At 35.7% G+C, this 288,358-nt stretch overlaps 8 protein-coding genes across 19 annotated transcripts in view; 3 read left to right on the top strand and 5 right to left on the bottom strand.

The window, feature by feature from the left end:
- LOC127873667 (coiled-coil and C2 domain-containing protein 2A-like) overlaps window positions 1–24,809 on the bottom strand; it is a 99,254-nt gene extending 74,445 nt beyond the window's left edge. For 7 of the 9 annotated variants that reach the window (XM_052417582.1, XM_052417588.1, XM_052417580.1 and 4 more), the window contains exons 1-8: window positions 24,603–24,809; window positions 11,215–11,293; window positions 10,551–10,595; window positions 9,001–9,069; window positions 7,570–7,816; window positions 6,280–6,449; window positions 2,642–2,737; window positions 1,691–1,705 (exon numbers count right to left, since the gene is read on the bottom strand). In XM_052417582.1, the coding sequence (XP_052273542.1) occupies window positions 1,691–1,705; window positions 2,642–2,737; window positions 6,280–6,449; window positions 7,570–7,816; window positions 9,001–9,069; window positions 10,551–10,595; window positions 11,215–11,293; window positions 24,603–24,610 (729 nt within the window). In that variant the 5' untranslated portion in view covers window positions 24,611–24,809. The remainder of the gene's footprint in view (window positions 1–1,690; window positions 1,706–2,641; window positions 2,738–6,279; window positions 6,450–7,569; window positions 7,817–9,000; window positions 9,070–10,550; window positions 10,596–11,214; window positions 11,294–24,602) is intronic. The other 2 variants (XM_052417581.1, XM_052417587.1) reach the window with 1 other exon arrangement.
- Window positions 24,810–24,892: 83 nt separating this feature from the next.
- Window positions 24,893–54,076, top strand: LOC127873666 (succinyl-CoA:3-ketoacid coenzyme A transferase 1, mitochondrial-like). 2 transcript variants are annotated; one of them, XM_052417579.1, is made up of 15 exons: window positions 24,893–25,031; window positions 26,396–26,504; window positions 27,771–27,904; window positions 29,476–29,568; window positions 35,514–35,663; window positions 37,213–37,319; window positions 41,042–41,210; window positions 41,865–41,973; window positions 42,494–42,588; window positions 43,666–43,787; window positions 44,638–44,713; window positions 45,150–45,317; window positions 46,023–46,124; window positions 48,467–48,516; window positions 51,475–54,076. In XM_052417579.1, the coding sequence occupies exons 1-14, from the start codon at window positions 24,951–24,953 to the stop codon at window positions 48,497–48,499; spliced, it is 1,548 nt and encodes a 515-aa protein (XP_052273539.1). In that variant the 5' UTR covers window positions 24,893–24,950; the 3' UTR covers window positions 48,500–48,516; window positions 51,475–54,076. The 2 variants fall into 2 exon arrangements, with proteins under 2 accessions (XP_052273539.1, XP_052273538.1); XM_052417578.1 differs by lacking the exon at window positions 48,467–48,516.
- Window positions 54,077–59,245: 5,169 nt separating this feature from the next.
- On the bottom strand, window positions 59,246–68,285 carry LOC127873939 (syntaxin-1A homolog). Its single transcript, XM_052418045.1, has 2 exons — window positions 68,150–68,285; window positions 59,246–62,569 (listed from the first exon to the last, which is right to left on the bottom strand). Exon 2 carries the CDS (start codon window positions 62,563–62,565, stop codon window positions 61,660–61,662), a length of 906 nt encoding a protein of 301 aa, XP_052274005.1. The 5' UTR covers window positions 62,566–62,569; window positions 68,150–68,285; the 3' UTR covers window positions 59,246–61,659.
- Window positions 68,286–81,029: 12,744 nt separating this feature from the next.
- Window positions 81,030–283,678, bottom strand: LOC127873659 (heparan sulfate glucosamine 3-O-sulfotransferase 1-like). 2 transcript variants are annotated; one of them, XM_052417568.1, is made up of 3 exons: window positions 283,630–283,663; window positions 277,958–278,022; window positions 81,030–82,384 (listed from the first exon to the last, which is right to left on the bottom strand). In XM_052417568.1, exon 3 carries the CDS (start codon window positions 82,346–82,348, stop codon window positions 81,215–81,217), a length of 1,134 nt encoding a protein of 377 aa, XP_052273528.1. In that variant the 5' UTR covers window positions 82,349–82,384; window positions 277,958–278,022; window positions 283,630–283,663; the 3' UTR covers window positions 81,030–81,214. The 2 variants fall into 2 exon arrangements, 1 of the variants encoding a protein (XP_052273528.1); XR_008046316.1 differs by lacking the exon at window positions 81,030–82,384 and adding an exon at window positions 277,579–277,744 and having other exon boundaries at window positions 283,630–283,678.
- LOC127872151 (putative eggshell protein) lies at window positions 83,316–84,183 on the top strand. The gene is made up of 4 exons (XM_052415480.1): window positions 83,316–83,437; window positions 83,499–83,554; window positions 83,693–83,825; window positions 84,042–84,183. The coding sequence occupies exons 1-4, from the start codon at window positions 83,316–83,318 to the stop codon at window positions 84,181–84,183; spliced, it is 453 nt and encodes a 150-aa protein (XP_052271440.1).
- Window positions 109,997–277,405, bottom strand: LOC127873661 (heparan sulfate glucosamine 3-O-sulfotransferase 5-like). Of its 2 annotated transcripts, XM_052417571.1 has the most exons (5): window positions 277,291–277,405; window positions 276,882–277,035; window positions 224,249–224,361; window positions 202,625–202,730; window positions 109,997–114,854 (listed from the first exon to the last, which is right to left on the bottom strand). In XM_052417571.1, the coding sequence occupies exon 5, from the start codon at window positions 114,790–114,792 to the stop codon at window positions 113,743–113,745; it is 1,050 nt and encodes a 349-aa protein (XP_052273531.1). In that variant the 5' UTR covers window positions 114,793–114,854; window positions 202,625–202,730; window positions 224,249–224,361; window positions 276,882–277,035; window positions 277,291–277,405; the 3' UTR covers window positions 109,997–113,742. The 2 variants fall into 2 exon arrangements, with proteins under 2 accessions (XP_052273531.1, XP_052273532.1); XM_052417572.1 differs by lacking the exons at window positions 202,625–202,730; window positions 224,249–224,361; window positions 276,882–277,035; window positions 277,291–277,405 and adding an exon at window positions 154,834–155,041.
- LOC127872150 (uncharacterized) lies at window positions 145,602–147,067 on the top strand. The gene is made up of 2 exons (XM_052415479.1): window positions 145,602–146,085; window positions 146,656–147,067. The coding sequence occupies exons 1-2, from the start codon at window positions 146,024–146,026 to the stop codon at window positions 147,065–147,067; spliced, it is 474 nt and encodes a 157-aa protein (XP_052271439.1). The 5' UTR covers window positions 145,602–146,023.
- Window positions 148,527–150,406, bottom strand: LOC127873660 (uncharacterized). Its single transcript, XM_052417570.1, has 2 exons — window positions 150,251–150,406; window positions 148,527–149,946 (listed from the first exon to the last, which is right to left on the bottom strand). Exon 2 carries the CDS (start codon window positions 149,837–149,839, stop codon window positions 148,724–148,726), a length of 1,116 nt encoding a protein of 371 aa, XP_052273530.1. The 5' UTR covers window positions 149,840–149,946; window positions 150,251–150,406; the 3' UTR covers window positions 148,527–148,723.
- Window positions 283,679–288,358: the final 4,680 nt, after the last annotated feature.

The following is a 288,358-nucleotide window of genomic DNA, read 5'->3' as shown; positions in this document are numbered from 1 at the left end:
TTTTTTCGACCGCCCGATGGACCATTTTCAAAATAATTTTTGTAAACCAATAAAAAAAAAAGTCGTGGCCTTAGTAACATTTCAAAAGCATACAAGTAAGAAAGTAACATTCTATCCGTGAATGAATGAAGAATCTCTTTAGAAAAAGAAAGTCTTCATTTCATTATTTTTTATATTTGATATACAAGGATTGTGACAATGATACAAGTATTTATTTGTTTGTGATTGCATATTTGGGTGAACTTGGATTATAAGAAAAAATCTTTGAAAACTAAATCTTAACACTACAATACAATACATTTTTATTATTGAATTAAGTTTATTTATTATTGTACAGTTGATTATTATTAATGGTTTACAGAATACAGTAAGGTGCCTTAGTTTTATAATGCTATGACCAATTATCACAAAATGCGCTCTTGTAACAAAATATTATATTGAAAAATGAGCTTTGATCTGGAAAAACCGGACTTAATGCCAGTGTGTAGAGTGTCGTCCTATATTAGCTTGTCCAGATCACACAGGCTATCAGGGACAACACTCTCTGCCTGAACCCGATTTTTGCTAAGAAAAAAATTATTTTTAACAAAAAATACAATAAAAGCTAAAAATGTTGTCTCTGATTAGCCTGTGCAGACTGCGCATGCAGTAAGCCCCGTTTTCCCAGAGTGAGGTTAAATATGAGATTGTCTCTGGGAAAAACTGGGCTTACAGCATGTGGCTAAAGTATGGTCCCAAATCAATGCAGGAGCCATGCAGGCCAACCTGGGAAAATAATTTCAGCCTAAACTGGGTTTTTGTATACAAGAGATTCTCTGTAAACAAAACATTCCATAAAAGCAGAGAAAGTTGTCCCTGATCAGGCTGTACTACTGAACATGCCTTGGACGACACTTAATGATCTTGCATTAAGCCAAGGTTTTTCCAGTGCGGCTAACACATAACACATAATGGCTGACAGCAAAAGAAAATGTTTGCATTGCCAAGCTTCTACATACCATTAACAATCTAGCACAATTTATAGTTCTCAAGCTTTTCAAGATTACATTTGAAAGTTCTGTGTCCCCAACATGAAAAACTGCCCTGTTTTTAATGCAATAAACATATTTCACAATGTTTATTGAATTTATTTTTGTCTCTTTTCTTCTAATCAAGATACTGTTATGCATACATATACATGTACAAGCATTACATATCCATCAAAGTATATTGAAATAAATCAATGTAATTATTCAAGCATAAACTTTCAGTACAAAACACACAATTATATACCAATCACTTTTATGCATTTTTTGTTCCATATAATAATGAACAATAAAATTGATTTGTTCTTTGGTAATTGCTTCTCGATTGATTACAACTATAAGCATGTGGATAAAAAAGAATGAACTTAAGAATTACATAGAGATGTCACATAATTGTTAAGTTATAGACGTGTTTTAAGTGTAGATTTGTAAAAAAGCAATAGTTTTAATTCTGTCTGATACATAAAATAGTGTGTTTCTCTTTCCGAAATTCAAGAGCAATTTAACCAAAATTTAGCAGAACAAGGACAAATTTCTGCAGTACATTGGAGACACTGACAGCTACTTACAGTATAAATGATTGTTGCAGAAAGACTGCATCACATTGTATATTGTGTATCAAATACAGTCATGTTGCAACAATTACGACAAGAAAGAGTTCTTACTATATAAGGTTTAGTCTGCAAAAAGCAAGAAATGATAGTTAAGTAACTCAAATACTGAAACAAAACAATACAGTCACACAAAGTCAGACATTAAAAACGAAAGCGAAAAACAGCATTTTTATTAATATACTGGTTAATGTAGAATTGAAATGGTTAGTCAGTCTATTTAAAATCATGAAGCATAATAAGCAGATTTTCTAAACATTACTATAAAGCATAAATTGTTCTTGATATACTATGAATATAACTTAAACAACCAGATTGTGGTATATGTGCCTTATGTTCACACATGAAATTAGAAATGAGGGTAAATTACAAGTACATAATTATATCCTGAATGAATCATGATTCATATAATATAAATTTTGCACAGAAAATCCCTGAAAATAATAACGTAGATGTGTAAGGACATCCAAACAAAGTTGCACATCAATTTGACATCAGCTACAACAATAATCACTTAATACCAGATACAATGCAGGATTGTCATTATAAAATGAATAGTAGAATAATTCAGCTTAAAAAAATATGAGATAGTTAGCAATTTTTCTTTCAGATTTTTTTATAAATATCTCCCAGAAGTCCTCAAAGCACAAACCTAATCAGTTTAATCTTACAGGTAAAACTGTAAAACCTACAAATCACTTGTTTCAATTTGATAATGACAATCCTGGACCAGTATTTATAATAATTCTTAGACTTAGTCTTAAAATAAAGAATTGTCTTAGAAAGGTAATGTGCTAAAACTACTTGAGATTTAAGTGGAGCATGGGAGAAATTACCAATAATTATAAAATTCTTTGTTAAGAAAAATATGTAAATAGTATACCCACACATGTAAGCTCAAATATATGAAAACTATTCTTATTGAGTCTAAGACTTTTCTTAAGTCTAAGAATGTGTTGATGAATACCGGCCCTGTAAACTGTAAAAATACACGCCAAGTCATACCTCGTCGAATCGTGTTGTCTGCTTCTTGTCTCGCTGCAGACGCCGCTCCTTCCTGCTCTCCTTCTCCTCCTCCTTCACCTCTGAGAGAGCCTCCTCCTGAAACCATAGCAACATACAGTGAGCCCCTTTATTGAAGCCTCCTCCTGAAACCATAGCAACATACAGTGAGCCCCTTTATTGAAACCTCCTCCTGAAACCATAGTAACATACAGTGAGCCCCTTTATTGAAGCCTCCTCCTGAAACCATAGCAACATACAGTGAGCCCCTTTATTGAAGCCTCCTCCTGAAACCATAGCAACATACAGTGAGCCCCTTTATTGAAGCCTCCTCCTGAAACCATAGCAACATACAGTGAGCCCCTTGATTGAAGCCTCATCCTGAAACCATAGCAACATACAGTGAGCCCCTTTATTGAAGCCTCCTCCTGAAACCATAGCAACATACAGTGAGCCCCTTAATTGAAGCCTCCTCCTGAAACCATAGCAACATACAGTGAGCCCCTTTATTGAAGCCTCCTCCTGAAACCATAGCAACATACAGTGAGCCCCTTTATTGAAGCCTCCTCCTGAAACCATAGCAACATACAGTGAGCCCCTTTATTGAAGCCTCCTCCTGAAACCATAGCAACATACAGTGAGCCCCTTAATTGAAGCCTCCTCCTGAAACCATAGCAACATACAGTGAGCCCCTTAATTGAAGCCTCCTCCTGAAACCATAGCAACATACAGTGAGCCCCTTTATTGAAGCCTCCTCCTGAAACCATAGCAACATACAGTGAGCCCCTTTATTGGAGCACCCTGTGCCTTTGTGCTCTTTCGCTAACAATACATTGAGACATTCTTTGAGAATACCAGCCTCAGTGCAGATGTGTTATGTTCTCATCAGCCTTTACAACCATTACAAACTTTTCCAGCAGACCTTCAAAGTAATGACTATAAACACTACTAAGTTTGTTACAATTCATAAACCAGATGCATTGAGCCTCCCTCACTCTAGGAAAACCGGCTTTAATGGTGTGGTAAAGTATCAGCCCAGATTAGCCTGTCCACACATGCTTTAATGATGTGGTAAAGTATCAGCCCAGATTAGCCTGTCCACACATGCTTTAATGATGTGGTAAAGTATCAGCCCAGATTAGCCTGTCCATACATGCTTTAATGATGTGGTAAAGTATCAGCCCAGATTAGCCTGTCCACACATGCTTTAATGATGTGGTAAAGTATCAGCCCAGATTAGCCTGTCCACACATGCTTTAATGATGTGGTAAAGTATCAGCCCAGATTAGCCTGTCCACACATGCTTTAATGATGTGGTAAAGTATCAGCCCAGATTAGCCTGTCCACACATGCTTTAATGATGTGGTAAAGTATCAGCCCAGATTAGCCTGTCCACACATGCTTTATTGGTGTGCGTAAAGTATCAGCCCAGATTAGCCTGTCCACACATGCTTTAATGGTGTGCGTAAAGTATCAGCCCAGATTAGCCTGTCCACACATGCTTTAATGATCTGCGTAAAGTATCAGCCCAGATTAGCCTGTCCACACATGCTTTAATGATGTGGTAAAGTATCAGCCCAGATTAGCCTGTCCACACATGCTTTAATGATGTGGTAAAGTATCAGCCCAGATTAGCCTGTCCACACATGCTTTAATGATGTGGTAAAGTATCAGCCCAGATTAGCCTGTCCACACATGCTTTAATGATGTGGTAAAGTATCAGCCCAGATTAGCCTGTCCACACATGCTTTAATGATGTGGTAAAGTATCAGCCCAGATTAGCCTGTCCACACATGCTTTATTGGTGTGCGTAAAGTATCAGCCCAGATTAGCCTGTCCACACATGCTTTAATGGTGTGCGTAAAGTATCAGCCCAGATTAGCCTGTCCACACATGCTTTAATGATCTGCGTAAAGTATCAGCCCAGATTAGCCTGTCCACACATGCTTTAATGATGTGGTAAAGTATCAGCCCAGATTAGCCTGTCCACACATGCTTTAATGATGTGCGTAAAGTATCAGCCCAGATTAGCCTGTCCACACATGCTTTAATGATGTGGTAAAGTATCAGCCCAGATTAGCCTGTCCACACATGCTTTAATGATGTGCGTAAAGTATCAGCCCAGATTAGCCTGTCCACACATGCTTTAATGATGTGGAAAAGTATCAGCCCAGATTAGCCTGTCTTTAATGATGTGGTAAAGTATCAGCCCAGATTAGCCTGTCCACACATGCTTTAATGATGTGGTAAAGTATCAGCCCAGATTAGCCTGTCCACACATGCTTTAATGATGTGGTAAAGTATCAGCCCAGATTAGCCTGTCTTTAATGATGTGGTAAAGTATCAGCCCAGATTAGCCTGTCTTTAATGATGTGGTAAAGTATCAGCCCAGATTAGCCTGGCTTTAATGATGTGCGTAAAGTATCAGCCCAGATTAGCCTGTCCACACATGCTTTAATGGTGTGCGTAAAGTATCAGCCCAGATTAGCCTGTCCACACATGCTTTAATAGTGTGGTAAAGTACCAGCCCAGATTAGCCTGTCCACACATGCTTTAATAGTGTGGTAAAGTATCAGCCCAGATTAGCCTGTCCACACATGCTTTAATGATGTGCGTAAAGTATCAGCCCAGATTAGCCTGTCCACACATGCTAAGCAGGGACTACACTTACCAATTTTAAGAAAGTTTTTTCATTAAAATAAGTCTCAATTAATGAAATCCGGTCCACACAGAAAGTTTCGTATCACATTAGCCTATGTGGACTTCACAGGCTAATCTAGGACAACACTTTATGCACAAGCATTGATCCAAGTTTTCCCACAACATGTCTAACAATATTCTGGCCTAGATTTCTGAAAAATTCTTAAGTTTGTTTTAAAAAAAACTGCTTTTTTTCACCAATAATCCAACTTAGGAATTAATTGTTCAGTATACAAATAGTTGTTTCATTGACAAAAAATAAACATACCATTGGCAATATTTTTTTAAATAAAAGTTTACTTAGCGAGTTGAAGCTAATTTTGTTGAAATAAACGTAAGAATATACCAGAAGTTCTGGTCTAGCATGTATAATCATTGTTTTTATCCCAAAAATAACAACAAAGATTCATTAATTTTTTTTAAAAGTGCTTTGTGTTGGACAAGCTGTACCTAAATACATTTTTTTCCAGCAAAATTTGCTTATTTTAAGTAACTGACTAGTGTGGCGAGTGGCAGAGGTAAGAAGGGCTCCAACACTGTGGCAATAACAGAAATAACATCAGAGCAATATGTATCTAATCTATGAAACTCATCATGGTATGGTTAACTATGTTACAAGAAACAAAACAACATTTCCTAGAGATGACAAATACTTTTAACAGTACTTGATGAAACCTGAAATAAACACACATGTGCATCGCTCTGAGACAACAGGGCTTAATTCTTATGCATAAAGTGTTGTTTTAGATCAGACTGTGCAGACTGCACTGGCCATTCAGGGACAACACTTTCTGCCTTAACTGAATTTCCTCTAAAAAGAGACTTCCTTAAAAAATACCACAACAGCAGAAAGTGTCGTCAGTATGCACAGGCTAATCTTTGATGACACTTTACCCACATGCATTGAGCTCTTTTTTCTCAAATTAATAGCAACACTGCACCTTTGCTTTCTCCATCCTCATTCTCATCTTTTCCTTTATCGACAAACTCTTTGAGGGCATCTCATCTGAGGGTTCTTTAGGGACTGGGGAGGGGGGCTTGGCAGGTGGTTCCTCCTCCTCTCTAGGGGGCGGGGTCTCTTCCTCCTCCCCTGGGGGGCCCTCAATCAGGGCTTCAATGACATTCACAGATGTAATATTTATTACATGTTTTATATTTCCATATTTTCTTTGATAGTTTTTACTTTTTTTATATTTCAAACATAAAGAGATTTGTATACATATAATTGTACACAATATTAATAATATGTTCATGTTCAAATTAGATTTGAACACAAGACCATTTCTTATATAGTTATTTCCCTTTTTTCTTTAAAGATAGTGAATTGAAAAAAAAAATCAACAATAATAGTTACACGTCTTCTTACTAATCTTGTACACTATCGCAAAATATGAAAGTATTGAACTTGTATCACTACGTGGGCTGTTAGTAAAAAGCCATGTAACTTTTTTTTTAAAGAGAATCATTGTTTCCCAAGCTTTTGTGTTACAACAGGACTTAATTTTGCTGTACTGTTCTAAACCATTTCATCTTGATTATTTCCCTGCAGCTATTTAACATGTATACAAGTTCTATCCAAATCTATGAAATGGAATGTTTTCTAATTTTTACGCTAATATTGTGTTACATCAATTAAGTCTAATCACATAGATATATAACAGGCTTAAAAAAGAAATGTCTATTATAAATGTCTTGTAACTGAGCCTCACTCTGGGACACTTGGGCTTTAACCCTTTGCATGCTGGGAAATTTATCGTCTGCTAAAATGTCGTCTGCTGAATTTCTACAATTAGCATTTCTTCGAAAAAAAAATTCAAAAAATACTATCAGAATAGCAAACAGTTTGGATCCAGATGAGACGCCACGTTCTGTGGCGTCTCATCTGGATCCAAACTGTTTGCAAAGGCCTTCAAAATTCCCGCACTGAAAGAGTTAATCCATGTGCATAAATTATTGTCCCAGATAAGCCTGTGCAGTCTGCACAAGCCAATCAGGGACAACACTTTCCGCTTGTATGTAAATTTTTGTATGAAATGGGTTGTATTTTAAAAGTCAATCCAGTCTATGTGGGAAGTATCGTCTCTGATACTTGATACTTCCTGTTTGGACTGTCTTGGACAACACTTTACACACATGCATAAAACCCTATTCTCCCACAATACTGCCCAAATGTTTGAAATGCTTTCAATCATAAAGGTAAATATGCTGCAATTAGTGTAAACAAAACTCACTCTCTTCAGTCTCTTCCTTCTTCTTCCTCAGTCTCCTCACTTCCTCCCCCTCAGCCTCCTCGAGCACTGATTCCCTTTCTTCCTCCTCTGGCATGGGCAGGGTACCATCGTCAGCGACCACTGACATGGGAGCCGACTCCTCCATTTCCTCCCGCTCTGCATCCTCTATTTTCTGTTGACTCTTCCTCTTCGCCTCTTTCAGCTGCCTCGCCAAGTCATCTTTGGGGGAGATAACTTCATCTGCCAACTGAAACAGTCAATCAAGAATCTGTGATTTTTAGCTCGGCTGTTTTCGGTGAAAACCTGAGGTATTGTCATAGCCAGCTCGTTGTCCGCCATCGACGTCCGCGGCGTGCTAAAACCTTAACATTTTGTTAAGGTTTTAAACATTGTCTCTAAAATCAAAGTTCTTCAACCTACAACTTTGAAACTTCATATGTAGCTGCACCTTGATTAGTTCTACATGCCACAACCATTTTTGGGTCACTAGGTCAAAGGTCAAGGTCACTGTGACCTCTAACAAAAAAAATATGCGGTGCTCTTGTTGTGATTGAAATATGTTGTTGTTTTTCAATATAATTCATATTTTTTTATTCAAATATTTTGCCAATATCTCATCGATAACAAATACCATTAACCTAAGATAAAAAATAAATCAATCAAGACAGACAAATATGGCTATGGTAACTCTCCTGAGTTTAGGGAATCAAAATTCATACAAGTATTTGCACAGATTGCCACCAAGGGACAATTTTCATAATGTTCAGAGATCTAACAAGGGGCTACTGATAACATTGTTAACTACGATTCTACTATGTTGCCAACACAATTGAAGTATGAACATTGCCGAATGCTTAAAACTTCAAAAGCATGAAATGCAGAATAAAAAATCTGGTGCACCGCGCTTCTTCTGAATGGCAGATTTCTATCTATTAAGTTTCAAGTTTAAATAGCTTTCTCAGTGTCAGAGTTAGCCTTCAGCCAAAAAACCAACATAGGGCAATAATTCCAAAATGATGAGCATCAAGATGTAGAGTTCAGATTATTGTGCACTGCACTGCCCCTCTGTAAGATAAAATCTACATTTAAAGTGTTGAAAGCAAAAATAGTCTTAGATTGATGCTGCAATCAGAAACAAGGGGACTGAAACCCTGCTAGGGCTGACAGAGAAGCATCTTCATGTTTCCTGAATCACAAGTCAGCCAACATCAAATAGCCCCACATTCTGGTGGTAATGTTTTTTCGAGAAATCAAAACAATATAAAGTATTTTGATAAAGGACCATTCATGCATGTGCTAAGTTCCATCAAGCAGTTTCAACAGAGATTTTCTTATACCGGTAAATAGTGACAATAATTATGATGGACAAAAATAGAAGTTCAGACTTTATGGCTTTGTGCTGAGGTGAACTAAAATTAAAATCATCCCTACCTCCTTCTTCTTCTTCCTCCTTTTCGTCTTCAGCGTCTTCACTAAGGCATCTGCCTCGGCTGCCTCCATCTAAATGGACATTACAGGATATAACAGGATGATGATTGAGCCTCATTCTGGCAAAACCGGTTTAAGGAATGTGCTTAAAGTGCTGTCCTGGATTAGCTTGTGCAAACTGCACAGGCTCATTTGGGACGACACTTTCCGGTTTTATTTTGTTGTTGAGAAGAGACTTCCTATCAACAAATAATACCATAAAAGCAAAAAGTGTAGTCTTTGTCTCCCTGATTAGAGTGCAGCCCGCACAGGCTAATCTGGGACAACAGGCTAATCCGGGACAACAGGCTAATCTGGGACAACAGGATAATCTGGGACAACACTCTTTGCACAAGCACTGCAGTCAGTTTTCCAACAACCAGGTTAATATAATCTTCAAACACACTTGGTTAATTATTATAATTCAATATATTCATTAAAAGTGTCAGGTAAGATGTGTCATCTCATCTTTGTTCCAGCACAGCATAGGAGAATACACAGATACATAGGTGAAAAAACATGATTATGTGCTGTTTATTTGGTCTAATTACAAAGCCAATGATTGATTGATTTCCTGTTGTTTGTTTGAATTCTCACCAATTTCAACAGCATTTCAGTCATACGCAGGCAGTTTGTTAACCAACTCACACTTATCTTGGCTTAGCTGGTTTACTAGTACTTCGTGCAAGTAAATACTTATGCCAGTAACTGATACTGCCCTACTTGAGGCAGAGGTAGTGGTAAAATGGTTGTATTAATGAGTAGTGTTCTAAGAAAACTGGGCATAATGCATGTGCATAAATTGTCGTCCCAGATTAGCCTGTGCAGTCGGCACAGGCTAATCAGGAATGACACTTTCCGCTTTTATGACATTTTTTGTTTAAATGAAGTCTCTTCTTAGCAAAAATCCAATTTAGGTGGAAAGTGTCATCCCTGATTAGCCTGTGCAGACTGCACAGGCTAATCTGGGACGACACTTAACAGAAATGCATCATACCCAGTTTTCCCAGAGCGCACCTCAAATACTTAAATGACATCTCACCACACAAGTTATATGACAAGGCAAGGAATTCAACCTGTGATTTATTGCTCTGTTATCCAGCTCTCTACCAACAGAGCTAGCCTGCCCAGTTCAACAGGCTTTGGTTGATAATATGTTACGAAATTTAGAAACCCTAGGGTCCTCAAAACTTGTTGAGCACACAAAAAGAAATAAAATTTCAAGAGGAAAAAACAGCAACACAACAAATGGGCCCCGCTCTGCGAAAAGGGGGTTTAATGCATGTGCATAAGGTGTCGTCCCAGATCAGTGTGTGCAGTCCGCACAGGGACGACACTTTCTGCCTCAACTGGATTTTGCTAAGAAGAAACTTTCTTTAAACGACAACAAAAAAGCGAAAAGTGTCGTCCCTGATTAGCCTGTGCGGACTGCACACACTGATCTGGGATGACACTATAAGCACATGCATTAAACCCCCTTATCACAGAGCACGGCCCAGTTATAAAGTAGCTACCTCTGGGGATGAGTCTGTACCAGTCATCTCTGGTAAGTCTCCTTCCTGAAATGTTTGTGTTGTATAAATGAACAGGTAATTGTAGAGAACAAATTAACTTGCTTGTCATTCATAAAATACTTTTTATTACTTGAAGACACATGAATATTTATGGAAACAAAACATACCATACCAAAAAGAAGTACAAATAAGCTGCCACTAATTAATTTATTAAAATTAAAATGTGTATTCAAGCTATATTTTTGGAAATAAAGTATTTGTTATTATGAAATTTCCAGATCAGTGGATTCGAAATTTGTAATGTAACAGATGTGAAAAAACTTCTGATGCAAATGTTTAGATACTAATGCAGCCTTTTTTTTGCCCAACTGGAAAAATGTGTGTCATGAAATCTTCATATTGGGAAATTGGTATATTTGATTTTTTGCTCCCAAAAAAACTAAATGTTGTCAATATAATATTTACCTAGGTTAAATCCATAGAGCTGCATATTGGAACTAACAAAATGTAACAATTTATTTATTAAAAAAATCTTTTTTTTTAAACCTTCATTTGGGAATTTTTATGACAGCAAATGGCAAATTTTTGTTGTTTTTTCTTCATTGGAAAGTGCCGTTTTTCGGTACTTTATTAAGAAAGAAAAAAATCGCTGTAATGTCTGTACCATGGATGGATTTGATATGCCCTCCTCTTCATCTTCACTTTGGACCAACCGTTCATCCTTTCTCTTTCTGCGTGCATTACTGAAAATAAATAATGAAACAGTTATGAAATTTCAGATGAAAGGCTTATCTAAAACCAATGATATACTGATTCACTGGAACGCTTTAAATGTTAGTCTATGGACAAATAGGAATTTTGAACAATGTGTCTCATGGTGAAGGGTACCAGGACAAATTGCCATAGTGTTGTTTAATTTAAGTTCTAAGATAAAGATTACAGATTTTATCAATCAAAATATTCAGTTCATCTCCCTAGTCAGCTATTTGAGTTGTGGAATATTTACACTGTTCCAAATTTCAACATAAAAATGTCAGCAAGAATAGTTGGTTCAAACGTCGTCGTGTTTTTTAGGTTGCATGCAAAGGAAAACTCTCTATACTGCAATTCAGGTAAATTTAATGCATACATGCCATAAATTTTCAGACCAATTCCGGGACATTGAGCTAAATTTTCCGGGCCTTTGCCAATTTTCCGGGACATGTATACATATAGCGATATATATGGACATATAAGCATTTTGGGTACGATTTTTTTTTCACATCGTAAATTGCTAAGTTCGAAAGCCTTTCAGAAATACACTAGATCTATTAACGTCAAATTAAACATTACTACTTCCGTTACTAGATACAAGTCGCGTGTTTTTCGTGTTAGAAAAGAGCACCAAATTCTTTTGTGTGCATGTCACTTCTTCTGCATCAAACACGTAGGCGTATCCACGGCCGCATATAAACTTCGTAGAGCGATTGTTACTATTTAAAGATGTGATGAAAAAACGTTCAATCAGGGCGTTTTTTTCCCACTGAACATGCGTAAATCGCCTGACATGATGTTCATGTTTTTTTACAACACAAAATACACCCACACTTTCCATGCAACGTTCTACAAGTCTGCATAATTTTCGCGCGCTTTTTATTGAGACAAAGGATAAAACACTGTTTGTTTAACGCTAGTATTTGTAAATGACGCGTAAGCAGAGGGCCAGATAAGATGCGTATTTGCGTAAAATACGCATGAGAAAATAGAAAAAACGCATGACTTAAAATTGTGTTGAGTAGAAAAACTCCTGGCTAAATTTGGATTACGCATCGTGTGCAATTTCAATGCGAATTATACTGCATATAAATTCATGTAAACATGATTGGTTAGGCCACGACTTTTTTTTTTATTGGTTCACAAAAATTATTTTGAAAATGGTCCATCGGGCGGTCGAAAAAACAAACAAAAAAAACATCATTGGAAAAAAAAGTTAATACTAATAACATCAGAACAAAGACAACATATCTTTTATAACCTTAACACAGAGACAAAAAATCAAATTATGCAATGAAACACATCTATATCTTCAAATGAAATGAGTTCTTACAGCACCTTATGTAACATCAGGCAATTTTAAACACTCCATTACATGACATGCGTTCTTCTCCCATTAAAACGAAAAACTGCGCTTCATTTCCATAATTGGATGCGAACCATTACGCAATGCGATGCCCGTTGCATAAATCTTATATAAGATAAACTACTCATACACAAATTACCCGGTATGTGTTTGCTCTAACTCGACTTATGAGATCGTACATGAAAAAAAATCGAGGTAGATCGATCCATGCGTCGTCGCGGTAATGTTTGTCAAAGTTGTTGTTGTCATGAAAACTCGTTGATTTACAACGCAAAACGTCTTATTTGAACTGACGCGAATTAATTTAATCATATTTGTCAACTTCGCTTTTGCTTTATTTTGATAATTTAATCCAAAGTTTAATGTTAGCAAGTGTTTTTTTTACTGGAATTGTAAACAAGGAGTCAGTTAAAGTCTTCCGAAAATGTGCAGTCTGTGTGAATTGACAGTTTGACGTCATCAAAGGAAAGCCGCTTTCTGTCGGAAGCAATAAAGCGACAAATTTCGCGCCGAAAAAATTGTCTTCCTTTGTCTAGCAATCAACATGCCGAACCAATCGTGTGTTTGTTTCTCAATTGCCATCCTCCAATTTAATAAAAGCATGTGCATAGCTCCGCCTTCAGGTAATGAACAATGTCTGTTTAGTGATATGTACTGAATCGCTGCGCAGAACTGTGGTTGTGTTTATGAAGGGATGCATATGGACTTCCATAGTGGTAATAGCAAAAATTATCAAACTTTCAAAGGCTCTGGGAGAGGGAGTCCGTTTATATGGACTATCTCCTGTGGTAGTTCTTCTTGAATGCTCTGAGCTTTTATGAGTACATACGTACAGCTCTTAGTTCTTCTTTGTAAAATTAAAATCAATGTAAAAATATAATGTCACACATATGTCCATAAAATCGAGTTAAATCTACCTAATACATTGTAACAAACACAATACCTGTTACAATCGACATCAATTTGCGTCTACTTTGTTGAGAAATGCTCAAAACATAAAATTGATATCAAATTGTTTATGGCGGAAGCTGTTATTGTCAATTAGAGCAAAGGGAAAGAAAGGGTTACACTGCACAAATTGTTTTCACAGTGGTATCTGACGATCTGGTCTTATGGTAACAGTTGAAATTGTATTGTGTATTACATTGTAGTTTGAATTAGGACACATTCTTATGACTGTAATTTCGCTGCGATCGGATAAGAGGCATGTTCCGTTAGTAAGTTGAATAATATTGGGCGTATGTTTGCAATGTAAACAAGTTGTTATTAAAATAAAGATACTATGTGGTGTAACTTTTACTATTTTACTAAGTGAATGAGGGTTGAAATGCTATGAAACACTTTCTGCACCAATTAAAATATTTATTGAACATATTCCACATTTGTTTTCGGCTATTAGGCTAGATTATTTAATATACATGTATACATAGAAAATATTGCAGACATACACACACACACACACACACAAAGTATAAAGAAATGGAAAAAAGAAACACCATAAAAGAAACTAAACAAACAAAACAAGAAAGAACAAAGAAATGAATATGCATTGTTATAATGAAATATAAACACATACAGCTAAAAGATTTACAGAAAGCGAAAACCTAAGCACAATCGAGGGACACCACACATAATCAATTGGTCACTGTCGGCTCAGGAACTACTTTAAAGTACCCCGTGTACCCTTAGGTAAACTTAATGTTCCCCGGGTACGAATAATACATTTAAAGGCACCCGGCAATACGACGGGGTTCTTTTAGTATATTTTCCAGACACCGGGAACAGTGTGGTAAACTTTTAAGTACCTGGGGTACCATATACACATACAGCTGATAAATTTACATATATTTCCCTGTGTGTGATCGTGCTTATTGAAAGCGAAAGCCTAACCACGATCGAGGGACACCACACATAATTTACGCTCAATTGGTCATTGTCGGCTCAGGTACTACTTAAAAGTACCCCGAGTACTCAGAAGTATTCTACAATGTACCCCCGATACGGAAAATACGCACCAGGTCATACTCCGGAATACTTTTTAAAACCGGTATATATTTTCTGTACCCCACATACTTTGCAGTATATTTTTTAATTACACCGGGTACTTGAAGTAGTATCTGAGCCGACAATAACCAATCGAGCATAATTTACTATTGTTTAATTAAATCATTTTATATTTCGAGTCCGCATTGAAGACGTACATAAAGTTGAAAGGCGGTAATGCATGTGTTAATTTGTTTACCATATGAGTGTTTTGGTATATGCATGTATTGAAATACAAATTGAAATAGATGTTCCATGCTTCGACCACCGACTTATCAAAGAATTGAATCCTGAACGAGTTTTCCGGGGATGGAAGTATGAAGATCGTGGTGGTGACTGTGGCCTTTGGATTGGGGGTAAGTTACTGGACAATTAATAATGTGACCAACTACTCGAGCTTTCTGTAAATAGATAGACGAAACCTGTTTGTTTGATCTAGATATTACGGCATGGAGATGTGGTACATTGAATACATGAACCTTGTTGATAATCGAAGTCTCTTCATTTATCGAATTAATTATAAAGTAATTGATAAATTGATTGAGTACAGAGCGATTAATTCATGGCGTACAGGACAATGTGTATGTATGCATTGGTGAACGTATTATGCGTCGATAACGTGGGCATTATGTTCCGTGTTGAAAATACAAATCTAACATCTGGTCATTTACAGATTGACATTGCGGATGTTCATCTAGTCGTCCACTGGGGTGCACCAAGAAATCCTTTGTCAAACTGGCAGGAGGTGGGGAGGGCAGGCCGGGATGGGAAACCGTCCCTTGCATGACTTAAAATTGTGTTGAGTAGAAAAACTCCTGGCTAAATTTGGATTACGCATCGTGTGCAATTTCAATGCGTATTATACTGCATATAAATTCATGTAAACATGATTGGTTAGGCCACGACTTTTTTTTTTATTGGTTTACAAAAATTATTTTGAAAATGGTCCATCGGGTGGTCGAAAAAACAAACAAAAAAAACATCATTGGAAAAAAAAGTTAATACTAATAACATCAGAACAAAGACAACATATCTTTTATAACCTTAACACAGAGACAAAAAATCAAATTATGCAATGAAACACATCTATATCTTCAAATGAAATGAGTCCTAACAGCACCTTATGTAACATCAGGCAATTTTAAACACTCCATTACATGACATGCGTTCTTCTCCCATTAAAACGAAAAACTGCGCTTCATTTCCATAATTGGATGCGAACCATTACGCAATGCGATGCCCGTTGCATAAATCTTATATAAGATAAACTACTCATACACAAATTACCCGGTATGTGTTTGCTCTAACTCGACTTATGAGATCGTACATGAAAAAAAAATCGAGGTAGATCGATCCATGCGTCGTCGCGGTAATGTTTGTCAAAGTTGTTGTTGTCATGAAAACTCGTTGATTTACAACGCAAAACGTCTTATTTGAACTGACGCGAATTAATTTAATCATATTTGTCAACTTCGCTTTTGCTTTATTTTGATAATTTAATCTAAAGTTTAATGTTAGCAAGTGTTTTTTTTACTGGAATTGTAAACAAGGAGTCAGTTAAAGTCTTCCGAAAATGTGCAGTCTGTGTGAATTGACAGTTTGACGTCATCAAAGGAAAGCCGCTTTCTGTCGGAAGCAATAAAGCGACAAATTTCGCGCCGAAAAAATTGTCTTCCTTTGTCTAGCAATCAACATGCCGAACCAATCGTGTGTTTGTTTCTCAATTGCCATCCTCCAATTTAATAAAAGCACGTGCATAGCTCCGCCTTCAGGTAATGAACAATGTCTGTTTAGTGATATGTACTGAATCGCTGCGCAGAACTGTGGTTGTGTTTATGAAGGGATGCATATGGACTTCCATAGTGGTAATAGCAAAAATTATCAAACTTTCATAGGCTCTGGGAGAGGGAGTCCGTTTATATGGACTATCTCCTGTGGTAGTTCTTCTTGAATGCTCTGAGCTTTTATGAGTACATACGTACAGCTCTTAGTTCTTCTTTGTAAAATTAAAATCAATGTAAAAATATAATGTCACACATATGTCCATAAAATCGAGTTAAATCAACCTAATACATTGTAACAAACACAATACCTGTTACAATCGACATCAATTTGCGTCTACTTTGTTGAGAAATGCTCAAAACATAAAATTGATATCAAATTGTTTATGGCGGAAGCTGTTATTGTCAATTAGAGCAAAGGGAAAGAAAGGGTTACACTGCACAAATTGTTTTCACAGTGGTATCTGACGATCTGGTCTTATGGTAACAGTTGAAATTGTATTGTGTATTACATTGTAGTTTGAATTAGGACACATTCTTATGACTGTAATTTCACTGCGATCGGATAAGAGGCATGTTCCGTTAGTAAGTTGAATAATATTGGGCGTATGTTTGCATTGTAAACAAGTTGTTATTAAAATAAAGATACTATGTGGTGTAACTTTTACTATTTTACTAAGTGAATGAGGGTTGAAATGCTATGAAACACTTTCTGCACCAATTAAAATATTTATTGAACATATTCCACATTTGTTTTCGGCTATTAGGCTAGATTATTTAATATACATGTATACATAGAAAATATTGCAGACATACACACACACACACACACACACAAAGTATAAAGAAATGGAAAAAAGAAACACCATAAAAGAAACTAAACAAACAAAACAAGAAAGAACAAAGAAATGAATATGCATTGTTATAATGAAATATAAACACATACAGCTAAAAGATTTACAGAAAGCGAAAACCTAAGCACAATCGAGGGACACCACACATAATCAATTGGTCACTGTCGGCTCAGGAACTACTTTAAAGTACCCCGTGTACCCTTAGGTAAACTTAATGTTCCCCGGGTACGAATAATACATTTAAAGGCACCCGGCAATACGACGGGGTTCTTTTAGTATATTTTCCAGACACCGGGAACAGTGTGGTAAACTTTTAAGTACCTGGGGTACCATATACACATACAGCTGATAAATTTACATATATTTCCCTGTGTGTGATCGTGCTTATTGAAAGCGAAAGCCTAACCACGATCGAGGGACACCACACATAATTTACGCTCAATTGGTCATTGTCGGCTCAGGTACTACTTAAAAGTACCCCGAGTACTCAGAAGTATTCTACAATGTACCCCCGATACGGAAAATACGCACCAGGTCATACTCCGGAATACTTTTTAAAACCGGTATATATTTTCTGTACCCCACATACTTTGCAGTATATTTTTTAATTACACCGGGTACTTGAAGTAGTATCTGAGCCGACAATAACCAATCGAGCATAATTTACTATTGTTTAATTAAATCATTTTATATTTCGAGTCCGCATTGAAGACGTACATAAAGTTGAAAGGAGGTAATGCATGTGTTAATTTGTTTACCATATGAGTGTTTTGGTATATGCATGTATTGAAATACAAATTGAAATAGATGTTCCATGCTTCGACCACCGACTTATCAAAGAATTGAATCCTGAACGAGTTTTCCGGGGATGGAAGTATGAAGATCGTGGTGGTGACTGTGGCCTTTGGATTGGGGGTAAGTTACTGGACAATTAATAATGTGACCAACTACTCGAGCTTTCTGTAAATAGATAGACGAAACCTGTTTGTTTGATCTAGATATTACGGCATGGAGATGTGGTACATTGAATACATGAACCTTGTTGATAATCGAAGTCTCTTCATTTATCGAATTAATTATAAAGTAATTGATAAATTGATTGAGTACAGAGCGATTAATTCATGGCGTACAGGACAATGTGTATGTATGCATTGGTGAACGTATTATGCGTTGATAACGTGGGCATTATGTTCCGTGTTGAAAATACAAATCTAACATCTGGTCATTTACAGATTGACATTGCGGATGTTCGTCTAGTCGTCCACTGGGGTGCACCAAGAAATCCTTTGTCAAACTGGCAGGAGGTGGGGAGGGCAGGCCGGGATGGGAAACCGTCCCTTGCAGTTGTCTATCCCTACGGTCGTTCGTTAGTGGGAGACAGTGGACTGAGAGAGACGTTTAAGAGTGTTGAGTGCTTGAGGCTGTCAGTATTAAAGACTTTGTTAACTAAAGAGATGGGTGAAAGTGAGTTATGAGTTAGGGATTGCGTTTTAAAGAATTGTTCTGTATGTGAGTGTGATCTTTGTCAGTTTTGTTCGAGGTGCTGTGCAAAATGCGGATGTGTTGGTGTGATAGATGTTTTGGAGAGATTTTTCATTTGATAATTGTCACTGATGAGAATGTAATGATACACAGACAAGAATAACAAGCGAAGAATATATATGTACTGGCATTTCCCCAGAAATTTGGTCAGGCACAGCGGCAGGCGGTTGGTGTCGATTTCTTTATATACTTTCTAAATGTTATAAATCAAAATCCACACTACTGAGGAGCTACTAAAACACAAAATTTCATAATATTTATGTATTTGTCCTCAGTTCATTTCAGTCAAGTCATATATTATAAAATTAAATAACAACCAAAATAAACAGAAAGCAAAAAAATGATTGAAAAACATTCTGTGACCAATGGAAAATCTTGCTTCCAATTTCTTGTTGTTTATTAGATTGTATTCTGCCATGCACAGAGACTAAAGAAAAATGTGTTTTAGGTATATAGCGAATTCCGTAAATATGAAAGAAACTATATATATGTATACATTGTATCTGAATATATTAAATGTTGGTACTGTGAAGTTATAGTCGCCGTTAAGAAAATAGTGTGAACAAATTTTAAATGGCCGGGAGCAATCAAATTAGACGTTTGATTCCAATTAATTGTATTCATAACTTAAATTACGCACAACCGCAACACACATCAGTTACTGTTTATTTTTGAAGCAAGTTCTTTATACTTGTTTATTTTCTGCAATAGTCGTTAACAATTAAAATATTTAAAAGATCGCCGTGGCGTAGTGGATATGGTGTTCACCTAGCGATCGGGAAGTCACGGGTTAAAACCTCACTGTGAGCGTTCCTTCGATCTCCCCCAAAAGACACCACGTACTGGTTCTAGTCCCAGGAAACAGATTCGAGAGCGTTTATAAAAGCATACGGCTTTCGATGCAATCGAGCTAAAATAAATAGGTTTAAACTAATTAAAATAAAACAAAAAAACAATTTGAGCATATCTTTAATTGCTCTACCTCCACATGTACCATTAATAATAGATCATTATCGACCATTATTATGATATTACGACCATAATCGATCCCCATTAAGGACCCGTAAATCGTTCATACGTGTTACCTATGCCCCTTATGCACACACGGCTGATAAGAGCGCTGATAAGAGCGTGCATGTTTTGATTGAACGTTGGCCGAATGTAGACAGCATTCGGATTAAAGCTTGCAAGCTCTTGTGAAAATGTCAAGCGCACGCATTTTAGTCCGCTGGGCTAAAATCGCCTGGGGAAATCCCTGATTATATGTATCTGTACATATGAATATATGGTGTTCGAATATATGTATGAATACAAGTTACACTTTGAATGGGTTGTTTTATATAAATCATTGTTCTTAAATCATGCTCCAGTGTTTTACTTATTGTTATAATGTATAATAATGTCTATCTCAGAAGTCAATGAATTACACTCAATATCACTATCAAAGTGATAAGTATTATGTTACTAAGAAGTGAATTTTTAATTTATGTCTTACCTTATTAAAGTATCTGATGAATAAGTCATTATCAATTGAAAGTCATACAACTTATGTTACTTATCAGTGATTACTTTTTGTAACTTCTATCAATTCCTAGTTTTCATAATTCTTATAATCCATGCACTACACTTTTGTTATTTTCTATTTTGTTTATGGCTAAAAGCAATTGTATGCTTTAGAGCTAATAAATATTGCTGCTGTAGATGCTGTTGTGTTATAATTCCCTTACGGCAGATCTAAGGGTCATCGTTCCTTTTGTTTCTTTCTAATGTCTGTTGTCTGAGCGCTATTCATATACAATTAACATAAGTATTAATTAAAATTTGAACAAATTATATATAAAATTTCTCTCCATTTAAAACAAATAATTAAAGGGATCTTTTCACGCTTTGGTAAATTGACAAAATTGAAAAAATTTGTTTCAGATTCGCAAATTTTCGTTTTAGTTATGATATTTGTGAGGAAACAGTAATACTGAACATTTACCATGGTCTAATATAGCCATTATATGCATCTTTTGACGATTTTAAAACCTAAAAATTATAAAGCGTTGCAACGCGAAACGATTGAATAATTTGGAGAGTTCTGTTTTTGTCGTTAAATTTTGTGAAACTACAAAGATTGCTTATATAAGGTATAAAATACTTCACGTGCATGTACTCGGCGGAATAGCTCAGTAGGCTAGAGCGTTTTTACTTCAGTACTCTGGCAGGACTCCAGGGGTCACTGGTTCGAAACCTGGTCCGGGCAATGTTCTTTTCCTTTTTTTAATTTTATTCTTGATTTTTTACTGGAGCTTTTACGATCCCAATGTTTACATTTATCGATATAAAGCATTTAATGAATAAGTTAAAAAATGCCAAAATCTGTGAAAAGGCCCCTTTAATATTTGAAAATAACCTTTCTTAAAAACATAAATTGTATGTTCGGAGAAAAGCATAGGTAAACCGTTTATTAGTACATGTTGTAAACACACCGCATGCGTTCCTTTAATTTTTCTTTTGGTTAATAAAAACTGTTCGATATGCAAACAAGATGACATTTACATTTATGCTTGACGTGTTTGAAACTTTGATTAAAATCTTTCTTCTGCGAGAACACCACATCATGTAAGTTATCTTAATTTGCTCATTATAGATATATTGACGAAATATTTGTGTTAATTCATGCCAGAAAATAGTTTATGTTGCTAATTTTACCAATAAATCCCCGCCTGAAATCCGGGCGGGGATTTTGCTATGGTAAATTGCGAAACCAGTTGCAACTCCCAGACCCGGAGGGTCAATAGACCAATTCACGCGTGACGTCACGCGCACCTGCGTGTTTTTATCCGTGCCACTCTGGTAGGCCAAAGAAAGACACGATCAAAGGGGAGATATCGAGCATGATATTTATTGTCACGCTCTATATGTGTATTAAATACATTATTTAATATATTTTGATATGTATACGATCATTTTTAGATTTAAGATTTAAACATCCCAAAAGTTGTTGTACTGTACTCAAACAAATAAGAATGAAAACAAACAATAAATAGATCGATTCCATGCACACAGCATATATTAACTTACCACTATGATAGTCCATAATCCATCTTTTATTAACTATGTACAATTGCTGCAACTAAAGAACAGGGTCTGAACTAATAACACGTTGTTTATGTGTTAAGGAATCTTTGAGTATCAGATCAAATTTGTTAAATCGTATAACGTAATTTACCAATTGTTCATCTTATGTACCCCAATATACATATGATTTATTAATACTCGTGTTTTTTAAAATGTGTTTTCTGGCGCGTATCAATATCAACAACATGACTGTGATGTTGACGAGGTACATTGTGCAAGTCAACTAAAAAAAGTCTTCCAAAACATTGAACTAAATTTTGCAATTATATCATTCTGTAATCTGACCATAGCTGATTACATCAATGCACACATTATAAACTTGGTAGTATTATTGGCAAAATATTTTATTATTAAATGCAAACAGGAAAAAAACTACACCATAAATAGATTTTCTTGTGTCCTTTTAATACTATAATTTAACAAGAGGAATTAATCGCGACTACACAAAATAAATTACACATATTTTATATTCGTTGTGCGCTTTTTATGCTCAATGGGTACACCTACCCTAAAAAAAATGTAAATATACTTTGTGACAGTTTCACCTACCTTAAAGCAACATATATACACTTTTTCCCTTGTATATATATATACATATATATAATATAATAAAATATGTATCGAAATTGAAACTGTTTTAAACGTATTTTTCACACCATCCATAGTCTTTATAGATGCTATGTACCATAACTAATATCGGGAAAAAAGACAACATATATACTACTTTTGTGTATTTTTAAACATAATATGTTTTATACAAAATATATTATGTTGACGATGGAAATAAAAAAGGAAATTACTAAAAAAAAGTCTTGTCTGTCTGTCTAGGAAAACTAACACTTTGACACATTAAATAAATTAATTTAATTTAATTGGTTTGATTTGATTGTTTGCATCAATCTTAAAATCGTGTTAGCCTTTGTATTTCGGTGTTTAAATGCCCCCTTTGTTCGGCACAAGCCGATTATCTCGTTTTGATCAGATATTGTCCCTACTTAACTAACAGCAAAGTGTCATAAACTACAGCAGGGACCTATACAAACATTAGGTCCCTGACCACAGGTGGTATATGAAAGTCTGGTCATTAAACACAATTGATGATACCACCATGTCTTCTCTTTCTAGTAGTATTGAGCAGTTATTTGGGGTTGAGTAATATACCGCCAAAGTTCAACTGTTCAATTAGATATGCTACATATCGTAAAAAAAAAATAAAGTAATTTGTCCAGTATATATTAACAGAAAATGTACGCTGGGAAGATACTAGCCCGATTACCGTTAATTTATAACAAAACGTATTTAATAATTGGTAAATGTACGTATAATCATTAAACGTATTTAGCGGGTACCGATTAATTAAAACTACGTCATTCCGTTTGAAGATTGAATGTTACGGCCATGCACAAACGACATCATGAAAACAAGAAATTACGTATGACTACCGGGGTAAATAATATTTACGAAAAATAAAAAGCAATATAGATATATATTATAAAATGTAAGATATTTGTCACTCATATACACAAGTAAAGAAATTTCAATATACATGAATTCACAGGTTAATTTGCATCATGTGAAGTTGTGTTTTTCAGTTGTATGTTACGATTCATCTATAGTGTTATTCACCTTAAAAACAAATCATCCAATTTAAAAGAAAATGATTATAACCTTTAAATACTGTCATGCACTTCGCTTTTAATAGGGATTTGTTGTACCGGTATGTCAGATTTAATGCACCCCTTTTCTTTCACTCATATTTTTTTATCACACTTTCATACTCATATAATTGATAATTATAATTATATAATGGGATGCATTATTGTTTTTTTGTAATTTTTGATGTCCTTCTGCAAGAAATAAAACGGCTAATGCATAGCTTTGTTTTGTGAAATTGTCGGTGTTAAGTCTTCAGACCACCTTTACCTTGATGCTAATGACTAACGAGTATATTTTTTTTATAGATAAGAATACATGTATTAATTAAACAATATTGACATTAAAAATGCAATATCTTTAATAGTATTTAGGTGCTATGATGTTGTTGTTAATGTTTACGATATATTGACTAAACACGTGCCGTTATCTATACGACATAATGTTTATCGTAACTGTACCCAGTGCTTTTGCCTACCAGCGCATCGCGCATGCGCGAAAATTCGGAATCAAAACAATAACAATGAATTGGTCTATAGCTGGGAGTTGGATTATTGCAACTATCTCCTGTGGCTGCCATTGTCCCCCTTATCCACCTGTAAATACTTACAATCATAATGTAAATATTTTAAAATTGACACCCATTCAAGTACCTTTGTACAGTTTTTTAACTCCTTAGCCAATAGGCGCTGGCACAAAATATTCTTTCTAGACGGAATGCTGTATAAGAAGAAGAAGAGTTTGATCGGGATTCCACAAGGTAGTCAAACTTCAAGAGGTGTTCAAAACACAAGTTTCTGACAAATGTATGTTTATGTTTCTGAATGTACCAACTGACAAGTAAAATGTCTCACACGCTGTGATGGCACAAAAATATAATCGTCCAAAAATGTAGTCACAAATTCTACAAATAACACTATTTCAGTTTTCTTACCTCGTCATATTTCAAGCGTTCTTGGCAACTGCAAATGTTGTAACAACTTTAAATCAGAGACGTTGTATAAAACAATTTTATCGCTAGGTCATATACTAATGAAAATATAACATGCACACCTGGCTTTTAAATAAAAAATATATTGAGAAATATTAGTTTGTTTACAAAGTTTCAAGATTCAACTTGACGCTAGCAATGGCGGAGTTATTTCTGATAGACGCTTGCATTTCAACACAGATTGCTCATGGAAAATACACAATCGTCTGAGTAACTATGAAGGTGAAGGTTTTTATTAGAGAGTTTCTGCTCGTGATTATCGTTCTTGTCAACGTGAAACAAAATAACACAATGTCAACATTAGTGAAGCTGTTTTCCCTGCATACGTTAAGAGGTCTGCAGAATTGTCACATTGCAGGAACATCTTATCTGGTAATGCAATGTTTGGCTTTCACTAAAACTACTGACACTTCTGCATATGGAAAAATATTCAGTTTTTATAAATCATGTTTTCTAGACTCAAGTCTAGGTCATTTTTGTTTACAGATTAAGCTTATCATTTTTAATTATTTATCTTTTTCAATAAATGTTAATAATAATATACTTCAAATACATTCAAACGGAATTTGAGAACTGGGGACTCTAATTTTATCAATTTTTCTAAATTCTCGCTTTTTTTTATGCACGCACTGTCTTTTCCACTGATGCAATTTTGAGGGTATTTAATAGCACAGGGGACAAAAATACCACTCGTCCGCTCGTATTGACGAGTAAAATCTCGAAAGGACGAGTGAATTTCCCTAAAGCTCTCGTCCTACAGGACGAGTGAAAAAAGCTGATGTTAAAATATGTATTTTCTGGCGAGTAAGACTTGTTTTCATTAAATAAAATCATTTTCTTAGATCATATCTATTCCGAAAGTAGATCGCGAATGAACCGGAAATTGTAATTGTAAATTTCATACAGCAGGTGCGCGTTGTTATGCGAGACTGTGTCCCCAGTAAATATTGGCTTTTTGGTGTAAACTTTGCGCGTCCATGGTGACAGGGAACCAACCTATGCATTCACTGTAAGTATTGATTTTTAAAGAATTATTTAAACGCGAAGTAGAATCTACGGTTTCAAACCAGTCTGAATTTCGTCAGAAAAATGTCTGACATACGAGCGTTCTTTAAAGTTGGCGGTAGCGATGTTCAAACGTCCGAAACGGAAAGCACGCGAGTATTAGAAAAACGGCAAACACAAAATTGTCTTCAATTATTTATTGTGTGTTCCTCATAAATAAAGTAATTTATTTCACTGCTTAACATTTATTTTGTGATCAGCTGGCATGAACAACTGAGTAAGCAGCAATTTAGCAGTGATACAAGAAACTTTATTAGTCATATCAGCCCTTTGCAATCTTCATTTCACCCATATTTTAAGGACAAGTGCATGTGTTTGCAGGACGAGTGAAAATTTTAATGCACTTGTCCTGCAGGACGAGTGCAGTTTAGAAATATTTTTGTCTCCTGTAGCACATATTTGCATACCAGTGGTCCAAACAGAATAGTGCATTACTTTAACAGGTCAATTTCGTGCAGGTTAACAGATTAATAAGATTAGACGTGACAATAGATTACATACTCCATAAAATGATTGTTTAATTGATTGCGATTAATGACTTCATCATTACAAATTGATGATTTTGTTTATTAAGCACTTGCCTAACCACCTTCTAACATGGTTAGTTATGCCATAGTTTGCCTCTCAATAACAAATCTTTGCATTAAAATGCTCTTGGCTTGTTGTTTCAGGTATCATGCAAATTCAGCACTTCGAACAGACTTCATGCTGCCAGTCACTACAAGACGGCCTTAGAGGCAGTACAGGACATACCCAGTGACTGCAAGCTTCTGGTGGGAGGTATATTAAAGCATATTGGTTGTTAGTTTTCAATAGTTGAGCATAATATGAATAATGATTATGCATAATGTCAGCCCAGTTGTTTGCACAGGCTGATCAGGGATTACTGTTTTCACTTTTATGGTATTTTTCTTTGAAAGGAAGTCTGTTAATAGTGAAAATCTATTCAAGGAAGAAACTCTTGTCCCTGATTGACCTGCACAGGCTGATCTGGGCCAAATTTACCCATATTACAGCTTAATTAATCTCCTTGCCTGAAGTCAAGCACATATAAAATATATCAAATTATTCACAAAATTTTCTGAAGCCCAGGAAGTATCTTAGACACTAGAAATTAAGAAAAGATTTAATGCAGACCCTTAAAGAAAAATGTAATGCATGTGCACAAAGAATTGTCCCAATACACTTTCCTGCTTCTAAGATATGTTCTGGTATTTTTTGTTAAAAGGATTAAAATAATATTTAGGCAGAACGTGTTGTCACTGATAAGCCTGTGCAGACTTCATAAAGCTAATCTAGGACGACACTTTGCACACATGCATTTAGCCCCATCTCCCCAGGACAAGGTTCATATTAGCCCCATCTCCCCAGGACAAGGTTCATATTAGCCCCATCTCCCCAGGACAAGGTTCATATTAGCCCCATCTCCCCAGGACAAGGTTCATATTAGCCCCATCTCCCCAGGACAAGGTTCATATGTTATCACAACAATTCAAGACACTTCTTACCCTCAGTTTTCTACACAGTCCCGAGTTATTTGTCTTTAATCCTTTCCCACTTAGAAGCAAAGTAAAAATGGTTTTGTGCAAACAGCACTACACCAGGACAGCCTGCGAGTAACTCTCAGTCTGTTCAGGTTTTATGCTGTGTGCTGCTCATCAGTATCTAAGGGTTGGAAATGAAGTCCTTAAAACTTGAATTTAGTAAGATAGGTCTTTAATTAAATTTAACTTTTTAAGAAACTATCCATGATTCAAATGTGTATCTAAGTGGTAAAGGGTAAAACTTAATTGATGTGCTGGAGTATCAGTTACATTATTTTTTAAAGGGAAGAGGCCATAAATAGTGAATATATGACCCTTGCTGTAGGAAAACAAAGAGTTTAAAAATGTGTGTAAAGTGTCTGCACAGGCTAGTCAGGGACAACACTTTTGCTTTTAAAAATGAATCTTTGGTTGAGAGAAAGTCTGTTTTAGATAAAAATCCAGTTAAGCCATTAAGCACCATTTTCGCAGAGTGAGGTTAATCAATGGTATTTTGTTCAAGGTTTTGGACTGTGTGGCATACCAGAGAATCTGATTGGAGCGTTGCTGGAGACCAAGCCTAAGGGTCTGACCATTGTCAGCAACAATGCTGGTGTCGATGACTTTGGGTTGGGACTTCTTCTCAAGCAAAAACAGGTAACTGTTATAAATGGCGGCAGCCTTTTACCTATCCTATCAAACAGGGAATGATTGATGCATTTAACAAAGTTTATTTTCTACATTTATATAAATAAACCTTTATAATTTTGCTCATGGAAAAGAAAACTTAAATTTGTTGAATTACTTTAAAAAAAATTATGTATAATAAATATTTAACCGCAATGCATAGGAATATTTCTGGGTTTTTGGTTGGTTCTTTACCTAAGTCCATGAATTCAAAGTGATATCTTTTAAAATATGGTTGTCATGACAACAAAAAGCTTTTAAAATGCTAGCAAACTTTGAAAATCTTTTTGTCATGATCAAATTGTTGCTGGATTTTAAATAGTTTTGACACAAAAATATCATGTGGTAAGGTTCTAGCGTTTATACAGGTTGTTCTGAGTATTTAAGCAAATCTTTGACAAAACTCAGAAACGTTTAAACAGTATTTCAAGAAGCTTTCCTTTGAAAATATTCCATTCAAAGATGTTCATTTATATATATTTAATGACACTTTGACAGCTTCTTATAAAAGACTTTAAATTCCTGGTGGACATTGTGAGTTGGGTCCACGATTATCATAGGTAACATTTCATGATACCTAAAACATTATTTTTACTTTCAAAAACCACTTGTAGATAGATTTTTTTTAAACAACTTTAGAAATATATATTATGTAATGTAAACTATGATATAACAAGGACAACGGTTTTTCCAGACTGCGTCCCTAATACCCGGTATACATGTATTATGATTGTCAACATCTTGTTGGATCATCATGTAGCACTGATTTTTTTATGCCCCCAGATCGAAAGATCGGGGGTATATTGTTTTTGGCCTGTCTGCCTGTCATTCATTCATTGTGTGTGTCCCAAAACTTTAACCTTGGGTAAAGTTTGATAACTTTTGCATTATTGAAGATAGCAACTTCATATTTGGCATGCATGTGTATCTCACGGAGCTGCACATTTTGAGTTGTGAAAAGTCAAGGTCATCCTTCAAGGTCAAAGGTCAAATATTGTTGTATTTTTGTTTCCTAAAACTTTAACCTTTGTTAAAGTTTGGTCCTAACTTTTTTAATATTTAAGATAGCAACTTGATATTTGGCATGCATGTGTATCTCATGGAGCTGCACGTTTTGAGTGGTGAAAGGTCAAGGTCATCCTTCAAGGTCAGAATGTTTCAAATTATATGAAGATATATGAGTTGCGTTCTGAGAAAACTGTGCAGTCCGCTGAGGCTAATCTGGGACGACATTTTACGCACATGCATTATGTCCAGTTTTCTCAGAACACGATTCATATATACTGCAAGAAAATTCTTTGAATTGATATACCTTGCCTTCTCCTCATTTACATCTATACACCTATGTCATGAAGTTTTATGTTGAAATCTTTTATAGTTTCTGAGAGATAACCCTTAAACATTTGTGAAAGATGGACTGACGGACTGACAGACTTACCGACAGATGAAGGGACAACGCCAAAACTACATCCCTCCTCCTTAAGAATGGAAAAAACAACAGTGTACAGATGTACCCGGTCATGATTATATGATCATTTCAGATAAAGAGAATGATATCATCGTACGTGGGAGAGAATGCAGAGTTTGAGCGCCAGTACCTGAGTGGGGAACTGGAGGTGGAACTGACCCCACAGGTGAGAATAGGGGGTTGACAGCTGTCATTGTGTGACTCATTGAGGGGAGGTTGACAGCTGTCATTGTGTGACTCATTGAGGGGAGGTTGACAGCTGTCATTGTGTGACTCACAGAGAGGGGGTTCACAGCTGTCATTGTGTGACTCATTGAGGGGAGGTTGACAGCTGTCATTGTGTGACTCATTGAGGGGAGGTTGACAGCTGTCATTGTGTGACTCATTGAGGGGAGGTTGACAGCTGTCATTGTGTGACTCACAGAGAGGGGGTTCACAGCTGTCATTGTGTGACTCATTGAGGGGAGGTTGACAGCTGTCATTGTGTGACACACAGAGAGGGGGTTCACAGATCTCATTGTGTGACTCATTGAGGGGAGGTTGACAGCTGTCATTGTGTGACTCACAGAGAGGGGGTTCACAGATCTCATTGTGTGATTCACTGAGAGATGGTTCACGGATCTCATTGTGTGACTTATTGAGGGGAGGTTGACAGCTGTCATTGTGGGACTCACTGAGAGAGGGTTCACAGCTGTCATTGTGTGACATACTGAGAGGGGTTTCACAAATGTCATTTTGTGAATCACTTAGAGGGGGTTCACAGATCTCATTGTGTGATTCACTTAGAGATGGTTCACAGATCTCATTGTGTGATTCACTGAGAGATGGTTCACATATCTCATTGTGTGGTTCACTGAGAGGGGGTTCACAGCTGTCATTGTGTGACTCACTGAGAGAGGGTTCACAGCTGTCATTGTGTGACATACTGAGAGGGGTTTCACGAATGTCATTTTGTGAATCACTTAGAGGGGTTCACAGATGTCATTGTGTGACTCACTGACACTGGAAGCATTTTCATTTTAACTAGTTTGTGTTTTTGTCAAATTATGTGACAAGTTTTGGTTTGCCAATCTCAAAAAGTATCCTCCAGTTGCTGTGTATTGAGCGGTTAAGGAAACAAGTGAAAGAATTTATAAATCGATGCAGACAATACAACTACAAACAATTTACCCTCTGAGATTTATTTAATTCTGATAAAATCCATGTCAGTTTTGTTTATTTACAGCATGTTTAACCAAGCAAAGCGGTTTGTTCAATACACACCCACAATAACATTCACTACGTGCGTGGTAACCTCAGTATACGGACATTTGCGCCGTCGGACATCTGCCCCTTCATGAAATCAGGACTAAACAGACATCTGCCCCTTCACAAAAATTCTTAAGGTGGACATCTGCCCCTTCACTCAAATCCTCAAGGTGGACATCTGCCCCTTCACTCAGATTCTCAAGGTGGACATTTGCCCCTTCACACAAATTCTTAAGGTGGACATTTGCCCCTTCACTCAGATTCTCAAGGTGGACATCTGCCCCTTCACACAAATTCTTAAGGTGGACATTTGCCCCTTCACTCAAATCCTCAAGGTGGACATTTGCCCCTTCACTCAGATTCACAAGGTGGACATCTGCCCCTTCACTCAGATTCTCAAGGTGGACATCTGCCCCTTCACTCAGATTCTCAAGGTGGACATTTGCCCCTTCACACAAATTCTTAAGGTGGACATTTGCCCCTTCACTCAAATCCTCAAGGTGGACATCTGCCCCTTCACTCAAATTCTCAAGGTGGACATCTGCCCCTTCACTCAGATTCTCAAGGTGGACATTTGCCCCTTCACACAAATTCTCAAGGTGGACATTTGCCCCTTCACTCAAATTCTCAAGGTGGACATCTGCCCCTTCACTCAAATTCTCAAGGTGGACATTTGCCTCTTCACTCAAATCCTCAAGGTGGACATCTGCCCCTTCACTCAGATTCTCAAGGTGGACATCTGCCCCTTCACACAAATTCTCAAGGTGGACATTTGCCCCTTCACTCAAATTCTCAAGGTGGACATCTGCCCCTTCACTCAAATTCTCAAGGTGGACATCTGCCCCTTCACTCAAATTCTCAAGGTGGACATCTGCCCCTTCACTCAAATCCTCAAGGTGGACATCTGCCCCTTCACTCAGATTCTCAAGGTGGACATCTGCCCCTTCACACAAATTCTCAAGGTGGACATCTGCCCCTTCACTCAAATTCTCAAGGTGGACATTTGCCCCTTCACTCAGATTCTCAAGGTGGACATCTGCCCCTTCACTCAAATTCTCAAGGTGGACATTTGCCCCTTCACTCAGATTCTCAAGGTGGACATTTGCCCCTTCACTCAGATTCTCAAGGTGGACATCTGCCCCTTCACTCAGATTCTCAAGGTGGACATCTGCCCCTTCACACAAATTCTCAAGGTGGACATTTGCCCCTTCACTCAAATTCTCAAGGTGGACATTTGCCCCTTCACTCAGATTCTCAAGGTGGACATCTGCCCCTTCACTCAAATTCTCAAGGTGGACATCTGCCCCTTCACACAAATTCTCAAGGTGGACATTTGCCCCTTCACTCCATTTCTCAAGGTGGACATTTGCCCCTTCACTCAAATCCTCAAGGTGGACATTTGCCCCTTCGGACTATATTTCTGTAGTGCCTATGGTTGTGAATTCAATGATGGTTTGACGAGAGTTCATTCATGATATGCTTACATGTTATACATGTCATTCTCCTTGATTGATAAGTGTTCCTTCAAATGAATTTAATTTAAAGAGAACTCAACTGAGTCATTTATTTTGTTATTTGTGTCATTGAATAATTTTAGAAATATTTATTTTTGTAATAAATATTTCATAAAAGATAATTCCATTATTGTATTTTATTAATGTTCTTTTTTTAAATATATTTGCATTTAAATGCATTATCTTTGATGCTCTAGATCAATACCTTCATGAATTAAATAATTGTAGACCACCTCTTTAATGGTAAAAAATAGTTAGTTTAACAATCCTTATTATCTGCATTGCTATAGATCAATACCTTAATTTAATTGAATAATTGCAGACCACCTCTTTATTGGTAAAAAAATGTTACATTAAATAGTTTAAGTATTCTTATTATCATTATTTATATTTATTGGCAAGAAGTTTTCACAGTTATTTTCACATTTATACAAGTGGCATTAGTTTATTAACTGATACAAATGATATAAAAAAATGCAGAAATGTACTATCCTCTTATCTCATATTTTCATCATGGAAGTTATTCTCAGCACCAGCTCTCAAAAACTCTGCTATGAGGGTCACTTGTATGCAAAGAAGCACCCCTCTAAGAGTACGATTTGTTGGGAATGCTGCAAGCAACAAACTCTCCTGTGTTTATTATGTGCATGCATGTTTGAAAATTAGTAAATAAAGATAATGATAAAAAACAATGTTTATTATTAATGCAATAGAGGGGCAAATGTCCGAAGGGGCAAACGTCCACCTTGAGAAATTGAGTGAAGGGGCAAATCCGAAGGGGCAAATGTCCTACATTCGGTAACCTCCTATCCTTAAGTAACACTTGAAAGGGAAAGTACTGGATTACAATAGGCATTAGGCCATGTTAACTTAAAAATTTGATTCACTGAAAAAAACTAAAAGTAATTAAACTTTGTTATAACTTCTATTTACAATTTAAAGATATTTTGATCTATTGGTCATTTTTCTTTTTAGCAACATGGACATATCAAAATGCTCAATTGCACAATTTTTTGACATTTGTTCTAATAAATTTCAAAATATTTGTTGCTATTAAAAGATTTCCTTAAATAAAAGTCCAATCAGGACCTGACTCGATCACAGTTCTTATGCTATAATTTTTCATGCAACAATTTCTGAGAATCATCAGGAAGTATTTTTTTTAATAAATGGAAGTTTTGTGTTGTGCAGTTGTCTGCTTCACTTTCCAATTTTTTAACAAATTTGATAAAGAGGATCAATAAAATGTATGGAATATCAATAAATTTGGATTATTTTAGTTGAAATAAGATTTTACAATGCAATTATACCAGTTTTTCTGCATTTTGGCTGTGTTTGTATTTGTTTTCAAGCAAAGTATTGTAAGTTAAACAAAATACATGGAGTGCATGCGTGTTATGTCATCACGAGAGCCTTGTTCTTAATGTAAACAAACTGATCGAAACCCAGACATGCTGGATACGAGGGAACTGAGCAATATATGTTTTTCCCAATGCCAAAAATTCCCGTTTGAAATTTTCTCCCAAAAAACACATACAAAAATTATATGTATCACAGCATAACATTTAGTTGATCTCCTTAATCAGATTTAAGAGTTGAACCTTTATAAATGTATCATTGCAACCACTTGTATTCTCAATTTTATAGTATAAGTTAGCATTAACAACAACAACACTTTCCAATTTTATTAACCCTTTCAGTGCGGGAACCGAATTTTAAAGGCCTTTGCAAACAGTTTGGATCCAGATGAGACGCCACAGAACGTGGCGTCTCATCTGGATCCAAACTGTTTGCTATTCTGATAGTATTCTTTGAAAAAAATCGAAGAAAATGCTAATTTTAGAAATTCAGCAGACAACATTTTAGCAGAAGACAAATTTCCCAGCATGCAAAGGGTTAAAGGATTTTGCTTTTTTTCCCAATCCAAAGAGCACCATTTCCAAATAGGAGAAAAAACACTCTGTGAACACAGAGATAAATTTCCATAGGCATCCTGTATCCTTGCATGCATAATTTATTTACTGGAAACCTTTAGTTATAGTTCATTTACAACAGAACCTTCAGACTTGTGATTATTTGTCGTGTGTATTTACTGAAAAAATAAAAGCCCTCGCAAAAGTGTACTATTATTGATCTGATCACCCTTGTCAATGTATTTCAAGAGCTATCTACCATTGTTTATTGTACTAACATTTTACACAATGAATATTTTTTAACAATTATAGAAACAATTTTTCATCTGCATATGACCTTTTCTAGTGCAGGTATTCAAAAGAAACTTTGCACATGTGGTATGGGTGATTGTTTGAGGTCATTGACTCTTACCCTCAATTTAGCAGAATTATGCCCCTTTTTATGCTCCCGGATCGAATGATCGGGGGTATATTGTTTTTGGCCTGTCTGTCTGTCATTATGCACCAAAACTTTAACCTTGGTTAAAGTTTGAGAACTTTTGCAATATTGAAGATAGCAACTTCATATTTGGCATGCATGTGTATCTCATGGAGCTGCACATTTTAAGTGGTGAAAAGTCAAGGTCAAGGTCATCCTTCAAGGTCAAAGGTCAAATATTGTATTTTTCTTTCCTAAAACTTTAACCTTCGTTTAAGTTTGGTCATAACGTTTTGAATATTGAAGATAGCAACTTGATATTTGGTATGCATGTGTATCTCATGAAGCTGCACATTTTGAGTTGTGAAAGGCCAAGGTCATCCTTCAAGGTCAAAAGTAAAAAAATACAATCCAAGGGAAGTAATAAGCTTTAAAAGAGAGATAATTTTTAAACCTGCCAAATTATATATTGAAATTTAATTTCAAAGCGGAGCAAAAGGGGTCATTGTGTTTCTGACAAACACATCTCTTGTTTGTAAATATTTCTGTAAATACCACTGATAATCAATCGAAACTGCCAACATGTTTTAGAGATAACCATGCGAGGTCACAGACAAAGGGCCTATAACTTTGACCAGCAGTTAAGCAGAATTATGCCCTCTTTTATTATTAGAAATTTCAAGAAAACATTTGTTTGCAACACTTCCCTTCTCTAGCTAACATGTAGACTTATCATGAAGTTGGGGATTCTTAAATTGCAAATAATTTCATGCACTGTTTTGTAGCAAATTTACTTATATTTTAACCCTTTTTTTCCCATAAGCAAATTGAGTCATATTATTTGTAACAAGCATAAAACCGAAACATAAAGAACATAAAAGCCTTTAACACTTGAATCAAGTAAATCAAGTAAGAAAGGTCTTAAATTTAATTTATTTACTTAAGAACTACATGTACAAATGTGTCAGGGTGGGTATCTGAGAGGTAAAGGGTTAATGAGCCCTTATTTCTTCTGTAGGGAACACTTGCAGAGCGTATACGAGCGGGTGGGGCAGGTATCCCAGCCTTCTTCACTCCTACAGGTTACGGCACACTAATTCACGAGGGTGGTGCTCCAATAAAGTACAGTCCAGATGGGGGAATAGCAATTGCCAGTGAAATGAGAGAGGTATTGTATTACTGGAGACTGTTCAACAATGAAAGATAAGTTTAGGCAGGACCCAATGTGTTAAGGTGTTGTGTATTAACTGAATTTAACTGAATTTAAAAGAGCATCTTTTTTTTAAAGGGAAGCAATTTTACTTGTACCCTCATCAGAACGAAGAAATGGTAAGGTTTTTAGCTCGACTATTATATATGGAAATATATATAGTGGAGCTATCCTACTCACCCCTGCGTCTGCGTTAGCGTGCAAATGTTAAAGTTTTCATACTACCCCAAATATTTTCTTTGTCCCTTGACATATTGCTTTCATATTTTGCATACTTGTTTACCAACATGACCCCAACTTATGAACAAGAGCTGACAACTCTATCTAACATTTTGTCATAATTATGGCCCCTTTTCCACTTAGAATTTGCAGCAAATGTTAAAGTTTTCGTACTACCCCATTTATTTTCATTGTCCCTTCACATTTTGCTTTCATATTTTGCTTACTTGTTAACCAACATCACCCCAACCTATAAACAAGAGCAGACAACTCTATCAAGCATTTTGTCATAATTATTGCCCATTTTAATACTTAGAATTTGCATATTATTGATAAATCTACGTTAAAGTTTGTGTACTACCCCAAATATTTCCTATATCTTTTGACATATTGCTTTTATATTTTGCATACTTGTTAACCAACATGACCCCAACCTATAAACAAGAGCAGACCACTGTATCAAGCATTTTGACATTTCTCCCCCCCCCAACCCCCCCCACCCCCCCCACCAAATATTTTTTTTTAAACATCATCTTATAAATTACCCCACCCCACATTATACCCCCCTCTTACCCCCCCCCCCCACCCCCCCCCTACCCCCCAATTTTTTTTTCTTCTAAACATCATCTAATAAATTACCACACCCCACATTATACCCCCCTCTCATCCTCCCTACCCCCCCCCCCCCCCAATTTTTTTTCCTGTTTTTATTTTTGAAATATCGTCTAATAAATGACCACACTCCACATTATACCCCCTCTCAACTCACCCCCCCCCCCCCCATCCCAAAAAATATTTTTTTGTTTTTCCTTTTTTTATTTTTTAAAGATGGTCTAATAAATGATTGAATATGAGCACTTTCCCCATGATGGCTTACGTTATAATGTCAAGCACTCGAATAGTCGAGCGCGCTGTCCTCTGACAGCTCTTGTTATGGTAAGCTAGTTTCTCAAGAATGGCTTAAGGAATTTCACTCAATCTCTAAACATGTACTTCATTTATTGTCCCATAGGTCAGGTTTGGTTAGTCTTGATAGAAATGTAAAAAAAATCAAGGTTCATGTTGCACTTAGAGATATACATATATGAACAGGTTCAAGTTTTTCATAAAGAAAGTTTTACTGGAATATCTTGACTGATTTTATTGAAACTAAAAACACATATAATCCGTATTTAAATGACCCCATTAGCCAAAGTTCAGCTGGTTTACAATTCTTTTTTGCAGTCTTTGATATTTTACCATTTTTAGATCTCCAGTCACTAATGTTTAACTATTCTCGTGTTTCCAGTCTCGGGAATTTAATGGACGTAACTACATCATGGAAGAAGCCATCACAGGTGACTTTGCTCTCGTGAAGGCCTGGAAGGCAGACAGGTCTGGCAATCTAGTGTTTAGGTAGGTATAGAGGTTGCTGTGGCTTAACCCTTTGCATGCTGGGAAATTTGTTGTTTGCTAAAATGTCGTCTGCTGAATTTCTAAAATTAGCATTTTCTTTGATTTTTTTTCCAAAGAATACTATCAGAATAGCAAACAGTTTGGATCCTGATGAGACGCCACATTCTGTTGCGTCTCATCTGGATCCAAACTGTTTGCAAAGGCCTTCAAAATTCAGTTTCAGCACTGAAAGAGTTAATGGATATGGTGTCCACCTAGCGACTGGGAGGCCTTGGGTTTGATCCCCACTGAGGGAGCGTACTTCAGATCTCCCCAAAGAACACCAAGTACTGGTTCTACCCAGGAACTGGATTTAAGAGTTTCTCAATAAGCCTAAGGCCTTCAATGAAATTGTGCTTTAATAAATAGGTTTATAGTTAACTAGGTAATGTAAGCAGACTTTAATAAATAGGTTTACAGTTAACTAGGTAATGTAAGCAGGCTTTAATAAATAGGTTTACAGTTAACTAGGTAATGTAAGCAGGCTTTAATAAATAGGTTTACAGTTAACTAGGTAATGTAAGCAGGCTTTAATAAATAGGTTTACAGTTAACTAGGTAATGTAAGCAGGCTTTAATAAATAGGTTTACAGTTAACTAGGTACTGTAAGCAGGCTTTAATAAATAAACTTACAGTTAACTAGGTAATGTAAGCAGGCTTTAATAAATAGGTTTACAGTTAACTAGGTAATGTAAGCAGGCTTTAATAAATAGGTTTACAGTTAACTAGGTAATGTAAGCAGGCTTTAATAAATAGGTTTACAGTAAACTAGGTAATGTAAGCAGGCTTTAATAAATAGGTTTACAGTTAACTAGGTAATGTAAGAAGGCTTTAATAAATAGGTTTACAATTAACTAGGTAATGTAAGCAGGCTTTAATAAATAGGTTTACAGTTAACTAGGTAATGTAAGCAGGCTTTAATAAACAGGTTTAGAGTTAACTAGGTAGTGTAAGCAGGCTTTAAAAAAAGGTTTACAGTTAACTAGGTAATGTAAGCAGGCTTTGTAGGGAATCCTGTGTTTATGCAAGTAACCATGCTTATCAGTGATTATTATGTTAGTTCAAACCTAATTATTTTAGCTTGATTACATAAAAGCCTAAGGTTAAATTGAAATGCTCTGGAGACCATTTCCTGGGACTTGAACCAGTTCTGGAGACCCTTTCCTGGGACTTGAACCAGTTCTGGAGACCATTTCCTGGGACTTGAACCAGAACTCAGTGTCTATGGTGGAGATCTTAAGAATGCTCCCTCAGTGGGGATCGAACCCATGATCTCCTGTTGCTAGGTGGGCACCATGTCCACAACGCCAGGGCGACGATAATTATTATTCTTGATTATTATGTTGATGTTGGTAAATAGGTTTAGCAGTGACTGATGTTGAGGTGGGTAAGCAGACTTATCAGGGAATCTGATTGTAGGTACTAAACCAGGCTTATCAGGGAATCTGATTGTAGGTACTGAACCAGGCTTATCAGGGAATCTGATTGTTGGTACTGAACCAGGCTTATCAGGGAATCTGATTGTAGGTAATGAACCCGACTTATCAGGGAATCTGATTGTAGGTAATGAACCAGACTTATCAGGGAATCTGATTGTAGGTACTGAACCAGGCTTATCAGGGAATCTGATTGTAGGTACTGAACCAGGCTAATCAGGGAATCTGATTGTAGGTACTGAACCAGGCTTATCAGGGAATTTGATTGTAGGTACTGAACCAGGCTTATGAGGAAATCTGATTGTAGGTACTGAACCAGGCTTATCAGGAAATCTGATTGTAGGTACTGAACCAGGCTTATCAGGGAATCTGATTGTAGGTACTGAACCAGGCTTATCAGGGAATCTGATCGTAGGTACTAACCAGGCTTATCAGTGAATCTGAGTGTAGGTACTGAACCAGGCTTATCAGGGAATCTGATTTTAGGTAATGAGCCAGACTTATAAGGGAATCTGATTGTAGGTACTGAACCAGGCTTATCAGGGAATCTGATTGTAGGTAATGCACCAGACTTATCAGGGAATCTGATTGTAGGTACTGAACCAGGCTTATCAGGGAATCTGATTGTAGGTAATGAACCAGACTTATCAGGGAATCTGATTGTAGGTACTGAACCAGGCTTATCAGGGAATCTGATTGTAGGTACTGAACCAGACTTATCAGGGAATCTGATTGTAGGTACTAACCAGGCTTATCAGGGAATCTGATTGTAGGTACTGAACCAGACTTATCAGGGAATCTGATTGTAGGTACTAACCAGGCTTATCAGGGAATCTGATTGTAGGTACTGAACCAGACTTATCAGGGAATCTGATTGTAGGTACTGAACCAGGCTTATCAGGGAATCTGATTGTAGGTATGAACCAGGCTTATCAGGGAATCTGATTGTAGGTACTGAACCAGGCTTATCAGGGAATCTGATTGTAGGTACTAACCAGGCTTATCAGTGAATCTGATTGTAGGTACTGAACCAGGCTTATCAGGGAATCTGATTGTAGGTAATGAACCAGACTTATAAGGGAATCTGATTGTAGGTACTGAACCAGGCTTATCAGGGAATCTGATTGTAGGTAATGAACCAGACTTATCAGGGAATCTGATTGTAGGTACTGAACCAGGCTTGTCAGGGAATCTGATTGTAGGTACTGAACCAGGCTTAGCAGGGAATCTGATTGTAGGTACTGAACCAGGCTTATCAGGAAATCTGATTGTAGGTACTGAATCAGGCTTATCAGGGAATCTGATTGTAGGTACTGAACCAGGCTTATCAGGGAATCTGATTGTAGGTACTGAACCAGGCTTATCAGGGAATCTGATTGTAGGTACTGAACCAGGCTTATCAGGGAATCTGATTGTAGGTACTGAACCAGGCTTATCAGGGAATCTGATTGTAGGTACTGAACCAGGCTTATCAGGGAATTTGATTGTAGGTACTGAACCAGGCTTATCAGGGAATTTGATTGTAGGTACTGAACCAGACTTATCAGGGAATCTGATTGTAGGTACTGAACCAGGCTTATCAGGGAATCTGATTGTAGGTACTGAACCAGGCTTATCAGGGAATCTGATTGTAGGTACTGAACCAGGCTTATCAGGGAATCTGATTGTAGGTACTGAACCAGGCTTAGCAGGGAATCTGATTGTAGGTACTGAACCAGGCTTATCAGGGAATCTGAATGTAGGTACTGAACCAGGCTTATCAGGGAATCTGATTGTAGGTACTGAACCAGGCTTATCAGGGAATCTGATTGTAGGTACTGAACCAGGCTTAGCAGGGAATCTGATTGTAGGTACTGAACCAGACTTATCAGGGAATCTGATTGTAGGTACTGAACCAGGCTTATCAGGGAATCTGATTGTAGGTACTGAACCAGACTTATCAGGGAATTTGATTGTAGGTACTGAACCAGGCTTATCAGGGAATCTGATTGTAGGTACTGAACCAGACTTATCAGGGAATCTGATTGTAGGTACTGAACCAGGCTTAGCAGGGAATCTGATTGTAGGTACTGAACCAGGCTTATCAGGGAATATGATTGTAGGTACTGAACCAGGCTTATCAGGACCTCTCCGTTTTAACAGACTTCATTGTAGTAAAAAGGATGAAAATGCTTTTTTATAAATGATGTGTATAAAATGACTTCATTATTGTAAATATGATTCAATACTTAGTACATTCAAACATAGGAAGACAGCGCGCAACTTCAATTCGCCGATGTGCAAGGCTGCCAAGGTGACCATTGCTGAGGTGGAGGAGATAGTCGAGGATGGACAGATCGACCCTAACGATGTGCACATACCCCACGTCTATGTGCACCGCGTCATCAAGGGACCGAAGTATGAGAAGAGGATTGAGGTGAAGATTTTGCTCCCTTTTGCTGAGTATTATCTCCCTTTTCAGACAATTCAGATTTTTTGTGTGAATTGGTTTAATTGTATTTGGTTGACTGTTCATTTGGATTGAACTGACATTTGTAAAGGTCTAAATCATTATTGGTGAAAGCCATATTTTTAATGCGATTCATGAACATCAGGCTGTCCAGCTTAACACAATTTTGTTAAGAAAATACTAACAATAAATGAAAAATTCCATACAAGTGTAATAGTGTCATCCCTGATTAGCCTGTGCAAAATTGCATAGGTTTATCTGAGATGACACTTAACTCAGGGGTTAGGGTTAGGGTTAACTCACATGCATTAAGGCCAGTTTTTAAACAGGCAGGCTCATATACCGATGACACCTCATAACTTTAATGCATGAGCGTAAAGTGTCGTCCCAGATTAGCCTGTGCAGTCCGCACAGGCTAATCAGGGACGTCACTTTCTGCATCAACATGATTTTTGCTAAGAAGAGACATTCTTGAAACGAAAAATGTCATAAAAGCAGAAAGTGTCGTCCCTGATTAGCCTGTGCGGACTGCACAGGCTAATCTGGGACAACACTTTACGCACATGGATTATGCCCAGTTTTCTCAGAACGTGACTCACATATATTTGGTCACATGTTCAGCGCTTAAAGCTCTTCAAGAAGGAGGTGGCGGGGGAGATGTCTGCAGGAGAGGCCATGAGGACACGGATCATCAAACGAGCGGCGCTGGAGTTCCACGACGGGATGTATGGTATCCTTTGTTAAAGTAAAATTAGAGTCCGCACAGGCTAATCAGGGACGACACTTTACGCACATGCAGTAAGGCTCATATCCACATGTTATATTTATTATAGGTTAACATTGTTTTAACTGGATGCTTTATGATTTGGAAAAAGACAAGCACAAACTAATAAATATAAATAATAAAATTTGTATTGATACTGCCAAATCTAGGCTAAATTTTATAACAATAGTTTGAATTGTGAAAAATTATTGTATTTGTGGAAAACACTTGTCTTATTTGAATTGTCAAAACATCACTTAGTGTATGAAGATGTTGTTTTTTTAGAAAAAAAACCAAAAACAAATCAATGCCCTTGAATTTAAATTAAATTAACATTACGAATGCAGAAAAACAACAATTTGCAAGTTGAAACGTCTTGAATAAGGTTAACCAGGCCAATTTTTACATTGGAATCATATTCAGAAAGTATGATAATTTCCTATTATCTTCAGATATGCCATGTTTGATTTTCTTAACGTAATGTCAGCCAACCTGGGTATAGGCATGCCGATGCTGGCCAGTAACTACATTCCACCGGGAATGACGGTGCACCTGCAGAGTGAGAATGGCATTCTGGGATTGGTAAGCCACCGGTAGAGCGGGGTCCTTAGGAAAATTGGGCTTGATGCTTGTGCTTAAAGTGATGTTCCAGATTCTGCACTGGCTACCAATCAGGGATGACACTTTTGGCTTACACTGGAGTTTAATTTAGAGGAGACATCCTTTAAACATAATTCCATTAAAGCTGAAAGTGATGCCCCTGATGAGCATGTTTGACATGTTACGCACATGCATTAAGCTTAACCCTTTGCATGCTGGGAAATATGTCGTCTGCTAACATGTCGTCTGCTGAATTTCTAAAATTAGCATTTTCTTATTTTTTTTTTCAAAGAATACTATCAGAATAGCAAACAGTTTGGAGCCTGATAAGATGCCAAGTTCTGTGGCGTCTCATCTGGATTCAAACTGTTTGCAAAGGCCTTTAAAATTCGGTTCCAGCGCTTAAAGGGATAAGTTTACCAGAACAGGACTCTGTAGATACTCGATCTGAAAAAAGTGCCATATGTTCCAACTTGAAGATAGATTCGATGACAGTCTATCTCCAAAATATGGATGTTTAAAAAAAGTTTTTTTTTATGGAGAGATTGAACAAAATGCACCTTTTGAGAATCATAATGATTGTTGATGGTGTTTTTAACACTTGGCCTATAATTGTCTGTGTATGCCACAGAAATGGCGCATAAAATAGTGATGTCAGACTCATACTCTTGCTTTTCAGTGTAGATCCTTTTCATTGACTTGAAATTTTGTTTACATGAAACAAAGTTTACATGTTTAATAACTTCATTTTTTTTTATCCCAGCTTTTCTCATTTTCGTTTTGAAACAAATGAAAGCAAGGATCTGATTGGCAGATTGACTCAATTGTTCTCCTCCTCAGTTTTTAACGTGAAGAGTATTTAAGGATTTGATTTCAATTTTATGGTTCTGTTGCCCCTTGCAATGCCCCTACCCAACCCAGGACCAGATTTCAATCCAATGGTCCCCATGCCCTATTGCAGTGCCCTTTCCAGACCATGTAGCTCATATCAATCCAATTTTCCTGTTTGCCCCCTTGCAGGACCCCTTTCAATCAAATTGTCCTGCTGCTCTCTTCCAGGGCCCCTTCCCGACTCAGGACCAGGTGGACCCGGATCTGATCAATGCGGGCAAGGAGACTGTCACAAACCTGCCCGGAAGCAGCTTCTTCTCCAGTGACGACTCATTTGCCATGATTCGGGGGTTTGTACATAATTCAGCCAGCTTTTGGGAAAACAGGGCATAATGCATGTGCATAAATTGTCACCCCTGATTAGCCTGGGCAGTCCACACAAGTATATCAGGGACAACACTTTATGCACATGCATTAAGCCCAGTTTTCACAGAACTAGGGTGAGCACTTCAGGGCTGTCATGACCCTCTTGTTTTTATAGAAAATTTAGGGCCTTTTCATTGGATACTTATTTATTTACTGACCAATCAAATTTACTTTTTTGATTTGCAAATTTACTGACATCAAACATGATATGAACGCCATTCTGTACATTTTTTTAATGATTTATATTTGCATTTTTGTTATTGCTAGAATGTTTCCTCATTTACCATGTGATTTTAAAAGTCAGAATTCTTGTTGTTATTTCATACCAAGTTATCCTATCCGAAGTGTTTCAGTGTTGTTTCATTTATGTATATGACATTCCTCACAATCATAGCTTGAAATGTCATAGCACTTTGTATGCCCCCGAAGGAGGGCATATAGTGATCGGACCGTCCGTCCGTCTTTCCGTCACACTTTGTGTTTAGGTTTCGCGTTTAGGTTTTGAAAAATGTTCATAAATTCTATGTCCCTTCACATAGCAACTTGATATTTGGCATGCATGTGTATCTCATGGAGCTGCACATTTTGAGTGGTGAAAGGTCAAGGTCATCCTTCAAGGTCAAAGGTCAAATATATGGCTTCAAAGCAGCGCAGTAGGGGGCATTGTGTTTCTGATAAACACATCTCTTGTTCGATACTGATTTGTTTAAATTTTGACAGAATTTCATATAGTGGTATTTCAATTTATGCAATGATCTATTATGTCTGTTGCAGTGGCCATGTGGATATCACCATTCTCGGTGCTATGCAGGTGTCTCGATACGGTGACCTTGCCAACTACATGATCCCTGTAAGCTAGATAGAATATTTGCAGATTATAACACGCTTGTCATCCAATATTATGAAAATATTAACAGCTGCTGTTTGGTGAATTAACCATGGATTCAGCCTGATTGGAAAGAGAAATATTTCTCGACATAGTTTGTATTTCAAATTATTTTGAGTTCCCTTTACTTGTGTATCAAATTCTTGTGAGTAACTTAGTTTATCTTTATCAATGTCTTTTCAGTAACTTCATGCCACCATACCTTATCATAAAATGGTGCTGTTTGTGGTTAATAGACCATAAACCATGCAGATTCCTTAATTTTTGAAGCATCATGCTAAAACAACACAAATAATTATGTTTATATTTAATTTATTTATTTTCCTGCGTTTTCTGTAGAAAAAAAAGTTACTTTCCTTACACTATTCTAAACAAAAACAAAAAATCATTTTTTTATCAGGGTAAAATGGTTAAAGGAATGGGTGGAGCTATGGACCTGGTATCTAGTGGCAACAAGGTCATCGTGACTATGGAGCACACTGCCAAGGGAGGTAAACCAAAAATCCTGGATAAGTGTGACCTCCCTTTGACTGGACAGAAATGTGTGAACATGATCATCACAGAGAAGGTGTGTTACACTCTTTGTTTGTACAATGAAAAAGATGAAATCAGTGTTGTTTAAGCCCACCTTGGGGTAGAATTAATCTCTTTCTTAAAAACACTGATAAACGCAAACATGCTTACTGTTTGCTATGGTCATTCATGTCTAAGTAAAATAATGAATTAAATGTCTGCATAAAATGATGGATGACAATTTTGTTTATTGACCTAGAGAAAATAGTTTTGATGTGATATAATACATTAACAAAGGTGGAGAAAGGATGCTTTTCAATATTCTTCACATATCAGAATGACAAGATGTCTTATTTCTTTAAAATTAATTAAACAAGAAAATAAATTATTGTGATTATTTGATGATCTTAAAAATATTTTTTCAACAAGTTGAGAACATATGTACACTATGCTGGATTCCTGATTTGTTGCATTTTGGCTTCATATCATTTTATGAACAATAATTTTGTTCAGCAAATGCTATGTAAGAGTAGACTATAACGGTTATTTCATTTGGTTCTAGTGTGTGTATAACCGTTATTTCATTTTGTTCTAGTGTGTGTATAACCGTTATTTCATTTGGTTCTAGTGTGTGTATAACCGTTATTTCATTTGGTTCTAGTGTGTGTATAACCGTTATTTCATTTGGTTTTAGTGTGTGTATAACTGTTATTTCATTTGGTTCTAGTGTGTGTTTAACCGTTATTTCATTTGGTTCTAGTGTGTGTTTGAGGTAGACCCAGAGCGAGGTTTGATCCTGACTGAGATTGCAGACGGTGTGTCCGTACAGGATATCATAGAGTCGACTGGCAGTGAGTTTGAGGTAAATATGCCATGTCCATATTACTCAGTTTTACACAATACTGTAGACAATATGAAGTCTCAAACAGTTTTTAACAAATATGACTTGTATCTCTTCACATTCCATTTTCACATTAGGCTTTTTTTAACTTACTCTCCTTTTGGATGCGTCTTCAAAAAGTTCTGCATTGTATACAAGTTATGCTAACCTGAATTACTAGTTCAGTTTCTTGTGTATTTTGTGGAGTGTTGAGCATGAAAATGTTGTAGCTTATTAGCATTTCTCTATTAGATACAGCAGTTTCACACTTTTTCTCTGATTTGTTTGCCTCCAAAGATAGGCATATAGTACTTGCAGCTTCTGTCCATCCCTCCATTTTTATGTTCCCGGATCGAAAGATCGGGGGTATATTGTTTTGGCCTGTCTGTCTGTCAGTTATTCATTCATTCATTCATTGTATGTGTGTGTCCCAAAACTTTAACCTTGCTCATAACTTTTGCAATATTGAAGAAAGCAACTTGATATTTGGCATGCATGTGTATCTCATGGAGCTGCACATTTTGAATGGTGAAAGGTCAAGGTCATCCTTCAAGGTCAAAGGTCAAATATATGGCTTCAAAGCAGCGCAATAGGGGGCATTGTGTGTCTGACAAACACAGCTCTTGTTTTGTCTTTTATATCTCTGGAAGTAGTAAAAGTATTCAAACAAAACTTCATGAAATGATTATTGGCTTTTAGGGAAGTGCAGAGTACATGGACCATAACTCTCACTTTAGGGTTTACAGAGTTATTGCACTTTTCTTGTGCAGCGCATAACTCTGTTAGTATTGATGGTATTAAAATAATTCTGTAAATTTATACTTAACCCATTTATGCCTAGCGTCTAGAAAAAAGGCCTTGGCAAACAGCGTAGACCCAGATGAGACGCCGCATGATGCAGAACAGAATCTCATTGGTCATGTCATCTCATGTTTTTCTCCAACCTACCATTTCTGTCTCAAATGATTTCTTGAAATATAAAATATAGTGGTGCTCATGAACTCGCCCCAACTGAATTATTGTCCTTTTTAAATCCATTACAAGGTAACCAATACAGGGGCATTTGACAGTTCAAATGTGATAGTCCATTGTTTGATCCAAATATGGAGTGATAAACAGCATGTGTTTAACAATGTTTGACTTGGGCATCATATTTAGAGGAAATGCAGAAAACAGGAACCACAACTTATGTTTTCTTCTTGTTCGTAGCATAACTGAAGAAGTATTGAAGGCATTCAAATGAAACATCATATAATAATAGAGGACTTAAATGGAAAGGGTAAAGAACAAGGACAGTAACTCCCTCTTCAGGATTTACAGAGTTATTGCCCTTTAGTAAATGTTCTTGTCCAGAGCATTACTTTCTTAATAATGAAGGAATTTATATAAAACTTTGATGAAATTGACTGTAAGTGCAACATACAAGAACCACAACTCTTTTGAGTAGTGTTGGAGTTATTGCCATTTGCTTATTTTTTATGTATAGATTGTTTATTGTGTTGAACTTGAACATAAATCTACAGGGTATTCGAATCAATAATCATTGAATGATTGGATTTGAGAGAAATGCCAAGTACAAGCACAATCATCTCTTCAGTATCTACAGAGTTGGTGCCCTTTGTTTATTTTTTATGCATGGAGCAATCATTAATAGTTTTGACAATGTAAAAAAAAAATCTTTTTTTTGTAGCATTACTCTACCTTACTCAAAGAAGTGATTACAGTAAAAACATTAAATAGAATAGAACAAAAGTTCATATAATGATTAGAAAGACAGGGAGACATTACAGAATACAATAATCATAACTTTTTCTTTGATACAGGGAAATTGTTCTTTGTTAATTTTAAATATATAAATTTAGTGTGACTGTGACTCGGATTATATGAGGGTGAAGATCACACTTTTCAAAACTTTACTTTGGGACATTCTGCATTTACAATCATAGCATGCCTGTCACTTTGATTAACTTTTTACAGTTTAAATTTTATTTCATTCCGAAAGTCTTTTAATTCAGACCTCACGCATGTTTTGGGGCTTATATTTGAGTGGCACTCTGGGTAAACTAGGTTTTATGCATGTGCATTAAGTGTTATCCCAGATTAGCCTGCGCAGTCCACACAGTCTAATTAAAGACGACGTTTTCCACTTTGTTTTCTTCATTCAGAAGATGACATTAGTGTCTTCTTTGTTAAATCCAGTATAGTTGGAAATCGTTGTTCCTAATTAGCCTGTGCATTTTACACAGGCTCATCTGGGACGACTTTTTATGCACATGCATTTAGTTTTCCCCAGTGAGACTCATTACCTGTTTTCTTGCCTGCAGACTGCCAGCACGGTGAAGCCCATGGGGCAGTGAGGCATGTAACTGTAAATGTATGCTGTTACTTCATTACCTTTTTGATAAATACCGTACATTACCCAGAGTGCAGTGGTGCTTGCTTGGCTTGCTTAGAATTGCTTAAAATGCTTGTCTGCAATGGAAGATGTTTTTATGCAAAGTTCTTATTGAGTTTGCCAGATAACAAAATAGTGTGGTTTTCCAATTTTATTTCAAAATAACATGTATGTATTCAAATAAATTGGACATTTTCAATTTCTTGTCAAATGAGCATTTTTTGTTTAAAATGGATAATACAAAATATATATCAAATCAAAAGGACGTGTTAATAATATTTTCTAAGCATGCCAGTTTTAAGTCTGAATCCAACCTTTTCCTCACACTGAAGTTTGATATCTTTTTTACAATTTTATTCTAATGATATTCGGGCTGATTTTGAAGTGATAACTCGGCCGAGTTCAAAAATGGTTATGATTTGTCAAAAAAAAAGGGGCATATTTCCTTATACATGTATGGCTATACTTTAACCTTGTTGACACTCTAGAAGTCACATTTTTAGTGCAATCTGAATGAAACTTAGTCGGAACACTTATTCTAATGACTCTCTGTGGAGTTGAACAATTCTTCTGTTTTGTTGAAACCCTGGCTGCCGGGAGGAGGGGCAGTTTTCCTTATAGCCATAGGGAATATTTGTTGACACTATATAAGCCTCATTTTTTTGCCAATCTTCATCAGACTTGGTCAGAACATTTGTCCCAATAGAATCTTGGCTGAGTTTAAAACTGATTCATGTGAGCTTAATTATAACTTTAAAAATACCTTAATTTGAAGATGATCATCAAGAAAGGAAATATGGCAGAATTATGGCACTTTGTCTGTTTTTCCATAATAGCCTACATAGTTCCAAACGTGTGTGTGTAACCTCCTCTAACTGCATTGTGAAGTTTGCTTAACCCTTTCCCACTCAGAAGCAAAGTGAAAAACTTGCCGTCTGTTCAGGTTTTATGCTGTTTGCTGCTCATCAGTAACTAAGGCTCGATTGGTCATTGTCGGCTCGGGTACTACTGACATGTACCCTGGGTACTCTTAAGTATACTTACATGTACCCCGGGTACGGTAAATTTACTAAAACGTACCCGGGAATTTTAATTCTAAATCGGTCGTTGTCGGCTATTTTTTTAACCTAATTATGTTCGCATTTATGTCAACTTTCTGTTTAATGGCCTCTATTATTAATGCAATTCACACTCAAAAAGCATTTTGATGCTGTTTTTTTAAAGAGAAGTTTGTTAAAGATAAACAATAGTGTTTAACGGTAATCGGTAGGGCGTTAACGACATCGGATTTTGGGCGGGAATACAACTCGGGTACAGTATAATATCGACCGGGTACGTTTAAGTATATTTACAGTACCCGAGCCGACAATGACCAATCGAGCGTAACTAAGGGTTGGAAATGAAGCCTTTAAAACCTGAATCTAGTTAGAAACTTCTTCAATTAAATTTTACCTCCTAAGGGACTAAAAATGTGTAAAAATACGTATCTAAGTGGTTGAGGGTTAAACTATCACAGCTGAATGTGTAGATGATTGTTATGGAAGGAATCTTTAATTGCAATCAGTGCTTTGTATTTGTGTCCTCTGTTGAATGTATAGTAGATTCTTCTGTGTCCAAACATATGTTTTGTTTATCTTGAGTGTATCAAAAAATTGCAACCATTTAGATATTCAGGATTCAAGTTCATTATAGGAGTTCGAGCCATTTTACAAAGAAAAAAATGTAATTTTATAAACAAGAATGGTAGTGATTATTTTATCCCTGGCAAAGGCGGGGGGATATAGAAGTGGCGTTGTCTGTCAGACTGTCTGACCATCCGTCCGTCTGTCCTAAAGTCCATCATTCCGTCCATCTGTCACATAATTCTGAAATTGGCGGGGGATATCAATTCTACAAATTTGCTTGTCCATCTAGAATTGACAAATATCATTGTGTTAAAGGTGTTGAAACATAAAAAATGGCATATTTTAAGTTCATGTAACACTGAAGTATTAAATATACCAACAAAAGCAAGGTCAACATTATGCATTATTTATGTATCCACCATTGCAAAGTGTGAATAATAGAGTGCCCTTGGTCTTCCCATCCATCAGTCCGTTCACCAGTCAGTCCGTAACACTTTCATGCCCGCCCTACATCACATGTTCCCTTTCAAGGATTTTCATAGAACTTGCTTCACAAGTTTTTGTCATTTAAAGAATGTGCAGAAAGCATGAGTCAGTCACGCCGACTTAATGTCAAGGGCATTCTTAAAGGTCAAAATGTTGAGCCTTTATTTAAGTGTCCATAATTCCTTTACCAAATGTACGATTTTCATAGAACGTGGCGACAATATTTTGAAAGATAACCATTTTAGCTCATGTCTGCTTCATATATCTAAAGCCTTCAATGGGTTGTTCTGAAACTTTGCAACAATCTTAAGGTAATTGGCACAATGTCTGGAACACATAAGTCTGTCATGCCGGCTCAAGGTCAAGGTCATTGATGGTGAATAGTTTTCCTATCTCCTTTACTCGCTGAAGGATTTTTATAACACGTTAATGTCATTCAGGAGATGTTCAATAGTCATGAGTAAATCAAACAATAGTATGTGAGTGTATGTACCACTTCAAGGTCAAAGGAATCTGGGTGTGTGATAAAGCTTTCATGGGAACTGCCTTGTCAATAGTGTTGTGTAACCATAAAACAACTGTGGGGGAGTTGATTTTTAACCACGTATCGGTGTTTTCTTATGTACAGCAAAAAACTAGTCTGTTATCAAAAAGTCATCAAATATACATTGTTAAAATCTTTTTTATTTACTCCTCTGTCATTTATATTCAAAGTATAATATTTTACAGTATTGACCTTATTTAGTTGTTATGCTTGATGTCAGTTTTTCTGTTGTTTTAACTTTGATATGCTACTTAAAGAAGTGCATATCTTCTTTTATTACAGGCAGCTGAAACCATCAAGCCCATGGGACAGATTGCAGACAGCTGAAACAAATAATCAACATAATCTCTGTAAAGTTTTATGATAACTGATCATGTGTAATTATGTCTGCGTGAAAGATTTCCATCCAAAAATGACACAGGCTGCTACTAAAAATTGAGATTTTCTAATCAACATATATCCAAGGATTTTATCAATGTATGTGTGAAATGCAGCTGAATACTTGTAGTAAACATGTTTTCATGCCCGCATCATCTACTACTGTGGAAAGCATAAAGATATTGGCTTGATTCTTTTGTTTGTCCGTCCATAGGCAAATAACTCAAATTGACATCTTTTGTATAACATCAATACGCTTTCTTCAAATCTTTGATATTGTTTTAAATGTTGTCTTTGCACACTTTCAACACTCCAACAAGACACCTACATCACCTTTTGATCTTGATATTAAAAGACTTTTGAACTAATTGAGAAGTTCTTACTAAAAAGCTTTGGTACTTCCATTCAACACTCGGCGCACTCACATCACCTTACCTCATTTTGACCTTGACATTTATCTATTTTTGGACTAATTAACCCTTTGCATGCTGGGAAATTTATCGTCTGCTTAAATGTCGTCTGCTGAATTTCTACAATTAGCATTTCTTCGAAATTTTTTCAAAAATTACTATCAGAATAGCAAACAGTTTGGATCCAGATGAGACGCCACGTTCTGTGGCATCTCATCTGGATCCAAACTGTTTGCAAAGGCCTTCAAAATTCGGTTCCCGCATTGTAAGGGTTAAGACATTCAAATAGGCCAATGAATCAATACCGAATAGGCTTTTACCAGGTGCATCAGCAGTTATCGAACACAACATCTTAAAATTTTGAGCTCGGCGTTTTCAGAGAAAACCCGAGGCATTGTCATAGCCAGCTCCTCGTACGCCGTCTGACGTCGGCCATAGGCTTCGTTCTAAAACCTTTACATTGGCTCTAAAATCAAAGTGCTTCCACATACAACTTTGAAACTTCATATGTAGATGCACCTTGATGAGTTCTACATGCCACACACATTTTTGGGTCACTAGGTAAAAGGTCAAGGTCACTGTGACCTCTAAAAAAAAATAAATTCTGACAAGCTTTCATTTATTCAAAACTGCACCTGTAGCCGAGCTTGGCATCCGTTATGCGGTGCTCTTGTTAGAATTGGAACAGACTTTTATATTTGATTCTGGTCCTTTCCAATAATTGTTGTTACATCTATTTGAAATGCTAAGATATGAAAGACATAATAGTAAAGCATTTATATTTAATACATATTGACCATTTTACATAGTGCTGGACATTAAAATGGAATTTGTTACTCTTCTAGAAATGTGTGTATGTCCCTTTTGAGTACTATTTTTTGTATTGGCAGTTGTAAATCATACCATTGATGTTGCATATTCTATGTATGTCAATAGGACCCCTTTTGTATGTAGTCTCTGGCATTTATAAATGCACAACAATAAAAAAATTTGAATCAATATCACATCTATGAAGAACTAGTGGTCTACATGCTCAATAGGACAAAAAGTTCATGTTTATTACATATGTTCTATTGATAGTAACATTAATACAATGAAAGGCAGGCGTTATGATGTTGCCAATTATTGCACAAATAAGGAGTGTGCCAAAAGTCCATAATGAGAAAAAATGCACTTGCACAAAACAATGTGATGTCATTTCATAAAAACAGTGCTCTATTTTACCTCAAACAAGCGCTATGTTCTTATAAGCATAACTACTAAATTATTTATTTTTTAGGTGTATAGTGGGGAAATGATAAAATTAAAATTTAGAGAGCAATATGAAATCTCACTTTGAACTGTTATATGTTATGTTTGTTATGATTGTATTTTTATTACATAATGTATCCGTGTCATTGATATTTGAATTTGCTAAGTAACGTATCTGCCTGAAATGTATATGTATCAATCAGATACAATATTGGTTTGTTTCATGATTAGTCCCAGATTTTTGATTTCATGGCTAATTGCAGAATGAGGTTTCGTTAAAACACGAGTTTCATTATTACACCGTATCTATTTTAATAGTATGCTTTGATATGGAATGTGGATGCCCATTGCTATATCATATCGAGTTGAAACTTTTACAATAAACTTATGGCATACATTGTATATGAAAGTAACAATTTTTGCCAAGCTAAATATCATTTTTTATGCACCCAGACCGAATGATCAGGGAGTATATTGTTTTTGGCCTGTCTGTCTGTCATTGTATGTGTGTGTGTCTGTCCCAAAACTTTAACCTTGCTCATAAAATCAAAACTCTTGGGCCTTATATAATGTTCTTTAAACTTCACATGTGCATGCCTCTCATTGAGATCTACAATCAAACATGGTTTGAGGTCACTAGGTCAAAGGTCAAGGCAACTGTGACCGTTACATTCAAAATATAACCTTGTTTCTAAAAAAGTTGCTGCGCGGCTTCAAAGCGCAGTAGGGGGCATTATATTTCACAAACACAGCTTTTGTTTATTTAGTATTAACTTATGTACATACAACCGTATAATAAAAAGATGTACATAAACATTTATATTAAAGCACACATTTAAAAACTATCAGTGTTTTTGCTTTTGATGTTTGTTTCCTTGAATGGGGATGATACTATGAGCAAACCAACCATCTAAAAAGAGGTCACCAGATGTAAGTGGCAATATTATTGACCAGTCCATTCACTGGCTGCTTAACACTGGTAAGACTATATTGTCCGAAATCCTCAAAAAACGTAACACTAAGAGGTTTGGTATTTGACATGTAACATCCTTTAGTTGTCCTCTACCAAGTTTGTTCAAATAGTGTCTGTGGGGTCAAAACTGGCATGCCCTGGAAGTTATTTGTTTACCTAATATCATAATGTGAAAACATGTAAAATCTCCCCAGAAACCCCAAGACAAAGAGGTTTGATATTTGGCATGTGACATGGAATTTTGGTCCCTTACCAAGATTTTTGCAATGATGTCCTTGGGGTCAGAATTTGCCCACTGAATGGGCCCCATTCTTTGCTTAATCATCATGAAACTTGCTAATATTATTTTTTTCTATTGTATATTTGCAGAGTCCTAAAATTGTTTTGAAACATAACAACCCTTATCAAATTAGTTCTGTTCCTTAAAGTCACAAGTTAGCGACCTTTGCGCTTCGGCCCTCTTGTTCTTTAATTTCACCTAGTGACCTAGTTTATGATCCCATATGACACTGTTTTAAAGGCAGCCAAGCTGTCATTGTGACAAATGTTCTGACCATGTTTCGTGAAGAGTGGGAAATAAATATCGTCTCTAGAGTGTTCACAAGGTTGATTGTACATATACTTAGACAGTTTGTTAACCCTTTACCACTTTGATACGTATTTTTAAGTATTTGAGGTCTCTTAGAAAGCTAAATTAAATACATTTCTTACTGGATTCAAGTTTTAAAGGCTTCCTTTTTAACCCTTAGATACAGATGAGTAGAAAACAGCATAAAACCTGAGCAGACTGCAAGTTACTCGCATGCTATTTTGGTTGTATGCTGTTTGCACAAAGCCATTTTCAGTTTGCTTCTGAGTGGGAGTTTGTTAAACACTCCACCCTCTTGAGGTTGTAGTGAATTTCTGTGTATAAATGTCATGTAAAACACATTGAAAGACCCCATACAAGTACATACTATAACTGCCTAGTCCAATATTAGAAGTACTTTCCTGTGAAGATCCTGTTTACACCACAGTAACTTTTGTTTAATAGGTTTAGAAGCGCGTCTTATCAATTATACAGCCTTGAAAATAAGGTCTTTACTTTTATTTATACTTACGTTTATGTTTTTAGCTCAACTGAGCACAATGGTGAGCTTTTGTCCATCGTCCGTCGTGCACTGTCATCATTGGCCTTGTTAACACTCTAGAGGCCACATATATTATCACACAAGAAATAAAAACGAGCATTTTGTATCTCGTTAAATCTATGTTACCACACCACATCTAGCCTTGAAATTTTGGCTTTTGCCATAAGGAACACTGATATTTTATGGATTAACTTTATTTTACGAAATATTTTGTAAAATATTAATTTATTTTGAGTATTTATGTTACTTTAAGAAACATGACCATCAGCGCAAATTCAGTTTTTCTTTTTCCAGCTAAATTGGAAACTTGTCAGTATTGAAATTTAATGATCAGATTTTAATAAAAAAAAGAAAAAATGACTGTATACAACTCCTTAAGATAATGTTTTTTAGTTACAAAAAAACAGCCACCATTAGAAAGGGCTGTTTTCTATGTGTGTTTTTACAAAACAATGAAAAAATTGTCAGAAAGTTCATAAATAATTGCACACAAGTTGACAAGGAGTTGATTAATTGCCCTTTTATGGACAAAGATTAATTGGCATAATTATCCAGAAAGCATTTTAAAGATCAGCCCATTAAGTTTCAGCAAATTTGCATCATCAGTAGTATAAGGACTGCATCAGGAAACAAATTTAATTAAATTAAACAAAAAGAGCAATAGAAAGAAAAAAACATATAAAAACTATAAAAAAAAATTCATGCAATGCAGTGTCTTCTCATCTTTTCACAGAAACGTAGTACTGAACAAGAGCTGTCTCCATCGGATGACATATGCCCCCGAAAAACGCTTGGATAGTTATGTAAGACAGCTAAATAACAGGACATATTTTTGAAACCTAAAGGCCGACCCTAACTTCAAGGTCATGGCCAGAGGGGTCAAGATTTGTGTGCGTATGGAAAGGCCTTGTTCATATACACATGCATACCAAATATGAAGGTTACATCATGAAGTTTGGTGACGATCCGATGACAATTACTTGAGTAATTGAGCAGAAACGCAATTTTTCGATGATTCGAGGGCCATTCCTCAGAAGTGCCTGAGTAAATTTGGCTGATTATTGAACTTAACCTAGATTTTATTGCCTTGCACATGTTTATGGAATTTGGTGAAGATCCGATGACAATTGCTCGAGTTATTGAGTGGAAACAAGGAAAAACTCAATTTTTCGATGATTCAAAGCGGTAACTCAGTAGTGTCTTGGTCAATTTGGCTGATCTTCATCATTATCGAACTTGACCTAGATGACCTTACACATTGTCATATGTGGCAAAGATCCTATGACATTTGCTTAAGTTATTGAGCTGAAACGAGAATAAATGCAATTTTTCGATGATTCAAGGGCAGTAACTCAGAAGAGTCCGGGTAAATTTGGCTGATTATCAAACTTGACCTAGATGTTATTGCCTTTCACATTTTCATGAAGTATTGTGAAGATATAATGACAATTGCTGGAGTTATTGAGCAGAAACAAGAAAAAACGCAATTTTTTGATGATTCAAGGGTTGTTACTCAGGAGTGTCTGGGTCAATTTGGCAGATTATCGAACTTAACCTAGATGTTATTGCCTTACACATTTTCATGAAGTTTGGTGAAGATCTGATGACAATTGCTTGACATATTGAGCGGAAACTAATCCGGACGGATGAACAGACAGACGGACTAACGGACGGTGCGATTTTAATATGCCCCCAGAACTTATGTTCTGGGAGCATAAAAAAATGACCGAGTACATTTCAAACCTCTTCAAACTCAAATAAACTCAGTTAGAATGAAGGATGAACAAAACAGAAACTAAATCCTCCCACCTTCAGTAACATTTGACATGCGTATATTTTTGGTATTCACATGGTTGCTCACGTTTACATATACAATGCCCTTTAAACAACATAGCCTTAGTTGATAAAACCCAGCTTAATTAACCCTTACCAACTGTGAAACAAAGTAAAATGTCTACATGCAACCAGAATTAAACCAGAACAGCCAGTGAGTAACTCAGAACAGCCAGTGAGTACCTGGTAACTCATTACATGCAGGCTGTTCAGGTTTAGTAACTCATTACATGCAGGCTGTTCAGGTTTTATGCTGGTTGTTGATCATCAGTATCATACGAGTGAAAATGAAGCCTTTGAAAATTGAATCTATTAAGAAAGGTCTTTTCTTTCAATTGATTTTATAATGGACTACAAACAGGTCAAATTGTGTATCTGAATAGTAAAGGTTAAATTAGGCAGCCAAGCTGATACTTGTGAATGCAAACAACTAGCCAAGGTTTGGTCCAGTCAGCACTAGCCAAGGTTTGGTCCAGTCAGCACTAGCCAAGGTTTGGTCCAGTCAGCACTAACCAAGGTTTGGTCCAGTCAGCACTAGCCAAGGTTTGGTCCAGTCAGCACAAGCCAAGGTTTGGTCCAGTCAGCACTAGCCAAGGTTTGGTCCAGTCAGCACTAGCTAAGGTTTGGTCCAGTCAGCACTAGCTAAGGTTTGGTCCAGTCAGCACTAGCCAAGGTTTGGTCCAGTCAGCACTAGCTAAGGTTTGGTCCAGTCAGCACTAGCCAAGGTTTGGTCCAGTCAGCACTAGCTAAGGTTTGGTCCAGTCAGCACTAGCCAAGGTTTGGTCCAGTCAGCACTAGCTAAGGTTTGGTCCAGTCAGCACTTGCCAAGGTTTGGTCCAGTCAGCATATTAATGATGAGTATTTGTTTTTAGGCTTTTCCCAGAATATAAGATGAGAATTCTGGAAAATAATACCACTTCATTTATTCATTTACAAACAAATTACCAGAGTGAATGGAATATTTAAACACACACACAAATATCTGGTAGTAAATGTTTGTTAAATGTTTTTTTCAAACGCTCACTCGCTCAGTTGTAGCAGTAAGAAGAATAGCAGGGGGGGGGGGGTCCGGGGGGGGGGGGGGGGGGGGATCCGGGGGGCTCTTCTACTTTTATGCCCCACCCTATTAAAATATACCAGCCCCTTCTGTTTTTCCCCACACTTTTATTTGCCAAATATAGTATTACTTAAAGGTATTTTTATTGGCTTTTGGCAATTTTGTAGTGTAATACACTAATACAGTATTACTCAATATAAATCTCAAATAATACATTTATTGAAGAACATTCATCATGGATATATACTTAATGGATAATGGAATATAAGTACTTTAGTGGAAACAGCATATAGAGTCACTGACAACGTAACAATTTTACCATACAACATATTTTCACTGAAGAGGTCATCTTACCCATTTTCAGGCCCCTGCCATTTTTTAGGTCTGACTAAATCCCTTAAGAAATCTCCATGAAGAACTGCTGTACGTAGATGCACCATCGATTAGGGGAAAGTTGTGTAAAAAAATATCTTTGAAGAAGGTGAATTGTGCAGTCATGAAATAATAATTGTCATCTAATATTTTTCCTGAATGATTTCATCAATCATCCATGTACCGGTAACTGTGTTACGAATTAGTAGATATTTACATGTATCTACCTTTATAAATGACATTTGCATTTTCTCGTATGTGTCTATAAGTAATATAAGAATATATATTTATAGCCCAGACTAGTAAGCATGGTTAAGGAAGAACAGACAGACAGATGTACAAAGCTGAAATTATTATGATTCTTTGAATACTTGTTTAACCTATTTATGCCTAGTGGACTCTCCCATCCTTCAAAATTGGATCAATAAATTTCCAAATTAGGGATGTCTAGTATATTTATTTCTATATTTAGAATATTTCTTACAGAAATTCCTTTGAGAGACCAGCGCAAACCCTGATGAGACACCGCATCATGCAGCGTCTCATCTGGGTCTACGCTGTTTTTCAAGGCTTTTTTCTAGACGCTAGGCATAAATGGGATAAAGAGAGCAAATAAAAAAATATATTATTTTACAAAAATGAACAATAGCATAGTTACACGTTTATTTACCTTTATTTTCATTACATTTAAATAACATTTGCAAAATTCAAAAAGTTAATAAAAACTGTGAAATGGAATGTTTGAAGTATATGCACTTAATTCACTTCAGCCAGTCTCTGGCAAAACAGGTCCTAATACATGTACATAAAGTATTGCCCCAAATTAATTTGTACAGACAGCACGGACTTATCTAGGACAAGAATGTCTTCCTAGACTAGATTTTGTTTACGAGACATGCTTTAGAGGAAAAAAATCATTTAAGTGGAAAGTGTCGTTTCTGTGTGTGGACTGCACAGGTTGCTCTGGACGATACTTTGGGCACATGGCGCATTAAGACAGGTTTTTCCAGAAAGCCACTCGACTATGAATGTGAAAACAATGTAATAATATCAATTTGACATGACTTGGATTTAAAGTTATTTTTGATGCGCATGCGTACATTGAAACAGAAATATTCAGTATACAGTGACATACTTATATTTCATACAGTCATTTTCTGCGCGTTTGATATTAAATTGAACATGTATTGTGAAAAAGAACAAGCAAATGAAATTAATGACTATGTTTAAGTTAGATTGCTGGGCTGGAAAAATCTGACTAAATCTTACTTGCCAATTGACAACTAAATATAAAAGAACACTTGTGGATATGGTAAATCCATTTGACAGTACCTCACACTATACTTCATGTACATGTATATAACAGTGTGCATTTGATATTGATTAAAATTTTTACTAATAACTTATTGTACAATGCTAGATGTAGAATTATGTTCATTTATTATGCCACGACAGCGCATTTACGTTGGAGACGCTGACATGATATTTGAAAGTGTTATCGGATACCCATCCGATAACAGTTTTAAGCTCCGCCCATCAATATCCGTTTTAAAACTCTGCCCATATTTGGTTTACTCAATGATTTTTTTAGCGTTCCATGTTTTAGCTACAGGTTGCTACTAATTTGCATATTTATTACCGTATTTACATCAATGAATTTAGCGGTTGTTTGTTTTTGTTTGTTTTGTGAATATTTTCTTATTTACTTTAAAATGTGGCATAATAAATAGAATATATGGTTGGTGACTTTTGATATCATGTGATATAAAACTCGTCCGATATGACGTGTGAAAAGGCTCGGCAAGCCTCGCCTTTTCCTACGCCATATCAGACTCGTCTTATATCACATGATATCAAAAGTCACCAACCATATATTCTCTATATACTATCAGTTTATTTTAAAGTTGCTGAATATCAAAAAGGTAAAATAATATGTTACTGTTACAAAATTTTATTTGTTCATGTTTTTATAGCTTTTGTTCTATACAATTTTTATTGACTTTATAGAAGCTTACTGGTATAAAATTAATTGCACAAGCTAACCAGCTGAACATATGAGACGCGTTCTGAGAAAACTGGACTTACTGCATGTGCGTAAAGTGTCATCACAGATTAGCCTGTGCAGTCCGCACAGGCTAATCAGAGACGATACTTTCCGCCAAAACTTGATTTTCGGTAAGGAGGGACTTCCTTGAAACTAAAAATACCATAAAAGCGGAAAGTGTCGTCCCTGATTAGCCTGTGCGGACTGCACAGGCTAATCTGGGACGACACTTTACGCACATGCATTAACCCTAGTTTTCTCAGAACATGACTCATATTTACATCCAAATAGCAGGTTAGATCTCACCATAAATATGTTAACCATTTTGACACTTATATCCAATGCTCCAGCTAGAATTAGAAAAGGGCAGGGGAGGCTATTTCGTCAAAAGGGCACTTTCAACACGCAGTATTTTGTCAAAAGGGCACTTTGGAGCGCACGGGCATATCTGGAATACTCCCTGTTGCATATGAATATTAATGTTATTAATTATTGTTAGAACATAGTATTCCCATTATAATTAAACCATGCAAATTAACTGTCTACAATGAGGAATATTTTAAGCACAATGTAATCAACATTTTTTTTTTTTTTTTAATGAATAAAAGGGCAGAGCGGCATCTCGGAAAGGCAGGAAGGGGCTTCGGAGGGACAGGGCGCCCTTCCAATTTGCCTTACTTGAGCACTGATCTATGTTAATCAATTTTGTACCAGAACAATTGGAGCATCTTAAACAGAGCATAAATGAATAAGCATAATCAAGAAAAAAATTAATGGCGTGAAAAGCATATTTAAATAACATTGAAATCAATCTTTTAATGAATCATTTTAAGGGGAGTATTGCTTTATTAAAGTGTTTGTCCATGGACATGCTGATTAAATAAAAAGTTGTCCAGACCCCAAAATTGACTACTCTGATAACTTGGCCATATGATTTCATCATCTCTGGACTGCTGATGTTGTCAAAACATAAAAGATTGCCTATTGCCAAAAATATAGGGGGACAATCAGAAAGCAGTTTAAGTGGATTTTTCGTCTTTCTTGTTAGTAACAATTACAATGGCAATAATGATGCCCGCTATGACAAGCACTGCAACCAAAATTCCAATGCAGCAGATTTTCTTCCTCCGCGCCTTTTCTTGATACGTCCTAGCCTCGTGAAGCTGTACTCCTGCAGACTCTACTGCAACATTGGTCTCCAAAACGTGCTTCTCAATGGTATCTAGGGTCTCCCCTTGCTCCATGATGAGAGCATTGATCTCTTTGAAAAGAGCATTCACCATGATGACACTGTTCTCAATTTTCTTGATTTCAGCATCTCGTTGTTCAATCTCGCGTAATTCCATTTTCGCTTTCTGCGCCTCCATCAGAAAATCAGCACCGAAAACGGACGTTTGGACCTGACTTGGGTCTACAGCTTCTGATGTACTTGCCTCGCCACCAACTATTTCCACTTTTTTGTGGTGGATTTTCTGCGATTTTTCAATGTAGTCTACTTGTGCCCCACGGAAATCATTCATTGTTCTTGTAACATCCTTGTTTAACCTGTCCAGGTGCGTTTTTACCACGCGTTCATGGTTTGGGTCCAAATACAGATCTTTCACTTCCTGTCTGTAACTATTAATTTCCTTTTGAATCTGTGTTGAAGTGTTGAATACCCTGTCGGACGTTTGATCAAGTCGCTTCACCTCACTTTTGTCTATAAGAGGGTTTGAAACAATATTTCTCTGCAATTTACTCATTTCCTCAACATCGTCTCTCATTTTGCGTATTTTGTTGTCTATGAGTGTAACGCGATCAAGACACTCAGTGAGCTGTTGCTCTGAGCTCAACAGGGGTGTTCCATTTTTCTCCTTTTTGCTCGTCCTCGATTCACCATCTTCGGTGCTTCGGGACTGCAGTTCGGCCAGCCTGTCTCGAACCATCTTTCTGGAAGGAATAGGAATGAGATAACAATTTGAAAAGACAGAAATTTGCAACTTACTGTTTTATCTTTACACAGGCTATTGTTTAAGATGTTACATGTATGTCCATTTGTCTAAATTTAGCAAAAATCACCATGTGCTTGTTACAAAACACAAATTAACTTTAGTTCGTTTTTAGCTCATCTATTTTTTTGAAAAAAATTAGGAGTTATTGTCATCACCTTGGCGTTGGCGTCATGAGCGTCGGCGTCCAGTTAAGTTTTGTGTTTAGGTCCACTTTTCTCATACAGTATCAAAGCTATTGCATTCAAACTTGGTACATTTACTTACTATCATGAGGGGACTGGGCAGGCACAGTTAGATAACTCTGGCGTGCATTTTGACAGATTTATGTGCCCTTTTTATACTTAGAAAATTGAAAATTTGGTTAAGTTTTGTGTTTAGGTTCACTTTATTCCTTAAGTATCAAAGCTATTGCTTTCATACTTGCGACACTTACTAACTATCATAAGGGGACTGTGCAAGCAAAGTTATGTACATGTAACTCTGACTGGCATTTTGACAGAATTATGGCCCCTTTGTACTTAGAAAATTGAAAAATTCCTTAAGTTTTTTGTTTTGGGTCGCTTAATACTCTTAAGTATCATAGCTATTGCTTTCAGACTTGGAACACTCACAAACTTTCATAAGGGGACTGTACGGAACAAGTTGCATAAATCTGGTTGTCATTTTGACGGAATTATGGCCCTTTTTTGACTTTGTAGATTTGAATATATGGATAAATTTTGTGTTTACATCCACTTTACTTCTAAAGTATCAAGGCTATTGCTTTCAAATTTCAAATACTTTCATACTATCATGAGGGTACTGTACCTGGCAAGTTGAATTTTACCTTGACCTTTGAATGATCTTGACTCTCAAGGTCAAATAATTAAATTTTGCAAAAATTGCCATGACTTCGTTATTTATGATCAGATTTGATTGATACTTTGACAAAACAACTCTTACATGACATACTACAATAGATTGCACCCAAACCATCCCCCATGACCCCCCCCCCCCCCGAATCCCCCCCGACATTTTTTTTTTTCATTTTTTTTTAAAGATCATCTTATAAATGACTACACCCTCACACTATACCCCCGACCCCACAATTTTTTTTTGGAAGTATGGTTAAAAACAAAAATATTTAGTTTTATTATTAAACCCCCACAAACCAAGTTTATTATACCCCCACAAATGAAGTTAAGGGGGGTATATAGGAGTGAACTTGTCTGTCGGTCGGTCTGTCTGTCGGTCCGTATTAAGTTCCGCTCTTTAATTCAAGTAGTTTTCATCCGATCTTCACCAAACTGGGTCAGAAGTTGTATCTACATGATGTCTAGGCCAAGTTCCAACATGGGTCTTGTCAGGTCAAAAACTAGGTCAAGGGGTCACTTAGTGCGTTTTAAACATTCAGCATGTTGCCCGCTCTTTAATTCAAGTAGTTTTCATCCGACCTTCACCAAACTTGGTCAGAAGTTGTATCTAGATGATCTTAAGGCCAAGTTCGAACATGGGCCTTGCCGGGTCAAAAACTAGGTCACGGTGTCACTTAGTGTGTTTTAAACCTCACCATGTTGTCCGCTCTCTAATTCAAGTAGTTTTTATCCAATCTTCACCAAAATTGGTCAGAAGTTGTATCTTGATAATGTCTAGGGCAAGTGTGAATATGGGTTATGCCGGGTCAAAAACAAGGTCACGGGGTCACTTAGTGCGTTTTAAACATCAAAATGTTGTCCGCTCTCTAATTCAAGTAGTTTTCATCCAATCTTCACCAAACTTGGTCAGAAGTTGTATCTATGTGATGCCTAGGTCAAGTTTTAATATGGGTCATGCCGGGTCAAAACTAGGTCACGGGGTATCTTAGTGCGTTTAAAACCTCACCATGTTGTCCGCTCTCTAATTCAAGTAGTTTTCATCCAATCCTTACCAAACTTGGTCACAAGTTTTATCTAAATGATCTCTAGGACAAGTTTGAACATGGGCCATTCCAGGCCTAAAACTAGGTCACGGGGTCACTTAGTGCATTTTTCAACATTCAGCATGGTGTCGGCTCTCTAATTCAAGTAGTTTACATCCGATCTTCACCAAACTTGGTCAGAAGTTTTATGGAGATGATCTTAAGGCAAATTTAGAACATGGGCCTTTCTGGGTCAAAAACTAGGTCAAGGGGTCACTTAGTGCGTTTTAAAAATTGAGCATGGTGTCCGCTGTTTTCTGTGAAGACGACATGCAAAATATTATGTGTCAATGCGGCATGTGGGGGTATTCGTCACGTCTGTGACAAAGCTCTAGTTTTATTTTTGAAAAACCATCCAACTATCCCACCCAAGAATCCCCCCCCCCCAAAAAAAAACAAAAATTATTTTATTTTGTTTTTGCATTTTTATTTCTTATTTTTGGAAGATAATGTAATAAATGACCACACCCCCACACTATACACCCCTCTCCACCCCACCCATCCATCTTTTTTGATTGAAGTATTGAGATAGTTCCCTTCACCTTTAAAAAGAAAAATAGATGAGCGGTCTGCACCTGCAAGGCGGTGCTCTTGTTTTTTATTTGAAGCCAGTTATGTCAAAGTGAACATTTGATATAGATGTATTTTTTCTGGAATATACTTATTACTTTGAAGTATTGAACGACAATTCTAACAATACTGTGGCAAACGGTATTGCTTGAGCGGTAAACGCTTTCAACATGTACTACCATAAGATTTTCGGGATACTGTATAATGTGCGTACACAGATTTTTCTCCAAGAAAAAGGACCTCCCATTAAATTTAACACCCAGATGACTTGTGCACGGCCGTTAATCACGGGCGCCACTTCTTTTGCGATGCATAAATGAGCCAGTGCTACTTCCCAGGTGCACTAAGGACAGAATGTTTTGAAATTTCACGTTTAATTATTCAGGGTGATTAGGTTTTACAAAATTTTGCATTTCTTTAAAAATTGTGCAATGTAGTTCAGCTAATATTAATTCATCCACAAACGTACATAAACATACAATCACAACCCATTTGAAAACGAAACATTTCGTTTTATTTTCAACATTAATACTTGAACCCAAATCTATACAGAACATAAACACATTCTCTAGAAAAACAAAGTGTAAATATATATATGTAACCAACTCAGTTAACAAGCCAAAAACCTGAAGAAAGAAGAAACTGTCGGAGACGGGTGATGATTCCCAAAGTTTTTTTTGTCACAATATTGCACTATATATTCAGATAAAAGGAAACGTCTTGAGGGGAATAACTTTGGACAAAATAATACGATGGATGGCAGTGCTCCAGCTAGGATTTGAAAAGGGCAGGGGGGCTTTTTTGTCAAAAGGGCACTTTCGACGCGCAGTATTTTGTGAAAAGGGCACTTTCGACACGCAGTATTTTGTGAAAAGGGCACGTTCGAGCGCGCGGGTGTTTCTGGAATGCTTTCTATTGCATGTTCATTTATATGTTATAAATAATTGTATTATTCCCATTATTATTAAACCATTAAAATATAATGTCTACAATGAGGATTAAACTAATTACAATGTAATAAGAGATTTATGAATTATCATATGTAAAAAAAAAAAAAAAAATTTTTTTTTTTTTTTTTTTGGAGGGGGGGGGGCAGGGCGGAAGTTCGGGGGGGGGGGGGCAGGGCGGAGGTTCGGGAGGGCAGGGCGCGGCGCCCTTCGATTTAGGCCTAGCTGGAGCACTGGATGGTTTAGCAACTTAAAAATTTCAAAGGGCCATAACTCTCTAAATAAATCATCTAACCAGAACCCACTAACAACATGCGCATCTCCTCAAGGTAGTTAAGCTTCCCATAAAGCTTCATTGAATTCCAGTCAGTAGTTGGGGAGAAATAGCCCGGACAAGAATTGCACTATATGTACAGTCAATGGAAAATTTCAAAGGGTCATAACTCGGTGAAAAATCATCTGACTAAAACCCGCTGATAATATGCACATGTCCTCTTGGTAGTAAAGCTTCCCATAAAGTTTCATTGAATTCCGGTCATTAGTTGCTGAGAAATAGCCCGGACAAGAATTGCACTATATGTACAGTTAATGGAAAATTTCAAAGGGCCATAACTCTGTGAAAAATCATCCGACCACTAAAACTCGCTGATAATATGCACATGTAATTTACAAAAAGGCAAAAATCAACGAATATAAAATAGGCTAAAATATTTCGTTTGTTCCTACTAACATCTGCAAAACATTAGGATAGCTCCGGTTTTAATAGTTAACCTTTTTTTATATATTATACTCAAGTTCATTTCCAGTTTTATAGAACCTGTATATTCAATGACAGACATCTGTTTCTTCATTATAATTATGAAGACTTTACTTTTCGAACATGATCGAACACTCAACCTGGAATATGACACAGAAAGTGTATGATTGGCACCAAAAATTAAACTATATACAACATGTACATGTAGCTGAAAATGTGCATTGGGGCCACCTCCTGTCATTAACGCCACCTCCTTGGCAATGGCTCCAACTCTTTTGCAAAAATATCAAATTATATATTTGATCGACAAGATGCCAATGTTTATGTGTATGGAACAACTTATACATGTTAAAGCAATGGTTTGATGTTTGAGATTTTCATTGGGTGGAAATTTGCTTGTTGCAAAGGCAAAATACATTGATTTTCTGTTAAAAACTTCACCATGTCACAACTTATAAAGGTCATTATGTTTCCAAAGAGGTTGTCATTATATTTTTCTGTACATGTGTGCATTTAGAAGTTCTTCTTCTACTTCGTACTTCCTACAGTCAATTGCTGACTATTACAGAAAGGCCTATTATAGGCAGATATGGACACAGTCGAGTCTGTTTCCTGGGAAGAACCAGTACTTGATGTCTATGGAGGAGATCATGAGAAGGCTCCCTGAGTAGGGAGCGAACCCAAGAACTCCCGATCACTAGGCGGACACCTCATCCACTACACCAGCGCGACCTTTATGAAGTCCTTCTTGGCCAGAGGTAGTTCTGGCTTCCATAACTTTAAATGTCGCTTTTTATGATTTTTGACTGGCGCGACTTTACTGTCTGTTTAGGTCTGTCAATACTATATAAACTGTACGCTGAAGTTTCTTTAGTTAGGCCAGAGGCTGCATTATGTGAAAACCTGGTGTGTTTCAGCTTTCCTACCTTATCAACTTACTAAGACTCACAAAAGTTGGTACGAATTGTGAATTACAGCTGCAATTTCCAGTAGTTCTTTCTATCTCTATACAGAATGTTTATAGCAAAACTTAAACTGCATATCATTAATGTATTCTGGTTTTGTTTTATAATTTAACATGTTCATTATCTAAAGAGGTCATGTCCATCTGCTCATTTAATTGAACTTACTGGGTGGGATAGGAAACTGATAGGACAACAGAAACTGATAGGAAAACAAACCAGTTCTCATTAAAAAGACAAAAATCTAGCTATGCATCTGGCTACAATTACAAAATGTGTCACCATTTTAGCGTTGCGTCCGCCTGCATAAATAGCGATATCAATAACAAATTAGCACAATACTTACAGTCTCTTTTAATCTTTCTTCATAATAAATTATCCCAACCCAATGCTAAGATTCACATTTCGTTTGTAAATCTACATATTTATCCGTGTAAACATGCTGTGTGTTTTAACGTGAATCACTAGAATGTGTCATTCATCGGGTCAATACTATTTTTAGCAATATCCGGTCATTTCTAAATTTAGCCCAAGGGCTTCCCATGTTCACCATACCATATCACAGCGGGTCACAATTTACTAAATATTTTGCATGTACATGTATTTTAACATTAATAATAAAAAGTTTTGCCCTTTTTAATAAAAAAAAAAATCATGCGCCAACAACTAAACTTATACTAATAATTATGATAAATACTGATAATAATGATGTTGGTTCTGGTGGTGGTTCTGGTGGTAGTGATGATGATGATGATGGAGGTGGTGGTGGTGGTGGTGGTGGTGGTGGTGGTGGTGGTGATGATGATGATGATGATGATGATGATGATGATGATCCAAAACAAAGACAACATTTTACTGGGGCTAACATTGATCAACATTGATTATAATTAAGAAATAATATTTTTTTATCATGGTTTGTTGTCGAATAACCCACAGTATTAAAGGAGTATAGATGCGTAGGAATAAAATCACGAGTGCGAAAACCATCATAGAAAAATATTATTTAGATTCTAACATGATTATGATTGATTTGGTTCAAGCTTTTGGACGTTAACTATATTTTTCAATACTCCGCCCTTCTTAGTACAAAGTTCACTATTTAGTGACGTCATTGAATTGTACAAACATCACGCCGGGTATGCGGATACTTTGATAACAGATGGCACTTTGATACCAGATAACAACAAAAGCCACGCGTGAGAGTTGAGTTCTTCAGCTTTTTTGCATTTATGTTCTGTTCATTTGGTTTTCAGACACGTAACATTGTTTGGTCGATTAATGGTATAGTACTTCGTATTGCGGAGCAAAAAAGTCGTGAAAAAAAAAACAGTGGATTATAAAAAAGAGATAAAATTTCATTGATAATCGTCATGAATTTGATGATCAGTACGTATTTCAACAAAATAAAAATACTTGGAAATTAATCAAGCACGTGCCAACTAATCGAAATAAAAGATCAATATGTTCATTAATGTTAAAACATGTTTCATTTTAGTTTAATAACGTATTTATGGAGATTCAAATGTTTTAAGAGTCGGATGCCAAATTTTCATGGACACTTCTTTTACCGATCATCTCAAAGACAATGCCACTTCGATTCCAGATAACTCAACACTTTTTACCAGATATAACACACTCTATTTAGTGAATCAGAAATGCAGAATTCGCTGTGGAATACTGCTATAGTAAACAGGCAATAAATAAAAATGTATGTACTGACGTTAATTATATATGCAACGGATCAGGTGGTTATCGTGTGAAATTAAAAATAACTAATAATATATTTGATAGTGATTTTTTATTCAGAAAAGTTTATATTTTGTTATAATATGATTATTTATCATTCAAAATGATGTTTTCACAAATTAATATCATAGCCACACGTTAACCACCTGTGCTTCTTATAAATAGATAGCATTATAAAGGGAGTTTTCCAATCTCTTTTAAATTTTGTGGCTACGCATTAGTATCGTCTTCATGATGCGATTCAAATGAGCACCAATGACAAAGGATTTAATGAGGTGTATTGGCCGCTTTAAGGACCCTTGCTCCCCTTATCTAGAGTCCTGTTATAAGTTCAATTGAACACAGTCGTGTTGATCCACATGATCCGTTGCATTTTCAATTCTCTTAATCTAAATTTACCACTTAAAAACAAGTTTATTATTTAGACAATTATTTTCGGTCGTCACTTGAAATATATTACTTCAGAAATAAGCATGTGAATCTTATTTACAATTTGCACTTATAATATTACTTATATAAATTAATAGTAATAATATTTTTAAATACGAACAACGCCATTGGTTATATTTTACATGTGTATGTAATTACGTTATGCATAGATTCCCAATGTGTCGGGCTTGACAATGCAAATTGATTCGTACTTCAAAATGTTTGGTAAAAATAGCCATAAATATACATAAATGCATTTCAGGTAAAAGATAAAACTCTGTTATCAGAGTGCCCAATTTGTTGAAAGTCTCTGTTATCCGAAGTTCCCTATATAGGGAATCAAAGTATCCGCATCTTCATGAATACCACCTATAAAAACATGCTTTATCTTTTTTTTACATGTCATTGAATACTATCAAAATTTCAGTATTTGAAGCACAGTGATTACTCTACATGCCGGAATATCAAACAATTTCTTGCAATATTTCTAAGTAGTTTTATTTTGTTGAAATGTTTACTGTTCATCCAGTTTATGATGTTTTCCGACCGAATTTTCTATTTTTTGGGGAAAAATCTACCATTCTTCCGTGATGTTTTTCTTTGCAATAGAAAAGGATACACCATTTATAAACTCGACCATGGGCCTTGTCTAAAACACTCATCTTTATGATATAACTTTTAAAAAAACTGATGAACTTACCCTTCGCGCATGGCTTTTGTTGTTATCTGGCATCGAAGTGCCGTCTGTTATCAAAGTATCAGCATACCCAGCGTGAACATATGACGTCGTTTTCATTTATAAATATTTTGCAAATGACGTCACTTTCATTGAGAACAAAAATAGTAGAAACTAAATTACGTCACATTTATTGATGCTACTGAAAAGCTAAAATGTTTTTTTAATTACATTTCCTAACAAATAACATTCTTTGTAGGCGTGGTTATGTCACTTATCACCAAATATACAATTTGTTGGTTCATTATATTTATATACATGCTACATTTATTACATATCTTTTAAAGCCGGTTTTAGCACATGCATTTTACTGGTGGCTATTTAATTATTATAGTTTTTCTACTCATGGCAATTAAATGATTCTTGTTTTTAAGTCGTAGTTATTTAACCATTTTGTCTTCTTTAAGTCCCAGCAATTCAAGCATTATGTTTTCAGTTGTGGATTTTTTTACCATTCTTATATTACCAGCCATTGGTATTTAAACATTTTAGCATTTAAAGTCCTGGTTATTTACCTTTCTTGTACATCCAGTCCTGGCAATTTAAGATTGTATTTCAATTCATTGCTATTTAACCTTTCTTTAAATCATTCTTTTTTTCCAGTTATGGTTATTTAAACGATCTTATTTCCAGAAATGGAGGTGCTTTTGGGTCATTGTGAATGTCTTGTTGCACAGTGTTGCGAAATGAACTTTCACTAGCGACTTTGCAATCGCCTGGAATTTTTGACACGCTACTACGGATTGGCAAAAGTTTGCGGCATAAAATAGGCCATATATTAATTCACAATAATTTCTAAATGTCCACCTGAATTCTTATGAATTTGGAAATGTTATGAAGTATATACTAAATATATTTTTTTTACACATTTAATATAGGATGTTGCAAATGTGTCCTTAAAATACTGTATAACTTGAACAAGACAGTGTATCAGTTGTAACAAATAATTTCCAACTGCCATCTACTAATCTGGTTTGAGATGTAAATATTTACTCACAAAAGCACAAACTATTTAAGAAGAACTAGACCTTATATTTGCTATGTTTATAAGAAGGAAATAATTCATTATAATAATGCGCATCCAACCCACTTTAAATGCATCTGAAGCGATATTTTGCTCAGGCAACACACCATGAAGAAAAGCCAAGTAAAGCAACAGTTGCTGACAAGCAACCTAATATAACACCTAATAGATGATAATGCAAAAGCTTACATAAAACAAGAGCTGTCTCCATAGGATACCATATGCCCCTTAAAAACGCTTTGATAGAAGTAATGAGCAGATTTCGAAACCTAAACGAGGATCCTTAGTTCAAGGTCAAGGGGGTCAAAATTTGTGTGCTTACATTGTATATGGAAAGGCCTTGCCCATATATACATGCATACCAAATATGAAGGTTACATCTGAAGGGACATAGAAGTTATGAGCATTTTTCCAAACCTAAATGCAGATTTCGAAACCTAAACGTTGACCCGAAGTTCAAGGTCAATATCAAAGGGGTCAAAATTTGTGTGCGTATGGAAAGGCCTTGTCATTATACACATGTATACCAAGTATGAAGGTTACATCTGATGTGACATGAGCATATTTCGAAACCTAAATGCAAAGTGTGATGGAAAGACAGATGGACAGACGTCAGGACGGACAAACGTCCGAACGGACAGACGGACGGTGCGATCACTATATGCCCTCCTTCCGGGCATAAAATTATGAGAATTTGAATCACAATTATTATCATTCCTACCAAAACTACGATCATCACGCATTTCGAGAGCTCAAGCGCCTTTGAACGTGCACTCTTGCATGAAAAGGGCACTATATAAATCCAGTATAATAATCACAATTTAGCATTCTTGTCATTTCTTTTGCTCTTAAATTATGTGAGCCCATTAACAATTCATTGCTATGCATTTAACACTGATTGTGCTGTGAACATGTTTACCGTGCCCAAAAATAGAAATTAAGGCAGTCATGTTTACCATGCCCAAAAATAGAAATCAAGGCAGTCATTCAATCTGACTACTCTGACCAACTAAAATCAAGGCTTTTTCCCGCCATCTTTTAGGCCCCTTATTTTGTGAAGAAAAAATGAGTTGCAAACTGTTCAAATAGTGAAAAAAATAGTGGTGAACTGTTCAAAATTATGAACAAATAAGTCACAAAGTTCTTTAAATTGTGCAAATATGAGTCGCTAACTTCTCAAATGTGTGAAAAACTGCCATTTTTTAAAAAGGTAAGAAAGGCCCTAAAAATAAGTTTTTATAATTTGAGTCAACAGATAACTGTTTAAAACAATAAATTGTTGAAATTTACACTGATAGTTTGTTTGCATTCGTTATCCTGAAATTATATTTTATAAAATGGAAGTTTTAAAAATCTGTTAAACGATATGTTGAATAACAATATGTTTGGGTCATATAATCAACAAAGATGTTTTTTAAAACATTTATTGCAGTTCAATTTAAACAAGCATGGAAATAAATATCTATAGATACATAATGTACAACAAACATTACAAAAAATAAACAAACTTAATTAATGTATAATTACAAGAACCAAAATTTATATTTACCAGTACAATATGAATCTCACATCTCAAATGAGTACGTTAACTCCAACATGGATTTCTTAAATTATTAAACATTTTTTTCTTTTTCATATTATTAAACATGTAAAAACAAGAGATGTGTTCGTCAGAAACACAATGCACTCTATTGCGCCTCTTTGAAATAAAATTTCAATATATCATTTGGCAGGTTTAGAAATTATCTCCCTTTTATAGGTTATTACTTCCCTTGGATTGTATTTTTTGACTTTTGACCTTGTAGGATGATCTTGACCTTAAAATTTGTTTTTTATTATATCCTTTAAAAAAATATTACTTCCCTTGTGAAATAGATCTGTACCTGCCAAATGATATAAAATAGAAATTACTTCCCTTAGATTTAGTTTTTTGACCTTTGACCTTGAAGAATGACCTTGACCTTCACCATTCACCACTCAAAATGTGCAGCTTCATGAGATACACATGCATGCCATATATCAAGTTGCTATATTCAATATTGCAAAAGTTATGCCAATGTTAAAGTTTTCAGACGGACACACAGACAGACAGACAGACAGAGGGACTGACAGTTCAACTGCTATATGCCACCCTACCGGGCGCATAAAAAAAGATAATCAGAAATAGGCATTTGAAAACAACAGACAAATAAAAATGTGCACAGGAGATTGTCAGTTTCTCAAATATACATGAGAAACAGATAAACAAAACCTAAATTTTCAGATCTAATAAATGATGTGCCTTACTAGAAGTTAGAAAAAAGTACATAAATAATCTCAGCTATATTGGTCCATTTTGCTCCGATATGTGAACACAATACTGGCTTATATTAATAAAATACCAAATTTAAGAGTCATGTTTCCAATAGAAGTTAGAGATTTTAGGCGTGAACAACATTGAACAATTGTTTATCCGTTCTTATGTGGATGATTTTCTCTTTTTCCCCCACAATTTTTCACTCTTCATCATATTTTTTAAAATTAATATCAAAGTTAAGCAATTAATGTTGATGTTATATAATACACTTCATGCATTTAATGCCAAAAACACCTTAGATTTATCTGGTCCCGTATTCACCAACCCATTCTTAGACTTTTAAAGTCTAAGAATAAAGAATATTCTTAAAATTGGAATTTTCAAGGATTGCTTTAAAGCCACACACTTTGCCTCCGACCTTGAAATGAAATGCATGTTAATCAATACATATAGATGCAATTTGAAAGTGTGCAAAATTGTCATTAAATCTATAGCCTAGTTAGCAAGTAATTTATTATTTTTCTAACGGTACCGCTTTTAAAAGTGAAAGTAGGATTTCTATATGTCCATTTCGACAAAGGCGATTGTTTTTAAGTTTTAAAGCACAAAAAAGACGGATTTCTACCTTGTAACCACCAGATATACATGTATTCTATTTGGCATAGATAAAATGAAATGCATGTTTATCAATATAGATATGCATATAGATGCAATTTAAAAGTGTGCACAATTGTCATTAAATCTATAGCCTAGTTAGCAAGTAATTAATTATTTTTCAAACGGTACAGAAAGTAGGATTTTTAGACGAATACGTCCATTTTGACAAACTCGATTATTTTTCAGTTTTAATGCGCAAAAAAGGCTGATTTCTACCATGTAACCACCAGATATATTCTAATTGGCATAGATAAAATATGTTTCTTATTTAAACTTAAATTTACTATGCCAAATAAGTTGTGTGTCTTAAATGTTTAGTAAATCTTGGAATTAACCTCCTCTATATACATCATTCTTCATATAAAACATGTTTTAAATGACATAATTACCAGTGGTAGCATGTATATATTCAAACACTAGGGGTATTTTTTTGGTCATAAGTTTATTCTTTATTCTTAATTAAAATTTGCATGCTGGGAAATTTGTCGTCCGCTAAATGTCGTCTGCTGAATTTCTTAAATAAGCATTTTCTTCGAGTTTTTTCAAAGAATACTATTAGAGTAGCAAACAGTTTGGATCCTGATGAGACGCCACATTATGTGGCGTCCCATCTGGATTCAAACTGTTTGCAAAGGCCTTCAAAATTCGGTTCCAGCACTGAAAGAGTTAAAACAAAGAATGGTGTGGTGAATACGGACCCTCTATTAGCGGTGAAGTTATGCATGGAGATTTTCTCAGCCCCAAACTCATAAAAAATAATATCAAGCAAGAGTTTGGTGAAGGTGAAGATGCAAACAAATATAATCATAAAGTTTGCTTTTACAGGAAAATAGAATTTATTAATTGTTTAACATAATTAGCATAACATATCCTGTATATAACATGTAAACTGATTATTTAATTATATTGCCCCTGAAAAGCTTGCAAATCTTTGGCATGGTTAACAATTGTATACATAAACCAAGATTACATTATATTTAAGTAAAGATTTTAATACATACATACATATTTACAAAACAAAATTCACTAGATAGTTTATAAAACATCAACATTTTATCCAAATATAGAGTAACTATGATACAATTCATTTATACAATGCACAGATATTCAAAATGTAGTCATTAGTTAGGGTTGTTATAAGATCTTTTCAAAAGCACCATAGAGTCAACTCTTTGGTCAAGAGATGATGAGTGTGGTCCCTGTTTATGGAGGAAATTATTACTTTCAAGACACCAAGTACCCTATTTCAGTGACTGTCTAAAATTACCCAAACATGTGAAATATACGCCCCTCTTTGACAAAATTAGTGAAACAATAAATGTAAAAAATGTAACTAAAAACACAATGAAAATGGGCTTGGTTTACCTATCGCCTCGGAATCAACAGTACAATAATAACAGCATCCATAAATTAACAAATGACTAATCATAACAAATAAATACTGTTAATATAATGCAAACATTTCATAGAGGATGAACATTCAAACAAAATAAAAATAAACAAGAGGCCCAAGGTTGCTCACCTGAGACACAAAGGATCTGAACTGTTATATGCAGCTATCGAGATGCTTCATTTAACAAAATAGGATTCAGTTGTTCTGAGCAAGTTATGATGATTGGGGAAAAATATTACTACAGAGTGTTCACAAGGGCGCACTTTATATAAGGAAAACGGCCAAGCCTCTTGATAATAGTGTTTTGTGTTTAATTAAAACCATGCTGGGCCAATGTAGACCACCTGGACATCATTTGAATGAGCTTGGCAGGTGACCATCATAGAACTGTATGTTACTGACATATAACAAATACCAATCATTTGTTTATTCACAAGGAGGAATACCGGTAAGGGAATAGCTCAATCCATGGTGAGGACAACTGTAATTGCATGATTGAAACAAACTTGGTGGAAGAATTAAGTATGATGTAACAAAACAAAATCCAAACCACTTTCTTGTGCAGTTTCAGAGGTTCAATTATTTTAAAAATTATCACTATAAAAGGGAAACAAGTAACTCAATGGGCCAGCTTTGACCCCAGGGAAACCAGTGGATTTTTCAAGTATTCACTGAGTCACTCACTATAAAATACAGTCAATCTTGTATTTAGAGACCACTTAAGGGAGTAACCAAAAGTGGTCTCTTAATAAAATGGTCTTTAAATAAAAAAAGGCATTTGGGAAGAATGCGGAGCTTTGATTTCAAATCCAGATGTAGGATTATAACCTTTTGACACAAGGATTTCAACTTTTGTAATCAAATGAATCTATATAAAAATAAAATAAATAAATAATGTTTTACTTAAAATATGTTTTTTTTGTTTTATCTTATTCTAAAATTTACTAAATTGGGGTTTTCCAACTCCAAACTCATTCGCGATGTTACGTGCACTTTTACTCTTAGACAATTCCAATACCCGAATTTTCTCATTAAACGTTTACACTTTCCGTTTTGACATTATTATTTCTGCATGTAAGCTTATGGAAATCTGACTCAATTATGGTGCATAGGGAAATAAATAAAATACGTCGATTGAAAACTAAATTAACAGGCCTGATTTGAAAATTTTCTAACAAAAACTAATTAGCATAATTACAATTAATTCTTTTTAGTGAACTGATTTCGACACATGTTACAGATTAATAATTTATTTTTTACAAATCTCGGGAACACTGTGAAAATGTTTGTCGCGTCGGCGCATTGTTTCTGCAATTAAATCGGCGATTAAGTTTGTCACTTAACGTCCCAGATTGTAAACTATTTAAACCGTAGACTGTGCGTCAATACCTCACTGTATTATTCAACATAAAAAAATGATATGCAGTCTGCATCAGAACCGGTCATCGAGACAAAGGAAAATGGCTAGTGTGAAAACAAAACAAAGGTGTTATCATACATCTTATCGGCTTAGATAAACAATTTACACTGATTTGTCCCTGAACGGTCAACAGATTTACCACTTTAACCTCAAAGTGGTCGCTTAATTAAAGATTTGGACATCAAAATACATGACAATCAGCGGTCGTTGGTCGCGTAAGACAAAAGTCGCTTAAAACAATATGAACATATAGTGAAAACTCTCGAAGGGAAATTCAAAGTGGTCGCATAAGACAAAAGTCGCTTAATTCAAGTGGTCGCAAGCACAAGATTGACTGTAAATGTAAAGGAACCAAGTAACCATTTGGGCATGGCACACGTTTTTTAATCCAATTGCCATGGTAGGTACATGTACCTAAATGAGTTTTGTTCTATGCCAAATATCACAACTCTGGACCTTGTTGTTTTATATTAGATATTAAGAGTCATGTTGCAAGACTATATAAATTATGTGTCCGCTGAGGAGTGGCCAGGAGAAGGGTTTGAACAAGGGGACCACAAGAAGATGTTACAAATAAAATATTTAACCCCTGGAGCTTATGGTTTCAGCGTTTTTTATTTTTAAAATATATTTTTAAATCTGGCAAATATATATTCATAAATATAATATGCTGGAATAATTAGAACAACTTTGAAAGAGGGTCACCTAAGGATAATTTCTGAGAGGTTTCTGTCAAATCAAGTTTTTTTTTTGGTGACGCAGTCATTAGAAAACAAGTTTGAGCATGAACATCAGACATCGGACACACAGTATCCTAAAAGCTCCCCATATTTGGCAACCTATGAGTATTAAATTATGTTCAGTTTCTGAGAAATTAATCTCACAACAAAAATCTACAAATAACATTGTGAACACATCAGAGTCAAGTTTCAATCTAAGAAATTCATTTTTCGGAAGAACCATCAAGAATGTGCAAGTGTTTAAGCATCTACATGACAAAATCATCAAACAATTAATTTGGTGCTTTTTTAACATATAATCGCACCGTACAGTAGATCTCATGGTAATGGCCTTAACAACAAATGAAATTCTTAGATTAAAAAAAAAGATTGATAATATCAAAAATAATATTTTCTTCTATCTTAAACACTTAGTACTTTATAAAAATATATCCCAGTGGAAAACAGTTTTTGCATTTAATACACAATTTACATTTTTTTAGACACTGTCCACTCAGGGACCTATACAAACAGTCTGTTTGTATAGGTCTCTGGTCCACTTCACGTACTGATAATTACAACAACTGCTTTCTATTTGTATCTACAAAGAATGAGGTAGATTTATTTATATGAAAGTGACATATAGTCTGGTGAAATTTTAATACATAAACATCAAATGAACATAAATTAAGGGTAAAAACCACATTTGTATTGCAAATTACAACAAAAATAAATGTACAATACAAATACTACTTAAACAATCCAATTTTCTAATCATATTGGTATGAATGTGTGATGAACAAATAGTAAAAGAACAGGACAAGGATCGCCCTGAAGAGCTCACTTGTGTTTGAGATTAACCAGTCTTAGAAACTTCACCTGCTGAACTAGTGTTTGAACTATGTGATGAAGATTTGGTTATTACAAAGTCAAACAAGATGTGTTTGTGAAACACTATGACCCCCCCCATATATTTGACCTTTGACCTTGAAGGATGACCTTGACCTTTCACCACTCAAAATGTGCAGCTCAATGGGATACAAATACATGCCAAATATGAAGTTGCTATCTTCAATATTGCAAAAGTTCTGGCAAATGTTAAAGTTTGATGATTTTGACCCATATTTTTGAACTTTGACCTTGAAGGATGACCTTGACCTTTTACCACTAAAAATGTGCAGCTGCATGAGATACACATTCATGCCAAATATGAAGATGCTATCTTCAATATTGCACAAGTTATGGCAAATGTTAAAGTTTGATGCAAACCAACAAACCAACAAACAAACCAACAGACAGGGCAAACACAATATGTCCCCCAGTATATACTGGGGGACATAAAAATCTTACTAAGTTAAATCTTGACTGAGACATAAATTTTGCCACTATAGTGATAACAAGTTTTTTCTACGACTTGACCAGGAGTCTAAGTTTTTGGATGCAGGTGTCCCAAATTCGAATTTGGCCTAGATATTGTAAATGTGGCATCTAGAGCTGATAATAAGGGTTTTCTAAGATTTGAACAGGTAACCCAGTTATTGCACACTCACGACTATATTGTGGGGATAAACATTCTGACCAAATTTAATTAAGATTGTGATGTAAATTTGGCTTCTAGAGCATTAACAAAATTTAACCTGGTTACTTAGTTTTAGGATGCACTTGACATCAATTCCAACTGGGCTGAGATATGGTCAAGACAAACATTGTAACCAAGTTTCATAAAGATTGAGTCCTTAATATGTCCTCTAAAGAGATAAAAAGGTTATCATTAGATTTGACCTCATGACCTTCATAAACTCCACCTAGATATTGTAAAGATTATCATTCTGGCCAAGTTTCATCAAGATTGAGCAATAAATGTGGCCTCTATACTTATAACAAGGTTGTTCTAATATTTGACCTGATGACCTGGTGACGTAGTGTTGTGACCCAGAATTTGAGTTGGTTTGAAATTTGTCAAGACAAACATTCTAAGTTTCATCAAGATGGAGTAAAAAATGTGGTATCTAAAGCCATAACAAGGATTTCCTAATATTTGATCCCACCACCTAGTTTTTAAATGCACATGATTCAGATTGAAGCTCAGCCTTAATATTGTCACAATAAACATTCTGACAACGTTTCATTATGATTGAGTCAATAGCAAGGCCACTCAAGTGATTACAAGGTTTTTCTATGATTTGACTTTGTGACCTCGTTTTTGGTGACCCAGATAAAAACTTTGCCTAGATATTGTCATAATAAACATTCTGAGGAAGTTCCATCAAGATAGGATTCAAATTTGGCATCTAGTGTGATCACAAGCCAAAAGATGACGACACACGACAGACAAAACATCGGACACGACAACAGACATAGGGTGATCAGAATAGCTAAGCATGAGAACTGCTCAGTTGATCTTAAAATGCTACAGATGCTATGGCTGTCTTTAAATATTTCAACATAAACTATTTTATAATTATGGGATAAAAATACTGCAATATCACAATATATTAACATAATATTTGAATCACCATGTAATTATTACAATAATGAAAAATTTTATTTTAAAAAAAAGTATGATTGCAATGAAACAGAAATTACAAAACATTGCTGGATATGTGTTGCTACAGTCAATGACTCTACAAAATGTGTAATACTGGCTGGAAAAGCATCCCAAAATGTGTGATTATGAATATTTTATATTAAGTATAATCTCATAAAAATACCTTCATTCTTATAAATCAGATTTCAGTTGATTAGTGCACTTTTTATACACCATTTTAAGATAGAACACCAAACAAAATGTCACACAATATTAAAACTACCCTTAGGAAAATGATAAGTGCTCAGTGTTCATAACAATTTTAATTTGCTTTAATATTTAAAAAATCACTGTTCTTATTAATTATGATTTAATCAAATGCAAAAAGTTTTAAATATGTTTTTAACTTGTTTAAGGGTTACGTCCCTGAATTGAAAACATCTATTTCACAGTGATCAAAATTGTCACACAATCAAAGTTGTCCAATTAAAACTCCTGTGGATTAACTGAAAGAATTTCTCATTCTTGTCTTCAAAGAAGGTACGTAACTTCTCCACCAGTTTTTTGTCAACTGGAGGGTGTTGTCTACCTTTAGTTTCTCCCAGACAAGGGGGAGAGGTACTTGAGGTACATTGTCGGACACAATAAAAACCTTTAGTCTTGTTAAAAAAGAAAATGTCTCTCTGAATCTTGTGTCCTACACCGAGAAACTTTTCTGCTTCGTAGATTTCGTAATAAGGATCGATGATAAGCTTGTCGCCATCCACAATGTGGATCTGATGCAAATCGAAAAATTCCAACCAATGGATAATGTGTTTATAATACACCGAGACTTGGACCAACTTATAATCTAAGTTAACCTCACCATTTTCATCTAGCACCATTTCTTCTAAAGGCGGATATGTGATATTGTTCTCTTTATTTTTAGCAACTAATTGAGCGTAATCAGAGAACAAACGGACCACAGGATCACGAAGGATGAGTATCAGCTTCACAGAGTGGTTCATGCGATAAATACGCTCAGGAGCCATTATGTCGATGAAATACTTTGGTGTCTTCTCAATGGTGATTTGTTGTTCATAGCTCGCTGGCATTTGTTCCCGATAATATTCAAGACCTTTACTGTAGTTCACGTCATTGCTGAAGAAATGTTGCTCCACCACATTAACAACAATGTCCGGATGTAAGCCCAGAAACTCCAAGAGAGCTCTAGTTCCAGCTTTACGTACACCGAAAATTATTGCTTGAGGGAGACGCTTGGCTGGATTTTTTCCGATGAATGCTTTTTCAGTTGAATTACAAGTTACCTCATCATCTGCTTTCAGTTTCATGGGCTTCAGACTGGAAAAGGAGCAGATACCTGCGCACTGAGTACCCCCACCGCAGCTTAAACACGTATACATAATCAGTATTACGGTCACAACAACCAATATCACAAGAGCGATGAGTTTGGAACGCAAGTTCTTTGATGACCGGAGCCTCGCTTTCACAGACGTGATCCATTCTGCAACTGCGCAGGATCCACTACGTCTTAATGTAACATCGGGCGTGGCGTGTTGAAGAAGTGACGTTTGAAGATCGTCCGAACCAAGGCTCATATCCGCACACTTTTGTTGTACCAACCATCACCTGATCTGAAACACATAAACTACCTGTTGAGACTTTTTGAAAGATTTTTTTTTTACTTTTCAATTAAAAATTTTCAAGTCCCATTTGGGAAAAATGTATACTTTTTTTCCATTTGGAATGGGTCCATTCTGTGCACTCATAAATTTCAGATCATATAAGTATTGTTGTTCAGTAACTTGATATACGCTTTGATGAAAATATTTAAAATTGTTTTCGAAATTAACCGTTAAACATGTAATTGTTTAAAGCTTTAAACAAGCCGTCTATCCAGCAGTGGAATTCGTACCTCACTTATTGCATTGCATTCCAACCCGCAAGATATCAAGGTCAATTTGCGGTCAGTTAAAGAAATTGTTATATAAACGCTATTGCGTCAACTATGTGCAATTGAAGTTTATTTTGATCAGAAATATACTAAATAAAGATATTCGGTGATATTATTTTGGTATGTCAATCATAGATTTTTAATGTGTTTTACAATTGCATGATAAGGACCAATTTTAATTAATTTTATTAGAAATATTTATCCATTTAGACCAATTTATAAAGCATGAGCACGATGATTCACAATACTATTAACAATGGAATCAAATAAGATTGGAGTGTTGACGGCTGACCTATATGCTTTCATTTATTTTCAAGCTTATTGTGTTTTTCTATTCTGTAAATATAGATATCTGAGTAATTATATCTAATAAAGCAAAATAAGCCAAGAAATCTGGCTCAACACCCTGTAATTGATTTGTGTGTGATGCAGCTAAGAACTGCGCAGAAAAAAGTCATTGGCTATTTTTGATATCATAGATATAACTTTTGATCGTCCATAAGCACCGACCACAATTAACTCCGTATATCTTTTTTAAAGAAACATTTTGTATTTCTTGTTCAAAATGTATTAGCCCATTCAAAGATATTTTAAGTTAAATTTTGACAGGTATGATAACAGTGGGGCTCATGCACACATTGTTAAACAAGGCTGACAGGTATGATAACAGGTATGACAGGTATGACAGGTATGACAGGTATGACAGGTATGACAGGTATGACAGGTATGACAGGTATGATAACAGTGGGGCACATGCACACATTGTTAAACAAGGCTGACAGGTATGATAACAGGTATGACAGGTATGACAGGTATGACAGGTATGACAGGTATGACAGGTATGATAACAGTGGGGCACATGCACACATTGTTAAACAAGGCTGACAGGTATGATAACAGGTATGACAGGTATGACAGGTATGACAGGTATGATAACAGTGGGGCACATGCACACATTGTTAAACAAGGCTGACAGGTATGATAACAGGTATGACAGGTATGACAGGTATGACAGGTATGATAACAGTGAGGCACATGCACACATTGTTAAACAAGGCTGACAGGTATGATAACAGGTATGACAGGTATGACAGGTATGACAGGTATGACAGGTATGACAGGTATGATAACAGTGAGGCACATGCACACATTGTTAAACAAGGCTGACAGGTATGATAACAGGTATGACAGGTATGACAGGTATGATAACAGTGGGGCACATGCACACATTGTTAAACAAGGCTGACAGGTATGACAGGTATGACAGGTATGACAGGTATGATAACAGTGGGGCACATGCACACATTGTTAAACAAGGCTGACAGGTATGATAACAGGTATGACAGGTATGACAGGTATGACAGGTATGACAGGTATGACAGGTATGACAGGTATGACAGGTATGATAACAGTGGGGCACATGCACACATTGTTAAACAAGGCTGCGGTCTTCAAAAACTTGAAAACCCTATTTTTTGAAGCCATATGACCCAGTTGTGAGACATTTTAAATATACAAGAGTTCCGCGGTCGGAGATGACCGCATTGAAGCCGGATTTGTATCATCATCTAAGTGTGCTTGCAAACCTTTACGTCAAGTTTGAGATTCTAGGTCCAAGCATACCAAAGTTATAACAATTTTAACATTTTAACATTGAAGGTCACAGTGACCTTGACCTTCAAATGAATGACATTGAAATGAGCAGTGGTGATCTTCTAGTACTGGCCAACCTTTATGTCAAGTTTGAAGACTCTAGGTACAAGCATACCAAAGTTATAACATGGAATAAGAACTTTAACATTTTTACCTACCAAAGTTATAAGAACTTTAACATTTTTACATTCAAGGTCACAGTGACCTTGACCTTAGAATGAATGACCTTGAAATGACCAGTGGTCATCTAAGTGTGCTTGCAAACCTTCATGTCAAGTTTGAAGACTCTATGTCCAAGCATACCAAAGTTATAACAATTTTAACATTTTAACATTTAAGGTCACAGTGACCTTGACCTTCAAATGAATGACATTGAAATGAGCAGTGGTGATCTTCTAGTACTGGCCAACCTTTATGTCAAGTTTGAAGACTCTAGGTACAAGCATACCAAAGTTATAACATGGAATAAGAACTTTAACATTTTTACCTACCAAAGTTATAAGAACTTTAACATTTTTACATTCAAGGTCACAGTGACCTTGACCTTAGAATGAATGACCTTGAAATGACCAGTGGTCATCTAAGTGTGCTTGCAAACCTTCATGTCAAGTTTGAAGACTCTATGTCCAAGCATACCAAAGTTATAACAATTTTAACATTTTAACATTTAAGGTCATAGTGACCTTGACCTTCAAATGAATGACATTGAAATGACCAGTGGTCATCTTCTAGTACTGGCCAATCTTTATTTCAAGTTTGAAGACTCTAGGTACAAGCATACCAAAGTTATAACATGAAATAAGAACTTTAACATTTTTACATTCAAGGTCACAGTGACCTTGACCTTCAAATGAATGACCTTGAAATGTCCAGTGGTTACTTACTAGTTCTGGCCAACCTTCATGTCAAGTTTCAAGACTCTAGGTCCAAGCATACCAAAGTTATAACAACTTTAACATTTTTACATTCAAGGTCACAGTGACCTTGACCTTCAAATGAATGACCTTGAAATGTCCAGTGGTTACTTACTAGTTCTGGCCAACCTTCATGTCAAGTTTCAAGACTCTAGGTCCAAGCATACCAAAGTTATAACAACTTTAACATTTTTATATTGAAGGTCACAGTGACCTTCACCTTCAAATGAATGACTTTGAAATGACCAGTGGTCATCTGTTAATCCTGGCCAACCTTCATGTCAAGTTTGAAGACTCTAGGTCCAAGCATACCAAAGTTATACCATGAAATAAGAACTTTATCATTTTTACATTCAAGGTCACAGTGACCTTGACCTTCAAATGAATGACCTTGAAATGACCAGTGGTTACTTACTAGTTATGGCCAACCTTCATGTCAAGTTTCAAGACTCTAGGTCCAAGCATACCAAAGTTATAAGAACTTTAACATTTTTTATATTGAAGGTCACAGTGACCTTGACCTTCAAATGAATGACCTTGAAATGACCAGTGGTCATCTGTTAATCCTGGCCAACCTTCATGTCAAGTTTGAAGACTCTAGGTCCAAGCATACCAAAGTTATACCATGAAATAAGAACTTTAACATTTTCGAGCACGCCGCCACCCCGCCCGCCCGCCCGCCCCCCCCGCCCGCCCGACAACATCAATCTATAAGCCGAGATTTTTTCGAAAAAAATCCGGCTAATAATGAAAATTTCTCTGAGCAAGTAATCTGTTCATACTAACTCTTTTTAGATACGGTAAAAAGTATTTATCTTGTAGATACAGTTTCAAAAGAGACTGTACATCCTTTCTAAAAACCATCATTCTGATGAACGTGACCGACAAATTTTGAGTCCGTGTGATAAAAAATGTCTGCACAGAATCAGTCCTTCAGTCTCTCCACTTTTTCAAGACCTTATTCTATTTGTAACTGAATAAAAAAAATGGTATGACTGAATACGCACTGATGTCTTGCTTTTACTTTGAACTTTTTCAAGAATTATTTGACCACAACTGGCATACACAGCTTCCACTAAGAAGCTATTTTCAGCCTCACTGCTACAGTTTCCTTCAATATTTTGTCCAAATATGCAAATTTGAATTAGCCACTAAAGAGCCTGCAGCCAAGAAAATATATACCCCCCCCCCCACATGATTGAATAACATGATAGTTCTGAAGTGCTCTATATTCCACTATCAATACATATTTCAATCCACAAGCAATTCTACCCCGCAAATTGCATTTGGAGCTGTACAGAAGCTTGTGGGGCTACTGGAAATCTATCGTGAAATCATCAGTATCAAATATTGGATGGCAGAAAACAAAGCAGAACTTAGTCTTTATCACACAATTCAATTATAGGTACCAACTTTCAATATATTCCATTTCAAAGCTTAATGTTTACATCAATCTCCTGCTGATAGGACCAAAATACGCACACAGAATTTACATATTTGAGTAAAACTGCCAACAAGTGTAGCATTGTCTCAAAGATAAAAGCCAATGGCAAAAATCAGACAAAGTTGCATCTGATTTTTTAAATTAAACCTTAGATCTTAAATTGTGACCTTGAACTTGGATACTAGTTCTTATGTGAGAAAGTACATTTGTAATTTGTCCAAGTAATGTGAAGTAAGTTTGAATACTCCCGTCTGACCTTTGACCTTGAATCATAACCTTTACATTTAAGCAAGAGTCGTTTGTCAAAAAACACATTTTCTGCCAAGCTTTGTCAAAATCCATTCATTCATCCATCCAATTTTTTCATTTGATCATTTGACGTATGACCATGAATCATGATCTTGACCTTGGTACTGGTTCTTGCGCACCATGCTTTGTCTCGTTATGCACATCCCTTCCACTACATGCTTTAAAAATCCATCCTTATGTACAATTTTACATGTCAAACAAAGCTCTTGACAACTGATTTCCTCAATCAACATTTGACCTTGAAGTTTGACCTTGACCTTGTTCATAGGGACCTTGTTCTTATGAGCCATCATGCTTATCACCTCTGATAAGTTACTTGAACATCAATCTATTCTGGACAAAATTATGGTGCCGAAATATATGTGTATATGTAAAGCAATATTTTAATTGCATGGATTTTAATAAGTAAGACTTTCAATGTCATATGGTTCCAATCCCATTGGTTTTAAATGAAGCTTTAAAAATAATTATTTTTATCTCCACGCTTTTTGAAATTGTGGTTATCTCCGCCGTCTGTCCATCCGTGCGTCCGTCCTGGCCACTATCTCCTCCTACACTACAAGCACTAGATGTAACCTTGAAACTTACACACATGGTAGCTATGAGCATATGTGGGACCCTGCACTATTTGGAATTTTGATCTGACCCCTGTGTCAAAAGTTATGGGGGTTGGGGTGGGGCCGGGTCAGAGATTTTCACTCAATATTGAAGATAGCAACTTGATATTTGGCAGGCATGTGTATCTCATGGAGCAGCACATTTTGAGTGGTGAAAGGTCAAGTCATTCTTCAAGGTAAAAGGTATAAAAAAAAATCCGAGGGAAATAAGAAGCTTTAAAGTGAGGTAAGTAATGAACCTGCCATTTTTTTGCTATTTTTTAAATAAATCAAAGAGGCATAGAAGGGGGCATTGTGTTTCTGACAAACACATCTCTTGTTTTATGTTATTTTACATTAACTTCTTCATTTCTACACGATTAAATTCCAATTGATACTGAACATCTCTTATGACAATACGGTCAATCTCAACTATGCATGGCCCCATTACCAACCCTGGGGTGCCCCCTGGGTCAAACATGTGGCGTGGGTATACGCGTCAGCCTCTGCCGCGCCATTTCTAGTTTAAAAACAAATTATACTGCATTTTGGCTTAGAAAGCACTAATTAAAATTGCATTGGTTTGTATATCTTAGAATAAATTTTAATCACATTAATTTATACAAATTTTGACCTGTTTAGTTCATTTAAATATGTGTGATAATTGCAGTGGTTTTTACCAAAAAAATGCATTGGTTTTGATGCAATAATTGAAATTTCATTAGATTTGAAGCAATTATTTATAAAAGGTAAAGGTCTTTTTTATTGAAGTGTCACCCCTATTGAAAGGGCCAGCCAATTTGACTTATGAGACACTTTTTGTGTGTATACCATGTACCTCCCAACTCCTATCACTTTTTAACTAGCTACCGACTCGCGAACCGGCCATATCGGAACAAGTCCCATGACAAACATCCATCCTTGGACAAACACTCCCCTTGGAGCTTGAACCTTCGACCTTCTGATCCCAAGGCGGACGCCTTATCCACTAGGCCACGGCGACCGATGTTTATAATTATTAAATTATTTAATTTGAATTGTTATTTTAATGATGTTTGGCCATACGCCATTTGTACCACCTTCTACCACATTCGTGAACATGTCATGTCAGATAGAACTCTATTTGGGATGCGCACTGTGAAAAGGGTGTTTAATGCATGTGCGTAAAGTGTGGTCCCAGACTTTGACCTTTGAACTAGTGACCCCAATTTCAATAGGGGTCACCTAATGTCCAAGGCCAATGCGCATGGGAAGTATCAAGCCAATCGGTCCCTCCGTTCGCAAGTTATTGATCGGCAACGAACTGGTCTACCGACAAACAGACCGACCAACTGACTGACAGACAGACAGACAGACCGACATCCAGCAAAACAATATACCCCCCTCTTTTTCGAAGGGAGGCATAGTAATTATAAAGCTGTCGGAATATTTTAGAAATAAACATACTGAATAAACAAGGTTTAAACAGTTGGTGTCAATTTTTTTACAGCAGCCAGTGACAAATAAAGGGATCTAAATGCTTCATTACTGCTGCAACTTTCTTAACCATAAATGCAACAACAAAAACTATTGAAACTTGATAACGTATGATGTGGAGTAATTATAAGGAATTGCTTGCATAAACATGTAGGGTCACTGGGTTTTATTCTGTGGTAAGGGTGTGACAGAAGTGCGGTTAATAGAAAAATAAGCAAATTATCACATTTGAGCTTTTATTAGTAATCTGAACAACTGATTTGGAGATGTGGATGTTGAATCACTTATGCTTATTTAGGAAATGACTTCTTTCTTTAAAAAACTAGAAAAACCCTTAAAGCGGGTATATACGATCTTGTCAAATATTTATTTATTAATATAAAATGTGTAAAAACTTATTATACATTTATTTCAATATAAACTAAAATAAAAGTTAAGAAGAACATGTGTCGAAAAATGCTAAATAAGCCAGATATTTAATTCTGAAATCAAAAAAGGCTGTACAGCCGAATTCGCCAGCATGTATATCATGCATGTACGATGTGAATCTAAATTTAGTTTAACGGTTCATTTGAAATTCCTGCAGCGATATCGATTCATACGACACACGAACACTTACTAAAAAGACGAATGCATCAGTTATTGTAGGAAAATAATTACGAATTATCTTCGTCACAATCGGCTCGGGGCGCTAATTTGTATTTGCTGTATTTTATGAAATTCGTCTTAAATGTATCATTTTTCTTGCATATTGTGTGTTATTATAACATATTTGTATCAATATTTTACAATTCAGCACATATAAAAATCGTATATACTCGCTTTAACATTTTTAATAAATATTTTTGCCTTCCCTGCAATAACGTTTCTCACTTTCAACTCTGTTAGTTCAGAGAAAAAAGCTATGAATTTATTTATTGATAACATTTTATTGTAATTATTTAATCAAAATGAAGTACCTATACTTTGAGATTATTCATAACTCTTCATCCATGTGTGACCAATACATAAAACATGTTGGCATTTGCAATTCATCACACTTAAACCAAAACAAACACTTCTTTTTGGCATGACGCATTCCTTGGATGTTTGTTTCAATTTGTTTAATGTCATTAACATGCAATCCAATTTCAATTCACATGAGATTTAAAGAAATGAAAATGTGTAAATTGAAAATTTTCATTCTCTAAAACACTTAATTGTCAAGGGAACAACAACAACAACTTTGGCAACGCAATGTCGAGTAATTTAGACATTTTATGAAGAGATGCTGGCAGAAGCATATTATATAATTTCATAACATTTTCTCCTTCAAAAAAACATAATGATACATTTTCACCATACAACATTAGGCTTTTGAATCAGTTTATTTTTATCATACCAATATAACTGAGCATCACATAAGTGAGTCTGAATTAACCCTTTATCTTTTATATACATATTTTTACGAATTTTTAGTCCATTAGAAAGCTAAATTTAATTAAGGACCTTTCTTACTAAATTCACGTTTTAAAAGCTTCATTTCAAACCCTTAGTTACTGATGAGCAGCAAACAGCATAAATCCTGAACAGACTGTGAGTTACTTGCAGGCTGTTCTGGTTTCATGCTGTTTGCACATAGCCATTTTCACTTTGCTTCTTATTGGGGAAAGGGTTATGTGCTACATGTGGTCACAGATAAGCTATTGCAGCACAGGCCTGCAGAGAAGACACTATTTTCTTTAATGGATTTTTTTGTTTCAAGATTTCTTTTCTTAACAAAAATCCAGTCTATGCGGAAAGTGTTGTCTGTGAGGTAACTTTAGCCTGTGCAGGGTGCACAGTCTAATCTGGGAAGACTCTTCATGGACATGCATTAAGCCTGGTGTTACCTGAGGGAAGCTAATACATTTCACACAGCTCAGTTCCAGAACTAACCACATGTTCGGAGAAGAACTATGCATAAAAGCTGAAGTTAAATGATGCACATACATTCTGTATTGAGGCATAATTCAATTTTTAAAATAGGTGAAAGCCAAGAGCAAAATAAAACAAGAGGGCCATGATGGCCCTGAATCGCTCACCTGACTCATTAAGATCAGATGAAAACTATGACCTCTATTGTCTACACAATGTTTTTCTATGATTTGACCTAGTGACCTAGTTCCTGACTCTAGATGACCCAAATACAATCCCAATCCAGATTTCATCAAGATAAACATTCTGACCACAGTTCATAAATATTGGATGAAAACTGTGACCTCTATTGTCAACACAAGGTTTTTCTATTTATTTGAACTAGATTTTTACCCCAGATGACCCAAATACAATCCCACCCAGATTTCATCAAGAATTCTGACCAAATTTCATAAAGGTTGGATGAAAACTGTGATCTCTAATGTCTACACAAGGTTTTTCTATTATTTGACCTAGTGACCTAGTTTTTGACCCCAGATGACCCAAATAAAATCCCAACCCAGATTTCATCAAGATAAACATTCTGACCAAATTTCATAAAGATTGGATGAAAACTGTGACCTCTATTGTCTACAGAAGGTTGTTCTATTATTTGACCTAGTGACCTTGTTTTTGACCCCAGATGACCCAAATACAATCCCAAACCGGATTTCATCAAGATAAACATTTTGACCAAATTTCATCAAGATTGGATGCAAACTGTGACCTCTACTGTCTACACAAACAAATTGTTGACGGACGGACGCACAGACACACGCAGGCACGCACAACGGACGCCGGACATCACACGATCACATAAGCTCACCGTGTCACTTCATGACAGGTGACCTAAAAATATGTGTCGGAGATAAACATGAACAGTTGTGGTTAATATCCCATAGAAACAAGGGCTGTTTGTAAAACATGCATGCCCCCCTATATGGGCTATAAGTTGTAGTAGCAGCCATTGTTTGAATACGTTTTTTGTCACTGTGAATGGTGGTGGTGGTGGTGGTGGTGGTGGTGGTGGTGGTGGTGGTGGGTAGTAGTAGTAGTAGTAGTAGTAGTAGTAGTAGTAGTAGTAGTAGTAGTAGTATAGTAGTGTAGTAGTAGTAGTAGTAGTAGTAGTAGTAGTAGTAGTAGTAGTAGTAGTAGTAGTAGTAGTAGTAGTAGTAGAAGTAGTAGTAGAAGTAGTAGTAGTAGTAGTAGAAGTAGTAGTAGTAGTGGTAGTAGTAGTAGTAGTAGTAGTAGTAGTGGTAAAAGTAGTAGTAGTAGTGGCAGTAGTAGTAGAAGTAGTAATAGTAGACGTGGTGGTGGTGGTGGTGGTGGTGGTGGTGGTGGTGGTGGTGGTAGTGGTGGTGGTGGTGGTGGTAGTAGTAGTAGTAGTACTAGTAGTAGTAGTAGTAGTAGTAGTAGTAGTAGTAGTAGTAGTAGTAGTAGTAGTAGTAGTAGTAGTAGTAGTAGTAGTAGTAGTAGTAGTAGTAGTAGTAGTAGTAGTAGTAGTAGAAGTAGTAGTCGTAGTAGTAGTAGTAGTAGTAGTAGTAGTAGTAGTAGTAGTAGTAGTAGTAGTAGCAGTAGCAGTAGCAGTAGCAGTAGCAGCATTACAAGACCAATACTTAAGAATGGTCAAATGGGAAAAGGTAACATAGCACCAGCAGTAAATATGGGGCTCATTTACAGGTCAGATTTGGAATCTCTGCTGTAAAATGAGATTTTGAATGAATTAAAGGGAGGCAAATCTGTAATAAAAAGAACATGCATAAACCGTAGTTGTTTCCCTTGTTTGAACCATGCTAAATCCTTACAAGTTTGGAAAGAATTGGATGAAAAATTTGGACTTTATTGCATAAACACCATTTTCTCAATTCAAGGGGAGGTAATTCTGTACTTAATGGACCAATAATGCTCATTTTTTGTAGGGTTCGTGTCCTCATTGATATAAAGACACTGTGCAAATTTGGAAAGGATCGGACAAAAAATGTGGAAGATTTTTGAAAGTTTTCACAAAATAGGCAAAAACGAATAAACATGCAAAGTTCAACGAGCTCCTGCGGCCATGTTTTTTGACGAATCAAATTTCTTTGAACAACTTTTTCAGGGGAGCCCTCAAAGGTCATCCCTGTGAAATTTTTTGAAAATCTGATGAGCGGTTTCTGACAAGAAGATTTTTTAAGGTTTTTACCATATATGGTCATGGCGGCCATCTTGGTTATGCGATCAATTTTTTTTTAACAATTCTTTTGTCCCATGACCTAGGGATGCTCCACATGAAATTTAGTTGAAATTGGCTCAATGGTTTAGTAGAAGAAGATGTTTACAAATTGTTTACGGACAGACGGACGGACGGATGGACGGACGGACGGACGCCGGACGCTGAGTGATCACAATAGCTCACCTCGAGCTATCGCTCAGGTGAGCTAACAAGAGATGTGTTTGTCAGAAACACAATGCCCCCTAATGCGCCGCTTTGACTTTTTTTTTTCACCTTTGACCTTGAAGGATGACCTTGACCTATCACCACTCAAAATGTGCAGCTCCATGAGATACACATGCATGCCATATATCAAGTTGCTATCATCAATATTGCAAAAGTTATGACCAAGGTTAAAGTTTTGGGACACAAACAATGACAGGCAGACAGACACATACAATGACAGACAGACAGACAGACAGACAGACATACAGGCCAAAAACTATATACCCCCGATCATTCGATCCAGAGGCATAAAAAACAAAAGGGCCAAGATGGCCCTAGTTTGCTCACCTGAGAGGAGTCGGTTCATTCAATCTTTAGCAAACGTCAAACTTGACATAGATATTGTCCAAACAAACATCCTGATCAAGTTTCATCATTATTGAACCGAAACTCTGGCGTATGGAGTGTTTTTGTTTTTGTAAGATTTGACCTGGTGACCTATATTTTGAGTTGACCCCCCCTTACCAAACATCAAACTTTGCTTACAAAAATAAATATTATGACCAAGATTAAAAAAATCTGAAACAAAAATGTGACCTCTAGTATGTTTTAATACAAGGATTTTGTATAATATAATGAAAATTTGGACAATCTAAGGGCAATAATTATGGCATTTATTATGTGATTTTGCTCATTATCAAACTTGACTGAGATCTTTCAGCAACTTTGATAAAGAATGCTAGAGAAATGTGAATGCTAGAGTGTTTACAAACCAAATGTGGACGGGCGGACGGCGGACAAAGACCAATCCTAAAACCTCACCTGAGCAATCAGGTGAGCTAAAAAGTATGTTTTACCGATCTGAGCTATTTTCCAACTTGTCCGAGAAATCAATAAAACCAATATATTGACTAAGTTTCACGATGATTACGCAAAAAAAAATGTGACTTCTATAGTGTTCAATCACAAGGTTTCTCTCTTGTCACATAAGGAAAACTGCCCCACCCCCCCTAGTAGCCATGTTTAATGACCGATCGGGACCATTTGCAAACTCATCTGAGATATACTGTGAAACCATTTATTTTCGTCGGCACAAAATTTCGCCCTTTTCATAAAAATGACTATTTCGTCCGCTCTTAAATTCGCCCATTTCTGGTTTTGAAAAAAACAAAAACGTCCGATTTGTTTGTAATACATGTAATACGCGGTTGCGAAAAAATCGTGCTGGGGAAAGAGAGGTGACACTTGGTAGTCACTTGCAAGAGGTGGGCCTTGTTTGGCATATGCCAATTAACAAGTCTGTTATTTTGGGTGATAGTAACTGTCCCTTATTATTTTATGTCATTGACACGTTCTTTGTTATGATTAGCGGATAAGTGGGACTGAATTAGTCTTTTTCCATTACTATCACGGTCAAACTGATAACAATCTTACCTTTATCGGCGCCGATTAGAGAAGGTGCGAAACTTGTTCTATTATACGAAAGAGGATCTAGTTTGTTAAGTGTTTTTTTTCTGAATGGAACGCTGCATTTATTGATAAACAACAGTATTAAATCTATAAAAAAATGTCAACAAACAAGGTGCGCGCTTCCGCATATGGGTATTCGGACGTTCAAAAAATTGACCTTGGTTTAGCGTTCACGCGGTCGAACGCATTAAGCAATATAACTCGTTTTTTTTTTCACTATTTCTTTATTTGCAAAAAATACTAGTCGCTTATAACTTACCTTGCAATCTTTTTTTCTCGCATTTTGCGAGTGTGCGAGTGTTAATTTCGAGCCCTGTGTATATGCGTGGATTACGCTGGATTTAAATGCCTCATGCCTACGGTAATTCAGTCTTATTTGTTTCAAATATGGGACATGATTGTTCGTTAGGATCTTGAATTCGTCCATCGGTCGAAGGGCGAAAAAGGCGAAAATTAATGTCGGACGAATAATAATGGTTTCACAGTATATAAAAACAATCTTTTCACCAAGTTTCATGATGATTGGGCAAAAAATGTGACTTCAAGAGTGTTCACAAGCTTTTTTTACTATATAAATATAAGGAAACTGCCCCCCCCTGGCAGCCATGTTATTCAACTGATCGGAAAATTTTTAAAACTCAACTTTTATATCAAGGAAACAAATGTTCTGACCAAATTTCATGAAAATTGGGCCAAAAATGTGACTTCTAGAGTGTTCACATGTTTTCACTAAATACATATAGAGAAAAATGCCCTGCCCACTGGCGGTTATGTTTTTTCACCAATCTGGACCATTTTCAAACTCGTCCGAGATAACAATAAAACCAATGTTTTGCAACTTTCATGATGATTGGGTAAAAATGGTGACTTCTAGAGTGTTTAAAAGGTTTCTCTATAGCCAAATAAGGAGATCTGCCCCGCCCACTGGCGGCCATGTTTTTCAACGGACCGGAACCACTTTTGTACTCAACCAACATATCATTAATACAAAAATTTTGACAAAGTTACATGTAGATTGGGCATGAAATGTGACTTCTACAGTGTTTACAAGTTTTTTCTTTTTTTTTACCTAGTGACCTAGTTTTTGACCTGGCACGGCCCAGTTTCGAAATTGACCAAGATTTAATTGGGACAAAGTAGGGTTCCCACGGGTAAGAAAATGTCTTCGGGTCGGGTCGGCGGGTCAAAATTTGAAAGTACGGGTCATTTTGGGTCGGGTATTAAAAAAATCATTTTTTTTTTGTTAGTTACAATAAAACATTTATTTGCTTTAAGGTTAAAGACATCAGATACATTTAACAAATAACCTTTGTGAAATAAGAATAAATTACTTCACAAAAAAGTATTCTTTATGCAGAATTACCACATTCTTTATAGTAATACATACATTTATTATAATTTGTGCTTGATAAAACCCCAACTATGGGATATATAAAGACAATGTTAAGCAAAATAAATTGCATACGAGTTGAAATAACCCTTTCAATAAAAAAACACTGCTATGATGTGCTTTCTCTATAAGAATGTAGGTGTATCTGTAAGAATCAAAATGACTAGAGCAAATAAAGAATATAAGAGATCATGGGAATAGAGGTCTATCTTATTTCGATATGTAGCATTATTTTCTTTAAATTAAGCACACAAAATAAAAAGGCTAAAATGCAAAATATACACTGGTTAAAAACAAATCCTTCATAACTTTTTTACAATAATTGTGAAAAAATGTAACTTGATGTATCAAACTGTAAACAAGATCCTATTTCACCATATCAAGACTTAAGACGTATATATTACGATGGAAGATGACTAGAAAACTGGAGAAAGTGAATACTTTCTTAATTTAAATTAAAAACAAAACTTGAGCATAAACAATTCTATACTAGTCAAATCACTAAGTTCTTTTTCAAAAAGAGCAACATATCAACATTTTCACTTTTCATGCAGGATCTTTGCGCACACACAATGTAACCAGCTGTGGAGAACATGCGCTCACTGGCAACTGAAGTTGCTTGAGTAATTAAATACTTATTGGCGTTGTGTGCTAATTGTGGGTATTTCTTCTTGTTGGAATTCCACCATTGAATTGGATTTTTGTCCAATTTGATACTTGGTTCAGCATGGTAACCATTCAGTTCAGTTGATACTTTATCAGAATCAGGAACACTAAAACAACGCTCATAAAAAATATCCCCAAACAGTTCAGTTAGTGCAGTTTGTTGTTACACCACACCAGAGAGCTTCAGGAATGTTGTTGTTATCATCAGAATCTTAACCCTTTCAGCGCTGGAACCGAATTTTTAAGGCCTTTGCAAACAGTTTGGATCCAGATCAGACGCCACAGAACATGGCGTCTCATCAGGATCCAAACTGTTTGCTATTCATATAGTATTCTTTGAAAAAATTGAAGAAAATGCTAATTTTAGAAATTCAGCAGACGACATTTTAGCAGAAGACAAATTTCCCAGCATGCAAAAGGTTAACTGGAAAAACGAATGGACAGGTAGCTTCACCACCTCGACAGTAGAAAGAGTTTTGTACGCAAGTTCAACTTTACAATTTTTACAAACAGTCATGCCTTTGTCGGTATCATAATGTCCTTTTCGTTTTCGGATTTAAAACCGAAATACGCCCATACTGGCGAATCTAACCCCTTACTGCATCAACAGTTTTCATTCCTCTTTATTCACTTGGTTATCGATACACACAGATTGACACAATACTTATAATTACACAGAAACATGAGCTTTGAAATCGAGATTTGAAACCACGAAACTATATTATTTAATCCGGAAGCAAGATGGAAAGGCAGAATGGCACATTTCAAAACGGCCAGAACAAAATGGCAGAGTTGATTTTAGGCCTTTCTTTTGAAAAAATATTCACCCGACCCGGTACCGTTTGCGAAAACTTTGACCCGGAATCGCGGGTATTTTTTTGACCCGCGGTTTTAGGTATTTTCGGGTACCCGTGTGAGCACTAGGACAAAGCTTCTGACCAAATTTCATGAAGATTGGACATTAAATGTGGCCTCTAGAGTGTTTACCAACAAATGTGGACGGACGGACAGACGACGGACAAAGACCAGTCACAAAAGCTCACCTGAGCAATCAGGTGAGCTAAAAAGCAATTGGTTTGCCTTTAAAACAAGAGGGCCATGGGCCAGATTACCTGAGACACAAATAAACTAAACTATTTTGAATTAAATGTAAGCTTTTTCTGTATGTATAATGACCCAGTTTCGAACTGGGCTTTGATTTCATTGGGACAAAACTTATATTCTGACTACCTTTCAGGAAGATTGGACAAAAAATATGACTTATAGAGTGTTAACAAGGTTTCACTCCAGACATATGTGAAAAACTGCCCAGCCCCACTGGCGGCCATGTCTTTCAACAGATCTAAACCATTTTTGTATTGGGTCCAGCAGTCCGCCATGTTTTTCAACAGACAGGAACCATTTTCGAACTAGTCCAAGATATCATTGACATACATGTTCTGACCAAATCTCATGATGAAATGTGGCCTTTAGACTGTTAGAGGTAAAATTTGATGACGAATGACGGACAAAAGGTGATCACAAAAGCTTGATTACCATGAGCACCTCAAGCTCAAGTGAGATAACAACCAAAATCTGTCTAAACCCTTCCAACATCAAAAACCGAGTAAAAATGGCTATATGCAACCACCACAAAACCAATTAACAGCCTGCAAGTACATGAGTGACTGGCAGACTGTTCAGGTTTAATACTATATGCTGCTCATCAGTATCTAAGGGTTAGAAATGAAGCCTTTTAATCCTTTAAGTGCGGGAACCGAATGTTGAAGGCCTTTGCAAACAGTTTGGATCCAGATGAGACGCCACAGAACGTGGCGTCTCATCAGGATCCAAACTGTTTGCTATTCTGATAGTATTCTTTGAAAAAAATCAAAGAAAATGCTAATTTTAGAAATTCAGCAGACGACATTTTAGCAGAAGACAAATTTCCCAGCATGCAAAGGGTTAAACTTGATTCTATTAGGAAAGGTCAAAATGCGTATCATGGGCTCAGTGGTACAGGGTTAACTAACACTATATCAATAAAATAATCTGACTGTCATAAGGCCACGACTTTTATATTTCTTGGTTTACAAAACCGCCGACCCTAATTTTTGGAAAATGGGAAAAAAAATAAAATCGGAAAATCGTCTTTTTTATATATATTTTATTCCCGACCGCACTGAAAAACGAGCGAAACGAGAAATAAAAGCGATCCGGTTTGAGTACGGTTGCGAATAAAATCAAGTAAGTACAATCAACGATTGGTTCACATATATTACAGAGATCGGGATATTTTTCAATGTGACACAGTATGTACCAGTCCTTTTATGGGCACTTCTCAAAATTTATTTAATTACAGACAATAGGAAAATCAGCGTCAGTAAAATGTCGACCGCATCAAAATTTATTTCCGAGTCTGTGACGCAACTATATTGTTTAACATGTTTATTATATTAAACATACCCGATATTATAGTAGATAAAAAAGTTTTACCTTGCAATTTGATAATTAGTATAAATAATCCAATAAAACACTGCCATTATTTACGATATATGTGTTTAGGAATTTTGTAAACACGTCCGCCATAGTTTATAGGAACTGTACAGAAAGTTTGGAAATCGGAACTAATCGGTATATCTCGGAAAATCATTGATAAATGTATTTGTCGTTTTAATGCTTAGGGCCGAGTAATTTCGGCAAATCGGAACTCAACTTGCGTATTAAAAATACTAGCTCGTTAAACTCCGCCTCCGTTCTCAGCAAAAGATTCGAAGGCGGAGCTATGCACGTGCTATTATTAAATTGGAGGATTGCAATATAGAAACAAACGCACGATTGGTTCGGCATGTTGATTGCTAGACAAAGGAAGCTAATTTTGTAGGCGCGAAATTTGTCGCTTTATTGCTTCAGACAGCAAGCGGCTTTCCTTTGATGACGTCAAACTGTCAATTCACACAGACTGCACATTTTCGGAAGACTTTAACTGGCTCCTTGTTTACAATTCCAGTAAAAACACTTGCTAACATTAAACTTTGGATTAAATTATCAAAATAAAGCAAAAGCCAAGTTGACAAATATGATTGTATTAATTCGCGTCAGTTTAAATAAGACGTTTTGCGTTGTAAATCAACGAGTTTTCATGACAACAACAACTTAAACAAACATTACCGCGACGACGCGGGGATCGATCTACCTCGATTTTTTTTCATGGACGATGTCATAAGTCCAATAAGAGCAAACACATACTTTGTGTATGAGTAGTTTATCTTATATAAGATTTATGCAACGGGCATCGCATTGCGTAATGGTGCGCATCGAATTACGGAAATGAAGCGCAGTTTTTCGTTTAATTAATGGGAGAAGAACGCATGTCATTTAATGGAGTGTTTAAAATTGCCTGATGTTACAAAAGGTGCTTTTAGGTGACTCATTTCATTTGAAGATATAGATGTGTTTCATTGCATTATTAGATTTTTCGTCTCTGTGTTAAGGTTATAAAAGATATGATGTCTTTGTTCTGATGTTATTAGTATTAACTTATTTTTCCAATGATGTTTTTTTTTTTTTTTTTTTTTTCGACCGCCCGATGGACCATTTTCAAAATAATTTTTGTAAACCAATAAAAAAAAAAGTCGTGGCCTAAATGTAACAGCTGAGTAGTTCTTGAACTATTTACAAACTTTGTAAAAAGTCTGGGATAACATGCCACAAGTGTGTACTGGTCATCTCAATTGCGATGGTCAAGCAATTTGTATCGGTCAATGGTGAAGACTTTTTAAATCATTAACACTTCAACTGACTTGAGGGGCTTTAGCTTCAGAAATATAGCTGCTATCTATCTTTTAAGATATTAATAGCCATATATTTTAAAGTATTTCTTTTCTATCGCAATCATAATAAGGTTGACAGAAAAAGCCAAGGTATCAAATAGGCAGACTTAATCAACATACACAACAACATAAATAAATGATTCATATATGCATACATATTTTTTTTCAATACAATAAAAAATATTATTGAAAAATAAACCAAAAAGCCTTAATATTAAGAATACTTTGATTCTGGATTTTTAAGCATTTGGAAGCTATCAAAACTCTTCTCAATTTGTATCATAACTCTTCTCAATTTGTATCAAAACTCTTCTCAATTTGTATCAAAACTCTTCTCAATTTGTATCAAAACCGGATTCCAATTTCATGCAACATGCCACTGTGACCTTGACCTTTGACCTTAAAATCTAAAGGTGATTCCATTAAAGCTCAATTGGTCATTGTCGGATCGGGTACTACTCAAATGTACCCCAGGTATTCTTAAGTATACTTAAATGTACCACGAAAGATATACTAACACTTAACTGGCCATTCTAGACTGTACCCGAATTTTGTTCCCGCCTAAAATCAGATGTTGTAAAACACGCTACAGCACTCAAATTAAAATTCTCTTTGAACAAAACCTGCCTCAACGTGCTTTTTAGAGGATTTTGGATAATGTAGAGGTCATTTCACAGAATTTTCATATAAATAATTAATCATGTTCATGTCAGAAACACAATGCCCCCTATTGCGCCACTTTGAAATAAAATTTCAATATATCATTTGGCAGGTTTAGAAATTATCTCCCTTTTAAAGCTTATTACTTCCCTTGGATTGTATATTTTTTACTTTTGACCATGAAGGATGACCTTGACCTTTCAACACTCAAAACGTGCAGCTTCATGAGATACACGTGCATGCCAAATATCAAGTTGCTATCTTCAATATTGCAAAAGTTATTGCAAAACTTTAACCAAGGTTAAAGTTTTGGGACAGAATGACAGACAGACAGACAGGCTAAAAACAATATGCCCCCGATCATTCGATCCGGGTGCATAAAAAAACAAGAGATGTGTTTGTCAGAAACACAATGCCCCCTAATGCGCTGCTTTTTTTTTACCTTTGACCTTGGATGACCTTGACCTTTCACCACTCAAAATGTGCAGCTCCATGAGATACTCATGCATGCCAAATATCAAGTTGCTATGATTAATATTTCAAGTTTTTGCAAAATTTACTGTAAGGTTAAAGTTTTGGGACAGAATGACCGAATGACAGGCAGACAGGCCAAAAACAATATGCCCCCGATCATTCGATCCGGGGGCATAAAAAGTTATGAAAATTTATGTTTTTTATTTTTCACCTTTGACCTTGAAGGTTGACCTTGACCTTGACCTTTCGCCACTCAAAATGTGCAGCTCCACAAGAGGTAGGTAAGAGATTGAATGGAGAAATTAATTATTTTTTTTTTACCTTTGAATTTGAAGGATGACCTTGACCTTTCACCACTCAAAATGTGCAGCTCCACGAGATACACATGCATGCCAAATATTAAGTTGCTGTGTTCAATTTTAAAAAAGTTATGAAAATGTATGTTTTTTTATATTTTGACATTTGACCTTGAAGGTTGACCTTGACCTTTCACCACTCAAAATGTGCAGCTCCACAAGAAGTAAGTAAGAGATTGAATGGAGAAAAATGAATCTTTTATTCTTATTTTTAACCTTTGACCTTGAAGGATGACTTGACCTTGACCTTTTACCACTCAAAATGTGCAGCTCCACGAGATACACATGCATGCCAAATATGAAGTTGCTGTGTTCAATATTAAAAAAACTAATGATAAAACTTTAACGAAGGTTACAGTTTTAGGAATGAAAAATACAATGATATTTGACATTTGACCTTGAAGGATGACCTTGACCTTGACTTTTCACCACTAAAATGAGCAGCTCCATGAGATACACATGCATGGTAAATATAAAGTTGGTATGTTCAATATTGCAAAAGTTATCAAACTTTAACCAAGGTTAAAGTTTTGGACAGAAACAGACAGACAGACAGACAGACAGACAGACAGACAGACAGACAGACAGACAGACAGACAGACAGACAGACAGACAGACAGACAGACAGACAGACAGACAGACAGGACAAAAACAATATACTGTAGGTAAAGCGTGCTCCCGTGTAAAGCACGCAGGCTGTTTTTTAAATGCAAAAATGGAGAAAAAAATATTTAAAGACAATAAAACCACCAAATGGGACCGAAAATGGCCGCCATTTTACTATTGCACAACCCAATAATCTGGGGCATTGGAAAGCTTAATGAAGCATTCAAAATAGGAAGCGTCAATATGATTAGGAGCATGGGTTGCATAGCACTATACTTTTCTGACAATTTTGTAATTTTCTAGCAAAAGATTATTAGTCCACGTGCATTTCGTGAAAAACGTGAAAAAATAAGAATTAGTGTACATCGTGTGATTTTTCCTCGGGGAAAGCATGGGCATTACTGGTAAATTTGAATGTCGCATGGGAGACAGGGATACAGTTGTTGAGGTACACCACTGTTGAACGTTCAATATTTATACACACAAAATGCAATTGCATATCTTCATGTTCTCAAGTGTCAATTAGTGTCTCAAATATCAATTAGCGTCTTAACAAGTCTTGGCACATATTACTCAATTACATCTGCCAATTTTGAAGTGCAAAATGACCCCCTTTCACACCTACCGTTACCCGCAAAAAAGACCTCGTTCGCACCTACCCTTGCCTGCTCTCCGGAATGTCGACAACAATTCCCATCGGAATTCATCAATAAAGAAGTGTAAAAACACAAACAAAGAAATGTCCGCAAGTTTATTCAAACAAATTTATTTTTGACCAAAACTTCTTCTACCGCATTCATATCTACCAGTAGCGACTTCTTGTTGTTTCGACAATGGCCCCTCAGTCTGTATGATTATAGGGCGGTAGTTTTTTGGAAAAAAAACATGGCGGCCATTTTGAATATTTACGATTACACAACATATTTTTTACCAATTTAGCAGCCAGGATAGCGTTGTATCAATGTATAGCGCGCACCAGCTTTTTAATTTGAATTTTGGAGGTAAAACACTGCGCGCTATACGTGGAAACCTACGGTACCCCCAATCTATCGATCTGGGGGCATAACTAGCAGACAACAACCAATTTAGCATTTGAATTCAACGGATCTCGACTGCTTCAGTATATTTTCCGTACCCCGACGTACATTTAAGTAGTACCCGAGCTGACAATGACCAATCAAGCTCCATTAAACTCAAAGATCGTTCATACATCACACCAATTTGCATGAACCCCATTTCTCCAAATCTTGTGCTCCAATGAAACGGTCTCTGGCCCAAACCTACGGACCAAATGACAAATGCAAATCAATATACCCCCTTGTTATTAATTATCTGGGTTTTATATCATACCTTATACATAGTGGTGTGCAACCTTTTTCGGAGTATATAATTATACAATCAATAAATCTTAAAACGTGTTCTAGTGATTTGCTTCTTACCCTCCTTACCTCAGATACACAGTCCAACTTCTTCAAAATGGTGGATTAGTTATTATTATTACTTCATATGGCCATTCAGATCGTTATATAGGCTTTAACCTTTTACCACTTAGATACATATTTTGACGCATTTGTGGTCCCTTAGAAAGTTAAATTTAATTAAAAACCTTTCTAACTGGATTCAAATTTTAAAGACATTATTTCCAAACCTTAGATACTGGTTAACAGCAAATAGCATAAAACCTTAACAGACTGCGAGTTACTTGCAGGCTGTTCTGGTTTTATGCTGGTTGCACATAGCTATTTTCACTTTGCTTCTGAGTGGGAAAGGGTTAAAATAGAGACTTGTTCACATAATCATTTTTTTTTAAAAAACAACAAAAAACAACAAGAAAACAACTTCATACATGTACACCTTTTTATTTATTTTCTACAAAAGTGTTGGACATGGTATATGTTATGCATAATTATGAACAATGGAGCATGATAACAGATCATGAAAAATGAGAAACATTGCACTTTGAGCATCACAGAGCTCATAATATGCTTTATGCCGATTCATGACAACAAAAGTATGTGTATACTTCTCAAAACAAACAATTAGTCATAAAACCAAATATTTAATGTAAACAGAACAAAAGTTTCTAATATACAAATGTGAAGATCTTAAGCATACAAAATTGTCTGTTTTTTTTAATTTTGTGAAAAAGCTGGGACTAGATTTATTTTATAACTTAACAATAAAGAAAGGTTTTTTTCGCCACATAGGTATGAACGTTATATGATCAGCCTGAACAAAATGTATGGAAATATCATCAATCTATCCCTGACTTCGGGTATTGCACACAGTAATACATTTGAGTCTAGCTCTAGGAAAATGGTGCTTAATGCATGTGCATAATCGTCCCAGACTAGCCTGTGCAGTCTGAACAGGCTAATCAGAGACAACACTTTTGGTATTTTGGTTTAAAGGAAGTCTCTTGTTTGGAAAAATCCTGTTAAGGATTGTTGTCCCTGATTAGCCTGTGTGGGCTGCACAGGCTAATCTGTGATGCCACTTTACACACGTGCAATAAGCCCCATTGTCCAAGAGCACTGCTATACTACATATATAGAACTAAAATGTTATTGCTGAATGGTTAAACCTTTCCCACTTAGAAGCAAAGTGAAAATGACTATGTGCAAACAGCATAAAACCAGAACAGCCTTTGATTAACTCAGGTTTTATGCTGTTGGCTGCTCATCAGTATCTAAGGGTTGGAAATGCAGCCTTTAAAACTTGAATCTAGTAAGAAAGGTCTTTCATTAAATTTAACTTTCTAAGGGACCGCAAATGCGTCGAAATTGAAATACGTATCTAAGTGGTAAAGGGTAAAATAGATATCTTAGTGGTAAAGGGTAAAATACGTATGTAAGCGGTAAAGGGTAAAAAACCTATATAAGTGGTAAAGGGTAAAATACGTATCTAAGTCGTAAAGGGTAAAATACGTATCAAAGTCGTAATGGGTAAAATACGTATCTAAGTGGTTAAGGGTAAAATACGTATCTAAGTGGTAAAGGGTAAAATACGTATCTAAGTGGTTAAGGGTAAAATACGTATCTAAGTGGTTAAGGGTAAAATACGTATCTAAGTGGTAAAGGGTAAAATACGTATCTAAGTGGTTAAGGGTAAAATACGTATCTAAGTGGTTAAGGGTCAAATACGTATCTAAGTGGTAAAGGGTTACCTGTACTGCCATTCACATAACTTCAAATTCAATTTTCGGATCAAAATTTTCCGGGTGAAAGTGAATAATTTCTTTATTTGCGAAAGAGAAAGGAACCAATCAAGAGCAAAATCAACTCAATTCTTATGTTAACAGGTGTTATATGCACCAAACAAAATTTAGTACTTTAAACAATGTTATTCATAAACTTGTCATCAAATTGGTATACCTTTGAAAAATATAATTAAGTAGATTTTCTGAAAGACATTTATCATTTGGAATGGTTGAATTATCATTGTTATTTTATAAAGTATGTTAAATAAACAAGAGGGCCTGAAAGGCCCAAAGTCGCTCACCTGAGATAACAAGATATTATTGGGACAAATCATCTGACCAAGTTTCAAAAAGATCGGAAAATAAATGTGGCCTCTAGAGTGTTAACAAGGTTTTACTACAGTCATAGAAGGAAAAATGCCCCGCCCTCTAGCAGCCATGTTTTTCAACCAACCGGCATCATTTTTGAACTCATCCAAGATATTATCGGGATGAATCTTCTGACCAAGTTTCATGAAGATCGGACAGTAAATAAAGCCTCTAGAGTGTTAACAAGATTTTACTATAGCCATATAAGGAAAAATGCCCTGCCCCTTGGAAGCCATTTTTTTCAAGCAAACATAATTATTTTCGAACTCATCCAAGATATTATTGAGACCAATCTTCTGACCAAGTTTCATGATGATCGGAAAATAAATGTGACCTCTAGAGTGTTAACAAGGTTTTACTTTAGCCATATAAGGAAAATAGCCCCGCCCCTGTGGTGGCCATGTTTTTCAACCAACCTGCATCATTTTTGAACTCGTCCAAGATATTATTGGGATGAATCTTCAACCAAGTTTCATGAAGATCGGACTATAAATGTGGCCTCTAGAGTGTTAACAAAATTTTACTATAGCCTTATATAGCCATTTAAGAAAAATGCCCTTCCCCTTGGCGGCCATGTTATTCAAGCAAACGTAACCATTTTCGAACACATCCAAGATATCATTAAGACAAATCTTCTGACCATATTTCATTAAGATTGGACAATAAATGTGGCCTCTAGAGTGTTAAAAAGATTTTACTTTAGCCATATAAGGAAAAATGCCCCGCCCACTGGCGGCCATGTTTTTCAACAAACCGGCATCATTTTCAAACTCGTCCAAGATATTATTGGGATGAATCTTCTGACCAAGTTTCATGACGATAGGACAATAAATGTGGCCTCTAGAGTGTTATCAAAGACACTAGCCTTATATAGCCATATTAGGAAAAATGCCCCGCCCCTTGGCAGCCATGTTTTTCAAGCAAACGTAACCATTTTCGAACTCATCCAAGATATCATTGAAATCAATCTTCTGACCAAATTTCATGAAGATTGGACAATAAATGTGGCCTCTAGAGAGTGAACAAGGCAAATGTTGTCGTTGCACAACGGACAACGCACGACGGACGACGGACAAAAGGTGATCACAAAAGCTCACCATGAGCACGTTGTGCTCAGGTAAGCTAAAAATCAGCTTCATGTTTTAATGCCCTAGTTTTATTACTCTGTTTAAAGAACACAAATTAGCCAAACAACCCATGAAATGCCTTAAAAACTCTATATAATTTGATACATTTTGATTGATAAATAATATATTCATACACAAAATTAGTTGCAATAATCCACTCCCAGCTATTGACCCTCTCAGCTGTACGTATGTAGTCATAAAAGCTCAGAGCATTCAAGAAGAACTAGCAAAAATAAATATTAAAATAAATTCCTAAGCAAATATCAATATTTTGCTTGTTTTTACTTTAACATATATTTTCTTTTTAGAGTTTATGACACAATTTTCTTTTTTTTAACCTGTTAACATGTCTTTTTAATTGATTTGAGTCTGGCTCTGAGAAAATCAGGTTCAGTGCATCTGTGTTAAGTATTGCTCCAGATAAGCAAGTGCAGTTCGCACAGGCTAATCAGGGACGATTATTTCTGCATCTATAGAATTTCTTTTAAAGGATGTGAGGACTGCACAGGCTAATCTGAAAAGGCACTTTAAGCACATGGATTAAACTTGGTTATACAGAGCACTACTCTTCTTTCCTTGTAAACAGTTAAACAAAACAAGAGAGCCATGATGGCCCTGGTTGCTACAAGAGAGCCATGATGGCCCTGGTTGCTACAAGAGAGCCATGATGGCCCTGGTTGCTACAAGAGAGCCATGATGGCCCTGGTTGCTACAAGAGAGCCATGATGGCCCTGGTTGCTACAAGAGAGCCATGATGGCCCTGGTTGCTCACAGGAGTAGTATTTAAGTTCAGCAGTTTTGTTAACGTTGTTTTGTGAAAAGAAAGGGTTTGTTGTCTCGGCAAATATATAAATACATGTATCATAAGTATTTTTTTGTGTATGTGTTTATGTATTTTGAAATAGACATTTGTAACCTGATTGTGACAAAGATATATTTTACACTAGAGTGTTAACAACCTTTTTACTATAGCCATACAAGGAAAATGCCCCCACCCCCCAGGCGGCCATGTTTTCAAAAAGTGGAACCATTTTCAAACTCAGCCCAGATATAATTAGAACAAATGTTCTGATCAAGTTTCATGAAGATTGGACTAAAAATTTGACTTCTAGAGTGTAAACACGGTTTTACAATAGCCATATAAGGAAACATGCCCTGACCCTGGTGGCCATGTTAGTCAACAGACCAAAACTATTTTTTGAACTCATCCAAAATATCATTAGAACAAATTTACTGACTAAATTTCATGAAGATTGGTCAATAAATATGACTTAAAGTGTAAACAAGGTTTTACTATAGCCATATTAGGAAAACTGCCCCACCCCCTGGATCAATGTTTTTCAACAAACTGGAACCATTTTCCAACTCTTCAATATGTCAATGGGACACATGTTCTCACCATGGTTCAATAAGCTAGGACTAAAAATGGGACCTCTAGAATGTTTACAAGGTAAATATTGACGAAGCACTATGGACAACACACAACACAAGACGGACAAAAGGCGATCACAAAAACTCATCATGAGCGCATTGTGTTCAGGTGAGCTACAAATAATTCTTGTTAGTTATTTAAATGTCCACAAATCTCCATACAAACCTAATAACTATATATAATACATAGATAAAAACAATTAACATTTATAATACTGTTTTATAAGCGAAAACATATTTTTGTAAACAAAATATGACGTAACAAATGTACATTTAACAGTCTCATCTGGAAAAGATATTCTGCCATTTTATGTTTTATGATTCCCATAATTATCCAAACATATACATAGAAAATACCTGTACATATACACATGAACAAAATCATGTACAACTCATGCATGTATACTATCATCATATATAATTAAGACATTCTACAACACATTAAGGTTGTTTCTATAAGTATGGCAATCGTTTTGATGCAGAAATAAATCTAAAGAACTTAAAACTTGTGCAAAGCATGAGTTTCGCTCTGTGAAAACAGGGCTTAATGCATGCACTTAAAGTTGTGTACCTGATTAGATTGTGCAGTTTACACAGGCCAATTAGGGGCAACACTTTTCCCTTTCATTTTTTTTTGTTCAAAGAAAATATCTTTTTTGGCAAAAATCAAGTTTAGGCCAAAACACTTACCCATGATTAGCCAGTGAAACTACACAGGCTAATCTGAGACAACACCTTATCAGATGGGGTAATCACGTGATGAACAAGATGGCGATGTCAATGCCGAGGCAGGTGTTTTTTGCCATTTTATAGCCTTTGTGACTTGTATAATTTTGTTTAATTCCGCTCACTTTCCAGCCATATTAGCAAGAAAGTTACTAGCTTTTATTTCATAGTAATATTTGCTCTATATCTCGACTTTACTCGCTGCAAAATTTCTTATCGAAATGACCTAATTCAGGCTCCACTAAGAAAATTTGCGGGGAGTAAAGTCGAGATATAAAGCAAATTTTAATACGAAATTAACGCTAATTACCTTTTTACTGATATGGCTGGAAAGTGAGCATCATTTAAACAAAAGCTGTCAGAGAACAGCGGGCTCGACTATTTGAGTGCTTGACAGTATACCATAAAAACCCAGTCATAAGTCTATCCGCTCATAAGTCGGGGGGTAAAAAATGATACGAAAATCGGAGATTTTGAATATGTCCAAGTCATAAGTCGAGTCAGAAATTGTCCGTCCACGAATTTCATAAACAGACGCCATTTTAAATGTACTGGAAGTTTTTATTCTATACATAGACCATGACGTCATTATAGCCCTGTGCGACGTAGACATAGCGGACACGTGTATTATGTACTTTGTGCAATATAATCAATACGATATATATTTAGGAAATCGAAAATAATAGATAAAAATAAAGACAAGCTAATCATTATGAACCACATAAAAACAAAATCAACAACATAGGAAACCAAGACGTATATACATGTACATCGTAATTTACACAACAACGACATACGAAACACAAAACTTGCGTTCAGCAGCAGTATTATAATTTGATTGCTCTGCAAATTCTATCACGCGTATTTTAAACGCATTGTCATTCGCATGGCGTTTGCATTTTCCAGGCATTTTCACAAATCAAATGTGCGAGTCAAATTAATAAATTATTATTATAAAGTTTCACTAAATTGTCCACGCTATTATTAATCCACAAACTTATAATCCGATGACACACTGTGATCACTGTAATCAAATCTTTGCACTTTTTATCTATCAAAAAATTGATTACTTCCTCGGTAAAACACGTTTTTATTACAATGATTGACATAACCAATAGACCACTAACACCACCTTTGTTCTACATAACAGTTTAAAAGGCAGAGCTATTCACGTGCTCAAACATAATTGGACGATTACCAGTGAATAACAAACTCGCGATTGGTTAAACATGTTAAACAAATTAAAGGAATCTTATTTTATCGGCGAGAAGGGTGATGCTTTATGGCTTCTTGACAGGAAGCGGCTTTCCTTTTATGACGTCAATCTGTCAATTCACACAGGTTGCCAATTATCGCTCGACTTTAAAAATGACCTGATCTTTTCTTTACGCGTTCAGTTATAAAAAACACCTGCTTACATGAAAACTTTGGATTAAATTATGAAAATAAAAACAATGGAAATGTTGCAAACTGTGGTTATATTAATTGATAAGTATCTTTTCATTTCATGTGTCGTAAATCAACGAGTTTTTTGATACAACAACAACAACAATTGCCGCGGGGATCAATCTTCGTCGAATTTCATTAATTTTTTTCATGGTCGACCTCATAAGTCGATACTGTAATTTTAATCAAATTTTGGAGGTAAAAAATCTCGACTTATGACTGGGTTTTTACGGTAATGTAAGCCATCATGGAGAGGGGGGTATAATGTGGGTGTGTGGTCATTTAATAGACGATCTTTAAAAAAAAAAGAAAGAATAAAAGAAAACAAAATTATTATTTTTTGTATTTTTTGGGGTGGGTGGGGGGATTCTGGGATGGGGCATGGGGGATAGTTTGGTTGGAGTCCATTGTGGTATTCAGGTAAGTGTTGTTTTGTCAAAGTATGAATCAAATCTGATGTTAAATAAAGAAGTTATGGCAATTTAAGCAAAATTTATTAATTTTACATTGAGAGTCAAGGTCATTCAAAGGTCAAAGTCAAATTCAACTTGCAAGGTACAGTAACATCATGATAGTTAGAAAGTATTAGAAGTTTGAAAGCAATAGCCTTGATACTTTAGAAGTGGATCTTAACACAAATTTAACAAAATATTCAAAATTACAAAGACAAAAAAGGGCCATACTTCCTACAAAATGCTTGATACAGTTGTCTGCTCTTGTTTATAGGTTGCCGTCATGTTGGTAAAGAGGTATGCAAAATATAAAAGCAATATGTCAAGGGACATTGAAAATATTTGAGGTGGTACGCAAACTTTAACATAGAGTTATCAATAATATGCATATTCTAAGTGGAAAAAGGGCCAAAATTCTTACAAAATGCTTGATACAGTTGTCTGCTCTTGTTTATAGGTTGGGGTCATGTTGGTAAAGAAGTATGCAAAATATGAAAGCAATATGTCAAGGGACATAGGAAATATTTGGGGTAGGAAGCAAACTTTAACATTTGCACGCTCACGCTTATGCTAAGGCTCACGCTAACGCCTGGGTGAGTAGGATAGCTCCACTATATATATTTCATATATAATAGTCGAGCTAAAAATAAACAAAAGTAATAAAGGGTATAACACGGCAAATAATAACTGTCTTGCCATTGATTTTTACATGTTGACTATCACGTGATTATCTCCCCTGCTTATGCACATGCAATTAGCAAACGTTGTCCCAGAGCAAGGCCACAATATTTAATAGCATTAACAGATGCTATCCCAAAAGGTTGTGTGCTAGCGTAATTAACATCTTGAAAGAAAATGTAAAATTAAGATTGTTTGTAATGTTATCCTAACATAAGGTCCTATTAAACATGCATAAAAAACCTTGCCATGTTTCAATACTCTTGAAAATTTTCAATAAACAAACTCAAATGACATTATTATATTTATATTGGGGTAATATATATATTTTTTTTTATATTACACTTTTAACTGTTTGTGCCGGGAGTATGTCTTGGGGAAATGTAAAAAACATACACAAAGTTTTCAAAATGGTACAGCAATATGCATGGCATTTCAAATGATATATTTTATACTTAGAATCTTACGGCACATGTACAGAAAAACTAAATATGCTGCATCTATCAAACTACATAAAGACTTATTAATTTACATGGCTGTTTTGTTTCAAAATAAACTATTGTGCAATTATCATAGAACATTTTAGAGAGATCATTATTAAGAACAAATAATATGACGAAATGATAATATCTGAATAGCAATACAATAAATATGAGAATTGCTCAGGGAAAACAAGCTAAAAGAATTTGTTTTTTAAGTGTGGTCCCATATAAGCCTGTGCAGTCCAAACAGGCCAGGCTAGTTTTTAACTCGCCAATGTATCATTTGACCAAATGTTCTGACACAGTTTCAAGACAATTGGAAACTGAATTTTCCAAAGCAACTGATGACAAAGCATGATGGACGAAAAGAGACAGACAAATGATGTTCACAATAGCTCACCATGATTAAAACCATGAGCATGGTGAGCTCAACATGAACCCGTTGTACTCAGGTGAGCTAAACATGAGCATGTTGTACTCAGGTGAGCTGAACATGAACCTGTTGTACTCAGGTGAGCTAAACATGAGCCTTTTGTGCTCAGGTGAGCTCAACATGAGCCTTTTGTGCTCAGGTGAGCTCAACATGAGCCTTTTGTGCTCAGGTGAGCTCAACATGAGCCTTTTGTGCTCAGGTGAGCTAAACATGAGCCTTTTGTGCTCAGGTGAGCTCAATATGAGCCTGTTGTGCTCAGGTAAGCTCAACATTAGCAGGTTGTGCTTAGGTGGGCTGAAAACTAATAAAAATAATCTCAGATTGTCATAAATGTTTGATAATCAGATTGCATTCAGATAATCAGATACTAATAATAATACAGGCATCACAAATGAAATCATTCTCACTTTACATCTTATATTTCATAATTCATGAACATGGCAGCATCTTTTTAATCAGACAATATATAATGAAATGGGCATCTTTTATTAAAAGATATGGAGTCATGAGCTTTGTTATTAATCCCAATCAAACTTCTGACCAATCATTTGAAACAGTTTTTTATTATACGGACGATAAAAGTTGTTCATTTTCTTCACGATAATAGGGTCTATTGCTGGATGCTTTCGCCCTTTTTTAGCACCAAGACAATGTTGTTGTTTATCATCAGATTGCATACAGAAAAATCCACGGGTCTCATTAAAATACACGTTGCTTTCCGTGACTAAATTTTGTAAACCCAAGAACGTCTCGACTTTTCGAATTTCTTCAAGTGGATTATCAATGAGATTATCCCCATTCACAACATGAATTTGATCTCGTTCAAAGAAATGTAGCCACTTGGTCATATGATAATAATACATGCTAATCCGCACTGCCTTATAGCCTGTGTTCACACGCCCAGTCCGCTCACTAATCACAAGGTCTTCGAAGCGATCTATTGATTTATTTCGCTCCAGTTTGTTTTGATATACCTGAGTGTAATCTGAAATTACCCGTGTGGTTGGATTTCGAAAAATGACTATGAGTTTAGCAGAACTGTTAAATTTACGAATCCGCTCCGCAGCACTCTCTGAAATGAAATACCTCGGTGTTTTTTCTATGGTTATATCCGATGGAAATGAAAATGGCATGTATTTCCTGTACCAGTCATAACCTTTTTCGTAATTTTCGTCGTTATTAAAGAAATGCATCTCCATGTCCGCAATACGGATTTGAGGGTGAAGGTCAAGAAACTCTAGTAACGCCCTGGTCCCGCATTTCCGCACTCCAATGATTATGCACTGTGGAAGTCTCTGCTCCATCCCTTCACTCCGCAACCGCTCGATTTTCGCCTCTTGATCCTCCAGAAGCTTTCTCAATCCATACCCTTCTGAGAGATCCATGTTGTCAAGAAGCATGCTCGAGTTAAGCACCTTGCGAACTTGATTGTTGAACACCAAGGTTACACAAAAAAAGACAGCTAATGAACTGATGACTACCCAAGCTTGCCGTTTCCGCGGAAACCCCATCTTAAATATCACCCTCTGCCATTGCTGAACGGTGAAGCTTGTAAATTCCATCAGCATTCAATGAAGTTCACAATATAAGCCATCTTCCTAGTTTCTTCCCACACCTTTTTCTGTTCACACTGAAAATAAACAAAAGCATTTTCCATTCTAAGTATGTCATTAGTTAGTAATACTCACTAAACAGCAGATTTAGGTTTTGAAATAGAAAAGTTAAAAGAGGGTCATGATGGCCCTACAGCGCTCACCTGAGTTAAAGGTAATCCAAATGTCGAAACTTGACCTAGTTTTCTTGTTTTCAGATTGATTCAGATTAAAATTTAATCTAGAAATTGTCAACATTAACATTATGACCCAGTTTCATCAAGATCAAGTCAAAAATGTGGCTCTAGAATGACAAGATGTTTTTCTTCATTTAACCTGGTGTTCTTATTTGGGGACACATATGACCCAGATTTGAACATGGCCTTATAATTGTGAAGATAAACATTCAAACAAAGTTTCATCATGATTGAGTCATAAATTTGGCTTATAGAGTGGTAACAAAGTTTTTGTTAGATTTGACATTGTTTTTGGAGGAAAGAGACCCGGATTCAAACTCAGCCTTGATATTTTCAAGATTAACATTCTGAGCAAGATTCATCAAGATTTGATATAAAATGTGGCCTCTTATCGAATTAAAATATAACAAAACACAGAGCACAATGACAGACGTCAGACACAGGATGGCCACCATAGCTTTATTCTCAGGTGAGCTAAAAATGCCAATATATTCATCAAAATTATATATAAACATATTGAAATCAGATCAGGTCCAAATTTCAAGGTTCAGGAAACAAATTCAAACCTGAACATAATCACGTTACACCAATATCAGCCCAGACTGCACGGGCTAATCTGGGACGACAAGTGACCCAAATGCATTAAGCCCCATTTTCCCAGAACAAGACTCAATTAACCCTTTGCATGCTGGGAAATTTGTTGTCTGCTAAAATGTCTTCTGCTGAATTTCTAAAATTAGCATTTTCTTCGATTTTTTTCAAAGAATACTATCAGAATAGCAAACAGTTTGGATCCTGATGAGACGCCACGTTTTGTGGCGTCTCATCTGGATCCAAACTGTTTGCAAAGGCCTTCAAAATTCGGTTCCAGCACTGAATGAGTTAAAAATTAGAAATAGTGTTTGTCAATGTCCAACTGGGGGGGATACATTACAAGAGGCCAGAGTAGAGACAGCAAAGAAAAGCATGCAGACTTAATAGACTGGTTGCCCACTTGAACTCCTGTCTTTAGAGCCATGAGAGCACTTCAGTTTGACACCAATGAAACTTCAAACTGACACTAATCATCTGTCACTTTTACCAGCATCAAATTAAATCAGGTAAATGTCCTTGAGATTGAGTGTGACAATAAGTATTGGAAAACGGGTCAACAAGATCGTTATAATGGAATAAGGAAAAATGCCTACATATAGTGTTGTGCATCATCAACTTTTCAATAATTAATGTTGATTATTTTTTAACAATTATACAATATCAATTATGATTCATCTTGTTATCTGTGTGCAATTACTGTGGGTGTTAATAATAACTGGTAATTAAAAATAAATTTTTAAAATATGAATTCAGTCTGTTAGTGATTGCCATGATTGTCAATTTCATTCACTATGACACTGGAACTAAATATTAAATCATGCATTGGTAGAGATCTGAGAATCCATAAGAAAGCACACATTTTGGGAAAAATTACATGAAATACATATGTCCTTTTTTACCACTGAATACAAGTGGAGAAAATGAAAGTCACTACGTGTATCTACAACCAAATGAACTGTCGGTTTTTGTACCACTTTTCAAGTGACATTTGGTGTCAGGTTATTTCAGAAATAAAATATCCCATGTTTTACCAGAACATCCCAACCTCACATCTAATCCTTTGGAGCTAACACACCAGTAATGTGACAATTAAAATGAGAAAATACAACTTGCACAAGGAAAAAGTAACAAGATTAATTTCGGCACTATGACTGTAAAAATAAAATGTCTGTATAACCAAATATTTTAACATATTTGGTTTGTGTACATAAATATGGCTTAGCATCAATGAATATTGCCTTGGCCTCAATTTTGGCAAATTTGCACATGTACAAATCTCATAGGTCTTGAGAATGAAAAACATGACATTAACCCTTAACAAGGGTTTGGATGTTTACATTTGTATCAAGTAATGTTAAAATCAATCAATGTAATTCTGTCAAAGTTTAGGGAGAGACAGGAAGTGTCCAGCTGTTGTATGGCCACATTTGACTTTTGAACTATGAGTGTGAAAATGACCTGTGTGGTTACATGAAACAAGCTGTCTTCTGATAAAGAGCATTTGGGCCGTACTCTGTGAAAAGGGGGTTTAATGCATGTGCCTAAAGTGTCGTCCCAGATTGGCCTGTGCAGTTTGCACAGGCTAATCAGGGACGACACTTTCCTCCTTAAAGTGATATTTGCTAAGAAGAGACTTTCTTGAAACAAAATATATCATAAAAGCGGAAATTCTCGTCCCAGATTAGCCTGTGCGGACTGAACAGTCTAATCTGGAACGGCACTTTACGCACATGCATAATTACTCTTTCAGTGTTGGAACCGAATTTTGAAGGCCTTTGCAAACAGTTTGTATCCAGATGAGACGCCACACAACGTGGAGTCTCATCAGGATCCAAACTGTTTGCTATTCTGATAGTATTCTTTGAAAAAAAATGAAGAAAATGCTAATTAAAAAAATTCAGCAGACAACATTTTAGCAGATGAAAAATTTCCCAGCATGCAAAGGGTTAAACTCCTTTTTCATTGAGCACTGGAAGTTATTTAAAACTGCATAATACATGATGCAGGGACAGTATGGACAAGCTGTTTTACAGCCTATTTAAACTTTGACCTCTTAGTGTGAGCTTGACCTTTGTGGTAGGGAGACAGATGTTACACACAACACATGTTATGATGGTTACATTTGCACCACATTATTGAAAAATCCAGCAAATTTATGGATGAAACAGGAAGGGGGAGGGGGCACCACAAGTTATTTAACAAAATCTTACCTTAATGTACATCTATTAATCATTAAACATTGTTTTTCCTTATCCTGACATTCCATGACAAATTGCACAAGTAATTCCACCCCAAATGGAATGTCATGCATAAATCATTTATCAGGTCATAAAAACTGTCTCCAAAAAGTAACAAATTAGCACTGGTAATAAAGCAATGGTTACGATTTGTGCAATGTCATAGGCAAATCCACGGTAATCCAATATGGCAATATATGTAAACATTTGCAAAAACTTTGAAATACCTCTAAGATATTAAATCACTAGTATATCTCTCTGTCTCTCAAGTAAGCATTTCTTCCCTCTTCAATACACAAAGAACAACCTATACACAGAAAAGCACGGCTCCTCTTTATCAACACAAAATTAATACAAATCGCAAATGCATATTGATGAAATTCAACACTGTTAATTACCAAATCAAAAAGGCCATAAAAGCCTGTGGTTTAAGTGCACCCTGCTTTGTTAATTGCCATGTCAAATGAAGCACTTTGTTTATTAATACGCATTCTAAAAATTCTTGTATCCACTTGAATTAACCCTTTGAGCGCTGGAACCGGATTTTGAAGGCCTTTGCAAACAGTTTGGATCCAGATGAGACGCCACAGAACGTGGCGTCTCATCTGGATCCAAACTGTTTGCTATTCTGATAGTATTCTTTGCAAAAAATCAAAGAAAATGCTAATTTTAGAAATTCAGCAGACGACATTTTAGCAGATGACAAATTTCCCAGCATGCAAAGGGTTAATACTGCATGTTCAGAATCCATTAAAGATGATATTTTTTATTTTCAAAAACTTATTTATAAAGATGAAAATTAAACATGTTTGTTAATTGCATGTCAAATAAGGCATTGTCTTAATACTAATTGTATCAATATTCTGATACCACTTCAGTGCAATTCTGCCTGTCCAGGAGTCACTTAAAAACAAATGCCTATTTTGAATCCTGTACAGCATGTCAACAGTCTTAATCAACACAAATAAAATCACTTCAATTTAATTCTCATAATCTGTATTCACAAATTTGTAACAAAGTCCGCAAAAATATAGAAAAAAAAAGTGTATTCAGTATCCTTTGAACACAGTACCCTATCCACTCAAGCTGCCTTATTATTTAATAGCATAAAAATTTACCTGTCAATTATGCATACAAGAAGCATGCAGAATCACAAGTACCCTAGACAAAATGATTTCAATCTTGACTTTATTGTACTATGTTCACCTAGCACTATCATAGCATACTGTGGACATACCTCTAATATGAGATGTAGCATTAAACGGCATCCCCTATCTGCCCCAGGTAAACAAATACTTTAACTTACTAATAAAACCAGGAGTTTACCAAACGTTCTCTTTAAACCACTTAAATGAATGTCCCAGTGCTATTGCATACATTTGTTACAATGTCCCATTGCTATTGCAAACACTTGTTACAATGTCCCATTGCTATTGCATACACTTGTTACATGTCCTATTGCTATTGCATACACTTGTTACATGTCCCATAGCTATTGCATACACTTGTTACATGTCCCATTGCTATTGCATACACTTGTTACATGTCCCATTGCTATTGCATACACTTGTTACAATGTCCCATTGCTATTGCATACACCTTTTACAATATCCCATTGCTATTGCATACACTTGTTACATGTCCCATTGCTATTGCATACATTTGTTACAATTTTGGCCTTGCTCTGGACTGGAAAATCTTTAACCCTTTGAATGCTGGGAAATTTGTCTTCTGCTAAAATGTTGTCTGCTGAATTTCTAAAATTAGCATTTTCTTCGATTTTTTTCAAAGAATACAATCAGAATAGCAAACAGTTTGGATCCTGATGAGACGCCACGTTCTGTGGCGTCTCATCTGGGTCCAAACTGTTTGCAAAGGCCTTCAAAATTCGGTTCCCGCACTGAAAGGGTTAATCCATGTGTGTTCAACCTTTCCCACATAAGAAGCAAAGTAAAAATGGCTTTTGCAACCAGCATAAAACCAGAACAGCCTGCGAGTCACTCGAAGTCTGTTCAGGTTTTATGCTGTTTGCTGATCATCAGTATCTAAAAACTGAACCTGAGTAACTCGCAGTATGTTCAGGTTTTATGCTGTTTGCTGCTCATCAGTATCTACGGGTCGGAAATGAAGCCTTTACAGTGTGAATCTTGTTACAAAGGTATTTGATAAAATTTAATTTTCTAAGGCACTACAAAGATGTGAAAGTATATATCTTAGTGGTATCTTAGTGGTAAAGGGTTAAGAATCATTCCAGATTAGCCTTTAGAGTCTACATAAGCTTATCGACAGACAACACTCTTATTATGAAACTTTTCTTTGACAAGAAGTCTCGTCTGTAGGAAAATCCAGTAAAAGCAGAAAGTTTCGTCCTGATAAGCCTGTGCTAGCTGCACAGGCTAATCTGGGACTATACTTAAAGCATGTGCATTAAGCCCTGTTTCCCTGAGCCTTGCTCATTTATCAAAGTCTCTTCTTAGCAAATATCCAGTTAAGGCAGAAAGTGTCGTCCCTGATTAGCCTGTGCAGACTGCACAGGCTTATCTGGAACTACACTTTACGCACATACATAGCCCAGTTCTCCCACAGCAAGGCTGATATATGTTTGTCACTCTTTGTATTGTGAATAATATCCTTTACTTGTCTTTCAACGATTCATTGCATCAATATACAATATTCATGCATCCTATTATGCAAGAAGCAGTCCGCAATGGTAGAATGCCCATAACTTTATATCAGTGTCAAATGGAATGGCACTCAACCAAAGTTTATCATGCATAATTCGCGAATTTTACATCAGAAATAATAGGAATCTTGTTTTGCAAATTGAACCCTTTCCCACACAGAAGCAAAGTGAAAATGGGTATGTGCATACAGTATAAAAGCACAACAGCCTGCAAGTAACTCGCAGTCTGTTAAGGTTTTATGCTGTTTGCTGCTCATCAGTATCTAAGGATTGGAAATGAAGCTTTTTAAACTTGAATTTAGTAAGAAAGGCCTTTAATGAAATTTAACTCTCTAAGGGACTATATATGAGCCTAAATACGTATCTAAGTGGTGAAGGGTAAACCAAATCTAAGTGGTGAAGGGTAAACCAAATCTAAGTGGTGAAGGGTAAACCAAATCTAAGTGGTGAAGGGTAAACCAAATCTAAGTGGTGAAGGGTAAACCAAATCTAAGTGGTGAAGGGTTAACCAAATCTAAGTGGTGAAGGGTAATCGTATCTAAGTGGTGAAGGGTAATCGTATCTAAGTGGTGAAGGGTAAACCAAATCTAAGTGGTGAAGGGTAAACCAAATCTAAGTGGTGAAGGGTAATCGTATCTAAGTGGTGAAGGGTAATCGTATCTAAGTGGTGAAGGGTAAACCAAATCTAAGTGGTGAAGGGTAAACCAAATCGCCCTTGCAAAATTCAAAGTTGAGTGATTAAGGATCGAGCATTAAATTATTAGTTTCCATTGAAATGATGCAAGAACTTGTTGTTTTTGTCATGTAATATATCTTGTTTCAAAGTAAATCACAGTTCCTGTCAAGAATTTTAATGGGTAACGCCTGTTTTTTGTACAGGGTTTGTTGCTCCCACTGTCATTTTCATTATCATCTCACAAAACACCAGCTACAACTGCTTGTTCCAATTATTCGCTCAGTTTTTAATACAATGTCAAAGAATCAATGTTTTCAAAGGAATGTCACAGTTGTGTAATCACACCATGCATAATTCAAATACTTCAAACATAGCATGCAAAAGCATCATTATGATGCCTTCACAACTGCAAAACAAAACCCACCACTTATGTATCCTCTTACACACCCATGAAACAATTATACATTCGTACTTAGTACTTTGACACAGATACATTCTACATAGTTCTTTGCCACAGATACCAATGTACAAAAATTTCCTTGTTTGTGCGTGTTTTTGTTTTGCAGTGTCATCATTTCACATCATCAAACAGTGTTCTTGTCAACATATGAGTTGCATCATGCAAAAATGGGTCTTATGGCACAGGTGGCGTAGCTCCAGACCAGTCCGCAATTCACGCAGTATGGTCAAGAACTACCCTGTCAGACAAGGCCTAATGGTCTCATTAGCGGACAGTAAAACCAACAAGAGCACCACATAACGGGTGCCAATGCTCGGCTGCGGGTGCAATTTGAATAAATTAAAACTTGTCAGATTTTTTTTTTTTTTTTTTTAGAGTTCACAGTGACCTTGACCTTTGACCTAGTGACCCAAAATGGGTTTGATGAGTAGAACTCATCAAGGTGCATCTACATATAAAGTTTCAAAGTTTTAGGTTGAAGCACTTTGATTTTAAGGTTTTAGCACGGCGGACGCTGGACGGCATACACCGGACGACGAGCTGGCTATGACAATACCTCCGGTTTTCTCAGAAAACAGTCCAGCTAAAATAATGGAAGACAGCTTTACATTTAAATTCAAACAAGCAAATTAGTTGAATTAATATTCCCACTGATTTCAAAATTTTGTGACAGACGGACGGATGGACAAAGTGCTGAGTGACGGACGGATAGTGCTTATTATATATCCCTCCGCCTTTGGTAGGGGGTTGATAAGAATTCTAAAGTATGAAATGGAAAGGAGTGTAGACTGATGATGCTTTAACTCTTTACCACTTAGATACATATTTTACCCTTAACCACTAAAGAGATATATTTAACCCTTTACCACATAGATAGTATTTAACCCTTAACCACTTAGATGGTATTTAACCCTTTACCACATAGATAGTATTTAACCCTTTACCACTTAGACAGTATTAAACCCTTTACCACTAAAATACTTATTTTCATGCATTTGTAGTCCCTTACAAGGTTACCTTAACATACTGTGAGTTACTAGGTTACCTGAACATACTGTGAGTTGCTAGGTTACCTGAACATACTGTGAGTTGCTAGGTTACCTGAACATACTGTGAGTTACTCGCAGGCTGTTCTGGTTTTATGCTGTTTGCACATAGCCATGTTCACTTTGCCTCTGAGTGGGAAAGGGTTAAACACATGATGTAAGATAATCTGCACACATAATATCACCATTACAAGTATGAAATCTGTGAAAAAAAGGTTTATTTCAGTCTTATAATGTTATTCTCTTTACACTGTGGCCAAAGACCTCAAGATTAAAAGTCAAGATTTCATGAATATTTCATGCTAATAATTCTTTTATCCCACTTTTACAGCGAATTCCGTTGATTAAATTTCTGTTATAAACCACGGCATGTGCTACGTTGTTAGGCTACGTTGTAAACAAATGTAGTTCCTTGTATATAACAACTAAATGTTATATTGATGTTATAAAACTTTTAGATTTGCAATTCAATATGAATAAAATTGTAATTAATAACGCACGACTCTTTGTCACAGAATGCTATTCTGATTTTGAAAAATTGATCATTTTTGCGGTTATTTTTGGAACGCAGAGTAATACACTGACCTTGGTAACTATTAAGGTGCACCTGCCTGAAACTACTGACAAACTTCATTGTTTTCAACCTTCGTCAAACCAAAGCAAGCCTTATATATTCAGCCAATGTCAAACCTTTTTATCTTTTATCAATTTTAAACCTTGTATCTTCAACCAATGTCAAGTCTTATATATTCTACCAATTTAAGTCTTATATCTTCAACCAATGTCAAACCTTGTATCTTTAACTTATGTCAAGCCTTATATCTTCAACCAATGTAAAGCCTTATATCTTCAACCAATGTCAAGTCTTATATCTTCAACCAATATCAAGTCTTATATCTTCAACCAATATCAAGTCTTATATCTTCAACCAATATCAAATCTTATATCTTCAACCAATATCAAGTCTTATATCTTCAACCAATGTCAAATCTTATATCTTCAACCAACTTCCAGTCTTATATCTTCAACCAATGTCAAGCCTTATATCTTCAACCAATGTCAAGTCTTATATCTTCAACCAATATCAAGTCTTATATCTTCAACAAATATCAAGTCTTATATCTTCAACCAATATCAAGTCTTATATCTTCAACCAATATCAAATCTTATATCTTCAACCAATATCAAGTCTTATATCTTCAACCAATGTCAAGTCTTATATCTTCAACCAACGTCAAGTCTTATATCTTCAACCAATGTCAAGCCTTATATCTTCAACCAATGTCAAGTCTTATATCTTCAACCAATGTCAAGTCTTATATATATTCAACCAACATCAAGTCTTATATCTTCAACCAACGTCAAGTCTTATATCTTCAACCAATGTCAAGTCTTATATATATTCAACCAACATCAAGTCTTATATCTTCAACCAACATCAAGTCTTATATCTTCAACCAATGTCAAGTCTTATATATATTCAACCAACATCAAGTCTTATATCTTCAACCAATATCAAGTCTGTATATCTTCAACCAATATCAAGTCTAATATCTTCAACCAATGTCAAGCCTTATATCTTCAACCAATATCAAGCCTTATATCTTCAACAAATATCAAGTCTTATATCTTCAACCAATGTCAAGTCTTATATCTTCAACAAATATCAAGTCTTATATCTCAAACCAATATCAAGTCTTATATCTTCAACCAATGTCAAGTCTTATATCTTCAACAAATATCAAGTCTTATATCTCAAACCAATATCAAGTTTTATATCTTCAACCAATGTCAAGTCTTACATCTTCAACCAATGTTAAGCCTTAGATTTTCTACATATATTAAGCCTTACATCTTCAACCAATTTCCAGCCTTATATCTTAAACCTATGTCAAACCTTCAAGTATATTATCTTCAACCAGTGCCTTACCTTGCATCTTCCACTAATGTCAAGCCGTATACTTTCTACTAATGATAAGCCTTATATCTTCATCCAATATCAAACCTTATATCTTCAATCAATGTCAAACTTTATATCTTCAACCAATGTCAAACCTTACATCTTCAACCAATGTCAAACCTTACATCTTCAATCAATGTCCAACCTTATATCTCCAACCAATTTCAAACATTATAATCTTCAATGTCAAATCTTATATCTTCAACAAATGTCAAAATGGATAGGGTGATCATGGAACTGCTTACAGACATTGTTGTCTTTAATATTAAAGTTATGATAATTGTGCATGGTATTTTTCTACAATTGAAGACTTGCTGTGGAGAATGTACAAAAGGCCCCAGCATGGATGACTGGCAAGGACATGTGCAAAACACTTAACCCATGGATTGCAATCAAGAGTGTGCCAGGTAAAGTTTTGCTGTTGCTTCAAAACAGCGCACAAGAAAAATTCACATTTTTTAAAATAGTTTTATAACATTCTCAATACTACTTGGGAGTTGCAACAAACATATGAGTTGTGTTTTAAGAAAACTGGGTTTAATGCATGTGCAGTGTCGTCCCAGATTAGCCTGTGCAGTTCGCACAGGCAACTGTAATTACTCTTTGTTTTCGGACGCTTAAAAATAATTAATTTTTTTCGTGTCCGAAAACTTAGATACGAAAAATATTAACAAAATACAGGTGTCCGAAAACTTAGAGTCGAAAATTGAAGTGTCTGAAAATAGCGTCCATTGTATCAACAACTACAGGTAATAGCACATGCTTGTAAAATACCATGCCTTATAGTATAAATTACATTTATATATGTTTGCACTGCATTTTAAATAATTTTAAATGCTTAATTTATTTAAAAGAAAAATACTACAAGGGTGTACTTTGACCAACAAGTTAAAAGATGAGCATGTGATGTACCGATACTCGCTAGTATGAACCTGAACGCTTTGCTACCTCTTACCTGAAATTATATGGAACAAAGATATATAAACATACTGCTTCCTTAATATCGCATCAATTGAATTGCTATCGGACGTAACCATTGTTTTATACCTGTTTACAAGGTTATTTTACCCAATAAATCATATGTAATGGTCCGTTGCCCTCAGCATGAACCTGCAAGGTTTTATGATGTTAATCTGGTTGTAACACCCCATGTTCGAAGTGTGATTAGATATGGAAAACAGGACCGAAATTTGGTAAAATAGCGCTGTAAAATATACTGTCCGAAAACTTAGAGACATTAATTATGGACGAAAACTAGTGTGTCCGAAAATTTAGAGTCACGAAAAGTAATTATTTTGGCTAAAAAAAGGGGTGTCCGCAAACTTAGAGTGTCCGAAAACATAGAGTAATTATGGTAATCAGGGATGACACTTTCCACCTTAACTGGATTTTTGTGTAGGAGACTTCCTTTAAACTAAAAATACTATAAAAGCGGGAAGTGTCGTCTCTGATTAACCTGTGAGGACTGCACAGGCTAATCTGGGATGACACTTTACGCACATGCATTAAGCCCCGTTTTCTCAGAACCCATCTCATATAGATAGAACAACACCCTATTAAGGTTTACACATTACAACATCACAGAGGCTGGCTGAAATTTGCCACTGTACATAGGGCTTAACATAATTCAAAGCTTAAAGTATTTTCCTATGAATAAGATCTGTGTTGAAATATTTCTAAATATTTAGCAATGTTTTTTAAACAAGGGCTGTTTGTAAAACATGCATGCCCCCCATATGGGCTGTCAGTTGTAGTTGCAGCCATTGTGTGAATACGTTTTTTGTCACTGTGACCTTGACCTTTGACCTAATGTAAGTTATCATCCGGAAACCATTGTACTATTTCGAGTCACTGTGACCTTGACCTTTGACCAAGTGACCTGAAAATCAATAGGGGTCATCTGCCAGTCATGATCAATGTACCTATGAAGTATCATGATCCTAGGCGTAAGCATTCTTGAGTTATCATCCGGAAACCATTTTACTATTTCGAGTCACTGTGACCTTGACCTTTCACCTTGTGACCTAACAAGAGCTGTCAGAGGACATTGTTCATATTCAAAAATTTATTAGACGATCTTTCAAAAATAAACAAAAGGAAAAAAAGAAAAAAAAATGGGGGGGGGGGGTGGGGGGGGTGGGGGGGGTAGGAGGGGTAGGGGGGGGTGAGAGGGGGGTATAATGTGGGGTCTGGTAATTTATTAGATGTTTAAAAAAAACAAGGGCTGTTTGTAAAACATGCATGCCCCCCATATGGGCTGTCCGTTGTAGTGGCAGCCATTGTGTGAATACGTTTTTTGCCACTGTGACCTTGACCTTTGACCTAGTGACCTGAAAATCAATAGGGGTCATCTGCTAGTCATGATCAATGTACCTATGAAGTGTCATGATCCTAGGCAAAAGCGTTCTTAAGTTATCATCCGGAAACAATTTTACTATTTTGGGTCACCGTGACCTTGTCCTTTGACCTAGTGACCTCAAAATCAATAGGGGTTATCTGCGAGTCATGATCAATCTACCAATGAAGTTTCATGATCCTAGGCATATGTGTTCTTGAGTTATCATCCGGAAACCATTTTACTATTTCGGGTCACCGTGACCTTGACCTTTGACCTAGTGACCTGAAAATCAATAGGGGTCATCTGCGAGTCATGATCTATCTGCCTATGAAGTTTCATGATCCTAGGCGTATGCGTTCTTGAGTTTTCATCCGGAAATCATTTTTACTATTTCGGGTCACCGTGACCTTGACCTTTGACCTAGTGACCGCAAAATCAATAGGAGTCATCTGCGAGTCATGATCAATGTACCTATGAAGTTTCATGATCCTAGGCCCAAGCGTTCTTGAGTTATCATCCGGAAACCACCTGGTGGACGGACCGACAGACCGACCGACCGCCATGTGCAAAGCAATATACCCCCTCTTCTTCGAAGGGGGGCATAATTATCAAAAGGTCATACAATTAGTAAGCACTGGTACATTCCATTCAGTTTAAGTGATGAATTTCATGCCAGTGCATATTTTAACATTAATTATCAGACACAATACAGAGCACAATATTTTCAAGAAGGGCAAGTCATGCAAGATCTTAACTTAATCTTTCAAGTGCATTATCATAATGTTTCAAATCTTTATAAAAAATTATCACACCTGATTCAGTAGATAAAACACCACCAGGATTTGACACGGCAATAAACAAGTCATGCCCATGCATTTTATATTAAAAATTACAAGAAAACATGTATTTGTATACTGTTTAACAGGCTGATGGCTTTTATGATAAAATATATTGAAATTTTCAGTGACTGTGTCATTAAGAAAGCATAGATGACATAGTAAGTATGCCCAATATATTCAGAATAAACCAAATTTAATGTCAGAGTTTAAAAAATAAATAAGACTTGATCTGTCCAAAATATTGGAATGTAGGAATCATTTGACAGCCTGCTTAAAAACAATTGTTTGAACAACAATATCAACGATCAAATGTTGATGAAAAATAAATTTGACAATAAATCTATAGATGTGTGCAGTTACCATTGTAAAGGTCGTCATTGAGACGCACTTGTTCATTTAATATGGACAGCAACATTTGAGATAGATTTGTTTGGTTTCCAGCAGCACTTGAGAAGAAGAATTGAAAAAACGATAAACACAAGTATTGGTTATAACCTTTTGCGTTGAAATGTTAAATCCAAATAAAAAATTATAATGAAATGTTTCAAACAAGTGACTTGTGATACTGCTGATACTTGCTGTGTCTTATGATGATTTATGATTCCTTCAATGGACAGTTTAAATTATAGACCAATCAGAAACATAGAGAATAAAAGGTTAGTGTTGATTATAGATCAGGTTTATCATGCAAGGCTTAGAAAACAAAAAGCACGAGCCTTGGCGAGTGCTTTTTCGTTTTCGTGCCCAGCATGATAAACCTGATCTATAATCAACACTAATCTATTATTCTATTTATCCCACTTTTTATTTTGTAAACCTTTTTGTCTAAACAAAATTTGTTCGACTGGATGATTTCGCTGGATTTTTTACGTCATTTCGTCGAAATATTGACGTCATTTCCTGCTGTTGATTATAGATGATATTTAATCAACGGGGCTTTAATCAACCAAATTCTCTGTAAAAGTGGGATAAAATGTGCTTTGAGAGTTTAAAACATAGACTAATCTGAAGCAATGTTCTTTGACAGTTAGGTAAACTGCCAATCAGGAACAAGACATACCACTTTCTTGACCTGAGAATCTAAAGGTTACAAGTAGGTCACAAAGTCCAATTTTTCTAACAAGAAAAGTAATACAAGTCAACAACCACAATTACCAGAACCTGAAAACAACAAACTACTAAACACTCATGAACAGTTTATGAATTGGAACAAAAAGTTAATGAAACATTTAGAGTTGATGGCCAGTGCTCCTGAACATTGTAAGAGTTCATAAACTGCTCATAAACCAATGCCAGCTGCCAATTCACTGTTCATGAACTTTAAAAAAGATCCATGAAAAGTTCATGAAGCATTTCCACAGGCATATAAATACACACATGATGGTAAGTTCTTCAAAAGTAAAGGAAAACTTGGGTACAGACACCACTGGTTTAATTTGTGGCATTTAAATAGTGCAGTCTGTCATATAAATATTCTCATCTCATTATACTATAAGAATAAAACTACTCAAAAGATAAATGATAAATAACACGATTACCAAATACTGGTAAATTGAGCATTTTGATCTAAATTCCTAAATTGCACTATGCATTATCTCAATAAACATAATTATATCATTTAAATGTTATAACAACTACAATAGGATTTCAACACAGTGCAAAACAAGTCTAAACTTAAAAGGTATGCATTGTTTGCAACATTTCAGTGATACTCAATATAAACGTTACCAACTTTGAAATAATTGTTTTGTCTATTGCTGTGCAAATGAGCAGGCTATTGTAAAATGGGGTTAAATGAACACGTGAATAGTGTCCTCCCAGATTAGCCTGTGCACATGTGAATAGTGTCCTCCCAGATAAGCCTGTGCACATGTGAATAGTGTCCTCTCAGATTAGCCTGTGAACATGTGAATAGTGTCCTCCCAGATAAGCCTGTGAACATGTGAATAGTGTCCTCCCAGATAAGCCTGTGAACATGTGAATAGTGTCCTCCCAGATTAGCCTGAGCAGTCCACTCAGGCTAATCAGGGACAAGGCTTACATTTAAATTGTAAGCTTAGCTTAGAAGACACTTCCTTGAAATGAAAATATACAATAAAGTGGAAAGTGTTGTCCCTGATCAGCCTGTGCAGACTGCACAGGCCCATTTCGGACAACACTTTGTGCAAATGCATTAAGCGCAGTTTTCAAGACCGAGACTCATTAGATTGAAAAACTGAGCTAGCTATTGAATCCAATCAGGGCTTGAACAACTGAGCTAGCTATTGAACCCAATCAGGGATTGAACAACTGAGCTAGCTATTGAACCCAATCAGGGCTTGAACAGCTGAGCTAGCTATTGAACCCAATCAGGGCTTGAACAACTGAGCTAGCCATTGAACCCAATCAGGGCTTGAACAACTGAGCTAGCTATTGAACCCAATCAGGGCTTGAACAACTGAGCTAGCTATTGAACCCAATCAGGGCTTGAACAACTGAGCTAGCCATTGAACCCAATCAGGGCTTGAACAACTGAGCTAGCCATTGAACCCAATCAGAGCTTGAACAACTGAGCTAGCCATTGAACCCAATCAGGGCTTGAACAGCTGAGCTAGCTATTGAACCCAATCAGGGCTTGAACAACTGAGCTAGCTATTGAACCCAATCAGGGCTTGAACAACTGAGCTAGCTATTGAACCCAATCAGGGCTTAAACAAATGAGCTAGCTATTGAACCCAATCAGGGCTTGAACAACTGAGCTAGCCATTAAACCCAATCAGGGCTTGAACAACTGAGCTAGCCATTGATCCCAATCAGGGCTTGAACAACTGAGCTAGCCATTGAACCCAATCAGGGCTTGAACAACTGAGCTAGCCATTGAACCCAATCAGGGCTTGAACAACTGAGCTAGCTATTGAACCCAATCAGGGCTTGAACAACTGAGCTAGCTATTGAACCCAATCAGGGCTTGAACAACTGAGCTAGCTATTGAACCCAATCAGGGCTTGAACAACTGAGCTAGCTATTGAACCCAATCAGGGCTTGAACAAATGAGCTAGCTATTGAACCCAATCAGGGCTTGAACAACTGAGCTAGCTATTGAACCCAATCAGGGCTTGAACAACTGAGCTAGCCATTAAACCCAATCAGGGCTTGAACAACTGAGCTAGCAATTGATCCCAATCAGGGCTTGAACAACTGAGCTAGCCATTGAACCCAATCAGGGCTTGAACAACTGAGCTAGCCATTGAACCCAATCAGGGCTTGAACAACTGAGCTAGCTATTGAACCCAATCAGGGCTTGAACAACTGAGCTAGCTATTGAACCCAATCAGGGCTTGAACAACTGAGCTACCTATTGAACCCAATCAGGGATTGAACAACTGAGCTAGCTATTGAACCCAATAAGGGCTTGAACAACTGAGCTAGCTGACTCGGCTATTGAGGTAAATATTCAGGGTCTCAGTGGGACCTACAAATGATGACTGAGGTCAAAGAACGCTGACATTTGGGAACAAAATACCCAAAATACCAAAAATTCATTTTGCTCAACACACATAATATATGAAAACAGAATAACACAATGCAATATAAACTTGCAAGACAATTGAAAATACCAAGGCTGTAATGTTTAAAAAAAAAAGAACAAATTAATCATGAGAAAAACATAAATGACATAACACACATCCCAATAAGAAAAACTGCAAAGTTCCCAACAATAAGAGTTCACTGTCACAATAAATGGTCACAAGAGTTATATATTATAACATACAATTTCACTCTCCATTAGCATGTGGTGTGATCTGAAAAGTTTTACAAACAATATTAACACATTTACTAACATTTACTATTTTTTGTAAATCCTTCGCATTTATGATACTTTGGAATTTGCAGTATACATTAATTGAGGTTTTCCATCAAATCCGGACATCTATTATGCCCTTGTCTAAAATCTCTCTGACAAGGGGAATTGCATTTCACATGAAATTGGCAGAACTTTTCTCAGAGTCAATCATCCCCAGAAATCAATTAGGACATTATCAATGGGGAGTCGGAAAACAATATCGGTAGATTATTGTGAACAAATGGACAATTACTTTGCTAGAGCCCCTTTGTCCTTTGAAGTAACAAAGTAATGTATTTGTGAATGATTATTTCAGCTGATTTTTAGTTGCTTAATTTCCTATACAAATGGATAGCACTTGATAATGTTGCTTTATTATATGCTTTTAGGCTAAGTATTGTATGGGTTTACCCTTGGCAGTCGGTTATTATTGGTTCCATTCAAGTACAATTAATATTATGTGCAATGTGCAAGTATGCAGAATGCCTGAAGGATATTCCTACAATAACTAATAGATTGCTCATTTTATGGAGACTAAATGTATATTTTGAAAGGAAGGAATTAGAACAAGATATTGCAACATATTGCAGTTTCAGTGCACACACAAGCTGAAAGAACAATCCAAACAGTCTGCAAATACTTTCATTTTACAACTGGCAAAAACTTTGCAAATAACAACGCTTTTCAGGCATTTGCAAAGCTGTCAAAAAGTCCTTTCAAACCATTTGAAAAGGCCTAAGAAGTAGATTAAAAACATTCTGGAAGTATAAAACAAAAATAAATAGTATTTATAAAAGAGTTTTAGTATTTGTGCAGATATCAACACTTGGCTATTTCTTGATATCAACCCTTTTTAAGAATAATAAATACAAGAGGGCCATGATTGCCCGGTATCGCTCCACTGTTTTTTGTATGCGAAAAAAACGTGCAATGCGCATGGGTTGAAATGTACTCAAGCATGTGATTTCTCTTTCTATCCCTCGTTTCACTGGGTGCTTAAAGCGGGTATATACGATTTTGTCAAATATTTATGAATTTATATAAAATGTGTAAAAAACTAATTATATATATATTTCATTATAAATTAAAATAAAAGTTAAGAAGAACAAGTGTCGAAAAATGCGAAATAAGCCAGATATTCAATTCTCAAATTGAAAACGGCTGTACAGCCGAATTCGCCCGCATGTATATCATACATGTACAATGTGAATCTAAACTTAGTTTAACGGTTAATTTGAATTTCTGCAACGATATCAATTCATACGACACACGAACACTAACTCCAATCCTAATACAAAGACGAATGCTTCGGTTATTGTAGGAAAATATGTTCGTCACAATCGGCTTGGGCCGCTAATTTTTCTTTGCTGCATTTTATGACATTCGGCTTTAATGTATAATTTTTCTTGTCTATTTTGTGTAATTGTAACATATTTTATCAATATATTACAAATAAACACATATAAAAAATCGTATATACCCGCTTTAAAAATTGGAAGGGTGAGCTTTTTATATATGAAACAAGAAATATCTTTAAAAAAGATATACGGCGTTGATTGTGGTTGCAGTTAATGAAAGGTAAAGACTTCAATAAATGAGATCAAAGATAGCGAATGTCTTTTTCTGTGCAGTTCTTAGCTGCAGCAAACGCATTACGGGATGATACGCAGAGTTTTCGCGGCTTATTTTACATTATTACATATTGCTGGTCATAAACGTATAGATACAAAACAGAAAACCAAAAGAAGAATGGAAGTGAAATTAAAACATATGAGTCAATCGGCCACACGCGAAGTATCTGTACATATTTTAAATATTTATACGCGCGTTCTTCGAACAAACCTGTTTTAGTGGTTTGTCTGGCGTTGCTATTTGATTCGATTATTAACAGTATCGAGAATCATTGCGCTCATGCTTAATTCATTGGTCAATATGATGGCATAATTCTTGTTAAATTTATTAAAAATAATATTTATCATGGTATTGTTGTAAAACACATTAAGAATCTATTATTGACATACCATATATCGCTGGATATCTTCATTTAACATCTGTCTGGTCTAAAGAAAATTCCAGTTCACCTGGTTCACGCTATAGCGTCTTTATTATGTAACGATTATTTTCCTGGCCGCGAACTCCGATCAGCACATAGGGTAGAGACGCAGCGATGACCTGTGTGTAAACTCTGACATTCACACACAGTGGCCGCAAATTGACCCGATATACCTCGCGAGTTGAAATGCAATGCATTAAAGTGAGTCTTCGCTTCCACTGCTCTCTATACTTTAACATGTTAACATGTTGACAGGAATATGGAAGTTAGTACTAAATATGAGAACATAGCCTTTAAGTGCAAAAGTTCTCGCGCTGAAAATCTTCTGAAAATAAAAGGTGGACGCACAAACTGTATTGATGTCGAGATTGAGTGTAAAACTGTTCTATCTATTAAGTCTTTTCATTAGATATAAAATTGTTTCATGCTGAACACGCAGTAAAACAGTGTTACAAAGACGCGGACATGTTTCCAATGTTCTGGTCGTATTCTCAAATCAGCCAATGCAGTCAATGAAGTGTATTCATCTGTACTTGGCTGCGGGAAGTTTTATTTGAATTCTATTGGACGCTAACAAAGGTCAGGCTAAGGTGAAAAGCTGGCGTATACAGCTAACGCCGAAAAAAGTTACTACCGTGTTAACTAAACAGACTAAAAAGCCTGGGAATTGTTGCACAGGTCCTTTGCTTATAAGGTAGGTACATTTATCTCTCCAAAAGATATTGTTGTTCTTTCTATTTCAAATATTTTAAGATGCTGAAGATCAAATCTACGCATTTGATTTGAAACAGATTCATAAGACGCATAGGAATCAAAATGCCTTAACCCTTTACCAAACGACACATTCTGGACTTTCCCAATTTGAAAGAGGTTGCAGAAGACAATTAAATTGTAATGAAATATGAAGGAAATGATCAGGTAGGGTAGAAATAATTGTGACAAAAGGAGAAATTGCTCATCTTGAGCAATTTCTCCTTTTTATCCCAATTATTTATAAAGTTGTCATCTACAAAGCCGTAAAATCCTGTTAGAGTTTGGTAAAGGGTTAATTATCTCTGGTTCCTTCTTAGAGCCTTTCACACATTTATAACAAATACAATAGTAGCATATTTCTTTGTAAAGAATCATCTCAAAATATAATTAACAACCCACACATCCCTAAGACCAACAGGCCTGAGAATATTATCATAATCTAAAGATTATTTCTTTATATTTATAAATGTTTTTAATTAAGTAATACATTTGACTTCTCAGATCAATTCATAACTTATTTTAAGAAAATTATAAAATGGTCAGAAATATATATGGATTGTTGAGCAATTGACAATCATATCCACAATTCATGAGTCATGATTCACAAATGGAACAATGAATCATTAGTTATTAAAAAGCAGCATATACGATAGTTAAAAACATTGCACTTCATTAATTCAAACACCTTCTCTTGAATACAAAGTTCGAGTTTACCATGCAGTATCATATATTGACTTTTCATGAAATAATTATGTTCATGGAAGTTGTATTTTTCAAATCAATAAGATATTATTAAACTGGTTTAAAAACTAAAAAAAAGACATGAAATTAACATGTCATCCGAAATATTTTTATCCGGATATATGTTCACTTTCGACATATTTAAATAAAACCCGACTTTTTTCAGTTTATAAGAAAAACATTCATAACACTTTTTCTTACTTCAATTCCTTTGTAAGCAGTCATCATCTGATCTAAAATGGCACTCAATGACAGGGTTTTATCTCATGTTTACATGATGTTGTTGTTGTTGGTCACAGCCACACGGCTGCAGTAATCTCCCCTGGTAAACGTCATATGTTCAGTTTTGTGACCCTCAGGGCAGGGTCAAATTTGAGCCCAGGGGAATAATTTGAACAAATTTGGTAGAGGACTATAAGATATCACTACACACCAAATTTAGTAGCCCTAGGTTCTATAATTATGAACAAGAAGATGTTTAAAGTTTGCACAAAATAGGCCTTATTTAAGCATATGTTCATTTTTGTGACCCCCAGGGCAGGGTCAAATTTGTCACCAGGGGCATAATTTGAACAAACTTAGTAGAGAACTATTAGATGTCACTAAATACCGAATTTGGTAGAAATAGGCCCAATGGTTATGGACAAGAATATTTTTAAAGTTCGCACAAAATGGGCCCAATATAAGCATATGTTCAATTTTGTGACCCCTGGGGAACGGTCAAATTTGATCCGAGGGGCTTAATTTGTACAAACTTGGTAGAGGACTATTAGAAGTCATTACATACCAAATTTGGAAGCCCTATGCTATACGGTTATGGACAAGAAGATTTTTAAAGTTTGCACAAAATAGGCCTTGTATAAGCAAATTTTCAATTTTTTGACCCCCCGGGGCAGGGTCAAATTTGACCCCAGGGGCATAATTTGAAGAAACTTGGTAGAGGACTATAAGATGTCACTACATACCACATTTGGTAGCCCTAGGCCCAATAGTTATGGATGAGAAGATTTTTAAAGTTTTCACAAAATAGGCCTTATAAAAGCAAATTTTCAATTTTTTGACCCCCCTGGGGCAGGGTCAAATTTGACCCCAGGGGCATAATTTGAAGAAACTTGGTAGAGGACTATAAGATGTCATTACATACCAAATTTTGTAGCCCTAGACCCAATGGTTATGGACGAGAAGATTTTTAAAGTTTTCACAAAATAGGCCTTATTTAAGCAAATTTTCAATTTTCTGACACCCCAGGGCAGGGTCAAATTTGACCCAAGGGGCAACATTTGAAGAAACTTGGTAGAGGACTATAAGATGTCACTACATACCCAATTTGGTAGCCCTAGGCCCAATGGTTATGGACGAGAATTTTTTAAGTGTTCACAAAATAGGCCTTATATAAGCACATTTTCAATTTTTCGACCCCCCGGGGCAGGGTCAAATTCGACCCCAGGGGCATAATTTGAACAAATTTGAAAGAGGTTCACCCCAGGAACATTCCTGAGAAATTTCAACAAAATTGGACCAGTAGTTTAGGAGAAGAAGATGTTTAAAGAAAAAGTTAAAGCACTGACGCACGCACGTTGACACAGGACCATGACATAAGCCCCGCTGGCCTCTGGCCAGTGGAGCTAATAAAAATAGATTTTTAAACAAAACACAAAATAGTTGAATACCTATTTGTATCAGCTGTTAACAAGTTATTCAATACTCATATAATTACAATCAACTTCAATTATCCCTCATCCTATGCAAACGTTTGAAATTGACCAATCAGAAACATTCTATCATCATAAGATTGCAAACTTTTTTCAAATTGATTGCTTATCTTGTGCCAATTGCTTGCTTGCAAAACATAATAATCACATAATACGTGCTTCACCAATTCTGCAAACCTTTTGGCAATTATAGTCTAAGGAAAAAATAATATTCTAGAAAAAGCATAATCCTTGCACATGCTTTGACGGGGGTTTGTAGACATATTCGATAGACTTCTAAAAAGCTTTAGTTTGCTATAAAAAAAAGAAGAATATTTGACCACTTTCGTAAGTATTTGCTAACACAAAATGTACATTTGTAGACACTAAATACTTTGGGTTAACAGATATTCATAGCAATAATGCAGCCAAAATCAAATTAAGTTCACATACCTCAGAATCCAAGCAAATCTTAGTCCAAATATACAATTTTAAAATTGTAAATCTTAATTAATAAAATCTTTTTGCTGTTTATCTAAAAATTCACAAAGGTAAACATTCCTGTCAGGGTGAATAGTCTAATTTTCCCTGGTCAACCAACTCACATCAGCACACTGAACAAACACAAGTCAGGTTGAGATGACCACTGGCTATCAAACTGACCCGCAGTGACCAGCACTCATTATTTACAAGAGACTGGCCATCAGAGAGCTACAAAGAACTGAGTGACCATGGTCCATTATTATAACAACCACATTACTTCACCTCAAAATATCAAAGTGTCAACCGGGACATTTAATTACTTCCACACAATTTGCACGCTGTTGTTGTTATATAAAGAGTTTTAAAGGATATATTAACCCATTTATGCCTAGTGGACTCTCCCATCACTCTAAATTGGATCAATTTATTTCCAAAATATGGGATGTCTAGTATATTTATTTCTATATTTAGAATATTTCTTACAGAAATTCCTTTAAGCAAATAGCGCAGACCCTGATGAGACGCCTCATCATGCGGGGTCTCATCTGGGCCTACACTGTTTGCCAAGGCCTTTTTTCTAGACGCTAGGCATAAATTGGTTAAGGCAAGTTGTAAAACTTGATTACACCACAAAGCCCTTCATTCACAATTCATCATCTGATCAGAAAAAAAAATGAAAAGGAAAAAAGACTCAAGAATAAACATATTATTTTAATTAATAAAATCATATTGCTAAATTCTTAACTGGTATTTTGATTGCCATCATTTAAACATGATATATGTGCGTGTCTTTGTTCCTTCCTTCTAGTTGCAGACAGCTTATGATGATTTGCAACAGATGCAAGAATTTTAACACTGATACGCCCAATGACAGCGCGAGAATATTATCTTAGGTTATTTGTAAATAGCACACATATTTATTTAATATTTGGTGTTGAAAATGTGTTAAGTAAACAGTTTTCTATCATAAAAAAATCCTTGCACACAGCAAGAATGAAAAAACAGTACAAAAACTGCTGAAGAAAAAAATAAATGCAACGCACATAAAATATTGCAGCATTTTGTGAGTGGAAAATCTGCAATAATCTTTTGAACAGCTTAAGGAACATGTGGAAAATATTGGAGTGGAAACATCTTGAGAAAGTCTTTATTACCATGAAACAGATAATTTGTAGGGTTTTACTCCACCATTGTGATATGTATTTAATAATTGCACTTTTATATTGTGCAGAATTACTGCAATTTGGAAACATAGATTTAGTTATTATGTTAATTCCAAGGTTATTTGCTATAATTGTTTAATGTGTTTCATATTGTATTCATATTATATTCATATATATTCATATATATTATTCATTATATATTATAATTGTCAACTGCAAAATTTATCATCTCTGAACTGTTGTTGATCAACAAATGTTTTGTGTGTGTCAATTTTAAACAATTGTATTTTTCCCCTATTGAATTTAATTTCTTTATGAAAATAAACTAAATTCTGTTTAACAGTAGTGCAACACATAACAACTTGAGCTAATATTAGTTATCCAAGAAATAAATTTTATTGTTTTAATAGTCTGTTATAAACATTTTTATACCAACAAACTGATACTTCAATGGTGCCTTTTTTATTACAACTAATTCATTAAAAAAGATGGTTAAAATTTAATTTAACTAGACAGAATGTCTTTAAACAGCGCAATTCAATGTGTAAATGTTTGAAACACTTAATGTCTGCTTTTCAATCTAAGAACCTTAATATCAAAAAAAAATTAAATATACCCATTTACACACAACTGCTTTCAAAACATCCTCTTCAAATGATGTGTCAGAAGATCTTGTTTCACTTTATCATGTCCTTCCATACCAGGTGTTAGATTATTCAAGTGACCTTCATTTCTTATACCAACTTTAACTAAGTTCCTCATTTACGTTAACAAAAAACTATAATGGTGATCCACCCATGAGAGAAACATCTACACAGATTAAGTCCACGTTAAGCAATTGTCTATTTAGTTACATTTCCTTTTTTCAAATTATGCAAATTTAATATGTAAATCATTGAAAACCTGCTGAATTAATTAACCTTGTACAATGGAAATCACATACAGACAACATATCAAACCTTCCAGCATATGATGATGGTACTATTATCATGATCAATTACCATCTGGGAAGTCCTATAGCTTTCATCATTTCTATTTGTGTTCTTGTATTGCCTGATAAAAATAACAACAAGACTGACTGCTATAGTTTCATTTGGCGCTGTTATCTCAGATTTCATTGTACTTAAAATAGTTACTTGAATTATGATAAAATAAGTCCTTGATGGGTGTAAGACAAACCCTTTAAATTTAAAATCCTTAGTTATTTTACAACATTAAAAATGCTGTCACAAACTAGATGTTTCAAAGAAAGTTATCAAAATTTGGTTTTGATGTAAAATTGCAAGTGATGAAAAGTAGGCCTTTGTGGTTTATTATTTTAATAGCAGACCAACCATTGTATTATAATCATTCTTCCTAATTCAGGATATTAATTAAAGAGAAATGAGATCTCTGTCATTATAATGGGCAAGCAATGATGGAGATTTACGTAAGTCAAGCAGGCATAAACGCTAATGATTTTTTAGTAGCCAACTTGAACATTTTAGTGGCCCCTACGCTGGTTGCTATGCAGTTGTCAGACTCATCTTGCATTTTGGTTTTTGCAACAACTATTAACCCATTTAAGCCTAGCATAATGCGGCGTCTCATCTGGGTCTGCGCTGTTTGCTCAAATGAATTTCTTTATGGAATATTTTAAATATAGAAATAAATATACTTGACACCCCTAATTTTGGAAATAAATTGATCCAATTTAGAAGGATGGGAGAGTCCACTGGGCATAAATGGGTTAAACACTTTCTCTTGCTGATTATGGATAACTGCAATAGAGTTATCTTTATAACCAAACAACATTTCAGCAGGGGAAATAATTTGAAATAAAGAAATATTGTGAAACGGCTCTGCATTAAAACATTCCAACATTAGATACTTACAGAGCCCTTAACCCATTTATGCCTAGTGGACTCTCCCATCCTTCTAAATTGGATTCATTTATTTCCAAAATTAGGGATGTCTAGTATATTTATTTCTATGCTGCACCATGCGGCGTCTCATCTGGGTCTACGCTGTTTGCCAAGGTCTTTTTTTCTAGACGCTAGGCATAAATGGGTTAAAAACTTATAAATCACGGGTCTGATTCACTAATAAATTTGTGGAACATGCGAAAATTTCATGGTCTACCAGCCTCCACTTCATGTGACTAAATCATGATAAAATATGATAAAAAATTCATTTAACTAGACAGAATGTCTTCAAACAGCGCAATTCAATGTGTAAATGTTTGAAACACTGGTCTGCTTTTCAAACTAAGAACCTCTTTATAATAGAATATTCAAATGTAGGCATTAACAGACAACTGCTTTCAAAACATTCTCTTCAAATTCAAATGACGCTTGTCAGAAGATCGTGTTTCACTTTATCATGTCCTTCCATACCAGGTGTTATATTATTACAAACGACCTCGACTTCTTAAACCAACTTTAATTAAGTTCCTCATTTACTGACGTTTATGAACAAACAATTATAATGGTGATTATAAAAGCATTTCTTCATCAGTTCATTAAATTCAAGCAACTTCAGAAACATTTTCAAGTATATATAAGTCACCTTTACATAAATATTTCAAATACATCCCAGCTGCTGCGAGTGAGTATGAATGGAAGTCGAGATCCCACACCACTGGGCACTCCAACTCCACCACAGCTATACATGCCATACGTCCCGGATCGTCCAGGACAGTCCCTGAAATGCATACCCTGTCCCGCCATGCCAGAAATTTGTCAAATGTCCCGGATTTCAGTTAAACCTGTATGTTCCTTATCTTAGCATGCAAAGCTGTACTTGCCACTGATATTGCGTCATCTCCAAAGCTTTGCCTGTCCGATTAGGCAAAAACGTTACGTGTCAAAATCGATCAATTAACGGGGGGTCCTATTTTCTTGTCGATTGTCTCGTTATCACAGTCAAACAAAAGGGGTTAATTCATTGTGAATTGGCTTGCTCAAATTTGATGGTTGTGTAGTTTTAACTGATTACGCGATGCACATTCATGAATAAATCCAGTTTCACCCGGATTTTCGCGGTGTCAGATTCATTCACACTCATATTGCCACAAACAACACGCCTTTACGCTCAGCGCATACAATGTAAGTTGTAACAGTTTGACGTCATAGCTTAAATTACACAGCGCGCGCCACCCACGTCTGAATTCATCACCCATGTTACACGCAGTCCACGTTTTAAGTGTATACAGTGACTGAAAATTAAATCAGCACTGAACTATCTCATGTTTATATACATGTGCCACTTTTCAAACACGCAAAACACGTGGCTTGTATCTAGTAACGGATGTAGAAATGTTTAATTTGTCAATTGTTTAAGCAATTTACGATGTTAATTATAATGTATTCTTCTTGTTTAAATAACGTTTTTTTTGTGCATTGATCTTAAATGGATGTTAAATTTGTTTATTCCAGGTAAGTTACATAAGTAATTTAACTAATTGGATATCACGAAAAAATGCGTATCAAAAATACATGTATGACATCATATATCGCTATTTGTATACATGTCCCGGAAAATCGGCAAATGTCCCGGAAAATTTAGCACAATGTCCCGGAATCGGTCTGAAAATTTATGGCGTGTATGACCACAGCACAAGGTAGCACCAAAATTAAAAGTCCTCCATTAAAAACTAAATAACTGGACTGATGAGTGAGCACTGAGACTCACTCCAAGTTGTTAGATTAAGTCATGTGACAAGGACCTCATAAACTTTCAAACACACCCATAAATTCTCAGGAATACTGGGGCACTGCCAGATGAATCATTCCCAAGGCTAAATCTATCACAGTCATTCCACATCTGGACACTGGCAGTCACCTGTCACCTCATTGTGTTCACAAACTGAACATTGGGTATGTAATTCTATCAATTATCCAGCAATTCAAGCCTCCCATTCACATCAATAGTCTCACGTGTAATTATGCCTTTGAGCTTTAATGGTGATTTAAACTGGCCCAGAATCCAATAACCATAGTTTAAGTGTTTTGATAATTATTACCCTGTGACAGCATTAACGACATCTGCAATTTAATCAATATATAAAGTAAAATGACTAAAGGCACTTATTAAAAGATTACTAATACATCATCATGTTGGGTAATTACAACAAAATTACACACAAATTATGAGCTCCACTCTGGGAACACCAGGCTTAACCCTTTGCATGCTGGGAAATTTGTCGTCTGCTAAAATGTCGTCTGCTACAGTTCTAAAATTAGCAATTTTTTTCGATTTTTTTTCAAAGAATACTATCAGAATAGCAAACAGTTTGGATCCAGATGAGACGCCACGTACTGTGGCGTCTCATCTGGATCCAAACTGTTTGCAAAGGCCTTCAAAATTCGGTTCCAGCACTAAAAGAGTTAATGCATGCATGCAAAGTATTGTCCCAGATTAGCCTGTGCAATCCACACAGGCTTGTCAACTTAATGGAATTTTATATTTAACCCTTTACCACTTAGATACATATTTTGACGTGTTTTTAGTCCCTGAGAAAGTTAAATTTAACAAGACTATTGCCAAGCAATATATGTCCCCTACTGGCTCCACCATTGTCAGAAATTCCACCATTGTCAGATTTTTTGTTGTTGTTGTTGCCATAGCAACCACAATTTTTGACGTAGGAACAAAATGAAATGACGTGCATAATGTCCATATTGCCATTTATCCATGTTTCAAGTTTCATGAAAAAATATGAAGAACTTTTTAAGTTATGGCAGGATCCAGAAAACCACCATTTTCAGCAGTATTTCTAGTCTATTTGTTGCAATAGCAACCAGAATTCTTGACGTAGGAACAAAACGAATAGAAATTTCACCATTGTCAGATTTTTTTATATTTTTAATTTAATTTGTTGCCATAGTAACCACAATTTTTGACATAGGAACAAAATGAAATGACGTGCATAATCTCCATATTGCCATCTGACTATGTTTCAAGTTTCATGAAAAGTATGAAGAACTTTTAAAGTTCACAGGATCTCAGGATCCAGAAAAGTGTGAAGGACTGAAGGACAGAGCGCAAACCATAAGTCCCCTCCGGTGAAACCAGTAGGATACAATAAAAGACCTTTCTTACTAGATTCAAGTTTTAAAAGCTTCATTTCAAACCCTTAGATACTGATGATCTTATAATGTAGGGAAAATATAATAGAATTACATATAACGACAGCCACAGTAATTTGTTCATGATTATATGACTGTAATTGCCCATAAAAGTGATGTCAAAGCAAAATAATATATCCCTGTGACACTTATATGGAATTACAGAAACTGATATTTCAGGAATAAAACTGGCACCTAAAGACTCAAGGACCAAATACACATAAAAGATTCAACAACTATTATCAGGATCAACAGTATCAGCTGGATTTTAATGGTGGAATAATGACTTGTGTTAGATGTGGGACATAATTCCAGTGGAGAGATAGTCCATCATTCTACCCTTAACCCTGGACCCACCTGACAGGGCCACTCTGGTCTGACAGTTGAAAGGGTTGTATACGGTTGACTTAAATTATTGTATCAAGTGTTACAGCATTTATCATTTAAAGGAAGTCTCTTCTTAAGGAAGATTTAGTTTAGACAGAAAGTGTCATCCCTGATTAGCCTGTGCAGAATACGTAGCCTTATCTTGGATGACACTTGACACACGTGCATTTAGCAAAGTTTTCCCAAAACGAGCTCAAATATTGGGTAGATACAAGAGTTATACATCCAACTATGGCAGTGTTCTCCGGAAGCACGGGTGATTTCACCTGTTACAAACAATCTAGGCGCTGGCTTCTTTTCCCCAAAATATGAATTAGAATGATGCAAAAAACTTATTTTAGAGCTTAGTCGCTGGCTACTTTGAAAATCTAACTAAGTAGTTACTAAAATTTTATGGAAAACACTTGTATGGATATGCAATAAAGCAATTTTGTTGGTTTTCTGAGTCAATATTGAGTCAAGAAACACTTGCAAACTGAGATGAATTCATGTCAGATGAAAATGGTTGTTAATTGCACTGTGACATGGAGGTGACATTGCACTGTGACATGGAGGTGACATTGCACTGTGACATGGAGGTGACATTCCAAATGAGCCGCGCTCTGTGAAAAGGGCGTTTTAATGCATGTGCTTATCACACAGGCTAATCAGGGGCGACACTTTCCGCTTGTATGACATTTTCTGTTTAAAGAAAGTCTCTTCTTATCAAATATCCAGTTTCGGTGGAAAGTGTTGTCCCTGATTAGCCTGTGAAGGCTGCACAGGGTAATCTGGGACGACACTTTACGCACATTCATTAAACCCCCTTTTCACAGAGCACGGCCAAAATATATTTTTCTGCATGTGCTGCAAGTGAAGATCTCAAATGCCAATCTTAATATTTCCACATACAACTCTTCATACGCGCAGTATATAAGGTCTTTATATGCAGACGCGCAACTTTTCGCGTCCAAAGGCACAACATTCAGTACAAACTCCTGCAATTTGTACACAATTGTTCACATCTAAATATGCAACTCTTCATGTTCTCTTCATGTGCACATGTGCTACTTTTCACAAGCCCATATTTATATCTGGCTTATAAGCATACTTATATTATTTCTGAAACAATGGGATGAGACCATATCACAAACTCAGACAGCCACCCAGCAGGTCCTTATCTCACCACCACCCACCCCTCCAGTGCCTACCAGATAAACCAGACCATGGAAACAACAGCATGATAGGTCCTATCACAGAGTAAAACATCCAGAACCGATCCAATTAGTACCACTCCAGACCATTGCCTCTGCCATGATAACAAGGTGATTTTATCCCGTTTAAATGTACATTGTCGTGCACCTTTTGCAATGAAAGCCTAATAGGTTCATGGGTGCAAAAAGGGCACAAGCATTCTTAACAATTATATACCATTGCATACATAACATTTGTGGTTTTATAGCATTTAAATGGGCATTATTTTGGAGCATCCAATAAAATGTCTTATATAAATGCTCCAGTTTCTATTTCAAGGACAGCCATTAATACTGCTGTTGCGCCACAGTTGTATTGAGGTCTTGCACGCACCTGTTATTTCCCATGCGTAAACCGGAAGTCGGCCATTTTGAAGGTCTTCCGAAATAAACAAAGAACTGTCTTACAGCATATACACAAATTGATGATTAATTATAGATCACCGGTGCTTTTTACGCATTAAATATGTCCAAGCGAAAGATTAACGACGCTGAGAGTGATTCCACTAAGTTATTGTATAGAGATGGACTCAGTAATGAGGAGAAAGTGCGGTACGATGAGAAACTGAAAATTCTCGGCGGGTGTGATCCATATGAAATCGTGTCGTGGTCTACTGAAGTATCATTGTTGCCACCTGTCACGTACATTGACATTGTAAATTACTTGCTTTGGTCTCCAAGTGTGTACACAAAGGATGAACTGAAGAGTTATAAGGGGTTAGATGCGTACAACCAGTTTGTAAATGGATAGGTCAGGGACAGAGCATCTGTTGTGTGCAACGATTACACAGTGGTCACTGCAAAGGTAAATATGTTGAAATTTTGCACCATAAACTTCACATACCCAATATTTTTTTATTAAATATTCAACATTGGACTGTAGCCTTGTTGCTAATGTTGTGTTTGAGTGTTCGAGTCTGGCTGCATGAAATATTTTTTTTAATGAACTTAATGATTTTTTTTAATGAAATTAATTTTCTTATGCAGCTCTATGGCTAGAACCTAAGTGAATATAATATTAACAATTTGACATCAGTTATTCTCAATTTTAAGGTATTTAGCAAAAAATCAAATTCCCAATTAAATTTGAAAATTTCACTACGCTTTTATCCCAAAGTCAATGTTTTCACGACTCAATTTTTCCTAATTTTCATGTTTTCACGACTCAATTTTTCCCAATTGGACCGGTACGGGTACTTTTCCCAATAGGACAAAAAATCGCTGATAATGTAAGAGAACATGGAAAGTGTAACGTCTCGTGTCTTTCCTTTTTGAGTAAGGATGTATAAATTGTAGGACTAATTATATCAATAAATCATTATTTAATCTTTTTTTAGGTCCTCCATTCTCAGCGACTGAGGGAGAAACCCCTAAGACCCTGGGTCATAAGCGACAAGACCGGACAGGTGATGGGTGCCCACTGCACGTGTATGGCTGGGTTAGGCGAGGCCTGTACACACATCGCTGCTCTCCTTTTTGCGGTTGACGCAACAGTACGGATTAGGGACTCGAAGACTGTGACTGATGAAAAAGCCTATTGGTTGTTGCCGTCTGCCATGAAAACTGTGGAGTATAAAAAGGTACAGGAAATAGACTTTACGTCAGCGGAAACCTTAAAAAGAAACTTCACCGCCACTCTGGATGCTGTTACATCACCATGTGTAGGCGCAACTTCTGGACCCTCTGTACCGCCATCAACACCTGTAACGCGTACTCCGAAGACACCAGGATTAAAACCGAGGGAAGATAAAGTGCCAGAAGCGTCAGATGATGAAATGATGAAATGAACATTCTTTACCAGAAACTGTTTGAATCAGGTGCTAAGTCTGCCATTCTTGCAATTGTTGAACCTTATTGTGACAATTTCATACCTACAGCAGTAAACACTGATTTCCCTCAAATCTTCTCAGAGTTAAGGGATGACAAGTGCTACGACATGAACTACAAGGAACTTGTAGATCACTGTGAAAAAATAAGAGTAACTTGTACCAAGGAACAGAGTGCCGCTGTTGAGTTCAACACAAGAGAACAAAGCAAGAGTAAGCTTTGGAACTCTTTCCGTGCCGGCCGGATTACCGCTTCCAGAATGAAGTCCGTCTGTCACACAGACTTAGCAAATCCTGCCCAGACTTTAATTAAAGGTATCTGTTACCCGGACTCTGTGAAATTTAGTAATGCAGCAACGAAATGGGGATGTGAACATGAAAAAATCGCTCGTGACCAGTTTCTTCAGGCTATGTCTACTGTACATGAGAACAGTCGAATTGAAGATGTTGGGTTCATGATTTCGACTGAGAACCCTTTCATTGGAGCCTCCCCAGATGGACTTTTCACATGTGATTGTTGCGGCACAGTGCCAGTGGAAATAAAGTGCCCATTTTGTGTAAGGGGGGACACTGTGGACAATTGCAAGTACTTGGAGAATGTAAACGGTGTACTTAGATTGAATCATAAACATGATTACTATTACCAGGTTCAAACACAAATGGGTTGTTGCCAATCGGAAAGGGGATACTTTGTAGTTTGGACAGAGAAGGAATTGCACATAGAGGAAATAGTGTTTGACAGTGAACTCTGGAGTGAAATGTGCGCCAGCTCTAAACAACTTTTTGTTTCTGCTGTCCTGCCTGAACTAGTTGGAAAGTTCTTTTCCAAAGTCCCAACGAAATACAACAGACCACCACTTACACCTGTGGACAGTAATATCACAGCAGATAGTGAAAATAAGCCTGTCAATAAGAAACTAACAGTAAATGAGTTTGGGGACGAAGTGTTCTGTTACTGTGAGCAGGGGGAACATGGAAAAATGATCGCGTGTGACAACTCGGACTGTGAAATAGAGTGGTTCCACTATGCTTGTGTAAAAATTGACAAATCTCCTCGCGGAAAGTGGTACTGTCCCGACTGCAGGAAACTACCAAAGTGCAAAAAACAAAGACTAGGAAAGAAATAAAGTCATGTACAAAACCAAAGCTATATTTTAATAAGTGCCCAATAATACATGTAAATAAATGACATACTCATGATACTGTGTTAATACAATAGTAGGTCATATATCTGTTGTCTTCAAGTATAACAGCTGAAAGAATTGGTGCTTATTTGACTGGAAATGGTAAATGTATAGCATTTTCAACGACTGCTGGTAAAATAGATGTAAATAGTTTTCTAAGTATGAACATTTTGTTTTATACATAAAAATAAATGTTTTCTTTATTATTTATATACATCAGTCTCACTTATTTACCGATTAAATTCTTATATTCATACATATGTGTTTTTGATGTTTATACTAATCATAGATGTTCTACCAATAGCATATAATGGTTTCTCTACAAGTAAGCAACAACTTCCCCATATAAACATGAAATGTTGTTTACTGAATACACTAACAGTGATTTTACAAAAACCATTACAATAACCTTTATACAGTTACTGTTCACTGTTCAATTAAAGTCAATAACAGAATCACATAGATTCACAAGCCCACAACACACTGTGACCAGTTTATCAGTGACTGTTTTCCCGTTTGAGTCTTTGTTCATCAAGAAATTAATTGGCAAAGAGCCATTCAGTATTGTATACTTTTGTCGTACTGATCCGATGACACGTTCCACATGAATTCTTGAATGTGCCAGTTTTCGAGTGGCCTCTACATCAAGTGGTGACAACTGGTCTCGCCCTTTCGTAAATGCTGGAATTTTAACTTGCGCGCAAACAGATCCAACACTGTCGCTGACATCGAACCCTCGGTCAGCTAAAACAAGATCTCCTGGTAGCAATTTATCTAAAAATCCACTATGTTCTGTAATGTACTTGTCACTTACGCGCCCACCCCAGGCATCTGATATGTACGAAACAGTTCCCTGTGGTGTTATACCGATCAGAAATTTAATCGTATGATAGTGCTTGTAAGAAGACCACGTTTCGGCTCTAGCTCTCAGTCCAGTTGGTTTCTCGACATTTACTTCAAAACAGTCTATAATCACAGCACATTTCTTTCCAAAGTTCTTGCGAAATTCCATTGGCATCGTTTTCTGTAATGTTTCACGTTCAGGCCATTTAATAAGTTTTTTCATACGTTTGTACATAACGGAAATAGTTGATGTCAGTAACCGCGAAATGGTTGACTGATTGGTCTCAAACTCGTAGGCAAGGAACATGTTTGATAGGTTTAAGCGTAATTTCACTAGGGTAAGGGTCATCACCTTGAACTTGTTCATAATCAAACTTGTCGGGAGAAATGGTTCAAGAAATTGGTAGAGAATCACTAGGGTTGTATAAGTCTGTAGTCCTGTGAGGTGCTTGACCTTCTCATCATTGTCCCTAAAGTAGTCCATGGAAAACTTTGTTTCCAACGACATGACCCTATCTTTCAAATCAGTGTTCTCTGTGCGTAACTGCTGCAACTCTGACTGCATAGCGTCCATAAGGTCTTTGTCGATGTCGGTTTGGAAATACATTCCAGTCTCCTCAGGTGATCCGTCATTCGCTATTTCTTCTTCAACCGCAACAGCAACCGATTCATCTATTTCAGACTTTCGCCTCTTTCGGTCTAACATTCTGTCATACCTATCTGAACCAGTTTCTGACGCATGCCGTTTCTTACCAAGTTTCAGCGTGGGGGCTCAGTCGGGTGACAGACTGTCATAGAGATACGACTTCTTTCCTGAAATATAAAAATACAAATTTAATAAATCATTTTCATATTAACAAAAACTCATTTTAATAATACGTTAGAAAATATATCTTACAGTAATGAAGTGTGTCTTAAAAAAAAACAACAGGAAAACATCCCATGGACATGTTTCCTGCAGCCTTTGTGATGTTTTAATGAAGTTTGAAGTCATAGGGTAAAATAAGTGGGTGGGGTAATCGAGCATTAAATGGTGGTAAATTCAGGCAAATTGCCGAGTTTTTGTGTATATATATGACAGATTTTATAGCAGCAAATGCAAAATAACGAAGCTTACCATTTACAAAGTGCGCAGAACAGACTCTGACATTCTGTAGATTCTTATTTTCGAAGTCCTGGCCGATATTTGCCAGCCATACTCGGCGCCGTTCATTGCTCAGTTTTTCACAGCCTTCACCCTGATTTGTGATTACTGCAGGCAAGCGGTAAAACTCTAGCTCTTTCTTACGATCTTTTCGATTTGTACAACCCAAAATAGAACATTTAACGACCATATTTGCTATTTTAAGATTCAAATTTGCTCAAGTGTATCGATGTCAATTTTTAGAACAGGGAAGCCCTTCAAAATGGCGGCGGTTCCGGTTGTGACGTCACATGCAATACCTCAATTGGCTGCTTGAAGAGCAAAACTCTTATTTCCATCCATTGTATACAGAAATTGTATAATATGAAACCATTACTATTTGCCAGGTACTAATTTTCGTCTATTTTGTCAGTGGACTGATTGACGAATGTAAGATCTCAACAAATAATTATGTCCAATGTTAAAACAAAATAACTACTGAAAAACTGGTGTAGATAATACAGTGAACTGACACCTGACATTGCTGACAAAAGTAATTGCAGTAAAGCTGTACCTAATGCGTTAACTCTTTCAGTGCGGGAACCGCATTTTGAAGGCCTTTGCAAACAGTTTGAATCCAGATGAGACGCCACAGAACGTGGCGTCTCATCAGGATCCAAACTGTTTGCTATTCTGATAGTATTTTTTGAAAAAATTCAAAGAAAATGCTAATTTTAGAAATTCAGCAGACGATATTTTAGCAGACGACAAATTTCCCAGCATGCAAAGGGTTAACTTCATTTAGGTGGAATAGTTATGATAAGTATTGTGTTTAGCAGATTATTCAGTCCTTGCGCAGTGGATTCGGATCAATGATAATACTAAATTAAAGATGACGATGTGTGATAAAAACACCGGACTGAAATAGATTCTGCGCATTTATTATAAATTAATAAAGAACATATTGATTTGTGTTTGGTTTCACAGTAATTTGTTATAATAACCATGGCTGCAGAAACCTAACACCTTTTTCTTGTATGCTGTACTGAGCAACATCTTAAATTTATATTCCCTTGTAAAAGTTAAGAAAAGGGAAAACTCATCCAATACTGCACCTAACTGTTGTAATCCTGGGTGCATGTTTCGTGTCCCTGAAAAAAAAGTAAAACAGAGGGATATAGAGTGATGAGTGTTGCATTTTTTTGTCCCAGGAGTTCCAAAAAAGGGGGACATACAGAGGGGTATAGAGTGATGAGTGTTGCACAGGAAAAAGCTCAGATTCCATTGCAGCAAATGTGTTTTCTCAGCCTGTAAGCTTCCAGATAAGTGTTCCTTTATCCTCCCTGGGGGCTGAAATATTCATTCAGTCATCACTTGTTTCAAACACAATCTCTCAGCAAGTGATTTACCCTGAATTTTCTGCACTCCAATATGTTTTTGTTTAATTAATTCATTTTTGGCAATTTTTGACTAGAACTTTCTGATTGTGGGCTTCTAATCTGCAGATTAAATATCTGTTAAATGGATTTTGTATCTGCAATCATGCATCTCTGTCAAGATAATGGTAAAATATGCTTTGTTTTTAATTTGATTTATTTGTTTTGCTTGGAGAAGTTGTTTTTTTTAGAAGATTTAAGATAAAGACCAGTAATCACTTTGTTCTCAGATTAAGATTCAGTGGATTTTATTCTCTTAAAAGATTTTTTAACAAATGTCATTATGTTAGCATTAAATTTCTTAGTGTAGAAGACAGTAACTTAAGATGATACGTATAAATATCTGAGAAATTGAGATAGAAAATAAAGTAACACCAACGATATTTTCAAAGTGATACTGTAAAGTAACACCAACGATATTCTCATAGTGATACTGTAAAGTAACACCAACGATATTTTCATAGTGATACTGTAAAGTAACACCAACGATATTCTCATAGTGATACTGTAAAGTAACACCAACGATATTTTCATAGTGATACTGTAAAGTAACACCAACGATATTTTCATAGTGATACTGTTAAGTAACACCAACGATATTCTCATAGTGATACTGTAAAGTAACACCAACGATATTTTCATAGTGATACTGTAAAGTAACACCAACGATATTCTCATAGTGATACTGTAAAGTAACACCAACGATATTCTCATAGTGATACTGAAAAGTAACACCAACGATATTCTCAAAGTGATACTGTAAAGTAACACCAACAATATTCTCATAGTGATACTGAAAAGTAACACCAACGATATTCTCAAAGTGATACTGTAAAGTAACACCAACAATATTCTCATAGTGATACTGTAAAGTAACACCAACGATATTCTCATAGTGATACTGTAAAGTAACACCAATGATATTCTCATAGTGATACTGTAAAGTAACACCAACGATATTCTCATAGTGATACTGTAGTTTCAATGATCATTACAAATGAACACAATGTATGCATGGAGTAAAATGTTGATATCACATACAAAAAGTATTAACACTGGGAAATTTCTTAATAACATATGTGCGCTTATTTTTTTAAATCAAATGTTTAACTTCAAAGGTGAATTCCTCAAGATTTGCCATTAGTTAAGACGGTCAATTGAATCTTTATATTAAAAAACAAATTAAAACAATTATAAATTTAAATATGTACATGTAGTATTTTCTATTCAGTATTTAACAGTAAAAATGATGATGTCAAAAATATTAAAAAATATTCACAGCTTTCAGCAATATTAATTTAATGCATTAGTTTCTTGTGTTTTTCTCAAAGTATCAATAGCATTTACATTATGTATCGAGATCTTTGATTTAAAATGAGCCCTGTAAAACTGGGAAAAATGAATTTAATGCGCGTCAAGTGTTATTCCAGATAAGCCCGTACTGTCCGCACAGCGTAATCAGGGATATTTAACACTTTTCACTTTCATGGAATTTTACCATTTAAGGATGTCTCTTCCAAATGAAATTCCACTTTAAGCCAAAAGTGTCTTGCCCCCTTTATACACCTACATTAAGCCCAGTTTTCCCAGAGCAAGGCTCTCACCTACATTAAGCCCAGTTTTCCCAGAGCAAGGCTCTCACCTATATTAAGCCCAGTTTTCCCAGAGCAAGGCTCTCACCTACATTAAGCCCAGTTTTCCCAGAGCAAGGCTCTCACCTACATTAAGCCCAGTTTTCCCAGAGCAAGGCTCTCACCAACATTAAGCCCAGTTTTCCCAGAGCACGGCTCTCACCTGCATTAAGCCCAGTTTTCCCAGAGCAAGGCTCTCACCAACATTAAGCCCAGTTTTCCCAGAGCACGGCTCTCACCTACATTAAGCCCAGTTTTCCCAGAGCAAGGCTCTCACCTACATTAAGCCCAGTTTTCCCAGAGCAAGGCTCTCACCTGCATTAAGCCCAGTTTTCCCAGAGCAAGGCTCTCACCTGCATTAAGCCCAGTTTTCCCAGAGCAAGGCTCTCACCTGCATTAAGCCCAGTTTTCCCAGAGCACAGCTCTCACCTGCATTAAGCCCAGTTTTCCCAGAGCAAGGCTCTCACCTACATTAAGCCCAGTTTTCCCAGAGCAAGGCTCTCACCTACATTAAGCCCAGTTTTCCCAGAGCAAGGCTCTCACCTGCATTAAGCCCAGTTTTCCCAGAGCAAGGCTCTCACCTGCATTAAGCCCAGTTTTCCCAGAGCAAGGCTCTCACCTGCATTAAGCCCAGTTTTCCCAGAGCACGGCTCTCACCTACATTAAGCCCAGTTTTCCCAGAGCACGGCTCTCACCTACATTAAGCCCAGTTTTCCCAGAGCACGGCTCTCACCTGCATTAAGCCCAGTTTTCCCAGAGCAAGGCTCTCACCTACATAAAGCCCAGTTTTCCCAGAGCACGGCTCTCACCTACATTAAGCCCAGTTTTCCCAGAGCACGGCTCTCACCTACATTAAGCCCAGTTTTCCCAGAGCAAGGCTCTCACCTACATTAAGCCCAGTTTTCCCAGAGCAAGGCTCTCACCTGCATTAAGCCCAGAGCACGGCTCTCACCTGCATTAAGCCCAGTTTTCCCAGAGCAAGGCTCAATTCATTACAGGACATCAGACATAAACAAGATATGTGCTTGTCAGAAACACAGCAATGTCCCCTTTTGCGCCGCTTTGAAGCTGTATATTTGACCTTTGTGCAGCTCCATGAGATACACATGCATGCCAAATATCAAGTTGCTATCTTCAATATTGCAAAAGTTATTGCAAAATGTTTAAAGTTTGACCAAACAAACAAACAAACCAACAGACAGGGCAAAAACAATATGTCCCCCACTATAGCGGTGGGGGACATAAAAATTGAACAACGTAACAAAACTAGAAAAATCACCACATCATACTTGCAAATAGCAAATCCAAACTTTACCCAAGGACACAGTAGGCAGCCGGCTGAAAAGCCATTTATTATGTGCCATCAGATAACACCGACAGATATCACAACTATAACATCACCTTTTAATCCATTAAGCATTTTAACTCACTTTGCATGACAAACAAACAATGCCTGCAACAGCTTAACATTTATACTGTAACAACACCTTTTTAATCCTTTTATGCTCACCTTTTATATCCAACTCATCTCTTATATTCCATCACTGTTTTTAACTAATTGAAGCTTTTTGTTTAGTCCAGGTATTGGAACTCAACAAAATAATATTCTACAAACTTGAACAAGATTCCTGGTTGTTATAGAATATAATTATATCCATAACAGAAACTGCATCCAATACATTCTGCTTGAGAGCATAAAATAACAGATCAAGGGTGGATAAAATCTGCAGCTAGCCTGGTGTTTACATCAGATTAAAAGCTCCAGTAGTAAACACTCCTACTAAACATCCACCACACACTTCAAACAGAGAGCCATGTTTCATTATGTGTAAATATTTTAAATAAATAGTTATTTTTTCTGCAAATGTACATACTTAAGTTTTCGAAGCTTAATCATATTAAGAAGTATTTCCACATTACACAATACATCCAGCTGTAGGTTTGTTGTTAGCACAATTCTATTGAATTTTACCTGTGCAAAATTATCAAAATAAAATATGCAAGGCATTCATGGCAGCAATAATAATGCATATTTGATTTTTTTTCAAGCAAAGTGAAATTATCTTCATAAAGCAATTATGACAGTAATGAACTGAAATGGGAAAAAAATCCAATGCAATTGTTATGTCTGTATCGATCAAAAAGATCAAGGAGTTCCTACAAATGCATTTGAAGATAAACTTGTTACAAGTTTTCAAGTTTCATATACTCATATTACCTTATTTTATATGCATATATTTAGGGACACGGGTCTAAAGCATTCCGAAACTTGTATTGCTCTTTGTTAACCCTTTCCCATATTAGAAGCAAAGTGAAAATGGCTATAAGCAAACAGCATTAAACCAGAACAACTAGATAGTAACTCGCAGTCTGTTCAGGTTAAATGCTGTTTGCTTCTCATCAGTATCTAAGGAATGGAAATGACGCCTTTAAACTTGAATGTAGTAAGAAAGGTTTTAACTTAATTTAACTTTCTAAGGGAATACAAATGCGCCAAAATACGTATCTCAGGGGTAAAGGGTTTAATACGTATCTAAGGGGTAAAGGGTTAAATACGTATCTAAGCGGTAAAGGGTTAAATACGTATCTAAGCGGTAAAGGGTTAAATACATATCTAAGTGGTAAAGGGTTAAATACCTATCTAAGTGGTAAAGGGTTAAATACCTATCTAAGGGGTAAAGGGTTAAATATGTTTCTAAGGGGTAAAGGGTTAAATACGTTTCTAAGGGGTAAAGGGTTAAATATGTTTCTAAGTGGTAAAGGGTTAAATACCTATCTAAGGGGTAAAGGGTTAAATATGTTTCTAAGGGGTAAAGGGTTAAATACCTATCTAAGGGGTAAAGGGTTAAATATGTATCTAAGGGGTAAAGGGTTAAATACGTTTCTAAGGGGTAAAGGGTTAAATACGTATCTAAGGGGTAAAGTGTTAAATACCTATCTAAGGGGTAAAGGTTTAAATACGTTTCTAAGGGGTAAAGGGTTAAATACATATCTAAGGGGTAAAGGGTTAAATACGTTTCTAAGGGGTAAAGGGTTAAATACGTTTCTAAGGGGTAAAGGGTTAAATACGTTTCTAAGGGGTAAAGGGTTAAATACGTTTCTAAGGGATAAAGGATTAATACGTATCTAAGGGGTAAAGGGTTAAATATGTATCTAAGGGATAAAGGATAAATACGTATCTAAGGGGTAAAGGGTTTTAAATATGTATCTAAGGGGTAAAGGGTTAAATATGTTTCTAAGGGGTAAAGGGTTAAATACGTTTCTAAGGGGTAAAGGGTTAAATATGTATCTAAGGGGTAAAGGATTAATACGTATCTAAGGGGTAAAGGGTTAAATACGTATCTAAGGGGTAAAGGGTTAAATATGTTTCTAAGGGGTAAAGGGTTAAATACGTATCTAAGGGGTAAAGGGTTAAATACTTTTCTAAGGGGTAGAGGGTTAATAGTAAATCAATGGATGAAACCTACTGATACTGTCTAGAGGTCTCCTGATTGTTTAACCATATTTTCTGTAGTTTCCTAATGAAATTTGTACATGCATTATAGGAAAATAATAATATTTGCAGGGGTAAGAATCTCTGTTCAAACTTATTCAAACTTATTCGACTTTAAGTGGCCCTTATTTCTGGCATGATTGTTGTATTTTCAATTAAAGTCAGCTTTATGAAGTTTAACAAATATGTGCGACATAAGCTAGCAGATGACTACAGGGCTTGAAGACAGCACCATTCCGAGAAAGTTCCGATGTTTTAAGGGCATGATTATCACCACAGCACAATAAACCTAGCGCCAGATGTTTTCTGTCATAGCTCATCAGTAAATTTCTTACCCTTAGCTCTTCTGAATGCATGCCAAGTATACTTTGCCAGAGAATTCACTAGCCAGTCATTAACAAATGTTTATTTATATTATTGTAAGTGTGCTTGAAGAATTCAGCAATATACATTAAACTCTGAATTTGGTGGAATACTTTTAAATAATGCTTAAGACCATAAAAGCATATTCAACCTTTTACCACTTAGATACATTATTTTCACTCATTTGTAGTCCCTTAGATAGTTATTTTAATTAAAGACCTTTCTTACCAGGTTCAAGTTTTAAAGGCTTCATTTCCAACCCTAAGATACTGATGAGCGGCAAACAGCTTAACACCTAAACAGACTGCCAGTTACTCACAGGCTGTTCTGGTTTTATGCTGTTTGCACATAGCCGTTTTCACTTTACTTCTGAGAGGGAAAGGGTTAACAGACAGAATAACTAAAGACTGAAATACTGCTACTACGGCAAAAAAACTCTACAAAAAGTATTTCCTTCCAAAAAAATTACATGTTCAGAACATACAACCGCAAACATCCAATAAGATAAGATAAAAGGCCAACAATAATGAAGATATTCTAAGCAATGTCAATCCGAAACCATCAACAAGACATCCCCATGAAGGAATCAGATAAACAAACCCCAAGAAAAAACCAATATGGCCCAAGACAGGCTAAAGAAACACACCACAAAACAAAAATCAACTTGCCACTTTGCAGGTGTAAAGCAATAACAGACTTTAGTGCCAAGAAAGTTCCTGTTTTCTCAGATAATTCAACTGCCTAAACATTTGATGGGCTGGCAGTTTAGAATTATTACTGTACATTCACTAGGTGATAAAATTTAATGAGCTAACCTTCATTCACAAAAACAGTGTAGAATTGTAGAATTTGCTAAAGATGTTTGTAACTTATTTTGTAAACATATTCTGGAATAAATATATTTAAACCAATTGTAGAATATTTGACTTACCTAAGATCCATATTTTCATAAATTAAATCACCTTAGTATTTTACCATATACATTAAACAGTAATGCTTTCCTGGTATTAAAAATTACCTGCGCATATTAATGTCCTTTTTTTATACTATTAAGTTGTTATGACGCTTTTCTGTTTATCAGTTTTGGAGATATAACTGCAGATGTTTTAAATGATTACATAATTGACCATTTAACTCTTTCAGTGCAGGAACCGAATTTTGAAGGCCTTTGCAAACAGTTTGGATCCAGATGAGACACCACAGAACGTTGCGTCTCATCTCGATCCAAACTGTTTGCTATTCTGATAGTATTCTTTGAAAAAAAATGAAGAAAATGCTTATTTTACAAATTCAGCAGACGACATTTAAGCAGACGACAAATTTACCAGCATGCAAAGGGTTAATGTTGAAATTATCAGGGGCCCATGCGTGTTTGAGCCTCTTTTAATTGCACATGAATGTACAAACATATTTTGTGTGTGTGTGTATAACAATTGAAATACAGCTGCTTTTTGTGTGCACTTAAAATTTCTTTGAATTGCTTTCTTATATTGATTTCCTAAAATGTCAGAAAAGAGGATATTCAGTACTACCAATATCAACGCAATTTTTCCCCCTCTTATGTACCATTATAAACTAATATAGCATGTACTTGATGGTGTTTTTGTATATGGTTTCATGTTTATAACCTCCTCATTTTAATATTGACAAACCAATAAAATATCAACAATACATGTTGACCTTTGATAAGACCTACTTAACCCTTTGCATGCTGGGAAATTTGTCGTCTGCTAAAATGTCGTCTGCTGAATTTGCAAAATAAGCATTTTCTTTGATTTTTTTCAAAGAATACTATCAGAATAGCAAACAGTTTGGATCCTGATGAGACGCCACATTGTGTGGCGTCTCATCTGGATCCAAACTGTTTGCAAAGGCCTTCAAAATTCGGTTCCCGCACTGAAAGGGTTAAGTAGCCCAAATAACCGATGCATATCAATGTACAGAACTTATTCGCAAAGAGGGTTTTCTTGTCCTGAAAAAAAACAACTATTGAATATTTACCTTCATAAATAATTTAATTAAAATTTTTGCTACATGTTTCAATTATGGTACTTTTTGAAAAATTAAACATTGTTGTTCACAAAAATTTCTCTGACCCAGGACATATGTACATTGCCCACACGCACATTGCAAACACCCCAAGCATTTAATTTCCCACAACAAAACACCAACTGGACCCACCAATAAATGGTATTCATCTTACAGTACCTACTCTAGACCGCACATTGCAAACACCCCAAGCATTTAATTTCCCACAACAAAACACCAACTGGACCCACCAATAAATGGTATTCATCTTACAGTACCTACTCTAGACCGCACATTGCAAACACCCCAAGCATTTAATTTCCCACAACAAAACACCAACTGGACCCACCAATAAATGGTATTCATCTTACAGTACCTACTCTAGACCGCCAGGCATTATGAGGCATATATAGATCCCCCTCTCCCCCTTCTTAATCCAAGATAAACAGTTTATACATAAACACAAAACCCCAGAAACCCCAGTGACATGATTAAATCATTCTCATTAACTGCCAGGATAATGTTCTCTTTTTTCCTGCCCACCTCCCTTCCTCCACCATCAATATATCCAACACTTGATAACAAATGATGGATGAGAATCATTTTTGTAAGCAATTTTAACCCTTTCAGTGCATGAACCGAATTTTGAAGGCCTTTGCAAACAGTTTGGATCCAGATGAGACGCCACAAAACATGGCGTCTCATCTGGATCCAAACTGTTTGCTATTCTGATAGTATTCTTTGAAAAAAATCGAAGAAAATGCTAATTTTAGAAATTCAGCAGACGACATTGTAGCAGAGGACAAATTTCCCAGCATGCAAAGGGTTAAAAATCCACAAATCAAGATTGTACAAATATGACCAATGGTAAGCATTATGTGTCTTATGCTTTCATGCTAACTAATGATGATTCATACATTTATTGTCTGAACTATTGTCTCCATAATATTTCATTGTTATAGCGCGGCATTGTTTATTGAAAATAATGGATTATCAGTCCCAGCCGTTGCGAAGCATTGCGCCCTCTTTTAGAACTGCATGTCATCACAGACAAATGTAGCAAACTGCTTTGAGACAATACATCAAAGCATAGAAGTGATAAAAACATATTTTTATTTTTCTGAAATATTTTATACTTTACAAGAGCTTTGCTTCAAATGGGTTTTGATGTGTGACAGCTTACACCAGGCACACCTTTTTCAATCAGGTTGTAATCTGGCGCTGTTTATTATGCCAGTTTCCTGTGACAAATTCTGAAGTACTAAGTTAAGAAATGAATAAAACTATATCATCCACGCCAGATCAGAATTTATCAAGGTCACCTATATTATAAAATAGCAACAGCTTGGGACAGCCTGAATGGTACCATGTGATAACACTATAAAGGCAATTTTTGCACTATAAGAAATCATAAGGTGCGAAGAAAAGGTTACCCAACCTACCCATAACTGCATTAAAATCCTTACTTTTGTTCTCGTTTTGTTTCATTTATGTACCTATAACCTGAATCCAACATGTTTTCATATGCGCTTAACCTTTCAGTGAGGGAACCGAACTTTGAAGGCCTGTGCAAACAGTTTGGATCCAGATGAGACGCCACAGAACGTGGTGTCTCATCAGGATCCAAACTGTTTGCTATTCTGATAGTATTCTTTCAAAAAAATCGAAGAAAATGCTAATTTTTGAAATTTAGCAGACAACATTTTAGCAGACGACAATTTCCCAGCATGCAAAGGGTTAAGCTAGTAAGCTTAATATGTTAAGACGTGACTTTGAATATAAATTGAGATGATCTAGATCTAAGCCTAGTAAAATGAAAATACTTAACCCTTTGCATGCTGGGAAATTTGTTGTCTGCTAAAATGTCGTCTGCTAGATTTATAAAATTAGCATTTTCTTCGATTTTTTTTTCAAAGAATACTATCAGAATAGCAAACAGTTTGGATCCTGATGAGACGCCACGTTCTGTGGTGTCTCATCTGGATCCAAACTGTTTGCAAAGGCCTTTAAAATTCGGTTCCAGCGCTATAAGGGTTAAGTTATTATGACCATATTCTAGATCTACCTATACTTTGAATTTTGTCGTATTTTCTTCACCCTTTCCCACTCGGAAGCAAATTGAAAATGACTTTGTGCAAACAGCATAACACCAAAACAACCTGCAAGTAACTCACAGCCTGTTCAGGTTTTATGCTGTTTGCTGCTCATCAGTATCTAAGGGTTGCGATTTGAAGCCTTTTAAAGGGGTCTTTTCACAGATTTTGGCATGTTTTGAAGTTTGTCATTAAATGCTTTATATTGATAAATGTAAACATTGGATCTAAAAAGCTCCAGTAAAACATAAAGAATAAAATTTTAAAAAGGAAAAAAAAGTAGACCGCAGCAGGGCTCGAACCTGTGACCCCCGGAGTCCTGAAGTAAAAACCAATTAGACCGCTTGGCCATCCTGCCAAGTATGTACGAGAGACGTATTTTATAGTTTATATAAACAATCTTTGTAGTTTCACAAAATTAAACAACAACAACAGAACTCTCCAAATTATTCAATCGTTTCGCGTTGCAACGCTTTATAATTTTCAGGTTTATAAGTCGTCAAAAGATGCATATAATGGCTATATTACCCATGGTAAATGTTCAGTATTACTGTTTCCTCATAAATATCATAACTAAAACGAAAACTTGCGAATCTAAAACAACTTTTTTCAATTTTGTCAATTTACCAAAACATGAAAAGATCCCTTTAAACTTGAATTTAGTTAGAAAGGTCTTTTATTAAATTTAACTTTCTAAGGGACTACACAATGCGTACAAAATACGTATTTAAGGGATCAAAATGCTCTATTAGGTTTTCCCAGAGGATTTTTTGAGTTTTGAGTGTGACTTAACCCTAACTTTGGGGAGGATTGTGAGCACACTGTTATAGCTGAGCTTTGAGATTGTGTGTGCACTGACTGACACTCTCAATACCAAGCGGAGTCGAACCTCAAATCTCATTGACTGAGTTGAGCTCAAAAATTGAGAATGTTCATAAAACTTGGCCATTATCTTGAATATTTTCTTGTGTAGCATTCCCTTTGGGATTCCACTCCTTTTTTTTGCGAACATGATTCCAACAGGCACCACCAGCCGAATAAGGGAAAGGCAATTGGAATATCATACATTGATGCATACAATAGAAACAATATAAATTATCAGTGAGCATGATATTATAGCCTCTTCACAGATCTCAGCTAGGAGTTTTATTCTGTCTTAACTGCATTTTGACTGTTAATAATCCCTTCAAATCCCTATTTTTTTAACCACAAAACTTCTTTTTTTAAACTGCAATCATGTGATTACTGAAGTCACACTGTGAACTGAAATCCTTTGTTTAACCCTTTGCATGCTGGGAAATTTGTCGTCTGCTAAAATGTCATCTGCTGAATTTCTAAAATTAGCATTTTCTTCGATTTTTTTCAAAGAATACTATCAGAATAGCAAACAGTTTGGATCCTGATGAGACGCCACGTTCTGTGGCGTCTCATCTGGATTCAAACTTTTTGCAAAGGCCTTCAAAATTCGGTTCCAGCACTAAAAGGGTTAAAGGTAGACTGTTCCGGCAAAAGTGCAACAGAAAGGGGAATCATAACTTTTCTGACAACTACCACAAATAATCCTATGTAGCCTGTTCTGGTAAATGTCATGTAATTGACACCAAATGAAGTGGCTTGGTCCCCTGATTGTCACAAACATTACAGCTTCTGACATCCTTGACAAATCTAGAAAGTCATGGATGATACATGGAAGCCTGAGTGAACCTGAATCATCCAGGCACCACCAGCTGTATTAAGGAGGGGAAAATGAAATAGCATACATGAATGCACACATTGGAAATAGTACACATGATCAGTGAGCATGATTTTTAGTGTGAGCGTTAGCTCACGCTAATGTTACAGACCATATTTTGCATATCAGTATGTGCTTAGAAGCCTTAACTAGGTATGCCATTCTCCTAGCAGAGTTGTCATTGCCTCAACATACATGTGAATGTGATGAACCGCAGTGTATTTGCCTTTTTAGTTCATCACTGGCACACTGCAGAGGGTTTATATGACTAATGGTGTTTAACAGCTTGTAAAGACGAGATTGGCCAGTCTGGTGTTTATCATTGAAATCTGTACATATTGGCTGCTTTCATTGAAAACGGGGCTTAATGCATGTCAAATAAGATTAGCCTGTGCATACTGATTAGCCTGTGCATACTGATTAGCCTGTGCATACTGATTAGCCTGTGCATACTGATTAGCCTGTGCAACAGTGCTTTCCACAGGATTTTTGTCAGGCGCCCCGGGGCTGATAGGGATGGTACGGGAGAAATGTCCCCTCCTGACGTGTCAACTGACGTTCTGTGGTGCGTTATAACTCACAGAAAAACAGCGTCAAAAGACGTCATTTGGTGCACTATGACTTTTCAAGAAAATCCCCCAGCCATTTCAAAATATATATTGTTTAATTGTTTTAAAACTTTCCCGCATAGATAGTAAAATCCCGACTCGAAAGATTCCCCAATACATCCGTTTCAACCCAACTCTATTACTGTATACTTACTACTTTTCAAGTTTCTATTTATTACCCGATAATTCCGTTTATTCCGTTTTTATAAATCACTTTCTGGTAAATATTTACGATAAAAGCTCTCAATTATTTCTTTAAGACAAACCTTGCCATTTTTCTATAGTATCAAATAAATTTTAAGTGACTATTTATAGATTTGATGAAATATTGCCTCTGAACATGCGTCAATCCCCTGATGTGTTGTGTGCTTGTTAAAACACTCAATACACGCACGCTTTCTATGCAAATGACCCAAAGTTGTACATGCTACATAATTTTCGTGCTCTTTTTAATTGAGAAAAAGATTCGACACAAAATAAATTTGCACTGCTAATTTGAAGCAAGAATATTTCAACATTGCGGTAACATTTACATTCCGAAGTGTGTTTAGGATTTAAAACGCGTTTACATCGACTTACAGGAATGGGTTTCGGATTACAAATTTAATTATTCCCATTTGAGATTTGAACAAATATTAACAGTTGCGTTATGAATTCAACTATAATTTGTTTAAACACTTTACGAGTCAAATAAATGTTTTGACGGAATTATGCATGAAATTTACGTTGTCTATGAGGATTACGGCTGGTTGCCATCATCAGTCTTCTAAGTAATTGGCTAAGATTTCTGTGGCAATTGACCAGTCACCAAATACGCGATCCCTCCGCCCACTAAGTTGTGTTTTCATAAAACGCTTATTCCATTACTCCAACAGTCTTTGTTTGTCGGACCATGTGGCCGCCATAAACGAAATCTGATTTATTATAACGTGAGTTTGATTGACAGCTGCAATCAGGTATTGTCTGCCTACTGCTGTCGCTCATACAAAGCGTGCGCTCTCATTGGCCAATATTGATTTTCTAATACAGCGACGCTCCGCCTTTAGGTGGGTAAAGCGACAAAGGATCGTAAATCAGCTTTCAAAATTTTTGGCAAAGTCGATATCGCTTTGATCTTAAGCTGCAATAATTGTCAGAATACACTGATCGGAAAATTTCAGTTTCCCCGCGGACTCTGATTTTGAAATTCAAGCGCCCCACTGAGAGACCGTTAAATTGCCTGTGGAAAGCACTGCTGTGCAATGCGCACAAGCTAATCAAGGACGACATTTTACAACAGCAAACACCTACAGTGCCTTCAGCGCTTTGATATACTTTATTGAAAGATCATGGTATCAACAAGGAGTTTTCATCTCTCTTTTCCTCTTGGATTCACTATGTCTTGGAATATATGAGTCTTGTTCTGGGAAAACTGGGCTTAATGCATGTGCATAAAGTGTCATCCCAGATTAGCCTGTGCAGTCTGCACAGGCTAATCAGGGACGACACTTTCCGCCTAAACTTTATTTTCGGTAAGGAGGGACTTCCTTGAAATTAAAAAGACCATAAAAGCGGAAAGTGTCATCCTTGATTAGCCTGTGTGGACTGCACAGGCTAATCTGGGACGACACTTTCAGCACATGAATTATGCCCAGTTTTCTCAGAACGCAGCTCATATTTATTTTTTGACAGTTGCAAGGCTCCAAATGTCAGGCACCGCTTTTCTCAAACCAGGCCTGGGAATGGAAGACAGAACGCAAGAAATATTTGCTGAATCATCAATTTATTTTACAGCTAAATTCCTTATATTGCAACTGTAACCATGGGCTGATGGATGTCACACTGTAAGCTGAAACCCTGTGTAAGAAAGAAGACTGTTCCAGCAATACTGCAACAGGCCGGGGAAATTGAGAACTTGTCAGACTTCTATGACAAATAATAATCTAAGAGCCTGTTCTGGTAAATGGTAGTGGGAATAATGACTCTACCATTTAATTGACACAAGATGTAGTAACTTGGTTCCTGATTGTCACAGATAATATCGTTTCTGACATCCTTGACAAATCTTTCCAGTCATTGATAAAGGAGGTACCCAGAGTGAGATCGATTTCAGCAAGCGGTTACCAGCTGAATGGGAGAGGCATTAATGGATCATATATAATGGCACACCATTTCAACAAGAAACTGTGGGGTGGGAGACGGGTGATGCTCCCCAAAGTTTTTTTTTGTCACAATATTGCACTATATATTCAGATAAAAGAAAACGTCTAGTAGTTTGGGGGACAAGAATTGCACTATATGTACAGTTTATAGAAAATTTCAAAGGGCCATAACTCTGTGAAAAATCATCCGACCAGAACCAGCTGATAATATGCATATCTCCTCTTAGTAGTGAAGCTTCCCATAAAGTTTAATTGAATTCCGATCATTAATTGCTGAGAAATAGCCCGGACAAAAATTGTGCACGGACGGACGGACACACACGGACAGACGAAGCGGCGACTATATGTTCCCCTAAACAATTTTGGGGGAGCATAATAATGGAAATGATCAGTCAGCATGATTGTTTAATCCTTTCCCACTCAGAAGCCAAGTGACAATGGCTATGTGCAAACAGCATAAAACCAGAACAGCCTGCGAGTCACTGGCAGTCTGTTCATGTTTTATGCTGTTTGCTGCTCATCAGTATCTAAGGGTTGGAAATGAAGAAATCAAAACTTGAATCTTGTAAGAAAGATCTTTAATTCAATTTAACTTTCCAAGGGACTTCAAATGCGTCAAAATATGTATCTAAGTGGTAATGGGTTAAGCTGTTAAAATGTACTAGCAGGGACATATCGTAACCAGATGACTGTCTTTTCTTGCAGGGGCGTAGCTGGGCATATGCAAATACGCACGGGAGTACGCTGTTTGGAAAACAATACAAAATTAAAGTGAACGAAAAATGCAATAAAATGTGATGCCAAACCCGGGTTAGGCATATTTTCTAGGCGAGAGATGAGTTTTCATATAAAAAACACTTTGTTTTTTTCGACTTCATAGAATACGCATGACTTACCATTTGCGCGGTCACATGTCTTTTGGTGGTGACTATACATTCTATACTATAACATAAATATCGACTACGCTTTATCGTTGCTTTGTACTATGTATCCGAATAGATTGTTTACGAAGCGGGCGATTTTAAGAATGGCTGCTAATTTGATGTCACCAACGTACAGGAATGTTTTCGTCGGAAAATCAGACCAGCCAGCATCCAGTACAGATAAAATACAATTGTTGACTGCTGACTGGAGCAATGTTCATTTGTATAAGTTCCCTGTTAGGTAGGTTAAACCTTAGTGCACTCTGTGCATGCCAATTCATGAAGTTTAAAATCTTCCAAATTATCATAATTTTGTAAAATACTGAGGTATGACAGTTTCAAATATAATTGCTATATTCCGCCAAAGGTTTAAACCATCAGAAATGCGTTACTATAACTTGCATAATAAAAATTTTACGGACATTCAGAGATAATTATTCATGAATGTTAATAATAGTAATAATACATATGCATTAAAACGGTCTATGATTATATACAAATTAAGTATATGTAAATCAGCGATTAACAAACATTAATGTATTTAATGTTAGGGGTTATGTTTTGACGATACAGTGATATGGTGTAATAAACTAAACCGTGGGACAAATTTGAAAAATACTGCGATGCCATTGGTCAAAATATAAATCTGAAAATTAAGTGTTCTTCCAAATCAGGAGGCACAGACTATACAAACGCTTTTGTTATAGTTTTATGCAATATGCCGTATGTATATTCCGATTCAAAGACGCAACATGTTTTTTTATATTGAAGGTGAGCGAATTAACAGACGATTTTGTTCAGAGATTTTCACCGAGCTCCAGCCGGACCTTGAGGTCGACAATGTTACATTTGCCAGGGAGTGTAGAAAGTGGAAGGCGAAGTGACAGATTTCATCTCCTGGGCCATTCAAAACCCTCGAGTCGGCGCTTACCCCCGCAACGGAAAACTCCTACCCCAATGTTCGAAGATGTCTCCTTGTTCTGCAGTGCATACAGGTATCAACAGCAACAGAGGAGAGGTATTTTTCTACAATGAGAAGGGTGAAGCCATACTTCTGTAGCACCATGGGAACAGAGCGCATGTCCGGTCTTGCCCTGTTGAATATACACCGAGAGCGATAGATGGATCTGGAAGAGGCCGTTGACGTATTTGCCAGACGAAAGGAGCGTCGTTTTGCCCTTTTATTTTGTGTGTAATGTAATGCATGTAATACAGGAGACCTTGCATTAATTAGAATGTATACAGTTTACGTGTATTGTGTATTTTGCTATAGGTACAGAATACAAGACGAGATGTAAGTGACTAGAGTTATCGAGTAAATATGATAGACATAGTTGCTATCTAAAAGATGGATATTTTGCTTTATTGTGTCTCTCTTATTTGTGTTTAAACACTACAAATTAAGCTTTAGTTACTTTTATCCAAAAGTATTATTTCCTTTTTTATACCATATCATGGTTTTATTTAAACATACATTAAATGATATACCCTGACATAATTCAAGAATATAAATCTTGAAGGAAAATCACATGTTTTTAAATCAAAGATAAATGGTATCATATCCGAGTTTATCACGTCATATTTTGCACTATAATATTGTCTGAAACCTCTCTAGAATGCATGTACGGCTTCGTAGAGATAAAAAAAAAATTCCAGGGGAGCATGCCCCGACCCCCCTAGCATGCCGTTTGCGTACACTGAAAATCAGCCCAGCTACGCCCCTATCTTGGCAGTCATAAGTTGTTCTTACTTAGAGTCCGGGAATTAAAATTTACTGCCATCCAAGCAATCAACGGATGGTAATTCTTATTTGATTAATTCAAGTGTTGTTGCTTTCTTCAATTACCGTAATTACTTTTTGGACACCCCTTTTTTGAGCAAAAATAATTAATTTTCTTGACTCTTAATTTTTGGACACTCAGGTTTTCGTCCATAATTAATTACTCTTAGTTTTCGGACAGTATATTTTAGAGCGCTATTTTACCAATTTCGGCCCTGATTTTCGTTATCTGATGACACTACGATCATTCGGTTTTACAACCCGGTTAACATAATAAAACCTGGCAGATGCACACCTGAGGGTAATGGACCATTACATTTGCGTTATTGGGTAAATAACCTTGTAAACCAGTATTAAACAATGGTTTCGACCGAAAGCCCCTTCTCAGTAAGATAACTGTGACAAATACTAAACTCTCCAAAGTGTGATGCACCCTATTGCAAGTTTTACGAACAATGGAAGGTGTTAGACAACAACTATCCGAAATGAACAAACAAAGAATTCATAGTTTGCATTTTTTGTTGCGTGAATTACAGGTTCATAATAGAGAGTATTGGTACATCACATGCTTACCATTGAACTCGTTGGTCCAAGTAAAACCTTGTATTAACTTTCTGTATAATAAAGTAAGCATTTGAAATTATTTACAATGCAGTGCAAACATTATAAATGTAATTTATAATATACGGTGTGGTATTTACAAGCACGTGCTATTACCGGTAGTTGTTGATACAATTAACGCTATTTTCGGACAATTCTATTTTTTTACACTAAATTTTTGGACACCTGTATTTTGTGAATATTTTTCATATCTAAGTTTTCGGACATGAAAAAAAAAATTACTTTTAAGTGTCTGAAAACATAGATTTTTTTAAGAATGCATCAGTCAAAATTGTTTCTTGACTTTTGGCTTACTCAAGGTCACATGCCCCTTGTGCCCCCTTATGCCCTCTCACCAACCAACATCTTCAGAAAATATATTTTTTTAAATAATTTTGGACAGTCACAAGGCTTTCTCTGTCATTCATGGCTAGTGCCTCCCCTGGGGACATCAGGCCTCTGTTTACAACTAGAATGAGACAGAGGCACTCCTGCTGAATCTTCAATTTAATTTCAGCTATTTTTGGTTTTCCTTTTTAAAATTACTTTGCTATCACAAGCATGAATCTCCTTGTTTTACTATTTTGAGACTCTGTCTATAAAAGATAATTAACAATCAAATTTGTTGAATTGATATCCCCCGCCAATATGCTTCTGGACACAAAAGTGTTATATTTGACACTCAATAAAGCATTTTTTTAAGATACAAAGGGCCTTAACACCGTTATTAACAGATGGTGTACAATGCCATTTGGATTGCATCATCCTAGTATCCATATATATACTCATCCCAAGTTTCAATGAAATTCGTCAAAGCACTTCCAAGATATGGCTCCAGACGGACGGACAATGCCACAACAATAACCCTCCACCAATGGCGGGGAATAATAAAATTCAATATAGTTCGACAATAGTTATTTTTAATAGAATATTAATATAATTATACGCTTGAAAACTTTTCTCTTTGTACCAGAACAATTTATAGTGTGTGAAAACTTTTGGAATAAAAGATACATTAAAGTCAATAGCGGACTTCAATAAAAATGCATGACCACCAAATAGTTTTGCAGATACAACAAGATGCAGTTGTGAAACACAATGTCCCCCTATATGACGTTTGACCTTGAAGGATGACCTTGACCTTGTGAAAGATGAACTTGACCTTTCACTACTCAAAATGTGCAGCTCCATGAGATACACATGCATGCCAAATATCAAGTTGCTATCTTCAATATTGCAAAAGTATTCATAAAATAAGCGATTTGGGCCACATATATCTGACCTCTGACCTTGAAGGATGACCTTGACCTTGACCTTCCACCACTCAAAATGTGCAGCTCCATGAGATGCACATGCATGCCAAATATCAAGTTGCTATCTTCAATATTGCAAAGTATTTATAAAATAAGTGATTTGGGCCACATATATTTGACCTCTGACCTTGAAGGATGACCTTGACCTTGACCTTTCACCACTCAAAATGTGCAGCTCCATGAGATACACATGCATGCCAAATATCAAGTTGCTATCTTCAATATTGCAAAAGTATTCATAAAATGAGCGATTTTGGCCACATATATTTGACCTCTGACCTTGAAGGATGACCTTGACCTTGACCTTTCACCACTGAAAATGTGCAGCTCCATGAGATACACATGCATGCCAAATATCAAGTTGCTATATTCAATATAGCAAAAGTTATTACAAAATGTTAAAGTTGGCACAAACAGACCAACCAACAGACCAACAGACCAACCAACCAACCAACCAACAGACAGGGCAAAAACAATATGTCCCCCACTACTATAGTGGGGGACATAAAAACGTCTACTGAGCTGTACCGTGAATCTGTGAATCTTATAAAACTCTTCTCCAAGCAACAAAAAGCAATCAAAAAATAAAAACAAAGCATATTTTACCATTATCTTGACAGAGATGCAGGGATGAAGATACAAAATCCATTTAACAGATATTTAATCTGCAGAAAAGAAACCCACAATCTGATAGGTCCCATCAACAATGGCCAAAAATGAATGAATTAAATAAAACCATATTGGGGTGGAGAAAATCCTGGGGGTAAATCACTGGCTGATGCATGTACTCCATCAAGACTGAAGACTGAATGAACATTTCAGTGCCCAAGGGAGGATAAAGGAACACTTATCTGGAAGCTTACAAGCTGAGAAAACACATTTGCTGCAATGGAATCTGAGCTTGTTCCTGTGCAACACTCATCACGCTGTATGTCCCCCTTTTTTGGAACTCCTGGGACAAAAAAATGCAATGAGGATTCCAACTGTTAGCTGAAGTTTTATGATGAGTTTGCAATTTTCTGAATGATTCAGAGAAATTATCTTTAGACTGGTTTCAACATTATTTCTACTTTCTAGGGATTCTCAGTTATCTACTTGATTTTAAGGGGTTCTCCAAACTTATTAGAGGCATTGACTGTCAAATGTGGAGGAGTTCTCTGTGCACTTGAATTGTCGTTGTTTTATTCACATTTTGAAATTGGTTCTAACTATTCATTTTAACATTTTCATCAAAAATATTTATTGAAGTTCTCAATACAGTTTTCAAAGATCATTTAACGGGTTTTCCTCAATTCCTCAATTTTAATTGTCTTCAGTGGTTTTTCAATACTTTTTTGGTATTGAGGTCTCAACACTCTTTAGACAATAAATCATGAATAAGGGTTTTTAACCCTTACAGTGCGGGAACCGAGTTGTGAAGGCCTTTGCAAACAGTTTGGATCCAGATGAGACGCCACAGAACGTGGCGTCTCATCTGGATCCAAACTGTTTGCTATTCTGATAGTATTCTTTGAAAAAAATCGAAGAAAATGCTAATTTTAGAAATTTAGCAGACGACATTTTAGCAGACGACAAATTTCCCAGCATGCAAAGGGTTAAGGATAAGGCATTTTTAAATAAGCATTACTTTGTATTTTATCTTTTTTGTTCTTTTTCTTTATTACATTGTTAAAATAAAAATGAGAATTCCTCAATAGCTCTCATTTAGAAAGCAAGTAAATGGTAAATTTATATTGAAAAACAAAAGCTTTTTTTATGTTTGTATTAGTTAATTTTCAAACTTCAGCTTTAAACAGTAAACAATTACAACTTCCTTCACATGGATCTTTAAATATTCACACCATTTATCAATAATATAATGCATTAGTGTTTGTTTTGCTTTTCTCACATAAGCAATCAGATTTACATTATGTATGTACCTGAGATCTCTACAAGCATCAAAACGCTGAAGGCAATCAAGTTGTTCGCTATTGCATAATCTTAGATGCAACTCAGTTATAAAAATTATGTGTGTGCATTGTTTATCCTCATATTTTTGTTATAGAGATAACTAAGACAAAATAACAACACTATGCCTTTTTTTTCACAATTGGTTGCTGCACTGGCAACCATCTTTAGAATTTTGGTTGCCTTGCTAAAGAATAACAAGCTTATTACCATGTACCTGTTGTTTTATGTGTATTTAATACTTTATCTATTTTCATTAAATTATTGAGCAACAATTTTGCCCACATGACATACTTTTAATGCAGCATTAAGCCCCGTTTTCCCTGAAAGCAGCCAATATGTATAGATTTCAATGATAAACTGGCCAATGTCGTCACACAAGCTGTTATAAACACTAGACTGGCCAATATCATCGCACAAGCTCTTAACCCTTTGCATGCTGGGAAATTTGTCGTCTGCTAAAATGTCTTCTGCTGAATTTCTAAAATCAGCATTTTCTTTCATTTTTTTCAAAGAATACTATCAGAATAGCAAACAGTTTGGATCCTGATGAGACGCCACGTTCTGTGGCATCCCATCTGGATCCAAACTGTTTGCAAAGGCCTTTTAAATTCGGTTCCAGCACTCAAAGGGTTAAACCTATTATTTACATACAGGCTGTCTGCTGCATTGTACCAGTGAAGTATAAACAGGCAGTGGTTATCGTTCCTAGCGTAGTTAATTGCAGTTATCGTTCCTAGCGTAGCTAAAGCAGACTGACTTGCAAAACTGCCTCTCTGAATTAGTTGTGAGCTAACGCTAAAAATCATTAAAGTACAAGAGACATACAAAATGAACAAGTACACAAAGCTTTCAGCAAAACTGTCAATCATTATGTACCTTGCAAATATAAGACACACATTGTACCCAAGCCCATTGACACAGTAGACAGTCCGTATGTAAAGTCATTATTGCTGCAAGGCCAGATAACACTGACAGATATCACATGACCTTTGCTTCCTGCAGCTATATAACCCACCTTGCCTTCCAAACAAATAATCCTGCAGCCTTATAACCCACAAACAAATAATCCTGCAGCCTTATAACCCACAAACAAATAATCTTGCTTCCTGCAGCTATATAACCCACCTTGCCTTCCAAACAAATAATCCTGCAGCCTTATAACCCACAAACAAATAATCCTGCAAGAGCTTAAGCCTTAACCAGTTAGATACATATTTTCCCCATTTGTAGTTCCGTAAGAAAATTATATCTAATTAAAGACCTTTCTTACTAGATTCATGTTTTTGAGGCTTCATTTCTAAACCTTAGATACTGATGTGCAGCAAATAGCATAAAACTTGAACAGACTGCAAGTTACTCGCAGGCTGTTCTGGTTTTATGCTGATTGCAAAAGCCGTTTTCAATTTGCTTCTGATGGGGAATGGGTTAACCCTTTCAGTGCGGGAACCGAATTTAAAGGCCTTTGCAAACAGTTTGGATCCAGATGAGACGCCACAGAATGTGGCGTCTCATCAGGATCCAAACTGTTTGCTATTCTGATAGTATTCTTTGAAAAAAAAAATCGAAGAAAACGCTAATTTTAGAACTTCAGCAGACGACAATTTAGCAGACGACAAATTTCCCAGCATGCAACGGGTTAACAGTCAGGCTCATCAATGTGACTGAAATCCTGCTAATATGGCACTCTGTGATGCATTATTAAGTACAAAATCAATGCAATGTTTTGGAAACACTGTACAATATAAATACAAAACAAAACAAACAAAAAAAACGCCTGTGAAAAAGATGCAACCACAAACATCCAATAAGATAAGATTAAATACCTAAAATAATTGAGAAATTCTAAGCAATGTCAATCAGAAATCATCAACAAGACATCCCCATGGTAATCTTGAAGGAGTCAGATAGAAAATCCATAAGAGAAAACCCATATGGCCCAAGACAAGCTAAAGAAACACGCCACAAAACAAAAGTCAACTTGCCACTTTGCAGGTGTAAAGCAATAACAGACTTCAGTGCCAAGAAAGTTCCTGTTTTCTCAGATAATTCAACTGCCTAAACATTTGATGGGCTGGCAGTTAAGAATTATTACTGTGCATTCACTAGGTGATAAAATTTAATGAGCTAACTTCATTCACAAAAACAGTGTAGACGTGTATAATATTTGACGTGAATAATATTAATAATAAGAGATGTGTTTGTCAGAAACACAATGTCCCCTACTGCGCCGCTTTAAAGCCATAATATTTGACCTTTGACATTGAAGGATGAACGTGACCTTTCACCACTCGAAATGTGCAGCTCCATGAGATACACATGCATGCCAAATATCAAGTTGATATCTTGAATATTTCAAAAGTGTATATTAAATTAGCGATTTTGACCCATATATTTGACCTTTGACCTTGAAGGACGACCTTGACTTTGACCTTCTCCATGAGATACACATGCATGCGAAATATGATGTAACCATCTTCAATCAATATTGCAAAAGTTATGGCAAATGTTAAAGTTTTCACAAACAAACAAACAAACAAACCAGCAAACCACCAGACAGGGCAAACACAATATGTCCCCCACTATAGTGTATTTTATTGAATATATAAGTTGTACAGGTGCTTTTCTTGTCTTAAATGTAACTTACACTTAAACATTTCTTTTCTGTTTTAAATATTCCATTAAGTTGTTGTGTTGCTTATATATTAATCATATTTTATGTTTATGTGCAGATGCTTTATTAGAATTTGGCCTCTATTCAATGCACTTTAGTGTTTCCTAAAATGTAACAAAATGGGGTATTCAGTACTACCAACATTGCATGCTAATTTTTGTATTTCCCTCCATTGTAACATAAAATAATAAAACGCGTTCTGGATGGTGTTCTTGCTAATGGTTTCTGATGCTCATATCCAAATTTCACAGTTTAGAGCTCCTAAAGGATCTGTAACTGTTTTCACTTTTTATGCAACACTCTTATTTGACAGGAAAATATTGATTCAAAGAGCTGATAATAATTAGAACACATGCACATTAGATTGCAAGCTTTTTAATTGTTCTGTGTTTCATTTTTCCGATATAATGTAATGAGCATAAAACTAAAATGTTTTTAAATTACATTTAGTTAGCAGAACTGTTTTAAGTGTATAGGAAATAACATATAATTGCACAAACAATTTGTAAAATAGCAAGAGTTAGATAAATGTTTAACATATTTTGCGATTTAATAAAAAAGCAAAAGAAACAAATCTTTTCCACTTTTTTGTTCATTACTTAAATTTTAACCTTCTTTTATTCATTTTCACAATTATTAAAGCAGGAAAACAGAAAAATCCAGTAGAAATAAACCAGTTTTAGTGAAAACGATCTTAAATATGTGCGCAATACATCTTCCGAGTCAGCACATGCTAACCCGTTGTATGCTGGGAAATTTGTCGTCTGCTAAAATGTCGTCTGCTGAATTTCTAAAATTAGCATTTTCTTAATCTTTTCTCATTTGGATCCAAACTGTTTGCAAAGGCCTTTAAAATCTGGTTCCAGCGCTTAAAGGGTTAATCAGGGTCTACACTTTCAGCCTACCAGGATTTTTGTTTTTATATCCATCCATAATGCCCGAGTTTTCACATAAAAAAACTCATTTTAACCCTTTGCATGCTGGGAAATTTGTCGTCTGCTAAAATGTCATCTGCTGAATTTCTAAAATTAGCATTTTCTTCGATTTTTTTCAAAGAATATTATCAGAATAGCAAACAGTTTGGATCCTGATGAGACGCCACGTTCTGTGGCGTCTCATCTGGATCCAAACTGTTTGCAAAGGCCTTCAAAATTCAGTTCCCGCACTGAAAGGGTTAATAATGAGAGCCCTATAAAATAAAATATCAAAAATACTCACAAACCATTCATTAGAATTACTAGTAGCCCAAATAGGCGCACTTAGGTACCAAACTAACTTTCAATTAATGTTGTCATTTTCTGATAAAAAATTAATAAAATATTTTCTTTCAGAATAAACTTTAAATTTTGTCTTTTAGTTTTCCATGTGGTTACTGTTAAATGGTGTAAACCTGCTCATTAATAAAAATTGCTCTTATACCCACAATAAACACATATTGCACACATGAAAACCCTAAGCAATTAATTTCACACAACATTACACCACCTTGACACACCAATGGTGTCAATCTCTCAGTACAGGTACCGACTTTGGACCACCCTGTACATACAGTCCCCCTCCCCCCCACTTTATCAGAGATAGACACTTTTATACAGAACACAAAACCGCAGTGATCTGATTATATCCTCTTCATTAACTACCTGAGGATCATGTTATCTTTTCTTTTGCCTCAAGACCACCTACCTTCCTCAACTCTCAAAATAACCAACATTTAATTACAAATGATGGATGTCAATAATTTTGGTAAGATTTAATTGGTAAGAAATCCACAAAGATTGCGTAATTTGACCATGGTCAGAATTATGTGCCTTATGCTTGCCTGCTAAGTAATTATCTTTCATATTTTGTCTGAACCATAATCTCAACAACACATAGTAAATATTTTATTTCATAGCATGGCTTTGTAAATGAAGAATAATGCATTCAAGAGGAAGCATCAGTAACAGCCATTGGGAAGCATAATGGCCCCTTTTAGCACTGCATTGCAGCAAAGACAAAGGTAGCAAACTCATGCTTTGAGACAATACAACAAAGCATTTCTAAGTCACAAAAGTGACACAAATATATATTTATTATATATTATATTTATTTGTTTTCTTCAAAAGAGCCTTTTCCAAAATGGATTTTGATATGATTCTTTATAGCTTCCAACAGACATTCCTTTTCCCAATCTGGCTGTATACATCTTGCCCAGGTTTCCTATGACAGTTTTTACCCATTTATGCCTATTGGACTCTTCCATCCTTCTAAATTGGGTCAATTTATTTCCAAAATTAGGGATGTCTAATATATTTATTTCTATATTTAGAATATTTCTTACAGAAATTCCTTTAAGCAAACAGCGCAGACGCCGCATCATCATGTCAAGGGTAGTAAACTCACAGGAGAGCTTTTTTCCGTGCCCATCAAAATCAACCCTCTGAAAAGGTCCGGTTAAGCTGTTGTTCTTATTCCAAATTAATCAAAATCTGTTTTTCTAAGTCATTTAATAAATCAAACAGAAATGCAGGGGATATATTTGGAGTTTTATACTTGTTATTGTTAATTGAAAATTATATTTAACTGCATGAAAAATCTTCTAGCAGCACATTCATGATTAAAATGCAAATTGGGCTGGCCATCAAAGTGTTCTTTTAAAATTTAAAATGCATGATAAAGAAACACTTTGCCCCCTGCTTCCCATCCCCCTGTAAAATCCATCTGTGACCAGAGACTTTTCATCTCTTTTAGGCCTGTTTCGCATTCGGTTTGTGTATGTCCTGATACTTAATTTTTTAATTTGAACAGTTTCAAGGCGTTCCATGCAAGAACAGCTATTGTCAAACCTCTGCAGGGGATAACAGGCTTCTGTTTACAGGAAAAATGAGACACAGGCGCTCCTGCTAAATCTTCTATTTTGTTTATGTTTTTCTAGGGTCTCCTCTTTTATTACTTGACCTCCACAAGATTAAATCTTCTTTCTTTAACCCTTCCAGTGCGGGAACCGAATTTTAAAGGCCTTTGCAAACAGTTTGGATCCAGATGCGACGCCACAGAAAGTGGCGTCTCATCAGGATCCAAACTGTTTGCTATTCTGATAGTATTCTTTGAAAAAAAATCGAAGAAAATGCTAATTTTAGAAATTCAGCAGACGACATTTTAGCAGACGACAAATTTCCCAGCATGCAAAGGGTTAACCCTTTACCACTCAGATACGTATTTTGACGCATTCGTAGTCCCTTAGAAAGTTAAATTTAATTCAAAACCTTTCTTACTAGATTCAAGTTTTAAAGGCTTCATTTCCAACCCTTAGATACTGATGAGCAGCAAACAGCATAAAACCTGAACAGACTGCAAGTTACACACAGGCTGTTCTGGTTTTATGCTGTTTACACATAGCCATTTTCACTTTACTTCTGAGAGGGAAAGTGTTAACCATTAGAAGCCTCTGCCTAATAAACACAATTAATACAATACATTTCAGTTTGATAGTTATGATCTATGTCAATTATATTTATATAATTATTTGTTAAACAAGAGGGCCTGAAAGGCCCAAAGTCGCTCACCTGAGATAACAAGATATTATTGGGACAAATCTTCTGACCAAGTTTCATGAAGATCGGAAAATAAATGTGGCCTCTAGAGAGTTAACAAGGGTTTACTATAGCCATATAAGGAAAAATGCCCCGCCCCCTGGCAACCAAGTTTTTCAACCAACCGGCATCATTTTTGAACTCTTCCAAGATATTATTGTGATGAATCTTCTGACCAAGTTTCATGAAGATTGGACAATAAATGTGGCCGCTAGAGTGTTAACAAGATTTTACTATAGCCATATAAGGAAATAGGCCCCACCTTGGAAGCCATGTTTTTCAAGCAAACATAATTATTTTCGAAATGATCCAAAATATCATTGAGACCAATCTTCTGACCAAATTTCATGAAAATTGGACAATAAATGTGGCCTCAAGAGTGTTAACAAGATTTTACTAAAGCCATATAAGGAAAAATGCCCCGCCACTGGTGGCCATGTTTTTTAAGCAACCAAAACCATTTTCAAACTCATCCAAGATATCATTGAGACAAATCTTCTGACCAAGTTTCATGATGATCGGAAAATAAATGTGACCTCTAGAGTGTTAACAAGGTTTTACTATAGCCATATAAGGAAAAATGCCCCGCCCCCTGGCGGCAATGTTTTTCAACCAAACGGCATCATTTTCAAACTCTTCCAAGATATTATGGGATGAATCTTCTGACCAAGTCGCATGAAGATTGGACAATAAATGTGGCCTCTAGTGTGTTAACAAGATTTCACTATAGCCATATACATGTATAGCCATATAAGGAAAAATGCCCCGCCCCTTGACAACCATGTTTTTCAAGCAAAGGTTACCATTTTTCAACTCATCCAAGATATCATTGGGACAAATCTTCTGAGCAAAATTCATGAAGATCGAAAAATAAATGTGGCCTCATGAGTGTTAACAAGGTTTTACTATAGCCATATAAGGAAAAATGACCCGCCCCCTGGCATCATTTTCGAACTCTTCCAAGATATTATTGGGATGAATCTTCTGACCAAGTTTCATGAAGATCAGACAATAAATGTGGCCTCTAGAGTGTTAACAAGATTTTACTATAGCCATATATAGCCATATAAGGAAAAATGCCCCGCCTCTTGGCAGCCATGTTTTTCAAGCAAACGTAACCATTTTCGAACTCAACCGTCATATTCAGAAAACACATTTTCTGACCAAATTTCATGAAGATTGGACCAAAAATGTGACTTCTAGAGTGTTCACATGTTTTCACTTTATACATTTAGAGAAAAATGCCCCGCCCCCTGGCGGCCATGTTTTTTCACCGATCTGGACTATTTTCGAACTCATGCAAGATATCAATGAAACCAATGTTTTCACCAAGTTTCGTGATGATTGGGCGAAAATCGTGACTTCTTGAGTGTTCACAAGGTTTCTATACAGCCACATAAGGAATACTGCCTCGCCCCCTGGCGGCCATGTTTTTCAACAGACCAGAACCATTTTTTAACTCAACCAACATATCATTTAGACAAACATTTTGACAAAGTTTCATGTAGATTGGGCATCAAATGTGACTTCTACAGTGTTCACAAGGTTTTCTCTTTTTTTTTTCCTAGTGACCTACTTTTTGACCCAGCATGACCCAGTTTCGAACTCAGTCGAGGTATCAAAGGGACAAATGTTCTGACCAATTTTCATGAAGATCGGACAATAAATGTGGCCTCTGGAGTGTTCACAAGGCAAAATGTTGACGACGGAGGACGCACAACGCACGACGGACAAAAAGCGATCACAAAAGCTCACCATGAGCATGTTGTGCTCAGGTGAGCTAAACACCGTTCCTTTAGAACCAGGGTGATAAATAGTAATGGACAACTCTTGAAATTAAATAAATATTTACATAAAAGTCAATAATGGACTTTACTTCAGATGCATCATCAGCAATTAAGATTTTTATTTACAAACACATCCATAAAAGAATTAGAGACAAAGTTCACAACCTATTGCCAACTTTTTTCATCATAATTCAATGCTGAACAGTTTTATATGTGAACCGCTGTTAACTTTATTTCACTGCTTCAATAGGCCACATGTTTTAATCAGCTCAACTGTCACCTATCCACAGTAGCTCTCCATGGCATCAGATTTCATGTGGCAAGCATCATTAATTTTACACCTCTCAAGTTTCCAATTTGCTCAAATAAACACAAACTTGGTGGATGTGAACTCAGATGGCAGTCTGAACTATCTCAGCTTGCTTCCTTCTAGATAAGAGAGCAAAACACAGGAAAAAGCTCCTTCACTCAAAATTGAATAAATTTCTTGGATTAAAATGTTAAATATAAAATAAATACTATTGAGTTTTCAGTCTGTTGAAACAATACAATTATGACATATAGAGATTGGCCTTTTAAAACAAATTGAACACTTAAAGGACCAGAATTATAAATTAATGTTCATTAACCCTTTCAGTGCTGGAACCGAATTTTGAAGGCCTTTGCAAACAGTTTGGATCCAGATGAGACGCCACAAAATGTGGCGTCTCAACAGGATCCAAACTGTTTGCTTTTCTGTTAGTATTCTGTGAAAAAAAATTGAAGAAAATGCTAATTTGAGAAATTCAGCAGACGACATTTTAGCAGACGACAAATTTCCCAGCATGCAAAGGGTTAACGGTTATATTGCCAGTATATAAACTGTTGTTAATGCAGTTACAGAGAAAATTTTCAACTGCCACTTGTATTATAATTTATATGTACATTAAAATTATATGACTTTGCATTATTCCAGCAGTGCTCCAGCTAGGATTTGAAAAGGGCAGGGGGGGCTATTTTGTCAAAGGGGCACTTGCGAGCACGGGTTCGTATCTAGTATGCTCCTCGTTGCATATTAATTTTTATGTTATTAATAATTGTCAAAATATATTATTTCCATTATTATTAAACCATGCAAATAAAATGATAAAATGTCTACAATGAGGAATATATTAATTACAATATAACAAGAGCTTTATAAATTAGAATAAAAGGGCTCAGGGCGGGGCTTCGGAAGGGCAGGGCGTCCTTCCTGCATTTTTGCCTAGCTGGAGCACTGATGCCGGTGAAGCAAATACTAAAAAACTTCCAAAGGATTAAGGAAAAGATGTTGCCATGAAAATGTTAACAGGCAAAATAATGACTGAATGCAGTGACACAATGTTCACCTGCACTTTTAGCTCAGGTGCGCTTAAATGGAAAACTTGAAGAAAATTCACAATAAACAGGAAAGGGATTGGTGTCCTTTATGGGTATGAATGCTAAGGTCAGATTACAAATTTAACTGAAATAATCGGAAAGAGTAAAATAGGCAACACTGCATCTTCAATAAAAAAACAACTTCCTGCCAGATAAGATCATTTAACAAAACGTGACATGTTTCTCGTATAGGTGTAAATTTGAATGTCTCACCTTACTTGTTCTAAATGACGATAATATGGAAATATCAATGACAACTTGCATATAAGACGACTGCATTTCCGGCATTCAATTTCAATCTTTTGCTATATTTTAAATGTCAAAGCAACGTAAATTAATCTGCTTCTTATGTTTCAGACTTAAATGCATTATTAAGAGTGTTCTGACATAGGTATACATTACCTAATTATAATAAAATGCTATAGCTGTTTGCTATGTGGACATACAGTTATTATAATAGTAAATTTTGGTAAATGTTTACTCACTCAGGGCTGTATGAAAAATTATTTCGAATGTCAACTCTACCAATAATAATATTATTAATATATATGTTTGTTTTACTTTTAAATATTTAATGTTTGCATTTTGAAATACATTAACATCCCAACTTTTGTTTGCAAACATAAGCTTTCATTTTTTTCAACCTAAAATACCCAGGGACAGCAAAATTAACAGGATTAAACAGTAGCTCATTCAAGTTCAAGGTTGCAAAATTACAAAAACACTTCTTGAACATGGCATATATTGTAAATGCTGCATGCAAGTCAGTTGCCTGCTGCAACTGGGATTTTTTAACACAAAATCTGAAAATTCTGCAGATTTCCAGCAAACATACCTTCTTTGTTACCATAGAAAACCATTCAAATCAAATCAAATCAAATCAAATTTTATTTTAAGTCGGTACATGTGTAACAAAGAAACATTAGCTATGAATAGCTATTAACCGACATTTACAATAATAGCAATAAATAACATGCATATTTAAAACAAACATCAGCATTAAATGATACATAATCAATCCTATAGACTTTTAAGACATGAGGTATTTAAAACAAATATATTCATGCAGAGGCAAAATTTATATAACTGGCAGACTACAAACATCACAAATACAATTGGCAGAAATAATACATTAAATTAAAATTTGTGTTGAAGTTGCTGATCTTGACCTAGGTCTAAAAACTGCAATAAAACAAAATAAATAAGAAACTGAATAGGAAAATAAGCACAAAAGTGCGACAAATAAGACAATTCTAAAAAACATATATCCCCCAAATCAGATTTGGAAAGAACTGATCAGCAACTTCCTCACAAGTGCATAACACAAATTAGAATATATTTCATAGTTAAGACATAAAAAGCAGCAAATACATGCACACAAATTAGGCAAAAACAAAAGTACTCACGCTCTTCGGGTTATAGAGACTGGAAAGGGATGATAACTACACATACAAACAAAGCAAACAGAAGAAAACAAGGGAAATGCAAGCAAAAATAAATAAAAGCAGTACAAATAAAACTAAATGCAAACAAAACTACAACTAAATTTAGTAAATAAATAAGGCTATGAAGCTGCGGAACAGCAAGAACAAGCGCAACTCTCTCCACTCCATGCGCTGACCAGACTTCGGAAGCAATTGTAGTTCGATTGGTCTCTGAAGTTTTGCGGTAGAGAATTCCAAAGCCTGGCCGCGCTGAAGCGGAAAGAGCTGATGCCGTATCTTGTGGTCCTTACCTTAGGTATAACAGCAGTATTGGAGTACCTGAAAGAATATGAAGTCTGTTTAACAGTTAACAGGTCATGTAAGTATGAAGGTGTGTCTCTATGTATTATTTTGAAAGATTCTAAAGCTATAGATCTTAAGCGACGTACATTCAACGATGGTAATTTAGATTTGGATAATAGTTCACAATAGGTAGAAGTATAATCCGAGTAGATGAAACGATGTGCACGCTCTTGTATTTTTTCAATTTTTTTAGTGTTGACTTTGCCACAGAAATGCCATGTTAACGGACAATAATTAAAATTTGACATAATAAATGAGTAATATATGTTTATCTTCCCTAATTTACATAGTTTGTTCCCTAGTCTTTTTAACACATTTAATTGTCTTGATGCTTTTCTACAAATATTGGAAATATGAGTATCAAAGTTAAGCCTGAAGTCTATGGTGACACCCAAAAGTTTGACTTCGTCGTCACATTTAATTTCAGAGCCATCCAAAGTAAAAGAAATATTAGAATCGTGTGTTTTCTTACCAAGTGATATTGCTTGAAATTTATCAGGATTTGCTTCCATTTTGTTATCCGAGAACCATTGAATTAATGTCATGCTATCATTTTCTAATGTTTGTTTTACTGTATCCAAATTTTTGTCAGAGAAAGAGAGGGTATTGTCATCTGCGTAATTGTAGAGATTGCTATTTTGAACAAAGTGAAAAATGTCATTAATAAAGATATTAAAAAGGACGGGCCCCAGAATAGATCCCTGTGGAACGCCCTTATAAACGTTTTGAAATGAGCTTTTAATATCATTTAACTTTACACATTGTTTTCTGTTTGAGAGATAGCTGTCAATAAGTTCAAGGGCACTTCCTGTGACACCATAGGCTTCAAGCTTTAGTAACAGCAAATCATGAGGGAGGCAGTCAAATGCTTTGGACAGGTCCATCAAAATTGCTGCTACATACTTATTTTCATCAAGGTCTCTTTTCCAGTCTTCTATTACCCTAAGCAGCGTGGACTGACAACCATAACCAGGTCTAAAGGCTGACAGGAAAGCATGAAAATGTACATTAAAAAAGTCAGATATCTGAGTATTGATGGCTCTTTCAAATAATTTTGACACAACAGGCAAAATGCTTACTGGTCTATAATTACCTTTATCTAAAGTACTATTCTTTTTATGCAGGGGTGTCACTTGTGCTAACTTTAGTTGATCCGGAAAAACTGCAGTCGAAAAAGATTGATTGATGAGGTCTGTTAATGGAGCAACTATTGTAGGTTTTGCCAATTTAATAAGTTTACTTGAAATGCCATCAATACCCGTTGCTTTCTTACAATTTAATTTATCTATTTGTTTGTCAACAAAATCCATCTGTACTGGTTCAAAATTAAAATTTACATCATTGTTTTTCTTATGTTGAGCTATTTTAATTATACTAGGGTGTTCCTTATTTACTGAAATACTATCATTTCCAATATTCTTGGCTACATTAACAAAAAAGTCATTAAAAGTATCACATACAGCTTGTTGGTCATTCAAAAGAGTATCATTTTCACATAAAATTGTATCCTTATGAGTGTTACTTCCCTTGTTAGTCAGAAAAGGTTTAACAGTGGGCCAGAATTTTTTGGATTGGCAGCCACCAACACACCTGTCAATGAAGTATTTATTCATAGATTTTCGAGATATTTTAGTAACCAAATTCCTTTGTTTTCTGAAATTTTCCCAGTTTAAAGAAGTTTTGTCTTTGTTATATTTATTTAAAAGCATTCTCTTTTTGTAAACTGCTTGTCTCAGCACTCTATTCACAAAAGGGGCTGGCTTATCTATAAACCTTTTCCTTCGTTAATATCCATGATATATCCCACATACAAGAAGAAAACAAACTATTTTATAGCAGCACACAGGTACAGACCACAGGTTCTGCAGCAATATGTGAAATTGAGCCACAAGAGGCATTCAAATACCCCTAAGTAATTGACCACAAGAAAATGATAACTTTTTAGAGGCCTTAAAGTAATGGACCACAATAAAACTTTTATCTTCTCCACATAAAAGTGTACATGAACACATGTCCTGCCAATAGAGCCTGAATGCACACTTGGTACAACTTCCTCTGCAAAGAAGCGATACAAATAATTGCTTCCAATTCCAAAGAGCTCTCAATGAAAGATTTCCCTCCAAAATCCAAGATAAAGCAGACAGCAGTGTTTTCACTTTTGCAAGCCTATTGGCTCAGAAAGCATATAGAAATATACTTCCCCTCTCCATCATTGGTTAAAATTATTCTAGTTGTTTTGAAAAATGCCCTGGATTATTGAATCGTATTTTGCTGAAACATAGCAAAACATAAAAAAATCTGCTTTATAAATTGTATTTTTATTCTTTTTCTAGTCCGGAAATATGAATATAATGTCCAACTCAGGTACCATAATGGACTCTTTTATAATTGAAAAGGATGCTAATTAAGGCATATTAACAATAGGCAAAAACCGTTAAAAGAGACTTGTTCACAGATTTTCTTATTTAAAAAAAATCATAAAACTAACAAAACTTAATGAAATATTTTGAATAGTTTTAAATTATTACAACAACAAGGAGAATTTGTTTAAATAAATAAAACGAGCCAGCATGGAGATTGAACTTCGGACCTTAACCCTTTGCATGCTGGGAAATTTGTCGTCTGCTAAAATGTCGTCTGTTTAATTCCTAAAATTAGCATTTTCTTCGATTTTTTTCAAAGAATATTATCAGAATAGTAGTTTATGTAATTTATATCACACATTATATTATATTAGTGTAAACTCTTATTATTCATAATAAAGTTAAATTTGTTTTATTTTATATCTACTAGAACATAATTTTTATGCAAACAACAGATGTGTTTGTCAGAAACACAATGCCCCCTATTGCGCCGCTTTGAAATAAAATTTCAATAAATCATTTGGCAGGTTTACAAATGATCTCCCTTTTAAAGCTTATTACTTCCCTTGGATTGTATTTTTTGACTTTTGACCTTGAAGGATGACCTTGACTTTTCACCACTCAAAATGTGCAGCTTCATGAGACACACATGCATGCAAAATATCTTCAATATTCAAAAAGTTATGACCAAACTTTAACGAAGGGTAAAGTTTTGGTTAAAGTTTTGAGTCACACACATTTAATGACAGGCAGACAGACAGGCCAAAAAACAATATATACCAGATCTTTCGATTCGGGGGCATAAAAATGATAGTCAAAGACATTGTTTATCAAATTCAATTATATTTCACTACTTGTATTGGAAAATGGCCAACATACCAATTATATAAAACACAACAATACAGAAAGTAAGGTCTTTAAGATAGATCTGTAGCATTAATTACTAAACCTGTCAAGAAGGAAATAATACTGAAAGTGGAAAACCGACCTACTTGGACTTTGTTCTACATCAGGTGTTCACTGAGCCTTCATGTCACATTATGCAAATGGTTGTTCATTCAATACCATTGATTCATTCATTATCATTGGTGCAAGTCATTCTTCTGGGCAAATGATACTGGGGGATCCTACCTTGATGACACAGATTGGTCATGGCCCACATGCAAATGTGTAACATGATATGGTATTAGAAAGTCCCCCGTCTTCCTTGATTTACATATACATGTATTAGTAAATTTGGATAAACCCAAATGGTTTCTAAAGTTTCTATTTTCAAGAAACTTACACAATAATAGCAAAAACAACAGAGTAACAAACTAAAACTTGTAACAAATGCACTCCTCCACCCCCACCCCAACTTGACATTGATGAAGAATGTTGTAATTAAGTGTAAGTCCAAAATGACGCGCTCCACTAGAATGCTGTATCAAATATAATGCCGGTGGGTGAAGGTGTGTGTGCTTGGGGTGGGTGAAGATGTGTGTGCTTGGGGTGGGTGAAGGTGTGTGTGCTCTGGGTGGGTGAAGGTGTGTGTGCTTGGGGTGGGTGAAGGTGTGTGTGCTTGGGGTGGGTGAAGGTGTGTGTGCTTGGGGTGGGTGAAGGTGTGTGTGCTTGGGGTGGGTGAAGGTGTGTGTGCTTGGATCACGTTTTTTACACAGATGATTGCTTTATTCGACCATCTATTTAAATGATTTTAATCGCTTAGAGGTTACATGGCACTCGACAACTAATTAGTGTTAATCTGTTGTGTAATGTCAATAAAGGTGTGAAAACTCGCATGTCAGTGTTAATATATAATTTCAAAATTAAACAAGACTTACCTGTAAGTTGAAGTTGAATTCTAATTTTATGAGTAAAATAGAATAGAAAACAGAAAACTGGACCTATTGTACAGGCTATACCATATCTGTTGGTATAGGCTCCTGCAATCAATGAGCTCAAAACTTATAACACTGATATGTTAATAATGCTGTTGCATGGCTTGGACACATTATATTGGAGTTACAGGGAAATCATATTGTAGAAATACAAAATTAAAAACAGATGCACCAACATTAAATTTAAATAAAGGATAATGAAAACTCCACATGCACAAATGCATTCAAAGTATCTATTCTGTGATGCTCTCCCTTTTCTAATTACTGAAATTGAAATAACGACACTTTTTAAAATATGTTTCACTATAAGATGTTGAATTATTCAAGAAAATACAAAATACCAACCCTCGAAGTCACTCCCATAAGGACATTTGTTTAAATTAGCCAGGGACTTTTTCCTGCTAAAAAAATGTCACATTTGTCGGATCCAGATGTGTTGTGGACTGCCAACCTTCTAAAACTAATTAACATCTCTACTAAAATACTTTTTCACTTCTCAACTCCAATTCAATTACATAATCAAGCATATGTTGCCCATCTAGAATACATTGCAGGAACGTTTACCCACTGATTACATTCAGAATAGTCATGCGACTGACTGACACCTAATTAGAACTTATTGTGTTCACAAGATGACAGCCATCTTAAATAACATAACAATTTGGTTAAGAGTTTCTCAGCACAATCATATGGGACAGATTTGTGTTTAAAGTAGAGGTCAAATGGATAACTGTTATGTTAGTTTTCACACAGTCATTTAAGTTATAGTCTAAGAGAACGTGTTTTAAAAATCATGTTCCAAAAATACACACAAGAACTTTAGAAATTGTCTTTGAAAACAAGCCTACAATTTTAAATATATTCCATTAAAACGTGAAAAACATGTCTGTGTTGTACTACATGTATTAATTATGCAATAAATCAAGGACAGTCCTTTAAGATGACAAATTACACCCCCTTCTCTGGCATGGCTAATTTCAAGCAATTGTTACACTTGAGTATTCGTAAAATTATTCTCAAAATTTGTTGCTTGCTACTTGATCACACAAAGACAAAAAGGTTAACCTTGGTTTTTAGAATCAATTGCCTAATTTTTTGTGGGGATATAATGACAAAAGCAACAGAAGTTAGCCCATTTATGCCTAGTGGACTCTCCGGCATCCTTCAAAATTGGATCCATTTATTTCCAAAATTTGGGATGTCTAGTAAATTTATTTCTATATTTAGAATATTTCTTAAGAAATTCCTTTAAGCAAACAGCACAGACCCTGATAAGACACCGCATCATGCAGTGTCTCATCTGGGTCTAAGCCGTTTGCAAAGGCCTTTTTTCTAGACACTTCGGCATAAATGGGTTAAGGTACATGCCAGATTTATTGCACTAATGTCAGCTAAAATTTGTTTGATCCATTTAAAACACACACAAAAAAACACATTGCGCTGCACATTTCTGAGAAGGGAGCCCAAAATTGGCAGGTGTGCTTCGAAAAATATTATTGAAGGAAGTAAAAGCCATTATGACCCTGGTGTCAAATAGGCTTTTATATTGAATGGCTTAAAATTACTCACGCAGGTACCCGAAATTAATAAACCATTCATACCTTATAATTTTTATTATATCTTTTGAGTAAAAACCCATTCAATATGTTAATTGCGTGAATTTATGTTCAATATTACTTCAATCATAAGCAGTAAATGGACATTTAGACGAGACGCCTTTGATTGCTATTGTTGGGCTTTTAGGTGGATACAAAAGCTGTATTTTTAATTTCAGAAAAGGGATCTTTAAATGTAATGATTAAGCCTTAAAAAGAGGCCCAAAAGCCCTAAGGCACTCACCTGAGACCCCACGGAAGTAAGCAGATAGTGTTCAAAATATTTCACAATTGATTTTTAAGAAACTAAAACACACCTGGTTGACATGTTTTTATTTAAACTATAATAATTTTCAAACTTAGCCCATATACACTGGGGGCTGACGAGGTCAAAGCGTAGTCCGTTTCGCTACGACGTCGGGTATATGTTTTACTACGAAAACATGGTGTAAATACACTACTTAATCAGGCGAGTTCCATATTTTCTGGTGTTTATGGATTAGAGAACGGAACATCCAGTAATGGTAGGTACTTATTTTCAATAACAAACTAATAACAAATGCGCGTAGTTGCAACCTTTAAGTTTATTTTGAGCTAAAACCGAAATATTTTGATTTGAAGCAATGCATAAGGTGGTTATTCTGTTAAAATAGCCAATTACGGTAACTTAAATTAAATAAAACTACATTTTACTTCGATTCAGTGTACATTACACATCTAAAAGTACAAAACAGGTTACGAACATATATTTCAATCATGCAAATTCTTTGTTTCGAAGGAAATTACAAGTCGTTTTATGTAAAGGTTTCGCACAGAGTATGTATTGGTTGCGCAACGAAGTACAAATATAATGTATAGGTTGCTCAACGAAGTTTCTGTATCCATTTCTGGACATATCACATGCAGTTTTCAGTTACTGCAGACTGCCATTTCCCAGTGCAAAAGATGCCGTGCTTCACTGTGCGCATGAACATCCAAACGAAAAGGTTGAACCCGGTGAAAGCCTGCAGAGTCCCGGCAGAGCCCCGGTATACCGTCACTACGCCGGCACTCACCGGGGTTATACCGGCATCAGACCCCGGCAGAGCTGCGGCAACGCCCCGGTTTAACCGGGGACAACCGGGGCTCCACCGGGAAAGTATTCAAATGTTTAATACCTCCGGGATGAACCAGGAGTTACCGGGAAGGACCGGCAATAACCGGCTTGGCACTGGAAACAACCGGGACTGCATCGGGAACAACCGGGACGGTACCGTCAGAGCACCGGTTTACTTATGTAACGTAGCTATAAAGGGACTCTGCCGCCATTCACCGGGGCGTTGCCGTAGCTCTGCCGGGTTGGTTTTGGGCCCCGGTGGAGCTAAGGTGCCGTCCCGGTTGTTCCCGGTACAGTCCCGGTTGTTCCAGGTGCCACGCAGGTCGTTGCCGGTCCTACCCGGTGACTCCCGGTTCATCCCGGAGGTATTAAACATTTTAATACTTTCCCGATGGAGCACCGGTTGTCCCCGGTCGTCCACGGTTTATCCCGGTGGAGCACCGGTTCATCCCGGTAGGGCCCCGGTTCATCCCGGTAGATGCCTGATCACGCACTGGGGCTCCGCCGGCATCATAGTGAGACTGGGCCCTAACCGCATTGTAACACTAAGTAAATTTACCGGCCGTCATGTACGCAGTTAACAATAACCTGTGACAGAAACCCACTGCCACAACTTTACAACAATATATTGATTATGCAATTGCGGATTTGTGCCATTGGGGTCCTACTTTCCACACCTTACGGCTGTTACAGGTGTGGATTTTACAGGTACAATCATGTATACGAACATGAAATTCACCTCAAAATTAGTTGACGATTACCGATTTTCAAGAAAATCGCTTTGATATATACAATGTAAAAATCAAAATCCGTATGAGATAAATAATGATCGAAGTTGGAACATGGGATTTACTTTGACATAAGCAGAGTTTCGAGATAAGCGAGTTGGGAATAACGAGAATCGAATGTCATTTGATAAAGAGTACCGTATGCTGAAAACCTATCGTCGGTCTCTATCAAAATGAACGTATAAGGGATTGTCAAAAGGTGAAGATGCGTCATTTTTATTGAGACCGACGACATTAGGTTCTCGACTCTCAACTGTCATCTTATATATGGATTTTCGATTTTAATCGTTTCCTTTGGCCTAGTCGTGAATGTAATTATATCATAATAATGTGCATTACCATGTCGACTGTGCGCTTCGGATCATGTTGTGCCGTTGTTACTACCTCTGTCTCAAAGGAAACATCCAGCCACTCCATGACTCTGTATTAATTTTTTTTCTTCTTTATTTTGCCTTTGAGAGATAACCAATACGTCTTCTGTGAGAAACGCATGCACGCTAAAGCGTTGTCGTAGCGAGGCATATACGTATGCTGTCAGAGACATGATCATGCCTTATAATAATATGTAGCCTTTATTTCTGATAACTGGGTCACCCTACACATTTCTAAACACCCCAGTGGCTTAACAATACATAGATCAATATGGAAATTGTAAAATTGTGTCAATTAAACATAGTTGTAAACCTTAATTGCATTTTTTTAAAGTGTAACTTGACTTCGGTTTGATAAATCAGCGGTCTATTTCATGTTTAACCGCATAAACCAGACACATCTTGGATTATAATTTGATGTAACAGACCTATGAAATGACATTGTGCTTAAATTCAGAGTTTTGTTATTACAAAATCATAATCTTACATGTTTTAAACACAATTTTCGACTTATCCGTTCTCGATGTCATGTGTATTTAAACAATGTTTTCGTAGTAAAACATATACTCGACGTCGTAGCGAAACGGACTACGCTTTGACCTCGTCAGCCCCCAGTGATATATATATTGAACTATATAAATAAATATCATTGAGCCAAACTTTTCAGCAATTTTCATGAAAATTGGGCAATAATTTTGGTCTCTAGAGTGTTCACATGTTTTTTTAATTTCATTTGGCAATGTGCCCTACTTTTTGACCCAAAGTCAACCAGTTTCGAACTATCATCAAGATATCATTGGAAAAAAATGTTCTGGAAAGTTTCATGACCAATAAATTGAGCCTCTTGAAAGTTCACACAGCAAATGTTCACCACACACAACAAACAACCGACAAAGCTCACAATCAGCTATTTGAGTTCAGGAGAGCTAAAAAGGTAGCAAATACTAGTACAGCCTTAATAATTATATTCATCTTTGTGTCATTCTTAACTGACATTATAAATGACTGAAACACATCATTTTTAATTTTTATACTGGGCTTATTGCCTTTATTAAAGACCTTTTATAGAAAGGTGTTTTGGTTATCACAATATTTTAAATGTACAGTCCAACCTGCCCGAGTGACCGCCTGTTAATAGCAACCAACAGTCAATAACGACCACACCGATTTCCTCCCGAACGATTTCACTATATATTGAACCTGCGAATAAAGCCCACCTGTGAACAAAGACCAACGACCACCCTTTTACATTCCCAAATCTCCATTTTGATAGCTTACAACGACCACTGCAATCATAAAAATCAACGATTTCGCAACTTTCAAAAAACAAAAAGGCCGCCAGGACGCTGCGTAGTCACGTGATACACATCTTACCAGTGGACTCGTCGGTCGCTATGGAGATATTGGCAAGTGACAGTTTATTGCACTCCATAGCAGTTGTTTGTTTATTTAACATGCATTGCTAATTGGTAGTCGCCTGCTTCTTTTATGCATTTGACAGTTTGTCAAAAGTGTAAAAATTTGCCTTTGTAGTTAAGTGACTCGCGATTAATGTACTTATTGCCGAAAATATCAAAGACAAATTTGGGGCTTTTATAAACTCATTAAGGAAATTAACGGTTTCATATCATTTACGATACCTATTAAAGACAAACATTTTGATAGTCATTCTCTTCTTAAATTTCTCCGTAATAAGACGTTCATAGATTATAGAAAAGTAAATTGTCAGTTCAAGTTAACCATCATGGCTTCCAAGCGTAAGTTCTTGACGTTGGAAGAACGCGTTAAGGTCATTAGTTTGTTAGGTAAAGGACACAGTTGTAGACGAGTGGCTAGTGATCTTGCTGTAGGAAAAACTCAAATTCAGAGCATTTTAAAGCGTAAACATGACATTATGGACGAATTCGAGGAGAACGTAAACTGTGAAAGTAAACACCCTAAGCGTGAGTCGGAATTTGCGTCAGTGAATGACTTAGTGCATAAGTAGTTTAATCTTATTCTTGGATGTTATCAGTCTTATATAAATATCAGATGTCATTTATTGTCCATTATTGTAAATTTTACTGGTTGTGTAGTAGTGATTCATGTATTTCATGTATAAATGTTTGCTATGTTATGTATTTTTTGTACTTTGTTCTTTGTAGAATTACATGTACATGTACGTATACATGTATGTCAATAGTTATTTATACAGTATATGATAAATTAAATAAATAATAAAAACATAAGGGAATAGAAATACAAAATGTAATAAATATACAAATGTAAAACAAAACTGTGTTTTCAATCCTTTATTTCATAATACATGCATAAGTATTCAAACATTTAAACAAGAGAGCACATACATAGATAAGGTACCTGTTAAAAAACTACTAGCATATTTTGCAAAGTTTCGATCGACCCTGCGAATAAAGACCACCTGTGAACAAAGACCACAACGACCAAATCCCTTGAGTGGTCTTTATTGACAGGTTGGACTGTATATGTATATTTGAGTGAAGTTAATAAAATATCATCACCTCTTTTTGTAAATCAAAATCTAGAAAGTATTAAGATGGCAATATTTTGGTTGGCATTTTTCAAAATCAAAATCATCATTAAAATCAGAACCCACCAGAATGATTTAATATTTCACCATTTTTGTATCAAAGAACCATTAATTGTCATAATCCAGGTGAGTAATTGAGGTGAAATCCGAGGGGAGGAGATTTCTACCGATTGGTTTGGACAAAGAGATGCGCATAATGGGGTGACAAATCTCTCAGAACAGATATATGAATTATCATCTAGCAGAACAACATGTACATGTAACAGTAGTCATAGAGGTTAAGTCTACATTGTTTGTCATTTTGCATATCTATCCCAATAAACCATGGTCACACTATTTTTTTCTTGGGAAATATATTCAGCTAATGTATGTTGTTCTATAAATGACACTTTACCACAAGATCGCAGTTTATTATTGTTTTCACATGGAAAAGACTTCGTTTTACCAGCACAGTCAATGTTTGGCAACTGGTATGCCTTACTAGCACAGTCAATCTTTGGTAACTGGTATGCTTTACCAACACAGTCAATCTTTGGTAACTGGTATGCTTTACCAACACAGTCAATCTTTGGTAACTGATATGCTTTACCAGCACAGTCAATCTTTGGTTACAGGTATGCTTTACCAACACAGTCAATCTTTGGTTACTGGTATGCTTTACCAACACAGTCAATCTTTGGTAACTGGTATGCTTTACCAACACAGTCAATCTTTGGTAACTGATATGCTTTACCAGCACAGTCAATCTTTGGTTACAGGTATGCTTTACCAACACAGTCAATCTTTGGTAACTGGTATGCTTAACCAACACAGTCAATCTTTGGTAACTGGTACGCTTTACCAGCACAGACAATCTTTGGTTACTGGTATGCTTTACCAACACAGTCAATCTTTGGTAACTGGTATGCTTTACCAACACAGTCAATCTTTGGAAACTGGTATGCTTTACCAGCACTGTCAATCATTGGTAACTGGTATGCTTTACCAGCGCAGTCAATCTTTGGTAACTGGTATGCTTTACCAACACAGTCAATCTTTGGTAACTGGTATGCTTTACCAGCACAGTCAATCATTGGTAACTGGTATGCTTAATCAGGACAGTCAATCTTTGGTAACTGGTATGCTTTACCAGCGCAGTCAATCTTTAGTAACTGGTATGCTTTACTAGCACAGTCAATCTTTGGTTATTGGTATTGGTTTCAAATTTGTATTCTTATTATTTCCAATTAAATGTGTTTTTCACAGATTTGTCAATCACTGAGATTTGGTGAGAGTTGCATGTCATTCTGTTGACAATCTTCATTTTGTTTGAAAACAAAAATAGGCCATTTGCTAATGAATCGGCAAACACATAACCAACACATTTTCAAAGACTGATTTTGATTGGAAGATTGGGAAACCACAGCAAGTAACATAGCTTGTAACCACATGCTACCAAGTGCAATATGCGTATAATGCTGCCAATGTCACATGTGGAGGCATTGCAAATAAGATTTGTTTCAGGGGGGGGGGGGCTTATTCTAACATGCTGAAGAATAGGTCATAAGCCCCCTAACTCCACTCAGATATTGTTCTTGGGTCAAGCTAATGCTATGAATTCTGGTAATCCGGAGAAAAAAAATCACAGCCCTTAAAATGTGTTTTTTTAATTCATCTCAAATTTTGACAAAGCTTGGTTAGAATGAAACTTTATTTTCAAAACATTTTGGTCATAAAAAAATTATTTTTTGTCAATAAAGCATTCACTTACAACTTTAATATATTAAAGACTCTCTGTGTCATACTATATGGTTGCCTTTGGAGATACAGTGAGACATATTTTCCACTCAACTTTTTACATCAACTTCGGAATTCCAACACTTACTGTGCCATGCTTGAAAACTGCCTCAGACTTGTTATCAAGCCACTTCTATAAATATATGTGCATTTACAATTGAATGATGCCAGCATATTGCTGTGATAAAGAGAGCTATTGGCAACACTTCTAATGGGCATTTACAGATTTGATCAAGAGCTCCACTTGTTACCACTTGAGCATGTAGCATGCATTTACAGCAATTGGTTTCTGCAACTATGAAACTATTTAAATGTTGATATTCCAAGCAATCTTTAATTGACAAATGAACAAACTGACAGACCGACAACACCAATTCTATCCCATTTTCACCGCGACATTGACGGTATAACACGTTGTGGAATATACTTGCTTGTATTCAACACTGTGGAATATACCTGTCGCGTGCACGGACTACTTTTTAAATGACGTCATGCGATATGCGCTAAAATTAGGTCGATATTGTTTGGTTCATTGATCGAATTTTAAGGTCACCCATTAAAAGAAAATGTGCATATTTTGCAGAAAAAAATATATATGACATATTCACCAAAAGAAATGTTGAAATAAAATATAAAATTACACGATTTTTGTTTTGTTATTTTTTTTATTTATATTTACTTTACCACTGAATGATTTTTCATAAGAAACAAAGTCGACAAAACTTGAGCTTCAAAATTATACGACATTATTTAGTGTAATGTGCATTGTTTATAACCAAAGCATATACTTTTGACATTTAACTTAAATATTAAGAATGTACAACAAGCCATACACATATCGCACAGTTCATGAATAATCTGCTATGTTTGCTTTCCTATTTAATTCACGTTAGGCATAGAACTGTGTAAAGTATAAGATGGTAAAAATAGCACCACACTGGAATTGGGAACGTCCCATTTTTTACACGGGTATTTTCTACTCATTTATCTGTTGTGTACTGGAATGTTTTCCATTCTTTGTGTATTTATATATTAAATTATTTTCTCGTACAATAAGTGTATTTACCATAGATAAATAAAACATTGTGCAAGTTTAAACATAATTATGTTTGTATGCAGAAATCTGCAAATGCAACCGAGTTTACCAACGGCTATTATTAGATAAACTGCTCCGGTTCATTTGAACAGCAGAAATGTAGAGTAAATGACGTAGCGTGTGACGAAGAAGAAAGTTTATCGCGTTCATAAACTCATTTGAATAAAGTGATAGAATGGCATAAGGGTCTTTATTTAACTATGCTAAAATAATTATTAATGACCCTAGATGCAAAATCTTCAATTATTGAGTTAAATGGATTATTAGATGGATTTTAAAGGATAACTAAAGGTAAGATACTAGTTCTTACGTGTTTTGATTTTTGTTTGTACTTTTGTCGTTCCCTGTTCTCGGGGAAATGATTTTAACATGGGCGCCATTGATGCATCGGATCACACACGGCATACCCATAACATTATATAAAAAACACGTTCTGCGCGTCCTTAAATTCATCGTCCGAAGTCGGAAAACGTATTGCCCTGTATATTTTGTCAAATAAAGTGTCAGTCGCTGCAATTGTCTGTTTACTGGTCAAAATTGTCAAGGTCTTCGATAGCTAAAGAAACTTCAGCGTACAGTTTATTTAGTATTGACAGACCTGTACAAAGTCGCGCCAGTCAAAAATCATAAAAAGCGACATTTAAAGTTATGGTAGCCAGAACTAGGTCGTCGATGGTGTACATGTATGTTGACATCGACAGCATTTTGTCAGGCGCAATCGCCGCCATATTGGATTTTGATCATTTTCTTTCGAAAATAAAATAAATTATAGTAAAGTAAAATCTTCTTTTCGCGGTCGTAATGTGTTAAAATTCGCATACTGCGTTAAATTGAATGTAGGCATATGGTGATATTTTTACTTGTTTTACAGTTTGTGTGTGAATTTTTTAAAGACTATTTTGCGTACCAGAACAAATACATGTATATCACTACGCATGGTTACATTTGTTAGATTTTAAGCGCTTTTATGACTGAATTAGAATTATTGTTAAGGTTATTAGATCTATTTATGTTAAATGTCACGTTGAAAAAATCAAATGGGATAAATAGAATACTAGGATTAGCGTTGAATACAGAGAAGTTTATGTTGCTCGGCTCGAACACCGAAAGCGCTCGCCAAGGCTCGCGCTTCCGGCGTTCTAAGCCTCGCAACATAAACTTCTCTGTATTCAACGCTAACCTAGTATTCTCTATCTATATCCCTTCAGCTTTTGGCGGGGGATAGTTAATAGCTTAAACAATATTTTTTAGGTCAATACCCGTAAAAATATCAAAAAAGTTTTTAATACCAAGAACAGTACAGCCAACGCGGAACAAACATATTTCGCGATGCGCGGAGTCAAGGTGCAACAAGTTGATGCCGAGTCAGCCGTTGAAGCCGCGTCAGTATGCGCTGAGTCAAGCCGCGATCGACGATATGACGCCGAGTCAATGCGCATCATAAAATAAAAATCTTTTAAAAATGATTAGTTAGTCAATAAATTTTAAAAGAACAATAATTATTATAATTATATTTAAAATCATAATTAATTTAATGTATCTATTACTGCATACTTACTATTTTTCCCGTCGTTACTCATTACCCGATAATCCTGTATATTCCAGTTTAAAAGCAAATACTGGTAAATATTTGATACGATAAAAGTTCTCATGAATTTCAAGAAATACAAACATTCCCCATTTTTCTTAAGTGTCAAATAAATTTTGGCATTTGTTTCTATTTAAAGATGTGATGAAATAACGTCCAATCGGGGCGTGTTTTTTTTTCCACTGAACACGCGTAAATCGCCTGACGTGATGTTCATGTTTTTATACAACACAAAATACACCCACGCTTTTCATGCGACGTTCTACATGTCTGCATAATTTTCGCGCGCTTTTTATTGAGACAAAGGATAACAAACTGTTTATTTGATGCTAGAATCTTATTGCTAATGTCGCGTTAGCATTAAAATTCGGAAGCGGGTTGAATGATGATCATTTGAGAATCGAACGAAACATTTACAGTTGTGCGTAATTAATTAAACGATAATTCGTTAAGGCGCATTACGTGTCGAATATATTTGAGGACGTGATATTATATAAATAGTCTTTAAAGCATCATATAAAAATCATATCCGCTTATTAAAACGTGAACATAATAACTATGAGAGTAGCGTAAATCTAGGTTTCGACGCTACACAAATGTACATGTAGGTGTATATCTTTGCACTCGATCCGCCGGGTACGAATGCGGCGGATATATGCAGCGAAAGAACCCAAGGTTAATACAGACTCTGCGTCGTTGCGCGGATTGATGCCGCGTTCCTCGGCGATATTCTGTGGGAACACACGACGCAGCCGCCGAGTACTGTCAATGAGATTCAAACCCATTGCAGGGGGTTGTATTTTTACTGACATTTTGTTGAAATGTTTGCAGGCAGATGGAGAGTCTGTTAAGGATACAGAAGGCTTAGCTTTAAAACAATTTAAGCTTTTTAACACTGAGAAATTACTCTAACTTGAGCTTTGTCACAATCATGATTTAACCCTTTCCCACTCAGAGCCAGTGAAAATGGCTATGTGCAAACAGCATAAAACCAGAACAGCCTGCGAGTAACTAGCAGTCTGTTCAGGTTTTATGCTGTTTGCTGCTCATCAGTATCTAAGGGTTGGAAATGAAGCCTTTAAAACTTGAATCTAGTAAGAAAGGTCTTCAAATAAATGTATCTTTCTTAGGGATTACAAATGCTTCTAAATACGTCTCAAAGTGGTACAGGGTTATATCACCAGCTATTCATGGGAATAAATCTGTGGATCAATAGAGATAATAGAATTGTCTTGCACATCTATTCAAGGTGATGAAAACTATGACATTTCAAATTAATTGATTGACAAATGTGGATAATATTTCCCTCAGCAAATGTATACCATAAAATGCAGATAAATTTATTTATTGAAGCCATGCACCATATCATCAACTATTGATAAAAGGGTAAATAGTTTAATCCGACTTCAACCCTTTCATCTCCTACTAGAATTCTATATTTTAATCCTTTGCATGCTGGGTAATTTGTCGTCTGCTAAAATGTCGTCTGCTGAATTTCTAAAATAAGCATTTTCTTCTATTTTTTTTTCAAAGAATACTATCAGAATAGCAAACAGTTTGGATCCTGATGAGACGCCACGTTCTGTGGCGTCTCATCTGGATCCAAACTGTTTGCAAAGGCCTTCAAAATTCGGTTCCAGCACTGAAAGAGTTAAAATATATAACAATATTTTAAAAGTAGTAACTAGTCAGGCTGATGAGAAAATAACTGGGAATTAAGTCTATTGTTCAAGTAGGATTTTTTGTCCCGATGTTCTACAAAATACCAGGCACGTCATTTAGTCTGCCCCCCCCTCCCCAATTGCCAATAGACTCCGGAATCTGCCAATAACTGCAAGCAAAATGCCATCGAGTCACAATGTGTACGTAAACAATCGTACATAATTACTATTTTCCTATAGATTTTCATTAAATTAATAACCAGTTGGGGAACAAAATAACAATGATCAAAGAATTAGGCGGCCACATTTAAACTCCATTAAGCCTAGAAGTTTTCAGGCAAAGATATAATGGGGATAAGTGGAAGATAACATTCTTTAAAATACTAAAGGTCAATAATTATTCATAAGTATTGCTTACATTACTATTTTTTAAACATAAACATTGGAAATGTGTCATCCGAAAACAAATAGACACAAAAAATAGTAATTATAGAATACATATATTTACTCTTCACAACACAATGATGACTACTTTACTGAGAAAAATTATTTCATTAGGTACCTTAAAAGCAAATAAAGTATCTTTTTATTTATATAAAATATGCATTTGTGAGCATCAACCGTTCTTTTAAAATATACTGTAGTGTAACCATATTTTATATTAGTTTGATGGCATGGAAAGCTGAAGGCTCATTGAAATGATTTGAGTCTGGGTAGAACCAGTGCTTGGTGTCTTTGGATGAGATTTAACCCTTTGCATGCTGGGAAATTTGTCGTCTGCTAAAATATTGTCTGCAGAATTCCTAAAATTAGCATTTTCTTAGATTTTTTTCATAGAATACTATCAGAATAGCAAAATGTTTGGATCCTGATGAGACGCGACGTTCTGTGGCGTCTCATCTGGATCCAAACTGTTTGCAAAGGCCTTCAAAATTCGGTTCCAGCACTGAAAGAGCTAAAGAACTGTTGGGATTAAACCCATGACCTCTTGGTCCCTCGGCCACAACATATCCACTATCCCAATGTAATCTTTTAATAAACTGCTATTTATCTTCACTTCAATTTTGATGATTTACTATGATACATTCAAATTCAAATAAGATTATAATTATCAAAAGAGAAGTACCTAGTCAAGGTAATGAGATTATAAGCAGGAATAAATTCTCTGAGAATTTTTAACACTTCATCAATCCAATTATTTAACTTTTGCATAGTTATTATTAGGTGGGTAACTTAAAATGTATGCCTATGTATCAAGCGCTGTCAATTAAAACATCAAAGTTGTTCCGGTAAAAAGACCTGAAACCAGTTGCCATGGAAACAGGCTGTTACCAGAAGGAAGCAGGTACTGTTGCAATATATAAGGTATGTTTTGGGTCAAAGGATGCAAGGGTGCTGCTCAGAGAAAGCAAGTGGTCAATTATGACACAATTTACCCGTTCCTTAACCCATTTATGCCTAGTGGACTCTCCCATCCTTATAAATTGGATCAATTTATTTCCAAAATTAGGGGTGTCTGGTATATTTATTTCTATATTTAGAATATTTCATACAAAAATTCCTTTAAGCAAACAGTGCAGACCCTGATGAGACACCGCATCATGCGGCGTCTCATCTGGGTCTACGCTGTTTGCCAAGGCCTTTTTTCTAGACGCTAGGCATAAATGGGTTAATCATTTTGGGTTCAAATTATTGATGATTCATTTGAATCATGTCAAGGAATAGTTACTCTTCACGACTATGAGCCTCACTCTGGGAAAATGGGGTTTAATGCATGTGCAGGCTGCGCAGGCTAATCAGGGATGACTCTATATCTCACCTCCTACAAGAATGGCCTAATCCGATTGGCTAAGAGCGGTCATGTGCTCATGGAGTATTTTCCATACACCCCAAGTAACTTCCATACTACCCGAGTAATCGGGTCGGTTGAGATAAAGTCGTTACACTGTTAGTACCTGAAGGTGTATGGGCTTTGCTTTCGTATGGTATGAAATTACTGAGCGTGTATATCCCATACACTGTCAGTTACTAACAATGTAACTAATATTCCGCTTCACAGGTATTTTTAATTTAAAGCTCTCTTCTTAGCGAAAATACAGCTCAGGAAAAATGTGTAATCCCCACAAGCATATATGGGAAGACAATCTTAAGCACATGCATTAAGCCAGGTTTTTCCAGAGCTAGGGAAATATAGGACAGTAAAGCTACAGAGCAAATCAAAGTGTATCATGTTGCAGTTATGTCCTGGCGGTTTTGTGGCCGATATTACACATGCTTATACATGGTATATGGTATATTCTTACCTCATTCATGGACTCTGTACTCTGGCTTGCCTTGGTGGGAAGTTGCTCTACATTACTCAGTGACATCTCATTTTGTCTATGGTCTCTATAGAGACATCTGTGAGTCCTGTAACAATGGTAACATAATGTTACAGTAGCTGCTTTGAGACAAACTATAAGTTATATAATTGCTGAATTGCCATCTTGGAAATGTGTTGATGTACCCTTAGATATAAATGGTGGATACAACAATTAATTGCTCAGATAGTACCATAACTGTAATTAAACTGAAAGGAAGTTTGGGGAAAAAATTAAAAAGCCAAAGAACAAGAATTTATGTTGAATACTGAGAGACAACAAGTAACAGATTTTCGAAAATACCTAACCAACATCACTCTAAAAAACTCTGATCTTCCATGGGTAGTATAACAAAAGAGTCAATCTTCTATGGGTAGTATAACAATAGAGTCAATCTTCTATGGGTAGTATAACAATAGAGTAAATCTTATATGGGTACTATAACAATAATGAGACACTTCTTCTAAGGGTAACCTAACAATAAGAAGGCAATCTTCTAACAGTAGTATAACAATAAGAAGGCAATCTTCTAACAGTAGTATAACAATAAGAAGGCAATCTTCTAAAAGTAGTATAACAATAAGAAGGCAATCTTCTAACAGTAGTATAACAATAAGAAGGCAATCTTCTAACAGTAGTATAACAATAAGAAGGCAATCTTCTAACAGTAGTATAACAATAAGGAGGTAATATTCTAACAGTAGTATAACAATAAGGAGGTAATATTCTAACAGTAGTATAACAATAAGGAGGTAATATTCTATAGGCAGTATAACTTCTTTCATGGATAGTACAGCGCTAAGGAGGCAATCCTCTATGGGTAGTATAACAATAATGAGAAACTTCTTCCATGGGTAGTATAACAATAATGAGAAACTTCTTCCATGGGTAGTATAACAATAATGAGAAACTTCTTCCATGGGTAGTATAACAATAATGAGAAACTTCTTCTATGGGTAGTATAACAATAATGAGAAACTTCTTCCATGGGTAGTATAACAATAATGAGAAACTTCTTCCATGGGTAGTATAACAATAATGAGAAACTTCTTCCATGGGTAGTATAACAATAATGAGAAACTTCTTCCATGGGTAGTATAACAATAATGAGAAACTTCTTCCATGGGTAGTATAACAATAATGAAAAACTTCTTCCATGGGTAGTTTAACAATAAGGAGGCAGTCTTCTAGGGGTGACAGAATGACAGACAGACAGGCCAAAAACAATATACCCCCGATCATTCGATCCGGGGGCATATCAAGAGATGTGTTTGGAGTTTTGTAAACTAAAGTGCTTATGCTCCTTGTTTTGCTACCTTATGTCTACCCTTATGTTTTGCTTCTCATGTGTTTTAACATATTTGTGTATGTGTATGCAAGCAATGTAAATTAACAGGTTCCCTATCTTATAAAGACCATAATGTTAATTTGAGCAGTATATTGTTTTAAAAGTCATAGAGTTCTTAGATTTAATGTTTTATCTGTACTCTTAAAATTCTACAACATCGTTTAAGCTGTGATTTTCTTAATGATAATACATAGCTTTTGAATTTTATGTTCCATGTTTATTGTTTTTAGCTGCTATCTTATGTTTTAGCTTGCTTAATAATATATGCTTAATATATGTTCCTATATGTATTGTGGTGTCTTGTTAAGTTAAATGTGCTTTAGGTTCCTTGGTTTTCCTTTTTGTACTGCTTTTCATTTTAATGTTTTAACCTTTCATGTTTGTATGCTTTGTACAATATTTATTTATTCATAACTAAGCTCTGTAGTATTAAATTTGTCTGATATTTTAAGTGCATGTAAACGCTAGTATTTTATAGTAATTTTAAGTTACCTCTAGTCTTTTAAAGCAATATTTAATTCATACTCATATTCTCTGTTGTTCTAAACTACAGGGTTGTTATTACTATGTTTCATTATATGTGTTATATATCATGTTTGTTACCATGCCATGTAATGTGTAAGTCGGCTTTAAAAGCTCTTCAGAGCTTGTGTTATCATGTTTGTAATACCCGACTTTATAAATAAATATAACTTACTTGACTTGAGTCGGGACAGTTAGTTTGTATGTCTGAATATAATGCATACATTTTTATTTTAACCCTTAGCATGCTGGGAAATTTGTCGTCTGCTAAAATGTCGTCTGCTGAATTTCTAAAATTCGCATTTTTTTCGATTTTTTTCAAACAATACTATCAGAATAGCAAACAGTGTGGATCCTGATGAGACGCCACGTTCTGTGGCGTCTCATCTGGATCCAAACTGTTTGCAAAGGCCTTAAAAATTCGGTTCCCGCATTGTAAGGGTTAATATGTTTCCAGTTTATTTGAACATAACATCCAGAAGGCCAAAAGCCCAAGTGGACAAATTAAGTGTACAGTGTTTGCAGAGTAAATAATCATGATTATACAAAGTAATAATACGTACAATTGCAACAATACTTATATTAATATTTTTTTACATAAACTAGGTCTTAATATGAAACAATATTTTCTACTTAACCAAATAACACAATTAATTCATTGTACATGTTTGATAGTTGTAGTAAAATAAGTTTACATGTACGCTGTAATTCAACTCATTACAATTAGTTAACTGCATTGCAAACATATTGTCGTATAGGGCATTTATCAATAGGCATGATAATGATAGATAACCTTCAATGAAAAGATAATAATGACAATTGATCTAATACATTCAAAAACAGTTTTTACAGTAAATATTAAAGGTCTGTTTAACACGTACATATATCAACAGGGTACATATGTATTACTAGCCATTACTATAAATGATTTATATATGTGAAAGCATAATTTGTTCAACAACGTTTTATTTTCAGTTGTTAGTAATTCAATAAATTTGATTACGGTAGGTTGATTTCTGGAATAAAATGGTATATACTGGGATCTTATTTCTGAATACATTCTACACTCTAAAACAAAGTGAAATTCATCTTCTAATGTGTTACAAATATGACATGTTCTTTCCCCTATAGGAAAGGGAGGTTTGGCCCATCTCCCACTTTCTACATGCAATCTATGCAAAGAGCATCTCAGTTTAGAAAAACAAATTTGAAATTTCTTAATTGTGCACAAATCTAGATAAGGCTGGAATTTTAAAATGGCAAAGTTTTTATATAAATTGGCTCTGCTTGAGTTGCCTAGTCTCTCATTCCAGTTTTGAATAAAATTATCAGTTAATCTTTGTTTTACATTTGAGATGAACACCTTGTCATTTCCAACATCCTGAAACAACCATGCCTCGTAAAATCAAGTTACCAATCAAGTCTTTAAGTAGTGAACACCAGTTGATTTTATTAGGATGAACATTACAGTCATTAACTAACATTGAGTAGATTTTTTTAGTTAACTTATTTTCTGATGTTCTAATTAACTTAATCCAATATTTAATATTGTTAACCTATCTAGCAGATTGACAAAAAAATAAAAATAAGACCACCAAGTTCCCCATATACAAAATCATTTTGCATACATCTTTTTACACCAAGGATTTGTTTACAAAATTGCATAAGAACACGTTCAATAGACATACCACTAGAAAAGCCCCAAACTTCACTGCCGTAGTTCAAAATTGGCATTATAAGTCTATCAAAATGATTTAATCTGTGACTCATAGAAAGGTCAGTAAATTTATGTAAATATTTATTCATTTTTAAAATAGCTTTTAATGCTTGTCCTGAAAGCATAGTTTGTGCTTCCGAAAAGGAACCTCCAGGTGTAAAAACGATACCAAGATAATTAAACTTATTTTCAATAGCAACCCATTGACCGTTATAGTAAAAATGTTTAGAGCTTTGTCGCCCACCTTTTCTGAAAATCATGATTTTTGTTTTTTCAGTGTTGACAATAAGTTTCCAGCGCTGACAATAATCTTGAAGTAAATCTAATCCTTTTTGTACTTCTTCTGCTGTGTTACCGAAAATAATCATATTATCAGCATAAAGTAAAAGGAACATTTTAAAGTATAAACATCAATACCTTCTATTCCTTTAATGTAAAATTCTGACTCTAAGTCTTTTAAATACATTGAAAATAAAAATATGTGAAAAAAATGTTAATAGTCATTTGTACAACTATGAACATGTCCTTTAAATGTTTTTTCGTTTTTCTAGCAACAAAAAAACATGGATCATTTACCCAGAGCAAGCGAAACCAATTACCGTATTTTACCATGCATAGCGCGCAGTTTTTTACCTTCAAATTTCAAAATAAAAATTCAGTGCGCGTAATACATTGACACAACGCTTTCCTGGTTGCTAAATTGCAAAAAATCCATTTCGTAATTATAAATCTTCACAATTGCCGCCATTTTTGTTATTGCAAAAAAACTACACCCTATAATGTTATAGACTGAAGGGGCCGTTGTCGAAACAACAAATAGCGGGAAAGGTTAGGAATGAACGGGGTAGTAATAGTTTTGACAAAAATTAAAAGATGAAAAAAATGCCTTTGTTGGTGTTTTCACACTTCTTCATTGATTGTTCACTAAAAAAAATCGAGGTATATCGATCCCCGTGCGCCGCGGTATTGTTTGTTAAAGTTTTTGTTGTCATGAAAACTCGTTGATTTACAACGCAAAACGTCTTATTTGAACTGAGGCTAATTATTTCAATAAGTATTTCTCAACTTCGCTTTTGCTTTATTTTGATAATTTAATCCAAAGTTTAATGTTAGCATTTCCGAAAATTTGCACTCTATGTGAATTGACAGTTTGACGTCATCAAAGGAAAGCCGCTTCCTGTCTGAAGCAATAAAGCGACAAGTTTCTCGCCGACAAAATTGGCTTCCTTTGTCTAGCAATCAACATGCCGAACCAATCGTGTTTTTCCTCAATGGCAATCGTCCAATTAAATAATAGCACGTGCAAAGCTCCGCCTTCGAACCTTTTGGAAAGAACGGAGGTGGAGTTCAACGGTTAATTGAGCAAGTGTTTTACGTAAGTTGAGTTCCGATTTGCCGAAATTACTAGGCCCTAAGCATTGAAACGACGAATACATTTATCAATGATTTTCCGATCTCTGCATAAATATGCTACTGTGCGAGTATACTACGTAGGTTACAAACCAACAATAGAGATATAGACTCGTTTTATTTTCTTTCAATAGAGACAAACAAATGATATTTCTCAAATGGCTTTACGCGGATAACGCCAACTGTATGGAATTGAGCGTTCGGGTGTATTGTTTGTCTTACTATAAAATACTTATCAACTAGACGCAGTGAAGGCGCGAAATACCGGGTCAAACTGGATTTATTGGGGAGCATCTCTTAATGGGGAAATATTTAAGTCGATGAAAAATAAAATGGGATCCACGGACAATTTGCGTAAAATTGGACATTGAGATGTTGCGGGTCTGCAGAAGAAGATGTCATACGATGTTGTGAGCGGCAGGTAATGAAAATGTTACACTGTTCAAATGTGAGGAATACGTAATAGTGGTTCGAATTTAACGCGCAGGGGTCTTGAAAAAACATGCGCAGCGGCAATAAGGACATAACGGTGTTCTCGAGAGAATAATCTTAAAAATTGTCGAAAATATAGTGCTTTGCAACCCATGCTCCTGATCGTATAAACGCTCCCTACTTTAAAACAAAAAATTAAGCGCCCGAAAAACTCAGATTAAATGATTGCGCAATATAAGAATGGCGGCCATTTTCGGCCAAATTTTCAGGTTTTTGGTCTTGAATTCTTTTTTTTCTCCATTTTGGCTTTAAAAAATCGCATGCGCGTTATACATGGTAGCGCGCTATACATGGTAAAATACGGTATACAACACATTCTACTAAAAGAGGCTGAAATTAAATGTATAGGTTTAATATAAAAGTTCATCAATCTTCCAACCTTACCAGTTCATTAGCAAGTGAGGCCAATTAGGCTAAATTGCATTCCAAAATGACAGACAAAATAAATGGACAGCCTTCCAGCCCTTCCCCAAGACAACATAACAGCAGAAAAAATGTATTTGTTATTTACAATATAACACCTTTGTTGTTGTTCTTTATTCTATAGGATGAAAAAAAACTGACATTGACTACAGATTTGTCTGATTAACAGTGCAAAGTAATGTACATAATTCAAATAGGTATATTGGATTATATGAGTCCAGACACTTACACTTACAAAAATGTTAAATTGTGTTGCTTTTAAATAGAAATTTAATTCAAAGTAATTGTTTATCGAAATTCAATTTTATTTTATTAATTGAATTGGGAAATAGGCCAACACAACAATTTGGTTTCTGCTGTAATGTATCATGTACCCATATAACACACATCAATGCAGAAAGCAAGGTCTTCAATATAGATATATGCAGCTTTACTCAACCTGTTCAGCAGAAAAAAACACTGAAAGTGGAAAACAAACCTACTTGGACTTTTTTCTACATATGGGTCCGGTTTAATAAAAAATTACAAAACACGACTGTAATCGCGCGACTGTGCAGTGGACCGACAGTTGTCGGCCGCCAACTGACATTTTGTCGCGTTCACGGAGAAATTTGCCGCGACTGTGGTCGCATGACTGTGTGGTCAGTCGACTGCGGTCGTTGTAGTCGCTATTTTTAGAAAATTATCTCTTCCGCAATCAACATTTCTTTATTTATAGTGCGAAAACTCATATCACGAAAAGTAAATCTTAAATTTGTTAAAATAATATGATATTATTTGTTTAAACAGAATTCGCTTGCGGATTCTTCGTCTAAGGTGTGTTTGTAATAATATTCATTAAGTGTTCAAAGTTCAAATACAAAATCTGACGCAATGAAATATAATCTACTACTATGGTTCACGCATCTCTGGACAATGTCCTTTCGCGTGTCAAAATTGCAGAACCTCAAACATACTTGCCAACGCAGTTTCAAGATGTTGGTACTAAAGACCGTACATTTATATGAATATTCACCATATACCAATATGAATTGGTGCGCTCGACAAATCGGACGGAAGGAAGGATCGAATGAATAATGCTCGTAGATCGAGGAAAACGCGTGCAAAAACTGCATTGTGGAGTCTGGATGTCTACGGAAGTCTTTAAAACCAAATAACGGGTTTGCAGTCAGCTCTGGAATTCACTAATGATTATGGACGTAATGCTGAGATATTTTTGTTAAAATGTTCTTTTATATCTGGCTTCTAAATCTGCCCAATAATTATTGCACTTAAAGTTTTGATACATTGCATTATCGTCTGCAAAATTCATATTAATGTGAATCTATCTAAATAAGGTTGATATTTCACTTTTATAGGATTGAACTTATGACACTTTATCTGGGCAATGATCGTTTTGTTAATTATTTATATTCCATTGTAAATTTCACTTCAACTTGATACACATACTCGAATAATATGTATGGGACTCTTCTAAATAAATCTAGGTACATTGTGCCGAGAAAATGGTATTTCGGGGAGTTCGTTCCTGCATATTTTATAATACTGTCAACATATCTGAGATTTGCTTTATTGATACCATGCTGTTTTGTCTAAAAGAAACGGTATTTTTATACAGGATATATTTCACATCTGATCTGAAAAAAAACGTCATGAATTCGTATTGTCGGTACTAGGAGATTAATCAAATGAATATTTGAAGCATCTGTCAGTATTACAAAAAAAGTTTACTTACACTTATCTTGTCTGTATTTAAGATATTAGTCTGGTTATTGACGGCTCGAAACTGATCCGAGTGTTTTTTAGCATTATTTTTGTGATTTAATTTTATTATTGATGTCTTTATCAATATATCATTTTATTTCTCAACCTACAAAAATGACGCAATGATTCACGAGGGAAAATACTTATCCTTTATTTGTTGATATTTGTTTCTGTTTTTCCCTTCATTCGTTGTAACCACAAATTCTTTCTTCTAAAAGCCATTATTCATTATTAATATTGATGTAGGTTATATGACTCATTCAATATTGTTATTACAAAATTAAATTGGTACTGTTTCTTATATATAAACACGAAGTGATGAAGCTATTGGTGGAGTAACATTAAAGTTGTGCACATGTAACTAAGTATCGACACCATTTTTCTTTACACTTTACTGCATGTATAAATCATTTGTGCGTATGGTATAAGTATTGCCGTTTTTTATACCATGGTGTATTTTTACAATTTTAAAAGAATGCTATCAATATACATGTATGTTGTCATTCCATATAGTTCAGCATATATATGAGCCGTACTCTGTCAAAAGTGGGTTTAATGCATGTGCGTAAAGTGTCGTCCCAGATAAGCCTATGCAGTCCGCACAGGCTAATTAGGGACGATATTTTCCGATTTTATGATATTGTTCGTTTAAAGAAAGTGCCTCCTTAACAAAAGTCTATTTTATGCACACAGTGTCGCCCCTGATTAGCCTGTGCGGACTACACAGGCTAATATTGGACGCTACTTTACGCACATGGATTAAACCCACTTTTTACAGAGCACGGACCATATGTAGAGTAATGCGTCAACGGGACACGTTGAATGTAAAATCAGTGCCTTCAACTGAATTCATCTCAACGTACGTGTGCAATTTGCGAATTATAGGCCAAGATAAGTTCCAAAGAAAGTTGACCTTAATGCGCAGTTTATTGAATGATATTGGTGCACATAAACCCGGGATTATTTGTGGGACTAACCTTTAACTTTCAGTGAACATTGTGCACTCCTCTCTTGTATTAATACTACTCTTTATAAGCCGGGAGAAAAATAAATGACGCGACGTTTAGCATCATAAAACATATTTATCCCATTGTTATTAAGGTAAATCAATTAAGTGCATTTAATCTAAACTACTGTATATGTATTACTTTCCCTTGCTCGAGACATCCGTGTATTGGATGGGAAATACGCATATTGATGATACAATATTGTATAAATTTCGGAAACGTATTCTAGATCTACAGTAAAGGTGTCTATGAGCTCCAATAGCTCTCTCCTTGGTAAGCGAAATCGACGGAAAAGTTCATCATCATTGTACATGTCTAATGGATTTAACCTATCTCTAAAAACTCGCTCTCTTCGAAAATGTCTTCGCATTCGATGAACAAGTCGCATGGAGGCCGCCATGATTAAACTCGAAACTATCCGCGTTCATTTTGCACGGGTTTTGAATGCCGACAAAGCGTCAAGCGACAAGCAGTCGTGGTGTGAGGGGTAGACTGCGGTCGCTCGACAATATGTCGAACAACGCGCGGTCGATTGACGACCGTCGCTCTCCATTAAACACGGCTATCGTCGCACGACGATTATTCGTTGGTACAACCATAGTCGCCCGACCATGGTCGCTCTCATTAAACCGGACCCAGGTGTTGCCAGGGCCTTCATGTCACATCATCGGTGCAAGTCATTCTTCTGGGCAAATGAAACTGAGGGATCCTACCTTGATGACACAGATTGGTCATTGGGCACATGCAAATGTGTAACATGATATGGTATTAGAAAGTACCCTGTCTTCCTTGATTTACATATAAATGCATTTTAAAATTATGGTAAGCCCCATTAGCTTATAAGGTTTCTAGTGTTATGTAACATACACATTTACCAAAAACAGTGTAAAAAACAAAAGTTGTGTGAAGAATACTTTCCTGCCCCCCCCCTACCCCGCCCCAAAAAATAAATTAAAAATTGTCATTCACCCTGATCCTAATGTGTTGAATGTTGCAATAATAATCATGTTATATAAATTTAACATGAAAAACAGATGCATATTTACGAAATAGTAATATAGCATAATAAAAACTGCAAATGCATAACTTCATATGGTAACGAACAATGCATGAAAGTTTGTAATGTTGCACATTGGAAAGTGTTTCAGACAGACAAGACTCTGTCTATGGATGTACAGACACACAGACAAGATTCTGTCTATGGATGGACAGACACACAGACAAGATATTGTATATGGATGGACAGACACACAGACAAGACTCTGTCTATGGATGGACAGACAAACAGAAAAATGTCTGCCCTGTACTGCTCTCATGTTTTCTGTATTTGAAATAACAAAACTTTTAAACTCGTTTCACTTTAAAATGATGAATTATTCAAGAAAACACAAAATGCCAAGTCACAATGTCACTACCATTAACCCTTTCAGTGCTGGAACCGAATTTTGAAGGCCTTTGCAAACAGTTTGGATCCAGATGAGACGCCACAGAACGTGGCGTCTCATCAGGATCCAAACTGTTTGCTATTCTGATAGTATTCTTTGAAAAAAATCGAAGAAAATGCAAATTTTAGAAATTCAGCAGACGACATTTTAGCAGACAACAAATTTTCCAGCATGCAAAGGGTTAAGATATTTAATTTAATCAGCAAGAGAGTTATCATCACCAAAAAAACCTAACATTTGTCAGATCCAGATGTGTTGAGGTCAGCCAACCTACCAAAACCAATAAACATCTCTGATGAAATTCTCTTTGTTCACTACTTTGCTCAAAGTAAAAAATATGTAAAAGCATATGTTGCCTATCTAGAATACATTGCAGGGATATTAACCCACTGATTACATTCAGAATAGTCATGGGACTGACTGACACCTCATTAGAACTTATTGTGTTCACAAGATGACATCCATCTTAAATAACATAATGATTGGGTTCAGAGTTTCTCAGCATAATCCTAGGGGAGGGCAAATGGGTAACTGTTATGTTAGAATTCACACAGTCATTTAAGTTATACATACAGAGAGAACATTTTTTTTAAACTTGCAGGAAAAAATATGCTCCGGAAATACCACAAAAAACTGAGTGATAGTTATCAAGGCTACATATTTGTAATACAAATTTCAAGACATAGTAACAAAGGCTATAGTTTTTTTTAATATTATAATTCTCAAGACATAGTAACCAGGGCTACAGTTTTTAAATATATTCTAAATCTCAAGACAAAGTAACAAAGGCTACAGTTTTTTTAATATATTCTAAATTTCGGGACATAATTAACTAAGGCTATAGTGTTTAAATGTATTCTAAATCTCAAGACATAGCAACCAAGGCTACAATTTTTAAATGTATTCTAAATCTCAAGACATAGTAACCAAGGCTACAATTTTTAAATGTATTCTAAATCTCAAGACATAGTAACCAAGGCTACAGTTTTTAAATGTATTCTAAATCTCAAGACATAGTAACCAAGGCTACAATTTTTAAATGTATTCTAAATCTCAAGACATAGTAACCAAGGCTACAATTTTTAAATGTATTCTAAATCTAAAGACATAGTAACCAAGGCTACAATTTTTAAATGTATTCTAAATCTCAAGACATAGTAACCAAGGCGACAGTTTTTAAATCTATTCTAAATCTCAAGACATAGAAACCCAGGCGACAGTTTTTAAATATATTCTAAATCTCAAGACATAGAAACCCAGGCGACAGTTTTTAAATATATTCTAAATCTCAAGACATAGAAACCAAGGCTACAGTTTTTAAATATATTCTAAATCTCAAGACATAGTAACCAAGGCTAGAGTTTTTAAATATATTCTAAATCTCAATATAAAGAAGTGAAACTCCAGTTGCTGGAGCAGTATTGAAATCTCAGGCGCCCCGGGGCTGATAGGGGTGGTTCGGGAGGGGTGTCCCCTCCCGACGTTTTTTTATTTTAATTTAACATGTCAATTCATGTTCTGTGGTGCGTTATAACTCAAAGAAAAACAGCCTCAAAAGTTGTCATTTGGTGCGCTATGACTTTTCAAGAAAATGGCCCAGTCATTTAAAAATATATATAATTTTTTATATTGCTTAATTGTTTTAAGGTAGCGCACCTCTAATGATTTCCCGCGATTTCTTCGAAGGTTGAAGAGCCTACTATTAGGTGCCGTAGTCTAGTGGTTAAGGCGATAGACTAGAAATCTTTTGGGATATTCCCACGCAGGTTCGAATCCTGCCGACGACGTTTACTTTTTTGCGACGCGTTTTATTTATTTTCTAACGTAATTTGATTTAATATGGCATATAAGCTATATTTATTGTTAAATATGTTGCAATTTTTATGCACATTCTTCAATTATTAAAATAAAAACAACGTTATGGCGAAATTGGGTGATTTAGTGTTGAAAATACGAACCATGCATGTTGCATTTTAATTTTTATTTCAAAAAGTAAACGGTAAATCTGTCTATTTCTTGGTATTTTTGCTGTATATAGTGTTTCTATAAAAACTAAGTTTAAAATATGACTTAAATGATACTATTTTGAATTTTATGACACTTTGTTTTTAACCGACCCAATTTTGACTTGGCTGAAATCACTTACATTTCATAGCGCTTTTCCATAGATAAAAATTTGTAAAAAATAAATGTCTGTAAAAAAATACTTATTTCATCTTGTTTAAACTTTAATCACCTTTACAGCATCTGAACACACCAACTGCATGCCCATATTAGGAAATTTGAATCAATTATGGAACTTTTATATACCCCAGGGGTGAAAATAAACTGGACAAAAGCCGAGCGTGGGGGTGGTTTTGAAAAAATCGGTATATTTTTTTAAAAAGCATGGAAAGCCTACCTACAAATTTGCATGTAGTTCAGTGAAATGATGCTGATTAAGAAAATAATTAATAAGATTATATTTGGATATGTGCCCATTAGAGGTGCGCTACCTTAAAACTTTCCCACACAGATAGTAAAATCCCGACTCGATCGATTCCCCAATACATCCGTTTCAACCGACTCTATTACTGTATACTTACTACTTTTCAAGTTTCTATTTATTACCCTATAATCCCGTTTTTATAAATCACTTTCTGGTAACTATTTACGATAAAAGCTCTCAATTCTTTCTTTAACACAAACCTTGCCATTTTTATTTAGTATCAAATAAATTTTAAGTGACTATTTTTAGATTCGATGAAATATTGCCTCTGAACATGCGTCAATCCCCTGACGTGTTGTGTGCTTGTTAAAACGCTCAATACACGCACGCGACGTCAATATGCAAATGACGCGACGTTGTACATGCTGCATAATTTTCACGCTCTTTTTAATTGAGAAAAAGATTCGACACAAAATAAATTTGCAATGCTAATTTGAAGCAAGAATATTTTAACGTTGCGGTAACATTTACATTCGGAAGTGTGTTTCGGATTTAAAACGCGTTAACATCGATTTGTGTTTGGGATTACAAATTTAATTATTCCCATTTGAGATTTCAACAAATATTAACAGTTGCGTTATGCATTCAACGATAATTTGTTTAAACACTTTACCAGTCGAATATATGTTTTGACGTAATTATGCATGAAATTCACGTTGTCCACTAGGATTACGGCGGGTTGCCATCATCAGTCTTCTAAGTATCGATTATCGGACAAAACATTTACATTGTTAAAGCGCATTACGTGTCGAATAAATGTCAGAAAAACGAGGTGAATCATTCTATAAATGGACATGATGAAATATACATGTACTGGAATTAAATTGTTAGCGCATAATTGTAACCGGGAGATATTTGCACAACTTACTCGCTATAAGTAATTAATTGTTTACCACTTGCAATTAATTTCTCGTATTAATTATAAGTCATAGGTAACACTTGTTTACAGTAAAAAGGTGTGATGATGATGCCCGAAACTGTCTTTAATGTACTTGACTGTACTAGTTACCGGTTTTATATTACGTAAATGGTAGAACTTCTTGCTTATCAAGCTGCGATAAACTCTTACTTCGTGCCCAACGTCAATCAAAAATAATGGTCGATAGTTAACCCCGCCCTCATAAGCATTTGTGTAACCGATTGAACGATGAACATCACAGTTTGACGACTGGAAAGTTACCTGATACATCCTTGTCAGCATTTAAATGACTGTGTAATGTGGCTAGAATAATCGATACGCGCCTCATGCTATTCTCTTATCAGTGGATTATCCATTAGCCCATGTGGTGTTTATGGCGATTACTTGTGAGAGTAGGTACCAAGTGCTCTTTTAAAACAGGGAATATTGATACACTGATAGAGAAACCTTGATTATTTTGACAATCTCCACTTTCTTTTAATGAAAAATACACTGATCGGAAACTTTCAAGCGCCCCGGGGACTCTGATTTCGAAATTCAAGCACCCCGGCGAGGGATCGTTAAATGGCCTGTGGAAAGCCCTGGACACTTATTTCTGCAAGAAATAATGTGACATATACAAAAGGAATGTAACTTCTTCATAGAATAGAATTAACAACATATCTTTAAAGTTTCGCAGAAAAATTAGAGACAAGTTCAGGACACAAAGAATAAATGTTCAATGATGTTTCCAAAGTTCATAGACACATAACTCGGCAAAAAATATTGTAAAATGCAGGAAAATAACTTCAACATATTATTTTAATGAACATATAAATTAAGTTTTGTCTTGTTAAACAAAAAATGGAGACTTTTGGGGGACAATGTGTACAATGTACAATGATGTTAGTATCTAAATTTTGCCTAAGTTCAAGAGCAAATAACTCTGCCCATAAAGCGACAAACACAATTATAGCTGGCACTTCAAAACAGTAAACACATCACCAAGTTTCATGTTGATAGAAACAAATTTGAGAGGCTTGTTTGCATCACAAATTATACAGTCATGTGCATCATAACAGACCAACTGACCAACCGAATCAAAGTGTGAATATAGTATACCCCCAACAAAATTAATTTGCAGGAATTAAAAAAGCATAGGCCTGAGATCTATAGACACATACTTAAATTATTAAAATAACATCAGCTAAAAAATTTATACGATCTGATAAAAAAGTAATCTATTTTTGCAGTCCATACTTCTGCACATTTTTGAGAATGGAGCCATGTATTGGCAGGTGTGGATCACAAAATATATTATTATGAAAGTAACAGAAAGCCATTTTGACCCTGGTGTCATATTCTTATACAATAGGCTTTTATTTTGAATGACTTAAAATTACTCAAACACTGTGCCACAAATTAATGAACCATTCATACCATAACATATTTAGTATAGCTTTTGGGTAAAAACCCATTTGATATGTTAATTGCTTGAATTTATGTTCAATATTACTTCAATCATAAGCAGTAAATGGACATATTTACGAGACGCTTTGATCGCTATTGTTGGCCTTTTAGGTGGATACAAAAGCTGTATTTGAGTAAAAGAATCTTTGAATGTAATGATTAACCGTTAAAAAGGGGCTCAAAGGCCGTAAGTCGCTTACCTGAAGCCCCAAGGAAATAAGCAGGTAGTGTTAAAATGTTTCACAATAGATTTGAGCCGTGCTCTGCGAAGAAAGGGTTTAATGCATTTGCATAAAGAGTTGTCTGCACAGGCTAATCAGGGACGATAATTTAAGCCTAAACTGGATTTTTGTTCAGAAGAAGCTTTCTTTAGCAAAAAATATCATAGAAGCGAAAAAAGTCGTCCCAGATTAGCCTGTGCATACTGCTACACAGTCTAATCTGGGATAACACTTCACGCACTTGCATTAAACCCCCGTTTCACAGAGAATGGCTCATTTATAATAAAAACCACAAGACATGGCACCCCTGATTTTGATCAAACCACAATCATTTTGAAACTCGGCCCAGATTGAGCAAATACTGATATTATAGCAAGCAAAGAAAAACTTCCCAAACACATGGTAGCCTTGTGTTTTAACTCTTTCAGTGCAGGAACCGAATTTTGAAGGCCTTTGCAAACAGTTTGGATCCAGATGAGATGCCACAGAACGTGGCGTCTCATCTGGATCCAAACTGTTTGCTATTCTGATAGAAATTCAGCAGACGACATTTGAGCAGGCAACAAATTTCCCAGCATACAAAGGGTTAATGGACAGGAACCAGAAATAACTTGTTCAAAAAATCACTAGACACAATATTTATCTTTGAAAAATATATTCAGCATTAATTCTGATATTATGAAGTTAGAACGTTTTGTTTGTACATAATTAAATTGAAAACAAAGGTTTTATTGTTGTTCAATTGTCAGACCCTGATCCTTGAATTTAATGTGTGTCAATAAGTGTATGTCAATTCAAACCACAATAATTACATCTTCTGTCACTTTCATATGAATGCTGCATTCTGATTGGATAATTTTTTGCCCTTGACCTGTTTTTCATTTTCTGATGAACCCACTTCGTATGCAAACTTAAACATGAATATTCATGGCACTATTTTCTGGATACAAACAAGTTGCCAATATGACGTTATGTTTTGCGCAAAACTTAATGGCGTTATTTATTGGTCAATAGCGAAATGACTTATAATTTTTGCGCGAACTTCAACGATATACCCATTTCACTGAGACGAAACCTAAACTGAAAATATATTCATACGCTAGATTAAAAAGGACTTTTATGACTCTTACCATGATAGGATTTCAGCTTTAAGATAATTTTGTGTTGTAATTATAAGAATTGAATAGCATTTTTCTGCATTTCATCGGTGTTTGAACTGTCGGGAAAATTACACCTAATTTATGTATAAACGCTGTCCGCATTTATGCAAATTAGGCGTAATTTTTCCGACAGTTCATACACCGATAAAATGCAGAAAAATGCTATTCAATTCTTAACAATAGTGTTAGTAAATAAATATTATATGTGTCATCACAAGGCTTATTACAAGTGCATTTCTTTGCCATGTATGTTTGAAATGTATGGTATGTTAATATTTAATTAACACACAGTTTTCTTTTGACATATTGACATCACACTGTCAGAGCCGCAACATGCAAAAATAGTTCTTATGGCGTTTCAGCCAGCATAGCTAAAGCCCAGCCTGCGCAGTTGATCAGTCTGGTTGAGAGCGATGCTCTCCATTATTAAATCATGCAAGGCTTCATGGTCTCATTAGGTATCTGCAGACCAGACTGGCATACAACCCATTTACACATGAAGCAGGTCTTTAAAAAAACACACAATTGTGTCTGGTAAATAGAACATCTAAGCTTTGACCTTAGCTTCTGAATAAAAATGTCATTTGGTCTCATAAAAATAATGATATAGTGATAACATTAATTACCACCTAGTACAAATATCTCCTGAAATAGTTATGAGAAATATTTACTTCATCTTTTCAATTAATGATAACAGATCTGTAGGGAACTATTTTTCTCTAAATTAACACAAATGCAACAAGAAACCGTCGGAGACGGGTGATGCTCCCCAAAGGTTTTTTTGTCACAATATTGCACTATATATTCAGATAAAAGGAAACGTCTTGAGGGCACAGTAGTTGGGGGGACAATAATTTTTTTATAGAAAATTTCAACTCTGTGAAAAATCATCCGACCAGAACCCGCTGATAATATGCACATCTCCTCTTGGTAGTAAAGCTTCCCATAAAGTTTCATTGAATTCCGGTCATTAGTTGCTGAGAAATAGCCCGGACAAAAATTGTGCACGGACGGACAGACAGACAGACGCACACACAGACAGACAAAGCGGGGAATATGTGCTCCCCCCAAAATAAATTTTGGAGGCATAAAAATAAACGTCCAGCAAATCACATTTAGCATTTACATCCAGGCATTTACTTGCTCGCAAAATACCAATCTCCCTGGATACGTTTTCCTGATTATCCTATTGGTATAGGATGTTTTGCAATATTTCATCACATCTTGTTTCTTTTAGTTGTATTTATTTTTTATATAATTTTTTTTTTTTTTTATAGCCTTTTAGGTTTTCATTCAGTCAACTGTTCACCAATTAGTTCAGGAAAAATTTCCCTGTATCTTGCTGATAGACTTTCAATGCCGTCGGCACTTTTATAGACCCAGTGACTCGGTTTCGAACAACAGAAAAACGGAGATCACATAAGCTCATCATTTGTATGTTTTGTGCTGAAATTTTGACATAGCATATTTAAAATGGTAATTTTATTTGAAAAACATACAGGTCATAAAATAGATATTTTGGAACTAAGATTTCAGTCATTACTTTGATTTGTCTCAAGGTCTTTGATAAGAGAGGGCCCAGACTCGTTTAATGATATGGATTTAGACCTTAAACCAAACACTTCTTGATGATTGATGACTTTCCATGTCAAACACTTTTGTTGCCATAGAAAACACAGCTAGATATATTTTCCACATTTTTTTAAATCAACTTCAGAATTCCAACACTTACTATGCGATATTAAAAAAATGTCTCAATTTCAATCACCAATCCAATTCTATAAATATACAAACATTTACAATTATATTATGTTTACAAATAGCTGTGATATGTGTTGATATGTGATGCAAGCAATAGGCAACACTTCTCATGGGCGTAAACAAATTTGTTCAAGAGCTCCACTTGTTACCACTTGAGTACGTAAAATTTACAGCAATTGGTTTCTGCTACCTTAAAGCTATTCAAATGTTTATCTTTGGGACAATCTTTCAAACTTATACATAGCTTCACCTTTTTTTTTTAATTAACCCAAGAAAATTAAAAGAATATTTGTTAATATATTGCATAAAGAGATTCCAAGCTAATGGGGGTGTTGTATTTTTACTGATACATCTTTGAAATTGTGCACAGTCATGTGGATGGTCAGTTCAGAATAATACAGTCCTTTACCATGAAACAAATAAGCTTTTTAATACTGTGTTATTACTCTAATTTAAGTGTCAACACATTCATGACTAATATTGCTGCTCAGCTTCATCAGCTGCCTTCAAAGGCACACAACTGAGAAATATGACTGTGGTCCACTGATGCTGAAAAGATTGATTTGCACATCTATTTATGGTGATAACAAATTTGAAGTTCCAAATTTGAATTTCCAAATTTAGTGCTTGACAAAATTAATGAAGAAATACTTTCCTAGCAAATTCATAACATTTATTGCGAACTTAAAACAAGAGCACCGCATAACGGGTGCCACGCTCAGCTGCGAAAGCTTGTCAGAATTTTTTTTTTTTTTTTTTTTTTTAGAGGTCACAGTGACCTTGACCTTTGACCTTGTGACCCAAAATGGGTGTGTCTTGTAGAATTCATCAAGGTGCATCTACATATGCAGTTTCAAAGTTGTAGGTGGAAGCACTTTGATTTTAGAGCCTATGTTAAAGTTTGATATTAGAGGTCACAGTGACCTTGACCTTTGACTTAGTGACCCAAAAATGGGTGTGGCGTGTAGAACTCATCAAGGTGCATCTAAATATGAAGTTTCAAAGTTGTAGGTGGAAGCACTTTGATTTTAGAGCCAATGTTAAGGTTTTGGCACAACGCCTACGGCGGACGTCGGACGAGCTGGCTATGACAATAGCTCGGGTTTTCTCCGAAAACAGCCTCGCTAAAAATGATGAATTTATATTTCAAAGCCACCATAAAGATCAACTACTTATATAAAAGGGTTATTGTTTAACCCTTTTCCACTCACAAGCAAAGTGAAAATGGCTATGTGCAAACAGCATAAAACCAGAACAGCCTGCGAGTAACTCCTGCTCATCAGTATCTAAGGATTGGAAATAAAGCCTTTAAATTTTGAATCTAGTAAGAAAAGTCTTAAATGAAATAATATTTTTCTAAGGGAATACAAATGTGTCAAAGTGCTTATCTAAGTGGAAAAGGGTTCAGACTTCAAGCCTATCATCTCCTACTAACAAGCTAAATTTTAATTTAAAAATATATGGGCCACACTCTGTGAAAAGGGGGCTTAATGCCTTGCATGAAGTGTTGTCCCGGATTAGCCTGTGCAGTCTGCATTAAATCCATATTCCACAGAGGACAGCCCATATAAAGCTTCTTTAAAAGTAGTAACATGTCAGGCTGATAAAAAAATAACTAAGAATAAATTGTATTGTTCCAGAAGGATTTGATGTCCTGATGTCCTACAAAATACGATGCACATCATTTAGTCTTTCCCCCATCCCCAATTACCAATAGGCTGGTAATCTGCCAATAAATGCAAGTAAAATGCCATCAAGTCACTATGCATAAGGAAACAATCGTCCAAAATTACTATTTTCCTAAAGATTTCCATTAAATAAATAACCAGTTGGGAAACGAAATTAGAATGATCAAAGAACTATATAGGCTGAGAAATTTAAACTCCATTAGATGCCAAGATGTTTTCAGCCAAAGATAATATGAGATGGGGGGGGGGGGGAAAGCACAAGATTACATTCTTTAAATAACCAAAGGTTAATTATTGTTCATTATTAGTGCTGATGTTATTTTGGAAACATAAACGTTGGAATTGTTCAACCAATATTCATATAAATACAAAATATAAGTAACAAGACTATTGCCAAGCAATATAGTCCCCTACCGGCTCCACCATTGTCAGAAATTCGACCATTATCAGATTTTGTTTTTATGTTGCCATAGCAACCAGAATTTTTGACGTAGGAACAAAATGAAATGACGTGCATAATGTCCATATTGCCATCTATCCATGTTTCGAGTTTCATGAAAAAATGTTAAGAACTTTTAAAGTTATCGCAGGATTCAGAAAACCACCATTTTCAGCAGTATTTCTAGTCTATTTGTTTCCGTAGCAACCAGAATTTTTGACGTAAGAATAAAATGAAATGACGTGCATAATGTCCATATTGCCATCTATTCATGTTTCATGTTTCATAAAAAAATATTAAGAACTTTTAAAGTTATCGCAGGATCCAGAAAAGTGTGACTGACTGACAGACTGACAGACAGACAGAGCGCAAACCATAAGTCCCCTCTGGTGAAACCGGTAGGGGACAATTATACAATACAAATATTTACGCAACGCAATAATGGGGACAGAGATCATAATAATAAACTTAATAATGCCAGTCTATAAATAAATCAGATAACAGAAAAATATTCCTTATGCATTAGTTTGATTTAAAAGATGAGATAATGGAGCCTTGTTCTGGGAAAATTATGTTCCTTATAAACCCATTTATGCCTAGTGGACTCTTCCATCCTTCTTAATTGGATCAATCTTTTTCCAAAATTAGGGATGTCTAGTATATTTATTTCTATATTTAGAATATTTCTTACCGAAATTCCTTTAAGCAAACAGCGCAGACCCTGATGAGACACCGCATCATGCGGCATCTCATCTGGGTCTACACTGTTTGCCAAGGCCTTTTTTCTAGACGCTAGGCATAAATGGGTTAATGCACATGTGCAAAGTGACAACTCTTTCTGCATTAATGGAATTTTTTGTTTAAAAAAGTATCTTCTACATGTTAATACAAAAAGTTATAAATATTCTTAATGATTTCATGTATTAAGGAAAGCAAAGAAACGGAGGGAATAAAAAAGTTCAGGTTCCAATTTCATCCTTGCTGTTTCCTAGCACACATTACAAGTAATATAAATGAATTGTGATCTGATAAAACAGGGCTTACTGCAATGCATGTGATCTGGGAAAACAGGGCTAACTGCAATGCATGTGCGTGAAGTGTTGTCCCTGATTAACATGGCAGTCCACACAAGGTAATCAGGGATGACACTTTCGCTTTTAATGAATTTTTTATTTAAAGGAAGTCTTTTCGAAAAAAATCCAGTCTAGGTGGAAAGAATTGTCCTATGTTAGCCTTTGTGGACTGCACAAGCTACTCAAGGACGACACAAATGCAATAAGACCCATTTTCCAAGAGAAAATGATATATTCTTACTTCATTTATGGACTCTATAATCTGGCTTTCTTTGGTGGGAAAGTTGCTCCAGAATACTCAGTGACAAACACCATCTCATGTATGCTATGGTCCCTATAGACATCCAGTGTGTCCTGAAATGATAACAGCATAATGTTACAATAGCTGCCTTGAGACAAACTAGGATTCTAAGTACTTTCCAACTTGCCATCTTGGAAGTGTGTTTATGTGCACTAAGATATCAATGGTGGCTACAACCTTGCATTGATCAGAGTGTACCTTCATATTCTGCTGAAAAGAATAAGGAAAAAAAATAAAGAAGCCAGAGATGAACAAGAGCTGTCAGAGGACAGCGCGCTCGACTATTCGAGTGCTTGACAGTATAACGTAAGCCATCATGGGGATATTGTTCAAATTTGTTCAATAAGGTCAAGGTAATAGTTCAGGTATATTTTCCACAATCTATTGAATATTTGTAAAGACATAAAACAAACTAATATGATTTTATTTCAAGTTTGATAGCAATAGCTTGGGTGGGAAGTTTGGAGGGTCCTTCAAAAACTAGTGACCTGAAAATCAATAGGGGTCATCTGTGAGTCACGATCAATGTACCTATGAAGTGTCATGATCCCAGGCAAAAGCGTTCTTGAGTTATCATCCGAAAATCATTTTACTATTTCGGGTCACCGTGACCTTGACCTTTGACCTTGTGACCTCAAAATCAATAGGGGTCATCTGCAAGTCATGATGAATCTACCTATGAAGTTTCATGATCCTAGGCGTATGTGTTCTCGAGTTATCATCCGAAAACCATTTTACTATTTCGGGTCACCGTGACCTTGACCTTTGACCTAGTGACCTCAAAATCAATAGGGGTCATTTGCGAGTCATGATCAATCTACCCATGAAGTTTCATGATCCTAGGCGTATGCATTCTTGAGTTATCATCCGGAAACCATTTTACTATTTCGGGTCACCGTGACCTTGACCTTTGACCTAGTGACCTCAAAATCAATAGGGGTCATCTGCAAGTCATGATCAATCTACCCATGAAGTTTCATGATCCTAGGCGTATGCGTTCTTGAGTTATCATTCAAAAACCATTTTACTATTTCGGGTCACAGTGACCTTGACCTTTGACCTAGTGACCTCAAAATCAATAGGGGTCATCTGCGAGTCATGATCAATGTATCTATGAAGTTTCATGATCCTAGGCCCAAGCGTTCTTGAGTTATCGTCTGACAACCACCTGGTGGATGGACCGACAGACCGACCGACCGACCGACATGAGCAAAGCAATATACCCCCTCTTCTTTGAAGGGGGGCATAATAAAGTAAATAAATAAATTTATTTTTTTAACCATGTTTCAAAGAAAAAAATATTCAATATTCTTTTTGGGTTGGGTAGGGGGGGGGGATTGAGAGGGGGGTATAATGTGGGGTGTGGTCATTTATAAGACGATCTTTCAAAAATAAAAAAAGGAAAAATCAATTAAAAATGGGGGGGGGGCAGGGATTCTGGGTTGGGGGAGGTGGGGTATTGTTTGGGTGGAATCCATTGTGGTATTTAGGTAAGTGTTGTTTTGTCAAAGTATTAATAAAATCTGATCTGAATAAAGAAGTTATGGCAATTTAACTAAAATTTATTCTTTTGACCTTGAGAGTCAAGGTCATTCAAAGGTCATGGTCAAATTGAACTTGCCAGGTACAGTACCCTCATGATAGTAAGAAAATACTTGAAGTTTGAAAGCAATAGCTTTGATACTTTAGAAGTCAAGTGGATCTGAACACAAAATTTAACAAAATATTCAGTTACTAAGACAAAAAAGGGCCATAATTCTTACAAAATGCTTGATACAGTTGTCTGCTCTTGTTAATAGATTGGGGTCATGTTGGTAAAGAAGTTTGCAAAATATGAAAGCAATATGTCAAGGGACATTGAAATATTTGAGGTGGTACGCAAACTTTAACATAGATTTATCAATAATATGCATATTCTAAATGGAAAAAGGGCCATAATTCTTACACAATGCTTGATACAGTTGTCTGCTCCTGTTTATAGATTGGGGTCATGTTGGTCAAGAAGTTTGCAAAATATGAAAGCAATATGTCAAGAGACATAACATAGATTTATCAATAATATGCATATTCTAAATGGAAAAAGGGCCATAATATTAAGGGATGGTACGCAAACTTTAACATTTGCACGCTCACGCTTACACTCACACCGACGCTGGGGTGAGTAGGATAGCTCCACTATATATATTTCATATATAATAGTCGAGCTAAAAATTAATGTTGCGTACAGGCACACTCAGTAACCTATGGATTTTGGGATAACCACCCCCCCCCTTCCCCAAAACTAAATAATCAAACTGCCCTGACTCCTGGTGGCCATGTTTTTGACTTAGTTTATGACCTCACCATCATCATCATCATCATCACCATCATCATCAGCAGCAGCAGCATCACCATTATTATCATCATCAATAGAGTTAACAGTGTTTTCTGAGCAAAACCATTTCAGAACTTATTTGGCACAAGCAGTCTCTGACAAATCTGATATGTCTTAGTAGGTCAGTATTCTTCAGGTTATTGCTCACATATACTATAATGTAATTGTCAATACCCACAGTAATTCTAGTATCACAAGGTCTTCATTATTTCAATTTAAACTGTTGGGATTGTGGTGCCTTGTGACATGTACAAATTGCCAAATGCAAAGCATTTTTGCTAATTTTCAAATCAATGTTCTTTACCCAACAAAATCATGCAATCATGCAATGAATTACACAATTTAATGCTTATCTTTTTAGTATAACTTGTTGTGCAATATAAAAGATAAGCCTTTGCATGATATCAAACTAATCCTCATTCCCCGGGAAAACTGCCATAGCATGACATTAAATTCATCCCTTCACCATCCCAACTGCCTTTGCATGACATCAAACTAATTCTCATTCCCTGGGAAAACTGCCATAGCATGACATTAAATTTATCCCTTCTCCATCCCCTCTGCCTTTCCATAACATCAAAATGATCCTCATTCCATGGGAAGACTTCCAAAGCATGACATTAAATTCATCCCTTCTCCATCCCCACTGCCTTATCATGACATCAAACTGATCCTCAATCCCAGGAAAACTGCCATAGCATGACATTAAATTCATCCCTTCTGCAACCCCTCTGCCTTTGCATAACATCAAACTGATCCTCAATCCCAGGAAGACTTCCAAAGCATGGCATTAAAATCATCCATTCTCCATCCCCACTGCCTTATCATGACATCAAACTGATCCTCAATCCCAGGAAAACTGCCATAGCATGACATTAAATTCATCCCTTCTGCAACCCCTCTGCCTTTGCATGACATCAAACTGATCCTCAATCCCAGGAAAACTGCCATAGCATGACATTAAATTCATCCCTTCTCCAACCCCTCTGCCTTAGCATGACATCAAACTTATCCTCATTCCCCAGGGAAAACTGCCATAGCATGACATTAAATTCATCCCTTCTCCAACCCCACTGCCTTTGCATGACATCATTAACTAATCCCCACCCATTGCACACTGAAATTGTATGACATTAATCTCTTCCCATATTAGAAACTTATATTAACTCAACCATCCTGAGATATAGAGAAATTTGATAGAACTGTACTACATTAGAGAAATTTGATAGATCTGTACCATATTGAGGACCACCAAACTTCTATACAACCTCTTTTCTGTCTTATAATTATGCTTACCTAGACTGTGTATATTTTAGACCACAATTTATTGACCGCGCTACAATAAATTAAGGTGAAATCTTCTGAACTCTGATGCTTAATATAAACATCCTTAACATTTCCTGGCATCAGTTATTATCCTGGAAACCTCTGGCAGACCACTGATAAAACACATTCAAGATATAAATAAAAATAATGGTTTGGAAAATTTCTCCCAAAGGTCAAAGGAGAATGTTTAGGAAGAAAACTCCCAGATTGATCAAACAAAGTGAAACCTGAAAAGCTGCCATGAAGACAACACATCTAGAGAACATTCCAAACAGACCATAAACATACAAAAGAAAGAAGTTTCATAAATCAAGGATTAGTTTCTCTACCGCAATTGCAGGGATGGTATAATTTTAACAAGTTAAAACAATTTATATCTATTGCACACAAATTGATCGTTCCCAAAGACACACACTACAACTGGCAAAAAAACTCTAGCATGTTTCCTAAAGTCAATTTCTTTAAAAAAATGTGCTTAAGTTCCCAAAATAAATACAAAACGTAATTGAATGGATTTTTGTGTATACAATACATCTTCAAGGAAATACAGCTCTTTATACATTGAGTGTATAAATTTGAAAACACAAAATATATTAAAGTATGTTTGGATCATGATTGGATAACATATATTTTACAATATTAGTGAGACTATTTAAAAGCCATGTTATATATATATATATATATATATATATATATTTATATATATATTGTTCAGGTCAATATTTTGTAATTATATGAGATAAAGTTAAAATTGCTATAATTACATGTGAAGTTAACTGCCATTAAGAGTTGAAAGTAAATAGAAAAACGGTGTAACTCCAATATAACACAGATGATGGGGTCAAAGCAACATTAAAAAACATGCAATATAATGCAATATAATATAACAGTGTTATAAATAGGTTAGTGCTTGTGTATTGACATGTTCTGTTCATCATGTCATTTGCCAAAACATGCTACTGTATCGATAACTGGATACCTACAGCTTTTGCAGTAAATACACACACATAAATATATATATATATATATATTCTGGCTTATATTAACGATGTGTGTTTACTAGGGATGGCAAAATTATTCGAATAATCGAATATTTGATTGAATGGTCATCATTCGAATAATAAAAATGATATTCGCATTTTTTTCCAAACGTAATTTCACCAATATTAAATGACCTGCAAACCTCTTACTAAAAAGCAACCGAAATCACTTGGGAGTAACATGTTTGACGTGACGTTCTTCGTGTCAAACTGATAACGCGGCCCGTATCAGTGTTGATTGCGCAATGCAATATACACGCTCTAAGGAAGGCCCCGACTGCTGTTTGCCAATGGGGTGCCAATTAAAGGTTTCAATTGACTGGCGAATAATAATTAAGTTTTGTGATCACAGTATGTACAGCCATTAAAATGTGTGAATTACTCAAATTGCGCAATGCAATACACTAACTATAAGAAAGGGCCCGAACTGTTGTTTGTCAATTAGGTACCAATTAAGGGCTTCAATTTACTTGCGAATAATAATTTAGTTTTTGTGATCACAGTTTTAACAGACATTTAAATATGTGAATTACTCAAAAGTAACAGATGATATAAATTAAACAATCATCATGGAATCATAATTCAAATCTGAAAATGCCACCAGCCCCTTCTGCAGTATGGAAAACTTTACACGGTCTGTGGATAAGAAGACCGCAACGTGTAATGTGTGTAAACTTAGTTTTACATATGCGCGGTCTGCTACAAATCTGTGGAATCATTAAAAAATAAAATTCTATGACACGATGTTTTTCATTCTATTTGTGCCCGATCACAGTATCGGTCATAGTATTAGTCGACAGCGACACAATTATTCGATAGCAACGATAATAAACAGCCTCGTATTTAGCAAACGAATATAACTTACAAACCAATGGAAATTAATACATAACAAGGTAAAATCAATCCAGCCGTTTTATGCGAATATTCGAATATTCGATTGAATGAATTTGCGAACATTCGAATACCGATATTGGTATTCGATGCCATCCCTAGTGTTTACAAATTTCATAAACACAAAAATACACTATTGTCTGAAGTTTAGAATACAGTGAATTCTTCGACATCTGCTAATTAGTCACTGATAGATCTGTGCATATAATAGGAACTGTTCAGATTACATTATACAAATAAATGGACAAGTGAATTAAAATTTAAATTAAATGCAACATGAACACATTTTCTAAAATTTTTGTGAAAGTGACAGTAAATTTCCGCCTGCATGTAACTAAAGTCCGAATGAATTCATATTAAATTTTAGTTCGTTTTCAATTGCAATTTAGCAGATACAATTTAATCATCTAAAAAAAACACAATAAAATCAAACATGCCTTGATAAACTTGTCGAAATTGTCAAAGCTGTCTATGATGCCCAAGTCAAACATTGATAAACACATGCTGTTTATCACTCCATTATTGATCAAACAATGGACTATCACATTTGAACTGTCAAATGCCCCTGTATTGGTTACCTTGTAATGGATTTTAATAGGGTAATAAATCAGTCGGGGCGATGAGCACAACCATATTTTATATTTCAAGAAATCATTTGAGATAGAAACTGAAGGTTGGAAAAAAACACAGATGACATGACCAATGGGATTCTGTTTTTATAAGGGAGCACTTACAGATTTACAATGTAAAAAGGTTTATTACCCAATATGGCCAGGTTTCCAACGTGGTTGATATATCAAATGGACAAATGTTCTCAGTCTCACACAGATTGGACTTAAAACGTAATATAAATACCCATTTATACCTAGTGGACTCTCCCATCCTTCTAAATTGGATCAATTTATTTCCAAAATTAGGGATGTCTAGTATATATTTATTTCTATATTTAGAATATTTCTTACATAAATTCCTTTAAGCAAACATCATACACCCAGACAAGACGCAGCTGGCCTTTTTTTCTAGACGCTAGGCATAATTGGATTAAGAATATTAAAAAGCTTTTTCTTCAATTTGATGCATTGACCAAATTTTATACCTCAAATAATCATACTTCCAATTAGGCACAGAAATCATTTGGTAAGTGATCAGAAAATGATTCATCAAGATTTTTCCATAAATGTGATCCTTAATGCTCTAACCAGCCGTTTTGTGACTTTGACCTATTCACCTAGCATTTTGCATCACATGACTTCCTTCAAACTTTTGAGGAATAATGGGCAAACAAATATTATAAGGTTACCATGCCAACAAGTTTTAGAAAGGTTGCTGAGCAATGTTATCTGAGCAATGGAACTGATACCTATTTTAGCACCATATACATTAAAATGTGTGTATTCCATAACAATAACTTTATAAAGACAGTCAGTTAACACATTTATTACAGACATTGCTCTCTTGGTGCTAATTTCTCTCCTAGGGCTTATTTCACTATTGTGGCTCATTTCTCCCTCTCAACAAAGCAGCAGACAGAAAAGCTTTCAATACAAACATGGTAGTGTTGACTGGCACCATTTGAAACCCAGGCATGTCTGACAAAAACACCATTCAGCTAAAAATAAAATAATTGGTGCAAAAATGTATTTCAGGGTAAATGCAGAAGGTAAATGCAGCCAGTTAATGAGCAGGGCTGGGAGAGAGTTCCATGATGTAATCAAACCCCACTATCTTATCATGACACATTCAGTGCAAAATGCAAATTGATGGTATATGTTAAATGCAAGACATAAGCCCATATGTAAGCCTATCTAATCAATGATATTATCAAGTCTATACTGTTAACTGACATACACATCTAGGTAAATTATGTAAAATGGCTGCTCTATTTTTCTTAGTTGATGATATCATAAATAAACAAACAGTTTAGTCAGAACTTTTGGATGAAAATAAAACTAACATGTTTGCTGTCCCTAGTTAAAAATTTTAGCAGCATGCATATAAAATAAGGCTAAACAGCAAATAACGGGACTACACAAACTAAATATTCATCAAACTTATTATATATACATATATATATGTTCAAAGACCATTTAACTTACCAGTGTTTGACACTAACTAATCTGAGAAAGGAGTCCAAGGACTCCTAACTTTTGATTTAGGAGTCCGTTGAGATTTCAAGGAGTCCAACAATTAAGACACGTTTATAGCATATTTTCGGCCATTAAAACATGTCAATCCATAAAATGTTAAATTTTTATTGCATGTTTGCTTTTAGATCAAAGTTGTAACTGACTGCTGTTCAATATTTGTTATATCACAATGCAAAATGTTTAACGGATTCCAGTAATAGTTAAGTTAATCATTTACTTAATCATTGTAAGATTTCAACATATACTATTTTCTATTATGCATTATGATTGCTTGTTTAACCTCAATATTAGGGTTAAAAACATTATCGGAGCCTTCTGTTTTGTTAGTTGTCATAGTTACTAAATCACAGAGTAAGGGTGTAACAACCCTATATTTCTCATTGCTTTATATATATTCTTTATAATACATATATTTCCAAAAATATTGCAAAGCACAATTTCCACGAGGATTACACCCTGTTGCCATCATCAGTCTCTTAAGTAACTTGCCACGATTTAATCGTAGAGGAGTACACGGTAGGAACCGATTAGTGTGGTTGGTATGACAATGCCTACAAACTGCAATAAACAACTGAAATCATTGATTGATACTGACACGGGTCATTCACGCTCAAATGATTCACAGCCGGTCCGATCTTCAGTACCTTGGGGCCATAAAACGTATAATGTGTAAAAAAAATCAGGTATTGTGATGATTTTTATAGTAATGAGAAACTGTTTGGCGAAGCTAATTTACCACAGAAAAAATATCAGTGAAAAAAAAACGGCCACGATCGTTTCATAGTTTGCATGTTCCCCCTATTACTACACACACAGACAGTGAGAGGGAACCAAAATAAATAATTTCGGATTCTTTTGTTTTTGTCAATGTTTTTAAGCATAATGATTTGTGGCACATGTTTCGGATCCACAAAAGTCGGACATTCTCATCTTGCGAAACAAATAAGGAAATCAACTGATTTTTTTTAAATTCAAAGATGATTTTAAGTCTCATTTTAAGGAGTCTTTGACTCCCGTTAGTGTCGAACGCTGCTTACTAAGTTGGTTGAGCACCCACTGTCATGTAAACTTTGGAAACATGAGGTTCAAGTCCCCGCATTACTAGTCTTACAAGTCCCCGTAATTTGTCAGGAACTTATGTTAAGGTCGACCATTCTCCATCGTTATTTAAGTATGGCAGCTGTCAATAACTGGCAAAAGCATGTGAACTCTGTACTGGTAAACTGCTAACCCTTGACCACTTAGCTACATATTTTGATGCGTTTGTAGTATCTTAGAAAGTTTAATTTAATTAAAGACCTTTCTTACTAGATTCAAGTTTTAAAGGCTCCATTTCCAACCCTTAGATACTGATGAGCAGCAAACAGCATAAAACCTGAACAGTCTTCGAGTTACTTGCAGGCTGTTCTGGTTTTATGCTGTTTGCACATAGCCATTGTCACTTTGCTTCTGGGTGGGAAAGGGTTAAATGGATGAAATCTGGTGAGAACAGGCCAGTAGGGTAACAACTTTTCTGTGATATGACTTGTAAACTGCAGGAAATGGAAATGAATCCAAAAACAAACAAATAGACCCAACCAGTCTGCTCTGTGAAAAAGTGAGATTCAAGTTCATTTAAATTCACATTAATTTTTAATATCTTTCCTAGGTCCAAGAATAATTATTTGTCAACATTTATGCACTAATACTTGCAGCCGAGTCATCAATATGAGCAGTTTTAGGTAAAGAGAATCTTATTACTGCATCCCCTGTTACCTCGTCTTTTGATCTCAAATCTCAAAATCCATAGTTGTCTTCCTTGTCTAATGACTAACAAGCATACATCATTATATTAGGTTCCTTCTGGGCAAACTGGGCATAATTAATGTCTATTAACCCTTTCAGTGCGGAAACTGAATTTTGAAGGCCTTTGCAACCAGTTTGGATCCAGATGAGACGCCACAGAATGTGGCGTCTCATCAGGATCCAAACTGGTTGCTATTCTGTTAATATTCTTTGAAAAAAATCGAAGAAAATGCTAATTTTAGAAATTCAGCAGACGGCATTTTAGCAGACGACAAATTTCCCAGCATGCAAAGGGTTAAGTGTCATCCAAGATAAGCCTGTGCAGCCGTTGGAATTTGTCGTTAAAAATAAGTTCTAAACAAAAATCCTGTTAAGATGGAAAGTGTTGTACCTGATTAGCCTGCGTCTACTGCACATGCATTAAGCCCTTTTTTCCAAAAACAAGCTCAATTTTAATGGACATGATGATTCTGTAATTGATTTGCAGCTGATATTTCTTCAAAGTCTTGCAATTGCCAGAAAACAAGTGCCAGAAAACATGACTTGAAATTCTAAATATATATTCATCTTATAAGTAATCTTGGTAAATAAGTATAAATTATCACAGAATCCATTTAATACATTAAACACATGAAAAGCTATCAATCCCTCTAAATATAACTCACAAAATGAGAAATAATTGCAAAAAGCATAAAAGATTTCAGCATGAGATCTCAAATTCATACTGGTAAATTTGCCGAAATAAAACATAAGGTACAAGAAGGCAAGTTCTTATCACTACTTTCTTGAATTTACTTTTTATAATAACTTCTCATGTTTTAAAAAATTAAATGAAACAACTGCTTCAATTTTCGAACCTAATTAAACAACAGTTCTCCAATCAGAAACATATACCCCCCCCCCAAACAGGGCTTTGAACTAGTGATCCCAATTTCATTAGGATCATCTACTGTCCAAGGCCAATGCATATGTGAAGTATCAAGCCAATCGGTCAATTTGTTGACTAGTTATTGATTGGAAACGATTTTCACACTTATTGTGACAGTGAACTGGACCTTTAACCTAGTGACCCCAATTTCAATAGGGGTCATCTACTGTCCAAGGCACATAGGAAGTATCAAGCCAATCTGTCAATTGGTTGACTAGTTATTGATTGGAAACTATTTTCACACGTATTGTGACAGTGACCTTTGACCTAGTGACCCCAATTGCAATAGGGGTAATCTACCGTCCAAGGCCAATGCACATGGGAAGTATCAAGCCAATCAGTCAATTTGTTGACGATCGGAAACAGTTTTCACACTTATTGTGACAGTGACCTTTACCTTTGACTTTGTGACCCCAATTTCATTAGATATCATCTATTGTCCAATGCCAATGCACATGTGAATCCGGTAATTCGTTGACAAGTTATTGACAAGCCAATCTGGCAATTGGTTGACGTGTTATTGATCGGAAACAATTTTCACACTTATTGTGATTGTGACCTTGACCTTTGACCTAGTGACCCACTTACTGTAGAGGTCATCTACTTTCCAAGGCAAATTTACATGTGAAGTGTCAAGCCAATCAGTCAATTCGTTGATGAGTTATTGATTGGAAACAATTTTCATACTTAATGCGACATTGACCTTGACCTTTGACCTAGTGACGCAAATTTCAATAGGGGTCATCTACTGTCCAAGTCCAATGCACATGTGAAGTATCAAGCCAATCGGTCCCTCTGTCCACAAGTTATTGATCGGAAACAAACTGGTCTACTGACAGACAGACAGACCGACCGACACCAAGCAAAACAATATACCCCCTCTTCTTCGAAGGGGGGCATAATAATAAGATTGACATTATACATGGATAATATTAAACTTAATCAGTGATTTAAGCCATATGGATTTACACAATTATAAGCAACATTCAATGACATATTTATAGTCACATTCAATAACATTAGCCACATGCTAAGCAGCAATGACATAATTTTTAGTCACATGTAATAACATATTTGAAGCCAAATTCAATAAAATAATTTAAAGCCACATTTAATAACATCATTTGAAGCTACATTAAATAACATAATTTGAAGCCATTCAATAACATAAGCCACATGCAATGAGATAATTTGAAGCCACATTTAATAACATAACTTGAAGTCGCTTGTATTGTGTTCATTGATATTCAAAGACAGTTATAAAATTGAATTGAATTCATGTACATAATGTTGAACCTGCATGCAAAGATATTTTATACAAACACCAGTTGTAAGAAATTTATACTGACCAACATTTTCAAAGTTAAATTGTTTATTTCAATCATCTGACACACAGATTGAAATTTTGGTATGTAGCCTTTTTGACCTGAATGAGTAATCAGTTTAACAAAACACACTCACATTCATGATCAAATAACATAGATGATACAAAAATGATACAAATGATCTAAAATGAAACAAGAGAACAGTCAAGGTAAATTGAACCATCATTAATAAAGTCTTTTGTGGTCATCTGTTACCTAGCCATATACTTCGTACATTCTTGTTGTTTCATTTTCTAGTTGGATTTGTCGCTGATATTAAACCATTTATGCCTAGCGTCTAGAAAAAAGGCCTTGGCAAACAGCGTAGACCCAGATGAGACGCCGCATGATGCGGCATCTCATCAGGGTCTGCGCTGTTTGCTTAAAGGAATTTCTGTAAGAAATATTCTAAATATAGAAATAAATATACTAGACATTCCTAATTTTGGAAATAAATTGATCCAATTTTGAAGGATGGGAGAGTCCACTAGGCTTAAATGGGTAAATAGCATGATGGCAGTTGGTATCCTCCTCCTCTGCTTTTCTGATTTTAAGTGGTTAATCTGTTCTGAGTACGCTAGTAACTGACAATAGTCTTACATGACTCAGACAAAGGGGAGAGAATGGATGCAAACATTTATTTCATGACCAATCTTGACACAAGAGGTAGGGGAAAGAATGGGTTATTCCATGACCCATCACAACAATTGTTATGTGACCTGGCCAAAAACAGACTCAGAGATTACCAGCCATTTGATCAAACCATATGCGAAAGCCAATTTGGGTTGCATGGTTAAACCCGGCCTTTCCCCCATAAGAAGCAAATTGAAAATGGCTTTTGCAACCAGCATAAAACCAGAACAGCCTGCAGTCTGTTCAGGTTTTATGCTGTTTGCTGCTCATCAGTAACCAAGGGTTGGAAATGAAGCCTTTAAAACTTAAATTTAGTAAGAAAGGTATTCAATTAAATGTAACTTTCTAGGGACAGCAAATGTGTAAAAATACGTATCTAAGTTGTAAAGGCTTAAAAATCCAACATTCAAAGCATCAAAAGCAACTTCATACTTGAATATCAATGACCAAGATGATGGTGATATTGCGTGTGTTAATTTGAGTATCATTTTATAAGACTTGCATGTTTTAATTTGGGTGTGTGTTAATTTGAGGATCATTTGATAAGGCTTGCCGTGTGTTAATCTGGGTATCATTTTATTAGGGAAAGTTTTGTTTTGATAAATAATGGTATTAAATTGCATCTCACTGAAATCCTTATCTCCAAGTACAAAAAATTCTATGAGCAACACCATTGGTCGATTAGTACATGACCCCACCCTGATACCAGTATATTATGGGCCTCCCTTTGGAAAAACGCCATACATGCCAGAAATTTTCAGGTCCGAATCAGGACATTCCATTAAAAAATGGTGGGACATTTGACCAAAAAGCGGGACACATAGAATGATCAATCATGCCACCTTTACTGTAGGCAGTAATAAGTATATTACTTACAAAATCTCATTATTTATGGTAAAAATTGACGATTAATGTGTTTCAGAATTTCATGAGCACAGAGGTTCTCCATTTTCGGGAAGTAAACACACATGTGCACTATGGGGATGAAGCAATGATGTGAAATTTCAGGGCATGTGTAATCGTTCAACGCGATGTGCGTGCATGGAGCACTGTTTTTATTCAACCAATCATCAATTAACTCAAAATTTAGATTGATGCAATATGTACAAATTATTTTCTGAAAATCAGTCGAAAACGAAAGTAAATTTATGCGTAACATCAATGTGTATCGGTCAGTGATAAAATTGTTTGATGTACCAAATCGATGTTTTGACAGGTTTTTAGCCTCGGTTGGTATAATACACAGAATACTGCTTAATAATATCTTTGGACTCGATTTGGGCCATGAAATACAAAAGCAGTCTGCTTTTAATTCACTACGATGCATCTATCGCTAGCAATTAGTGACCCCTATCATAAAAACGCCATGGTGTGAAAGCGCGATAAAATCAATATTTTGTCGATAGATCGCCGATAAGGTGTCAAAAACAACACTGGGTCCATACATGCCATAATTTTTCGTGTCCAAATCGGGACTTTCCATAAAATATTATCGGGACATTTTACCAAAAAGCGGGACACCTAAAACGATCAATCATTTCACCTTTTCTATATACTCAACAGTTAGTATATTACTTACAAAAACTCTAAATTTCTGCCCAATCTTGACGATAAATGTGTGTTCAGAATTTCGTGAACACTGGCGGTCTCCATTTTCCGGGAGTAAACACACTCCATAAATTAAAATGAGGGGTATCCCTGTATGCCTCGATTTGACATCCAATTGGTACAGGGATATCCCCTTGAACATATGTAAATCGCGTGACACGATGTGAGTGCATCGATAACTGTTCTTATTCAACCAATCGTAAATTGACTCTAAATTTAGATTGATGCAATATGTACAAACTTTTTTCTGAAAATCAGTCGAAAACGAAAGGTTATTTTTGAAAACATCAATGTATATTGGTCATCAATCAATTTGTTTGATGTACAAAATCGGTGTTTTGACAGGATTTATCACCTTAGGTTGTATAAAACACAAGATAAAAGTATCGTTGGACTTGATTGGGCCATGAAATACAAACGCAGGTGGCGTTAATTTCTGTACGATACATCTTTCGATAGCAACAAGCGACTCCTATCATAAAAACACCATGGTGTGAATGCTGACTAAATCAATAAGTTGCCGATAAATCGCTGATAAGGTGTCAAAAACAACACAAGTGCACTCGAGTAGTAGAAGTGGGTTGTTAATTGGGGGCAATAAAGGGATTAGCGATGATAAGTTTTAGCCAGAAAAAGATTTTTTGGGGGAACTTATAGACCTTATATTGTTTTTAACGAATGTCGGGACAAATCGTCTCGTATCGGGACGCCGGGACAAAGGGCCCAAAAGCGGGACTGTCCCGCCGAGATCGGGACGTCTGGCATGTATGACTGGGTCACTTGACTAGTAGATATGGTTTGTTAATAGGGGGCAATAAAGGGATAAGCGATGGTAATTTAAGCCAGACAGAGCTTGATTAGCGAATGTTATTGTGAACTTATAGAACGTAGGTCGTTTTTTAAGAATGTCGGGGCAAATTGTATCAGATCGGGACGCCGGGACAAACACCCCAAAAGCGGGACTGTACCGCCAAGATCGGGACGTCTGGCATGTATGAAAAACGCAATTAAATGGATAAGAATAAAGTGATGTCCCAGATTTGCCTGTGCAATCTGCAACACTTTCTGTTTTTATGGTATCTTAGTGTTTAAAGGGAGTCTCTTCCCACCAAAAATGCCGTTAAGTTGGAGAATGTCGTCTCGGATTAGCCTGTGTGGACTGCACAGGATATTTTTGGACACAATTTATGCACATGCATAAAGCCTTATTCATATAGTGAGGCTAAAATGAAATAGTGATACCATGATCTAATTAACAGTGGCCTAAACATGTCAAATGAAAAAATCCAAGATATTTTCATGACTTATCTCTGACTTAACAAGAGCTGTCAGAAGACAGCACACTTGACTTTTCCAGTGCTTGACACTATAACGTAAGCATTCATGGGTAAATTGTTCATATCCAATAAGGTCAAAGTAATATATCTTTTGGTAAATTCCAGCACAATTGAACTTTTTCTTAAACACGGCACCCGTTTCGTGTTTAAAAGCCACCTTTTGGCATCCGAAAAAATCGAGATTAAAAAAAAAATGTGTTTCGTCCGAAATCCATTTTATTAGCGAGGCTGTTTTCGGAGAAAACCCGAGGTATTGTCATAGCCTGCTCGTCGTCCGCCGTCCTCTGGCATCGTGATAAAACCTTTACATTGGCTCTAAAATCAAAGTGCTTCCACCTACAACTTTGAAACTTCATATGTAGATAAACCTTGATGAGTTCTACACTCCACACCCATTTTGGGTCACTAGGTCAAATGTCAAGGTCACTGTGACCTTAAAAAAAAAGAAAAGATTTCTAACAAGCTTTCGCAGCCGAGCGTGGCACCCGTTATGCGATGCCTTGCTGCAAATTTTCTTAGCAGGAGCTGTAATTTTGTGACCCGCTAAGAATGTTTTTTAATTTGAAAATCGAGGTTACATAAGCTTCATTAATATATAAAGAGCAACACATTTCTCTGCAAATTCAGTATGCTTAATTACCAAAATTAACAAGATGTGTTTGTGAAACACAATGTCCCCCTATATGATGTTTGACCTTGAAGGATGACCTTGACCTTGTGAAGGATGACCTTGACCTTGACCTTTCACCACTCAAAATGTGCAGCTCCATGAGATACACATGCATGCCAAATATCAAGTTGCTATCTTCAATATTGCAAATGTATTCATAAAATAAGCGATTTGGGCCACATATATTTGACCTCTGACCTTGAAGGATGACCTTGACCTTAGCCTTTCACCACGCAAAATGCGCAGCTCCATGAGATGCACATGCATGCCAAATATCAAGTTGCTATCTTCAATATTGCAAAAGTATTTATAAAATAAGCGATTTGGGCCACATATATTTAACCTCTTACCTTGAAGGATGACCTTGACCTTTCACCACTCAAAATGTGCAGCTCCATGAGATACACATGCATGCCAAATATCAAGTTGCTATCTTCAATATTGCAAAAGTATTCATAAAATGAGCGATTTTGGCCACATATATTTGACCTCTGACCTTGAAGGATGACCTTGACCTTGACCTTTCACCACTCAAAATGTGCAGCTTCATGAGATACACATGCATGCCAAATATAAAGTTGCTATCTTCAATATAGCAAAAGTTATTGCAAAATGTTAAAGTTGGCGCAAACAGACAGACAGACCAACGGACCAACAGACCAACAGACAGACAGGGCAAAAACAATATGTCCCCCACTATTATAGTGGGGGACATAAAAATACTTTGGCTTGTACATAATATTTATTCTAGTCTGGAACAAGAGATGTGTTCTTCAGAAACACAATGCCCCCTACTGCACCGCTTTCATTTATTTTTATTTTTGTTATCATTTGGCAGTTACAGATCATTTTTACAAGTATTTCCCTTGTAAAAATGATCTGTACCTGCCAAATGATAAATATAAATTATCTCCCTTTAAAGCTTGTTACTTCCCTTGGATTTGTTTTTTACCTTTGACCTTGAAGGATGACCTTTGACTTTGACCTTTCACCACTCAAAATGTGCAGCTCCATGAGATACACATGTAGAAGTTGCCATCTTTAATATTGCAAAAGTTATGGCCAATGTTACAGTTTTCGGACAGACGGACGGAAAGACAGTTCAAATGCTATATGCCACCCTACCAGGGACATACAAAAACAGACAAAGGGCCATGATTTTGATAAAAAAGTCTTCAAAACCCAAACTACTATTTTTTCAGATCACATTTAGGTTATTCAACTGTTAAAGTCTGATCAAGAACTTGATATATGGATGGAAAACTCCATGAGGGCATTACAAAAACACTCACCTTATCAAATTCCCCAGAAAAGTATAACAGAAGTTGTAAACACAGTTCAGATCTGCAAGATTTCAAATGTCTGAGATTTTTAATGCAGAAAAACCATCTGTATTATATATATATATAAATAAATAAATAAATAAATAAATTTATATATTGAATAGCTGAAACATCTGAGATAATAACACAGCAGACTTAATGTTAATGTTGCCATGGTTTTCACATCACAAATTACCCCAAGTCTCATTTCTGAGTAGTATCTGCACCCACCAGTCAGGTTTATTACAAAATTATATTCTGTACAATATGAAAACTAAAATAAAATATGTATCATTTCACAGCTGAATACATTCAATATCAAAATAAAAACTATTATTGTACTTTCAAATACAAACTTAATGTTTCAATAATTAAAACTAGAACTAGGAAGTGAAATAACTAAATGAGATATACCTACATTTTACGGTTAAATGAAATTAATATTTTAATTTTTAAGACATGCACCAGACTAAACGAAGTAAACAAGCAAATTTGTTGAATTTATTTCCCCCGCAAAATAAACTTAGTTTTATGGTTCGGTGCAAATCCCTTGATATACAGGCTAATCATTAAGTGTAGGCTAATAATTAATAAGTAGTAATTAAGTGTAGGGTAATTGTTTTTATGAATTGCAATTCTCCTCATTTATAGATACACATCCATGAAGTTTCATGTTGAAATTGTGTAGTGTATCTGAGATATAGCCTTGAAAAGTTACATAATACCAAAACAACAAAGGGCAATAACTCTTATTTAAGAAAGTGAAGGGTTTAAGCTCTTAAGCAGGGCATTTCTCTTCAATAATATAAATACACCCATGAAGTTTTATGTTGAAATCTTGCTTGGTATCTGGGATATAGCCCTAAAAAGAAATCATCATATAAAAACAAACAAAGGGCAATAACTCTTATTAAAGAAAATATAGGATTATGCTTATTCTGCATCACACTTCTCCTCATTGGTATCTATACACCTACGAAGTTTCATTTTGATATCTTATATAGTTCCTGAGTTATAGCCGTAATAAGTTTTGTGACAGACAGACTGATAGACTAACGTTCCGGTCCTACGGACGAACTGATGGACAAGCCCAAGTCTATATCCCTCCGCCTTTTGTGGGGGATAACATGTAGACAAAAGGCAATTATTTAAGGGCCATTACTCCAAAATGCCTGGTGGAATTTGGACGGTTATTGAACATTGACTCCTTACGCAAATAAACATTCACAGGAAGTTTGGTGACAATCAGACTGATACAAACTGGTTGAGTAAGAGAGCAGAAAAAGTGTGAAATGACTGACTTAGGGCTGAAGGTTGCACACTATGGAAACTTAGCTGCATGCAATTCAGAAGATTTAATCTTAAATGCTTTGCAAAACTAGAATTATGATTACAGTGTTTAATAAAAGTGGCCAAAAGAACCAACTGTTCAAAAGACAGAGCCAGATTTAACTTGCAAAACAAACATGGTGGGTGAAGGTTATGGCATATTTAACAATAATATTTGTTAAAACCATCAGATGTGAATTCTGTGAATTCTTTTCTGGAAGAAGATACATTATTGCATGCTAGGTATTTTAAGAACCAAAGGCAACAATCACCTGTAGGAAAGACACAAGCAACAATACTCAAAACCACATTACATAATTTGTCCAGAAAATAACCATATCATTGGCCTGATGTTTCACATATATTGAAGGTTATATTGAAATGTCAGTGTTCTTCTGCAAAAAGAAACAACCTTTTGTGGTATTAGACATTTATCCCTTAGCAACACCAACACCTTTGAAAACAATAAAACGCCACACAGCAAATGTTCCAAGCGCAACATAATAGCAAATGTCTCCGCATTGCAGTTTCCATGGATTGCAGTTCTAACACAGTGCAATGTCAAATGAAAACAACACACTCGTCTAGTCATTTTAATTCACCTTACTTTAAACCTCATGCCAGGAAAGATTAAAGTTAACCAACAGTGCCTATCAATTGGTAAAAACACAAAAGGCCTATTTGATAAATTTCATAAATAAAGACAAAAATAGGACTATGATGTTTGAATTCATACCTGTATGATAAAAAGGTGGCTCACAGGAAAATGTCATGAAATAATCAAAATTAGGTCTGTATGTCTATTAAAGCAACATCAAATATTCATAAATAATAATGAGACTGCAGAAAGTCACTGCTGCACAAAATGGTGTAAGTTAATATACATATTAATACAACCACATCTAAACATACTTACTGTAGACATTATTACAAGCGCCATATCATAAGTGTTAATAATTTTGAATGCATTATATTTGTCTGCATGAAATTTTGTGGTAACAAAAAAGTTTAGTGGACACATTAATTTGTGGATTTCTGAAACAAACAAGAGATGCATTTGTCAGAAACACAATGCCCCCTACTGCGCCGCTTTGAAATAATTTTTTCTTTTATTATATCCCTTTAAAAAATATTATTTCCCTTGTGAAAATGATCTGTACCTGCCGAATGATATATAATAGAAATTATCTCCCTTAAAAGCTTGTTACTTCCTTTGGATTTTGTTTTTTGACCTTTGACCTTGACACCACTCAAAATGTGCAGCTCCATGAGATACACATGCATGCCAAATATCAAGTTGCTATCTTCAATATTGCAAAAGTTATGGCCAATGTTAAAGTTTTCGGACGGACGAACAGACTGACAAACAGACAGACAGACAGATGGATAGACAGACAGACAGACCGACAGACTGACAGTTCAACTGCTATATGCCGCCCTACAGGGGCAAAAAAAGGGAAATGTGCATCGGTCATTTTCTAATATGATTGTGTTGAAATCTTGGAATGATCAACCCACAAATGCAAAGAATATTTATAACCCACGAATAATTATGATTGTACAGTTTAGTTTATACAATATGTCTTTAACACACTGATATTGCCAAAACACAAAATAATCATTTTGTTACAGAACAATGAATAGCAATTTTCCTTTCTGACATTAATTGTTCCACTCAATCGAACATACAAGGTTTTTCAAGAAAACATAATAAACTTGTCATTCTCTTAAAGAAATGCAACAATGATTTCCGCCCATAATGCCCATTATCAATAACCACTTGGGTAATAAGAGTAGAGTGTAACCACTCCATACCATTACCATGTCCAGTGCCTTATTCAAACAGCCTACTGGCACGCCATAATGGAATCAAGTAACAGCATGGCCTAATGAACAAGGAATAGCTGGTGTCTTTCTGACAACTAAATACTTTTTTGGAATCTAAAATTCTTAAACATTAAGTCTGCATTTTAAGATTGGGTATGAAGTAAAAGCATGCCTTAATAAGACTATTGATCAACCCTTTCCCACTCAGAAGAAAAGTGAAAATGGCTTTTGCAACCAGCATAAAACCAGAACAGCAGTCGAGTAACTCGCAATCTGTTCAGGTCTTATGATTTTTGCTGCTCATCAGTATCTACGGGTTGGAAATGAAGCCTTTAAAACTTGAATTAAGGAAAGGTAATTAATTATCTATAACTTTATGAGGGACTACAAAAGCGTCGAAATACGTATCTTTGTGGTAAATGGTTAATTATCTCTATATATTTCTCATAGTACATCCACTTTTAATGATTTGCGACAAATTTTCAAAGGCATTGTAGAAAAGTGGACATTGGAAAAATATAATCTGAAAATGCTGCTGTACATTTATGCTACCCATGGGCTCAAACAATTCAATTTTTTATAAGTTTCAAGTTTTTATGGTATCACAATCCTGGTGTCCCCACTGCAGCCAGAGTCCAACATCTGTATGTTGTCTCCAAGGCAACCAATGCCAGTGTATATACGCGCTTGAACTTGCACACCACAACAACTTTGCTGATATAAGTTTTGTATTCCAGAATAATCTCAGTTGTTCTACAATTTTCTACAATCTTTTTTTATTGGAATACATATTGCAGATTTCCATTGAAATGTAATCTAAACAATATATACTTATTATTCAACATTGTACTACCTGTAAGTACTTTTCCAGAAACAAATTTTCTTTGATTTTAAGAGAAACATAAATGTGCAACAGAAAACTTATCACAGGAACTTTGATATGGTAGATGAACATACTGGTACAAAACGGGCCAATAAATAAAAGATTTAACAGTATACTATGAGCGCATGATTTAATTATTTCTACAGAACATGCTGGTGATTACAAGTAAAACTATATCATACCAGTGCAATTAACATATCATGAAACAAGAAATATCTTTAAAAAAGATATACGGCGTTGATTGTGGTCGATGTTTATGAACGATCAAAAGTTATATCTATGAGATAAAAAGAAGCGGATGCCTTTTTTCTGCGCAGTTCTTAGCAACATCACAAGCAAATCCATTACGGGGTGTTGCGCCAGATTTCGTGGCTTATTTTGCTTTATGTGATATTATTACTCAGATATCTATATTTACAGAATAGAAAAACACAAGAAACCTGAAAATAAACGAGTGCATATAGGTCAGCCGGCAATACTCGAATCTTATTTAATTGCATAATTATAGTATAGTGAATTATTGTGCTCATGCTTCATAAACTGGTCTAAATGGATAAATATTTCTAATTAATTTTATCAAAATTGGTCCTTATCATGCAAATGTTGAAAACATATTAACAATCAATGATTGAAATACCACAATAATATCGCCGAATATCTTTATTTAGTATCTTTCTGATCAAAACAGACTTCAAGTGCACAAAGTTTACGAGACGGCGTTTATATAAAGATTTCTGCAACTGATCGCAAACTGACTTTGATACCTTGCGGATTGGAATGCAATGCATTAAGTTAGGTAACAATTCTGCTGCTGAAACGACGGCTTGTTTACGCCAACTGTACACGACCAAGGCAACAGCTGTGCCTAAAATATTGATATATCGACACAGCGACTAAACGAACTATTTACTCCATCAGACAAAAATAGCATAGATTCCAATTTTTTTCCTTCAATAAAAAGATCGCAACCCCTTCTGCGAACTCCGGTGATGAACTGTATATAAACTCTGACTTTCACACACTGGCCGCGAATTGACCCGAAACCTCGCGGGTTGAAATGCAATGCAAGTACTAAATATGAGAATATAGCCTTTAGTATAAACGCTTTTGCGCTGGTAATTCTCTGAAAATAAAAGGTGAACGCACAAACTGTATTTATGTTAAACTGTTCTATCTATTGAGCCTTTTCGTTAGAGATAAAATTGTTTCATGCAGTAAAACAGTGTTACAAAGACGCGGATATGTTTCCAATGTTCTGGTGTTATACTCAAATCAGCCAATGGAATAAATGAAGTGTATTCATTCGTACCTAGCCGCGGGAAATTTTATTTGAATATTATTGGACACTTACAAAGGTCAAGTCAGGGTGAAAAGCTGGCTTAATACAGCTTACGCCGAAAAAGCTATAAATGTCTGGCATCTGCAGTGCCCAATCTTTCTGTTGAGGTCATATCTTTTTATTAACAAGTGCTATATAGACAGTACAAGGTCAATATCTACTTGGACACTGGTTACAAAGGGAACAATCTCCATGGCAATCCCATGATGGTGTGAATGGCTTCTACTTCTTCCCCCTTCACTGACTTTTTGAACTGGTCAACATTTTTTTATGTAATATATTTAGCAAATATTTTATGGCAATTAAGAGACTATGCTTGAAAATCTTTTTTAACAAATTTAATTTTTAACAAATATGTCTTTTAAAAACATTTGGTTTATTGTCAACAGTTTTTGTCAGACTTTATTCTAGATAATAAGGTTTAAAGGAGTGTTACAAACATTATATCAACAAAAGCGGCTAAGTAACAATACCATTCCATCTGAAAAGCAATCAGGAAATTCTCCCTTTCCTCTATTTCCACAATATTTAATTATTTAACAAGATGCAAATTTTTCATAGATTACCAAATCCACATAAATATTTGCCAAAAACAACCACAAGAACATTATGAGAATTAAATACCAAATGTTATCAAAATAATCACAAGATTCTTTCTTTATCATGAAAAATGTCAATTTTTTGTAAAAGATGATCAAATAGTTTAAGGTCAATGTCTGAAAAACCAATTACAATATCTAACAATATTTCCAGGCCAGGTAAATAAGCTCATTGCATTTTCATGTGGCACACTAGATGTAACTATGAAATTTAGGCATTTTGCCATGAATTACCTTCAGATTTTCAGATTTATAATGTCATTGCATGTTGTAAGTGTAAGTTCTCATGAAAGCATAAGTAGCAGGGATATTTACATACATTTATGGGGCCTACAATCAAGTGTTTGTTGAAAATTGTCTCAATATATCTGGAATCATCCACAGTTTTCTATTAAATCTTAATAATATTACCATTTTTCTATGATAACTAAAGAGGGCAAGATACATGTATGACTAGTAAAATAATGGCAAAATGGATCGTTGTATCTTACAAATAAGAAATAAATAAACAAATTAAAACTTTGCTTTGCAGTCTAAATCTTTTTTTTCATGTCCTATCTATTTATTGGCAAGTTTTTACATGTATTGGCAATTGTTCCCATTATTTTTATTCCTTTTATGATGGAATGTTATTCTCTTTCATGCTTTGAAAAATGATGCAAACAGGTGGTTCAAGTCCAAGGACCATAACTCCAGCAAAAATCAATGGGCCGGAACGAATCTCACACTTTACCTACGTCTTGTAGGTAAACACATATTAAATAAAAGCTGCGCCATGAGCGCATGATACGCCCGTCGTTCGCCAATGAAGTAGTAAGGTAATAAATAACCCTTTGAATCATTTTTTTACTTCAGTTTATTTGTATTTGAATACATGGTTTATTTTATAAGTACATGAGCATGGAAATCACGAAATTTTGACGAACAAAGTCCCATAACTCTGGAACGACAATTCAGAATTCCGTCAAAAACGAAAGGGGATCAGGGTTTATCAATATTAAGATTGTGTTGAAATTTGAAAAAAATCCATCGAAGGATATTTGAGCTACAGTAGGACATTCAATGAAATCACGAAATTTTGACGAACAAAGTCCCATAACTCTGGAACGACAATTCAGAATTCCGTCAAAAACGAAAGGGGATCAGGGTTTATCAATATTAAGATTGTGTTAAAATTTGAAGAAAATCTGTCAAAGGATATTTGACGTAGCGTACGACATTAACAGACGGACGGACGGACGGACGGACGGACGGACGGACAGACGGACGCGGGGTATACCATAATACGTCCCGTCATAGACGGGCGTATAAAAAATCCATCGGGGGATATTTGAGCTACGGTAGGATACATGAACAACAATAACATTTAAGGTCACAGTGACCTTGACCTTAGAATGAATGACCTTGAAATGACCAGTGGTCATCTAAGTGTGCTTGCAAACCTTCATGTCAAGTTTGAAGACTCTATGTCCAAGCATACCAAAGTTATAACAATTTTAACATTTTAACATTTAAGGTCACAGTGACCTTGACCTTCAAATGAATGACTTTGAAATGACCAGTGGTCATCTTCTAGTACTGGCCAATCTTTATTTCAAGTATGAAGACTCTAGGTACAAGCATACCAAAGTTATAACATGAAATAAGAACTTTAACATTTTTACATTCAAGGTCACAGTGACCTTGACCTTCAAATGAATGACCTTGAAATGTCCAGGGGTTACTTACTAGTTCTGGCCAACCTTCATGTCAAGTTTCAAGACTCTAGGTCCAAGCATACCAAAGTTATAACAACTTTAACATTTTTACATTCAAGGTCACAGTGACCTTGACCTTCAAATGAATGACCTTGAAATGTCCAGTGGTTACTTACTAGTTCTGGCCAACCTTCATGTCAAGTTTCAAGACTCTAGGTCCAAGCATACCAAAGTTATAACAACTTTAACATTTTTATATAGCTACAGTAGGACATTCAATGAAATCACGAAATTTTGACGAACAAAGTCCCATAACTCTGGAACGACAATTCAGAATTCCGTCAAAAACGAAAGGGGATCAGGGTTTATCAATATTAAGATTGTGTTGAAATTTGAAAAAAATCCATCGAAGGATATTTGAGCTACAGTAGGACATTCAATGAAATCACGAAATTTTGACGAACAAAGTCCCATAACTCTGGAACGACAATTCAGAATTCCGTCAAAAACGAAAGGGGATCAGGGTTTATCAATATTAAGATTGTGTTAAAATTTGAAGAAAATCTGTCAAAGGATATTTGACGTAGCGTACGACATTAACAGACGGACGGACGGACGGACGGACGGACGGACAGACGGACGGACAGACGGACGCGGGGTATACCATAATACGTCCCGTCATAGACGGGCGTATAAAAATTAGCTCAATATCTGAAATTGTTGCGTAACAAATCTCAGGAAAACAGAATGCTGGATGGATTGACAGGGGCATAAAAATAACTTTCTTTAAGATTACATTTGCTTAAAATTTAGAAACAGCTGCGTATTTTAACAAAGCCATTTTAACAAGCAATATTCAGGGCAAGGAAACAATTGATACAAATTTTGACATGCTAGGAGAATTTTGTTATTTTGCGATAGCAGTTTTTCCCTTTTTGGTCCAAAACGTCTACAAAAGGGGTAATCATGTGATGATCTTAGGGAAGTCATAATGGTGACGTCAATGCCCTGAGGCAGGTATTTTTCGCCATTTTTTACCCTTTATTACATTTATTAGTTTTTTAAATGCGAAGATGAGACTTTTTGTTAACAAAAAAATGCCATAAAAGCGGAAAGTATTGTACTTATTAGCCTGTGCAGACTGCACAGGCTAATCTGGGATGACACTTTACTCAAACGCATTAAACCAACTTTTCACAGAGCACGGTCCAATCAGGGATTTACATCACTTTAATAATGTTTAGATTTCATAGAACTTGAATTCATCTCTAAGGTAAATCGAATCAGATTAAACAAAGCAAACAATTTGATACTAAGGTATAATATATTTTAAGCACAAAAACCAACAGAAACCCCAAAAATCATTTTACAATTATCAAGTGTAAGTGCTCAAGGGGTTATTATCATCATATAGTCAAACAACATATTCATTCGCACTGAAAATAAAGCATTCTAGCGATTATATTTCATAATTAGTTTCATAATTGGAATGAGGTTTAACCCTTTGCATGCTGGGAAATTTGTCGTCTGCTAAAATGTCGTCCGCAAAATTTCTAAAATTAGCATTTTCTTCGATTTTTTTCAAAGAATACTATAAGAATAGCAAACAGTTTGGATCCTGATGAGACGCCACATTCTGTGGCGTCTCATCTGGATCCAAACTGTTTGCAAAGGCCTTCAAAATTCGGTTCCAGCACTGAAAGAGTTAACAATTAGAAATATAGCAGGTTGGGCATAATCTTTTAGAAACACCTTGACAAGCCTCATGACCATTGTATTCTAAGCCTCATCTGATATATTACAAAACCACAAGGCAGCAACCTCTTAATTCACCATTATGCCAGTAAGTTATAAAGACTTATAAAATGAACCAAAATGACAGAAGTATAAACCATCAAAACATGACTCTAGGGGGCACATCAATTTCTGTGTTTATAACAATTTTGATATTCTAGCAGGATGTGTTTAAACATCTTATCGCGCTCTTGACAATTTTATAAATATTTATAAGAAGTTACCACTCTAAGAATAATTTATCAGAATCAAGAACAGTTGTTATGATGTATTATAAACAAAGGTGGATTTATAAAATAATGGTGTATGCCCCAATTCTAAATTTGTAAAAAAATACTGATTAAAAATAAACCATTTGCTAAATATTTAACCTGATGCCTTTTGTTTTTTGTTGCCATTGATGTGATATTAAACAATTGCAAATTACCAATATTCAAACACTCTTTCTAGAATTTTGTGAAATTGTACCTTTCTGGGTCATTAACTGTCCAAGACCAATGAGCATGGGAAGTATCAAACCATTCGGTGAATCAGTTGACAAGTTATTGATCAGAAAAGAATTCACACTTTTTGTGACAGTGACCTCGACCTTTGACAAAGTGACCCCAATTTCATTAGGGATCATCTACTGGCAAAGGCCCAGTCACATATGGGAAGTATCAAGCCAATTAATCAATCCATTTACAAGTTAATGGTCGGAAACGAACTGTTCTACTGACAGACAGACACACAGACCAACAGACAGATCAACATCCAGCAAAACAAGAGGGCCTGAAAGGCCCAAAGTCGCTCACCTGAGATAACAAGATATTATTGGGACAAATCTTCTGACCAAGTTTCACAAAGATCGGAAAATAAATGTGGCCTCTAGAGTGTTAACAAGGTTTTACTACAGCCATATAAGGAAAATGCCCCGCCCCCTAGCAGCCATGTTTTTTCAACCATCCGGCATCATTTTTGAACTCGTCCAAGATATTATCGGGATGGATCTTCTGACCAAGTTTCATGAAGATCGGACAGTAAATGTGGCCTCTAGAGTGTTAACAAGATTTTACTATAGCCATATAAGGAAAACTGCCCCCCCCCCCCCTGGAAGCCATTTTTTTCAAGCAAACATAATTATTTTCAAACTCATCCAAGATATCATTAAGACCAATCTTCTGACCAAATTTCATGAAGATTGGACAATAAATGTGGCCTCTAGAGTGTTAACAAGGTTATACTATAGCCATATAAAGCCATATAAAGAAAAATGCCCCGCCCCTGGTGGCCATGTTTTTAAAGCAACCAAAACCATTTTCAAACTCATCCAAGATATCATTGGGACAAATCTTCTGACCAAGTTTCATGATGATCAGAAAATAAATGTGACCTCTAGAGTCCCTTTTCGAAAAAGTGCACTAAATGCGCATTTAATGTGTGCTCAGGTGAGCTAAAAAAGAGTTTTCAAAATTAGTATTTTGAAACCTGTTTTTGTGTTTGAATATTTTTGCAACCATCTTTACACCTGGGTATGTCAGACAAATTTGACAACAAAAAGGTTCATTAATAACAACAACATCCTTTTCTTATAAATATTAATCTTGGTTGGAAAAACAGACAAAGGGATATAATTTTGACAAACATTTTGTAACATCAGAATATCCATTTTTTTCAGATTATCTACACATTTAGGTTATTCAACTGTTAGATCCACCAATAGTTCACAGGGAGTTCAAGACACAAACGTGTGCATGTACCAGATAAATGTATGGGAAATCACATGAGAGCATAAAAAACACACTCTCACCTTATCAGATTTTAAGGCAAAGTATGACAGAAAATGTAAACACAATTCAGATCTGCAGGATTTCAAATGTCTGAGACTTTCAATGCAGACAAACCATCTGTATAGCTGACACATCTGTGAAAATATCACAGCAGAATTGGTAATGTTGCAATGGTTTTTACATCATAAATTACCTGCGTCAATTTTCTGAGGAGTATCCGAACACATCCAGTTAGCTAAAAAGTCATGGTATATACATTTACCTGCCTATTTACATGAATTTCTAAATATCGTTCATCTTTTGATTCTTAAGACATAACCACACAAAATTAAAGTACAAAAATAAACCAACGCCAATATTTCAATGGCCAATGATCCAAAATGCCGAGTGAGATTTGGTTGATTATTACACTTCACCTCTGTTTTATGCTAATAAACATGTACAGAAATATTGGTGACAAGAAGAAAAATGTTTGAGTAAGAGAGCAGAAACCAAAAATAGTTGAAAGACTAAGTGATGGACTTACTGACAGGACACTGAAGAAACAATATTGCCTATCTTTGGGGCATAATCGAACATGGATGATTTAATCTAAAATATTCCACAACACTATAATTATGATTGAAGTATTTAACAAGGGACACAATTGTCACAAAACCAGGTTTTCAATAAAAAAAGTCTGATAAAGGGAGACAATTCAAAATGTGCATTGTTACCCCCCTTGTTTCAAATTGAATCTATTTTTACTTGTGGCAACCTTGATTTCAATTTGAAAAAAAATCTGATAAAGGGAGACAACTCAAAATGTGAATTGTTACTGATTGTTCAAAATTACCCCCTTGTTTCAAAATCATCTATTTTTAGTCGTGGCGACCTACACCTTGGAGATATCGACCTAATGCTTTCGCACGACACATCGTCCAATAATGGTGAACAAATGTGCCAAATGATTTCTAAATCTCACAATGAACGGCATAGTTATTGCCTGGACAAGCTCATTTATGGCCATTTTTTACCTTTGAACTCAAAGTGTGACCTTGACCTTGGAGATATCGATGTTATTCTTTGGCACGACACACCGTCCAATGATGGTGAACAAATGTGCGAAATGATTTTAAAATATCACAATAAATGACATAGTTATGGCTGGACAAGCTTGTTCCGCCCGCAAGCCTGCCGCCTGCCCGCCAACACTTGCCAATCTAATAACCAGTTTTTTTCCTTCAGAAAACCTGGTTAAAGAACCTGGTTAAAAATAGTAGCCAAACAAGCTAACTATTTAAGATGGCGCATGCTTTTGCTTTTTAATAAATCATGCTGAGTGGTGGTCATTACATATTTAACAGATTTATTTGATTGATCATTCTGTAAACTTTTTCCTGGGAGAAAGATACATGATTGCAAGCAACGTATTTTAACCCATTTATGCCTAGTTGACTCTCCCATCATTCTAAATTGGATTAATTTATTTCCAAAATTAGAGATGTCTAGCATATTTATTTCTATATTTAGAATATTTCCTACAGAAATTCCTTTAAGCAAACAGCACAGGCCCTGATGAGACGCCGCATCATGCGGCGTCTCATCTGGGTCTACGCTGTTTGCCAAGGCATTTTTTCTAGACGATAGGCATTTATGGGTTAAGAAATAAAGGCAACAGTAAATCACCTGTAGCAAAAACATGAACAACAATACTCCAAACCTCAAAACATGATTTGTTCAGACAATAACAAAAGCTGTGCCCTGATGTAACACAACCATTGATGGTACTTTGACATCACAAACATGACAGTTCTTCTGCACTAAGAAACAGCATTGGGTGGTATCAGACATGTATCACCTGACAACACCAACACCATTGAAAACATCAGAAGGCCACCCGGGAGATATTGGAAGCAAAATCCTTGCAAATGCTGTTTACTAAATTTCTGTTGCCCTGAATATCAGTTCTAACTCAGGGCACTGTCAAAGTGAATACAACAGACTGATCTATAGTCATTGTTGATCACTTAACTTAAAACTGCATGCCAGTAAAAGAACGAAAAGCATCTTTGCTGAATATAAATAAAAAAAACAATTTACTGATCTATTAATAATAATCATTGGAATTCATAATTGTTTGGCAAAAACAAGACTTTCTTGTTGGCAAATGCCATAAAAGTGTCATATTTAGGTCTGTACGTATATTAAAGCAACATAAAACATTCATAAATAATAATGAGACTGCAAAAACTCATTACTGCATGAAATTGCGAAAGTTAATATACATATTAATACAACCACATCTAAACATAATTACTGTAGACATTTTTACCAGCACCACATCATAAGTGGTAATAATTGTGAATGCACTAAATGAACAGGCATGAAGCTGGGTTCCCACTGCCGATCAGATCAACTCGATCAAGCCCGACCAAGTGGCCGGGTACTGGTCTGGTTCGGTCGGCATGAGTGGTCGGGGGCGGTCGGGTAGGTCGGCATTGGTTGGGCTTCCTACCTGATATTTTTTGACATGTCAAAAAATATCGAGAAGTGGTCGAGTAGGAAATGGATCGAGAAGCGCTCGGGAAGTGGTCGTGTATTAGTCGAGTAGAAGATCGAGTTGATCGTGAAGCAATCGTGTGGCGATCGGCTTGACAACTTTTACACGATTTGTACCCGATCCGCTCTACCTCTACCCGAGTTATTTTAGAAGAATGCTTGAAATGCACTAAGTGACCTCGAGACCTAGTTATTGACCCAGCATGACCCATATTTGTACTTGACCTAGATATCATTTAGACCTAACATCTGACAAAATTCAGTGAAGATCAGATGAAAACTACTTCAATTAGAAAGCAGACACCATGCTATATACTTGAAATGCACTAAGCGACATCGTGACCTCGTTTTTGACCCGGCATGACCCATATTTAAACTTGACCTACATATCATCTAGACACAACTTCTGACCAAATAAGGTGAAGATCGGATGAAAACTACTTCAATTAGAGATGGGACACCATGCTTAATGCTTGAAATGCACTATTATAAGTGACCTCATGACCTCATTCTTGACCCTGCATGACCCATATTTGAACTTGACCTACATATCATCTAGACACAACTTTTTAACAAATTAGGTGAAGATCAGATAAAAATGACTTCAGTTAGAGAGCGGACACCATGCTAAATGCTTGAAATGCACTAAGTGACCTCATGACCTCGTTTTTGACCCTGCATGACCCATATTTGAACTTGACCTACATATCATCTAGACACAATTTCTGACCAAATTAGGTGAAGATCGGATGAAAACTACTTCAATTAAAGTGCGGACACCATGCTTAATGCTAGAAATGCACTAAGTGACCTCATGACCTTATTTTTGACCCTGCATGACCCATATTTGAACTTGACCTACATATATTATCTAGTCACAACTTTTTACCAAATTAGGCGAAGATCAGATAAAAACTACTTCAATTAGAGAGCGGACGCCATGCTAAATGCTTGAAATGCACTTAGTAACCTCGTGACCTCGTTTTTGACCTGGCATGACCCATATTCGAACATGACCTACATATCATCTAGACACAACTTCTGACCAAATTAGGTGAAGATTGGATGAAAACTACTTCAATTAGAGAGCGGACACCATGCTAAATGCTTGAAATGCACTAAGTGACCTCTTGACCTAGTTTTTGACCCGGCATGACCCATATTTGAACTTGATCTACATATCATCTAGACACAACTTCTGACCAAGTTTGGTGAAGATCGGAAGAAAACTACTTCAATTAGAGAGCAGACACCATGCTTAATCCTTAAAATGCACTAAGTGACCTCGTGACCTAGTTTTTGACCCAGCATCACCCGTATTCGAACTTGACCTAGATATTGTCTAGACACAACTTCTGACCAAGTTTGGTGAAGATCAGATGAAAACTATTTGAATTAGAGAGCAGACACTGCTGTGGATGCCGCCCGCCCACCTGCCGCCCGCCAAGGGTGAAACTATAATACGTCCCGTTTTTAAAAACGGGCGTATAAAAAGCTCTGCTCAGTTATCAAATAATTATGACAGAAAAGGGACGGAATTTACAACAGTTCTATTTACACTATAAAGAAAAGTATTCTGCGCCCAAGATCTGTAAAATTCAGGTTGTTTAAGAAAATAATTGCAGACAGTGCGCACAGGAGAATTGTTTTTAAAGATAGGATATTTATTTGAAGCAAATTCACACGCATATAATAATGCATTAGATGCTAAAATCTGGGAGTTAGACTCTACATGATCTACCTATTTTGTTTAAGTGAAACATTAAATAGCCATATCTTTAAAAGTATAAACAAAATGATAATGTTTATTGCTTTAAAATGTATACTATGTCTTTAACAAAGTGAAATTGCCAGAAAACGACGTAACACTTTTTATTTCAGAACAATGAACAGTAATTTTCCTTTCTGACATTAATTGTTCCAATCAATCAAACATACAAGGTTTTTCAAGAAAACATAATAAACTTGTCATTCTCCTAAAGAAATGCAACAATAATTTCCCCCCATAATCCACAATATCAATAACCACTTGGGCAATAAGAGTAGAGTGTAACCACTCTATACCATTACCATGTCCAGTCCCTTATTCCAACAGCCTACTTGCACGCCATAATGAAATCAAGTAACAGCAAAGCCTAATGAACAAGGAATAGCTGGTGTCTTTCTGACAACTTAATATCTTGGGAAACCACACTTTTAAAAATTTAGTCTGAATTTTAAGTTGCGGCCTGCAGTAAAAGCATGCCTTAATATAACTTCATGTATTGTCATTTAAGCTTTATGTTCTGTATAGATTTCTCATAGTTAATGCATCCACTTTTAATGATTTGCTACAGACTTTTGAAAGCATTTTGGAAAGATGGAAATCCAAAAAATATTCTCAGAAAATGCTGCTATGCATTTATATATTTAAGTCTCTGCAATACATGGCCGTACCCATAGACATATTCTGTAAACTTATGTAAAGTCTCGCACATCAGTCCTGTTTACAGAAACAATTATCAGGCAAAAAATTGACAACAAATTTGTTGCTTTCTATGTTTGCTTACCCCTTTGTTATTTTCTTTGTTTCAAAAATAGCAATAGCGTCTTTATACAAATGCTTTTCTTTACCAACAGGCACTTGTTGACGACAGAATTTTCTGAGGGCATCTGATTGGTCTAATTTTGTTGGATATTATCAGGAAGGTCCAAATTCATAACAGTGTTGTTAACAAGATTATCTGAGACTTAACCCTTTGCATGCTGGGTAATTTGTCTTCTGCTAAAATGTCGTCTGCAGAATTTCTAAAATTAGCATTTTCTTCGATTTTTTTTCAAAGAATACTATCAGAATAGCAAACAGTTTGGATCCAGATGAGACGCCACGTTCTGTGGCGTCTCATCTGGATCTAAACTGTTTGCAAAGGCCTTTAAAATTCAGCTCCAGCGCTTTAAGGGTTAACAAGTATTGGCTACATCCTTTTTTGGAATGCTGACATGTTCTTGAGATATTAAGGTGTGAAACTGAATTATTTTAATATTATATTCTGTAGTTGATATGTCCTGTAAAAAAGAGGATTGATTGTTGATTTTGATTGAGTACATTATAAATTCATACAATACAATAGTTACATTTTTAAAGACATTGAATTGATTTCTGTGAATATGTTTGAATATGATTTCTTTGTCTACTGAATTGCAGTAGAAGGTTACTTGGAACCACATGTTTAACTTGATATTGATTACATTGTGTTAGTTACAGTCTTGGAAGTCTTCTCATGTTGAATTCACACTCAATATGCAGACTGTATGCTTATCAGCTCTAGCTATAAATAATGACAGTGATTAAAGATTCTTAGACTAGGTGCTAATTAATTACAGTCTTATAGAAAGTAAGGAAGTAAGGTACTGTATGTTGGATGAGAGATAGATATGATTGGTCAGTGAGATGTGTGGGTGTGACTTGGCATTAGGGATCTGTATGATTGATGGATGAGAGATAGAGATGATTGGTCAGTGAGATGTGTGGGTGTGACTTGGCATTAAGGATCTGTATGATCGATGGATGAATGAGAGATATGATTGGTCAGTGAGAGGTATTAGGGATGAAAGGGTTCAAAAGAGTGACAAGTTATTTTTATGAAGGAAGGAAGTAGAGGTCAGTAAGAAAAAGTTAGAAAGTCAGTTACAAGTTAGAAAGACAGTTGGAAATAGGAGGATGGAATTTGTTAAGAAATTATGGGAACTTATAATGAATGAATAAAAGAGTTAATGCAGCAAGCGAGTTGTGTTGTGCTAATAATAACAAGGGCACAGATTTGCCCTGGTCAGGTTACACTGGCTTGAACATGAACGCCCAAGAAAACGTGCTGATATTATGATTTGTATTCCAGAATGAGATAACCCTATACCACTTAGATACGTATTTAGACACATTTGTAGTCCCATAGAAAGTGTAATTTAATTAAAGACCTTCCTAACTACATACAAGTTTTAAAGGCTTCGTTTCCAACCGTTAGTTACTGATGAAGCATAAAACCTGAACAGAATGCAAGTTACTGGCAGGCTGTTCTAGTTTTATGTATGCTGGTTTCAAAAGCCATTTTCACTTTGCTTTTTATGTGGGAAAGGGTTAATTTGTTCATAACCTTTTTGTAATGGGATACATGATACAAACAGCCATTAAAACGTAATGTGAACAACATATACTTATTATTCCACATTGTACTACCTGAAAGTACTTTTCCAGAAACAAATTTTCTTTGATTTCAAGATAAACATAAATGTGCAACAGAAAACTTATCACAGATACTTTGATATGGAACATGAACAAAACAGGCCAAAAAATAAAAGATTTAACAGTGCATTATGAGTTCTCCAGAACGTACTGGTGATTACAAGTACATAGAGAATAATAGGTTGGTGACGTGGATGGAGAATGGTTATCTGGCAAGTCGGAGGAAGTTATCTGGTGAGCCGAAGGCGAACCCGATAAGATCCTTGGACGAGCCAAATAACCATTCTCTATCCACGTCACCTACCTATTATTCTATTTATCCTGTCACATTTACAACCTTGGTTGAAATGTTTCTATAATATATAGTTTTCTAGTATTTTGTGTTTAAATATTTAATATGGGAAAAAACACGCCGCAGCAATAACATTGTGACGTCACGTCATGCAAAACGCTTAGGCTAGCTTCTGTCTTGTTAAACAACATAGAAATTGTTGTTAATTCAATACACAAAGACGAAATTATGCTGTTAAAATAATAATTTTTAAACAAACAGTACTTTACACGTATGTTGTAATTTTTTTAATTGAAAACAAGAGTATTTTATAAATAGAAAATAGTACAGGCGTGCGCAGGCACGGACAGCAACTGACGGATATATGAGGTCACGTGGTCATCTAGCCTAATATCTTTTGGGATATTAGGTTACCTGGTTATCGGGCTGATTTAAAGGCATGTGACAGGATAATAATCTCTACATGGGGACTTGATGATATAAATTGAAAACTCTTTAATGGGAAAGCAGGGTGCTATTGGTCCTAATGCTTGTGCAGGGTGCTATTGGTCCTAATGCTTGTGCAGGGTGCTATTGGTCCTAATGCTTGTGCAGGGTGCTATTGGTCCTAATGCTTGTGCAGGGTGCTATTGGTCCTAATGCTTGTGCAGGGTGCTATTGGTCCTAATGCTTGTGCAGGGTGCTATTGGTCCTAATGCTTGTGCAGGGTGCTTTTGGTCCTAATGCTTGTGCAGGGTGCTATTGGTCCTAATGCTTGTGCAGGGTGCTATTGGTCCTAATGCTTGTGCAAAAGTGTCGCCCAAGATAAGCCTGTGCAGTGCACACAGGCTTATCAGACAGATAACACTTTTAGCTTTGATTGTATCTTTTGTTTTAAGTGTCATCCCAGATTAGCCTGTGCAGACTGCTATTCTAGGTGGATACTTTATACACACCCATTAAGCCTAATTTTCTCAGGCTCGTATCTTCTTAAGTGTCTGATATGTAATAGGGACAGCAGGAATTTGATCTCTACTTGGGGAATTATTATACAGAAAAAATCTTCAGGAAAATGGCAGGATGCTGTAAATTGCTTTTATTTGCTTTTCCCCTTTTACTGCTTTTGAAGAGTCAACATAAACATTGCGATTTTTACATGTGATAAAGTGTGCAATATTCAATTGCAATTTAACAGAAGTGCGTTCAGTTAAAGCAAATGTTTGCTATAGTCTGCAAACTTTCGCTATTAAATGCTCGGTTTGCTGCGAACCAAAACGGACCCTCTCAGGAGGTAGTTCGCTAGCCGAACTTATCGTTCAATAAGACCAAATTGGAAACGAACGATCATTGGCTTACGTTCGCTGTAGCTGAACACACAATTAAGAGACAATGCTTGAAAACCTTTATGCTTTTTTGACAGATGTGTTAAACTGTTTTTGTCAGACTGTATTCAAGATAATAAGGTAAGGAGCGTTTTGTCAAATATAACAAATTGAAAAAAATCTGTGAGTGACAACATTCCCCCGAAAAGCTAATGGAAAAACAAGGGCTGTTTGTAAAACATGCATGCCCCCCTATATGGGCTGTGAGTTGTAGTGAGAGCTCTTGTGTGAACTATGGTTTTGTCACTGTGAATTTGACGTTTGACCTAGTGACTTTGGAATCAGTAGGGGTTAAGTTATAGAGATATAAGAATAACACATAATAAAAGTATAAAAACCTGAAAATCAATAGGGGTCATCTGCGAGTCACGATCAATGTACCTATGAAGTGTTATCATCCGAAAATCATTTTACTACTTCGGGTCACCGTGACCTTGACCTTTGACCTTGTGACCTGAAAATCAATAGGGGTCATCTGCGAGTCACGATCAATCTACCTATGAAGTTTCATGATCCTAGGCATGTGCATTCTTGAATTATCATCCGAAAATCATTTTACTATTTCGGGTCACCGTGACCTTGACCTTTGACCTAGTGACCTCAAAATCAAAAGGGGTCATCTGCGAATCATGATCAATCTACCCATGAAGTTTCATGATCCTAGGCGTATGCGTTCTTGAGTTATCATCCAGAAACCATTTTACTATTTCCAGTCACAGGTACCTTGACCTTTGACCTAGTGACCTCAAAATCAATAGGGGTCATCTGCTAGTCATGATCAATGTACCTATGAAGTTTCATGATCCTAGGCCCAAGCGTTCTTGAGTTATCGTCTGACAACCACCTGGTGGACGGACCGACCGACAGACAGACCCATTTTACTATTTCGGGTCACCGTGACCTTGACCTTTGACCTAGTGACCTCAAAATCAATAGGGGTCATCTGCTAGTCATGATCAATCTACCCATAAGTTTCATGATCCTAGGCGTATGCGTTCTTGAGTTATCATCCGGAAACCATTTTACTATTTCGGGTCACAGTGACCTTGACCTTTGACATAGTGACCTCAAAATCAATAGGGGTCATCTGCAAGTCATGATCAATGTACCTATGAACTTTCATGATCCTAGGCCCAAGCGTTCTTGAGTTATCGTCCGACCGACCGACCGACATGAGCAAATCCAAAATACCCCCTCTTCTTCGAAGGGGAGCATAATAAACCAGAAATTCTCCATTTCCCCTATAAATTCCACAATATAGATTTATTTTATGAGATGCAGATTTTTGATAGATTACCAGCTCCACATAAATATATGCCAAAGATAACTACAAGAACAGTGCGAGTATCAAATACCCAAATGTTATCAAAATAAATCAAAAGACTTTTTCTTTATCACAAATATGTCAGATTTTTGTAAATGATGATCAAATAGTTGAAGGCCGGTGTCTGAAAAACTAATTATGCTTCTAACAATATTTCTAGGTCAGGTATATTAACTAAATTGCATTTTCAAATTGGCACAGCAGATGTAGGTGTTTTAGACATTTTGCTATAAAGTATGAAAAACCATCAGATTTCAGATTTATTATTTGCTTTCATTTTGTAAGTAAAAGTTCTCATGAAAGCATAAGAAGCAGGGATATTTATATATATTTTCCGTGTCTATAACCAAGTGTCTGTTGAAAATTGTCTCAACCCTTTTCCATTTAGATACGCATTTTCACAAATTTGTACCGTATTTTACCATGTATAGCGCGCTCCCATGTATAACGCGCATGCGATTTTTTAAAGCCAAAATGGAGAAAAAAAGAATTCAAGACCAAAAACTTGAAAATTGGGCTGAAAATGGCCGCCATTCTTATATTGCGCAATCATTTAATCTGAGTTTTTCAGGCGCTTAATTTTTTGTTTTAAAGTAGGGAGCGTTTATACGATCAGGAGCATGGGTTGCATAGCACTATATTTTCGACAATTTTTAAGATTATTCTCTCGAGAACACCGTATATGTCCTTATTGCTGGCACTGCGCGTGTTTTTTCAAGACCCCTGCGCGTTAAATTCGAACCACTATTACCTATTCCTCACATTTGAACAGTGAACATTTTCATTACCTGCCGCTCACAACATCGTATGACATAGTCTTCTGCAGACCCGCAACATCGTAATGTCCAATTTTACGCAAATCGTCCGTGGATCCCATTTAATTTTTCATAGACGTAAATATTTCCCCATTAAGAGATGCTTCCCATTAAATCCAGTTTGACCCGGTATTTCGCGCCTTCGCTGCCTCTAGTTGATCAGTATTTATAGTGAGACAAACAATACACCCGAACGCTCAATTCCATACAGTTGGCGTTATCGGCGTTATCGGCGTAAAGCCATTAGACAAATATCATTTGTTTGACTCAATTGAAAGAAATTAAAACGAGTCTATATCTCTATTGTTGGTTTGTAACCTAGGTAGTATACTCGCACGGTAGCATATTAATGCAGAGATCGGAAAATCATTGATAAATGTATTCGTCTTTTCAATGCTTAGGGCCGAGAAATTTCGGCAAATCGGAACTCAACTTACGTATAACACTTGCTCAATTAACCGTTAAACTCCACCTCCGTTCTCTGCAAAAGGTTCGAAGGCGGAGCTTTGCATGTGCTATTATTTAATTGGACGATTGCCAGATCAAACACACGATTGGTTCGGCATGTTGATTGCTAGACAAAAGAAGCCAATTTTGTCGGCGAGAAACTTGTCGCCTTATTGCTTCAGACAGGAAGCGGCTTTCCTTTGATGACGTCAAACTGTCAATTCACATAGAGTGCAAACTTTCAGAATTGCTAACATGAAACTTGGATTAAATTATCAAAATAAAGCAAAAGCGAAGTTGAGAAATATGATTGAAATAATTAGCGTCAGTTCAAATAATACGTTTTGCGTTGTAAATCAACAAGTTTTAATGACAACAAAAACTTTAACAAACAATACCGCGACGACGCGGGGATCGATATACCTCGATTTTTTTTAATGAACAATCAATGAAGAAGTGTGGAAACACCAACAAAGATATTTTTTCATCTTTTAATTTTTGTCAAAACTGTTACTACCCCGTTCATTCCTACCCTTTCCCGCTTTTTGTTGTTTCGACAACGGCCCCTTCAGTCTATAACATTATAGGGTGTAGTTTTCTGCAATAAAAAAATGGCGGCAATTGTGAAGATTTACGATCACGAAATGGATTTTTTGCAATTTAGCAACCAGGAAAGCGTTGTGTCAATGTATTACGCGCACTGAATTTTTATTTTGAAATTTGAAGGTAAAAAACTGCGCGCTATGCATGGTAAAATACGGTAGTCAAACATGTCTTATTTTTTTACAAATGTGCTATTTTTTATTTTTAAACCACCTGTTTGCTAAGAATAAAAGCCTCCATTAAAATAATGTGCCATCAAAATAATGAGTATAAATGGAACTCTTGCCAATACATGTGAAAACTTGCCAGTAAATAGGTAATATATTACAAAAATCAAGATTTAGATGGCCAAGAAAAGTCTAAATTTGTTAATAAATTTGATTGTATGATGGAAAGTTGCACGTTTGCCATTATTTTACCTGTCATTACTTGAACTCTTTAGTTAACATTAACAAACTCGTAATAAAATGTGGATTTCATAAAATAAATTGTAGATTATTCTAGATTCACTATGCGATCCGTGAGTTTTGCCACGATTCTTGTATCACCGCGATTGATGCATCATGACAAATCACGGTGATTCCGAGCGACAAGAAAATTTGGGTGATGTCTCGTCGATACCACGGTTACCGTAGTGCGATGTATATCGTTGTTAGACAATCAGCGCGAAACACCACGAACAGCCATGATTCACCTTTTTTCGCGATTTGCATTGACAGTTACACATGTTTTCACTCTAATAAAAAAGTACCGGAATCGAAGAATTCGGCAACATGGGAATCGGAAATATGCATTCCGCAAACAAGGATACATTGTAAATAACCAAAATAATAAATATTCGGCCCATTGGGTATTGGCGAAAAATGATTTTACAAACTGGAAATCTGAAATTCGAAATTCGTCAATCCGGTACAACGATCACAGCTTCATTGCTTTATCCGTCTGTTTTACCAATTTTAATCGCTTAATTAGAGCTTAAACGACCTTCAACAGCAAATTGGTGTTGATCTGTTGTGTAATGTAAATTTAGGTGTGAAAAACTCGCGAGTCTATGTTTATTACATGTATTCCCTATCAGAGTAGTACGTGTAAGAAAAATTAATGAAATAATCCAAACGATTTATTAATATGCTAACGCAGTTTAACTGTTAACAAATATTCACTTTCATTTTTACCCGTTATCAGAAAATCCCCAGGAAACACGTATGACACAATAAAACATTTTTTTTTTACATGATTGTATTGCCTTCAATCTTAATTTTAATTCGCTCGTCCAATGAAAGCTGTGTCCCATAATGCACTGTACTCTTTACACTTCTGAAAAATGGCGTAGGCATATGTTGTGTTTATGAAATTCTCAAACATATTTATCGTCATAAATGTTTAAGAATTTTTTTTTTAAGTGCTGTTGTAATTATGTTGGATTTTCAGATAATTGTGCACATTAGAAAAGCGGTATGTATACAGTTATCGATACAATTTGGTTAATATGAATGAATTGGCAAATCACCGATGTCACCTATATCCACTGCAATCATGGCTAATTGCGGCGAATCACCACAAAATTGCGGGGAATTGCCGCGAAGATTATCTTGCACTCCCGCGACGGCGGAGTGACAATTCACATGAAATCTCTGTAATTTTGCGCTCAAAATCAAACTGTCCACATTGACTCCGCGAATTAGGCAAAAATCACGGATCACTTAGTGTTTATTAACCCTTTCCCTCTCAGAAGCAAAGTGCAAATGGCTTTTGCAACCAGCATAAAACCAGAACAGCCTGCCTGCAAATAACTCGCAGTCTGTTCATGTTTTATGCTGTTTGCTGCTCATCAATATCTAAGGGTTGGAATTGAAGCCTTTAAAACTTGAATCTAGTAAGAAAGATCTTTAATTAAATTTAACATTTAAAGTGACTACCGTATTTTACCATGCATAGCGCGCAGTTTTTTACCTTCAAATTTCAAAATAAAAATTCAGTGCGCGTAATACATTGACACAACGCTTTCCTGGTTGCTAAATTGCAAAAAATCCATTTCGTGATCGTAAATCTTCACAATTGCCGCCATTTTTTTATTGCAGAAAACTACACCCTATAATGTTATAGACTGAAGGGGCCGTTGTCGAAACAACAAAAAGCGGGAAAGGGTAGGAATGAACGGGGTAGTAACAGTTTTGACAAAAATTAAAAGATGAAAAAATATCTTTGTTGGTGTTTCCACACTTCTTCATTGATTGTTCATTAAAAAAAATCGAGGTATATCGATCCCCGCGTCGTCGCGGTATTGTTTGTTAAAGTTTTTGTTGTCATTAAAACTTGTTGATTTACAACGCAAAACGTATTATTTGAACTGACGCTAATTATTTCAATCATATTTCTCAACTTCGCTTTTGCTTTATTTTGATAATTTAATCCAAGTTTCATGTTAGCAATTCTGAAAGTTTGCACTCTATGTGAATTGACAGTTTGACGTCATCAAAGGAAAGCCGCTTCCTGTCTGAAGCAATAAGGCGACAAGTTTCTCGCCGACAAAATTGGCTTCTTTTGTCTAGCAATCAACATGCCGAACCAATCGTGTGTTTGATCTGGCAATCGTCCAATTAAATAATAGCACGTGCAAAGCTCCGCCTTCGAACCTTTTGCAGAGAACGGAGGTGGAGTTTAACGGTTAATTGAGCAAGTGTTATACGTAAGTTGAGTTCCGATTTGCCGAAATTTCTCGGCCCTAAGCATTGAAAAGACGAATACATTTATCAATGATTTTCCGATCTCTGCATTAATATGCTACCGTGCGAGTATACTACCTAGGTTACAAACCAACAATAGAGATATAGACTCGTTTTAATTTCTTTCAATTGAGTCAAACAAATGATATTTGTCTAATGGCTTTACGCCGATAACGCCGATAACGCCAACTGTATGGAATTGAGCGTTCGGGTGTATTGTTTGTCTCACTATAAATACTGATCAACTAGAGGCAGCGAAGGCGCGAAATACCGGGTCAAACTGGATTTAATGGGAAGCATCTCTTAATGGGGAAATATTTACGTCTATGAAAAATTAAATGGGATCCACAGACGATTTGCGTAAAATTGGACATTACGATGTTGCGGGTCTGCAGAAGACTATGTCATACGATGTTGTGAGCGGCAGGTAATGAAAATGTTCACTGTTCAAATGTGAGGAATAGGTAATAGTGGTTCGAATTTAACGCGCAGGGGTCTTGAAAAAACACGCGCAGTGCGCGGCAATAAGGACATATACGGTGTTCTCGAGAGAATAATCTTAAAAATTGTCGAAAATATAGTGCTATGCAACCCATGCTCCTGATCGTATAAACGCTCCCTACTTTAAAACAAAAAATTAAGCGCCTGAAAAACTCAGATTAAATGATTGCGCAATATAAGAATGGCGGCCATTTTCAGCCCAATTTTCAAGTTTTTGGTCTTGAATTCTTTTTTTCTCCATTTTGGCTTTAAAAAATCGCATGCGCGTTATACATGGGAGCGCACTATACATGGTAAAATACGGTAAATATTTAGAAACAGGTGTTTCTTTGAAAAATCAAAGCACTGAAGGCACTATAGTTGTTCACTATTGCAAAACGGTAGAGGCAACTTGTTTTTCCAAATTAAGTCATCACTTTTAAATCGCAATTTTAAAATAAACACAAGTGTGTCTTAACACAAATCCTGAGAATTGCGTGCAATGTTTAGCATTCTATGGGTGTTATAGAGATAACTTAGACAAAAATAACAACAGGCCCTTAAAGTCTAGAAAATATATGAAAATTGCATAATGAGAACTAGGTAATATAAAATAGAAATATTTGCAGTGATGCATTTGTAATGAAATTGTTGTTGGAGTATTGAATACCTATCACACTAAGAATGGAATTTCATTACGGAAATTCCCCATACAAAACATTAGTTTTTTAATACCACATAGACATTGTAAAATATACAATAAGATAATTGATGAAAATAAATATTTAAACAATCTGTGAGCAAGACTTTACATGACTTAGGTATTCAAAAAGACAGGGCTGTTTACCTGCACTTCGGTCTTAATGCATTACTTGTTACTCTTGAATTTAACACCGTGTCAAAAAAACTCTGACCTTAACATCAATATAAAACTTAAATGTGGGTTTGATATTTAGTATTATTTAATAATCAGTTTTAGCATGGGTTCTAGTGATAAAAGTTACATGTTTTGGTGGTTGTATATAGTATATGGACCATACTCTGAGAAAAGGGGATTTAACACATGTGTTTAAAGTGTTGTCCCAGATTAGCCTGTGCAATCCGTAATACATGTGTTTAAAGTGTTGTCCCAGATTAGCCTGTGCAATCCGTAATACATGTGTTTAAAGTGTTGTCCCAGATTTGCCTGTGCAATCCGTAATACTTGTGTTTAAAGTGTTGTCCCAGATTAGCCTGTGCAATTCGTAATACATGTGTTTAAAGTGTTGTCCCAGATTAGACTGTGCACTCCGTACAGGCTAATCAGGAACGACACTTTCCGCTTTTATTGTATTTTTCGTTTACAGAAAGTCTCTTCTTAGCACAAATCCAGTTTGATGGAAAGTGTTGTGCCTGGTTAGAATGTGCGGACTTCACAGGCTAATCTGGGACAATCCAGTTAGATGGAAAGTGTTGTGCCTGGTTAGAATGTGCGGACTTCACAGGCTAATCTGGGACAATCCAGTTAGATGGAAAGTGTTGTCCCTGGTTAGAATGAGCGGACTTCACAGGCTAATCTGGGACAATCCAGTTAGATGGAAAGTGTTGTCCCTGGTTAGAATGTGCAGACTTCACAGGCTAATCTGGGACAATCCAGTTAGATGGAAAGTGTTGTCCCTGGTTAGAATGAGCGGACTTCACAGGCTAATCTGGGACAATCCAGTTAGATGGAAAGTGTTGTCCCTGGTTAGAATGAGCGGACTTCACAGGCTAATCTGGGACAATCCAGTTAGATGGAAAGTGTTGTCCCTGGTTAGAATGTGCAGACTTCACAGGCTAATCTGGGACAATCCAGTTAGATGGAAAGTGTTGTCCCTGGTTAGAATGAGCGGACTTCACAGGCTAATCTGGGACAATCCAGTTAGATGGAAAGTGTTGTCCTTGGTTAGAATGTGCGGACTTCACAGGCTAATCTGGGACAATCCAGTTAGATGGAAAGTGTTGTCCCTGGTTAGAATGTGCAGACTTCACAGGCTAATCTGGGACAATCCAGTTAGATGGAAAGTGTTGTCCCTGGTTAGAATGTGCAGACTTCACAGGCTAATCTGGGACAATCCAGTTAGATGGAAAGTGTTGTCCCTGGTTAGAATGTGCGGACTTCACAGGCTAATCTGGGACAATCCAGTTAGATGGAAAGTGTTGTCCCTGGTTAGAATGTGCAGACTTCACAGGCTAATCTGGGACAATCCAGTTAGATGGAAAGTGTTGTCCCTGGTTAGAATGTGGGGACTTCACAGGCTAATCTGGGACAATCCAGTTAGATGGAAAGTGTTGTCCCTGGTTAGAATGTGCGGACTTCACAGGCTAATCTGGGACAATCCAGTTAGATGGAAAGTGTTGTCCCTGGTTAGAATGTGCAGACTTCACAGGCTAATCTGGGACAATCCAGTTAGATGGAAAGTGTTGTCCCTGGTTAGAATGTGCGGACTTCACAGGCTAATCTGGGACAATCCAGTTAGATGGAAAGTGTTGTCCCTGGTTAGAATGTGCGGACTTCACAGGCTAATCTGGGACAATCCAGTTAGATGGAAAGTATTGTCCCTGGTTAGAATGTGCAGACTTCACAGGCTAATCTGGGACAATCCAGTTAGATGGAAAGTGTTGTCCCTGGTTAGAATGTGCAGACTTCACAGGCTAATCTGGGACAATCCAGTTAGATGGAAAGTGTTGTCCCTGGTTAGAATGTGCAGACTTCACAGGCTAATCTGGGACAATCCAGTTAGATGGAAAGTGTTGTCCCTGGTTAGAATGTGCAGACTTCACAGGCTAATCTGGGACAATCCAGTTAGATGGAAAGTGTTGTCCCTGGTTAGAATGTGCAGACTTCACAGGCTAATCTGGGACAATCCAGTTAGATGGAAAGTGTTGTCCCTGGTTAGAATGAGCGGACTTCACAGGCTAATCTGGGACAATCCAGTTAGATGGAAAGTGTTGTCCCTGGTTAGAATGTGCAGACTTCACAGGCTAATCTGGGACAATCCAGTTAGATGGAAAGTGTTGTCCCTGGTTAGAATGTGCGGACTTCACAGGCTAATCTGGGACAATCCAGTTAGATGGAAAGTATTGTCCCTGGTTAGAATGTGCAGACTTCACAGGCTAATCTGGGACAATCCAGTTAGATGGAAAGTGTTGTCCCTGGTTAGAATGTGGGGACTTCACAGGCTAATCTGGGACAATCCAGTTAGATGGAAAGTGTTGTCCCTGGTTAGAATGTGCGGACTTCACAGGCTAATCTGGGACAATCCAGTTAGATGGAAAGTGTTGTCCCTGGTTAGAATGTGCGGACTTCACAGGCTAATCTGGGACAACACTTTACCCACATGCATTAAACACCCTTTTTTAAGTTAATTTTTACTGAGCACCGCTCATATACATTGTTGAACTAATGTTCAATGTTTTATAAATTGACAACTTTAAATAAGAACAAACTGTAAACAATACTGATTTATTATTATAATCTGCAATTGCTGAAGAATCAGGGAATGATGTCTATTTTTCTGACACATCTACCCCACCTTATTCCAAAAGATGTTAACCGTAATCATGTCATATTGGTTTTTCAAACCACAAAAGCCCAAAACCACTCCCCACACAAATTAACCCTTTTAGTGCGGGAACCGAATTTTAAAGGCCTTTGCAAACAGTTTGGATCCAGATGAGACGCCACAGAGAGACGCTGTACTATCTTTTCTTTTTATATTGTTTCTTTTTTGTGCAATAGTTTATCATCTGACTGAAACAGTAATCAGTATCACTGAATGGATGATTGTTATTTCTTATTGAAAACATAAAGTGTTTTTATGATCATGAGCGTAGGTAACATGGCACAATAATTTTGACAAATTGTAAGAACATTCTCTTCAGAATACAAGGATTCCTGTTAAGGATAGTTTTTGCCTGTCTGTTGATTTGTATTTCAGTCAATGTCTACAAATGTCTAAGGCATCTACATCTTCACATCCCCCATCATTTCCCCAAATTTCGATATATACAAAAACTTTTTAATAATGCCAATTTTCTGTTATTCAGGTGTTGAGAAAATCTTATTTCAAGAATCACAGCTTGTTAAAAAACTGCATTTGCATATTTGTTATTTTCCCAAACTAAACATCAGGGAATTCATAGATTTGTTCCAAAATACATGGATAGACGGTTAGATATCTCTGCCAAAACATTTATTTAGATTAGCAATGTTTTGCATTTATTGTATGCTCAACAATACATAAAGGCTGTTTTCTTAGAACTGCATTGGAAACACTGCAGTAATATATGGCACCAAATGTTATGTCTCATCATAAAGAACACAGATAAATGTATATGAGAACAACAAGTGTGATATGCAGGGGGAGAGATAAATGTATATGAGAACAACAAGTGTGATATGCAGGGGGAGAGATAAATGTATATGAGAACAACAAGTGTGATATGCAGGGGGAGAGATAAATGTATATGAGAACAACAAGTGTGATGTGCAGGGGGAGAGATAAATGTATATGAGAACAACAAGTGTGATATGCAGGGGGAGAGATAAATGTATATGAGAACAACAAGTGTGATATGCAGGGGGAGAGATAAATGTATATGAGAACAACAAGTGTGATATGCAGGGGGAGAGATTAATGTATATTAGAACAACAAGTGTGATATGCAGGGGGAGAGATAAATGTATATGAGAACAACAAGTGTGATATGCAGGGGGAGAGATAAATGTATATGAGAACAACAAGTGTGATATGCAGGGGGAGAGATAAATGTATATGAGAACAACAAGTGTGATATGCAGGGGGAGAGATAAATGTATATGAGAACAACAAGTGTGATATGCAGGGGGAGCGATAAATGTATATGAGAACAACAAGTGTGATATGCAGGGAAGAGATAAATGTATATGAGAACAACAAGTGTGATATGCAGTGGGAGAGATAAATGTATATGAGAACAACAAGTGTGATATGCAGTGGGAGAGATAATAATGGATTCACCAATTTAACTTAAGACTTCCAAAAATGCCTGAGTAACAGTAGTCACAATATTTTCACATACTATGACACTAATGAAACAATATACATAATCTTTTGTTTAAAGACACACACCTTGAAATGAAATACATGTTAATCAATACATATAGATGCAATTTGAAAGTGTGCACAATTGTCATTAAATCTATAGCCTAGTTAGCAAGTATTTTTTTTTTTTTTTTTAAATTCTAAAACTGAAAGTAGGATGTCTATACGTATATGTACGCGATAAGTTTAAGAGCGCAAAAAAGACGGATTTCTACCTTGTTACCACCACATATATTCTAATGGGCATAGATAAAATTAAATCTATAGCCTTGTTAGCAAGTAATTTATTATTTTTCAAACGGTACCACTTTTAAAACCCAAAGTAGGATTTCTAGACGTATTCGTTCATTTCAACGAACGCGATTATTTTTAAGTTTTAAAGCGCACAAAAAGACGGATTTCTACCTTGTAACCACCATATATATTATAATTGGCATAGATAAAATATGTTTCTTATTTATGCCATGTATTTCATTTCAAGGTGTGTGGCTTTAAATGTATGATATTTTGCGGTAAATATAGGCACATTATACAACAAGGCAATAGATCATATTTCCACTGCTTGAGTACTTTTGTTCAAGAATCATGTATTTTATATTGATAAAATTTCATACAAGAGGAAAGTGTCATCACTGATAAGCCTTGTGTGGACTGAACAGGCTAACCCTTTGCATGCTGGGAAATTTGTCGTCTGCTAAAATGTCGTCTGCTCAATATCTTAAATTAGCATTTCTTTGATTATTTTCAAAGAATACTATCAGAATAGCAAACAGTTTGGATCCTGATGAGACGCCACGTTCTGTGGCTTCTCATCTGGATCCAAACTGTTTGCAAAGGCCTTCAAAATTCGGTTCCCGCACTGAAAGAGCTAATCTGGGATGGCACTATTCGTACATACATTGAGCCCAGTGTTCACAGAATTGGGCTCCTATACATGTATTGCATACTTTTATCAAAATTGTTAACTAAATTGTATATTTGTTAGAAGATAAAAATACATCTACTTTTTGTAGGAAACTATTACTTTCAAAAACAACGATTAATTTCAAAAACAACAATTACTTTCAAAAACTCTTTTATATCTTACTATCAATTTGGGAACACTTGTACATGACAATGTTTCTATTTATTAACATTAAATCTTTGAACATAATTCTAGAAAGACAAGTTTTATCCAAAAGACTTAAAAATGCTAAATGCAAAACACAAGTTTTAATGGAAGCTTGATCCTCAGATAACAAACAGACAAAAATAAGAACACACCATTAATCCTTTGCATGCTGGGTAATTTGTCTTCTGCTAAAATGTCGTCTGCTGAATTTCTAAAATTAGCATTTTCTTCGATTTTTTTCAAAGAATACTATCAGAATAGCAAACAGTTTGGATCCTGATGAGACGCCACGTTCTGTGGCGTCTCATCTGGATCCAAACTGTTTGCAAAGGCCTTCAAAATCCGGTTCCCGCACTGAAAGGGTTAATCTACATAATTGTAACATGCAAGCAGACAGAGCTTTGTTTTTTCTCCATACTGGGTTTTTACCAGATGTAACAATGTTGTTGCACCTCCTGATCTTTAAAGTGATGATGAACTTTCAAGATATTTGCCAGACACCATCTCAATGAGCGATAATCAAGCAATATGTCTGTAGAGCAAACCAAACAAAAGGGTTTGTTTTTTTTACAAAATTTGACTTCAGAATTGGGACAGATTTTTAAAAACAGGATAAAGCGTAGTGAAATAAAATTATGATTCCAATTACAACAAAAAATGCATTCTCAAAGAAATTAATTTAAATAATCGTGCAATCCCTAAATGAACATGTTAGCTAAGGTACCTACAAACAAACTTTCAGCATCCATCTTAATTCAAGGTATTGAGCAGATAACAGTTTTTCTATTTTAGATAACTGTGACTTGATCTTGATCCAACTCGTCCCAAATGCAATCTTAACCCTTTAAGCGCTGGAACCGAATTTTGAAGGCCTTTGCAAACAGTTTGGATTCAGATGAGACGCCACAGAACGTGGCGTCTCATCTGGATCCAAACTGTTTGCTATTCTGATAGTATTTTTTGAAAAAATCGAAGAAAATGCTTATTTTAGAAATTCAGCAGACGACATTTTAGCAGAAGACACATTTCCCAGCATGCAAAGGGTTAAGCTAGGTCTTCATGTAAGTAACCAGCATATCTAAAGTCAAAACAATACCAACATAAAAGCTGAAGCTATAGTGTTGAAGTCTATAGAATTATAATCACCAATTACTATTTTTGGAACATCAAACAAAAAAAAAGTAACACATTTCTGTATTTAGACCCCTGAACAATTCATTTTAAACGATTGACTTTTGGGTGCGAATGACTTGTTTAGAATCATGTACCAAAACCGTGATAAAAATCTTTTCAAATCTTTTGCAGCTCTCCATGGCATAGTGGTCCTTTACTGGATATGGTGTCTGCCGGTAGGTCACGGGTTTGATTCCCACTGGGAGTGTTCTTTCAATCCACCCTCAAAGACACCAAGTACTGGTTCTAGTCCCAGGAAACGGACTCGAAAGCATTTCAATAACCCTAAGACTTTCAATTGGAACCCTTTGCATGCTGGGAAATTTGTCATCTGCTAAAATGTCGTCTGCTAAATTTCTAAAATTAGCATTTTCTTCGATTTTTTTTCAAAGAATACTATCAGCATAGCAAACAGTTTGGATCCTGATGAGACGCCACGTTTTGTGGCGTCTCATCTGGATCCAAACTGTTTGCACAGGCCTTCAAAATTCGGTTCCCGCACTGAAAGGATTAAATCAAGCTAAAATATATAAATTTACACTACACTAAATCCTTTTAGAACATGATAGCCCATGTATTGCAAAAGCTAATAAAAACATTGTTCATATCCGTAATAGAACACCAAAATAATCAGACCTTTCCAAATGCCATGTAAAGCAAACAACCATGTAATGTAAGAACTTGTAAAAAACATTCTCAGTTCTCTACAACGCAGCAAACACATGACACATCTCAAATAACTCTCAATGGAATAAAGTGTCAGCACAATTTGTTTGTATGACTTCTGCTGCAGGGTGTGCTAATATTGCAGTCTTGTTCTAGGAACACTGGGCTTAATGCACATGCGTCAAATGTCGTCCCAGATTAGCCTGTGCAGCCTTCACAGGCTAATCAGTCGACAACACTTTCTGCTTTAATGGTATTTTTCGCTTGAAGGAAATCTTTGCGAAAATCCAGTTTGTGCAGGAAGTGTTATCCCTAATTAAGCAGTGTGGACTGCACAGGCTAATCTGAGATTACACTTTACACACATGAATTAAGCCCAGTTTTCCCAGAACAAGGCTCCAATATGCTAATACATTTCACCACAACATCTTAGTCTTTACACTACCACAACATCTTAGTCTTTACACTACAGTTTTATCAGAAAAGCATGCAAGGGAGATAATTCATTCACTAAATCACTCATGATAAGTAAGGTCTGGATAAAACGCTATAATGATCCAAAACTGGGCATTCAGGATTTCACAATTGATCTCATGCTCTGAATTTAGGATTTCACAACTGATAAAATTAATGGGCATAAAGAATTTCACAATGATCCACTTGTGGGCATAAAGGATTTTATAATTGAGTTGCGTTCTGAGAAAAGTTCGCACAGGCTTATCAGGGACGACGCTTTCCGCCTAAACTTGATTTTCGGTAAGAAAGGACTTCCTTGAAACTAAAAATCTATAAAAGCCGAAAGTGTCGTCCCTGATTAGCCTGTGCGGACTGCACAGGCTAATCTGGGACGACACTTTTCGAACATGCATTATGCCCAGTTTTCTCAGAACACGACTCAATTGATCCAGTACTGGTCATTAAAGGATTTTATAATTGCTCCGGTTTCTGGTTTTTATGGAAAAAAGCTACAAAAATCTACAAAAACCTTTTAGTTGCTATAATATATTGTACTACATTTTGTTTTGTTTTCTCTAAACATAACCCTTACCAGTAAATACGATCGGTAAAGCTCGAATTCCACAGAGCTAATTCATACAGCAGCAATCTTTCCCAGTTCCTTTACAGGCTGACATCATTCCACTGGTTGTTGTCCATAAAATTCTTGTGGCAAAGAACAAAGAGTTTTCTCCATACCATCCTAGCTAATAAATTAGAAAAATATAGGCAATAAAAGAGATAAACTTAACATAATTTTACGCAAAAATATAAACAATAAAAAATAAATATTGTACTTTTGCACAAGTTTGTGTAAATATTTAAATAGTTTTTTTAATCAGGTTTGAGCTTGTGACATATTTTCAATATTTTCAAGTGGCCTTGACATGGGCAACATGGCATTTTGTCATAACATTGTGGACTATTAGAAGTAGTAGGACTTAATGTAAGATTTTACTCACCTTATTTGGCTGCTGAGTCTTGAATAGGCAAAAACGTTTCTTGAACCAATGGGCTTTGGAGGCTTCCTTTGGCATTCAAAGTCATTACCAAAACTTCTACAAAACTTCATCAATTCAACTTACACAAGAGGGCCATGATGGTCTTAGTCTAGTTTGGGGAAAAATGTGACCCAAATTCAAACTTGACCAAGATATTATCAAGACAAACATTCTAACCTAGATTAATCAAAATTGAAACATAAATGATACTTCTTTAGCAGTAACAGGGATTTTATAAGATTTCGCCAGATTACCTTTTTTTAGGCAAGTGATCTTGATTCAAAGACAAAACTATTCATTAAGATTGAATTAAAATGTGTTTACTATTGCAATAACAAGCTTAAAGGTGAAACCGAACAAAGCAAGACACCACACATCTCAATAGTTCACCAGGAGTCTTTTGTGCTGAGGTGATCTAAAAATGAAGACTCATAAAATGTACAACATAATAAACCAAACCCTCAACATATTAATACAATACAAAACAAGCCATGTTGTACCTCTTGCTGGTGACTATATAGTTGCAGATTTTGCAAAACATACAAATAATATAGTCTAGTAGTTGAAATTTAAAAAAGCTTGCATATCCATATTTACCTCCAAAACGTTACTTGATAAGTATATTTACCAAATATTTGGAGAAAGGTAGAAACACTGTATCCTTAGGTCATTTGGCCACACTGGCACATCCTGCTGCAAGAGTTAAAAGGTTTGAATGCTTCTCATTATTATTACAACATTAACAAATGACAAATATGTAGAGTACAGACAATTTATTGGAGAGACTGGCCTACAAGGAGCAAAAATTTATTGTCCAGTTGTAAATTGTACAGGCCTCAATTATAAGTGATTTACCCAGAAGGGCATAGAGAAGTCAAGAACATTTTAACTTATGGTTGATTTAATTAAGAAAGGGAAAAAATAGCATGAAAAACCCGATGTGGAGAAATCAAATAAGCGTGTTAGTTTAAGTTTGGCGAAAATATTTACACCTATAAAAATACTTGAATTTTATTGATGTATTTAACTAAGTTTAATTAATATGTTTACCTTTCAATACCTCCCATTTCACTAACATGCCACTACAGTAAACTATATAGAGTGACAAACATTATAAATCTGAATATCAATATGTGCATGAATTTGATTATAGACAAATCCACTAACATATAAACAATGTTTGCTTTTTCCATTTTTGAAAGATAATCTTCTTCGATGTATTTTTCTCTGCGAGTAATTTTCAGTAGACTGACCTCAAAATTACAAACACTTGTTCTCTGGCACTATAAAAATGTTGAATGACACAGGCTTTTCATTAATTCATACTAAGTATGATGTATGCAGTTTATTCCATTGTTATTTGTCATTTTCGATGAGAATTGTAATGTCATTAATGATTTTATTGCCAGCCATCATGGAATCACGTTTTCAGCTTCTTTTGCAAACCAATAGTTAAGTTAAGTCACTCATGCAAAAGGAAAATAATACAATGGGCATGAGGACCTACAATTTTTGCTTATTAACGGACCTCATCTACTATTTACCTGACCTTTTTTAACGAATTAAAATGAAATACCATTTTTAAGTAAATCACTAACTTTTACAATGCAAACAGTTCATTGGTCCAAATGCCAGCGTGTTAAAGTGATATTATGGGCATCTAACAGTTTATAGGTGTCTATCGCAACCGTTGTGTATTTTTGGTGTTTTCACTTCATATACACTTATATTTGTTAATGCAGCATCAACATTATTATTAACTAAAAAATATCACGGAAAGAGAAAAATAATGCATTTGAATATCAACCGTACTTTCGTTTGACAACTGATCATGCAAGTACGCAGTGTTCGACACTAACGGGAGTCCGGTAGTCCGAGACTCGTGGAAATGAGACTCGGACTCCTTGTTTTTGTGTCAAGGAAGTCCGTCGGACTCCTTCAAAATCATCTGTGAATTATAAAAAAATCCATTCGTTTATTTATTCGTTTCGCAAACTCAGAATGTCTGCACAACGAAAATTTTACTTAGAATAATCATTGTCGATCACTGTCTATAAAAACTTTCATTTTTATTTGTTTATTGTCACATTTAAATTGTCATAATTTAATATTCACCCTCTACATACCGCCGAAGGAAGTTTTTAATACCAAGTCATGACCTCACACTTCAACAACTGTTTGAGAGCTTTAAGAGTTCTTCTTAACAAGGAAGATTATAGACAGCTGGTCTATTGTTAGTGAAGTGTTCAATCAAAACAAAGTGATGTCGGAAGCATATAGAAAACAAGAGATTGCCAAGCAATATTGTCCCCTACCGGTGAAACTCCAACAGTCAGATTTTTTTTAGATTTAAAAAAAATGTTTGTTGCCATAGCAACCAGAATTCTTGACATAGGAACAAAATGAAATGAAATGACGTGCCTAATCTCCATATTTTCATCTATCTATGTTTCAAGTTTCATGAACAAATATGAAGAACTTTTCAAGTTATCGCAGGATCCAGAAAAGTGTGACAGACAGACTGACTGACTGACAGACAGACAGACCGAGTGCAAACCATAAGTCCCCTCCGGTTTCACCGGTAGGGGACAACAAGAACAATATCATTTGTACTATGAACTTGAATAATATGTTTCTGTTTTCCTATGAAAACCCCTGTCTGGTCAACAAGTTTGTTGTCAGGAGATGCATTTTTTATACTTTTTATTGTATTATTATAATGAAAATACTTTGTCGATTTTATAGCGTATGTTAGCAAAAAAATAAGAAATTCTATTTTAGAGTTTTAATCAAACGACTTGGAAAGCAAAGGACCCCAGTCTATTAACAAAATCGTTCAATAAAAACCCTGTTCACAGTGCTCTGTCATAGCTTACACACATGTACTTAGCAAGAGTCTATATTAGATCAATTGAGCACAACTTGCTTACAGTGAGCTTTTGTGATTATATTTTGCCGATTGTTAATCATCGTTCCTGCATTGTCTGTTGTCAAAATGCACATTGTTAACACTCTAGAGAATATATTTATTTCCAATATTCACAAAACATTGCAAAAAATCTGTCTAAATGACAATTGGGTAAATCACAAAACTGCGTTAAAAAACTAGGTTGCTTTGTCAAATTAAATAAAATGTTTCTGATCTTTTCAGAAGTAACATGTTTACCCAATCCTCACGAAACTTGATCAGAACGCTTTTTCTAATGGTATATCTGCTGAGTTTGAAAACGGTTCAGGTTTACTGAAAAATATGAAGTGCCAGTGGGCATTTTCCTTATGTGGGTGTTATGTGGGTGTTATGAAACTTTGTGAACAATCTAGAAATCAAATATTTTGCCAAATCATGAAACTATCACAACAATTGTGCTCATGATATTTCAAGTGAATTCGAAATTGCTTCAGTCTGTTCCAAAAACGATTTAAGGTGAAAGTATTAAGGAAGGGATTATACAGTAGTCATTCTTGTTGATCGTTCGGCTCGTCCGAAGTTTTAAAGTTTTTTTAAATAATCCCCTGGGTTGAAAAGTGGCCCCTCCCTGAGGGTTTCTTGCTTTATATGTTTGGAGCAAACACTTTAAAAATGTTTTCTCTAAAATTGCAAGGCCAAGAGGTTTGGTTTTTGGCATGTATCATTTTATTCTGGTCTTCTAACAATATTTTTTTAACATCGTCCCTTGGGTAAAAACTTGCCACGCCTAATGATGAAGAAATGTATAATTTAAAAAGTTTGTTCTCAAAACGTTAGGGCAGGGAATTATTTTTTGTTTAACATCGTTTTCTGGTCCTGTAACAACTATGTTAAAATCATCCCTCTTGGGTTATAATTGACCCTACGTTACTTTTTTATTTATATATATTTAGTGAGAACTTTGAAAGTCTTCTTTTCTGAAACAGCAGTGCCAAGAGGCTTGTTATTTCGCATGTTTAGTTTTATTAGTAGTCCTCTGCTACAGTTGTTCAAATCATGCCCCCTTTGGTAAACAGTTGCCACATCCCGGGTTTGAAATTATTGATGAGGACGTGTGTAGTTAATATCTATAACTTTCGCTAAACAGTGTCTAATCACTATAAACAATCATCACAATACCCGTAATTGTTTACACAATGCACGTTTTACGGTCCCAATGCACTGAGGATGAGAACGACTGTGAATCAGTTGTGCGTAAATAACCCCATGCCACTAGCAATCGATAATGTCAGGGGCTTTGTTTGTTGGCTTTGTTTTATTATGTTAAAAATTATGGGGAAAATGTATAAAGCAATGGGCTGTAACGACCAATCCCGATGATCATAAAGCAAGCATATATATAAATGCATTATAAAAAATAATATTTTTTAAACTTACAATAATTAACTTAAATATTAATGGCATTTGTTAAATAATTTTGCAATCTAAAATAACAAATGACAACAAATATTGAACAGCAGCAGTCACTTAGAACTTCGATCTGAAACCAAACATGAAAGATCATTTATCAATTTATGGTTAACATGTGTTACTACAACACGGTATATAAATTTTTGGACTACATGAAGTATGATCGGACTCCAAAAATTTTACTCAGAATAGTTAGTGTCGAACACTGTGTACGATGTGATACTAAATTAAGTTTTATGCATATTCGTTAATACGACACAAAGACACAATTTTGTTTTACGGATCATTTCGGCTTACAGGACTCACAAGTCACGTAAAATATCGAATATAAAATATATTTTTATAAACAACTGGTAGCAAGACGAGTTGCAGATAATTGGTCAGTAACAACATTTTAACTAACTCTTTTGATCTGTTAATTCTTTTCAGCTCAATTCAACAGTGAAAAATGCCCATAATATCACTTTAACATTGAAACTTGATAATTATATAAAAGTGAATAAAGCATCATTATCATGGTATAAATACACAAAATCTTCAACTTTTCTGGCAATCAGTCACAAAAAAAACTACAGTTGAAACCCGATTGCTCAAACTCGTCGGGATCGGCAACAAAAGTTCCAGCAATCCGGAATTTGAGCCCTCAGATTTCTAATAAACTTTTGTTTACGAATAAGTCTGCATTTCATTTTCACCTCTAGTTGAAGAGTTCACCTATTGCTTTAACTCCGTTCTATTTCGTACTACTTTCTGCTTTTAAATTTAAAAGAACCAAATATATACTTAATACTTTTATTTACCAATATTAAAAATAGTAACAAATACAATCAAACAAATATCAGTAAATTATATCAGCACGTTTTAACGTAACACATTTTCTGGTAACACAGAGCACTATAAAACAAAACCATGCATCAGCACTATATACACATCATTTACATATGTGACAGTACTACATATATTTTCTTATTTAAACTGTTTTCAAGAATAACATTATGTCAGCCTGTGTTGCGTTCCTTAGCTGTCGTCAAGAAACAAAGCTTTCTATTACCGTTACATCCAGTTGAGATTGAACATTCTGCCAGTTTTTGCACTGATCAAGATAATTTTTTATTACAACATTAATACAAAATGTCATCTTTTCCTCAAATCAATTAAGTCGATGACCTGTTTGCAACTGGTGTTAAATCAAGTAAGCGGTCTAAAATGATTAACAGTTTATGTGACCCGAAGCAAGTTCGAGCCATCCGAACAAAAGAACGTGTGAAATTTGTCTAAGGGACTGTGAAAACAGTTTGAGCCATCTGATAATTGGCGCCTCGCGAATTCGAGCTATTATTTTTATATGAATATATAGCAATAAAACATTGGTGCTATGATGAGAGTTTGAGCCAACCGGAAATTGGAGCCAAGCGAGTTCGAGCCATGGGGTTTCGACTGTATAGTACATGGTATAAGTTATTTGCCTTTGAAATTGCAACTGTCACTTTATGTGTTGACAAGATCAAGAAAAGGTCAATGGTTGCATTTTGTTAAAATTCTTAAAACCAATTTGTTTTGACAATCCTGTTGCAAACCAAACTTAACTCCAGTTACAACACTGATGAGTTATATTTACTACTTATCGTCACTAAATTGACTGGAAATTTAAAGTTTATGTGATGGCATTGGTCAAAATTGTTAGCACATTTGATAAATATTTATGTCTTTTGTAAATAAATGAACACAGATATTTTGAATATAAATAAACTTATAAGACTTTGAAGTCCGAAAATGTTATCCGAAATCACGATAAGTTTAAACAACACATGTTTACTCAGTAACCACCATGCAAACTTTACATAAATCTAGCGTATTATATTCCAAATATAATATTACTTCGCCAGTTGCAATAAAAATTATAAACTTAGTTTGTAACTTACCAAATGTATATAAAAACTGCTGGTAACTTAAATTGTTGTTGTTCGATCAACTCGATCGACTTGATTGATGTTGTCGGGTTCAGAGTATAACCGGTTCATTATTTAATGCTAAATACAGACTCGTTTCTCCCGGTTTGAAATGATAGTTGTGAACGAAGTACTCGGTGTTTATTTAATTGAAATTTTACATTAATTGACATTATTTCAGAGATATAACGGCGTTCAAATAACGTACTCATACCTTTTCTTGGTAAGCTCAACTCCAGTCATGTACATTTACACTCTGGATCAGCAGACGATTTATTTCATAAATCAATCTCTGGGTTAATGGTCGCCATGTTTCGAACTACTTTCAAAAGTACAACAACAACAATAACAGTAGAAGACAATTTTAATTGCGAAAAGTTGAAAAATTGAGTACATGTGTCACGGTTGTTGAGTGAAATAGTGTTATTTTCAACTGTGTATGAAGCATGTGAACTGGTAGTTGAATAACCGAATTGTTGGTGGAAATGGAATTTAGAAATATATCTAATAATTCATCATCGTGTAGAATAATCATCAGCATCATTTCTGTGGAACATTGCACTATTCAAAAAACAAGTGTTTCATGGATATGGTGCTTTTGACATAGTTCACTAACCATCAAGACTGAAATGATTCATGCACACAGGTAAAGTAAATAATTGAATTTGTGCAGAATGTTTATTTTTTACAAATTATTATTTAATTTGACTAGTTCTGGCTACCATAACTTTAAATGTCGCTTTTTATGATTTTTGACTGGTGCGACTTTACAGGTCTGTCAATACTATATAAACTGTACGCTGAAGTTTCTTTAGCTATAATTTGACCAATTTATTTTAGATTGATAAATGCACTGAAACTCAAAGTCTAAAGCTTAGTAAGACACTTAAGCCAGTTTTCTGAGAAGAAACAATACTTGTTCAGAGTATAGCAGGCTCATGCGGCCTCTGCCCTGGTTTATTTATTTGGCCTCGGTCTTTAACCTGGGTCGCTTTGATTTCAGGTGTTTAGCCCCCATATCAACAAGGCTCTCGACCCTATATGTAGTTATTCATATTGTTTAAAGATTTTGAGAACCCTCACTCGGTGCCAGTGGGGATAAAACAGGGACCTTCTTATAGCTAGATGAATGCATAAAATATGCCAGCAACACTTTATAATCAATAACTTTATAATTGATGATTCTGTTCTTTTAACTACATTACTAATTTACCAAAACAATGTGAAACACATTTTTATGCCCCCAAAGGAGGGCATATAGTGATCGCATTGTCCGTCTGTCTATCCGTCACACTTTGCATTTAGGTTTCGAAAAAATGCTCATAACTTCTATGTCGCTTCAGATGTAACATTCATATTTGGTATGCATTTGTATATGGACAAGGATTTCCCATACACACACAAATTTCGACCCCTTTGACCTTAAACTTAGGGTCGGCTTTTAGGTTTTGAAAAATGCTCATAACTTCTATTAAAGCGTTTATCGGGGGCGTATGTCATCCTACGGAGACAGCTCTTGATTTTGCTACTGTCCTCTGCACAAACCATGATATATCTGCATATATGCATCCAACCAAATCAGTAAAACTATTTGTCACTTAATTACAGTAAACTTATTGCATGTTAACTTTTCAACAATATATATATACATGTATATATAATTATATATAACAGATCTTGAAAAACACTCACATCAAACTTCAAATTGTTTTAGTAAATTATAGGCTTTAATTGGTATTGTGACATTGACACCACTCATGCATGCGACTATACAATTATACAACTATGGAGCACATTATTTATGAGAAATTCCAATACATCAACATATCGTCTCAGATTTAAGGCAGATAATCTAGTGCTTTTTTGCTGCCATTTTTACTATTACACATTTTTTCATTTTATGTTATGATGCATTGATCTTGTTTCTAAATTAACCAACCAATCATGTTAAACTTTTGAAGAAAGATGTTTTCTGATAAATATAGGAAATATAATCACTACAAAGTGAACAAAATTCATTTGAATACTGTGACCAACAAAGATTTGCCAAAGAGCAATTCAGATCATGATTTAAATTAAATACAAGTAATATGAAAGTCTGCCTATTGGATCCCAGTAAAGACTTATTTGTCAAATCTGCACATTAATTTTCCCTTAGTCATGTAGAATTGGGGACTAAATACCATCAAGTCATGTAAAAAGGAGCAGGGTATAGCACGCTGCTATTGATCTCTTGAGCTTTCACATGAATTTTACGGGTAATTTTCATACAACAAATGATATTATGTAGTGTAATGATAAAGCATTATGAGCACAAATTATATCTCTTACTAGTGGTGCAAAAATCATTTAAGTGTCACATTTCAAAAGAAAATTTATATAAAAAGGTATCATTAATTGTTAAAACGTTATAAAAGGTTATTTCAATTCACTAAAGCATTTAATTACAAGAACAAGTGCATTTTATGTCCATTACAATACATGTAACAGTATTGGCATTGTATTTATCTGCATTTGATGTGCATTTAATACACTTAAAAATGCAGACAAGACACACTTCTAACAGAAACAAATGTATTTTTTTCTGCATTTTTCCAGCATTAATACTCTTCAAGTGTATTTTTTATCATCCCAAATACACTTTACCAAGAAAAGGGTATGTTAAAATGCATTTTTAGTTTGTTTTAAGTATATTTTCAAATGCATTAAGACACTCTTTTCTTTTGCAAAAAATGTTGAACAAAAACTTGAAAATATTTAATATACTAAAGTGTAGTAATAATTAAAGTTTTGTATGAGCATCAAAAACAGTGTCAAATTCATACCAGTGCCTATTTAGTAGCAGTAGGCTTTATATGGTCTACTTGTGGTAGAAATAATGCATTTTGTATAATACAACATACATAAATTAAAAAATATAGCTGCCCATACAGTTCAATACAATGTTCAATTAACTACACTATGCGAAGTTGAAATATGACATCAAGCTTGGAATAATCTTTTCAATAATGAATAATATGCTGTTTTAATTTATGAGTGAAATAGACACTTGCATATAAAAACTGATTTTAAATCAAAACTAAATGTTTAATTTGATTTTTAGCTCCACTGGCCAAAGGTCCTGTGTCCATCGTGCATCCATGCATAAACTTTTCCTTTAAACATCTTCTCCTAAACTACTGGTCCAATTCTGATGAAATTTCTTAGGAATGTTCCTGGGGTGTACCTCTTTCAAATTTGTTCAAATTATGCCCCTGGGGTCAAATTTGACTCTGCCCTGGGGGTCACAAAATTGAAAATTTGCTTAAATACAATGTAAGGCCTATTTTGTGAAAACTTTCAAAATCTCCCGTCCATAACCATTGGGCCTAGGGCTATCAAATTTGGTATGTAGAGACATCTAATAGTCCTCTACCAAATTTGTTCAAATTATACCCCTGGGGTCAAATTTGACCCTGCCCCGGGGGTCACAAAATTGAACATATGCTTATATAGGGTATATTTTGTGAAAACTTTACAAATCTTCTCGTCCATAACCATTGGGCTACCAAATTTGGTATGTAGTGGCATCTTATAGTCCTCTACCAAGTTTGTTCAAATTATGCCCCTGGGGTCAAGTTTGACCCTGCCCCGAGGGTCACAAAATTGAACATATGCTTATATAAGGCCTATTTTGTGAAAACTTCAAAAAATTTCTTGTCAATAACAATCCGGCCTAGGGCTATCAAATTTGGTATATAGTGACATCTAATAGTCCTCTACCAAATTTGTTCAAATTTAATCCCTAGGGTCAAATTTGACCCTGCCCCGGGGGTCACAAAATTGAACATATGCTTATATAATGCCTATTTTGTGATAACTTAAAAAAAATCTTGTCCATAACCATTAGGCCTAGGGCTACACAATTTGGTATGTAGTGACATTGTATAGTCCTCTACTTAGTTTGTTCAAATTATGCCCCAGGGGTCAAATTTGACCCTGCCCCGGTGGCCACAAAATCAATTATATGCTTATATAGTGCCTATTTTGTGAAAATTTTAAAACTCTTCTTGTCCTTAACCATAAGGCATAGGGCTACCAAATTTGGTATGTAGTGACATGTTATAGTTCTCTACCAAGTTTGTTCAAATTATGCCCCTTTGGTCAAATTTGACCCTGCCCGGGGTCACAAAACTGAACACTTATATGGGGCCTATTTTGTGAAAACTTTAAAAATCTTGTTGTCCATAACCATTGGGCCTAGGGCTACCAAATTTGGTATGTAGTGACATCTATTAAACCTCTACCAAATTTGTTCAAATAATGCCTCTGGGGTCAACTTTGACCCTGCCCCGGGGGGTCACAAAATTGAATAAACGCTTTTAAAGCGCCTACTTTGTGAAATCTTTAAAAAGCTTCTTGTTTAAATACTCAAAAAATGAAACCGTGTTCATGCTTGCATGAACACAGTTTATAAATGCTGTCAGAATTATAAAATATGCAATTACTATAAATACAAATGCCAGGGAAAAGTGCTTTTTGTACTAAAAAATTCGAATGAATATTACAATAATACATTCTGAATACTTTAGTATGTAATTAACAGTTTTTGTCTGAGAAAATCACTAAATTTTATATATTTATTCAAATTCACATAAATCATATTTCAAAAACACATCATTACTTCAAATCCTTTCACACAATACTGAAAAAAAAAGCACAG

Source organism: Dreissena polymorpha, chromosome 3 (genome assembly GCF_020536995.1).
Source record: "Dreissena polymorpha isolate Duluth1 chromosome 3, UMN_Dpol_1.0, whole genome shotgun sequence".
NCBI classification, from domain to species: Eukaryota; Metazoa; Mollusca; class Bivalvia; order Myida; family Dreissenidae; genus Dreissena; species Dreissena polymorpha.
The sequence above is the reverse complement of the archived record's forward strand: the minus strand, read 5'-3'. Positions and strand labels throughout refer to the sequence as shown.

Bases quoted from the DNA above. Each gene is read 5' to 3' on its own strand.
- LOC127873666 (XM_052417578.1), top strand. From the start codon at position 24,951: ATGTCAACATTAGTGAAGCTGTTTTCCCTGCATACGTTAAGAGGTCTG. The intron at 29,569-35,513 runs GTGAGAATAGGG...TTTCTTCTGTAG, and splicing joins AGGTGGAACTGACCCCACAG to GGAACACTTGCAGAGCGTAT. The intron at 46,125-51,474 runs GTAAATATGCCA...CTTTTATTACAG, and splicing joins CGACTGGCAGTGAGTTTGAG to GCAGCTGAAACCATCAAGCC.
- LOC127873939 (XM_052418045.1), bottom strand. From the start codon at position 62,565: ATGGTTCGAGACAGGCTGGCCGAACTGCAGTCCCGAAGCACCGAAGAT.
- LOC127873659 (XM_052417568.1), bottom strand. From the start codon at position 82,348: ATGAGCCTTGGTTCGGACGATCTTCAAACGTCACTTCTTCAACACGCC.
- LOC127872151 (XM_052415480.1), top strand. From the start codon at position 83,316: ATGATAACAGTGGGGCTCATGCACACATTGTTAAACAAGGCTGACAGG. The intron at 83,555-83,692 runs GTGGGGCACATG...GTATGATAACAG, and splicing joins GTATGACAGGTATGATAACA to GTATGACAGGTATGACAGGT. The intron at 83,826-84,041 runs GTATGATAACAG...GTATGATAACAG, and splicing joins AGGTATGACAGGTATGACAG to GTATGACAGGTATGACAGGT.
- LOC127873661 (XM_052417571.1), bottom strand. From the start codon at position 114,792: ATGCTGATGGAATTTACAAGCTTCACCGTTCAGCAATGGCAGAGGGTG.
- LOC127872150 (XM_052415479.1), top strand. From the start codon at position 146,024: ATGGATAGGTCAGGGACAGAGCATCTGTTGTGTGCAACGATTACACAG. The intron at 146,086-146,655 runs GTAAATATGTTG...GAAACCCCTAAG, and splicing joins ACACAGTGGTCACTGCAAAG to ACCCTGGGTCATAAGCGACA.
- LOC127873660 (XM_052417570.1), bottom strand. From the start codon at position 149,839: ATGTTAGACCGAAAGAGGCGAAAGTCTGAAATAGATGAATCGGTTGCT.